This window comes from Anomaloglossus baeobatrachus, chromosome 1 (genome assembly GCF_048569485.1).
Source record: "Anomaloglossus baeobatrachus isolate aAnoBae1 chromosome 1, aAnoBae1.hap1, whole genome shotgun sequence".
NCBI lineage: Eukaryota > Metazoa > Chordata > Amphibia > Anura > Aromobatidae > Anomaloglossus > Anomaloglossus baeobatrachus.
The window spans coordinates 182,925,294-183,213,651 of NC_134353.1; the positions used below are offsets into that span (position 1 = coordinate 182,925,294).

The window sequence follows — 288,358 nt, forward strand, 5'->3', positions numbered from 1 at the left end:
TTTTCCCTTATATGAACACAATTATTTTATGCTAACCATTAATGTATTTGTTACTGACCTGTCGTGGTTCCAGAAATTGGCTTTGAGGTATCCTTCTTTAGTGGCCAACTCTCCCATATTCATTTGGTTGGTTACCATTAGAGATGGGCAAATGTTCTGCAAAGAAGAACAGATGTTCGGGTTCAGTGGGTCCTGCAGGACTTAAAAAAAAAAAGACCGATTCGGGGCCGGACTTGAACCCGAACTTCAGCCCAGACCCTGAACCCCATATGTCTATGGGAACCTGAACTTAAATGTTATAAAATGATGATAGTAAGGGCTAGGGGACTGTAAAAAGCAAAAAAATGGGGATTAAAGCAGGACAATTATACTTATCGAATTTCCGCGTGACTGACACACTGCTTTTGTGCCTGCACTTTAAATCTCATGCACATTTATGGCTTCCCATGCCCACCCTCTGTGACTGCATCTGTGATTGGCCCCAGTCAGATTGCGGGCATCTGTGATTGGTTTCCCTCACAGTAGCTGTCTGGGTCCCGGAAATGGAGTGTAACAATAAATAACTGACGGAAATGGTGTAGAGTCACTTGTATTTTAATATCCAGCACAGATAAAGCAGACAGCTGGAGGCTGTGCACCAAAATACAAGGGACCCCATGTGGCTTTTTTAATTGTTTAAATAAATATTTTTAAAATACTGCATCTGGTCCCCCACACAATTTTAATACCCAGCCATGATAAAGCAGACAGTTGGTGGCTGATAATCTCAGGCTGAGGAGGTCCATAGTTATTGGGCCCTCTCCAGCCTAAAAATATCAGGTCGCAGCCACCCCAGAATTGGCGCATCCATTAGATATGCTAATCCGCACACTTTACCTGGATAATCCCAATTGTCTTGGTACGGTGATAATTGGGGTAATATAAGGAGTTAATGACAGCTGTGATTTGTAAAAAAAAATAATTTTGTCATGGGTAGAGGTGTATGTGATCTCCCCATTACGAATTGTGTAAGTAAAAAAAAAAACCCAAAACACAGAAAAATCCTTTATTAAAAAAAACACCCTCTTTCTCTTAATTTATTAAACCCCAAAACACCCCTGCAGGTCTGACGTAATCCACATGAGGTCCCTCGACGATCCCGGCTCTGCTACATCTGAGGATGCAGTGCGTGGTTACATATTAAAACACAACTGCTCACTGAGGCGTCAAGGACACACTGACGGGGCCACAGCTCTGAGCAGTGATGTTAGTGAGTTCACCTGACGTCACAGCTGTCTATTTCCACAGTACCCCAGCTGACACCTCAGGTGAATTGACCTCAGGTGAACTCATTGAACTCAGTTACCTCATCACAGGTGAATTAATTGAACTCAATGCTGGATTATCGGATTAGGTATTGCATGCGGTTTTGGTGCTTTTTTTTGCCAGGAGATGCAGATTTGGTGCCAAAATGTCTGCAAGCAAACACTCAATGTCTGCACATAGCTTAATCCCGTAATCCAGCATTAAGTGCAGTGACTTAACTTGAGGTCATAGCTGGGAATCCCATGGTACCCAAGCTGTGACCTCAGGTGAACTGACCTGAGGTGAACTCATTGACCTCACCTGAGGTGAACTAATTGAACTCAATGCCGGATTGGATTACCGGATTAGGCACATTGAGCATTTGAGTGCAGACATTTCTGCACCAAATCTGCATCTCCTGGCAGAAAAATGCACCCAAACTGAATAAAAAATGCATGCAGTTTTGGTGTCGTTTTTGCCAGGAGAAACGGATTTGGTGCAGAAATGTCTGCAACCAAATACTCAATGTGCGCACATAGCCTAATCCGGTAATCTGGCATTGCGTTCAATGACTTCACCTGAGAACACAGCTGGGAGTTCTACATTTCCCCAGATGTAATTGCAGGTGAATTGACCTGAGCTAAACTCATGAACTTCACGTAATGAATGAACTGGTAATGGCATCATCGGTGTGTCCCTAACACCCCAGTGAGCGTTCGCATTTTCTAATGTGATTGTGCACTCCAACCTTAGATATAGCAAAGCCAGGATCATCGAGGGATGTCGTGTCTGTGCATTACATCGGACCTACAAGGGTGTTTTGGGGGTCAATAAATTGGAGAGAGAGAGGGTGTTTTTTATTTATTTATTTTTTTTAAATAAAGGATTTTTCTCTTTGCTTTGTGTTTATTTCTGTTTACTTACACAATTTTTAATAGTGGAGTCTTATAGACCTCTACTCATTACTAACCTCGGGCTTTATGTCATTAAACCCTTAAATTACCCTGACTGCCACTGCACCAGGGCAATCGAGATGAGCCAGGTAAAGCACCAGAATTGCCGCATCTAATAGATGCGCCAATTCTGGGGTACTCCAGGCTATTTTTTGGCTGTAGAGGGCACAATAACCATGGGTCTCCCCAGCCTGAGAATACGCTGGTATACGCTGGAGGCTGCTCCAGCTGTCTGCTTTATCATAGCTGAGTATAAAAATTGAAGGTGACCCCAATTTGGGGCAAGCTACACCATTTTTTTTTCCAATTATTAATTCCTTTTCACACTCTACTTCCTGGACCCAGACAGCTACATTGAGGGCAACAGCTGATGTCACAGAGGGTGGGTAGGGGAAGCAGTGAATATTCAGTGAGTGAACCCAGAAGCAGTGTGACAGTCGCACGGAGACTCGGTAAGTTTAATTGTCCAGCTTTATTTCCCATTTTGCCTGATTTTTTTTTTTTTTTTTAACTTTACAGTTCGGGTTTGCTCATCACTAGTTACCATAGTAATTCAGGGCACAGCTTTGAAGTCACACATTAAGATCTTTTATGATGGTTCAGGCTCTGATATGATGCCAGTGTATTATGGTAGGTTAAGAATTATCACTATCCATCCCACTGCTGGGATCAGTTAATCTGACATGCCTAGTTCTACTACACCCACTGGACTATGCTACATACACTGGGTTCAGTGACTTCACCACAAGCGTGTCCCGTGCAGTATTCCGCTCTGCTGTTCTGCTAAACTCTGCTACATCATTAAATGTGTCTAGAGACAAAACCAGCTCTGCTAAACCATGTATCTCTACATCACAAGTGCATCTCCTGACAAACCTATTTCACCACAGACAAGTATCCAGTCATATCCTGCTTTATTACTTTAATATTTTTCCTTATTCCCAACTTCTCTGTGGTCAAATTCAGCCTCAGTTGCTCCATCTGCCATCAAGCCTCTATTCTTCCAGCCGGATCACTTCACTGCATCAACGACATCTGTCCATGCCCAATTCCATCTGCTCATCTAGACCAAAGGCTGCAAGGGTCAACCTCATCAGGTGAGGAAGAACAGTAATGAAGTTTTTCTCTGGCTTTGTGCGTAACATTAACTGATATTTTTTTTTTGTTTTCTTTTTCAAGATCTTATTAGATGGAGCATTCAATAGAAATAACTGCAGATTTGTTATCAGAATTAGGACCTAGACATTATTCTTACTACAGACATACTGAGTGCTAGATTAAATACAACCCAATTCATTACCCAAAAAATTCCATAAGTTGTCGTTGCGACATTATGATCTTGTACAGGGTTTTCCAACCTTAGAGTATGCTCACACAAGCGTTGAAATCGGACGAATGCAATGCGACAAAAACTTGCATTGCACTCTGAACAATGCTAGTCAATGACGGAGAGCAGTTGGTCAGCTTTTTTTCTCATCCAGCTTCAGGATGCGAGAAAAGTAGCAGCATGCTGCGATTTTCTGATAGAGCCGTATCACTAGCACCTATTCAAGTGAATGGGTGCGAGAGATACATCGGACTGCACTCGGATGTTATCCCAGTGCAGTGTGATATACGCCCAGGCTGACAATGAAGGAGATGGGGGGGACTAACCCCTCCCTCTCCTCCGCAGTGCCAGCCCTCAGCTTCGCAGCTGTGGCCCGATCACATGACATTTGTCTCACGCTCGCAGCAGAGCTTGAGCCGGGGGTCATTAGCATCTCGCATCGGATGCCATATACTCATGTGAGTCCAGCCTAAAAATAGCACTCTATTCAAGATTAAGAAGAGTATAGTTACAAAGCTAGGTGGGAATTTGGCCCAGGTGTAAAGTATCAGAGAGATCTCCAAATAGACATTTTGCCTCGGTATGTATGTATATATGTATGTATGTATGTATATGTGTGTGTGTGTATATATATATATATATATATATATATATATAAAGAGAGAGAGAGACACATTATGAAAGAAGCTCATTGTGCCTTTTGATCTTTAGGCTATGTGCGCATGCTGCAGATTTACCGCGGATTTGCTGCTGAAAGTGTGTCTAACATTTCTGCAGTCATTCCCCAGCAAAACCTATGGGTATAAAAAATGTTGTGCGCACACTACGTTTTTTTTATACCTGCAGATTTACCCGTGGAATTTCCACTGCGCAATTAATGCGTCTGTCACTTCTTTTCTGCAGGTACCTGCGGTTTTTGCCATAGATAATGGTAAAAAACCACGGCAAAAATGCGACAAATACGCATGTGCGGTTTTAGTATTCTGCCAGAGGGTGCAGATTTTTCTTAAGAAAAGTAAATTTTCTAGTGCGCACATAGCCTTATGAAGGAAAGCCTGGCTACAACTTTGGGGTGGAGAAAGGGGAAAAAGTTGTTGATAGCTTCAAATAGGGAGATATGAATTGTGTGCCCAAATTCAATAAGACCATAATTTACAGCCTGTGTCTCTATGGCAATTCATAGCCTGCTCCCACATACAGTAAGATAATGGAACAACCTGGAGGTGGTGAGTGGCTGCCAGACATCATAAGTTCCACATATTTTACAGAGAAAAGAAGCATAGAAAATCCAAAATATACAATTTTCACCTTAATATATTTTGGATTTACGGCATGTTTTTCAACAGTTCAGCTTGTAAGGGGTTTAAAACAGACTCAAAATCCTCTTACAAGAGACGGTTTATAGGAACTATTATTGTTATGGAATTTCTCACTGTTTGCGTCTTATATTAATGTTTACACCATGTTGGTGTTTCTTATATAAAATCCATCGCCCCTTCTTTAGTAGAGATGAGCGGTGTTCGAATTGAACTGTTCGCCAATCTGAAATTCGACCTGTTTTAGGTGATGTTCGAGTTGTTCGACGAACGCGAACAATTAGCTTCAAGTTCAACAGTTCGAGGTTATGTTCGATAACGGTTCGATCACCAAAAGCGTAACTGACTTTTCACAGTAACACTGTCATTCAATGTTAATACAGTGAAACCTTGTTTAATGAGAACAATCTGTTCTGGGAGTGTGCTTGTTAAGCAAAGCAAGATTTCCCATAGGAAATCATTGCAATGCAGACAATTTGTTCAACAACTTGTTAAATGCCCCATCCTGGTCCCCTATTGTGCCATTCCACACACGTACAAACACACACAAACATACATGCGCACACACACATATTATGCTCACCTTACCTTCCGCTCCGTCACCGGCCTCCTGGGACTTGCAGTTTGCCGGTACAGGATGTGTATTGGGTAACCATGCGACCGATGCCCTGGAGCTTCCGCTTCCAGCACGCTGACGTCAAAGGCTCAAAGGCAGGAGCCGCTTGCTTCTGATTGCCTTTGAGTAGCATCTGACAGAGGAAGTTCTTCCCTCGTTGCGATGGTTACCCGATACACGTAGTTCGCCGCTACAGGATGTGTATCGGGTAACCATCGCGACAAGGGAGGAACTTCCTCCATCAGACGCTACTCCAAGGCAGCTCGCTGGCCAATCAGAGGCAAGCGGCTCCTGCCTTTGACGTCAGCGCTATGGCAGCGGAAGTTCCGGCATCGGTCGCGATTGTTACCAGATACACATCCTGCAGCGGCGAACTACGTGTAGCGGGTAACCATCGCGACGAGGGAGGAACTTTCTCTGTCAGACGCTACTGAAATGCAGCATGCTGCCCAATCAGAGGCAAGTGGCTTCTGCCTTTGACGTCAGCGCGCTGGCAGTGGAAGCTCCGGGTCATCGGTTGCATGGTTACCCGATACACATCTTGTACCGGCGAACTGCAAGTCCCAGGAGGCCGGCGATGGAACAGAAGGTAAGGTTTGTATTTGCCTGCCATTGTTTTCAATGGTGTTCGAAGGTGTTGGGGCTCTCGGCAGTTAGCAAGGCCGGTTGTAGCCGGCGCCGAGGGCATCTGAGTGGGCCTGACTCCTGAGCAGGAGGCGGAGCACAGAACCCGTGCCCCGTATTGGTAGTGGCAGCAGTTGTAAAAATGTTGTTTTATGGACTGGCAGGAAGGACAGTTTAGCAACATTGTAAGCAAAAATGCCTCCCCTTAGGGGGATAACATGTTAATGTTTTACCTGTTTTTCCATTGCAGTTTTCCTGAAAAATAAAAAAACGTTGGTATCTGCACAGCCCACGGACATGCTGTGTTTAACCAAGGGGGTATGTGACACCCTGGCAAAACCAGGTAGTCACAGAAAGAGTTAAACCTCCCTGGTACCACCTGATCCCACACTAGTACAGTGAAGCAGCCGCACCTCCCCCCCGAGTGTAACTAAAGGAGCAGAAAGGGAGGAGTTGAGTCAGTCGGTGGAAGGAGGGAGAGGGGTGCAGACAGGGTTGTTGCCCCTCTGCTGCAGGGGAAGTGAAGCAAAGAAAAAGCAGAAGTCTTGGAGCTGAAGTTGAGAGTAGGCTCAGGGGAACCTGTAGTGGACCGGGGTAGGTTAGTGGCCCGCCGATAGTGTGCACGGGACGCCGGACTTGTGCAAAGAGGACTTCCCCCGTCCGAAACAGAGGTGACTCTTAGCTGGAGTGCAGGAGAGAGAGAGGGCCCTGCTTCTTGTACCGGGTGTGGGATCCGAACACCCCCATACCAAAGGCCTACAGACACCAGCAATTTCTGGTTAAGTACTGGACTCTGTGTTTCCTGACCCTACACATGAAAGCAGCCTCATACAACACCAGGACAACCGAACTGTAAGTTTCCTGCTACCTGCAATCCCTGCCACCACCACAACTCCCACTAGGCCCCGGGGAAACCATCCCTATTCACAGAGGGGTTGACATCTTGCTGCCGTTATACCGCCCACGGGTGCCCCATTCCAGCAATGGTGGAGTCCCACCTCACCACACACCGTGGGTGGCGTCACAGACATTTTATCACTAACCCCGTACAAATACGTCCCCCTTTTTATTCGCAGTGACCGGGAGACCCTCGAGCCACCCACAGACGGTCCGGATCCGAGCAGTGCCGGCTGCTGGCACGGGGGCGGCACAGATGCACCACTTCTGGAGTGTGTGAGGCAGTAAGGGGAATCATATGTGAGGTTTGGTACATATCCCCCAGAATACACACGGAAACATATTAATCCCTTAAGAGTACAGAACAGTGGTCAGTCCACTCCCTCCGGGTCGGGTTTTGCATGGGGCTTATGGCCACAGATTTCATTTAAAAAGTCTTTACAAAGATTTGGGAGGGGCAAAGTTTACATTTGCAAGGTGCAGAGCACGGAGCTCTGTGCATGTCATGCCTGTGTGGCGTTTAAATACCGGTCTGCTGAAACAACTGGCATACCATAGAGCGATACAGCATGGCAGTCTCCCACGGCAACAGTTTTGTTTGTTTTAGACTATGTGGAACCCTGGCTGTGATCCAAAGGACATCTACTGCTTCAAGTGCTGAATAAAGCAGTTTTAAGTTGAACGTATCTGGGTCACTGCCTCTTTGTCACCCTGTGTGAACACTGCTTGACTGCAAGTGGCTGTGGCTGCAATTTTTGGGCTTAGAAGGGCCAAAAAACCATGGGACTTCCAAGCCTGATAATACCAGCCCCCATCTGTCTGTGTTACCTTGGCTGGTTATCAAAAATAGGGGGGACCCCACGCCATTTTTCTTAAATTATTGAAATAATTTAAAAACATGGCATCGGGTCCCCTCTATCTTTGATAATTATTGCAGGTAAAGAAGACAACTGAGGGCTGCAGCCCACAGTTGTCTGCTTTACCTGCACTGGTTATGAAAAATAATTAGAACCAGAAGTCTTTTTTTTTTTTTACTTATTTTGTTCACAGAAATGTACACGTATATTCCCCATGCAATAAAGCTTGTTGACTGGCTGTGCTGGAGCCTTTCACCAAACTTTATGAGAATACGAACAGCACCCAAATTCCGACACAGACTTTTTTTTTTTTAAAGTCCATGTTCGAGTTCGAGCCATGGACACCTGGTGTCCGATACGAACCCTGAACTTTAGATTTTGAGTTCGCTCATCTCTAGTGTCATTGCATAAAAATACACTAACTTTGAATCCACTTAGCATGAAGTAGGTGGCACTAACTCTGTCCCCCAAATCCTTTACACTTGTATGCATATGTGTAGTGGGTCCTTTGAATGGTCTTTTAAGGCCCCTTTACACACTGCAACATTGATGTAACGACACCGGTTTTGTGATGTACTAGCAACCTCCCCAGCGACACTGCAGTGTGTGACACGCATCAGCGACCTGGCCCCCGCTGTGAGGTCGCTGATCCCTACAAATCTTTCAGGACCATTTTTTGGTCCTTTGTTTCCCGCTGCGCAGCATGCATCGGTGTGTTTGACACCATTACAATGACATTGTTAGCGACTTAGAACCCAGCCCGTAGGCGTGCTATAGCGTTCCCTTTCCTGCCCCCTTACCTCCAATTGGTGATCGCTGTTGCGTTCTGGTTGGGCGGCTTTCACTGAAAAGAAGGCAACTTTAGCGCTTCCGTCCTTTGTTTCAAAGCTACCTCGTTCCTGAGCGTGCTGGTTTGCGGATCATTAGAGAGTTCTCCAGTCTACAATACTATAAAGCCTATACGGTAAGCATCATTTGATTGAAGCTTTATTGATGCTGTATAGATAAACCAGTGTGGAGTCACCGTACAGAGAACTCTACAAAGATCCACTAAACAACAGAAGCTCAGGAACAAAGGATATACAAGCGCGACTTTTGCCAATCTTTCCAAGCTCGGGGTCGCCAATAAGAACGCACTAGCGATCACCAATCGGAGCTGAGGGGGGCATGTATAAAGGACACCTATTTGGCTTCAGCGCCAAACACCACGCCCCTAACATAGGCGTGAGTCGTCAAATAGCTGCTGTGTGACACGTTCCCAACGACCAGCAAGGTAGTTCTGCAGGTCCGTATCGCTGCTGCGTCGTTGGCCAGATCTGCCTGGTTGACAGCTCACCAGCGACTTTACAGCGATCCCGGTCGGTCAGGATCACTAGAAAGTCTCAGTGTGTAAAGGGGCCTTTATGTATCTTTTTTTGTCTCTCACATGCTGCAACCAGATAAAGAAGTTGCACACTGCTGGGCAGGGGAAAGATTATCAGAAAATGGGCATACAGTCTAAGGCCTCTGCCACACTCATGTGAAATTCACGCACGTGCCGAGAGACACGTATTTTCCCTGCGTGTTGCGTGCAGGTAAGTACGTGTCTCTGGTACGTGCGTGACACGTGTGTTCTACGTGTGCTATCCGCGATAGCACACGTAGAATCGGTAATTATTATACTCACCTGGTCCTTCCTGATGTCCGCGGTGCTGTCCGTGGTGCTGATCCTCGGTCTCCAGCCCTCCCGTCTCCCCGCTGCTGCTGCTGCCAGGCAGTGAAGTGAATATTCTATGAGATTAATGAGCGGCGGTCGGCAGCAAGAGGCAGCAGCGGCAGAGACAGGAGGGCTGGAGAAGGTGAGTAAATGTTTTGTTTTTTTTTCACTGACATGTGTGTTTTCTCCGGCGCGTGTCACACGGGACCGCATCCACACTACACCCGTGTGGTACGGGTGCGGGCCGTGTGACACCCGTGCTGCCGGAGAAATCACTGACATGTCAGCGCTTTGAAAATCGCACACACGTACAAACGCACACGGACACACGTTCCGTGTGGTTTTACGTGTGTGTGCCTGCTACAATAGGGTAGCATTGGTTAAAGTGTCTCCGTGCCGCCGGGACGTGTAAAAAATGACAAACACGTACCGGAGGCACGGATGTGTGGCGCAGGCCTAACAAATACTAATGTTTTTAAGGCCATTATTCAAAAACTTCTTAGAGAAAAAAATACTTTGTTAAAAATGCATTACCTTTATTAATTTGATCAAAAGAAAAGCAACAAACATGAAACCACTAGTAAGTTCAACAGAGACCGCCTCTAAAGGGACAGTAATTAGTAGTAACATTATAGCAATTTTAACATCTAGGGTAGCGTATACTCAGGGATAAGTAGGGGAAGACAACAATGAGCGGGGGCTCCATTGTTGCATGATTAATCAGGATGACAACCTCTGTGGCTAGATAGGGTAAAATTTAGGGCTACCTAGTAATATTACAATTATTTAGGTCCCTTTAGAGGCGGCCTCTTTATCTTACTGGTGGTTATATGTGTTTGTTTCTTTTTTTAAATAAATTAATAAAGATAATATATTTTTAAGAAAGGACTTTATTTTGTAGGACATCAACAAAAAAATGCCTATGGTTTAAATCAGGTTTTTGTGGCACATGCATGTATTAAAAAAAAGTGCCATTTTTTTCCCCACACGTCACAAAATTAAAATTTATTTAAAATAAAATTTAGAAAGCTTGCCATTTTCACACTCCCCACTAGGATTTTTTTTTTTTTTACACTTTAGCTTCCCATTGTTTCAGAACAGAACACGTACAGAGCCACAATATTCAGATCTGGACGATACGTTTTCTATTGAAGCATCTATGGGCATGTGCAGACGTCATGTTTTTCAGGTGGGCGAAGCCTCAGAGTTTAAGAGGGACACGGCAGGATATGGTAGCTTTTTTTTCACCTGACTCAACTTGTTTCGCAGTTTTCTGGCCAATTTTTTTAACGTCAATATTTTGTATCATTTTGGTAGTGTAAAATTCAACTCACTATTACTGTCGTCTACTTTTTGTTCAGAACTCGGACATAGGCTCCGCCATGGCCTGATTAATGATAAGTGAAACAAGATGGCCCAGTTCGAATGAACAACTTCTTCTTTATTGCTTTAAAAATTCATATACATGGGCCATCAAGTATTTATACAGAAAACATTATAGTAGTGTATGCATTAACGCCTTTCTGGTGTGCATCCACCCTTAATCATGATTAAGGGTGGATGCACACAAGAAATGCGATGATGCTTACGCTACTATAAGGCTAGGGACCCACTTTGCGTTCACCTACTTGCAGTTTAGAACGCACATTTTTGGCTTAATTGATTTGACCAAAGTTGCCTTTTTCAGAAATTTAGCGCTGAAAACGCATGCGTTTGTCGCGTTTTTGATGCGTTTTCAGCACTTTTTACCTGCGTTTTCACCTGCGTTCTGATAGTTGTGTTTTGAACATAAAGACACTGCTTAATAAAGTTTAAATAGTCAAATTCTTTGAAAAAATGGGAAGAAAAGAATCAAATCTATATTCATAGAATAAATCATTAAATTGAACTGTGTTCATTAAATTATTGCGGTAATATTATATTTGATGTAAAAATAGTAATAAAGTATAAATTTCCTTTTATATTAAATTGTCGGATTATCTGTGTGTGTAAAGGGACATATGAATTCATTATTTTGAGGTAAAAAAAACATGCGTTTTGGAAGTCCAAAACGCATGTTTTCTCCACTGAAAAAGCAGGTAAGACGCAGAAATTTGAAGGAATCTTGTTTTTTGCCATTTCTCATTGACTCCAATGTTAGCAAAACGCACCTAAAATGGCAAAAACAACTGACATGGTGCTTCTTTGAACGCATGGCTTTTGCCACATAATATGCAAATTAAACGCAGCGTTTTAAAACGCAAAGTGGGGTCTGGAAATCACATTTATCCATAGAATATCATGGAAACGCAAAACGCAGGCCATTTCGCATGAAAAAGGTGCTTCTCAAAACGCTGCAGAAATGCAGGTAAAAACGCAAAGTTGGGCCCTAGCCTAATATTTTCTGTATAACAATTAAAGACTGTATGTCTGGAATGGTGTGAACAAGGTGCAAGACTCAAAAACGTATAACTATACAATAGGATAAAGAGTTGCACACTAGTCAAAATGTATAGGGGAATGATGAAAAGCAGAACTGCTATGGGAATACTAGACTGAAAAATACAATGAACTATCTGAAAAAATGAAAAACATGAAAATGTAATATGCATAACTGCTATTATAGGAATATAAGAGATGTTTAACCATTGTATTGATCAATGCAAAAGAGCCACAAACCACGCCACGGTAATCTCTATTTTTGATTTTTTTTGGGGGGTCCCTAACCTATATGTAACCTCACCTGCAGTTAAAAAACTTGCTCTGTATGGGAAGCAAAGGACCAAGCTATATACTGTATGTGAAATAAGACTCTTGCATTTATCAATACAATGGCTAAACAGCTCTTATATTCCTATTATTCATAGCAGTTATGCATATTCCATTTTCATGTTTTTCAGATAGTTCATTGTATTTTCAGTCTAGTTTTCTGTATAAATACTTGATGTCCCGTGTATAAGAATTTTTAAAGCAATAAATAAGAAGTTGTTCATTTGATCTGGACCATCTTGTTTCACTTATTTTGGTAGTGTCTTTTGTACTTGCATTTACATTACAAGTTTATTCAACTATGAAGAAACCATTAGTGGGTTTTTGGGTTTGTTTTTTTTTAAACAAAAACGCTCATAATTATGCCTGGCGTCTTCTCATCCTTCCTTTTGACTTTTATTGTAAAGTCTTGAGAGTTTTTATAGAGTGGAAAACACCTGAGGAATGGTCAGTCCACTTCTTTTAACTGCCTGAAACTTGAACCAATTGAAAGACTGAGCATATAAACAGTAAGTTGTTTTTTACAGACAATGCATATTCATTATTTTAAGCACTTTTACACAGGTAGTGGACCTGCCTAAAAAACATGTGTGCACATACTCTAATGAACCTGTACAAAGGTGAAGGAGGGGCAGCAGCGTGACGTGTTAAATCATCTATTATTGTTTGTGGTAGAGGTGTTACCTGTCATTATAATCCTGCCTTTGATCATATGGATCAGTGCTGTAAACTCTTCCTGTAAGAACAAAAAAAGTCTAAAAAAAAAAAAGCCCCAGTAGCCAGTGTGAAAATTGCAGGATTACTAATATTGTCTTTTATTTTTTAATAAAGATCAATATATGTGAAAAAATTGGCATATTTAAAAAACACATGAAACTTAATTCCTGATAATAGTTTCCCTTCAAGGTTATGTGTGCACGATGCATTTTTCGCGTCGTTTTTCAAGTACGTGTTTGGTCTCAAAACCCCAGCAAAGTCTATGAGTTTTCATTTTTGCTGTCAGCAGTACTTTTTTTTTTTTTAGCTGTGTTTTTGAGGTGACAAAAAAAAAGCAAAATGTCAATTCTTTTCTGCATTTTTTCACCCATGCAATGCATTGGAAAGATGCAGCAAACCGCAGCCAAAAATGCACCAAAACACGGTAAAACGCATGCGTTTTTACCAGTGCGTTTTTGCCGCAGGTGCGTTTTTTGCTCACTGCAAAAACACTGCATCTTTGTGGTCAGAAAAAGCGCACATACCCTTAAAAGGGAAAAACCTGGTGACAGGTTCCCTATGAGCTGCAGTCACCACCAGTGAGCTCTTTTATAGAGCATTCTAGAATACTGTATATAAGTGCCCAGACCGTGGAGTAGAATATAAAAAGCTTTATTATACTCACCTAAGGGGCAGTCCAGTCCAATGGGTGTTGCTGGTCTTGGTCCGGTGCCTCCTCTCTTCTTGTGACCACCACCCTCCTGCCTAGCCCCGTGTGCATGACTCGTACTGTGTCATTCAAAGAGAGGCCACCATTGTGCTCCTGCGCATGTGCACTTTGATCTGTCCTGCTGAGGGCAGAGCAAAGTACTGTAAAACGTAGGTGCAAGAAAAGGTCAAAGACCACCTGCGTATTCGCACTACAGTACTTTGATCTGCCCTCAGCCAGGGAGATCAAAGTGCGCATGCGCAGAAGCTCAGTTGATACCTTTCTGTGAATGACGCAGGAGGTGTCATGCACATGCGGCTGGGCAGGACGATAACATTCGTACAAGATAGACAAGATACAGGAGGTGACAGCCATCGGACCGGACCACCCACTAGGTGAGTATAATAAAGTTATTTTTTTTTTTCCGTTATACAGAGAGGCCTGAGATCTTATATACAGTATTCTAGAATGCTGTATATAAGGGCTCACTTTTGGTGATCGCAGCTCATAACGGAAAAACTTGGTGACAGGTTCTTTTTACGGAGAGAGCTCTCGGATAGCAATACTACCATGTGAATAATGCCTTAAACCCTTAACCCCCAAACGATTTTCCATTTTTCAGGCGTTTTTTTACTCCCCTTCTTCCGAGCCGTAACTTTTACATTTTTCCAACAATGCCATATGAGGGCTTGTTTGTTGCAGGAAAATATGTACTTTTAAAGGAAACCATAAGTTTTACCATATAGTGTACTGGAAAACTGCAAAAAAAAAATTGCAAATGCGGAAAAATTGCAAAAAAAAAAGCACGATTGCATGATTGTGTTTGGGTTATTTTATTCATCATGTTCCCTATATGATAAAACTCATGTGTCAGTATGACTCCTTAGGTCTGTACAAGTTTGATGATACCAAACATGTATAAGTTTACTTTTATCTAAGGGGTAAAAAAAATTCAGAAGTTTGATCAAAAAAGTGGCACACATTTTTTGCGCTATTTTCCGTGACCGGTACTATGCAGTACTGTGCAGGTGCTATGTTTTGATCTCCCATTATTGCATTTTGCGCAAAACGTGCGGTGTCCAAAAACTTGATTTTGGTGTTCTGAATTTATTTGCCGTTACGCTGTTTAGCGATCAGATTAATTGATTTTATATTTTGATAGATCAGGCATTTCTGAATGCGGCGATGCCAAATGTGTGTATATTTTTTTAACCCTTTAATTTTCAATAAGGGCGAATGGGGGGTGATTTGAAGTTTTTGTTTTTTTAACTTTTTTTATATTTTTTTTTAATTTTACTAGTCCCCTTAGAGGACTATAAGGATCAGCAGTCTGATCGCTCATTCATTTCTGGTGATCACAGCTGCGATCACCAGAAATACTCACCTCTTGTTACTGGCAGCACTCGGCTGGGTGAAACAGGAAGTGACTCATGATAGCTACAGGAGTCATCACATGGACCTGCACTACCATGACAACCATCGGTTCACAGTGATCACGTCATAGCGCCGCCGATGGCGACAGATAAATGAAGATTTACCGCGGCGGGTATTTAAAAATTGCAATGACACATTTTGACATTGCGATTTAACACTAGAAGTCCCAGAGATTTCGAGCTCCATAGGGTTCCAATGGTAGAAATGTTAAATGACCCCTCTCTGGGACTTCTATTGTTAATGGGTTAACAGGCGTGGGTGATGGCGGATCCAATCGTGCCTGTGAAGCACACACGTCAGCAGTTCAAATCAGCTGATATGTGTGCAGATCACCGCTGGCTTTCCGCAGCAGTTGCTGGTGATTACAACTATATACGTTAGAACATACCATTACGGCCCGCGATCGTTAAGGAGTTAAAGGTTTACTACATCCATCCAACACTTTTAATGGTTGAGGCAAACTCGCTCCGATTGCTGAAATCCTACTCAGATTTCAGACGTATGTAGGTTTCCAACCTTAACTTTATATTGAGTTGCTGTAGAGACAAATTGTATAACGTATTGCAATTCAAGAAATCTCAGACCACCTTGAAAAAAAGTATACCATGGCTAGCATGTCAGAGGTATATGCTGGTTTACTATATTGTACCATACTCATCATATGTGCTAGGTTGAGGAGTTTACTGATCTATTTTAAAAGTCATCGATATGTCTAATAAATTAAAAATAAATGTAAAAAAAACCATATGGAGCACTTTGAATATACATACTGGTAACTTCATGGGATGATGTACTTTAAAGAAATAAGATGTGTTTTATTAGTGCCAGTGAATGTTGCAGTGAGATAACAGATGTTTGATGCCAATGTAGACAGCAACATACATCCAATAATACCAAAACCAGATTTCTATTTAATAAAACAAACGGGAACCTGAATATCTTAAATAAACCATACTTATCTGCATATGACAACTTTAAATAAAAAGTTGCTACGTCAAAAGAAAAAAAAAAAAAGTTTGGCACATAAAGTAACATTTAAATGGTTGCGCAAACAAGATATTTCACACGCCTGGAACATGTACATTCACACAAATTGACAATAGCAGGTACAACATGGCTGTACAATGTCTAAAAGCACATAATAAAACAGGTTAAAAAAAAACAAAAAAAAAAAAATACACCTACCGAGAAAGCAGCATGTTATATGTACACTATATGTAGAGCTACGGTTAAATGTCCTTAAAGATCCTTTGTAACATACATTAAAAGGTTAAAGTAGTCCAGAGACATATGAAATTACAGATGTATCTACATGACGATCGCTTTGATCATGTGCAAGAATTCTAAGGCAACAATTGTTGTTCCACAGGACAGGGAGCTGAGATTGCAGAGTTCTCCATATACTTCTGAAGTCTTTAGTAATAATATGCAGACGGTCAGAGACACATTCAAATTTCTCACTTTAGTTGGCTCAAATAGTTTTTTTTTAGCATAATTTCTGTTTTTTGTTTTTTTTGTAACGGATATAGCACCATTGGAGATTTCATCCAATAACATAATATGTATAAGCGAAGTATATAGACAGGACGTTCCTGAAATCTCTGAATTTAATGGAGTCTGAATGACAGTTTGTCCTTAATATTCACACACAAAACAGAAATACTGTAGCAGCCGTTACAAGGATGGATACTGAAAGGTGAAGGTGAAACCAGAGTCTGCGTTTCATGTTTTGCAATTCAGCTGATTATATTTCCCGTTTATTTATTGTCGTTTATTCCGCTCAAAGAAGGACAGACGTGAAAGCCACTAACAGGTCCCTGATTTTATGTTTGTTGCAAAGTAACAGTGCATTACAACATATGGCATATTAGATCAGTACATTGACAACATCCTTTTCTGAACAGCGTTCACACTATGAATGTAGCGGAGGAAAGAGAATGTTACATTCGTATAAATGATGGTTAGAACGAAAGGAACAAAAGTGGCTGTTTCTCGGATGTAAACCAGACGTCTGTGTAGAGACAAAGAGGCTTTAAGTTTGCAGATCCTAAGCATCTTTGTGTAGTTGGATAAATGGAGGAGCCCTGACCGGGTTTCCGAACATATCCTAAAGATCTTCCTATTTTGCATTCTGTATGCCATTTTGTTTGCACGATAAGCTGCCTGCCAAGCACAAAAGTCCAGTCTGAGGAATTCTGTGAACGATGAGTCTGTGGCCTACAGGAACTTTTCATCTTGTCTTATATTTCTTCTTAGACAATAGTCAGAAGATAGAGCTGTCCTTGGGGTGACTTTCAATGAACGTTGCAGAGTGATCTTGCAGGGAGCATTGACAAATGTCAATGAAAGCCAAGTATGAAAGCGCTTAAGGGGAAATTCACAAAAGGGACCTAGCTGGTTTGATCGGGTATAAATATTCATGGTTTTCATTTACCATTTTTGTATTTTGTGCTTGTGATCATCAGAAGGCATTATCTGGAAACCACCATACGAAGAACAATTACCTTGTCTGTTGCTGGAAAAAAAGCAACATAAAAACCAATATATTGCACACTATCCTATTAGCTACAACTTTTGTGAATTCCCCCGAAGCTTCCCTAGCAGCATGCAAAACCCTGTGTGGCATGGTAGTATAATTGCAACCATTTTATCAACGTCTTTAGCTTGGATCGTCCAATACTGGCCAGTGCAGTTCCTTAGGTCGATGCTTCCAATTCTAAATTATGATATAAAACACTTGTACTAATAACGTTAGTAAAAAAAATACTTCCTTTTTATAGTTCACATGTGCAGTCTTTTACCCCCCCATTTTCAGCTTCAGAGGTTGTGTGTTATTTGGTGAGCAGGATATCTTGATACTTCACGCTTTTGTATCGTATATGAAATCCCTTCTTGCTGATTGTATCATCAGTATGAAAATGAATTAGTATTGAATCCCCGCTGGATATAATTTCTTCTGGAGGCTGAAATACATATAGAAGAGGTTACAGCTCTGAATCTTTACATGACATGAAAACAAATCTGAACAAGAAATATCCATTTGTATACATTAGATGTGTCCATACAATGACAAGCAAGATATCCTTTATGTAATGTCATAACGGGAATGCAGAAATTACAATTATGTTTCTGAGAATTTGTATATCTGACTAGAGGTCTTTTTAGAGAAATCTGTGTTCAAAAGGGGTTAGGAGTGACTGCTATATTGATGGCCTGTCCTAGGGTCATCAATATCTTATTGGTGGGGGTGCGACATCTGGCAGTTCCACCAATCAGCTGTTGCTGACACCGGAGGAAAGAAGTACTCCGCTGTACAGTGGCACAGCACAGCTTCGGCAAATGTACAGCGGCAGTGGCTGGGTACTGCACATCTTGCCCTATTTGAATCAGTAGATAGGCCAGCAAAATAAAAGTCATGGACCACCCCATTAACAGAGTTTCCCTTTTTTAGAGCCCCATGGATTAACCAGAGCGGAGAGCAATTATGAAAACAGTATGTTTTTTTGTGGAGGACCCAGTGTCTTCTTGGAGAACAATGGCTATCCTATTCATTTTAGTCTAAGGGGAAAACTTTTCTCCTTGCAGAGAAGTGACAAACCAGTCTGGCTGCCTGTGAGGGGTCTTATAGCTGCAATGCCCCTCTGGGAAATATTCAAATTGTCTCTCCAGGAAGGAAGGAGACAAACTCTAGTGCCACCTATTTGGAAGTAGGAATCCAAAAAGTCAAAAGAGGCCCTTTAACAAGCCTTTACATATGACTAAGGATTTATGCCAGATCAGAACCTTAATTTGCAGACACAGTGTTTCGGGGTGATTGCCCCTCATGAGTGCAAACTATGGGATCTGATCTGGCTGTATGAAAAGCTGAAGTGGTGTCTAAGGGGAAAACTTTTCTCCTTGCGGAGACCTGACAAACCATTCTAGCTGACAGTGAGGGGTCTTATAGCTGCAATGCCCCTCTGGGAAATATTCAAATTGTCTCTTCAGGCAGGAAGGAGACAAACTCTAGCGCCACCTATTGGAAGTAGCAATCCTAAAAGTCAAAAGGGACCCTATAACGAGCCTTTTCATATAACTAAGGATTTATGCCAGATCAGAACACCAATTTCCCAGAGGGGCATGGCACCTATAAAACCCCTCACTGGCAGCCAGACTGGTTGGTCAGGTCTCTGCAAGAAGAAAAGTTTCCCTTAAGACCCCACTACAGCTTCTCATGCTGCCAGATCAGATCCCATACTTTGCACTGATGGGGGACAATTACCCTGAAACACTGTCTGCAAATTGGGGTTCTGATCTGGCATAAATCCTTAGTCATATGAAAAGGGTCATTAAAGGGCCACTTTTGACTTTTAGGATTGCCACTTCCAATAGGTGGTGCTAGAGTTAGTCTGTTTCCTGCCTGGAGATTAATTTTAGTGTAACACCATGCAATTCTTCATTTTCCCAATGGTGCTGAAACTATATAACACTTTGTTTCTGGTTTACTCACACATTTATCTGAGTTTCTCTGGGTCCTTCTACCACAAAAGGGATTTCATAAGAACAAAAGACCCCCTTAATCAAGGCAATAAATCCCATTATATATATACACATACACTCTTCAAAAAAAAAAAAAAAAAAGGGAACTAAATGTTCAAGAACCTACAGATCAGAACTGCTCGATTACTTGCATAAAGCATAAAGGCCCAACAGGTATTTATTAGTATTTTTCATGATTTATCTGCTTACCCCTCAACAAGTAAAATATCCTTTTATGAGGACAAATATTTTATACATGTTATGACTCACCCCTGATCCACAAAAATGTCCCAGCCGCATCGCAGAGGTATCATGACCATCGAAGAGCTCCATGTAGTCATAACCACAATCTGCTTCTTCTTCCACCTCAAATGTTGGGAAGTCGAGTTCAATTCGAAAACCTCTTTCCGTCACCAACAACCACTCACAATCTGCTTGGACTGGGTAATTGTTGTCTCCAAACTGAGCATGTGAAAACAAGTCTTTCGGTTTTGCCTCTGGTTTTAGTCTACCTCCGCACTCTGAAAAAATATGCACATTAGGACATTGGTATATAAATTCATTCAATGGAAAAAAAAACTAAAGAAACAGTTTATATAAACACACTGAAACGAACGCGTCTCTCTCTCAATATTTATATATATATACATATATATGTATATATATATATATATATATATTGCGTATGCACACACACATACATATTTACATTTCTATATTATATGTATGTGCATACGCTATATATATATATATATATATATATATATATATATATAGATATATATACATATATATATATAGATATATATACATATATATCTATATATATATATATATATATATATATATATATATATATATATATATATAGCGTATGCACATACATATAATATACATACACACACACACATATAGTGTATGCACACATTATATATTAGTGATAATCTTTGTCAGCCAACATCAATGTTGTCAATTGGAACACCAAACTTAGCATTCAATCACTTAAATCTTGTTGATATGAAAGTCTATAATTTAAAGATAAATATCTTTAGAAATAATTAGTCTAAATATAATCAACTGTACAAAGTAGTGTAATATTTCACAAAGAGTTAGGATAACAGCAAGCTGCAATATTTACATATGGGTTATTACTACTTTTGTAAAATGAAAAAACGACAAGAATCCAAAGATACCGTATAGGGAGGTAATTTACCACTAGAGGTCGCTATAATGCAACTATTTTTTTTTTGCATAAATAACTATCTTCAGAAGATTTTCTGTTGCATAAATAAATTATCCCCCTTCTAAATATAAAATGTAGCCTATCCGTTATTGGAGATGTCGTATTACAGGACATTGATGGAAGAATGTCAGTATGACACGAGTTTATTTCTTTACTTGCTTCCCATGGACTGTTTTTGTCATTAACCCATAAGCTGCACATCGATAGTGGAGTACAATCCCCTGGAAATAAACTAAATGTGCTTGCATAGCTTCTCAGAACAAAGATGAGGATTTTTTTGTGTTCCCGGGATAACCCTAGTGTATTGTAATTTATAACAAATGTCATGCATTGATGGAAATAAAAACAATATCTCCGTGCAGCAGTCCATTCTATCCAACATGTGTTATTTTTACTTATTCTGTAAATTGTGGAATATGTTTACATGAATACTCCATCCAGGAATATGCAGGTGTATAATATAATATAATCTTATCCCACGCTTCATTGTTACAAGGAAGCCTTCCTTTGGTTGCTTCCCACTTGGCTCAGAGATTACGCATACCTTTGTGCTTCCTAAACATGATAAACACAGACCTTGAGTTAAATATCATTTCCTACTTACCCGTGGAATGTGTGGCTTGAAAACCTTTCCTTTGTACGGATGCGTCCGACACAAAACGCAGAAACATCTTATTTCCTGTAGCAACTAGAGGCTCTGGAATCTTATTGCCGCACAATCGTCCCAGGATCGAAGACTTCTCATTTTCTCCATCAAAAATCTCCAGGTGGTCATAAGCACACTCCTGATGCTGCTCAATTTCGAATTCGCCAAACGTCTATTGCAAAAACAGATTCACATGAAACAAGAGGACACGGTCTATGGGAAGCTCTAGAACATGGTCTTGCTTTATTGTGAAGAGAGGACAATATGCCATCTTCAAGGGTATGCATGACATTGAGACCAAACCATTTTCATATCAATCAGCCCTTGGACTGTATACGAAGAACCTACTGTGTTGGTAATGTGAGAAATGGCAGTATTTATTATGTGTGTAATGTTTTCTTATTTTCTATGTACATATATAAAAATATAAGTAAAAACAAGATACTCCATCATTTTATCAGCTTAAAAAATGCATCTTAAATAGAAGTCAATAGTTAAAATTTGTACGTTAAAGGGCTTTTCCTGTCTCAGCCTTTCATATTACGTTAAAGGGCTATTCTCGTCTCAGCCTTTCATGGCTGAAATTACAACAACTCCACCCAGGTGCTAGTTACCAGAGGTGGGCTTATGGAAACAGTGAAAGAAAAATGAATTGGAATAATGGAAATCCCAGGTTCAGCTGATTTGATAGTCACACTGCCAATGGCTGGAGCTTGATGAGGTTGTTATCATCGCAGCCTTGAAAATCTGGGATGCAAATAACACTTTTATGTAACCTAAGAGCAGCATTATGTAGGGGCAGAGACCCCGCTTTCCAGTAATGTATCACTTATTAGGATGTATTTTGAGGTTATAATAAAATCAGTGTTTTTATTAGTAGGAGATTATCCCTACAGGACAACTGTTCTCCTACCTCCTAGGTCAACCAAGCCCAGTACCAATTAGCAGCTTTCAGTCACTATAAAATGTACACAGAAAGCTGTAGTGTGGGATAAACACAGCTCAACAACTGTGCTCTGCAGCGGAGAAAGCGGTGACTATCCCAACTGCTGCTTCTAGTAAACTAAGTGATGCATCATTGGAATCAGGGTCCATCTTAGTACATTATGCTGCTGTCAGTTTACATAGAGTATAGAGTACATACAGTTCAGACTCTCCACTACCGTGGAAAGCTTCAAGAGGAACCTCAAGACCCACCTCTTCCAACAAGCCTACAACCTACAATAGCCCTCAGCCCAGTAGACCGCTGCGCAACCAGCTCTGTCCTCACCTATTGTACCATCACCCATTCCCTGTAGACTGTGAGCCCTCGCGGGCAGGGTCCTCTCTCCTCCTATACCAGTCTGTCTTGTACTGTTAATGATTGTTGTACGTATACCCTCTTTCACTTGTAAAGCGCCATGGAATAAATGGCGCTATAATAATAAATAATAATAATAATAATAATAACATAGCAAAAATCGGGTCACACATTCCCTTAAAGGGAATCTATCAGCAAACTTTTGCTACTTCATCTGAGAGAAGCATAATGTAAGAAAAGAGACTCTGATTACAAGGATGCATCACTTTGATTATGTCACAACTGTTGCATCCAGTAAACTGAGTCAGCATACTGACCCTTGTTTTCAATGGGGCAATCAATGCAGATGAGCGTTTTTTTTTTTCCACTGACAGAATGTCTGTAAAAAAGACTATAGCATGCTACGATTTGACTCGGAAATCAGGTCAGTCTCGCCCATTCAAGTCTACGGGTGCGAGAATGAAATCGGATGCCACAGTATAGCATCCAACTTTTATAGATACATTGCAATTGTGTAACATAGCACACTGTAAATGGTTAATAACTACTAAATAAAAAAATGGATTGCACATGGATGACAAGTGAGAAAAAAATCGTCCCGCTTTTGTGGATGAAAATATTAACAAATATTTATACTGTAGTATGACCCTAGCCTAACAGGAAATGTTACCTCCTCAACTGCAATAGCATAAAGGCCAAGAGTATGAATCGGAACGAGTGCAATGCGAGAAAATCTTACATTTCACTCAGACCAATGTTAGTCAATGAGGCCAAGGAGATCTGAAATTTATAGCTCATGGTGATTCGGCAGTGTGTCATACGCATCTATACAAGTCTACGGCTGACTGTGAAACATCGGACTGCACTCAAATGACATCTGTGTAGAGTGCGATCTATGTAGAGACAGACAATGGAGAAGATAGAGAAATTAATCTGTCCATCTTTTCTACACCTGTGCTCAGATTATCGCACGCCAGAGAATAAGATCACAGTAAATGACTCTTCATTCATGCTTGCTGCAGAGTTTGTGCCGAGTGTCATTAGAATATTGCATCCAATTCGCTTATGTGACCCCAGCCTAAAACGGACTCTAAGCCCAACAGAGTACTCCTCAAGTTCACTGTAGAAAAGGAGATTAAAGGGTACTGTACACGCTGCGATATCGGTACCGATATCGCTAGCGAGCGTACCCGCTCCCGTCGGTTGTGCGTCACGGGCAAATCGCTGCCCGTGGTGCACAACATCGCTAACACCCGTCACACGGACTTACCTTCCCTGCGACGTCGCTCTGGCCGGTGATCCGCCTCCTTTCCAGGGGGGCGGTTCGTGCGGCGTCACAGCGACGTCACACGGCAGCCGTCCAATAGCAGAGGAGGGGCGGAGATGAGTGGCCGGAACATGCCGCCCACCTCCTTCCTTCCTCATTGCCCGTGAACGCAGATAAGGAGATGTTCGTCGTCCTGCGGTGTCACACATAGCGATGTGTGCTGCCGCAGGAACGACGAACAACATTGTACCTGCAGCAGCAACGATATTTTGAAAAGGAGTGAGAGGGCCAACGAGCAACGATTTTTACTGTGTTTCCCCAAAAATAAGACAGTCCTCCATTATTTTTGGCTCCATAAGAAGGCTTAATTTAGACGCAAGTCTTATTTTCAGGGAAACACAAATACTATCAATTTTAGCCAATTGTAGCTCCTACCAATTTCAAAGAGGAGTTGACTGACTCACTCATCAGATCTGCCGTACCACAGCAGCCTGACATGTCTGGCAGAGGTTGTGTTCACAAAATACATTTGCTGTGCATTTTTATTAGTGCAATTTCCCAAAAACAAAGTAAAATTGATGCGTTTCTTTTAACATCTTTTCAGAAAATTACAGAAAAAAGCATGACAAATGCATAATGTGAACACAGCATGAAAGATTGTAAAGATCAATTGGGTGACATATAACACTTTGTAAGTCAAATCTCGGGGTTTCCTAATAAAAACTTTTGGTCTCTATTATTTTAGGTGTCCTGAACATCATAAGTGCATTTTCTGATTTTTACAATGAGGAGCCAGTAAACTAAACTTTTCTTCACAGATAATTGGTTATATCAAAGATCATCCTAGATATCAAAGAATGTATGTTTCTAACACAGAAGGAATACACATTATATTTTATTCAGTGTCTGGGCCAAAATCAGCAAAATTTTCCCTCAAGAACAATCTGTACAATCTGTTAATCTCGGCTGACTCAAAATGCTGCAAATGTCTTTGTGAAAGCAGGGTAGCGACAGTTTATAAGAGACGTACACGCAAGGAAGCTTCCAGGTTATTAGTTCATTGCTAGAAAATACAAATGGGATAAAACGGTTTTGTTACCCTTAAAAACCAATCACATCACAGCTTTCATTTATCTAGAGCAGTATAAAACATCGAAAAGCGTTTTCCGATTGGTTGCTATGGGTAACAAGAACAAGATCTATGCTTACTTGAAAACATATACACTGTGTGCAGAATTATTAGGCAAATTAGTATTTTGATCACATGATAATTTTTATACATGTTGTCCTACTCCAAGCTGTATAGGCTTGAGAGCCAACTACCAATTAAGTAAATCAGGTGATGTGTATCTTTGTAATGAGGAGGGGTGTGGTGTAATGACAGCAACACCCTATATAGGGTGTGCTTAATTATTAGGCAACTTCCTTTCCTTTGACAAAATAGGTCAGAAGAGAGATTTGACGGGCTCTGAAAAGTCCAAATTTGTGAGATGTCTTGCAGAGGGATGCAGCAGTCTTGAAATTGCCAAACTTTTGAAGCGTGATCACCAAACAATCAAACGTTTCATGGCAAATAGCCAACAGGGTCTCAAGAAGTGTGTTGGGCAAAAAAGGCGCAAAATAACTGCCCATGAATTGAGGAAAATCAAGCGTGAAGCTGCCAAGATGCCATTTGCCACCAGTTTGGCCATATTTCAGAGCTGCAACGTTATTGGAGTATCAAAAAGCACAAGGTGTGCCATACTCAGGGACATCGCCATGGTAAGGAAGGCTGAAAAATGACCACCTTTGAACAAGAAACATAAGATAAAACGTCAAGACTGGGCCAAGAAATACCCTAAGAATGATTTTCCAAAGGTTTTATGGACTGATGAAATGAGAGTGACTCTTGATGGGTCAGAGGCTGGATCAGTAAAGGGCAGAGAGCTCCACTCTGACTCAGACGCCAGCAAGATGGAGGTGGAGTACTGGTATGGGCTGGTATCATCAAAGATGAACTGTGGGACCTTTTCAGGTTGAGGATGGAGTGAAGCTCAACTCCCAGACCTACTGCCAGTTTCTGGAAGACAACTTCTTCAAGCAGTGGTACAGGAAGAAGTTGGTATTGTTCAAGAAAAACATAATTTTCATGCAGGACAATGCTCCATGGCATGCATCCAACTACTCCACAGCGTGGCTGGCTAGTAAAGGTCTAAAAGATGAAAAAATAATGACATGGCCCCCTTGTTCACCTGATCTGAACCCCATAGAGAACCTGTGATCCCTCATAAAATGTAACATCTACAGGTAGGGAAAACAGTACACCTCTCGGAACAGTGTCTGGGAGGCAGTGGCGGCTGCTGCACGCAATGTTGATCGTAAACAAATCAAGCAACTGACTGAATCCATGGATGGTAGGATGTTGAGTGTCATCATAAAGAAAAGTGGCTATATTGGTCACTAATTTTTGGGGGTTTTGTTTTTGCATGTCAAAAATGTTTATTTCTAAATTTTGTGCAGTTATATTGGTTCACCTGGTGAAAATAAACAAGTGAACAAGTGAGATGGGAATATATTTGGGTTTTATTAAGTTGCCTAACAATTCTGCACAGTAATAGTTACCTGCACAAACAGATATCCTCCTAAGATAGCCAAATCTAAAAAAAAAAAACCACTTAACTTCCAAAAATATTAAGCTTTGATATTTATGAGTCTCTTGGGTTGATTGAGAACATAGTTGTTGATCAATAATAATAATAATAATAAAAAAAATCCTCTAAAATACATGTTGCCTAATAATTCTGCACACAGTGTACAAGTAGTGTTGAACACTTCACCATCAGCTGCTGTCCTACAGAATTTCCGGGGAAGCCATTTTTTTTGGGTGTTTGGATAGGGCACCTTGCTTCAAATAAACCTGACAGCTTTAGCATATAAAGCCATCAAAATTTTGTATTTCCAGCTCTGTGGTAATGGCCTTCATAAAGCCTCTGCCCAAATGTGCAAAGAGATCCACAAAATGGTCTGCAAACCAGATCTGTTTTCTTCCAAAAACATCACCCCACCTGCCCATGGTTTCTGTCTGTAGATGAGAAAATTGATCCTTAACTAGTCAAATTCGTTGCTAACTCCCAAAGAATTTCAGATTCTAGCGAGTCTGAAACTTGTGGGATTCAATTGGCACAAATCAAGCAAAATGGCAGCCAGCCCACCACCATTTGGCTGAATTCTTTTGAAGACCATGAAGAGGTTAAACTAAAAAACACATTATACACCTCTGAATCTTTATGCCATGTCTGCCACAACTCCCAATACCTCCCTGTGTTTTCCTGGTCTTTCCAGCACCAAGGACTATTTGACCATATGGGTGGTAACGCACTTTATAATGTCAAAGACGTTCCTCGACCATCTCCGATGTCTCTGGTATTATAACTCAGATCAACTAAAGTAATGTGGTTGACCGGACCACACACCCAACCTGTCTTCTGTCATAATGTTTGGAAGGTGGCAGCCATGTTTATTAGTCATCCACAATCTCTTTACAGAAATGTAAAAGAACCTTATTAGCTATCTAAAATGGCCTTATTACCCAATATTGGCGCCAGTCTTACTACAGATCTCATACCTGAATTAGTTAAACCCCCTAGTTACAAACCAAAATCTAAAATTAAACAGAAGTTCTTCTAAAAAAAGAAGAAAGAAAGGTTGTACAAAGTAGTGTATCTTATTTCATTTATGAAAGTACTTACTAGTTTAACCCTATGGCCTGGAGTGGCACTTATTTCCCAAGTACATTCTTTCCGACTTGGATACTTGTCTGGCCAGTTGGGGCTTGTTATTACTCCGTTAGGGCTATGAATTCTGTGCTCACATTCAGCTGTGTAAAGAAAAATAAGTTTTTTTAATATATTTTCATAGAAATGTACATGCCATCACTTAAACACTTGCCTCTTTGGAATTTAGTCCCCCTTTAACACTCGTTCTGGTGTTAAATCTTAAGACTTCCTACCTGATTGTATTACTTAATATGTGACATATTTCCTCTATTAATTGCTATAAATGTTGTAATATTTATAGCTTTCCTTTTAATAAAGTCCCAATAGACTAAATTGATTTTCTTTTTATTGGACATTGGATGGCAACTACATCATTAGAAATGTGTAGGGATATGATTATGAGGTATTTGCTACTATTTAAGTATTACAGATTCTCCTTCTGCACTTTTTTAGTGCAGCCTCTCTCACATATTACATATCTTTTCAGGTCTAACATGGCTACCTCTTGGAGGAACATAAGTTCGGCCCTGTCCATCAGCATCCGCTAACAATAAAACAGGAGTAGTCCGATTCAAAAAATCAGAAGGCAGCACTCCATTTTTCTTCGGGTTTGACTTTCTTTAATGGCCCATAACACAGGATGTTTCAGTCAGAAACTGACCTTTCTCTAACAGTGTTCATATATACTGTATATAGATAGATATAGTCCCTGACTGGAGGAACATAAGATCGGCCCTGTCCATCAGCATCCGCTAACAATAAAACAGGAGTAGGCCGATGGACAGGTTTGGTCACATGTTCCTCCGGTTTCCTCTGACACTCCTAAGACATATTGATAGGGAATTTAAATTGTGAGCCCCAGTGGGGACGGTGACATCACATGTGTAAAGCGCTGTGGAATTAATTGTGCTATATGAGTGAGTAAAATATACAGTCCCTGACAGAAATTCTGTCGCTTATCCATGTTATGTAAATAAAAGTTTATAACCTGACTTTAAATTCATCCATTGGTTTCATAAATTACTCTTTTGAAAGCTGAAACCCTCCCAAATTTGATTTAGGTTATGAAAAAGTTGCTGCAAAGCTGAAATATTGATCATTTAATGAACACAGAAAGGTCAGATTTTGACAAGACAAAAGGTTTTGTCGCCCACAGAAAATAATTTGAAATTCAAACAAATAATTAACTTCTAATACAAAGATATATTGCATAACATTGGTGAATGAAGTTGCGGTGCTATTAGAGTGACTTCCATGAGCTTCAAGGATTGCATCCATGTGGTTCAACAATGATTCATACAATTTATTGATGAAGTCATCAGGAATAGCAAAGAATGCAGTCTTACATATACCTCCCAGAGTTCATCTAGATTCTTTGGTTTTGTCTTCCAAGCTTCCTCTTTCATCCTACCCCAAACATGCTCAATGATCTTCATTTCTGGTGACTGGGTTGGCAGTCCTTGAGCACCTTGATCTTCTTTGCCAGGAGTAACTTTGTTGTAGAGATGGATGTATGAGATGGAGCACCATCCTGCTGCAGAATTTGACCCCTTTTATGATTGGTAATGTAAGAGGGAGCTAATACTTTTTGATATTTTAGGCTATTGATATTGCCTTCCACCTTGCAAATGTTTTGCACACCCCCATACTGAATGTAACCCCAGACTATGATCTTTCCACCACCAAACTTAACTGTTTTCTGGATCCATACGGACTCTACTAGGTCTCCTGCAATATTTGTGGCGGCTGTGGTGTAATTCAACTGAAGATTCATCATAGAAATCCATCTTCTGCCACTTTTTAAGTGTTCATCTCTTTAGCAGGCTGTGGGACTTGGCAAATGCCACACGGTTTTTAATTGCCTTTTGTTTAGTGCTGGCTTCTGGGCACTAATTCGACCATGGAGGCCATTTTGAGACAGAATCCGACAAATTGTTCTAGTTGACATAGAGTCTTGAGGTGACCAGGCCTTTTGGAGCTCTGCTGCAGTGGAAGAGGGTCTGGCTTTGGATTTTCTAACCAACAAACGTTCCTCCTGAGCAGTTGTCTTGCGGGGTCTGCCTGACCTGGGCTTGTCAAAAACATCTCCAGTCTCTTCAAATCTTTTCTTAATTCTTAGTACCTGACGTTGAGACACATTAAAAGGTGCCAGCCACCTTGGCAGTAGATCTGTTCTTCAGCCTCTTGATAATGAAGGCTTTGGTCGCAGGGTGGATTTTTGGCATGTTGTCAGAGGTCAAGTTGCAATTCAACTAAAGGTCTTTGGTGCTGGGTTTCTTTTTATACACATCCACTAATTAACCGATCATTTAGTGAGCACAGGTGAGGATCTAAACTAGGATTGGGTGCATTATATGACAAGGCGACAAAACTTTTTGTCTTGCCAAAATATGACCTTGCGGTGTTCATTAAATTATCAATATTTCAGCTTTGCAGCAACTTTATTTTCATAACCTAAACCAAATTTGGGAGGATTTCAGCTTTCCAAAGAGTAATTTATGAAACCAATGGATGAATTTAAAGTCAGGTTATAAGCTTTTATTTACATAACATGGATAAGCGACAGAATTTCTGTCAGGGACTGTATATTTTACTCACTCATATAGAACAATTAATTCCAGAGCGCTTTACACATGTGATGTCACCGTCCCCACTGGGGCTCACAATTTAAATTCCCTATCAATATGTCTTAGGAGTGTCAGAGGAAACCGGAGGAACATGTGACCAAACCTGTCCATCGGCCTACTCCTGTTTTATTGTTAGCGGATGCTGATGGACAGGGCCGATCTTATGTTCCTCCAGTCAGGGACTATATCTATCTATATACAGTATATATGAACACTGTTAGAGAAAGGTCAGTTTCTGACCGAAACATCCTGTGTTATGGGCCATTAAAGAAAGTCAAACCCGAAGAAAAATGGAGTGCTGCCTTCTGATTTTTTGAATATATTGAATGGCAGGATGCTGTTTTTAAGGATTTTTGCACCCAACTATAATTTCTCAGTGCAGCTCGGAAATTATATATATATATATATATATATATAATAACCCCTTTAACCCATTGACTTTCCCATCAAGAGCCTGTGTTACAGTAACCCTATCACCATGGGGAGCCTCTGACAATTTTTTGTCAGTTTTGGGCGTAAAAATGACTGATGTGTGCCAATTTGTGCTCAATTTACACAGATTTGGTGCAACAATCAGTAATGCTCCCATTCAGGAGTAAGCACTTCACTTTCTTCAGCAAAACTGCCACCACTATCAGTCACCAGCACCTTGAAAGCAGAAGACACTAACACTAGAGTGAATATGCACCCATTAAATGAACATTTAATAGCTTAAGTCACTATGCCAGCAGTGGGTTCCTTTTGTGCCTCCTGTCATAGTGTTTCATTTTATTCAAATCTCGACGGATAGCTCATACTGACACTGATACACCCTGAGCTTCCAGGACAGCTTGAATTTATTTGGAAGTTGATTGGGGCTTCTTATCCACCATACGAACTATTCTGTGTTGCAAACGTTCATTAATTTTTCTCTACCATCTAAGTCCAGTGAGATTAGGTACAGTGTCATGAGATGTAAACTTCTTGATTATGTTGTGCACCATGGACAAAGGAACATCAAGATCTCTGAAGATGGACTTGTAACCTTGAGATTGTTGATATTTTTCTTCAATTTTGGTTTTCAAGTCCTCAGACAGCTCTCCTCCTTTTCATGTTCTCCATGCTTAGTGTGGCACACACAGACACACAATCCAAAAATTGAGTCAACTTCTTCCCTTTTTATCTAATTTTAGGTATTATTTTCATATTGCCCACACGGGTTTTATAACAATTTTGTTTTTTTTAGTCTTCAGACAGCTCTCCTCCTTTCATGTTCTACATGCTTAGTGTGGCATACACAGACACATATGCAAACATTGAGTCAACTTCTTCCCTTTTTTATCAAGATTTAGGTATTCATATTGCCCACACCTGTTACTTGCTACAAGTGTGGCTGAAAGAGCATCACATACTTGAAACAAAGTTATTTACCTACCACAAAGTTTGGAAAGGTACCAACAATTTTGTCCTGTATTTTTTTGGTTTTGCGTGAAATTATGTCCTATTTTACTTTTGTGCTTGTTTTTTTTGTGGTGTTCCAATACACACAACAGAAGTCATGTGTTTAACAAAACACGTGTAATTGCACTAATTTTGTGGGAGAAACAGTTCATTTTCTGGAACAATTTCAAGGATGCCAACACTTTCGGCCATGTATATGTTTGTATATAGGCCACATAGTGCATTTGTGCACCTGTTCGTTAATGTAATACTAATGGTGTGCGGGCCCTATTTTTTGTAGTAACTCAAGATTAGGTCTTGACAAGCAATGTTGGTTATCTCCAATGATTCCAACCATTACGACCAAATATCATTTATGCCCTTAGAAAACCTGATGCAAGACCTCCTTTACAGGGAAATTATTCTAATGGGCATTTGGAAAAGGATTGCAATAATTATCATGTTAACAAGCCTTTTGTCAGATAAGAGATTTGCTGTAAGCAATAAGTAATTCACAGTATATTTCCACATGTATCTTCAGTGTCTATTACCTTCTTTGCAGTCATGTTTATTCTCGTGGAGTACAAATCCATTGCGGCACTGGCAGACATAGCTACCAATAGTATTGATGCATTCGTGTTGGCAGCCTCCATTCTCTTTAGAGCATTCATCTTTGTCTGCAAATAACGACAGGGTTAAATTACAACACAGCTCTGCAGCATGTACAGAATCAGCATAAACATCTTTACCGAATCCTTGTTAATTCAAGCCAAGCATCTCATGCAATGAAGCTTACCAGGACAACCTGTAACCTTGTATAAATTCTATCCTTTCAATTTGGTATAAAATTTGCAAACAGAAATTGCGAAAATCAATAACCATCTCCGCTCTTTGTTTTTAATAGGCCAATTGTAAATCACTGGAGACAAAGTTCACGAGCAAAAACATACAAGGGTACAAGCTGCTAATCGTTTAAACACAGATTAAACCGATCTATACCTTTAAACATTATAAATCATCTGGGTAAATAAACGTGTACATGTGAGACCAATCCATAGTGCTAGAGAGATGTATTAATATGTAACAAGGAAGCGGCCAGTGCAAAGACGTAAATTAATAGGTATTAAATATTGATACTTCCACCATTAGAAGTGAAGTAGAGATGAAAAGATGAGGAGTAACTGGCAGAAGGTCAACAGTTTTGCTACATAAAAAGGTCTCTACAGCCGACATTCCAGAGAGAGGCATACGCTGGCGCAGGAAAGTGTCAGATGCTATTACCAAATGGACCTGGCCATGACTTGAAATCAAAACTGGCAGGTTCCTCCTGACATACATAGAAAATCCTACAGCATCTAATGTCTTTCTACAACAACGCACCATACAGATGCATAACAATTACAGTAATTAAAAGGGACAAAATTAATCACGAGTCGAAGCGCAACAATTTCATCTAGCATGTCATCATTTAAGGGCTTATTAGTCATCGGGGCCTCTGAAGGGGGCGGCTGTGAAAACTGTTTAGCGTGAAATCTTGTTAAACCAGTCTTTTATCTGCAAGTTATATTCTAAATAAATCATGGGAATAATTATTTCTTCTTATATAAAAGAATTTCCACCAATAAAAACCAACAAAATACCATCAAGTATAATTCGTTACTTTTGTCTAGTCTTTTCAGCAATGTATTTGTCAGTTTATGTAGCGATGTTGGAGATGTATAGATAGGTAGCACTGCCTTTCTGGAAGGGGTAATCTCAGCAAGGTTATATGGAATCTGTCAGCAGGTTTTGCTACCCTATCTGAGAGCAATAGAGAACACATCTGACAGCCAACATAGTTTACCCCAGCACCTCCCAGTGTAGGCCAGGGACTGAAACCCGATTAAAAATTAAGTAAATTTTGAAAGGCTCCCTTATGGATATTGCACCTATACAAAAATGGAGCCATGAAATCACCAGATAAGATTAAAAAAAACCAAACCAAGGAAGCCCACGTGAAATGCGTGTTGGGGTTACGGGAGTACCACTTGTGAAAAGGGCATAGCATGGGTAAGTGCCTTAATGCAACTGTGAAGAATGGATGATTTATATTAGCTATCTAGTGCTGATTATATAAGTGTAAAACTGGGTCCATGCACATCCCATTGGAGATATTTGTTCTCCCCCTATATATTTCTGACTGGTGTTATCTCTACCAGTTTGTATTCCTGCACCATGCACTTTGATTTTTTTTATGTATTGTATGTCTTTTCTGCATAAGTGTTCAATAAAATGTTGATTTGTTTTTACCCTGAGAACAGCATGATGTAGGCAAAGAGAGCCTGAATCAAATTATGTTTCACTTAGCTTACTGGGTGCAGTAATTCTGACATAAATCAGCTTTTAGATTTTACAAGGCGGCAGAGAAAGCAGCATCCGCCCACACCAGGCTCTGTATATACATAATCTATGGACAGTGAGCTGATAATCACAGCAGGGGAATGCCAGACTAGCTGTCCTCTAGTTTACCTAGTCCAGCAATGATAATCTCCTGAAGCTAAAGCAAATATTTCAGGTAAAAAACACCATACAATTTGAGATTGGTGCAATCTTATTACATAGCAAAAACCTACTGACAGATTCCTTTTAAGTTACAGTTCCAACAGATATAACTGGGCAGTATTTAGCAATTTCAATGAAAAAACCCTCACAAAATCAATGATTCTTATTTTTGTGTCTTTGATTTTAAATGGAATTCTACTACAGTGCATTTTGGCATGACTTTCATATTGGATTGCAAAGCAATTTTTGCTATTCAAAAAAAAATAAAAAAAAAAGATTAAGAAGAAACTACAAAATAGGCATATCCATTAAAGGGAATCTGTCAGCGGGTTTTTGCTATATAAGCTGAAGCCAACATGCTGTAAGGGTTGAAACAGACCGTTAAGGTATGCCTGTGTTGTCACTGTCCCATCTCTGTTTGCTATGTTTGCTTTAGCAGCCGGAGCCTTATCATTGCTGTGGCTAGATGGCTTGTGCAATGTTGTCTGGGGTGCCCCCTCCTCTGATTGACACCTCACACTCAATATACAATCGCCATAGGGAGCCTGATGTGGGCTAATAATACTTATTTTGTGAGGATGGCTGGAGCCAGTAATCTAAGTGATAGATCGTCGGAGAGTCAGAATCTCCTTGCCTACATCATGCTGTTCTTAGATGAGGTAGCAAATACCTGCTGACAGATTCCCTCTTTCACATGTCCGTGAAAATCATGCACGTTTTTCACGGACGTGTCAAAGGTGCGTATTAACCTCCATGTGCCGTGTTTATGGCACACGTGTGTTTTCCGTATGCTCTCCGTGATAACACATGGAGAACGTGAACTTTCTGCTTACCTGTCCCTGGCGTTGCTGTTCGTGGTGCTGATCTACGGTCTCCCGCCCTGCTGACTCCCCGCTGCTGCTGCTTCTGGCCCGCAGTGGAGTGAATATTCATAAGCATAATGAGCGGGGGTCGGAAGCAAGTAACAGCAGCGGCAGAGACAGCAATGCTGGAGAAGGTAAGTATAGAAATTCTTTTTATTTCGCAGGCACGTGTGTTTTCTCCAGTGCCTGTCACACGGATCACATCTGTGCGGTCCGTGTGTGGTCCGTGTGACACCCGTGATGCTGGAGAAAAACGGACATGTCTACGTGTGGAGCACACAGGCACATGTATGCTCCACACAGACACACGGTCCATGCCAAAACACGGACGTGAGTGCACACCCATTGATTTTAATGGGTCTACGTGTGCCCGTGTCTCCGGCACGTGAGGAAATGGACCAAACACGTACCGGAGACACGGACGTGTGAAGGAGGCCTAAGGCTGTGTTTATATAATGGTTTAGCCTATAGTCAGGTGCTCCGTTGAAGCTTACGTCTGAAGACTTGGAAAACAGGTATACGACTGAAAATCATGTCAACAGAGCACACACTGATTCCGTCTGAATTATTACAGCCAATGGCTTCGTCATTCGGTTATAAATCATATAGTGATGAAATGTATAAATTGGTGGAGGAAGGTCGATGGACCTAGGTGTTTTTCAACCTATGTAACTATGTAATTATGCCACTATGTCAGCACAAACACCCGAATCCCATCCTCCAGAGGTTCAGATGAAAGCCCCAATAAAGCCACTGTAGGCTACAATGCTATGTGAACATAGTCTAAATTGTGTATCTCAGTATTTTTGTTTTGATCCCAATGAGATCCTAAATTGTTTCCAATAGCACACAACTAGCTTTTGTATTATGTGTATGCTCTGTGCAGAGCTTTATGTGGTGATTGGCAATTGAGGTAGGAACAATAAAATAATATGATGTTGAAGAAAGTCTCTGCCACAAATAAACATTTCTTGCATTATCGGATCACAGCCAATGTCTTAGAGGTGTATGTTGACAAGCAATAAACTGTTCCCAGTAGCATCCAGCTGAGATCTCAATTGTGCGGTGAGACATAAGCACAGTGCAGCCGTCAGCCAAGACCGATATCAGACACTGCAACTATGGACTAGTGCAAAATATACTGTATGTCTATACAAAGTTATGTTCTGGAATGTGAGCATACACCTGAATGAATCTATGTAATGATCCTTTTATTAGCCCCAGCTAGCGGATCAAACAAAACATACAACATATTATACCTACTACTCTGTTACTTAAAGCGCACCAACCAGGATTTATAACCTAAAGCCAGTGCTATACTGGCACTATCAGGCTGATTCTCTATATACCTTTAGTGGTCAGCTCGGATGTATAGGTTTTGAAATCCAAGAAAGTAAAGTTTATAAAATCTGCAGCTGCTTGAGTGAGAACAGCTGAGGATCAGATAATATCTGGGGCGGTATGCATAGTTATCCGCTCCCCTTGTTAGAATTAGCATAAGTATAATACAATTGACCTAGAAGGACCTGTGTGAGGTCATACACATGTGACCTAGTATCCAGCTTTGTTGGCTAAGGCCCCCCGCCCCTTCTGATATGACCTCATCACAGGTCTTGCAAGGTTGAATGTATCATACTTATGCTAATTCTAAAAGAGGGAGGGGATAATTATGCATATTCCTCCAAGATATTATCTGTTCCTTTGCTGCTGTCTCTCAAACAGCTGCAGATTTTATAAACTTTACTCTTTGATTTCAAAACCTAAACATCCAAGCTAACCACTACAGGTATGTATAGAATCAGCCTGATCGTGTCAGTATAGCAGTGGCTTTAGGTTATATAGGGAAATCCTGGCGATTGGTTCCTTTTAAACTAAATGGAGCTACAACCCTTTCAGTCCTTACATTCCAATTTCAAATATTTTTACATTCAGCTTGACATCAGCTCACATGTGTTTTCAGTTTTTAAAAAGTGAGTGGAAAGAAACTTTCAGTTTGTACACTAATAAAGTAAGGGACTCCATTAAAAGGAATCTGTCAGCAGGTTTTTGCTATGTAAGCTGAAGTCAGTATGTTGCAAAGGTTAAAACATACAATTCAGGGATGTCTGTCTTGTCAAGGTCCCATCTGTTGTTTATTTGCTGTTTGTTTAAGCAGCAGGGCTTCTCATTGCTGGGACTACCATGTCACATGCGCATGTCATTCTGACACACCCCCTCCTCCGATTGACACCTTATTGTCAATGTACAATCTTTATAGAGAGCCTGGTGGGGGCGAGGAAATTCAGTCAGCTCAGCTACCTGCTAAATCTAAAAATTCTGATTATGTCAGAACGGCTGCACCGAGTAATCTAAGTGCTAACAAAAATACAATATATCCAGTTCACCAGTCTCTGTGATTATAGATTTCACCTGGGTCGGTGGACGGTATCCATGGTTGGCGCCCACAGCTGTCACAATCATTGGAAAGGAGGAAGGGAGGGAAACATATATAGCATCAGGTCTTTAAAAAAAACTTCAAATTTATTAATTCCAAATAAAAAAAAAAAAAAATTGAATATATGGACTAAAACAAGCTCTCCATATCCCTTAAGGCGCTATAAGGCATATGGAGAGATTGTTTTAGTCCATATAAGAAAATATTTTTTTTTACTTTGAATGAATAAATTTGAAGTTTTTTTAAAGACATGGTGCTGGATATGTTTCCCTCCCCTACTCCTTTCCAATGACTAATCTAAGTGATGCATTGTTGGATTCAGGACCTCTTCGCCTACATTATGTTACTCTGAGATTAGGTAGCAAACACCTGCTGGCAAATTCTTGTTAATGTTACCTTACTTGTGAAAATATATAGGCAATATCCTCTATATACAAAACGAAAAAATGTGAATATAAAAAAAATTCACAGATACCATGGCTTCCTTATTACAGTACACATGGGTGAGTTTAAGATATGCAAAGAAATTGAAGAATGCTCACAGCCCTTAACAAAATAAGGCCAACATTCCATTTTTTTACTGCCTAAAAATAGATTTTATATGACATGTTGATGCTAGAAATTTGGAAATTAAAAAATGAGACAATACTATTGATGCTTCTAGGCCAGGTTATAGAGAAATTACTCATAATTTAATGTCAGTATATGGTTAAAGAATAGCTCTTTAATATTTCCAAATGGTTAGTTGAGGTTTTTGAAACAAATGTATTGTGGAGTCCATAAACCCCAAATCATTTGTTGTTTAGTGAGCAGAAAGCAGTTTCCCCAACTTTGGATGCTTGTGTCCTTAGCCCCAAGAAAAAGCGTCCTTTCCCCAACACAGGTTAGCTTACATCAGGTTGGTCGTACCTCTGAGCCTGTCAGAGGCCACCAGTCTGTCATATATACGTACACGACCTGATGGGGCACCTTTTATCATGTCCTTGCAAGATTCAAAAATAAAAATTTTCTCTTTGCAGGCAGCTTGCTTGTCTGTAAACAAAAATGTATCGGCATATTGGCAGAAGTGAATGTAAACGACTCCTCTCTCCAAAAAATTCATAATCCAAAAATGGATACAGTCAATTGAATACAGTGACCAGATAGGTGTATGAAAGTTGTGGTCTCAAATTCTTTAAAGGGGTTCTCCGAGAAATGTACTAAAATATATAACATATATAATACACATTTAAATATTACACATTTTTCTAAATACCTTTGTTGAGCAAAATTGTATGCTTTATCTACAGCACTCTGTCTGGATTCCAAGATTGAAACAACCATCAATCACACCCTGTCCTAGATCTCAGAGGAGACATAGTAGGAATAGGACGAGCTGCATGAAGCAGGAGACAGAGGTCAAGTCAAAACAGTGTCCTGTCACGCATTATGAACACACATTTCTCTGTTCAGTCAACCTGACAGGACACTAAGCGAAGAGTACTAAAAGGAGATAAACTTCTTTAGCTGACTGAGAATGAACATCCATTTCAGTCAGCCTGACAGGTTTAGTGCGTCTGTCTGTTATGCAGCCCATCCTACTACAGGTCCTGGCAGTTGCCATGTTTATAATCCTGACAGAGTCCAGTGTATTATACATTTTTTTCATTTATTTTATTACATTTCTTGAAGGACCCCTGTAATGATTATAATTGCAAACAATCCAAACAGTTTCAGTGCCCCTGCACTTCTTCAAAGCTGTGAGGACAAAGCTGTCTCTGCTAGCAGCATTTAAAGGGAAGGTATCGTGGTTTTTTATTTTTGTATTAAAAATAGTGATTATGAAATCAAGTATTTCTAATACAAAATAAAAATCGCAGCTTATTTAGTTTTTATGTAATTCTTATTTTACTGGAGGCACTGGGGGCTGCCATGCTGGATTTGCTGTGTGTAACGACAGTAACTCCTTCCTTTATGGCAGCCCCTGTGCATAGACTCTGATAGTCGCGCTCCGACCCCATGAAGTACGTTACAGTGGGCGTCTGCTGTGACCTGGACGCGCCCCCTGGGCTGTCCAGAGCACAACAGAGGGAGGAGCGCCATCATTGTGGAGCTCACAGCGTGTGCTGTTTGCTCCACTTTACCCCTGTCACACGCCGGGATGTGTGAGTACGGGCCGCCTCCCCTCCCCTCCTTACTGTCTCCAATGACATCCCATCCCTCAGTTCTCCCCAGCCCCTGCTCTGCCCCAGCTACTGACGCCGCCCCTCCCCCCCGCCATTACCATCTTCAATGACACCCCGCTCCCTCCGTTCTCCCCAGCCCTTGCTCTGCCCCAGCTACTGACGCCGCCCCTCCCCCCCGCTGTTACCGTCTCCAATGACACCCCCCTCCCTCCGTTCTCCCAAGTCCCCGCTCTGCCCGCTGCCGCAGCTCCCCCAGCTCTGCCCACCGCTGCTGTGTGTGTGTGTGTCACAAGGTCCCCATCAGGGGTCATTGTGTGTGTGTGCGATACCGTGCAGTGAGCTTCCAGGACCTGCGAGAGGATCACATGGGAAGCATGTGATATCTCCGGATGTTGTGAGTGTGTGCGTGCGATTGTACAGGTATGTGAGATATCATGAGTGTGTGTGAGTGTATGGGATCGGATGTGTGAGTGTATGCGATCGGATGTGTGAAATGTCGGCCGGACGCAGAGGAGGATGGCATGCAGCACAGCTGCCTGGAGCGCCCACCGGAGGTCACAGGGAGGAATGATGTGAAAGGTGTGTGTGTGTGTGTGGCACAAGGTCCCCATCAGGGGTGATTGTGTGTGTGTGTGTGTGTGGCACAAGGTCCCCATCAGGGGTGATTGTGTGTGTGTGTGTATGGCACAAGGTCCCCATCAGGGGTGATTGTGTGTGTGTGGCACAAGGTCCCCATCAGGGGTGATTGTGCCACACACACACACACACACACACACACACAAAATCACCCCTGATGGGGACCTTGTGCCACACACACACACACACAATCACCCCTGATGGGGACCTTATGCTACACACACACACACACACACTCACAAAGTCCCCATCAGGGGTGATTGTATGTGTGGCACAAGGTCCCCATCAGGGGTGATTGTGTGTGTGTGTGTGTGTGTGTGTGGCACAAGGTCCCCATCAGGGGCGATTGTGTGTGTGTGTGTGTGTGTGTGGCACAAGGTCCCCATCAGGGGTGATTGTGTGTGTGTGTGTGTGTGTGTCTGTGTGGCACAAGGTCCCCATCAGGGGTGATTGTGTGTGTGTGTGGCACAAGGTCCCCATCAGGGGTGATTGTGTGTGTGTGGCACAAGGTCCCCATCAGGGGTGATTGTGTGTGTGTGTGTGGCACAAGGTCCCCATCAGGGGTGATTGTGTGTGTGTGTGGCACAAGGTCCCCATCAGGGGTGATTGTGTGTGTGTGTAGCATAAGGTCCCCATCAGGGGTGATTGTGTGTGTGTGTGGCACAAGGTCCCCATCAGGGGTGATTGTGTGTGTGTGTGTGTGTGTGTGTGTGTGTGTGTGTGTGTGTGTGTGTGGCACAAGGTCCCCATCAGGGGTGATTGTGTGTGTGTGTGGCACAAGGTCCCCATCAGGGGTGATTGTGTGTGTGTGTGGCACAAGGTCCCCATCAGGGGTGATTGTGTGTGTGTGTGGCACAAGGTCCCCATCAGGGGTGATTGTGTGTGTGTGTAGCATAAGGTCCCCATCAGGGGTGATTGTGTGTGTGTGTGTGGCACAAGGTCCCCATCAGGGGTGATTTTGTGTGTGTGTGTGTGTGTGTGTATGGCACAAGGTCCCCATCAGGGGTGATTGTGTGTGTGTGTGTGGCACAAGGTCCCCATCAGGGGTGATTGTGTGTGTGTGTGTGTGTGTGCGTGTGGCACAAGGTCCCCATCAGGGGTGATTGTGTGTGTGTGTGTGGCACAAGGTCCCCATCAGGGGTGATTGTGTGTGTGTGTGTGGCACAAGGTCCCCATCAGGGGTGATTGTGTGTGTGTGTCTGTGTGTGTGTGTCTGTGTGTGCGTGCGTGCGTGGCACAAGGTCCCCATCAGGGGTGATTGTGTGTGTGTGTGTGTGTGTGGCACAAGGTCCCCATCAGGGGTGATTGTGTGTGTGTGTGTGTGTGTGGCACAAGGTCCCCATCAGGGGTGATTGTGTGTGTGTGTGTGGGTGTGTGTGTGTGTGCGTGCGTGTGTGGCACAAGGTCCCCATCAGGGGTGATTGTGTGTGTGTGTGTGGCACAAGGTCCCCATCAGGGGTGATTGTGTGTGTGTGTGTGTGTGTATGTGTGTGTATGGCACAAGGTCCCCATCAGGGGTGATTGTGTGTGTGTGGCACAAAGTCCCCATCAGGGGTGATTGTGTGTGTGTGTGGCACAAGGTCCCCATCAGGGGTGATTGTGTGTGTGTGCGCGCGTGTGTGGCACAAGGTCCCCATCAGGGGTGATTGTGTGTGTGTGTGTGTGTGTGTGTGTGTGTGTGTGTGTGTGTGTGTGTGTGCACGCGCGCGCCACTGCGTGTGAGTACCTGTGTGTGTACCGGTGATACTGTCTGCTGAGCCGTGTATCTAATCCTATGTTGTCTGATACTGTCTGCTGAGCCGTGTATCTAATCCTCTCTTGTGTGATACTGTCTGCAGAGCCGTGTATCTAATCCTCTCCTAAGTGATACTGTTTGCAGAGCCGTGTATCTAATCCTATCCTGTGTGATACTGTCTGCAGAGCCGTGTATCTAATCCTATCCTGTGTGATACTGTCTGCTGAGCCGTGTATCTAATCCTATCCTGTGTGATACTGTCTGCTGAGCCGTGTATCTAATCCTATCCTGTGTGATACTGTCTGCAGAGCCGTGTATCTAATCCTATCCTGTGTGATACTGTCTGCAGAGCCGTGTATCTAATCCTCTCCTGTGTGATACTGTCTGCTGAGCGGTGTATCTAATCCTCTCCTGTGTGATACTGTCTGCTGAGCTGTGTATCTAATCCTATCCTGTGTGATACTGTCTGCACAGCTGTGTATCTAAGCCTATCCTGTGTGATACTGTCTGCTGAGCCGTGAATCTAATCCTATCCTGTGTGATACTGTCTGCTGAGCCGTGTATCTAATCCTATCCTGTGTAATACTGTCTGCAGAGCCGTGTATCTAATCCTATCCTGTGTGATACTGTCTGCAGAGCCGTGTATCTAATCCTCTCCTGTGTGATACTGTCTGCTGAGCCGTGTATCTAATCCTATTTTGTGTGATACTGTCTGCAGAGCCGTGTATCTAATCCTCTCCTGTGTGATACTGTCTGCAGAGCCGTGTATCTAATCCTATCCTGTGTGATACTGTCTGCAGAGCCGTGTATCTAATCCTATCCTGTGTGATACTCCTGCTGTCCTTGGTGACACTTTAGACATTTCTGGTCACCGGGAAAATGGCTGTGCATTGTGTCCTTACATGTCATTCTCTGTTATCTGTTGTAAACACTCAGATTAGGAGGAGGGAGGCGTGCCATCACACACAGGAGAGCAGACTCCGCCCACTTTACGGCAGGCTGTAATCGGAGCTTTTTATACAGTGGAAATTCAGTGGGATTTCAGAAGCTGCTCCCCCTAGTGTTTAACAGTGGAAAATATCAAACTTTTTAATTTTTTTTTTATATTTTGCTCAATTAAAAAAAAATAATATTTAAACAAAACATTTAAACATTATTACTTTACATTTTTTCAGTTATTATTATTTTTTTTTTTTGACGATACTTTCTCTTTAAAGGGCACTTAGTGTGGACCAATTCCAATAATAAACTTGATTAGGTGGGCTGTAGTCATTTTTGACAGTAACACTACAGCTCTTGCAAAAATTAAGAGACCACTTCCAAATTTTCAGTTTTTCTGATTTTTCTCTTTATAGGTATATTTTTGAGTAAAATGTAAATTGTTCTTGTATTCTATAAACTACTGACAACAGGTCTCCGAATTTTCAAGCAAAAAAAATGTTTTTCTGAATATGAGAAATGGTCAAAATAAAAAAAATGCATTGCTTTCAGACACCTCAAATAATGCGAAGAAAACAAGTTCATAATCATTTAGAAACAACAATACTAATGTTTTAACTCAGGAAGAGTTCAGAAATCAATATTTTGTGGAATAACCATGATTTTTAATAACAGCTTTTATGCGTCTTGGCATGCTTTCCACCAGTCTTTCACACTGTTTTTGGGTGACATTATGCCACTCCTGGTGCAAAAATGTAAGCAGTTCTTTGTTTGCTGGCTTGTGACTATCCATCTTCCTCTTGATTACATTCCAGAGGTTTTCAATGGGGTTCAAGTTTGGAGCTTTGGCTGGCCATGACAGGGTTTTGATGTGGGTGTTCTTCATCCATATATTGATTGACCTAGCTATGTGACATGGCGCATTGTCCTGCTGGAAAAACCAGTCCTCAGAGTTGGGGAACATTGCCTGAGCAGAACGAAGCAACTGTTTTTCCAAGATAACATTGTATGCGGGCTTGATTCATACGTCCTTCACAAAGATATTTGTTGAATTTTATTTACCTAATTTTCAGCTTTGCCCAACACCTGGTCATCCAATGGTTAGATGGAGACCTGGAGACGTGTACAAGCCACAGTGTCTTTCACCCACTGTGAAATTTGGTGGAAAATCGGTGATAATCTGGGGATGCTTCAGCAAGGCTGGAATTGGGCAGGTTAATCTTTGCGAAGGATGTATGAATCAAGCCCCATACAATGTTATCCTAGAAAATCAGATGCTTCCTTCTGCTCAGGCAATGTTCCCCAACTCTGAGGACTGTTTTTTTCTAGCAGGACAATGCGCCATGCCACACAGCTAGGTCAATCAATGTGTGGATGAAAGACCACCACATCAAAACCCTGTCATGTCCAGCCCAATCTCCAGATCTGAACCCCATTGAAAACCTATGGAATGTAATCAAGAGGAAGATGGATAGTCACAAGCCATCAAATAAAGAAGAACTGCTTACATTTTTGTGCCAGAAGTGGCATAAGGTCACCTAAAAGCAGTGTGAAAGACTGGTGGAAAGCATGCCAATACGAATTAAAGCTATGATTAAAAATCATGGTTATTCCACAAAATATTGATTTTTGAACTCTTCCTGAGTTAAAATATTAGTATAGTTGTTTCTAAATTATCATGAACTTGTTTGCTTTGCATTATTTGAGGTGTCTGAAATCAATGCATTTTTTTTGTTATTTTGACCATTTCTCATTTTCAGAAAATAAATACATTTTTTACTTGGAAATTCGGAGACATGTCAGTAATTTATAGAATAAAAGAATGATTTACATTTTGCTCAAAAATATTCCTATAAAAAGAAAAATCAGAAAAACTGAAAATTTGGAAGTAGTCTCTTAATTTTTGCCAGAGCTGTATACTAGTGAAACATTCAAACACATTATGCTATTCCCCAAAACGTTTTAGCAGTACCTCCAAGTTAAGGTGCCCAAAGAGCTGTTGGTAAAATGGACAACTCTTTACTACTACAGCCATATACACAACCATGTTTGGTTCGGCGGAGAATAATTGTTTTTTAAATAGAAAGACTTGTGACAGCTCATCCACGAGAAAAGAAAAAGATTGGACATTGAAATTTAACATGCCCGATCCTTTTTCTCAACATGATACATCAATGGGGATTCAAAAGGCCCCCAAATACATATGATAGTCTGAAACTGGCAAGATTGACTGGCTTTGCATCTTTAGAGTTTCAAGTTAAAGATAATAAACCATCAAGATAACATTCTAATAGCACTTACCAACTGTAAATATTACTATGACTTTAACAGATTATTAATGTAAATTAATGTATATTAAAAAATGAATACAAAATGTTATACCACATAAAACACATGGAAATGTATGAATGTAGAATGAAGAATATCGGCTACAAAAGAAAAAATTATGGTTAATGAATTTCCTAACAATATTCATTCATGTTTCACCTTTAAAGAAATAAAAAAAACATAAAAGGGATAGAATTTTGATGTGTACATATCCGTTTTTAAAATAATCAAATACATTGTATACCGGTATCTTGTTTTGAACAAATTCAGAGACATATTTTGCAAACTTCAGAACTGAAATCTTCAGCTCTCAGCTTTCCAGTGTAATGTAATTGTTTTAAAGGGTGCAATACGTTCAAGTAATTTTTCAAAGTAAGCTGTCCTGTGTGTACATGATGAATAACATTATTTTTGGCAATATTTTTTTGTGACCTGCATTTTCCCCTCTGCAGTTTCTATCGCTTAAAGCACCACTCCAGTATTTTCTTACATTGCAGCGCTGAAGTTGTATTTTAAATCTAAGTCCCGTGCCCAATGTCATATACTCGGGGAGAATGCGGCGGCGGCTGTGCAGGGGCTGCGGCGGCTGGTGCTGTGGTGGCTGTGTGGGGTCTGCGTCGGCTGGTGCTGCGGCGGCTGTGCGAGGTCTGCAGCAGCTGGTGCTGCGGTGGCTGGGCTGGTGCTGCGGGGCGGGCAGTGAGGACTTCAAATATCAGTGCCCGAAGTCAACGCGTGCGTAGATGGCGCTCTCAGCTCAAGATCTCAGCTGTGCACGCGCCGACTCTGGCTTGTACAGATGAGATCTCGACTTGCCACTGAGCTGAAAGCTCAATCTGCGCACACGCTGACTCCGAACGCAATTTCTTTAAAGCTCTCACTGCTCACAGCAGCCATCGCCACAACCTGAGCCCCAGCACAGCTGCCCCAGCCGCCGCCACAGCTCCAGCACAGCTGCCTCAGCACTAACATAGCTGCCCCAGCACAGCCGACAACATCTGAGACACCCACCGCCCATGCCTCCTGTGACCCCACTATATTACCGCTGCAGTCCTCTCCGGTAAGACACCACCGGATTATAACACAGACTCCTTTTTTTTCACCCTTTTTTCCTCTGAACTTGTGGTGCATCTTATAATCCGGTGCATCTTATAAACCGAAAAATACGGTACTTTCTATAGAGTGCCTTCTATATTTATTGATTAGATGTGGAATAATTACCAAAAGTGGAAAAATGTGATTGATTTCTTTACTTTAGCAAACGCAGAAATCGTAGCAAGAACCGACATTTAGCAGAATTATTTCTACACAATAATGAAGCCAATTAAAATCATACTTTCTATCCGCTCCTGTGGATAAGTGATGGCCGGGAAAACAGTCATGAAAGAGTCTTTCTATTTTATTGTATATTATATGTTTTACCTTTGTAACCTTCTAAATCTTGAAGTTCAGTTACATATATTTTGCAATGCCAAGGCTACAATATGGTATTTTCAATCTCTCAGTGTAAAAATCTATTTTGAAAGTTACAGTATAGATTTGCATACATTTTGGGGCATATAACATGTAATTATACATACAAGGCAGACATGTGATTGATTGAATGACTGTTTTTCAACACACAGTACTCAGTTTTAATAGTATAAATGGAAAGTCATCAATATTACATAAGTGAGTGTTGGCAAAAAGGTTAACATGGCAAAGAATTGTGAACTTGTTTTAGACTTCACTTTAATTATACCTTGCCAAGGAGGAAACTCAAGAATGTGAATGGTAAAAAAGCATTGGAAAAGACTATGTAATAACACTGCTTCCCTCACATAGACTGATTCATTACATGTGAGTGAACAGAGCCCAGTCCTACACCTAGGAGCCAAGGCCAAAGGCAATAAGCACTAAGGAAAACAAGAAAATGTAGGATCTGTAATTCTGGGAGGGACATTGGCCGCCTGGTTCTTGGATGTGTTTTGATATGCCATAACATTTACTTAGTACAACAGACAAGTGGAAATATTGCCTTTAAAATGTAAAAAATAAATAAATTTACACAGACATCAAATGTGTATAAAGCTGAAAAACTAAATTTGGTTTTAACCACATTTGGAAAGATTCGGAACCTACCCAAAATCTGCCTAAAATCATAAGATAAGACCACAGTGCCCTTACCTGAGAAGAAGTGTGCACGGAAGCCCTTTTTTGATACTGTATTATCAGATTTAAATTCTATTCTCATATTGTTGTACTGGGAGGTAATAACCTCAGGCACTTCGGTCCCACAGAACTTTCCATGTAGCTTGGAATCGGAGGATAGACCACTTCGAATCTCAACATAGTCATATTTGCAAACCTGGATATAAACACAGCATATTAATACCATATAGTAAATTATCCCAACTGTCACAAGAGGTGTTAAGTTAGTGTTACAAAGGGCAAACAATCTATAGATTGTTTATGTTGACACATCTTTAAGGCTTTTATTGAATAGCATAGATAATCACGTATCAACTAAATCAACAGATGCCAGAGTATAAAGCATTTCAAAATGCTTGTCATAAAGAAGTTACTGAAGATTTAAGCAGAGGTATATAAACTATTGTACAGGCCACAGTATAATTGGGGAAAGTATACCAGTATCACTTTAAAGGGGACATTCATATAATTAGAAAAACATGGCTGCATTCTTCCAAACACAGTGCCATAATAGGTTCTTTCTAATTTATCTGTCAAATTAAATAGGAATGACCTGTAATACAGCACAAGACCAGTGGACTCGCATAGCACTGTTTTTGGAAGAAGGATACCACATTTTTGGAATCCTGGAGAACACCTCTAAGTGGAGTAAACTTAAAAGTTTACTATATAAGTGTTTATGGAGCCATTGGAGTCAGATCACTTCATTTATGGAGACTAATATATTCTAGTAATTATATCTTATGACTGGAGATGAAATTGATCCTACATAGAACAATCTGCTCAAGTCGAATTTTCTAAAATGGATAGGTCGCCGTGAATTCAAACAATCTGTGATACAATTATTGAGAATTGGCAAAAAATATAGTAATGCCTAGTGCCGTTTCACACACTGCTATAGACAGACAGCAGACTAGTGATATCAAGCACCGCCAGGTGGGCTTCCACATAATGCCCTGCAGTCATCACATCATATGGTCTACTGCAGCCAATTAGGAGGGGCTACCTCAGTGACTATAAAAGAGGAGTGCTGGTCAAGCAGTGCCATTTTAGGTTTTTACAGCATAGTGATTGAGTTCAGAGCACATAGCTCTGCCCATTTAATGATTAGAAAAAAGCCTAATCTGATTGTGGTCCATTATTGCAGTGTGACTCTAAGGATACATTCACACAGTGCGGTTTTGCGCGTTTTTCAGGTGCGTTTTTGCTCAGAAAACTGCATGACTTTGCTTCCCCAGCAAAGTCTATGAGTTTTCATTTTTGCTGTCTGCACACAGTGTTTTTTTTAGCTGCGTTTTTGTGGTGGCCACAAAAACGCAGCATGTCAATTATTTTTGCATTTTTTACTGCGTTTTCCACCTATTGAGTTCAATGAGATGTTCAAAAATGCAATGAAAACAGCAAATTGCAAATATAACTGCGTTTTAGTGCGTTTCTATGACTAAAAACGCAGCTAAACACGCAAGGGGTGGGCAGTAAAGTGACATGTACAGGAAGAGGATTCCTTCTGTCAGTAAATACAGAAGCGTGAATCCTCCCGGTACTTTCACCGCTGCGTCCACCTCCAGTCCTGTGCATGTCAGCTCCCGTGCGGCGCCATGTATGGGCAGGAGGTGGAGGCAGCTGCGAAAACAAAAGTGAACAGTAGAAAAAAAAATGTCATACTCACCTGTCTGCAGACTCCTGGTGCCATGTCCGCTCCCAGCTCCTCTCCCAGGTACCGCCGCTCCGGCTGTGTGCAGATGGCCGGGACACCTCCGATAGCTGCAGGACCTGGCGCTGATCACCTGATGCGGTCACCTGACGCATCAGCTGATCGTAAGTCTCGCGGTGACGCCGGCGCCCGGCTTAACCTGTCAGCGGATACCGTCAGGAGACTTCATCTCTGATTACCGGCAGCTCCGGCAGCGATCGGACGGGATCAAACTCCGCTCCAGGAGCTGCCGGTAATCAGCACATAAGTGAGTATTTTTTTTTTTTTTTTTTGCACCGATGCATCATCTGATTGTATAAATGGCTTTTATACAATCAGCTGATGTGTGATGTGATTCACATCCTAGAACCTGACACATCATCTGATCGCTTTGCCTTCCAGCAAACCGATCAGATGATATTGGATCCGGATTGGACGGCGCGGGACCCTTGACCCAGGATTACTGCGGAGGGGGGTTCTTTATTTCAATAAAGATGGAGTCACTAATTGTATTGTGTTTTATTTCTAATAAAAATATTTTGTGTTGTGTTTTTTTTTTTATCTTTACTAGAAATTCATGGTGGCCATGTCTAATATTGGCGTGACACCATGAATTTCGGGCTTAGGGCCAGCTGATAAAAAACAGCTAGCCCTAACCCCATTATTACCCAGTGAGCCACCCGTCACCAGGGCAGCTGGAAGAGTTGGATACAGCACCAGAAGATGGCGCTTCTATGAAAGCGCCATTTTCTGAGGTGGCTGCGGACCGCAATTCTCAGCGGGGGTGCCCAGAAAGCATGGGCACCCTGCACTGTGGATTCCAATCCCCAGCTGCCTAGGTGTACCTGGCTGGACTCAAAAATTGGGCGAAGCCCACGTCATTTTTTTTTTTTGTTTGGGGGGGCAAAGAAATCCTGCATACAGTCCTGGAAGGAGGATGCTGAGCCTTGTAGTTCGACAGCTGCTGCTCTCCTGCATCCACTAGTGGATGGAGTATGCTGAGCCTTGTAGGTCTGCTCCCCCTGACTCTCCCTCAATCATACAGTCCTGGATGGAGCATGCTGAGCCTTGTATTTCTGCAGCTGTCTGCTCTCCTGCCCCTTTTTTTTTTTTTCTTCAACAATCTTTAATTGCAATGTTCACTGATAAAAAAAAAACGCAGAAAAACACAGTGAGCAAAAACGCAGCCAAAAACGCACCAAAATGCGGTAAAAACACATGCGTTTTTTTCATGCGTTTTTAAAGACGCTGAGTTTCTGTGCATTTTTAGCGCTAAAAAACGCACAAAAACGCAGCGTCAAAAAAACGCAGTGTGTGCACATAGCCTAAAGGGGGCTTTACACGCAACGACATCGCTAACGAGAGGTCGTTGGGGGTCACGGAATTCGTGACGCACATCCGGCCTCGTTAGTGACGTCGTTGGGTCTGAAACGTACGAACGACCGCTAACGATCAAAATTACTCACCTAATCATTGATCGTTGACACGTCATCTAATCCCAAATATTGTTGCTGTTGCAGGACGCAGGTTGTTCGTTGTTCCTGAGGCAGCATACATCGCTATGTATGAAACCCCAGGAGCGAGGAACAACACCTTACCTGCGTCCTCCGGGAACGAGGTGGGCGTCACTTTCTTTCGGCTGTTCTCCGCCCCTCCGCTTCTATTGGACGGCTGGCGTGTGACGTCGCACGAATCGCCCCCTTAGAAAGGAGGCTGGTCGCTAGGCAGGTAAGTACGTGTGACGGGTCCTAGCAATGTTGTGCGCCACGGGCAGCGATTTGCCCGTGACGCACAACCGATGGGGGTGGGTGCTAGTGATGTCGCTGCGTGTAAAGCAGCCTTTAGTCTATGAATAATAATCCAGAGATTCAACGGCTAGGGAGGTGCTAGAGCTGCATAGCCACTTGGTGTCACTGTGAATTCATTGATCTGTGGTATAATACAGTATAAGCATCTTAATAATAGCACTAAGACATGGCCAAGGACCAGTACATCCTTGGTCATGAAGAGATCAATGGTCCAAATATTTGACCTAAACACACAAGCCAAATACAGCTTCAGATTTCTACCAGGTACAATTTGATTTCCCCTTGAACATTAATGAGGTTGGGTTTACAAAAAGAACTGAAATAGGTTCAATACAGTCCTAGGATGTCTCAAAATGTGGTATGGAAAGTTTCTAAGCAATTAGAGGCTTACAGATTTGCAATATGACTATTTGCTGTCAATCCAATTTTATTAAAAAATTAGGCAAAGTGAGTGAATTTGTAATTCAAATAATCCCAATTCTACCTATGACCATACAATCTCCTCCATACAGAGGTGACAGGAGGGTCTGGCAATGGCTTACAGCATGCTCTGACAATATACAGTTAGGTCCAGAAATATTTGGACAGTGACACAAGTTTTGTTATTTTAGCTGTTTACAAAAACATGTTCAGAAATACAATTATATATATAATATGGGCTGAAAGTGCACACTCCCAGCTGCAATATGAGAGTTTTCACATCCAAATCGGAGAAAGGGTTTAGGAATCATAGCTCTGTAATGCATAGCCTCCTCTTTTTCAAGGGACCAAAAGTAATTGGACAAGGGACTCTAAGGGCTGCAATTAACTCTGAAGGTGTCTCCCTCGTTAACCTGTAATCAATGAAGTAGTTAAAAGGTCTGGGGTTGATTACAGGTGTGTGGTTTTGCATTTGGAAGCTGTTGCTGTGACCAGACAACATGCGGTCTAAGGAACTCTCAATTGAGGTGAAGCAGAACATCCCGAGGCTGAAAAAAAAGAAAAAATCCATCAGAGAGATAGCAGACATGCTTGGAGTAGCAAAATCAACAGTCGGGTACATTCTGAGAAAAAAGGAATTGACTGGTGAGCTTGGGAACTCAAAAAGGCCTGGGCGTCCACGGATGACAACAGTGGTGGATGATCGCCGCATACTTTCTTTGGTGAAGAAGAACCCGTTCACAACATCAACTGAAGTCCAGAACACTCTCAGTGAAGTAGGTGTATCTGTCTCTAAGTCAACTGTAAAGAGAAGACTTCATGAAAGTAAATACAAAGGGTTCACATCTAGATGCAAACCATTCATCAATTCCAAAAATAGACAGGCCAGAGTTAAATTTGCTGAAAAACACCTCATGAAGCCAGCTCAGTTCTGGAAAAGTATTCTATGGACAGATGAGACAAAGATCAACCTGTACCAGAATGATGGGAAGAAAAAAGTTTGGAGAAGAAAGGGAACGGCACATGATCCCAGACACACCACATCCTCTGTAAAACATGGTGGAGGCAACGTGATGGCATGGGCATGCATGGCTTTCAATGGCACTGGGTCACTTGTGTTTATTGATGACATAACAGCAGACAAGAGTAGCCGGATGAATTCTGAAGTGTACCGGGATATACTTTCAGCCCAGATTCAGCCAAATGCCGCAAAGTTGATCGGACGGCGCTTCATAGTACAGATGGACAATGACCCCAAGCATACAGCCAAAGCTACCCAGGAGTTCATGAGTGCAAAAAAGTGGAACATTCTGCAATGGCCAAGTCAATCACCAGATCTTAACCCAATTGAGCATGCATTTCACTTGCTCAAATCCAGACTTAAGACGGAAAGACCCACAAACAAGCAAGACCTGAAGGCTGCGGCTGTAAAGGCCTGGCAAAGCATTAAGAAGGAGGAAACCCAGCGTTTGGTGATGTCCATGGGTTCCAGACTTAAGGCAGTGATTGCCTCCAAAGGATTCGCAACAAAATATTGAAAATAAAAATATTTTGTTTGGGTTTGGTTTATTTGTCCAATTACTTTTGACCTCCTAAAATGTGGAGTGTTTGTAAAGAAATGTGTACAATTCCTACAATTTCTATCAGATATTTTTGTTCAAACCTTCAAATTAAACGTTACAATCTGCACTTGAATTCTGTTGTAGAGGTTTCATTTCAAATCCAATGTGGTGGCATGCAGAGCCCAACTCGCGAAAATTGTGTCACTGTCCAAATATTTCTGGACCTAACTGTACACGTGCAATGTGTTCATCTGACAGCTATCTGGCACATATGGACAGATATAGGATAGTCATACATTTTGTTGTTGTTATTATTAAGCCAGACGATCAAAGGGGTATTTTATTTTTCGCGTTATTTTTAATCCATTCCTTGCCAAGCATGTATTCAGCAGAGAAGGGGTTAATGTCCCTTTTTAAACAGTGTACAATACGTCAATGTTGTGAATTAAATTATATAAAATCGAATGTCTTTGATGATGATGATGATTTAAGCTGGAGTTTTCTAAGCTTCTTACAATGAACCATGAATTGCTTTAGAAAAAGCAGCGATTGTTTTCAGCTATGTGTCTTCGCCTCCAGTCACAGCCATGCTTAAGAAAGTTCATTTGAGGCTCAATGTGTGTTATTAATTCATGGTCCATAAATCACAGCTGTTTAACATACTAAAAAGTTAAAGAAAAAAGCTAAAAAAAAAAAAAATCTTGGCTGAAGTTTCTACCTTTCCATTAAAATGATTCGTTGGCGTTTCTCTTAATTTACGGCAATTCAGTGAACACAACTTCTGTCTAATAATAAACCGGTGTCATACTATAAAAACCAAAACTGCTATAGCTGATCATTAAAAAAATAAAAACTATATGCTTTTAGTTTTCCTGCTCTATTACATTGTATATTGGTTGAATACTGATCCACATTAATAGAAAAATCCTAAAATAAGACAGTTTTACGTTTTACCATATTGTTTCAAAATATCATTTTTTCAATGATTCAATGAAACCTGTGCTAAACTGAACATGGTTTCTGGGCCGCCATGGGGTATAAAGTGGGGATGAGGGGGGCAATCAAATTAAGAGAAAAACAATCCTCTCCCTGGATATTATTTTTTGGCTTACAGTGTAAGCACAGCAGCTCTCTTCCGCCTAATCTGACTTTGGGGGTGGAGAGAGTCCCCTACATTGCAGGTGCAGAGAGAACAGCCCAACATCGGTCAGGCATCCTATTCTAGTGAAAACCCTTAAAGGGAATCTATCACCAGGTTTTGCTCCCTGATCTGAGAGCAGCAGAATGTAGAGACAGGGACCCTGATTCCAGCGATGTGTTACTTACTGAGCTGTTTGCTGTTATTTTGATAAAATCAATGTTTTCTCTGCTGCAGATCTAGCAGTTTTTCAGAGCTCATGAATATGCTGGACCACCTGGCAACACCTGGCCATGTAGTCCTCTAATCTACAGCTGATTAAACAGTGATTTTATCAAAACTACACTAGGCAGTCCAGTAAGTGACATCGCTGGAATCAGGATTTCTGCCCCTACGTTATGCAGCTCTCAGAATAGGTGCAAAAATCTGGTCACATATTCCCTTTAAGGCCTCTTTCACAGCTCAGTGATTCTGGTACATATGTGACAGTTTTTATACGTACCAGAATCACGGACATACACAGACCCATTAAAATCAGTGGGTCTGCGCACGCATCAATGATTTTTCACTGACCGTGTCTCTGTGCGGCGTATACGCTTCTCCGTGTTTCCGCACGGAGACAAGTCCATTTTTTTTCTGGCATCACAGATGTCCCACGGATCACACACACACACACACACACACACGTACCAGAAAAAAAAACATATCTCTGCAATAAAAAGCTTTTAATACTCACCTTCTCCAGCGATGCTGTGATTGGCCGCTGCTGCCTGCTGCTTCCAAGCCGGCTAATTATTCTCATGAATATGCACTGCACCGCGACCCGAAAGTAGCAGCAGTGACACAGCAGCGGCCCGACACAGCAGAGCCGGAGATTCAGCACCACGGACAGCTGGAGCGTGGACAGGTGAGTGTAGAATACCTGATCTCCATGTGCTATCATCGATCACGGATAGCACATGGGGAACACACATGTGCCGTGCACATGAAAGGACATGTGCGTTTTTAACATGTCAGTGAAAAACGTCTGTGTTTTTCACTCACGTGTGAAACTCTCCTAAGGCTGGGTTCACACGCTGTGCATTTTCTACGAAAGTTACCTAGTGGATGTTCCACATCTAATCTCAATAGCATTTATCAAAGTGGGTGATTTTTTACTTAGTTTCATCCACATGCTGTGTTTTTGCTTTTGTTTTTAGTGCAGCAGCCATGGGGAAATGTGTTTGTTGCATTTTTCAAATCCACAGAATCAATGCAGATTCACCTTTTGCAACGGAAGAGGTGAAATCTGTGCCAAAACCAAAAGCCACAGTCATTTAAATGCGCTGCAGAAAATATTGTATGAAATGTAAACTAAGTCTTAGGCCTCATTCACACGTCAGTATTCTGCATCAGTGTTTGTATGACAAAATTAGGAGTACAATCTACAAAAAAAACCTATAATTGAAAGATTGACACCTGTTCAGTGTGTTGGAGACACTCCTGGTTTTGTCATACCAATACTGATTAAAGGGAACCTGTCACCAGTTTGTTGCCCAATAAGCTGCGGCCACGACCAGTGGGCTTTTATATACAGCATTCTAACAAGCTATGTATAAGAGCCCAGGCCGCTGTGTATAACATAAAAAACACTTTATAATACTCACCTAACCGGTCGCTGCAATGGATGTGGCTCAGATGGGTGTCCTCGTCCACCGGTGCCGGCATCACCTCTTTCGGCCATCTTTGTCGCCGCCGATGTCGTCCTTCTGAAGCCGCGGTGCATGACGTGTCCGACGTCATACACACTCTCCGGCATTCAGGTCCTGAGCAGGCGCACTTTGATATGACCTGAGTAAAGCAGATCAAAGTATTGTACTGCACATGTGCGGGACTGGTGAGTGTGTATAATGTAGACGCGTTATGCACCGCGGCTTCAGAAGGAGGACGAAGATGTCCGAAAGAGGCGGCTCCAGCACCGGAGGACAAAGACGCTTATCTGAGCAACAACCACCGCAGCGACTGGTTTAGGTGAGTATTATAAAGTGTTTTTTATGTTCTACACAGCGGTCTGGGCTCTTATATACAGCATGTTAGAATGCTGTATATAAGAGCCCACTGGTGGTGGCCGCAGCTTATAGGGTAAAAACTGGTAACAGGTTCCCTTTAAATACTGATCAAAAATACTGATGTGTGAATGAGGGCTTAAAGGGAATCTGTCACCAGGTTTTTTGCTACCTCATCTGAGAGCAGTATAACGTAGAGACAGGGACCCTGATTCCAGTGGTGTGTCAATTACTGAGCAGCTTGCTGACATTTTGATAAAATCACTGCTGCTTTCTCTGTTACAGATCTAGAAGTTATTTGAATATTGTGCAGTATAAACCCACCTACACCTCTGCATGACAGCTTTCTGCCCATATACACAGAAAGCTGCCAATCAGTGGTGAGGATGGGGTTATACAGTGCTCATGAATATGGCGGATCACCTGGCAGCAATCCAAGTAGTCCATTAATATAATCTCATGTTTTTTATCAAACTACACTAAGCAGGCTAGTAAGTGATACACTGTTAGAATCAGGATCTTTGTCTCTACATTATGCTGCTAGCCGATTACGTGGCAAAAACCTGGAGACAGATTCCCCTTAAGAACTGAGCAGTTGGAAAACTGATTAAGAGCAATGTGATCAGCTGTGCCCATCCATTACCTTCACTACTACTAGGCCTGCCATATTACCACTTCAGAAAAGCGGCGTCTCATACGTGGTAACATTAACTCTTGAGTATAGAGTGTCAGAGCAAAATGTAGAGACCTAAGATTATGATAGAAAAGCCACTTTAACTCTGCTGATATTTCTGACTCAAATGAACTTGAATATTTAGTGCACTTTGCAGGATTGAAGAACAGTAGCTTGCTTACAGAAACAGCACCACGCCTATCCAATGGTTATGTCTGGTACTGCACCTCAGCTTTATTCCATTAAAGTTACAAATACCACACACAAACTCTTGTCAGGTTATGTGTCGTATTCAAAGTCAATGTATCAACGAGCATCCATGAAGTTTAATGTATGGTGTGTAATCACGCCATACTGCATAAATACTGTAGGTACTGAAAAACAAAAATAATCCTAAAGTTTAGGGTCTAAACCAGGGGTCTCAAACACGCGGCCCGCATGCGGCCCCTCAGGCTAGTTCGCGCAGCCCCCAGGCCCGTGCCTCTGTTCACTATCGCGGCAGGTGCAGGGGCCGCAGCCACTGTCTGCACTTTATGTCAGATGAATGTGTTGCCAGCACTGTGCTCTCGCGCCGGCAATACAGTCATCTCACATAAATCACTGACAGTGACACTGCACCTGCCACAATAGTGAACGGGGGCACGGGCCTGGGGGTCGCACGAAGCAGAGATGAGGCAGCGGAGGGAGCGCGGGACAGGTGAGAAGAATGGTGTGTGTGTGTGTGTGTGTGTTGGATGTTAACCCCTTAGCGACCTATGACGTACTGGGTACGTTATGGCTCCCTGGTACTTAAGGACCCATGACGTACCCAGTAAGTCATGGCGAAATCGCAGTCCCGGTGGCTACGATTGCTGCAAATACCTTAGATTCGGGGAGTAGGGGGACCTCAGAAGGGGTGGTGTCTCCTCCCCGGACCTACGGAGGCTGTGATTGGCTGACGAACGCCGCTCAGCCAATCACAGCCACTAATGTTTCAGCCATTGAAAATCGCTGAAACTTTGAAATCCAGCCAAGATCAGTGCAGCTGTAGCCCTGATCATTGCCTGGAGCTGGGTGACCTGTGTTTCACCCGCCCCCAGCTCTAATTGGAGAGACCGGCCTTGTGACCGATCTCTCCAATCACTGTGGATCTGGGGCCAGAGAAAACTCCCCTCAGCTTCACTCAGAAGTCGGTGGAAGGTGAGGGGAGCTGCTGACCCATCACTACAGGATGGGGACATAGTGCGCACATTACTATGAGATGGGGATAAGGCTGGGGACATTACTATAGGATTGGGATATTACAAGGACATTACTATAGGATAGGGACTAGGCTGGGGACATTACTATAGGATAGGGACTAGGATGGGGACATTACTATAGGATGGGGACAAGGTGGGCACAGTACTATAGGATGGGGACTAGGATGGGCACAGTACTATAGGTTGGGGACATTACTACAGGATGGGGACAAGGTGGGCACATTACTGTAGGATAGGGACATTACTACAAGGGGACAAGGATGGGAAACATTACTATACAATAGGGATAATGCTGGGGACATTACTATAGGGTGGGGACAAGGTTGGCACATTACTAAAGGATGGGCTCATTACTATAGAATGGGGACAGTACTATAGGATGGGGACATTGCTACAAGGGGACAAAGATGGGGAACATTACTATAAGATGGGGGACAAGGATGGACACATTACTATAGATTGGGGACATTACTATAGGATGGGGACAAGGATGAACACTACTACAAAATGGGGACAAGGATGGGGAACATTACTTTAGGATGGAGACTAGGATGGGGTACAATACTACAAGGGGACAAGGATGAGCACATTACTGTGGGATAGGGCACAATACTACAAGGGGACAAGGATGGGCACGTTACAACAATACAGGGAACATTACTAAAATATGTTGGTCAAAATTTCTATATAGTGCTAATTGTAAGACTATTAGTTACAAGAAAGGAATAAAATGTAAAAAAAAAGGTTTATATTTAAACAAAGAATGTGCACGTTTGCTATAATGAACAAGTAAAAATGTTCAAAATCAGTGATCCAAAGGTGTGTACAAAAAAAAATAAATATATATATATATATATATATATATATATATATATATATACATACACACACACACACACACACATACGCACACATATATGCACACATTATATATATATATATATATATATACACACACATATATACACACATATATATATATATGTATATATATGTGTGTATATATATATATATATATATATATATATATATATATATATATATATATATATATATACATATATACAGTATATATATATATATATATATATATATATATAGTACCAATAAAAATGTCACTTTGTCCTGCAAAGAATGCGGCCCCCCAAATTATTTTTTTCCCTCTGTGCGGCCCATACACACAGCCGAGTTTGAGACCCCTGGTCTAAACTATTACTCTCCACTATTAACATATTACAAATGGTGACAAAACTCCAGTAGATCAAAAAGGCGTAGTTTACAGCAAACTATGATGCTTAGATTAGAATATAGGAGTGATGAATACTTACTTCATTTCCCTCTAGCTCAAAGTACTCAAACTTCACAGATATCCTGTACTGAGACGGCGCTACCACCTGCCACACACAATTCTTATTGGGAGGGTATTCTTTGGGCCACGCTGGGGTAGTTATAGTTCCATTGAGTTTGGTTAACAATCCTCCACATGCAGCTGAAAAGACAAAAAAGGAGAAATTGTCAGAAATCTGTAATACCAGAACTACTGAATTATGAAGCAGTTCATTCATGATGATAAACTAATAATCAAGAGGTATGACTAAGTAAAGGTAATAAAATGCTTCTAAACAAAGGAATTTGTAAATACTCTATGTAACATTGTTGTACATTCAGATACCGAATGTACAACAACCGAAAACAACTGGGAAACAAAAAGGTTATGCTTAGCTGTAAACCAACAGGACTGTGTGTGTCCTGTTGGGACCCGGTCACTCTCAGCCCTTAGCCACATTGAGGCCTATTTTAGACCCATGGTAAGGTTTTAATATTAGAGAGTGTAGGTACTATCCCAACTGGGTACACCTTGACATTTGGTGGGATGGCTTTATGCTTTTTTTGATCAAAAACAGGGTTTACTAAGTACCCTATGTTTATATGCACTATGCTTTTATTTAGTTACAGCAGGGTATGTTTTCACAATTTTCTCCTTGGTTTCTCTTTAGCTGTAAACCAATGTAGGTTAAAGCGCATCAATCACCAGGATTTTCCTATGTAACCTAAAGCCAGTGCTATACTGGTGCTATCAGGCTGATTCTATACATACCTGTAGTTGTCAGCTTGGATGTATAGGTTTTGAAACACAAACAAGTAAAGTTTGTAAAATCAGCAGCTTGTTGAGTGACAGCAGCTGCCAATCAGCTGATAGCTGAGGTGGGTATTCATAATTATCCCCTCCCCCTGTTACTTATGCTAATTCTATTATACAATTGTTTTACTTTGTCACTAATCACTAAAAGGACCTGTCGTGATGTCATGCCCATGTGACCATAAGGAGCGGGACCTCAGCCAACAGAAAAATATTGCTTCCTGGTATCAGCTATGCTGGTTGAGGCACCACCCTTTCTGGTCACATGGGTATGACAACAGCACAGGTCCTTTTAGTCACAAAGTAAATCGACTCTATAACAGAAGTAGCATAAATAACAGGGGGACAGGATAACTATGAATACCCCCCTAGGTTATCAGCTGTTGTCATTTAAAAAGCTGCTAATTTTAAAAACCTGCTTGTGTTTCAAAACCTATACATCCTGGCTGACAACTAAAGGTATGTATAGAATCAGCCTGATAAAGCCATTGCTATACTGGCACTAGGTTATATAGGAAAATCCTGGTGATTGGTGCGCTTTAAGCACTAAAGGGGATAGAAGTGGCAAAAACCTGGACGGAAAATGAAGGTTATAAATGCATGAAGCAGTGGTAGAGAACAGAACTGGACACAAACCTATAACAATGCATTTTTTTTTGGGTGGGGGGGGGGGGAAGGATTGCATAGAAGAAAGAAAAAACATTAACACCAGTGTGGTAAATCAGATTTGAGCCCATTTTCTGTCTGAGCTTTATTTTTTACCATCAGAGTGGTATCAGTGTTTATTGTATGCAAAAAGTAGAAGTTAGACAGCACTCGGATGATACACGATTCAGTCTTCCTACAAATGTTACCTTCACAGCTTTTCTTGTCTGGAGCAAGCTCATAGCCGGGATCACAAGAACACTTATAGCTTCCCAGAGTGTTCACACAGCGCTGCTCACAGCCTCCGTTATCTGGTTTGGCACATTCATCTTCCTCTATTGTAAAATACAGAACATTAAGGTATTTAAAAAACACATTAATACCATAAAAAAGCAATGCTACCTATTCTAATACTAAAGTCCCTAAGGTATAACAGGAGTATGGTCGATCAGTAGATAGATAGATAGATAGATAGATAATAAATGATATATGAGCATTAAGTGAAGGAAAATACAAAGTATCTGTTTTACGAGGTATAAGCAAAGTCTAGAGGCCATTCATGACGTATTAGCACCACCATGCCAGACTGCCGGCATTTTATTTACTCTAACTGCTAAATGCACATGAAGGTTCCCAGACATGAACCTGCTGGCCTATCCATAACCCCAGTGTCTGCGAGGTGTAAGCACTATGTAAGAGTTTCTATAGTTCTTACCTTTTAGAAAGTTAGCAGCGAACCCTGCCTTGTTCACGGTTGCATCTGATACAAACTTCATCCACAAGGTATTAGAGGTAGATCTGATATCGTCTGGCTTATCGTAGCCACAGAAATGTCCGATTAGAGGACTGTTTTCACTGCTGCCATCTCTTACTTCCAAGTAATCGTAAGCACAAGTGTCATGGCGCTCAACCTGCAAATTCAAAGATGGGATTTCAGAAAGGGTTCGCGATCACAGGTGTACATCAGACAGATGGAATCTTAGAACCCTAGATATACCTCATTAAATACTTCAGGGAATAAAATAATGTAGCCCAGATCTACTGAATTACTTGGATACTGGCTTCCAAACTTTACATGAAAAGCAATCACTATGACCCAACTGTTTACAACAACCAAAAATGTTTCCATTGAATCCTAGTAAATAACCAGTACACTATGTTTGATCATTATATTAGCATATTGTTAATGTACTCATTAGGGAGTTGGGAATGAATGGAGAGAATAGGACGCTTGCATAGCTTTCTCCACACACTTATGGGCATTTCAACGATTTATGAGCAATTTTTGGACCTTCTATAGAAGTGAATGGAGAGAGCTGCACATTCTCGGCCAACTGTCTATTGCCGGTAGAACAAGACGTGGCCGGCCCTAGTTTTCAAGATAGGTGTGAATGTCAGAGAATGTCAGAGATAGGACCTACAGCTATCAGACATTTACAATATCCTTCCAATTTACAATAAATAACCAAGACGGGAATGTCCTTCTAAAGTTACATCAGCTCTTATATGTACCACTATATGTCTATGGGAGGTATAATACTGTAGCTGTAAACAGTTTTCACCTGGTTTTCCAAGATAAATAAAACATAAGTTGGACATTTTTAATGCAGAGAACAATTTGAAGACATTCATGTGACCCTATAGCAACACATTTAATGGGCAACCTAGGGATTAAAAAATGGTTCCATATACCTAAAATAATTAAAAGATATGGCTTTGTAGAAAATGACAAGACTATTCTGACTGCCATCAACTAAAGGCTAAAATAAATTTATAATAAAATATATATAGCTTTTATTGATTATCTTATCCCTTGTGGTTCAGCAATTCATTCTGCAAACATAGATAACAAGTCGCATGAAAGGAGCCTACTGCCAGACCTGTACATTTCATTAGAATATGGCGTTTGTACATTGAATGCCTTTTAATCCTCCTGAAAATGCATGCCGTGAATCAGGTCTCGCCCTGAGCTCGGCCTGTCAATGACAATTTGTTCAGTCCGCATTAAAGATTTCTAAAAGCAATAGAATTTATCTTCACCACCACTTAGGTCAGATAACGTTACCTCAAATGCCTGGAAGGTTAATCCTACATTGTAATTTTCTGCTACTGCTATTTTCCATATACATTCCTTTGATGGCCGGTAGTCGTCTGGGTAATTGGGGGATTGGATCTGCCCAGAATCTTTGTGGATCTCTCCTCCACAAATTGCTAAAAATGAAGGTAAGTTGAAAAGAGAATTACAGAAAATGACATCTTTATATATAAGATACATAAGACATGGAACACAGTCAAACACTTTGGGCCCTCGCCTGCGGCAACTAATCAGAGCTTGCAATGGGCAACAAAGACAGATTTTCTTTTAGACAGTTGACAAAACGGTCCCCAAATCAGTCATTAACTTCTAAGAACATTTGTCAAATAAATTTAATGCCCAATTCTAAACAATCCTAAATAATCATGAATCAGTAAATAATCCAATAAATCTTCAAATTAATGCTGACCCAACCTCATAAATACATCAAAGTCTGAGGATTTATAATTGGCTTCATACAATGATGCTTTATAGGTTATTCTATGGTAGCCTCATTAGATATTTTAATAATGTTATGTACCTTCACATTTATCACCATCTTGTGTTAGCTGGTCACATAACTACAGATAACTAACCTTTGAGTTCTATGTTAAAGGGAGCCGGTCACCAGATTTGGCGACTATAAGCTGCGGCCACCACCAGTGAGCCCTTATATACATCATTCTAGAATGCTGTATATAAGAGCCCAGGCCACTGTGTAGAATGTAAAAAACACTTTTATAATACTCACCTAAGGGGCGGTCTAGTCCGATGGGTGTCGCTGCTGTCTGATCCGGTGCCTCCTCTCTGCGGCGATCGCCATCCTCCTTCTTCCGAGGCCCGTGTGCATGACGCATCCTACGTCATCCACACTAGCCCACTAGCCGGCATTGAGTACCTGCACAGGCGCACTTTGATCTGCCCTGCTCAGAGCAGTTCAAAGTATTGTGGTGCACATGCGCGGGGGTCTTTAACCTTTCCTCGCGCCTGCGCATTACAGTACTCTGAGCTGCCCTCAGCGCGGCCTGGCCACTTATATACATTATTCTGGCATATAAGAGCTCACTGGTGGTGGTCACAGTTTATAGTCGCCAAATCTGGTGACAGGTTCCCTTTAAAGGGAACCAATCACCAGGATTTTCATATATAACCTAAAGCCAATGCTATACTGGCACAATCAGGCTGATTCTCTACATACCTTTAGTGGTCAGCTCGGATGTTTACATTTTGAAATCCAAGAAAGTAAAGTTTTTGAAATCGGCAGCTTCTTGAGTGACAGCAGCTGAGTATCAGATAATATCTGGAGGGAATTCATAGTTATTCCCTCCCTCTATTAGAATTAGCATAAGCATTATACAAACGATTCACTTTGTCTCTTGCAGGACCTGTGGTGAGGTCATATCCATGTGACCAGCTGGTTTCAACTTTGTTGGCTGAGGCCCTGGCCCTTCTGGTCACATAGGTATGACCTCACCACAAGTCCTACAAGTAAAAGTAAAATCGATGGTATAATACTTATGCTAATTCTAACAGGAGGAGTGGATAACTATGAATATCCCCCAGCTATTATCTGATCCTCAGCTGCTGTCACTCAAGAAGCTGATGATTTTATAAACTTTACTTTTTTGGATTTCAAAACCTCAACATTCGAGCTGAACAGTAAAGTTATGTGGAGAATCAGCCTGATAGTGCCAGTATAGCACTGGCTTTAGGTTATATACGAAAATCCAGGTGATTGGTTCCCTTTAATAGTGTACAGATCCAGCCCAATACTCAGGGGCCCTTGGATTAAATTGACCACTAATACCACAAGTGATTTTTTTTGCCAATATATTGACATAGTTAGTTCTAGAAATATTTGTACAGTGACAAGTTTTGACTTTTTAGTTTCTTACCAAAACATATTCAAGATACAGTTATTTAATAAGTTATGGGCTTAAATAGCAGACTCTCAGCATTAATTTGAGGGTATTCACATCCTAACTGGAGTAAGGGTTTAGGAACTAGATCTTTAATATGTAGAGGTCTCTTTTTCAAGGGACCAAAAGTTCTATCTCAAAAGCTCTTTAATGGGCTGCATAGGCTATTCCCTCATTAATCTATCATCAATTAAGCATGAAAAAGGTCTGGAGCTGATTCTAGGTGTGGCATTTGCCTTTGGAAGCTGTTGCTGTGAAACCATTACAAGCGGTCATAGGAGTTATCAATGTTAGAGAAACAGATCATCATTAGGTAGAAAAAAAAAAAAAAGAAGAGGAAATCGATCAGAGAGATAGCAGAAATGTTAGTGGTCAAATCAACAGTCTGGTACTTTCTGCAAAAAAAGAGCGCACTGGTGATCTTGGGAGCTCAAAAAGGCCATGACATCCACAGAAATCAAAAGTGGTGTATGATGGCAGAATCCTTTCCATGGTAAAGAAAATGCTCTCACAACATGCACCCAATGGATGAAAACTCTCCATGATGGCATGGGCATGCATGGCACTGGGTCACTTGTGTTTATGATAATGTGACTAAAGACAAAAGCAATTGGATGAATTTTGAATTGTACAGGGCTTACTTTCTGCTCAGATTCAACCAAATGTAGTAAGGTTGATTTGGATGACGACTCACAGTACAGATGGAAAATAACCCAAAACAGACTCGTTTCTATGGTAAAGAAGTGGAATATTCTGCTATAGCCTGGCTGAGTCAATCCCAAAATCTCAAACCCATCGAACATGCATTTGTTTTACATGCTTAAAGGGGACTTTACATGCAACAACATCGCTAACGAGAGGTCGTTGGGGGTCACGGAATTCGTGACGCACATCCGCCCTTGTTAGCGACATCGTTGCGTGTGACACGTATGAGCGACCGCTAACGATCAAAATTACTCACCTAATCGTTGATAGTTGACACGTCGTTCATTTCCCAAATGTCGTTGATGATTCAGGACGCAGGCTGTTGGTCGTTCCTGAGGCAGCACACATTGCTATGTGTGACACCCCAGGAACGACGAACAACACCGTACCTGCGTCCTCCGGCAACGAGGTGGGCGTGAATTTCCTGCAGCTGCTCTCCGCCCCTCCGCTTCAATTGGACGCCTGCCGTGTGACGTCACTGTAACTTATAAAAGGAGGCTGTTCGCCGGCCACAGCGACGTCGTTAGGAAGGTAAGTATGTGTGACGGGTAGCAGCGAGTTTATCCGCCACGGGCAACGATTTGCCCGTGACGCACAAACGACGGGGTCGGGTGCGATCGGCAGTGTCATCACTAGCGATGTCGCTGCGTGTAAAGCCCCCTTAAGACAAAACGTAAGGCAGAAAGATCAACAAACAAGCAACAATTGAAGTCAGCTGAAGTAACGACCTGGCAAAGCATAACCAAGGAGGAAACCTAACATTTGGTGACGTCCATGGCCTCCAGAATTCAGGCAGTCATTGCTTGCAAAGGATTCTCTACAAAGTATTAAAAATGCACATTTTATTTATAGCAAAGTAAATGTGTCCAATTACTTTGTCTCTGAAATGAGGAGTTTCTGTAGAAAAATGGTTGCAATTCCTAAACTTTTCACAGGATATTTTTGTTCAACCCCTTTAATTAAACCTGAAAGTTTGCACTTCAATTACATATCGGTAATTTCATTGTAAAAAAAATTGTAAATGCAGTATTATGCAAATTGGTGTTATGGCCAACTAAGGGATATTTATTCCTCTTTTTGTTGCTATTTTTATATTTAGTGTACTGTAGGGACCTACAAGAATGAGGTTCCCGTGACGAGGGTTATAGGCTTCCGTATTCTTGACATAATACCAACTAAAACCTCATATTTTTTTGTACAGGATGCAGCCAGGCCCCTTTCTGTTAGGCCTTGCATATTAGAGCTCCTGTCTCTGTATGGTGCACAGATTGAGTACGGCTTGGTAGCCCGCCTGATCTAATAGTATGGGCGTCACCTAATAGGCTGCAGGCTTGTGACTGTGCATCTGCATGTGTGAATAGCGCTCTATGCAAGCCACCAGTGTGCAGTTTTATCATCTAGCAATCACCCCCTCCATTTTTTGGAAGTGTGTGATTTGCTCGTCCTGCATCTATGATGCCTTCATTTAGTGGGGGTTTAGCTGCATCCTGCTAGAGTTCTAGTTTTTGGCCTGGGCGATGTACACACTGCAGCCCATCTTTGCTGTAACTAATGCTTAATTTTTGGAGGATATTTATTCCTCTTTTTGTTGCTATTGTTATTTTTTGCAACTTTGCTGAAATTCGCATAAAAGGGTTATTCCCATCTACAAGATCCTATCCCAATATGCAGTAGGTGAAATAATAATAATATTAGCAAATACCTCCACTTAGAAATGTAGTATAGTTCTCCTGATTCACTATGTCACTTACCTCATGTTCACAGCATTGCAGGACCTTAGGTATCCATGGTTACCACCAAGAGCAACTAACTAACTATATGCGTGGTTGTAACCATAGATACCTAAGGTCCTCCAATGCCCTGAACATCAGGTAAGCGACATAGTGAATCAGAAGAACAATACTACATTTCTAAGTGGAGGAATTAACTAATATTATTATTATTATTATACCTACTATATATGAGAATAGGATCTTGGAGATGGGAATACCCCTTCAGCTACAATCTCGGAAAATGAAAAGTTATTGCATGCAGCTATTCCAAGAATTAATACGCAGTGAATATTTTCTGTGCACCTTGAGAGCATTGTAATGTGTAATAAAGTTAACATTTCAATTCAAGTGTATTGGTCATCCATTGGAGAAACTGTATAAAGCTGTCACATACATAGTGTGAGCAAAATTATACATACTTCTTTCATAACTGACATCCATGTATATGGATATTATCTTACCTTCATAAACTGCGGAAAACCCCTTTCCAACCCAGTTACTGCTGCTTCTGAACTCGATCCACATTCTGCTGTCTGTTGTTGTCAAGACCTCTGGAAGTTTATCACCACAAATCCTGCCTAGAAGTAGGAGTGACATATAAATAAGAGAATAAACATTACATTACAGGTATGAAACAGGTGTAAGATGTCGTCAGATATATTCTAATCTTATGTTTTATTACATAAATTCACATTTATAGATACAACTTACTGTATGATATACAATATGAAAAACTAAAGCCCGCTTTACACGCTGCAATGTATCTTACAATGTGTCGGCGGGGTCACATCGTAAGTGACACACATCCGGCATCGTAAGGTACATTGCAGTGTGTGACAGGTACGTGCGATTGAATGGTAAAACATCGCACGCACATCGTTCATTTCTCTAGAATTGAAAGTCAGATTGTTCATCGTACCCATGGTAGCACACATCGCAGTGTGTGACACCCCGGGAATGATGAACAGATCTTACCTGTGTCCTGCGGCTCCCGGCCAGCAATGCGGAACGAAGGAGGTGGGTGGTATGTTTACGTCCCACTCAGCTCCGCCCCTCCGCTTCTATTGGCCGGCTGCCGCGTGACGTCGCTGTGACACCGAACGTCCCTCCCACTCCAGGAAGTGGACGTTCGCCGCCCACATCGAGGTCGTATGGAAGGTAAGTACGTGTGACGGTTAATCGTTTGGGGGGGTTAATCGTTTGTGCGGCACGTTCAACAAATTGAATGTGCCGCACATACGATGGGGGCGTTGCTAATCGCATACGATATCGTATGTGAAATTGCAACGTGTAAAGCTGGCTTAAGATACATATAACCAAGAACTATATGTCAATGAATTCAGAATCACACGGACTATGCAGGTCCAACACCTTCCTATCACTTGAATGTTTGGATTATTAATCACAGAGTACCACTTACATTTTCGAAGTGCTACAGCACAGCCTTTTTTTATCTCTGCACTTTGACTTCCTATCCCAAGGCTTTAAATTGTGTTAATTGATCAGCCCTCATAATTTATAGTGGCTGTGATAATCCTCCCTAATTGGCTGCGTTAGACCATGTGATATGATAGTTACAATGCATTATGGGGAAGCCTATGTCTCCGTGCCTGATGTTGTGAGCCTGCTTTCTGGCTGTTGCCATCTTCGGCAGTGTGTTAAATGGTGCTTGTGAATTGATTGCAAATTTACGCCTATATGCAAGTTTCAGGAAATTAATTCAAAGTCAATTCATAGCAGATCGATCCACTCATCTTTAGTCAAGACTCCGCTATGCTTAAAAAGTTGCAATGTGGATGACAGAGTTGAACAACTTTAGCATTGGCATTCTGGCAGGGGCAGACATATCATTGGTGCAACCTGTGCAGCCACACAGGGGCCCAAGAGGTAATAGGGCCCATTTCCACCTCCAAAACAAGTAGAATTGTGAATTACAATGAGATATTGAACTGCAAAGGGCCTTTAGGCTATGTGCCCACGCTGTGGAAAATTCGCGGAATTTGCCGCGATTTTTTTCATGGAAATTCAGCGGATTTTTCAAAAATCCGCAGTACAGCAAGTACTAGCATTTGGGGAGTGCTGTCACCATGCTGCGTTTTTTTCCGCAGCGGAAATAATGCGAATTTCCCTGCGGAAAAATCTGCAGCATGTGACTTATTCCTGCGGATTTCTCCGCAAGGTCCCATACTTACCTGCCTTGATAGCAGCAGTACAGACTGGAGTGCAGTGGAGCTAGGAGCAGGAAGGAGGAGTTGGGCGGGGCCTGCACGAGCTCCGGTCATGTGACAGCCAGAGCTAGTGCAGGCCCGCCCACCTTCTCCTGCACAGATACGGCCGGAAAGTGACATGCTGTGTGATGGAGGTAAGTATGAACGCCCCGATCACTCCAGCACTTGTTCTGCATTGAGGATGCAGTGCCCAAGCCATGGTACTGTATCCTCAATGCAGGACACCGCAGCATGTCCGCAGGATATTCCGTTGTACAACCGCAGCATGTAAACAGACAAAAGTTGTGCTGCGGATTTCTGCCAGCTCCTGCGGATATACCCGCAGGACACTCTCCCCGTGGACACATAGCCTTATACTGTTATTACGTAGAGCCCTTATCTGCCTGTGTACGCTATTTCATTGTGGTATAATACAAGTAGTTCAAATTAAAAATTGTACTAAACTAAACAATTTCATATTAAATATGTAAAGCATTTACGAAAATGTCCAGCAGTAAACAGACTATTGTGCAGCCAATCTGCATTTTGTATTATACAAACAGGCAGCGATTACTTACCCAGCAATGGTGATTTTCTCCAATATCCATCTCGGACTTCTATATAATCATACCAGCAGAGACTGCTCTTGTAAACATCCATAGTTGTGAAATTTAATACAATCTGTAAAGTAGAGTAATCAAATATATGAACATATGTGTGACACAATGACATTTGTCTCTTCACTACAAAATTATTGGTAGCTTAAATAGGTTGCCCACTACTTTTACACTGATGGCCTGTCCTTAGGATAGGTCATCAATGTCTGATAGGCCAGGGTCTGACACAGTGCACCTGCGCCGATTAGTTGATCTCTGTGCCAGTGGCGGCACCTGGATGCCGGAATTATTCAGTTCGAGAGCTGCCCAGTCATCTAATAGAGGCCGCGGCCAGGTACTGCATATCCGCTTCAAATGGATTTGAATGGGTGGTGGATGCGCAGCACCCGACTGCGGCCGCAATCAGTTGACGTGGCAGCTCCGGATGTGAGCACTTCCAAAATATTTAACCAACTTCAAAAGAACATAATGAAGCCAATCCATTGACTTGACTTTGATGCAGCTTTAAAATAAATCAGTGTGAATCATCAAACAATTTTGTTTTCAAACCTCTTAATTAAAATAAACTAATTTACAATATATTTGTTAATAAACCATTAAATTCAGAGACCTTCCTCTATGAAACAATTATGCTCCATTAGATTCCTAAGCAATACTCACTGCTGCAGCCAAGCAGTTCAAAGAGGAGATTAGTACAAGTCTCTATAGTGATGATTTGGCCAATGTTTGTCACATAAGTTAGCACAGAATTGGCAACATAAGCAAATTCTGGTATTGCACTCTGAAGTCAATTAATGTAATTTGTCATCCATCTCATTAACCTTGACAGTGCAATTTCTTGGCAAGTTATTTTAAGAATATACAATATTACTTGTCAGAGATACAGTAAAAAACGCCATCAGTAGCTACAAAATATTGATGCAATACTTATGAAGTATGTGTGCTAAATGCCAACAGCAAAATTGAGCAAATTATTAAAGTTTCCTCTGTGTTCATACTTTAAAATGTGCGGAGGCTTGAGATTTCCATGGGCTATTAAAACATATTAAAATAAGTAGATAAAGATAATACTGTCACAATCACAACTTAAAGCACATCAATTACCAGGAATTTCCTATATAACCTAAAGTCAGTGCTATACTGGCACTATCAGGCTGATTCTATACATACCTTTAGTTGCCAAATTGGATGTATAGGTGTTGAAACACAAGCAAGTAAAGCTTGTAAATGTAATGATTGGCAGCACCTAATAGCTGGGGTGGGTTTGATAGTGATTCCCGTCCCATGCCTGTACGTCCTCCCCCTATTATTTATACTAATTCCATTATAGAAGGTTGTGGCTATAAATTATGGTGGCTATGCTGACATCATTCCCATGTGACCAGAAGGGGCAGGGCCTCAGCCAAAAGATAAATAATGTTACTTCCTGGTATCAGCTATGTTGGGTGAGGCCCCGTCCCTTCTGGTCACATGGGTATGATATCAGCAAGGTCCTTCTAGCCATGATTTATAGCCACAACCATTAGTAAAACACCTCTACAATGGAATTAACATAAATAATAGATAAGGGCAGGAACAACAGGTAGGGGGGCAGGAATCACTATGAAACCCCAACCCAGCTATTAGCTGCTGCAGCTGCTGTCACTCAAAAAACTGCTAATTTTAAAAGATTTACTTGCTTGTATTTCAAAACCTATACATCCGAGCTGACAATTAAAGGCATGTATAGAATGAGCATGATAGTGCCAGTAGAGCACTGGCTTTAGGTTATATAGGAAAATCCTGGTGGTTGGTGCGCATTAACATTTTACATTTTCAGGGTTTTTTTAATATTTGAACACTTTACACCAGTTGTATTATTTTCCTAAAACATTAAAACATTTTGTACGTTCATGACCGAGCCTCATTTTCCAAATAAGACCAGTGTAATAACCCTGGAACCTTTCAACATATCCCAGTGATTCTGAGAATGTTTTTTCGAGACATGTACCTCATGTTATTAGTAATTTTTGGTCATTATGATTTGTGAAACAAATTTGGTAAAAAAAAAAATTGAAAAATTCACAATTTTCAACCTTTGAAATTTTTATATCCTTAAACTACAATATTTCTTGACTATTTTGCACAGTATAACTAACATTTGCAACATATTTACTTTCCATGAGCACCATTTTTTTTTTTTTTTTTTTAAATTGTTACGAAGTTAGAAGAATTAAAAGTTTATCTGCAATTTCTCAATTTCCCAACAAAATTTACAAATCAATATTTTTAGGGACCACATCACATTTAAAGTAACTGAGAGGCCTAGGTGACAGAAAATACCAAAAGTGACACCATTATAAAAACTTCACCCTTCAAGTGCTCAACACCATATTTAAGAAGTTTATTAACCCCTCAGCTGCGTCACAGCAATTAAAGGAACGTGGAACAAAAAAAATAACATTTTACCTCTTCCCCACAAAAATGTTGTTTTAGCCCCAAAGTTAGCAGCTTCACAAGTGTAACAGGAGAAAATGGACCATACAATTTATTGTGCAATTTCAATTGTATACAGGGATACCCCATATATGGTTGGAAACTCTTGTTTGGGCACACGTTTTAGTTTTTACAAGGGTAACTGGGAAAACGGACCTTAAAATTTGTTATGCAATTTTTCCTTAGTATGGCAATACCCTATATTTGAGCAGAAACTACTTTTCAGGCTCAGTGCAGATTTGGCTAGAATGGTTTACGGGTGCCATTTCACATTGGCAGAGCCCCTGAGATACCAGAACAGCAAATACCCCCATAAGTGACCCATTTTACAAACTACACCTCTTAATGATATTATCTAGTGGTGCAGTGAGCATATTGACACTACATATGTTTCACAAAATGTTATACAATTGGGCAGTGAAGAAAAAATTATTACATTTCTACCACCAAAATGTTGTTTTAGTCCCAGATTTTACATTTTCACAAGGGGAAATAGATAAAAATGACAGTTTAATTATTACACAATTTCTCCAAAATGTGACAATACCCCCTACTGTATATGAGGGTACAGTTATTAGAATAATTTGCGATCTCCAGATATAGAGCCCCTCCATATACAGTGCCACAATAACAGAAACCTTCTTCAAGTGACCCCAATTTAGAAATTACTCCCGTCATCTACAGGTGTACTGATGATTTTGATTTCATGGGTGTTTTCTAGAAACAAGCAGCAATGAGTGTTGCAGAGTGAAAATAGAAATCAGCCATTATAGTGCCCAGTGCATTGTAGTGCTCATACACTGTGCCCAGCTTGAGCTTCTGGAATCCTGCAACTTGTAATTTTAATAATCTCAACAATTGAAAAAACTTTGTGTAATCATTTTTCCAAAAAAGGAGCAAAAAGTCCTAAATATATAACAATCTTTATTCAATAAATATAAATCACACACACATAAAAAGATGTTTACAGCAACAGAATCAACTGGCAGCACAATAATATTGCACATATATTCAGACCGTTATGTAAAGTGACTCATGCAATACAGAAGGTGCAAATTCGCAATATATTCACATATGTTGTCCATTATAAGATATTATACCTACACTATTTTCTAATAAAGGAATATTAGTGGAGGGTCCAAAATAATCTGACAACTATAAAGTTAATTTGTTACTGCACAACAAGATATTAATGGTCACTACACCAGAATAGCAGGTCTCAATATCATGCTATCAAGCCCAATTGCAAATAAATGGTGGATGAAAACCCCATTACATCCATAGGTGGCACTGTGGTCCCAGCTTATAAGCAGGGCCTTTCTAATGTCTATGTAGACAAGGAATCAGTCAGCTGGTGCCCGCAAACAACTCCCGATGAACGGGAGAATTAACCCTGTTTGCACGGACATCAAGCTGAACTGACTACGGGCATAAATCCACAATCTATAAGCAAGACGTTACCTGGGCATATTAAGAAAAAGCCGCCAGTCACCTACCCCGACGTACGTTTCGCATCCCGCTTCAACGATGATAGCATGATATTGAGACCTGCTATTCTGGTGTAGTGACCATTAATATCTTGTTGTGCAGTAACAAATTAACTTTATAGTTGTCAGATTATTTTGGACCCTCCACTAATATTCCTTTATTAGAAAATAGTGTAGGTATAATATCTTATAATGGACAACATATGTGAATATATTGCGAATTTGCACCTTCTGTATTGCATGAGTCACTTTACATAACGGTCTGAATATATGTGCAATATTATTGTGCTGCCAGTTGATTCTGTTGCTGTAAACATCTTTTTATGTGTGTGTGATTTATATTTATTGAATAAAGATTGTTATATATTTAGGACTTTTTGCTCCTTTTTTGGAAAAATGATTACACAAAGTTTTTTCAATTGTTGAGATTATTGAAAAATGGGAGTGTCCACATACCTTAGGACCATTTATGTGTTAACTTGTAATTTTAGCGGGCTATCCTCGCTACTGAAATGCCAAATGTGGACATTAATTGTGTTTAGGCTCACTGGCCCAGAAGAGAAGGGGATATTTGGGTTTGGGAACACAGATTTCATTGGATTTTTAGCTATAGTGGTTTTCCACAGCCTGCCTGCTACCAGTAATGTGAAAATCCCCTACATTTCTGTTAACAAATGATGAGCCTGAGTGTGGACTTGAATTTTTTGGTTTGAGTAGAAGCTATTATTGATGGTATTTTGGTTTCCATCTAGATCAACAATATAAGTGATTTAGATGAAATCCCCTATGGATCCATTCAATCTTGAGGTAACACAGTTACTACGGACTCTGTGCACCTTCTGCTTGGTGGTGTCCGGCTTTTAAGATGTAAACAAAAGAAGTGGTCGACTGCACTTTTAAGCAGACTTAAAAAGATAGACACCACTGTATCGTAGGCCAAAATTACTCCCTCCGACTCATTAAAGTGAATGTTCTGTCTGGATCATGTATTTCAGAGATTTACATGGAAACCCAGGTGTAAGTGCGCAGCGTAGAGTGGAGAATAAATGTGAGCTGAACCTTACCACGAGTTTTGGGAGGCAGAAGAAACAAATCAACATCAGGTCTAGAATTTATATTAATATATTTTACACTAGTTCACCATGTGGTGTATATGATTAGACATCTTTATTCCTCAGCTCAGTAGGGTTACAGTGAAAAAACATTTATATAATTTTTTCATGTTTTGCCACTTTTCCAAAATTAAAAAGTACCAAAAATCTGTTTGGTGCGCAATGTAAAATCTGTTTCTAGTTAGTCTTCAATGGGGGAGGCACAGAAACCTGGAATAGTCTGCTGCCATCTGGAGGCTGACACTGATATTATACAGCAGAAAAAAAAAAATTATCTTCTCACCAGACTATACTTCGCCCACGGGTCGCTGGCGTCCTCAGTTTAGTGAAAAAGCAATAAAGAAAAAGAAAGAAAAAAAAACTAAGATAAAGTAAAATAAAACAACCAAAATACATGCCCAACCTGGACAACTTGGAGGGAAGTTCTGTCCCCCAATGAAAACTAACGAGAAACAGATTTTATGATGAGTATCAAAAATCTACTTTTCTCGGTCGCTTCATTGGGGAACACAGAACCCTGGGATGTCCTAAAGATGTCCCTGAGGGGGGCAAACACAAAAGATAAACAGAACTTACTGGTGAAGCTCAAGCGCAAGCCTGAGTAATTGCTACTTGTAACATTTTCCTGCCCAAACTAGCATTGGCCGAAGCAAAGGTATGGACCCTGTAAAACTTAGAAAAGGTATATAATGATGCCCAATTAGCTGCTTTACAAAACTGCAGGGTCGAGGCCTGATGATGAACCATCCAAGAAGCCCTACCCACTCCTGTAGAATACGATTTAACACTAAATGGGAGAGCCCTATTCTTCAATCAATAAGCCTGAACTATAGTTCTTCTGATCCAGCGAGAGATAGTCACCTTGGAAGTGGCCTAACAATGCGATGTGTGCTACCGCAGGAACGACGAACAACATCGTACCTGCAGCAGCAACGATATTTGGGATTAGAACGACGTGTCAACAATCAACGATATGGTGAGTATTTTTGATCGTTAACGGTCGTTCCTGCGTTTCACACGCAACGACGTCGCTAGCGAGGCCGGATGTGCGTCACGAATTCCGTGACCCCAACGACATCTCGTTAGCGATGTCATTGCGTGTAAAGTGGCCTTAATATGTGCCACCCCCTGAAAAAAAAAAAGTCCTGATCTGTGGCTCAGTGACCAAATCCTTTTGGAACAAAATAGCCAGAGTGGAAACCTAGCCTTTAAGCCAATTAAGCGCTATCCTTGCTTCTAGTGCAGACTGCAAATAAAGGAAAGCAGTGTAGGCAAGTAAAAGGACATCGGAGAAGTAAACATTGATTCGCACCAGTGAAAGAAAGCCTTAAAAGTGCAGTAGTAAATGTGATGATTTCATGCATTAAGCATGGTCTAAATAACTGTCTCGAAGAGGCCTAACCTCCTCAGAACAGTAAAGTCAACATAGCATTATAGCAAGCAGCTGTAAACTGGAGTGGTAGAATGGACGCTGAGAAAAAAAGGTCTGGGTGCTCTGGGTAAGGCCACAGAGCATCGCCTAGTAGGTAGAAGATGTCGAAATACAAGGCTTTCTGTATTACCTCAGTAAACTGTTCATGATCCATAAAGGTTTTAAGCACTCGCTTGCCTTTCCTAAAGAAATCTGCTTCATTAAGTGGACGGGGGTCTCCTGGTCTGACTGCTAGGGAAGAATCAACAGCTGTAATCAAACTCTCAATCATATGTCTCAACCTTTCCACCTAATACAGGTCCAGCACAGACTATACGCTAAAGCTAGTCCAGAGAATGTAATCCCAGCGGAAATAGAAAGGCCTCAGGTTGCCCTTCCAGCAACAGAGATCTGGAAGGAGAAGATACTCGAGGGTATGTAGAACGCAGCTAAGGTCTACGATATTGTTAAGAAGTCACAGGAGGGTCTGAGCTTCCAGGCCAATAGAAGTTAAAGGGAGTTGATCAACAGCAGCAACCAGGGTCTTAGACACCTTAGTTTGTTCTGTAGTAACAGCCTGAGTAAGATTTTGAGCCCACAGAGAAGGAGAGATACTCTCTTCTGACACTATTGGGGTCCTCAAGGCATGTGCAAGGGGAAAGGAGTACAGGCCAGAAGAAAACTTATTACCATAAACAGCACATGTGTAATAAGGGACTAGAGCGGGCTGCCAGGAGGGCAGGCATGGTCCTCTCTAGACTCAGATATCCTGAGACAGAGGAAGCAGGTGAGCAGTGAAGGGACACTGATAGGGAGAAGCAGTATCAGCCACCAAGCAGAGACAGTTCTACCTAGACTACGATCCACGAAGCTAGGTGCCAAGGAAACTTCACCAAGATCCCAGTGAACTGTAGGGACACAAGATGAAAAATGTTGCTGATGCCAGAAGTGGAGGCGGAACAGAAAGGGACAGGGCAACGGGCACCACATGCAATGCAACGGTAGCACTGTATGGCTGGGAGAGACAGGATGATTGACGACCAGAAAAAAAACAAGTCCCCGCAAGGAAGCATGATCACAGCTGGCAACCTGGAGGAAAGCAGGGTGAAACCACCACAACACAAGACTGCCACCACACAATTCTACACTCACACCACCAACCACGTCCCAGCCACAGGAAAGGTACCCAGAGAATGCACACATGTCGCCCCCCCCTGCAATCAACACACAGAGGAAAGTGGGAAGAGAGAGAAGATGGAGTGAAATGGGACAGGGGAAAACTCACCAGTCCAGAAGACAACACGATCTTCTACGCAATGCACACAAATGCTATGAGGGGCGAATGGGCAGGAGTGTACTGGCGTATATGGACCACTGCCCTGTACCTACATAGCAGGGTAAGAGGTCCAACCAAGCGACGTGAGAATATATAGACTGAGGGTACAGACTGTACTCTCCGCCACAATGTGGGTGAAACAGTGTGCACAAGAATTACACACTGTTGCCCAGAAGACTATGAAATAGAAATAGAAAAAAGTTAACAAACACCTTAGATGGATCTGAAACAGACTCTCCTCCAACTGCCACAAAAAAAAACCAAAAAAACAAAAAAAACAAAAAAAAAAACTTAGGAAGTCAGCGACCAGCAGAGGAGGTAAAGTCTGCTTGGGAGGAGGGAATTTCTTATGTAATGTCAGTGTCAGCCTCCAGGTGGCAGCAGACTATGCCAGGGTTGTCTGTCCCCCAATGAAGCAAGCGAGAAAACAATTTTAAAGAAAAAGTATTGTTTTGCATCTCTGTATTTTGAGAGCTATAGCTTTTTTATTTTTCAACTGATATAGCTTTGTTGTGGCTTGTTTTTCGCAGGAAAAGATGACGTTTCCAATTAAACCATTTTTATTTTGATTCATCTTGTTGATGGTATTTTATTCCAATCATTTTGGAAATATGATGAAAAAGCATAATTTTTTGCCACTTTTTTTGGTTTTCACTGTAGGGGGTAAATATGTCAGTTTTATAAATTGTGTCTTTCTAGATGTGAGGATATGTGTACCTTATTAGTTCATTTTTGGTTTTACATCAATATTCATATTTATTGAGGCAATATTTTTTCCGTTACTTAGGGGGAGGGGTTTAATAATTTTTGCAATTTTTTCCTTAACATTTTTACATTTTTTATTTAGTCCCTCTATGGGACTTTAATTTATATTCTTCTGATCACTGGTTTCATGCATTGCAATAGACATGTATTGCAATAAAAAAAAAAGGAGTAATAGCTGCAAAAAATAATGTTATTAAAGTGCAGTGGCAAGTTAAAACACCTATGGGTCACCTCTTTTGTGCACTTTAGGCCTTTGTGGTTATGTAAATTGTGCACAATTGTATTTATTTTTTGTCAGTTTGTTATCCGTCCCAGCTTCTACATTTCTTCTCCTTTCTGTGAACCATTGGTGTTTTAACTTGCCAGTGCACTCTTTAATAAAATTATTTTTTGCATGTATTTCTCCTTTTTTATCCTGTTTTTTAATATGCTTTTGGAGTATGCAATGTATCCTCTATTCTGCATAATTGTATAGTTTTGTTTTTTTTTGGTATAAATCCACATGGATATTGTGATTTATGTATTGCAATAAATGAGACTTGTCAGATTACACAGACAGATTGCCTGTTAGACCCTGCCTATGTATGGGTCAAACAGGCCACCATACCTGGCACACTAGGTTATTGTTTGTCACGGGGGTGCCGATGGAGGTGAGAGAGAAAGCCCTCTCCCAAAACTGTCTAAATATCCTCATCACGGCATCAGGAGGGTTAGGCACGTTTCACGCATCCGGCACGCATTTAGTACAGTACATTCATTTACAGTGGAAGTGTGACACCATGTGGTTGTGTGCTTTATGCACAACCGAATTTATCCGCATGGTGTTGCGCTTCCACTGTAAATGAATGTACTGTACTGCATGCGTGCCGGATCTGGCGAAATGCTGGATATGTGAAACGGGCCTTAATCAGCCAGGAACGGCGTGTGTGCCAGTTCTGGTTGTTACTGCAGGAGCTTAGCTATCCAGTATGCCGAGCTCTTTTGGTGAAAATGCAGGGAAGTGGGAAGTACTGATATTTCAGCACCTCCCGCTGATCACATGTTGATATTCTGATTACAGCAATCAGAGAGTGAATACCACTAAAATGAGTCCCCACATCTCTGGCCATGCTGGTCAGCTGTCAGTGACCGCTGCCGGCATGTAGCTGTCACTGTGTGTTTTCATACAGTGACAGTTTTAATCCATGACGGATATAACGCGTCGCGACGGATATGATGCGGGAACTGATAACTGTTCAAGATGTGCTATATCAGTCATATTGGTCATGAAGGGGTTAAAGAGTATCTGTCAGCAATATCAACCCCTCCATCAAACCATATATATGAGCATGTAGATCTTTGAAGCATAAATCCATCATGATATTCTTAAATATTCAATCTCTTATTGCATTTCTGCGTAATCAGCATTTTAATTAATATGCAAATTAGGTGTTAAATGCTCTGTTATTTCCAGAGCACTTAGCTGATTCTTTAGCTTGAATGACAGCCTACTCTCCAATTTCCTTGCCTGTCACACAGACAGTGACCTATCAATCAATAAAAAAATTCTAGTACTGGGAGGGGAAACAAATTCTGATTACAGTGATTTGTTAAGTGTTCTGACATATACATAATGTCTTATTTACATAAGAATTAAAATGTTCATTGCTTTGGAATGCAGCAACAGATATGAGATATAAAGGTGTCTGTGACTTTATATTTCACTGATTTTTATACCTATTAATGTAGTTGGTGGGAGTAGGTACAGTTTATCTTACAGATTCCTTTTAAAGAGTATGCTTAAATATCCAAGCTAGGTTTTTAACTCGTTTCTAAACTTCCATTTGAAGAACACAAAATGTAGCAGTAAAACGAAAACAAAACACTGTACCTTTTCCCCAGGGGTCACAGAAATTCTCCATATGCAATGAGTATAGGATGGATAGCCATTTGGAAATCCAGGAGATGAAAAATTTCCTGTAGAATCTTGTAACGTTTCTCCGCATGCTGAAAAAGGATTCATCACATACATCAAAGTGGTTTTAAATTGATCACTAAGCATCAATAATAAAATATAACACAATGTTGCATCTTTGTAGTATAATCTGGTCTGCAAAAGAAAGCCAGTGGAAAGGACATGTGTCTGAAAATATAATCCAGTAGTATTCACATATTTCCGGCCTGGGTGCATTGTTGGTAACTCCATCCACATTACAGTTCTAGCTATTAAGTAGATCATTTATATGTAATGTTCAACTGGGCATTTATAAAAATGGGAAGAATTTGTGCACTTTCTGCACTTGACAGTTCAATAATTCCCCACAGAATTCAATTTACCACTGTTCCGAATGTCTTTGTTTTTATGCTCATGTCTATTTTTTTCCAATGATCTTAAAATGGTTGTCGATTACTTTAATACTGATGGCCTATCCTTAAGATAGGTTATCAATGTCTGATCGACACCTGAACCCCCACCATTCAGCTGTTCGTGGTGCTGGTAGGGGCAACAGGCAGCTGAAAATGCTCAGTTCCAGAGCTGCCATGTCTTCTGATAGTGGCCACAGCCAGGTACTGTATATCCACCTCCGAGAACATCTGACTCAGAGGACAGCTGATTGTCTGGGGTGCTGGGTGTTGGATCCTGGCCGATCAGACATTGATGACTTATCCAAAGGATATGCCATCAATGATAAAGGAGTGGACAACCCCTTTAAAACAACCAAGAAGGTACACTTCCATCACAGTGGTTGGCGTCAACAGATGACTCTTGAATATACTGCTTATGTCCACTTACCAGTCATGGTCTAAACATCATCTCTATTTTATATGGAGAATAATTTACGGCCATTTTATTCATATTTGTAGTTTTGCTGTCATTTTCTCAAAGTTTAGCCATTTTTAGTGTGTAAATGTATTTCTCAACAGTACAACACTGACACTACCTGTCGAGTGAATATGTCAATGTACCTGTGGTCGAAACAATGACTATCCAGTAAGAAACATGTTGCGTCTCATCTAAGAGCATAGTTTATATATTGTTTCGTAATCTTTGTGTATAACACTTAGTTACTGTATTTACGGTACTTGGAACAGAATTGTATTTATTTTGGAAAAAAACCAAAATGACAGCACTGGGTGGTATCCATTTAACTGAAATACGGTTGTGTGGATTTAGATAATAGGTCCTACAAGTAAATTCCCGCTGCCTTTGTAGAATTGTGAAAGAAGTGAAAAGAGCTAATAAATACAATGTTAGCAAAGGTTATACGCTTTAAAGACATTTGCTTGTGCTGACTGCGCTTGCAACCAATTTACATTCATTCACCTCTGAACTTTAGAAATATAGAAATAAACTGTTGAATAATACATGTTTGCAGATCGGTTTCGTACCTGGACATCTATAAAGCTTTCGTGCCTGTGCAATATCTCCAGCACTAAGCCTTGTGCGCTGCCCAATAGAAGGTCGGACGCCATTGTCATCTCGGGAGGGAAGAATTGTATCCAGAAACATACCCCTGAAATATGATACATACACAAAAAGAATCATCAGTTCTATTACACTTCTGACACTTCTGGTTAAATGACTCAAAAGAACCAAGCGTTAAAAATTATATATGCTTACAATTTGTTACTCTTTTTTAATATTTGCAATTACATATTTTTATCTATGTTTATATAAGAGATGAGCAAAGCAATTTGATGCAAATTGAATTAACGTTAAATTGAACCTGACATCGGATACATGGTGCACAAACCATGGACTAGTCTAGAGCACGACTCGGTCATAGTCTTAAGCTGCTTTCACACTTGCGTTGTTTTGCATCAGTTGCAATCTGTTGCCTTGAGGAAATACGGTATCCTGCAAAATATTTAGCAGGATTCCGTTTTTTCCCCGTGACGGATCAGTGGTGGAACGACTAACCATTGGGCGGCAAGAACGCAGCAAGTAGCGCTTTTTGAGCAGCGGAATCCTTTTTTTTCCCCACTGTGAACGATCAGCTGATCGCCCTGCGGACGGCTTTTGTGAATGATCAGCTGATCGCCCGGCTGGCTACTGTGAATGATCAGCTGATCGCCCGGCTGGCTACTGTGAATGATCAGCTGATCGCCCGGCTGGCTACTGTGAATGATCAGCTGATCGCCCGGCTGCTGTGAATGATCAGCTGATCGCCCGGCTGCCGGGTGATCAGTTGGTCGTTCACTATAGCCAGCAAAACAGTAAAAAAACAAAAAAAAAACGGATCGTTGTTTTGCAGAATCAGTCACATCAGCTGTGCCACTATCTGCAACGCATCCGTTGGATCAGTCACACAACTGATTGTGACGGATGCAAAACAATGCAAGTGTGAAAGCAGCCTTAGGTTACTTTTACACTTCCATTTTTTCCATCAGCCACAATTCATTTTGTGACTGATGCGACTGATCTGTCAGATTGTGTGAAAATTGATGCGACGAGAGAGACAGAGACAAAGACAGAGAGAAAGAGAGATTTCTAACCAGAAAGGAATTTACACATCTGAGCATGCTCAGTTGCTAAAAGACGGACCAGTCACTGGAATCCGGCATTTGACAGATTCCGAGCCCATAGGCTTTCATTATATAAAACGACGGACGCCGAAGGATCAGTCGCTGTCAGTTTTTCCGACAAACACAAAAAACGTTACATTCTGCGTTGCTTCCACCCGACGGTCAGTCATTCCACAAACGATCCATCGCGAGATGGATGCAACGAAATGCCATCAGTCGCAATCCATCGGTAATACAACTCTATAGGGGAAAAACTGAATCCTGCAAAAAATTTTGCAGGATACCGTTTTTTCTCAAGAAGACTGTGGCTGAGGGTAAAAGACGGAAATGTGAAAGTAGCCAAACATACCTGGCAGAGCTCATATTCATACAGCCAGTGTCTAATACACACTGCTTATGGCTCGTTCAGCATTTTTCAGATCTCAGGCTCACTTTAAATCTTTAAAAACGTGCTAAACCCAGCAAATTCTAACAAATTGTGATTTACTTTATACAAATCCCCCCCAGATGGCTGCTGCTATTTCTCACATTGCAGAAGATCGCATCAGCCAGAGAAGCCTCACATGACCTCTAGCTGACGAACAATGCCTTGTAACTATCACATCACATGGTATAGCATAAAGGAGGAACAATCATAGCCCGCATAAAATCAGAAGCAGGAAATGCAGCATTTTATGGTGAATCTGGAAAGTTACTGGACGTCACAGCTCAAAGGAGGAAAGAAAGAGAAGGCTGTAAAATACTGAAGAAACCGTAAGACTGTTCAAATATTTCTACCATAATGCTGTTTTCTGCCAAAAATTGTGGCACAAACATGGCAGTTGTATTGCAGTCAAAACAAAAAATGCAACTTGGCTGTAACATGTAAATGCTGCCAGAAGACTAGTGAGTGAAAAAATGAGATTAGTGTCATACAAGTGAAATTGGAGGCTCTGGATAACTTTAGAGTCACGCAAATTGATATGCTGCAAATCAAATATCCTGAGAAAATTTGGCAAATTTGAATTAAAAAAAAAATTGCTTATCCCTAGCCCTTATCTCAAGAATGTGGCTCCTGCATCTAGCAGAACCTGCATCAATTGAAAATTTATGATTATGCTGTTTAAAGAACACAAATCACAAGGATTTTCATATATAAACTAAAGTCAGTACTTAACTGGCGCTTTCATGCTTATTCTAAACATACCTTTAGTTGTGAGATTGTATGTATAGTTTCTGAAATATAGGGAGGTAAAGTTTGTGACATGTATGGTTACTTGATAATAGGTGCAACGGAATATCTAATAGGTGGGTGGGGTTTTGCCGTCCCTGTCTGTCTACCTATCCTTTCTCCCCCTGTCTCTGTTATTACAAGGGGAGAAAGAAGGGAGGAAGGACAGGGTGGAGGAAGGACAGGCAGGCCTTTAAAGATTATTATTGGCCACAACAATATTCTGTTGAGAAACAAGGTTTGTCTCAAATACCATGTGTTGCCAATAGTACCTGTGAGCGGCTCTATTGCAGTCCGCTCTTCCCCATCACCTGACCCCCGAGCTCCGTGCCCTTGGGGATCCGGTGATGTCACGTCAACTTCCTGTTCACCTGACATCACCGCGGCTGGCCCTAGTCTTCATTAGTCACTTGGCTGTGGGCGGCGTTTCATCGCTCCTCACAGCCCAGTATCCCTCCTGCTTGCCCGCTCTGCAGTGAAGGAGGAGTGAGCAGGGAGGTGCTGCGCTGTGATGCTGGGCTGTGATGAGCAGTGAAGCTTCGCCCACAGCCCAGTCACTTATGGAGACTGGGGCCGGCCGTGATGATGCCAGGTGGGCAGAAAGTTGACGTGACATCACCGGATCCCCGAGGTCATGGAGCCCGGGGGGGTCAGGCGATGGGGAAGAGAGGTAAGCAATAGCGCCGCTCACAGGCACTATTGGCAACACAAGGTATTTGAGACAAACCTTGTTTCTCAACATAATATCGTTGTGGCCAATAATGAAAATGGGTGAACCACCCCTTTAAGCATGTTGCAACCTTACCATTAATTTGACATCTTTAGAGTTATTAAATTTATCAGATGATAATATAGTCGCCCAATATTTTATGTTAAGAAATAGTTTCTAATTGGCCATTTATTTCGCCATTAGTTAGAATACGTAATTATACATGGAATTTAATATTAATGAACATGATCCCAGTAGGTAACATAACATACAGCCAGAAGCTTGCTCTGCCCTTTACAACGATGCAAGATAAATCTATCTGTCCTTCTTTATAACGAATATTCCACTAAATGTTTGCGCACCTAATAAACTAAAAAGTGTGTAGACAATATACTTGAATGGAGAAAGATCGTGAAGGCACATCCAATCCAGGACAAGAAGATGAAAATAAAAAATCTTTATTTAGATCTTTTTAAAAACGTGCAAATGTCGCTGACCAGGACAAGCTAACGTGTGACGTCTACAGATACCCTTCATCATAAGAAGTTCCTATGACTAACGGTTCCTGTAGACGTCAGAAACGCTTCAGGTTGTCCTGTTCAGCAACATTTGCACATGTTTTTAATATGATCTGAATAAAGGTTTTTTTATTTTAATCTTAATCTCCTGGATTAGACGTGTCTTCACCGTCTTTCTCCGTTCACGTATATTACACTGGATGTGCCCCACCAGTGATTTTGGCACCCGCCCAGGACTCCACTGCACTTGAATTTCATTACAGAGCAGTAAGCATTTTTTTCCCTTTTCTCCTTTGTTTAGACAATATATCTCAGCATTTATCATGCATTAACACATCGCACATTGTGTAATACAAAACAGATGCCATATCTCACTGAGGACTTTAAACTAAAAATATACAAAGTGGCTTTACTATTTATGTGTGATATACAGGAGCTCATTATACAACACCTTTAACGCTGACACGGTGGATAATTCAGAAGAAGATTTAACTCTAAATGTCTTTGTGGAAATTCCTTTATCATAGCCTCTGAGAAAGGCTACCATATAAAATAATGTCTAAAAGAACCACATAATGTAATTACTATTCATTAAATAGTAATTTTAAGAAAATCCAAAGCAAAATCTACACTTTAAAATAAAAACTTGAGATGTGAATTGCTGGTAGAGATGGAATTTTTGAAAATATAGAAAAATCGAGAGGACTGCAGCACAGCAAAAACAGTTGGGAAACATTTAAGAAGGTCACATCTGCATTCTGCCACTGAAAGGGTTACTCCTAAAATAACAAAGTTATTCCCTATCCCTAACAACTTGATCGTAGGGGGATGGATTGCAGGGACACCAGCGATGTTGAGAAAGATGTCCTAAACATTGAGAACAGACTGTGTAGCCCAATTTTGAATACAATGTTGATGCTATCTTCAGAAAAATCATTTACGCTGACAATACATTTTCAAACATTGTTGAGAACATGTTTGTTTGCCCACTACTCCTCGACTGAACATATATATATATATATGTTTTCAACAAAGCGAAATCCACATCCAAACACCTCTTCCAGTGGCTTATCTACCCTAAAGGGGTATTCCAATGAAAGACAGACCACCAAGAGCCCCACCAATAACCAGAATAAAGAACTAGTGTTCCCCACGTAGAGCAAGCCCTAGACACCATCACTCTTTTCATTATGTATGGGTCTACTGGAGACTACTTGGCTATTTTCAGAAATCAGATAAATGATAGTTGGACTGGTGGTGAACATGCTCAACTTCCATGCCATCTTAGAAATTGGTCTCCCACTAATCTAGTAGTTATTAGATATTCTGTGTATAGGTTATCAAGGGTTAGTCCATTAGAAAGAAGTAAAGTGCAAAGTTTTCTTGAAATTCAACCTAAAATATCCTTCTGTCACATTATCTGTCAGCCAGTTATACCATAATCAGTGGGTTAACCCAATTTAAATATAGTATTTATGGGCCCTCTCTGCCAAGTCCTGGGGCATTGCAAAGGCACAAAGATAAATATTAGGCAAGAAGTTATTGAATGTATATCCCTAATGAGCCATGTTACTTAAAAAATATATAGATATATATTCAACTATAGAATATGGAATTAAAAGTCAAAAATTATAACCTGAGGTTCCAACCTTGAGAAGGTGTTCCTTGCATAATGCATGATGCTCTCAAAATCATATGGTTCTCCTTGCGAGTTCACCTCTCCTGGCTCCATTTTCAGAAAGTTGTACTCCTGGCCTGCGAAATAAAAAAAAAACAAACAAAAACAAAACATATGTAACTTAAAAATTAATTTAGTGAAGAAAATTTTAATTAAAACAAAAACTCAAGTTTGAAAATGAGAGACAGAAAGAATTAAAAGAATTACCTGGTTGAATATTTTCCCTGATAATGGTGACATGGTCATCTCGGTCCGGGCGAGTGTGCTCATGCCAAAAGCCAATTACATGACCCAGCTCATGAACCACAATTCCAAACTTGTCACAGTTTTTGCCTATTGATATTGCTTGAGGGCCATTTCCTCGTCGACCCACGTAAGAACAGCACCTGCAGAACATATGAAAGAATATAACCTTTACCCACCAGTGGCAAACATAACATATTTCCACTCAATTACTAACTTCTACTCTCTGATCGAAAAGGAGTTAAGTTTATTAATAGACCACTTGAATCATTTATTACATGTCACATCTGTTACACTCACAGATTTCCATCGTATCATAGCAACAACAATTCTGAGAACACTGCGCCATGTATTGATGTTGTACTAAAAATACAATTCTGCAGGGTGACATCGAAATTTATTTCCTAATATCAATAGTTTAATTGTAATCCTGAGAGGTTTTCAGGAACACCTTGAAACCTTTATTGGGAAAGAGGTCAATAAAGACTAGGTCGTGATATATGAGCATGAATAGCTTTTCCAGGTTTGTCTTCCACATCACGATCAATATTTCTTATTATTTTGGAACATATGTCTCTTAACACATACATGTTACCCTGTTACAACCAAGAATCCCTCAAGCAAGAGCTGAGCTTACATCAGAACGCAAAGCATCAAAGCAAATACTACATTTTGGATTTGGCTTTTTTTGAGCAAATATTTAGTTTCCCAAAATATCTTCTTAAAGGGAACCTGTCAAGTCCAATATGCACCCAGAACCACGAGCAGTTCTGGGTGCATAATGCTAATCCCTGCCTCACAGTCCCTGTATCTAGTAGCATAGATAGAGATTTTTAGAAAAAGTATTTCTAAAGATTTTTTATCGTATGCTAATGAGCGAGGGGACTAGTCCCCTGGGCGTTAGTTCCCTTGCCAGTCGCCCCCAGTAGCAGGTTAGTACGCCCCTGTGGGTGTGCTAACATGCTAATGAATACGCAGTGTCACAGGATGATCTCACTCACCTCTCCATTGGAGTTTTGGTCATGCGCACTACTTCAGTATGAAGCCATGACGTGTACACTCGGCTTCATAGTGCGCATGACCCACACCCCGGGGTCATGCGCACTAAGCTGAAATCCCCCATCGGACGCGATGGCGGCAGAGAGGTGAGTGAGATCACCTAAATCTAAAGATCTCTTTATCTATGTTAGTGTATACAGGGACGATAAGGCAGGGATTAGCAATATGCACCCAGAACTGCTCATGGTTCTGGGTGCATATTGGACCTGACAGGTTCCCTTTAAATGTCCAGTATTTTATCTAATCTAAATGATGGGAGGCTGTTAGAATTTTCAAGTGCAAGCACATATTGAACTTTGAAAACCTACAAATGATTTGTCATTTTTTGTTCTTTTTATCTTTCTGGTGTGGATCAAATCTCCAGAATTCCACCAAACCCTTCTCTTTGGGGAAACAGATTTTCTGTGATAGATTGTCATTACTATCTTACCCTTTGTATACTGGCCCTATTCTTCTGAAACAACTTTGCAATCTTTCTGAAGAATAATACTGTTTTGTATGTTCATATCAAGCAATATTTAAAGACCATACTACTAATTCAACAGTACTGAATACACTATAGCCTTGTGTCTTTTACAGAATAGAATAATTGTGAGGTTGTCAATTTATAATATAAGGTGCATTTACAGTGCATGATGGGAAGCATTAAACATCCGTGGACCAGCAACATGTTTCCAGCTTGTAGTCGTGTAATTGCCTGTTTACACAAGCAGACCACAGGCAGTACAACCTATGAGTGTACTCAGCTTAAGGTTCTTTTTGTAAGAGCAGAAACGCTCTAAAATCCTACCCCAAAACTTCCAGTTTCGGCTCCAAAATTGCCGCAAAAATACTCAATGTGCATATAACCAAATCGATCTTTCAATGTGAAAAAGCTACAATTGTTCTTGGCGGTACAGGTCCTGTTTTCACAGGATGATGCGCTGCCGAGAACAATGATCTTTTTGTGTAAGCAGAAAGATAATTTCACTCATTGAAGAAGGGTTTTTCTCATTTATGGGGTCATCAGCAGCCTGTTTAGATGGCACGATTATCTTAGGAATGCTAATTTCATGATAATCATACACCGTAAATGACCCTATATTCTTCTACTTCATTCTTTTGGTCTTTAAACCATAATAAAATAGTCAACTCTCAACTTATAAACATGATCTCAAGCAACCACGTGACCAGATGAAAGGTTAGTGCATGTCAAATCAAGATCTTATCTCTTCACGTCTGGCCTGAGATTTACAGCTCAAGTTCCTAAAGCTGTATTACAACCTGTAGAAGCACACTACTGGAATTTACTTATATTGAATGTGTGGATTTCCACTCATTTATGGAGGAGTTCATATAAGTGCCTAGTGTTTATAGTATAATTCTCTTAAAATAAAATCTGAATATGAAAGCTTCCAATTTCTGACTACTTTAGAATTCCTAAACTACATTCTTAACCTTTTCAACTGTATTCGATAATTCAGAAATTAATTTTTCTATAAAATATGAACTGTAACAGACCACACCTGAGGTGGTTATAAAAATGCAGCAAGTTTATATTCCGGGAAATAAACTCCCAGTCTGTCTTAAATTGCAGATAAATGATTGCTATTATAAAAAAAAAAGAAAAAAAAAAATTCTAGTTCCTGGATAACGCATTGAGCATATATAGAGAAGACAACCACGGCACTCCAAACAATAGGTATTTATTATACGACACAAACATATCATCTACGTCTGGACCATAATTGGAGTGCTTTCATCTTCTAGTCTACACAAATTAGTTAGTGAAGAAATACATTAATTCTGCTTGGACAACTCTGTTGAATGACAAATAACAATAATACAATGCCCGATTACAATGACCTTGGGTAGAAGTATTTTCTGTGTGATATTAAAATGAGCATTTGAGGATTCCAGCCCCATGTTCAACTGGTTTTCCAAAAGTTGATATGATATAAAATAAAGACATAATCATTGTGTTGGTTTCCACCAGGATCTCCAGTTTCCTCCCACACTCCAAAGTCATACTGATAGGGAATTTAGATTGTGAGTAGAGATGAGCGAGTACCTAGCTATTTGTACTCGCTATACTCATATCGAATACTGTCTAATACTCGTGTATTCATTCTGATTAGCATGTGCAATGCAAGTCAATGGGGAATACTCGCAATGTAACGGGGTAACTCGAATTCCGCACTATTTGTGCGAGTAGCGATAGTACGGAATTTGGGTTACTTGTTACATTGCGAGTTTTCCCCACTGACTTGCATTGCACCTGCTATTCGGAATGAATATGCGAGTATTAGGCTATGTGCGCACGCGTGCGCTCTGCACCGCACCGTAAGGTGCGCTTCAGAGCACAGCTGAAAAGCTGCGCTCTGAAGCGCATGGTGCCGGCGAGAACGTGCGCTCTGCCTGCAGCTCCTGCCATAGACAGCAGGGGCTGCTGGCAAAGCGCACGGAAGAAGTGACATGTCACTTCTTAGAACGCAGCGATTCGAGCAGCAGCCGAAGCGCTGCGTTCTAATATGCCACGTGCGCACGGCCCCTACACAATCTCCATAGATTGTGCAGGGGACGCAGGATGCATGCAGTTACGCTGCGCTACAAAGCGCAGCGTAACTGCATGAATTACGCACACATGCGCACATAGCCTTAGACAGTTTTCGTTATGTGTATAGTGAGTACGAATAGTTAGATAAGTGCTCAACTCTAATTGTGAGCCCCAGTTGGGATAGCGTTGCTGATGTATGTAAAGCACTGCGGAATATGTTGGCGCTATATAAAATAAAGATTATTATTATTATTGCTTACTCTTTCAATCTTCCGATGGCCCCATGCTTACTGATGGTCCTACAATAATAACATCTCATCCACCATTTATGAGATCACTACATCCAAATACTAGCCATAGCTTTCACATGCAATACAGGCAAACGTTACTGCTGAGTCTAGTTATTGGCTTGACTAAAGGATGGGATGTTATAATGGCAAGACTTGAGGAAGCCGGTGGAGCCACACAGGTGGAATGTTATAGGATTTTATGGGTAAGTAATAGGGTAGAAGTTTGGAGATCTATCAGATGTAAGAACATAATTTAGGGCATTTTTGCTTGTATGAATAATCAAGGTTGTAACAGCGTACATTCGTGCTTTAGCTGAAGAGTTATAGACCGGTACAAATAAAAATAAAAAAACCCACAATTAATAAAAGGCATGTTCCTTACCCACAAGGCCTATATGTAAACACAATGTAGCTTTCCTCATCAGTACGCTCTATAAAGGTTACACAGGTGTGCTTTTCCCAGTGTCTCATGGCCTGCTTGAACATGGCTCTCTGACTTCCTAGAGGAAATGCAAGAGGGAATAAAAAAAAAGACAGCAATTTTATACTAGCCATGTTCTGAAAGCGAGGATGAGCAAGCAACACAAGACAGCTGCAATTTCACATCAGAGCCAATAAATGTACTAGGCACAGTATACCCCACGCCTTAGCACACACAAAGATTATGATGTCTGATTCTGTTCTACAAATACAGAAGAATGTAGACGTTGGCAGAAAACGTGTTGGCGATAAGAGGATATGTAAGGTCATTTGTGTAGCAGTAAGTAATCAATGATTACGACTCTGTGATACTTATTATAGTCATTACCATATGGCTAGCACAATACATTGAGTAACTGTGTGGAGTGGGAACACTGGTATAGTAATTCCATTTCTATTGTGAGCCGTATATGTAAGATGGCCATATCATAGCGGTAGCCTGCATTTTTCATTCCAGTTAGAAAGAATCAAGCTGGAATGGAGGTAGGACAAGACGAAGAGCCTAGGTCACAGCTGTGACAGAACATCACAGCGCCAATTAACCACTGATGTTTTGTGATCAACCCAATAGAGCAAATTGACATATACTTGCGCTCTGGGTTCACCGTGTGTGGGGGCCGGTTCAGGAGCCTGTTCAGCAGCCAAGCTACCTACACATTGTAAATGCTGGTATCTGCCTTAAACAGCAGCGAGCTTTGAACACGAATAGTAATTATTTAGATGCCGGCTTCATCACCAATGAATAATCATGCTGCCATTTTCATACTCCTGTGCAGCTCAAAGGAAATTACAATTTTTAGGATATGCTTTAAAGGGAATCCGTCGCCAGGTTTTTGCCACTTAGTCCGATATCAGAAAAATGTAAGAGCAGATTCCAGCGATGTTTCACTTACTGGGCTGCTTAGTGTAGTTTTGATAAAATCACTGTATAGTCAGCAGTAGATTATCATTAGAGGACTACTTTTTGTGCTGTCAGGTAGTCCAGCATATTCATGAGCTTTGTATAACTGCTAGATCTGCTGCAGAGAAAACATTGATTTTATGAAAATGAAAGCAAGCAGTACAGTAAGTGACACAGGAATCAGGGTCTTTGTCTCTATATTATGCTGCTCTCAGATGGGGGACCAAACTTGGCGAAAGTGTCCCTTTAATATTGTGGCATTGCAGTATATTGTTTGAGTGATCAGATGATAAGTTTTAAAACACTAGGGGGACTAAAAAATAAACTAGAAAATTAAAAAAATATATGAATTACTCAGTTTCCCAATTAAAAATAAATGAAAAAAAAGTAATTTATTAATGAACATATAGGGTAACAGTATGTCTGTAAAAGTTAATCAACCAATACAGTAAACACTGTAAAAGAGAAAAAGAACATCAGCTGAACATACAAAACAAATAAAGACTTCCCCTTCACTATTACGGGCCTTGAAAAATGGTCACACAAATCCACTTTCCTTTTTAAACAAGCTTCAGAATTTTTTCACTATTTAAAAAAAATAATTATGCAAATATAATATTGTTGAAATTGCACTGATCTGGAGAATCAGGTTTCCATGTCGTCATTTTTACTAGTCAGTGAATACCATAAAAGCAAAATCCAAAAAACAATAGCAGACTTGCATTTCTTTTTCACTATTCTTGCTGGGAAAAATAAAAAAAAGTTGTGGATCTTGGAAGAAGTGGAGGAAAAATGCGAAATTAAAAACTAAAATTGGCTGGTGAGGCAGAGGTTAATAAACAGTATGTTTATTTTGTACAAGAATAGCTGATTAATCACCAAAAATTACATTGCAATTACAATAAACTGCATGTGCTTGAAGGTGAATCAGCTATTCCCCTACAAAATCAAAATGACTGCATGTTATTGATCACCCAACAGAAGTGGTTATTGACCACCATGGGTCATGGCCACTTCACAGCCACACAGTTTCTAGCTGGCATTCAGCTGGCAATACATGAAGATGACTGTCGGCAGAATGATGCTTCGGACAATCGTTCAGCCCACTGGCAGACACAGACAGAAACGGGCCTCTGTGCAAGATAAATATATGGGCCCCTTGCTGCCTAAGAGCTCATCAAAATGCAGAATCCCATCTGCTTTGGAGGAAGAATTAGGCCACCTTAACTCTTTGGCGCTGTGTGACTACACAGGCTGCACCAAGGATATGTCCACCCATGAAACATCTCAACCGACTCTCCCATATACAACGAGTACAGAAACGCTCATTCAGCTGAGCACTGCTTGCATACTCTATGAGAAAACTGCAAAGTGACATGTCAGTTGGTGGCTTATCTTAGGTAAAACAACGTGATCGGCAGTCGGAAATTGGACATACGTGATTGACATCTTTCCACACCATCAATTGGCCAGCGCCTCCATATCCTTTAGGCCGTCGGCTAAACTAGTCGATATCGGTGGGTTCGGCCTACATTAGTCTACTGAGTATGGGGACCTTTACTCTCGTTAGTGTTACTGTAGAGCTGAGGCACTTCAAGAACAAGGTCAGAGCCAGTCATAGGCACAGTTAAACTTTACTAAATGAGCCTATTGTAGATACACAGAGGCACTCACTCCTGATATAAATTTTACATAGAAAAATAAAATAAAAAGATACACTGGGCAGACATATCAAACAGAAGCTCGTCATTCGCTTGGTGCATGAGGACCTAAGAACAGATTCAGTGTGCTTGCCAAAAAAGTGAACAGTGCACAACTGTCAAAGTCTTATAGCCAAATAATTTGCTATGGCAAAGTTCCACGATTAAAACCCTCTATAAGTCTTTAAAGCTACCAAAATGTAGTTATCTGACCTCCCCTGCTACATACAAATGTGTACAAGTGAATATAAATAAGCACCCTTTTTTTATATTTTGAGACAGTTTTTTTCCAGAATTATGTCAGTTGTGTTCTCCAGTGTGGATTACTATGCAGTTTAATGTTCACCACGTGCTTAAAGAGGCTGAATTCTGTTGTAGGATTAATGATACCAGAATAGATTCCCTCTTAACCTTCATCTTGGCCACACACAGGCATGTGTCATATTCTGTTTATACAACCAATGTATTAAATCAGGGCAAAAAAATAAGAATAAAAACAATAAATAAATCATATTAAAAAAAAGATATACAAAAGCTTAAACACCATTCATATTACAGACAAGCTCTTCAACCATAGATAACACCTAAAGCAAAATTATTTCAAATCGGTGCATGTATGTCTAATAATAATAATAATTATAATAATAATAAAAATCATTTACATAAGGATTTACATAAATATAATGCAAGTAGCCCTTTACCTGCAGACTACAAACTAGCACTTTTTTAAATAGCAAGTAATGCTGACAAAAGTGACAACGTGCAGACTGCCAAGAAGGCACTGAAAATCTCAAACGCCATGTGAAGAGCTGAGCAAAGCCCAACACAAGTTATAAAACTTCAAGTAAAGGTCTTATTTTAAATTTATAAATTGTATTTTTAGAAATATTATAAATTACCTGATACTTTAAAAGTTACAATAGTTTAGTTTTTTTCTTCAGTCTATTGTAGGTTTGCTTTAACTTCTACTTTTTTTTTTAGAATAACTCACAATTTGATATCCATCAATAAAGAGAACAGTCTATCCACATGAGAGAGCATAATGAAGCACTCGCATAAAATTATTTATACTGTAAACCTGTCTAAATGTAAGTAAGGCCGCGCTCAACAGCAGCATTTTGCCGCAGGGCCGAACCGGTACAAATGCATTTCAGCTCCATTTATTAACTATGTAATCGCAGCAACATGCGGTCACATGCGGTGCATGTGACCGCATCCCACCGTGACTCCATTGGAGGTGCATTGAGCTGAAACGCATTTGTACCGGATCCGGCCCTGCAGAAAAATACCGCTGATGTGAGCGGCGCCTAACGTAAGTGTGGTAATACACACAGCAATTGTCAATATTCCCCCAGTTTTCACTTCCGCTCTGGTCGTCTTCTCACAAACTTGTTTGCATTTCTGACTTTCCAGATCAAACTGGTCTCCATCGGTGAGCCAGCAGTTACTTTTACAATGTTAGCCTATAAAGCCTCTTTCTGACAATGCATAGACTTACATTTTAAATGCAACTGGGGTCTATGTTTGAGCCAAAAGTGGGAAAAGAAAAAACATGATCCTGAAGAGAACCAGTGGAAACCGCGGAAGATGGAATTTGGCTAGTATATTAAGTCACTTAAACTACATTAAGGTTTAGAATAAAAAAAATTGTGGGAGTTCTTCCTTAAGTTGCTACTTATAAAACTTGACTACAAAGGCAAACGTAGCCCAAATCTATTAGTTAATCGAAAGATTGTTTACACCAATATTAAAAAAACCCACATGTGACGCCCTGGACTAGTCAGGTCGTCTCAGGTAGTCCCATGCACACACACCCCCTCCCTGAAAAGGTGACAGCAGCCAAACTTAAAAACCTTGTCACCACCCTCCACGTTTGATGTCCACACCAGGGGAGCGGAGCCAGGTGGTTGGCTCCGCCCACCGAGGAGTTCACAGGCCTGGAGGCGGGAAAGAAAGGGAGACTAGCAGAAGTTCTAGAGCAGTGAAGGAGAGTAGTCTTGACAGTGGAGGAAAGAAGTCAAGCTCAAGGGCAGACCTGCGACCAGGCCTGCCAATAGTCTACTCAGGTGGCTGGGTTGGAGCCCAGTCACCTCTGGCAAGGAGGCAGACGGTGGTGGCCGCCTGCAAAAGCTGGGATTACAGCTGGTGGAACCGTAGGGACCGGGGTCGGGCGGTGGCCCGTCGGTACCGAACCGGGGAACCGATTGGAAACCGGAGCACCAGGAGGGGTACTCAGACCCAGTACAAAGCCCCAAACCGACAGGGCCGAGTCAAATCAACTGATTGAGGACTGGACTTAAGGACCTATCCCACACAAGACCCGTTAGAAGACAACAGCCCAACCATACAGTGTAAAGCCACCGCCAAGGCATAGAGACCCAAAGGGCCAGCGTCTGCGGGCAAACAGGGTTCTTCCGACAACCAGTAAGGCGGGGAGCGGACTACCGTTGCTTAGGCATAGGAGTCAAACATTCATATCAAAAGGTGCAGGGAAACCACCAACCCATTCAGGGAGAAGCTGCAGCCGGCTGCGGGCCCCATTCATCATCCAGTTTGGTTTGCCAGAGACTCCAGTGTATTGTGTCATCATAGTGAGTGCACCAGTGCCTTCAGGCCGCGCACCGCGCCAGCATCCAGCCCGCACCCGCACCGTGCTTTTCCTCCTATTTTATGTTATATCCCGGCCGAGGGATTAACGGAGGGAGCAGCTCTGGGAGCATAGAGTTTTCCTCACCAATAGCACCTGCGGTTACTGGGATACCGGGCCTTTGTTTTGCCTTGCGACAGGATCTGCGGTAACGCACTTCCGGTCACTCGCGATAACGTGATCTACCCGGAAGAAGTATCTTCACGGTGCTCCTTAGGATCTACAGGGAGCACAGGACATCACCAGCTGCCACAGATTAATCCTCTGCCATAACCAGGGTTGTAAAAAAAAGCAGGTGAGCAGCCCCTGGGCAGTTACTAATTCACCATTACCACCAGGTATCACACAGTGAATCTCTCCTTTTTCCTCCTTGTCATATAATGAACGAACATTTAGCCAGTTCATCGGGTCATCAGCAGCCTGTTTACACAAGATAAAAATCAACGCTACGTCATGATTATTTTGCAGTGGAAATGCCCCTTAGGCCACATATGAGGTTCTTCAGCTGACAGACAACTCTTCTCCCCCATACAAAGGACATTTGGCTCAGTTGACTATGCCTGTGTTCTCTACGAGAGATACTACTGAATGACTCCTCTGGCAACGGCTTATCTCCAGTGAGAAAAAAAAAAAAAGATCAGACATTGAAATTCAGCAGGATGGATCCTTCTGTACCCCAGCATCATCGGTTGGGGGGGAGACAAAGGCTAATGGTCTAGCCGAAAAGCGTTCTGTTTGTACTGTGGTCTATGGATTAAATCCTAAAGATTACTGCAAGTTTTGGAGTGCTGATCTTATGTTCATATATTATTTGGGTGTGCCATCCCTTGACCGAGCACCTGCAATTTTGAGTGCCGCCTGGATATCACTTCTTATTACTGTTGGGGGGAGAGTCAGGAGGCCCCATATACATTAGACTGTCAGCCAACCAAGCCGATGTCAGTAGATGCAGACTACTTTAGTCTAAGGCGGGCTTTGCACACTACGACATCGCAAGCTGATGCTGCGATGCCAAGCGCGATAGTCCCCGCCCCCGTCGCAGCTGCGATATCTTTGTGATAGCTGCCGTAGCGAATATTATTGCTACGGCAGCTTCACACGCACTCACCTGCCGTGCGACGTCGCTGTGGCCGGCGAACCGCCTCCTTATTAAGGGGGCGGGTCGTGCGGCGTCCCTGCAATGTCACACGGCAGGCGGCCAATAGGAGCGGAGGGGCGGAGATGAGCGGGATGTAAACATCCCGCCCACCTCTATCCTTCCGCATAGCCGGCGGGAGCCGCGGTGACGCAGGTAGGAGATGTTCCTCACTCCTGCGACTTCACACACAGCGATGTGTGCTGCCGCAGGAGCGAGGAACAACATCGGACCATCGCGTCAGCGTAATTATGGAATTTGCCGACGCTACACCGATGATACGATTACGACGCTTCTGTGATCGTTAATCGTATCATCTAGGATTTACACACTACGATGTCGAGAGCGACGCAGGAAGTGCGTCACTTTCGACATGAGCCCACAGATATCGCACCTGCGATGTCGTAGTGTGCAAAGCCCGCCTTAGATGTATGGGCACCTGTAAGGCTAAATAAAGGAGCAAAAGCAATGGAGTAGCACTTTCACAACAATGCTTTGATATCTGTAATGACAAACCATGAGTGTTACAAAAGAATGCATCTTACCAGTAAAATTGCCTCCAATAACATAAGGAATAACTCCTCCAGGCCATATTCTTTCTGTTCGGGATGTAGCAGCTCTGGGAATCCTTCTCTTTTGACTTTTCCCTGAGGTTGTCAGATCTGCTTTTACACCAGTTGCATTTGTGCGTTCATAACCTGTGAATTGAAATCTCCATTATGTCCATAGTCAGTATGAGTGAGTACAGCACAATTAATGTGGCTTTAATATACTATCGTGATGCTTTAAAGGCTTATAGAAATAGTTGGAATACCAGAGCCAAATCTTCTTATCCTGTCTATAAGCTGATAGAGTGCTCCTCTTTTTTTTGACAGATCATGCTCTTCAAGGCCACCTTGAAAACATAAGAAAAGATGTTACTAGTGATCATCAACACTATTGCCAAACTACAAAAGCTATACACTAGACTTATAAGGAAAGCTCGCTTAGCTCAAGTCATTTTTAATCTGATTTCTAGAGGCTCAGCCAAGAACTCGTTTTTTTTCTCCTAAACAAGTCACGACAATGACATCATCAAATTATTATCTAAAGTGTCTCTGATCCTTGTGACCTTCACATCTTTTGTGAAATATTGATTGGCAGCCAGACGCATTGCTTTCATCTAGATTGCATACTGCTGACTGTTTTCATCTTCAGGTGATGAATTTTTCCCAACGAGAGACTATTATGCCATCTAAAAAAAGGACACCCAAAAATGCAATGAACAAACATTTTTTTAAAGCCTTTATTGGGTATGAAATGGATCTGAAAAACCACATCCTTAAATCACACTAGAACAGCACAGCTCGAAGGGTGTAATAGGATCTCAGAGGCATTCCTGCATCACGTTCTAATCAATAGCACCGAGCTTCTCAGATACAACAAAAAATGCTAATAAAGGAAAACATAGATATTGTTTACTCTACAAACCGAACAAAAATGGGTCATGCCAAATATCCAGAAACAGCAATAATGGATTTTAGTCTGCACGGTCCAATTACTCTTCCAAGAGTAGTGGACTGGAACTCACAAAACAATAAGGTATATAAGATCTGAAAAAGAAAAGTTATGAACAAAAAAAAAATATATATATATTCCCTTCAAAGTTGTCGAACATCCATGTGATCTAATGCAAATCTGAGATGGGCTGCAAATGATTTTTATTTATATATTTTCCTCTTTAAATTTTCCTTCCATGAACACCTTAGGTATCCATGGTTATGACCAAGCATATAGTGGTCATAACCATGGATACATAATGTCTGCAATGCCACGCACATGACATAAGCAACATTATATTATATATTTTATATTACACTAATATATATATATACAGTTAGGTCCAGAAATATTTGGACAGTGACACAAGTTTTGTTATTTTAGCTGTTTACAAAAAACATGTTCAGAAATACAATTATATATATATAATATGGGCTGAAAGTGCACACTCCCAGCTGCAATATGAGAGTTTTCACATCCAAATCGGAGAAAGGGTTTAGGAATCATAGCTTTGTAATGCATAGCCTCCTCTTTTTTTAAAGGGACCAAAAGTAATTGGACAAGGGACTCTAAGGGCTGCAATTAACTCTGAAGGCATCTCCCTCGTTAACCTGTAATCAATGAAGTAGTTAAAAGGTCTGGGGTTGATTACAGGTGTGTGGTTTTGCATTTGGAAGCTGTTGCTGTGACCAGACAACATGCGGTCTAAGGAACTCTCAATTGAGGTGAAGCAGAACATCCTGAGGCTGAAAAAAAAGAAAAAATCCATCAGAGAGATAGCAGACATGCTTGGAGTAGCAAAATCAACAGTCGGGTACATTCTGAGAAAAAAGGAATTGACTGGTGAGCTTGGGAACTCAAAAAGGCCTGGGCGTCCACGGATGACAACAGTGGTGGATGATCGCCGCATACTTTCTTTGGTGAAGAAGAACCCGTTCACAACATCAACTGAAGTCAAGAACACTCTCAGTGAAGTAGGTGTATCTGTCTCTAAGTCAGCAGTAAAGAGAAGACTCCATGAAAGTAAATACAAAGGGCGCACATCTAGATGCAAACCATTCATCAATTCCAAAAATAGACAGGCCAGAGTTAAATTTGCTGAAAAACACCTCATGAAGCCAGCTCAGTTCTGGAAAAGTATTCTATGGACAGATGAGACCAAGATCAACCTGTACCAGAATGATGGGAAGAAAAAAGTTTGGAGAAGAAAGGGAACGGCACATGATCCAAGGCACACCACATCCTCTGTAAAACATGGTGGAGGCAACGTGATGGCATGGGCATGCATGGCTTTCAATGGCACTGGGTCACTTGTGTTTATTGATGACATAACAGCAGACAAGAGTAGCCGGATGAATTCTGAAGTGTACCGGGATATACTTCCAGCCCAGATTCAGCCAAATGCCGCAAAGTTGATCGGACGGCGCTTCATAGTACAGATGGACAATGACCCCAAGCATACAGCCAAAGCTACCCAGGAGTTCATGAGTGCAAAAAAGTGGAACATTCTGCAATGGCCAAGTCAATCACCAGATCTTAACCCAATTGAGCATGCATTTCACTTGCTCAAATCCAGACTTAAGACGGAAAGACCCACAAACAAGCAAGACCTGAAGGCTGCGGCTGTAAAGGCCTGGCAAAGCATTAAGAAGGAGGAAACCCAGCGTTTGGTGATGTCCATGGGTTCCAGACTTAAGGCAGTGATTGCCTCCAAGGGATTCGCAACAAAATATTGAAAATTAAAATATTTTGTTTGGGTTTGGTTTATTTGTCCAATTACTTTTGACCTCCTAGAATGTGGAGTGTTTGTAAAGAAATGTGTATATATATATATATATATATATATATAAATAAATAAATAAATAAAATTAATTTTTTCAAAAGAAGCATCTAAATATTAACGTTTAAATGGTTATTCCCATCTCCAAGATCCTATCCCAATATGTAGGTGCAACAATAATATTGCCAAATACCTACAATTAGATATGTAGTATAGTTCTCTTGATTAGCTGTGTCGCTTACCTCATGTGCAGGCATTTCAGTAGCTTAGGCAGCGCTCACATCAGCGGTATTTTACTGCAGAACCGGATCCGTCACAAATGCGGTACAGCCCTAATTATTGCCAATGGAATCGCGGCAAGATGCAGTCACATGCTGTAGTGTGCGTCATACACCACTGCATGTGACCGCATCTTGCCGCGATTCCATTGGCAATGATTAGGGCTGTACCGCATTTGTGACGGATCCGGTTTTGTGGTAAAATACTTCTGATGTGAGCGCTGCCTTAGGTATTCATGGTTATGACCTGGAGCAACTAACTGTCGCTATTGAGTGGTTGTAATCTTAGATACCCAAGCTACAATGCCCTGCACATACGGTAAGAGACATAGCCAAATCAAGAGAACTATACTACATTTGTAATTGGAGGTATTTGCTCATATTATTATCATACCTACTACATATGGGAATAGAATCTTGGAGATGGGAAAACCCCTTTAAATATTTTTTTTTTTTTTTACATGTCTAATTTTCCTTATTCTCCATGCAATGATGAGCAGAATTTTAAAGGGACTTCCCATGAACAAAGTTAATTTTAAAGTCGATTTTAATCAACAGATCTTGAAATAATAATAAGTTCCACAATTGGATGTGTTTTTAAAAATGTTCCTGTGCTAAGATAATCTTATATATGTGCCCCGGCTATGTACTGTGTAATGGCTGTGTCTGACCGTACAGGGACATGGTCTGATCATACCACAGCTCCTGGGAGGGGGAGAATGCAAAAGAGAGTATGGAGATCGCACAGCCCATGATCACAGCTGATTTCTTTTGAAAGGTAAAGCATTCCCCTGCCTGTTTTTAAAAAATGTGTTACCTCAAAGAAATAATCATTTTCAATCCCTAAGTGTAATGTTTGTGTACTTTTTTACTTCCTCCCCTGCCCAGGAGATGTGGTATGATCAGACCTGTACAGTCAGACACGGCCATTACACAGTACATAGCAGGGACAAATGTATTTGTAAATGTATGATATCTCAGGACAGGAACATTTTTTTTTAAAATCATATTCAATTGTGGAAATCATTATTCCAAGATCTATTGATTAAAATTAACTTTGTTATTGGAAAAACCCCTTTAAATTTTTTTTAAAAAAAACAGTAAGTGTAAATCTAAGATTAGGCTTAGTGTGAAAATTTCAAGATTTCTGACATTTGTTTTATCAATTGCAGAAGAATGACACAAGGCGCTAGGGCCCCCACGACACTGTTTTTCTGCTATAACCCCTTTACGCCATGGCCATTTTCCGTTTTTGTTCTTTTTCTGTGCTTTCATTTTTCCTCCCTGTTTTTTAAGAGCCATAACTTTATTTTTCTGTCAATACAGCCATACGATAACTTGTTTTTTGCAGGACAAGTTATACTTTTGAAAAACACTATTCATTTTACTATAAAGGTGTACTATAAAACGGGAAAAAAATAAAAAAGCAAAACGAGAAATAAAATTGCAAAAAAGCATGGGGGTTGGGTACAGTAAGATATTGTATGTGTGGAGGGTACTGTGGAGATATTCACCGTGGGGCATCATACAGTGCTCGGGGGGCATTTTTGTTGGCATCATACTTTATGAGTACAATGAAAGGGGAATCTAGGGACTTTAATAGGAGGTAAAATAGTCTCTAAGGGCTGTAAAGTTGAGAAGTACCTTCTTCTGTGACCCAGCCAAATATTTTTTCTTTTCTTTTTTTTTGGGGGGGGGGGAAGGGGTAATTAGAACTTCTGCTATGGTGCCTATGCACGATCCTGACGATTCCCCTGACTAAATGCATCATTACTTTATTTATTTTCAATTACTCTAGATTCTGATCTCTCTCAAGCCACACATGCAGCCCCTCTTCCGCTCCTGCTGCCCTCAACTCAAAAATATTTCCCGAATTCGTACATTCCTTTCCCAAGAAGCTGCAAAAACCCTAGTACATGCTCTTATTATCTCCCGCCTGGATTCTGGATTATTGCAACCTCCTGCTCTGTGGCCTCCCTTCTAACCTTCTAACAGTCTTGCACCCCTACAATCTATTCTAAACTATGCTGCCCGGCTAATCCACCTGTCCCCCCCGCTACTCCCTGACCTCTCCTCTCTGCCAATCCCTTCACTGGCTTCCCATTGCCCAACGACTCCAGTTCAAAACACTAACCATGACCTACAAAGCCATCCACAACCTGTCTCCTCCCTACATCTGTGACCTAGTCTCCCGGTACTTTCCTGCATGTAACATTCGATCCTCACAAGATCTCCTTCTCTGCTCCCCTCTCATCTCCTCTTCCCACCATCGCATCCAAGATTTCTCCCGTGCCTCCCCCATACTCTGAAATGCTCTGCCACAACATATCAGGCTCTCCCCTATCTTGATAAGCTTGAAAAGGAACCTGAAGAGCCACCTCTTCCAACAAGTCTACAACCTGCCATAACTCTCAGTCTGATACAGCGCCGCACAACCAGCTCTACCCTCACTTACTGTATCCTCACCTATCCGTTGTAGACTGTGAGCCTTTGCGGGCAGGGACCTCTGTCCTCCTGTACCAGTCGGTGTCTTGTATTGTTTATGATTATTTTACTTGTCCCTATTATGTATACCCCTTTAACATGTAAATCGCCATGGATTAAATGGTGCTGTAATAATAAATAATAATAATTATTCAAAAGATTAGCAAGGAGGGGAAAATGACATCTGTTTTGAGCAGAGCTACATCACATTGGCACGAGAGTATTTCGGTACCTAACAAATTTAATTATCAGCAAAAACATATAGAGATAATGTTATTTTATGAGGTCACGCATTTCTTGCCCTAACAAATGTGATTCCTTAAACATTTTTATACCTTTTATGGGTTCTGTTTTCTCTGCAAATATTTAAGGCCACTAACTGCTCAGAACTATTTTTCAGGGCAATAATGAAACCTTGGAATTAGTGTCTCGCCTGTCAATCAATCCTAGAGAGATCATTTAATAGAATAACAGTACACAACTCTGATAATTTTGGGAAAATATGTGTTCAGTCTTCTGAGAATTTGTAACGACTACAAATACAAAATAATTCTCACAGGCTACAGAGAAAAAAGCTGCTGCATTCTTGGTAGTAAAAGCACGCAAGTCATCCAAGGTTTCATTTGTTTTACAGAAGCAGAAGGCTTTATCATTGAACTGGTCTTTCTCCGGCTTAGTAATCTTCACAATTATGTAAGAGTTGCTCAGATCAATCTATTGAGTATTGGAGCTACTGTTGGAAAGTTTATATGACCACAAACCAGACACAGACACAGACACAGACCGAAAGATCTGAATAAGAACAATATATCGGCGCTTTGCAGTCTAATAGGTCATCATGATGCACAATTTCCCCTGCTTTGGAGGTAAAAATGGCCCCCTTACCTCTTGGCCCCTTGTGCGGCTGCATAGGTTGCCCCACTAGAATCATTACATATATGTATTTTAAAGGGTTTTTCCCATCTCCAAGATCCTATCCAGATATGTAATGGGTGTAATAATAATAGCAAATACCTAATTTGCAGTATCCATGGTTACCTCCACTCATATAGTGACAGTTGGTTGTAACTATGGATACCTAAACTGCAATACCCTGCACATGAGGTAAGAGACATGGCTATATCGGGAGAACTATGCCACATTTCTAATTGGAGGTACTTGGTAATATTGTTACTACATTTTCTACATATTTGGATAGGATCTTGGAGATGGCAATTTAAGCCTTTAAGCTATACATTACATGAATAACTTATTTTAATGAGGAGGAAGAAGAAACAAGATGCTACCAGACATCACTGCCACTTATCTCAAAGGGAAACTAAGGATCAAACGTCTAAATTAAATCAATAAGATGATTGTTAATCCTCAAACCACGTGGATGCTAAAAACATTGTCTCAAAGGATTCCACACCTGTCCGCAGGTTGTTTGTATTATTGCAGCTCATCTGAATCCACTACAGTGAAGCTGATCTACCAGTTATTCCTGTGAAGATTCTTTAGAATATAGCGTGGCACTTCTGGCATAGGTATGGGTGCTTCAGTAGCTTCCAAACCAGTAACAGAAGATAAAACCGAGCACTCCCAATAGCATGAAAAAATTGTATTTTATTGAACAATACGGCAAGACCAGTTAAAGGAGCAAGTAAAAAGGTGTTTCGGTCTTCACTCAGACCTTCATCAGTTTTAACTGCTATCTTCAGTTCCATGAGGTAGTGATCAAGGCCCTCATATTTGATATCAGTACTATCAGCAATATTACAGCATCAGGATTGGACAATCCTGCCACGTGTGAGCAACACTGATACCGTAATTAGGGGACCTCACCTGGGAAATTTTCGCCTGGTACTCTTCAGCTACCTTTACTTCCAGAAATACTACTCGGGTCCTGTCCTTCCTGACTTCCAAATATTAGGGCCTTGATAACTACCTCATTGAACTGAAGGAAGGTGCCTGTCATGATAGCAGTTAAAACTAATTAAGGTCTAAGCAAAGACCGAAACATCTTTTTTACTTGCTCCTTTAACTGGACTTACCGTATTATTCAATAAAATCCACTTTTTTCACGCCATTGGGAAAGTAAAGATTCTTAACTCGGATGGAATGTAAAGGTTGCAGTCGCTAAGTTGCTGCTGATTGGCTGTAGCTATACACGTGACAGTACCCCACTGGATCACGGTCTGGTGGAAAAAACAGCTGCAAGAGAGTGGGGGCACGTCTGACTGCAACCAATCACAGGTGCCAGTGGACGGGGAAAGTAGGTCATATGAAATGAGCTTAGTGCGTGGCAACAGAAAATAATGCGCAGCCTGGGAGCAGCGTACAACTGTGCCAGTGTCTCAGTAAGTACAGCACGCTTGCTCCCATCCTCCTATCACTCCTAACACCATTATTAAATCGCTGGATTCTAGTCCCCATAGACTTATATGGGGACTCGAAACTGGATTTTAGAAACCGGATCACCAGGATCAGCCAGTCCTGGTTATCTGCGAGTTCACTCATCACTAATTATAATATTACTGGGAAACACAAAATTCTTGCATACTCCCTGTCAGTAGACATCAGATGAAGTATAATGGTAAGAGAATCAAATTCCCTTTAAACAAGCATTGATTCAATAAAGAAGGCTATGACATTTTTTTGAAAGAAAGGCAAATCTGGGCTTTAGAATAAATCAATCTATAAAAAGGATAGAACATCATCTGACAATTGCTTGATGAGCGAGGATCAGCAGCGGGAAACTTCTGGTCTGAATTTCAACCTATGTGTACTGATTTTTCTTATACCATTTAAAAATTTAGAAGGCTTATGTATTATTGACCTTTATGAAAGCAATTATACCTGGAGATCAATTGAGGAGTCTTCAAGTTTTCCTCGTAACTAGTATATGATATAATTAGTTCTGGCAGGAAAATAACAAAGATGTAATTGCTATATAAGTGTATGTTACCATGCGTGAAAAGGTATCATTATACACTTAATAATGGGTCTGTCTACTGGAATAATCATGTATCATCAAAAGTGTTCTGTCATTAAGGTAGTATAAATGTAGGTGAAAGTGTCAGCTAAAAACAATTATAAAAAAAATTAAAATATATTGTCTTTAAGATGTGACTTGCTGTCGGATCCTTCATTTCTCATATGTATTTAAACTAATTTTTTTTTTTTAACGTTATAAAGTTAGAATTCTAAAATAAAATTAATCTATTATTTAATCCTACATTAATATAAAGCAGTTATTCTTAGCTGTGGCTATTCTATATTTATTTATATTGCTTCTTAGGGTCCATTTAGACTGGCTAATGATTCATAATGAGCATTTTTCAGTTTCCCGATATATTGGCATGTCTAAACAGGCTGGCAACTACACGTTGAATGAGCAAAATGCTTGTTCGTAGGGTGAGATGATTTTTAAGCAAGCTTAAAAGGGAACTTCTCACCAGATTTTGTGACTAAAAGTTGCGGCCACCCCCAGTGGGCTCTTATATACAGCATTCTAACATGCAGTATAAGCCGCTGTGTAGAATGTAAAAATCACTTTATAATACTCACCTAACAGTCGGTGTGGTGCAGACTGGTCGGATAAGTGTCTCCGTTCTCCGGGTCCTGCGCCTCTTCTTTTGGTCATCTTTGTCCTTCTTCTAAAGCCTGGGTGCATGACGCGTCCTACGTCATCCACACAAGCAGGCATTGAGGTCCTGCACAGGCGCACTACAATACTTTGAACTGCCCTGCTCAGGGAAGATGAAATTGTGCCTACGAAGGACCTCAATGCCGGTGAGTGTGCATGATGTAGGATGCGTCATGCACCCAGGCTTCAGGAGAAGGAGGACAAAGATGGCCGAAAGAGGAGGTGCCGGACTTGGAGAATGGAAATACCCATCCAAACAATCTGCACTGCACCGACCATTAGGGGAGTATTATAAATTTAATTTTACGCTCTACACAGTAGCCTGGGCTCCTATATACAGCATATTATATATTCTATATATAGAGCCAGCCCAGCAGCCTCAGTATTCTATATATACAGCCAGCCCAGCAGCCTCTGTATTCTATATATATATATATATATATATATATATATATATATATATATATATATATATATATATATATAACCAGCCCAGCAGCCTTTGTTTTGTAGATATACATCCAACCCAGTAGCCTCTGTATACTATAAACAGTGCTGGCCAAAAGTATTGGCACCCCTGCAATTCTGTCAGATAATACTCAGTTTCTTCTTGAAAATGATTGCAATCACAAATTCTTTGGTATTATTATCTTCATTTATTTTGCTTGCAATGAAAAAACACAAAAGAGAATGAAACAAAAATCAAATCATTGATCATTTCACACAAAACTCCAAAAATGGGCCAGACAAAAGTATTGGCACCCTTAGCCTAATACTTGGTTGCACAACCTTTAGCCAAAATAACTGCGAACAACCGCTTCTGGTAACTATCAATGCGTTTCTTACAATGCTCTGCTGGAATTTTAGACCATTCTTCTTTGGCAAACTGCTCCAGGTCCCTGAGATTTGAAGGGTGTCTTCTCCAAACTACCATTTTGAGATCTCTCCACAGGTGTTCTATGGGATTTAGGTCTGGACTTATTGTTGGCCACTTTAGTAGTCTCCAGTGCTTTATATCAAACCATTTTCTAGTGCTTTTTGAAGTGTGTTTTGGGTCATTGTCCTGCTGGAAGACCCATGACCTCTGAGGAAGACCCAGCTTTCTCACACTGGGCCCAACAATATGTTGCAAAATTTGTTGGTAGTCTTCAGACTTCATAATGCCATGCACATGGTCAAGCAGTCCAGTGCTAGAGGCAGCAAAGCAACCCCAAAACATCAGGGAACCTCCGCCATGTTTGACTGTAGGGACCGTGTTCTTTTCTTTGAATGCCTCTTTTTTTTTCCTGTAAACTCTATGTTGATGGCTTTTCCCAAAAAGCTCTACTTTTGTCTCATCTGACCAGAGAACATTCTTCCAAAACGTTTTCAGCTTTCTCAGGTACGTTTTGGCAAACTCCAGCCTGGCTTTTTTATGTCTCGGGGTAAGAAGTGGGGTCTTCCAGGGTATCCTACCATACTGTCCCTTTTCATTCAGACGCTGACGGATAGTACGGGTTGACACTGTCGTACCCTCGGACTGCAGGGCAGCTTGAACTTGTTTGGATGTTAGTCGAGGTTCTTTATCCACCAGCCGTACAATCTTGCATTGAAAACGCTCATCAATTTTTCTTTTCCTTCCACATCTAGGGAGGTTAGCCACAGTGCCATGGGCTTTAAACTTCTTGATGACACTGCGCACCGTAGACACAGGAACTTTCAGGTCTTTGGAGATGGACTTGTAGCCTTGAGATTGCTCATGCTTCCTCACAATTTGGATTCTCAAGTCCTCAGACAGTTCTTTGGTCTTCTTTCTTTTCTCCATGCTCAATGTGGTACACACAAGGACACAGGACAGAGGTTGAGTCAACTATAATCCATGTCAACTGGCTGCAAGTGTGATTTAGTTATTGCCAACACCTGTTAGGTGCCACGGGTAAGTTACAGGTGCAGTTAATTACACAAATTAGAGAAGCATCACATGATTTTTCAAACAGTGCCAATACTTTTGTCCACCCCCTTTTTATGTTTGGTGGGGAATTATATCCAATTTGGCTTTATGACAATTTTTTTTTTATTTTTTCATTGAAGACAAATTAAATGAAGATAATACCAAAGAATGTGTGATTGCAATCATTTTCAAGAGGAAACTGAGTATTATCTGACAGAATTGCAGGGGTGCCAATACTTTTGGCCAGCACTGTATATAGCTAGCCAGCCTCTATGTTCTATATATAGAGACAGCAGCCTCTATATTAGACTTGTTTGCACACGCGTATGGCATCCGATGGAAGAATCTCGGATGTGATATGCTAATGACACTGTGCTAAGGTTCTGCTGCGAGCGTGTGCTGAGCGTCATGTCAGGTGCAGGGAAGAGGGAGAGCGTAATCTAGCAAAATCATGGTTATTTTGTGACGCCCCTGGACTAATCCAGGGTGTCACAGGGAACTGCACTATTCTCTATCCTTGGTGCAGGGCCCACCCTCCTTGGTTCCGGGGTCCGCAACAGTGATCCTGTACCAACAGCACAAATCCTAGTCGACCAAACACTACACTTGTCGGGCACATCGGGGGCGTGGTTCCAGCTGGGAAAGGAACTGCCCACCTATGAGTCAGACAGGCTGCTGGGAGTAGTTAGTCAGATTGTAGTAATGGTCAAAGAGAGAGGACCTGGGGAGTAAGAGCTCCCTGAGGAGAGTCTGGCTGGGTCGCAGACGGTGTCCTGAGCCTGAGGAGACAGACTCAGTCGCGGGGAACTGGAGGACAGGGCTGGATGGGTCAAGAGGACAGTCAGCCATCGGATCCACAGTAACCGTTCTGGGGGCAGAGCACACAGCGGGAGAAAGTCCCCTAAGTCAGAAGGTATCTTCACGCAACCCAACAATTAGCAAAAAGCGGGTAGTAGCTTAACGTGTTATCTGCAACGGCTCAGAGATTAGCGGCGTCAGCACAACGAAGGTATAGGACTTCCCACACAGAGCAGTCCTCTGTGTGTCCCTGGCCCCATTGGCTTGAAACCTTCGGGTCCTGTCCCTCTTTTTACTGGGGTCCTGCTCTTAACAGCTGGCACTTGTCATCAGTAAGTGCCGCCCATAACCTCGTGACCGCACTTTCCCATATTCCTCCAGCGTTATGCGCAAGCGCTGGAGGAATGATGCCCGGACGTCCCCTCCTTCCCATCATGCTCAGCAGCAGGAACGCTGGAGGAATATGGGAAAGTGCGGTCACGAGGTTATGGGCGGCACTTACTGATGACACTAACAGCGCCGCCCATAACCTCGTGCCCGCGCAAAGCGTCACAGCGGTCACACGTGCACACAGTGCACGGCACCGCTACAGTGGAACAGCGCATGCGCTGGACCACGGGCACCCAGGGGCGGTGTCCTGAACTTTCAAATTCAGCGTTCGGGGGCGGCGTAAATATGATGGAGGAACAGCAACGTACATCAGGCAGCCCGCCCACATGGAAAATTTAAGAAATTTACATACGAAAAGGTACCAGTTTACAAAGTGTTTATTTTGGGATAAAAGGTGACACAAAAACTATAGGAAGCTTCCTAGAATGCAGCCCAGGAGCTGCAGAGGGGGGAACTTTTAGCTTTATAGCTAAATTTCTGATGACAGGTTCCCTTTAATCCCCACTTTGCTTCCTTTTTTTATCTTTTCAGGGTGGCCGAACCCGAACAGTAACATGGACTTCTTGAGAAGTCTGTGACCAGAGTCCAAGCATGTTCAATATGTGTTCAGTATGGAACCCGAACTTTATAGTTCGGGTTGCCCATCACTAACCATAAGTGCTGTCGCATCCTACGGTCACAAATGTTATTCCAAGATTTGTGGTGAGTCTTACATGAAGATGCATGGCACTTCGCCTTTCACCTAATTCAGTAAGAGGTATACTCATCTTATTGAATCAGGTACCTTGCATTTCAAAGCCAAAATGCCTTTCAGAAAATAACGGTCATTGGAAGAGTGACATCAAAGTTCGCTCTGCATCTCAAAAAATAAGTAAAAATCTGAAAAAAAGCTAAATTAAATTTTATACAAGCACAAGTCTAATGATTGTTCTCTGCTGACATGTATAAGATTGTGTATGATTTGTCAGGATAAGGAATGCAAACAAGGATGATAAATACATATTTCATGAAATTGTAAAATAAATCCAGACTCATTTTTAAGCTTGATGTTCATTAATGTAGGAAAAGATCATTTTTGAAAATTGTTTCTATCACATCTCTGCTCTATTTGCCAGCTCAAGTGGACTGCTCCTACCACAAGTATGCTGATCGCATATCAGCGTGATGACCGCTTGAGCTGCTAACGTCAGAATACTGACAGTGGGAATCAGATTCATCAATCTGCAGGGAGAAGTTGGTACTACAGAAATGTATGTTTAGCCTGAAAACCCCCCTTTATGCCTCATTCAGAGTCTGTATTGTACATATGTGTTCTATCCATGTTTTCATGGCTACATGTACTTGATTATAGTCTGGTGGGCTCTTTACATGTCTGTTTTTTCATGGACTGAGTGTCTGTGCAAAATGCTCGTAGACATGTCCATTTTTCCCTTATCAATAATGAAAAAGCCACAAACAAAATGTATATTTAGCACAAGACAAATTGACGATGCAGATGTCAAAATTACACAGCAGGTCAGTATCCAAAGTGGAAAAATAGAAAAAAGACACAGTGGGCAGGAGATTTCTATCAATCACATCCACTTTGCTGGAACGGTAAGACGCTACTTTTTTTTACGCAGCTAAAATATGATGCATCAAAACTGCACCAAGTATGGTAGTCATTATGGGAATCTAGGGTATGTATGCACTTTAGTAATTGCTGCAAACATTTCTGCATCAAAAACTTGTCTCTTAGCAGGAAAAATGCTGCGAAAAAAAATATGCGTTTTTTTTGTTGCTTTTTTATGCTTTTCTTTTCAGGCATTTTTTCCCATGCATTCATTAGAATGGGTGAAAAACGCTGCAATAATGATGAAAAAATTGATGCAGATGAACAGATCTGAAACTGCTTAAAAACTGCATGGAAAAACAGAAGCAATGTGTGCATAAGATTTCAGAAATGCCATTCACTTCGACGGGCAAGTAAAAATTTTTTTGCAGTAAAAAATACATCAGCAAAAACACGACGTGCGAATATACTCTTGAGCGTCACCTGCAAATCAGAAAAGAATGGTATAATATATACAGTACAGACCAAAAGTTTGGACACACCTCATCTTTAGAACAACTGTTAAGAGGAGACTTTATGCAGCAGGCATTCATGGTAAAATAGCTGCTAGGAAACCACTGCTAAGGACAGGCAACAAGCAGAAGAGACTTGTTTGGGCTAAAGAACACAAGGAATGGACATTAGACCAGTGGAAATCTGTGCTTTGGTCTGATGAGTCCAAATTTGAGATCTTTGGATCCAACCACCGTGCCTTTGTAGAAAAGGTGAACGGATGGACTCTACATGGCTGGTTCCCACCGTGAAGCATGGAGGAGGTGTGATGGTGTGGGGGTGCTTTGCTGGTGCCACTGTTGGGGATTTATTCAAAATTGAAGGCATACAGAACCGGCATGGCTACCACAGCATCTTGCACAGGCGTGCTATTCCATCTGGTTTGCGTTTAGTTGGACCATCATTTAATTTTGAACAGGACAATGACCCCAAAACACACCTCCAGGCCGTGTAAGGGCTATTTGACTAAGAAGGTGAGTGATGGGGTGCTACACCAGATGACCTGGTCTCCACTGTCACCAGACCTGAACCCAATCGAGATGGTTTGGGGTGAGGTGGACCGCAGAGTGAAGGCAAAAGGGCCAACAAGTGCTAAGCATCTCTGGGAACTCCTTCAAGATTGTTGGAAAACCATTTCTGGTGACTACCTCTTGAAGCTCATCAAGAGAATGCCAAGAGTGTGCAAAGCAGTAATCAAAGCAAAAAGGTGGCTACTTTGAAGAACCTAGAAGACATATTTTCAGTTGTTTCACACTTTAAGTATTTCATTCCAGATGTTTTAATTCATAGTTTTGATGCCTTCAATGTGAATCTACAATTTTCAGAGTCCTGAAAATAAAAAAACTCTTTGAATGAGAAAGTGTGTCCAAACTTTTGGTCTGTACTGTATAAACAAGCCAAAAAAAGTATAAAGGAAAGTTTCTGTTTTAAATCTCATCATTTACTGTCCTGTAATTTTTTCTAAAGACTAATTTAATTGGACAAATTATTAACTAAAAAAAAATGTATCATCGGCTCATGAGAAAGTTCAACAATTTTTAAAAGTGACATAACTGGGGAGAGCTATAAGAAGTATGCAAACCAAAAATGAAGAAGTCTGATAATTATGATCAGTATGTTGGGAATGAGAACAGAACTGTTTTTAAAACAAAATGAGGAAAAATGAAGCATAACGTCTATGTATCACGATCTGGCTTTCGTTTGATTCCTGCTAGTAATTCCTATACTTCCCAGCCAGGGAATGGAGGAAGAAAAATGTGGGATGGCTAAAATAATTCACATTACTCAGTCTGTTAGAAGTACAGAATAGCTGGCATATTTCAGAATGTGTAGTATGCCTGGTAGGTGTTTACTTTACATAGCCGCTAAAATAATATTTCACATGTGTTATTTTTGTTAACAAATTACAAACGCATCACAAATCTTGGAATATCCTGCTAGTTTTTAGCAATCAGTTTAGTACTTTTAAAAATAAATTATGGAAAAGAACTTTCAGTATAAAAAGACCGAAGATAGGCTGCTTTTTATAGACTGATTTCATAACAAAAATGTCATTTTGTATATAGTCTCATTGCTTGGCCTCTAGAAATTTAGATTCAATATCGTACAAGACATTTTCTTCTATACTCGTGAGATTATATACACATATATATATATATATATATATATACATATATATATATATATATATATATATACATATATATATATATATACATACATATACACACACATAAAGCAGATGTGTCACGAATTTCACAAAACAAATTACATATTAACAAATAAATACCATTGACTTGATGAAGTTGAAGTGCTTACCTTGAAAATCCATCAAAGAACAAAAAATACCTGTATAATATTAAAGGGAACCTCTCACCAGGTTTTTCCCCTTATAAACTGGGCTAGCACTACTGAGCCATTATATACAGCATTCTAGAATACTGTATATAAGAGCCCAAGACACACTGTATAACGTAAAAAAAACACCTTTATAACACTCACCTAGGGGGTAGTCCAGTCCAATGGGTGATGCTGGTCACCAGTCCGGTACCTCCTCCATCTTGTGCGATTGCCGTCCTCCTCCTTACCAGCCCAGTGTGCATGACATGTCCTACGTCATCTAGAGTCCTCTATTGCGTTCCTGCGCACGAGTGGGTGTTCTTTGACTTTTCCTTGCATCTGCGCAATACAGTACTCTGATCTGCACTCAGCAGAGCAGAGAGAAGTGCACCTGAGCAAGACCGCAATGCCAGCCTGTGTGGATGACATAGGACGCATCATCCATAGTGGGCTGGGAAGGAGGCCGGCGATCACAGCAGACAAGAAGCGCTAGATCCGCGACCAGCGATGCCCATCGAACTGGACACCTACCTATGTGAGTATTATAAAAGGTGTTTTTTACGTTACACAGAGTGGCCTGGGCTCTTATATACAGTATCCTGGAATACTGTATATAAGGGTTCACTGGTGGTGGCCGCAGCTCATAAGGGAAAAACCTGGTGACTGGTTCTTTAAAAATGGGCATTTTATGATTCCAGCTCATTTTTATTTCAGGAGTATATAGCCATTCTGCCATGGATTTTGAAATAAGATCACCAGCCCCATAAGGTTTTAAGACTTTTCCTCCAGGATTGAAGGTGAGTTTATATGGGTTTGATTATACACTGCAGTTAGAGTAACAATTGTTTTAGTATTTAAATTTTATCAATAAAACCTTTTTTCACATATACAAAAGCAACAATACTAATCCAGCCAAGCCGTCAACCCGTAAACTTGACCTATCAGCCAATCACAGTGCACTATTCATTTTACCAAATAAATTTTACGAAATTAAAGCTGAGCTATGATTGGTTGCATATTTTTTTTATAGTTTAGTAGTAATTGTGATTCAAATTTATTGTTTGTCAGCTTGTCCTATGTAAATATTAAAAATAAAATTCCGACAAAAATTTGCTGCAGGAAAAATTGGATCTGTACGAAGAAAGTGCCACATGTTCATCAAAAGTCTATAGAATGACATTAGAATTATTACACTGAACTGATGGACATTACTGCCGAGGGGCCACAGGATTGCCCTGGAGGGTATCCATCACTAACAGCCAGCAACAAAACTGAACATTTCCAAAGAAGTATATTAGATTACATGGACCATATATAAATCACACATTTTAATTTGTGGCAATTATTATGATTTGGCAAATGGCTCAAAACTGAAAATAAAAATGACAGCTTTTCTGCTGTCCTTGAAAAATTAACAAAGTGCCAGATAAATAAACTTCAAAAAAGCCTTAAAATTCACAATAAATAAGCCATAATATATGCTAATAGCAAAAATGTGCCTCCGCAGAAAGGAACAAGAAAAATTGAATTTTGACAATCAGGTCTATGGTGCAAAAAAGGTTTTCTTACCGGTGGTGTGTCCCGAATGTTCATTTACATGCCGAGTGAGGTCAATGGTTCTGTCTATTTTAAAGATTTTTAAATCTTCTTCATCTAAGGCAATGTCTCCCCAAAAGACTTCTAAAAGAAAAAAAACAATATAGAAAGTGAGTAATTATATGACAACATTCCATTGGGTTAAGATAAGCTATTATTGGGTTTAGACTGACAGTCATATCGTATGTACAGACATTGCCATTCATGAGTATGTGACAGACATTCTTAGGATTCTTAGACAATGTTCGCATGGCTTAAAAACTAATTAAAAGTTCCCAAAGAATATGCAGATCATTTAAGATAAGATGTGTAAAATTGCAATTGTATAAGTGAACTTGTCGAGTGCCATAACTCCCATTGTACTAAGGTAAAAAAAAAAAAAATGAAAAAAATAGACAAAGTTAAAATGATAACTTGTAATGTGTATAGCTGTATCTTCATCTCGAACATCTATAGTACTGGATGCTTTTTACCTTTTATCAGCCTTGATCTTCATACTATTTTTAAAGGGGTTGTCCACTCCTACGACAATCCCCTCTCATTCACAACAATTGGCGCCATTAAAAAAAAAAAAAAAAAAAAAAAAACTTATAGTCAACCTCTGATGCCAGCACAGTTCCAGTGATATTGGAGCTTGCGTTCCCAGAGCTCACGTGAGGTTGTAATATTACATGAGTCCTACACCCAAATTACACTGCCTTCTACCTTCCCGTCTTTGGACGTATGGTTTATCAATGGAAAGAGCTGTGGCTGGACATTAACTTCCTGTTGAATACTCGTACATCTGTAAGTGAAGGGGTGGTCCTAGTAGTGAACAACCCCTTTAAGAAGAAACCTACAGCGTCAAGGTTAGATTAAAAGAAAAGGGACAAATGACCCATGGGACTCCACCAACTTGTAACTAGCATGTTTAACAAGGTGAGGAAAGGTTCTTAAAGGGAAATTGTCAGGTGCAATATGCACCCAGAACCACAAGCAGTTCTGGGTGCATATTGCTATTCCCTGCCTAACCGTGCCTGTATACACTAGCAAAGGTAAAGATCTTTAGAAAAAGTATTTCTAAAGATCTTATCGTATGCTAATGAGCGAGGGGACTAGTCCCCTGGGTGTTGCTTCCCTTGCTAGTCAGCTCCATTAGCATGTTAGCACGCCCCTGTGGGTGTGCTAACATGCTAATGAATGTGTAGCATCAGAGGATGATCTCACTCACCTCTCCGTTGCCACCCAATGCTGAATTTCAGCTCAGTGCGCACGATCCTGGACTTTGTCATGCACACTACTTCAGTTTGAAGCCGGGACACGTACACGCGGCTTAATAGTGCGCATGACTGAAACTCCAGGATCATGCGCACTGAGCCAAAATGCAGCGTTGGGCGGCGATGGCAGCAGAGAGGTAAGTGAGATCATCCTCTGATGCTGCGCATTCATTAGCATGATAGCACACCCACAAGGGAGTGCTATCATGGAATGTCACCGATGTACAAAAACTCTGAGACATGAGCAGCACTGGGGAGTTGGCGCTGTACCTGAGAAAGGAGAATAACTGATGTGTTATATTAGCACATTTGGGGATCACTTTCCTAAAAGTGAAGAAGCATCCATGCACATTAAACAAATGACTGAACCACTGATATTAATGGGTTCAGCTGACCGTGTAATCTGTATGGAAGCCCCCAGTAGAGGATTGTTGGAGGAAGGTAAAGATCTAGCATATTTTATTATAGACTGCTGAACCTTTTGTTCTTAAAGATATAAGCCTGTGACAGAGAGATCTGGCAGCAACTCTCTAAGGCTAGGGCCACACGAGCTTATGAAAAATCACACCAATTTTCATGCAAGTATGCAATTTTTTCTCACCTAGCATTTGCATGCCGTCCATATGCAATGTGGGTTTTTTTCTCAGCAACTATTAATCTACAATAATTTTACAGGACCATTTACAGTGTCCTATGCTACAGAATGGTGATGTGTCCATAAAAATTGTATGCCATATACCGTAGATGGTGTGCTATTTTTTGTCGCGCCCATAGACTTGCATTGGCGAGTCTCGGACGATTTATGTGGCATGCTGCCAGTTTTTTTTCTCATCCCGAATTCAGGAGAGCAAAAAAATTGCAGATCTGCTCCACCTCATTGACTAACATTGTTCAGAGTGCAATGCTAAAATATTTATATGCTCGCGAACAAGGCCCTAGAAGGAACACAGAAGCCAGCAGAGCATCCACTCCTGAGTATGGCAGAGGTGAGCGAGATCAAGATTGCTGCCAGATGACTGTATGGGGGTCTTTATTCACTTTCCATGTTTGCCATGCATGCTCAGTAGCAGAATCAACCTTACTGTATAAAATAAAAAGCTACATGGAGAGTTCTTATTTTGTCAACATGCCCCACTTTGGAACTTCATGAACTCAGTTATGTTAATAAGATCCGTTGATCAGTGGTGGTATACATCTTATAATGGATTCAGCAGAGGGCTATGGTATAAAATATGAACAAAAGCTGCAAACACGAATGGGAACATAGTTTTAGAATGACACATCTCGCCAAAGCATAGTGATATTTTTTGGGCATCTTCGGGCACGAAAGTGGAAGGCCACCACAGAATGGTCAGAGTGTTTCTATAGAACCATATTCAAATGGTTATTCAATGATGAGTTTTTAATTTTAAGCATTAAAACCTACCACTTTACAGTGTCCATAATTTAGAAAAACATTTAATTACATCAATAGTCAAAACATTTTCATGGAAAAATCCCCATTGAAAGCAAAAACAAAGCTTAATAAATTCTTGTCCAAACCACTTGCGCTAATTTCTGTTTTGGCTGCGCACTCAATCATGTATTTATGGGGAGGTAATAAATGCACCATGCATTTGCAGAGTACAATTGATTTTAGAGTCTTGCTACAACACTCTTAAATTAAAATCACGATGATGATTTATTGCACTACAGTCTTAAAAATGCTCACCAACAGTCGGTCAATAGTTCTGTCAATAATAGATTGGCTAAAATGCTATAGGCTGCATTTTCACGTTGTAATCTGTCTGGTAATTACTGCTTTAAACTTCTTGCTAAGTTGACTATATCTACTTACTAACACCTACAGCTGACTGCATTATAAGGCCACTGAAATACATTTGTTAGGTTTTTTTTTATTTAACTTTCACCATAAAATAGCTTTGATAGAAATAACCACAATAAGGTCAAAGCAAAACACTTGTCAAGATAATTTAGCTGAAGGAATATTCCAGATATGGCGATTTTCCATTTTTTTGAAGGCTTTCGTTTTTACTCCCTTTCTCCAAAAGCCAGGATATTTTCACTTTTTTTAGCAACATAGCCTAAAGAGGGCTTGATATTGGATAGATGAGTTGTATGATGAATGACCATTCAATGTACTGGAAACCGGTATGGAATTCCTTGAATGGTAAAAATGGTAAAAATTACCTGGTAACATAATTTTCCAGGTCAGTAGAATTATGACTATACCAAACGTGTATAGTTTTAAGTAGTTAAAACTAATTCCGAAATTTGTAAGTACCTCTTTTCTTTACGTGAGTCGTCATGTTCTGAGACCGGTAACTTCTTCATTTTCAATGTTGATTGAGCTGCGTAAAGGCTCGGGGTTTTTGGTGGGAGGGTGAGTTGAGATGGCATTTTATTGCTACCATTTCAGAATATATACAGGGCTTTAATTTTTTCCTATTGTATAATTTGGAAGGAGTAAGGCGACTGAAAATCACAATTCAGGGGTTTCAAATTTTTTCTGCTCTACGGCGTTTACCAAATAAATTTAACATTTTCTTAGACGATAAAATCAACTGAACCCCTGTAATTTTGGCCTGCTGGATATAAACATTTTCCACAAATAACGAAAAACAAAAATATTACATGTCTAAGGGTCCTTTGAGTGGCCAAATTAACAGTTACATTTTTTTTTTCCCTCCCTGATTATTACCTTGTGTAAACGTACCTAGTAATCAGCTAACAAATGTGAAAAAGCTTGTTTTCACATTCTCCTTTAATAAGGCTTCAAAATAATTGTTCATTGGCTTCATATCCCTTGAGTATACATAGTATACATAGTGATGTGCTAAACACAATAATGCCAATAATGTAACCTGTTTGGGAATTACTATTATGATTGCACACTCCCATACAAGTTATGCATTCACAATGATCTATGTAAAAGGAAAAAGAAACATCATTGATTACCGTATTGTGGTCAGAAAATCTGCCCATATAAAAGGTAACTCAAACCTTTATTACACTGTTAGCTAGTAAAAGAGACTAAAGTCATGACTTTTAAGGTTATGCTCAAACTACAATATAAAAAAGGTCCAATTTTCACCCAGAAAAGTAGGACATTTTTTTCTCACTTGTAATCTGTGTAATGTCCGTATGCAATGCGTCTTTTCTCAGCAGCTATTATTATACTATCATTCACAGGACCATTTACAGTGTACTGTTACAAAATGGTAATGTATCCATAAAAGTCGGATGCCACTGGGATGGTCCGTGTGGCATCTGGTTTTTATTTTGCACAGATAGACTTAAAGGGAAACGGTCAGGTCCCCTATACTCTCTAATCCAGCAGCATTAAAACCTGTATGCTAAATTCCCTCCCTAACCAGCCCTGTATAATGCTATTCACTAATAAAAACGTTTAAAAAAAAAATACTTATAAACTCTGCTGTTTCTATGCTAATAGGGCCTTGACTAGTCGATGGGGCATTGTTTCCCCAGACTAGTTGGCTCTCTGTATTGCTCCTCTAGCTCCTGGCTAACGAGAACACATTATGCTTTGGATTATAATTGAGATCAGCTGAATGGTTACTCCGTAGGCCCAACTATGCTTTCTCCAGCACCCAGTCAGCTTCAGAGCATTGCTTACAGGCGCTATAGAGAAGCACTCCACCTAGAAGGCCGGCCACTGGTGGTCAGTTACCAGGACAGCGAGAAGTAAATAAAACCACATAAAATCCTCCATTCTTGAGAAGGAAAGGATTTTTAATATTACTTTGCAATTTTCCCCATTATCATGATGAGACAACCCCTTTAATCCAAATGATAAAAACTATTCAGGAAGTTTACATCTGGCAGGTATAATCTGTTGATTATCAAGTACCACCACCCACTGCCCTGGTCTGTTATCGCCATAAACATCTGCTCCCATACTGAACGGCTTTGGTTTGGGTTGTTCTCTGTATAATGTCAAATCAATAAGAGCAGTTGTGCGTCATCTCTTAAAAAATAAACCATTAGCATTTTTAAAAGTGGTCAAACCCAATTTTTATGATGCTTTGTACAATCATTTAGGCTCACGCGTCAACATAAGCTTCTCAGGAGGATAATAAACGGAATGTGCCAAAAAAAAGTAACTTGTAATTCCTTAGAATATAATTTATTGGCTTGTTTGCCTACATTTATCCAAAATGCACCACCTGTTAATCTATTTTTGCCAGTAATCATTTTGTAGATATGACCACAGACAGAAGGGAGACTTGCATTACACACCCTTTGTTCTTAAATCTGTATTTTATTAGCTTCTCATACCAAAGTCTCCTTCGGGAGAGCAGATAGTTCCTTTGCCTGGAGTTACTAATATTCACTTTGAACATCTTCCTATTGCTGAGTTACGTATTTTCCTGAGTCTTTATCAGCATCTGTTTGAGCATGAGACGTGAAATGATGGACTAAAAAACAAATGTTACTCTCCTTTCACTTCTTCCATTTGCTTCTCTATTCTATTCTGGATTAATGTGTTTAAAAATAGAATCAATAAATAAATCACTGATCATTAATAAATCTGCACACTTTCCATAATACAGGTCATGACATGACAAAAGGAAATTATAGGAATTTTCAACCATGATTAGTTAAAATAGCAAGAACACTAAATGGTAAGCCAAACCTGACAATTTCGGTGGGAGTGGCGGACCGTCTTATGTGTTTAAGGTGCCTCCCAACTTTCCCTTATGATAGGACATCAAGAGAAAGAACTTTTTGACCTCAGGGAATAAAAACTGAAGCTAACACCCCTGTTCCCACTGAAAACACATACTCCTGAGCCAAACGGAGTATCATCCAATAGCTAATGAAGATATATGAGTGTTTCTAGGAATGAGGTCATGCAGCGCCAAAGTAAATAATCACTTGAATTTCATGGAGTGCGTATATTCAAATATCCAAGGATCCCACCTCAATTAGGCCAACAATAGTTAAAGGGATCCAGTCATGTGGAAAAACACTATTAACCTGCAGATATGGGGTTAATCACCAAGTTAATAGCATTCTGAACCTGCCCAATGTCCCGCTACTGGGAGGAATTTAACTTTAATCCTCCCTGCAGCATTCAGGTTTCAGTCACAAAGGTGGCATCGGCCTAGGTTCAGTCACTGCTCTGTTTATGGAAAATGGTGGCTGTAACCGCCCCCACTGTACTGACTGGCAGCTTCCTCCATGTGTGGGGCGGTTACAGCTGCTGCACTCCAAACACAGAGCAGTGACTGAACCCACACCAGTGCTGCCCCCATGACTGAAACCAGATGCTGCCGGGATGAATAAAGTTTGTTTTTTCCCCCGGCAGTGGGATTCATGTGCAGATGCCGTGTAGGTCTAGAATGCTATTAACCTACAGATTAACCCCATATCTAAAGTTAGCATTTTTCCATAGTGCTGATCTATGGAGGGGAAGATCGGGTGTATGCCACGCTATCCCCAGAAGAAATTATGTTGATTATTTAATCTCTTTATTCTGGTCAACGCGTTTCAGAGAACACTGTCTCCATCAGGACATCAATGAAAAATCAACAGATTTTTCCTTGTTGCCCTGATGATGAAGGACCCAGTGTTCTCTGAAATGCGTTGACCTGAATGAAGAGATTAAATAGTCAGCATAGTTTCTTCTGGTGATAGAGTGACATACACCAGATCTCCCCCTCTTTACATTTGCAGTAGTAATCTGGGGCTGTGGCGGTCACCATTTTTGCTGTGCAATTAGGAGCTGTGACTGGCACAACCCTGATAAGTGAGATTGCCTCTTCTTATCTGTTACCTTACCTGGTAAGACCCTATTTTGCGCTTCTATCCACAGTATTTTATTATGTAGCATTTTTCCATGTGACAGGCTCCCTTTAATCTGTCTAACAGTAGAATAAGTTTGACAAAAATAAAAAAAAAAAAGGCAAAGATTTGCATTTGTCGGATCAATGGTTGCATTTCCGGAAATATCTCGAAATATATAAAAAGAACAAGTTATATGCAAGCTGCTAAGCAGATGATAATAAGTTAATTACTCCTCTACACATTCAGCAAAATATGTTGAGAAGCTTTGTTACACTTTATAACATTTGACAGAAGCAACTTGTCAAAAAAGAATTACGTGGGCCTCTAAAGCTGTCAGGAGAATGTTTTCAGGAGTCAGTTTCTAGGTCATATAGAGAAACTAAGTGCGAACTTACAACTGGCCGAGGATCGAGAAATCTGTACACTGATCAGTTCACATCATATTCTTTGTGAAAGCCTTCCTGCGTTTTCTCTGCCATTTTAGCCTTTTCTTCCTTAGCTATATTTGGCAAACCTTGTCAATTACTGCAGAGCGGTGATAATTTTCACACTTCGGTGTTACGTCTGTTTGGATGTTACACTTATGTAACATTTGCTCATAAATATTGTGCATCTCTTATAGCATCACTTTGCATTTGATGTCTTTGCACATTTTGTAGACTTTTTTTGTTAACCCTGTATTTTCTTGTATATCATAAATTTAGAGTAGTCATTGCTTGAAGAGAGAGGTCGCCACGTGATGAAAATAACTTGTTGGATAGATACAAGTTTATAAACAATTTGATCATTGAGGCTAGCGATTGGCAGCAGGGTTAACACTACCCTTCTTCTTAGGCCTCTGCCACACTCACGTGAAATTCACGCACGTGCCGAGAGACACGTATTTTCCCTGCGTGTTGCGTGCAGGTAAGTACGTGTCTCTGGTACGTGCGTGACACGTGATAGCACGTGATAGCACACGTAGAACCGGTAATTAACATACTCACCTGGTCCTTCCTGATGTCCGCGGTGCTGTCCATGGTGCTGATCCTCAGTCTCCAACCCTCCCGTCTCCCCGCTGCTGCTGCTGCCAGGCATTGAAGTGAATATTCAATGAGAATAATGAGCGGCGGTCGGCAGCAAGAGGCAGCAGCGGCAGAGACAGGAGGGCAGGAGAAGGTGAGTTAATGTTTTGTTTTTTTTTCACTGACATGTGTGTTTTCTCCGGCGCGTGTCACACGGGACCGCATCCACACTACACCCGTGTGGTATGGGTGCGGGCCGTGTGACACCCGTGCTGCGGGAGAAATCACTGACATGTCAGCGCTTTGAAAAACGCACACACGTACAAACGCACACGGACACACGTTCCGTGTGGTTTTATGTGTGTGTGCCTGCTACAATAGGGTAGCATTGGTTAACGTGTCTCCGTGCCGCCGGTACGTGTAAAAAAGGACAAACATGTGCCGGCAGCACGGATGTGTGTCGCAGGCCTTAGGCTGCGTTCACACGAGTGGATAACTCAGACCGGTTAGTCAATAGGGCAGTGCTCATTAGAATATTTTTTTCTCATGCAAGAAAAAAAAAAACGCAGTATGCTCCAGCTCCCAGGGTAAATCAGATGGCATGCACCCATTCAACTATATGAGTGAGTGGAAATCAACAGACTGCACTCAGACTTACAGGTTAGAGAAGATCTAGACATTTTGTTCTCCATCTTCTCAGTGTGATCAGATCCACTCATATAATAGTATGTGCTGAGGAAAAAATATTGTGGTCTTTTCCTCATGAAGAAGCCAGTTTACGCTTTGAAACGTATTGAAACTTCAGCTGCTAATAACTTATGATCGTGGACTCATTTTCACCTTTATTACTGTATTTATCATTTTGTATGATGCAAAGACGCAGTAGATTATAAGACGCACCCCAAATTTAGAGAGAAAAAGGTTTAAAAAAGGGGTCCATCTTATAATCCGGTGGTGTCTCACCAGGGGGATGTGGGGCTGTTAGCAGTGGTGGAGCATGGTCACACAGGAGGCAGGGGTAGTGGTGGAGTAGGAAATATTGCGGGCAGTGCGGTGAGTGCCCCAGATGCTCACTGCGGGCAGCAGAGCTGTGAGGCATGGAACATCCAGAAACTGTCAGTGGTGCAGGCTTCAAAGAAATGGTGCCCGGAGTTTGTGCATACACAGATTTAGTTGTCGGCTCCATGACAAGCCGAGATCTTATCTGCACACACACCACTTCCGGATGCCATTTTCATTAAATCTGCTGCTGGGACATCGTTGGGAAAGAGACGGTGCATGCGCACATGAGATCTTGAGCGAAGAGTTCCATCTGCACATGCGCCAACTCTGGCCATTATTATTTGAAGCCTGCACTGCTAACACCTTCAGGATGGCCCCTACCTCACTGCCCGCAGCGAGCTTCAGCACACAGCAGCTACATTCAGGTTATTTGACTCAATCCTCATTTTCTTCCCAAATTTTTGGGAGGAAAAGTGTGTCTTATAAATCAGAAAAATACAGCACTTCAGACAGGTAGCACAAAAAAAGGTCCAGATATTATACATCAGATTCTCTCATGCAAGAGAATTGGATCACATAAATCTTGACACTCTGATCCAACTCCGATCAGACTGTGATCGGAGAGTCATTTGTATAATCGTGATTGAGAGAATCTACTCTCATGTGAGCGCAGCCTCAGACTAAATTCACACTACACTCCCTGACAGAAGTTCTGTCGCTTATCCATGTTATGTAAATAAAAGCTTATAACCTAACTTTAAATTCATCCATTAGTTTTATAAATTACTCTTTTGAAAGCTGAAACCCTCCCAAATTTGGTTTAGGTTATGAAAATAGAGTTGCTGCAAAGCTGAAATATTGATCATTTAATGAACACAGAAAGGTCAGATTTTGGCAAGACAAAAGTTTTGTCGCCCACAGAAAATAATGTGAAATTCAAGCAAATAATTAACTTCTAATACAAAGATATGTTGCATAACATTGGTGAATGAAGTTGTGGTGCTATTAGAGCCATATTTAATATTTTGTGTGACTTCCATGAGCTTCAAGGATTGCATCCATGTGGTTCAACAATGATTCATACAATTTATTGATGAAGTCATCTGGAATAGCAAAGAATGCAGTCTTACATGCCTCCCAGAGTTCATCTAGAGTCTTTGGTTTTGTCTTCCAAGTTTCCTCTTTCATCCTACCCCAAACATGCTCAATGATGTTCATGTCTGGTGACTGGGTTGCCCAGTCCTTGATCTTCTTTGCCAGGAGGAACTTTGTTGTAGAGATGGATGTATGAGATGGAGCACCATCCTGCTGCAGAATTGGACCCCTTTTATGATCGGGAATGTAAGAGGTAGCTAATACCTCTTGATATTTTAGGCTATTGATATTGCCTTCCACCTTACAAATGTTTTGCACACCCCCATACTGAATGTAATCAGAGCCCATGATCTTGCCACCAAACGTAACTGTTTTCTGGGTGTATTTTTGATCCATTCGGGCTTCAGTAGGTCTCCTGCAGTATTTGCGGTGGCTGTGGTGTAATTCAACTGAAGATTCATCAGAGAAATCCACCTTCTTCCACTTTTCCAGCGTTAATCTGTTTAGCAGGCTGTGGGACTTGGCAAATGTCACACGTTTTTTTAATTGCCTTTTGTTTAGTGCTGGCTTCTGGGCACTGATTCGACCATGGAGGCCATTTCGTGACAGAATCCTACAAACTGTTCTAGTTGACACGGACTTGAGGTGACCAGGCCTGTTGGAGCTCTGCTGCAGTGGAAGAGGGGCTGGCTTTGGATTTTCTAACCAACAAACGTTCCTTCTGACCAGTTGTCTTGCGGGGTCTGCCAGACCTGGGCTTGTCAAAAACATCTCCAGTCTCTTCAAATTTTTTAAATTCTTTGTACTTGATGCTGAGACACATTAAAGTTGCCAGCTACCTCTGCAGTGGATCTGGTCTTCAACATCTTGATAAATCAATACTTTGGTTGCAGAGTGGATTTTTGGCATGTTGTCAGAGGTCAAGTTGCAGTTCAAGTGAAGGTCTGGGGTGCTGGGTTTCTTTTTATACACCCCCACTAATTAACTGCTCATTTTGTGAGCACAGGTGAGGATGTAAACTAGGGTGCATTATATGACAAGGCGACAAAACTTTTGTCTAGCCAAACTCTGACCTTTGTGTTCATTAAATGATCAGCGTTGCAGCTTTGCAGCAACTTTATTTTCATAACCTTAACCAAATTTGGGAGGGTTTAAGCTTCCAAAAGAGTAATTTATGAAACCAATGGATGAATTTAAAGTCAGGTTATAGGCTGTGTACATGACATGGATAAGCGACAGAACTTCTGTCAGAGAGTGAGTTTTTGATGCTGCGTATTCTCTCTGGACAAAATAAGCAGCTTTTTACAGTTCCAGCAAAGTGTATGAGATTTTTTGTGTGTTGTGTAAATTAACCTGCAGTGCGTGTTTAAAATCCTCAACATGGCAATTTCTCTTGCTAGTCCACTTGCATTAGATGGAGAAAATCCACATGTAAAAATCACATGAGTTTTACTATTTTTCTGCTGTGGAAAAGCACCAAAAATGCATTTTATCCGACGAGGACTATCAATAAAATTTTGGCAAAGCCAAATAACATGAAGTATGGAAACAAAGAAGCTATATTTAAAACAACATACCAAAAAGAGACAAAAACCACATCATCAAAAACATAAAAAAACACTTAAAAATGCACTGGAAAAAAAATGCAAGCAACATAATTTATTTAATAGTGCACAAATATTGCAGAAAATCTGCAGCATCAAAAATTCATCAAATACTCATCGTGGGTATTGAGCTTTAACTAATAAAACAAACTTATCTGTCACCTTTCCAGCAACTGAACAGAACACTAGGGTTAAGCAACAAGCTATCTAGAAATTTTTAATGCTGCATTTTTTGCCAAGTATTTTTTTTGTATGGAAGGACATGATCCATGAACACTTACTTCCTCACTTTAGGAATTATCTTTCTCTTCTTACCAATATCTATGTTTTCATAGCCTTTGCTTGCCTAGATTGGTGTACCACAGCACAGTTGCTGCAGATTACAAACAGACCCAAATGATTCAGGCTTTAAAGGGGGTGTACCAATATAACTAAAACCAGCAATTTATGTGTATAAATTATTCTACATCTGCTGTACCTGCTGTAAATAAAAAAAGCCAGAAAATGTTAATCACGGTACTTTATATAGTTTACAAAATATGCTAGCGCTCTCATCCCAATTTTAAAAATGTGTCATCCATATTAATTACTTAAAACCAATTACATATGGGTAAAAATATCATGTTTGTACATTATTTAAAATATATTTTGAAAAAAAAAAAAACAAACAAAATGTCACAGCATCGCATGGATCCTCCCCCATATTCCTCAAAAGATGGTTTCAATATACCGCCATTAAAGAGGTTGACCACTACTTTCTATATTTTGCACACTAACTGTGATCAATAAATTAACTGTTTCATCAAACACTTTCTGTTATCAATTTTTGAGTAGTGCTATGTAGTTCAGTGCCGATCACGTGCCCACTGGCTGCCAATGCTGTTGGTATCCGGTGATGTTAAGTCAACTTCCAGGCTTTAGACATCAACATGACATCACCCTATTGTGAGACCATTCATCCTGAATGATTGATTGTGATGTGGGTGATGTTTTGCCGCATGACACAGCCTAAGGATGGAGAGTATGGTACAGGGGCCCGCCGTTCCCGGTGCTTGCTTCAGCTGGATATGTATCCAAGGGCACACATCCAGCTGAAATGCACTGCAGCATAGAGGCCTGATGGGTCCCTGAGCTGCAAATTGCGGAGACGCAGGGTCACAGGAGGCAGGAGCCGGCTCTGGACAGAACATGTGTGCCTGCTGTTTAAGGAAATTAATATTCACTGCTCTCCAAGCCCATAATCCCGCCCACCTCTCTGCACTGAAGCCAGCGCTGAGAGGTAAGCAAAATTATGGATGTGAAGAGCAGTGAAAACTCATTTTCTTGAAGAGGACACATGTGTCCACCCAGTTGCTGGCTTACTGCAACTGCTGGGCGAGTCCACTATTAATTAGAATGAAAATTCTAAAATGGCATAATACTTTAGATAGCCATTGACTAGGTGTCTATTTGATTGACAGCTCTATCTCTCCTGATCCATTCACATACCTATTCGTTGTTAGGCGTGCAAGTGTTTTCAGTAGTAAAAAGGGTGTTGGTCTCTAAAGGCTGCTTTGATAGCAACTTATCTTCCCTTAGATCAAAATGATCAGGTAGTTAAAATCTGAGTGCTCAATTTTGATGTTCTGTAACATCAACTTTCGGGGGAGAGTCATGAGGCCCCTATGCACATTAGGTAGTTAGCTGGTCTTGGTAAAATTGAGGATTCAACCAATATATACATATATAATATGTATGGACTGCTTAAAATTAACATCTAAATATTAATGTTTAAATGGGTATTTCCATATTCAACATCCTATCGCAATATGTAGGTGTAATAATTACAAGGGACTGCTGATAAATTTTTGGCTTTACCCAGTAGAAACGAGATAGGATGATAAAACTTTTACATTTATTCAACACACTCTCCACTGATGTCAACACTTCTTACATCCATATTCCAAGTTCAGTAAGCCTAGCAAAAAGAATGATTTTGGTTGTACCTCAAACCAGGCATCCATAGCAGCCATGGCTGAAGAAATAGTGTGAAATTTGGTAGCCTTGAGGTGTTTCTTCAGGTTTGGAAACAGAGGATAGTCGAAGTGAGCTAGATCTGGTGAATAAGGTGGGTTGTCAACCAGCTGGAAGCCCAACTCTGCCAGTTTTGCCGTGGTCACTTGTGCAGTGTGAGCGGTGGCATTATCTTGCAGGAACAAGATTCCTTTGGACAGGTCGTCGCGCCTTTTGGCTTTCAGAGCTGCCTTCAATTGGTCCTAAAGTTAAATGTAATACCTTGCATTGATGGTGGAACCCTTTTGAAGGAAGTCCACAAGCAACACGCCCTCCTTATCCCAGAACACAGACGTCAGCAGTAGTGACTGATTTTTGCACCCTGAACTTCTTTGGATGAGGAGAACCACTGTGCCTTCACTCTTTTGACTGCTCCTTGTTTTCAAGGTCATACAAATAAAGCCAGGTCTCATCCATAGTGACCAGTCGATATAAGAAGTTCTTATTAGTCCGGAAACTCTGACAAATGGACTGAGACGTTTTTACTCGCATGCTTTTCTGATCTGTTGCCAAACATTTGGGAAGCCACTTTGCAGATAGCTTGCTCATGTCTAAATGTTCATAGATAATAACAAATACACATGTTCCGGAGAAATTCCCATGAGGTCTGCTATTGCTTTAACTGAAAATTGTCGATTCTCCAGTATGAGGTTGTGCACAGCATCGACAATCTCCAAAACAACAACCACTCTCTGTCGTCCAGGATATTCCTCTTCATTGGTGCTGAAGTGGCTCGTTTTAAATTTGGCAACCCAGTTCTTAACAGTTGAATAATGAAGGGCATTGATCCCCCAAGGTCTGCAACATATCACCATGAATATCCTTTGCGGACTTTCCTTGCAGAAACAAGAATTATATCACTCGTCTGCTCTCTGTTGCTATGAATATCGCATTAGACTCCGCCATTTTGTTTTCCCACGTGCGTAGAACACTGTTGCCATAAGCAACAAACATTACATTTTGAAAACATATATTAGACACATAAGGTTTTCATGTGAAGTAACATTCCTTACCATAGAAACAAAAAAAAAAGATCACAAAGCCAAAGATTTATCAGCAGCTTCTCGTACATTATCAAATACCTCCAATTAGAAATGTAGTATAGTTCTCTTGATTAGCTGTGTCACTTACCTCATGTGCAGGGCATTGCAGTAGCTTAAGTTTTCACAATTATGATCTGGAGCAACTAACGGTCACTATATGAGTGGTTGTAACCATAGATACCTAAGCTGCAATGCCTTGTACATATGGTAAGAGACATAGCTAATCAAGAGAACTCTACTAAATTTCTAATTGGAGGTATTTAATATTATTATTACACATACTACTTATTGTTTATACTTTAAACTAAACAAGAAATATAATTATTCACACACTTATTTTAGCCCACAGTATTTCTGGCAGTATCCTGAACGTTTTGTAGAAATTCTGCAGAAAATACAATGGTTAATCTCCCGTTGATCATTTCCACTCCCAATTAGCCATAGGAATTGAACGTTGTGTGCCTGCAAGACAAGTGACTGTAGCAGAAACTTGCCAGCTGTTTTTATCTGTAGTATGACAAAATATCACTAAGATCAGTGTGGATGAGCCCACAGATTTCTTTATATATTTAAAGAACCTCTCCCATCGAAAATTTTAACTTCTTAATATGCTGCAGTAATTATATTATATAACATTGTTTGTCTTGTCTACAATTGCTAATTTTCCCCTTCTACGGAGTTAATTTTTCTATTTTACATTAGGTCATGACATCAGCTAATATAAAAGACTAGCTGAATTCATCTAAGCTCTATGTAGAAACAGGAAGTCTTTTTCCCTTGCATGATTCATCCCCCCTCTTCAACTCCACCCCCTACCAGGGATTTTTGCAGTGATGTAGGATTGTAGTTCTAATGATGACTCATGCAGGGAAGAGATACTTCCTGTTTCTACTTAGAAGTATTCAGCTAGTCTTTTTTTAATCAAGTGATGTCATAGACCTAATAGAAAAGAGAAGAATTAACTGGATAGAAGGGCAAAATGAGCAACTGTAAGTACACAGTGCTGTATAGTATGATGATTTCAATATATTTTGAAGATAAAAAATTTGATGAGAGTGCCTATTTAATTGTATTATGAGGCAATATAGGCTGAAAGAAATGAGAAGATTAAGAAAAAACATTTTTGGGATAAGTTTTAACTTTTCCATTTGTTCAATTAATACTTTTGGATGCTCACCCAGTTGTGATACATAACAATGTATGGCTTCTTTGGCTATAGTTTTTCTTTAAACAGCATTAGATTTTGATATTGGTTGGTTTATATTTCCACATACATGTTAGAGAGGATCATATGGATCAAGTTAAGTTTGTCGTTTTTAAGCACAAGAAAGATGAACCCAGTGGTGGATTCCCTATTTACATTCTACTGCTGCTGCCCCTTGAAGTCAATTGAGATGTGAATTTTTATATGTTCATGCTACGTATTTTTTTCAGCCATATTTATATAAAATCCCCTTTTGATATTTAGAAAGTTATACTCAAAATTCTACAGAAGGATTTTGATATTTTAACGATTTTTACATTTAATGCACTGTAAAATAACAGCTAGCTAATCCAAGTGACCATATCTTCAGGAATAGTGTTCTACTACTAAGCATAGATTCAATGTCTGTCTAGCTCCTTGAAAGTTATGCTTTAACTCTCCATACCGGAAAAATATCCAATAAAAGGAAACCTACATTAAGTCCTTTTTTCATACGAGTGTTTGTTATTTCTGTTGCAGTTTGCTTATCCTGCAGAAAAGCAACAAGACTCTTGGCAGACTGAAGCAATTCAGAGTCAATACATTTGTAAACGAGAGATGGAAGGTGAACTGCTCCATTTTGGCATTGCTTGAGCTTTTGAAATAACCTACTAGTAAGCAAAATCATATTAATTATGCTTGTTTAAAAACAATGCATGTAGTATATTATAGCTTAATATCTGCAATAACAAAAGACCTTCTGGTATATTCCCTGAAAACAAAGCAGAATAAAAATGAAAATTAGTTTTTGAAACTCAAGAAGGCATGGTCATATACCATTAAGCCCCCGTCACACATAGCGATATCGCTAGCGAGATCGCTGAAACGTCGCAGGTTTTGTGACGTATCAGCGACCTTGCCAGCTTATGTCGCTGTGTGTGACATATAGCAGCGAGCGGCCCCCTGCTGTGATGTCGCTGATCGTTACAAAATGATGAGGACCTTTTTTTGCTCGTTGGTCTCAGACCAACGAGCACCGACTGTGTAAGCACTAAGCAGCATACGCTGGTAACCAGGGTAAATATTGGGAAACTAAGCAAAGCGCTTTGCTTGGTTACCCAATATTTTCCCTGGTTACCAGCGTACTCTGCTTACAGGCTGCCAGCGCTGGCTCCCTGCACACGTAGCCAGGGTAAATATCGGGTAACTAAGGAAAGCGCTTTGCTTAGTAACCCGATGTGTACCCTAGCTACGTATACAGGGAGCCAGCGCTGGCAGCCTGTAAGCGGTGTACGCTGGTAACCAGGATAAATATCGGGTAACCAAGCAAAGCTCTTTGCTTAGTTACCCGATATTTACTCTGGTTACCAAGCGCAGCATCATTACACGAGTTGCTGGTGGCTGGTCGCTGGTGAGATCTGCCTCATTGACAGCTCACCAGCGACCATGTAGCGATGCACCAATGATCCCTGTCAGGTGTGATTGCTGGTGGGATCGTTGGTACGTCGCTACGTGTGACGGGACCCTTAGGAAAAAAAAGAAACATTATACATAATTATGTGACTAGCTCTAAATGCAGATGCTAAAACCTCATTATCCCCTTCACACTATGGCCATTTTGCATTCTTTTCGTTTTTATCGCCCCTTATTCCAAGAGCCATGACTTTTTTACTTTTCCATCAATGTAGCCGTATGAGGGCCTGTTTTTTGCAGGACGTATTATTGAATAACATAATTAATTTTACCACAGAGTATTGGAAACCGGGAAAAAATTGCAAGTGCGGTGAAAGAGCAAAAAAAGTGCAATTTCACAATTGGTTTTTAGGTTTTTTATTTACCATGTTCACTATATGGTAACACAGACCAAGCAATTTGAGTCACCAGGTCAGTACGAATAAGCAGATACCAAACATGTATAGTTTTTATTTAAAATGGTGAAAGAAAATTTGGAAACTTTTAAGAAAACAAATATATGCTGTTTTCGCCATCAGAGACCCGTAACGCTTTTATTTTTCTGGATCTGGGACAGTGTGAGGGCTTATTTTTGTGTCCTGAGCTGACATTTTTACGGATACCATTTATGGGTAGATACAATGTCTTGATCACCTCGGATTGCATTTTATTGCAATGTTTTGGTGGCCCAGAAAAAATGTAGTTCTGGTGTTTTTATTTTTTTGTTACGCTGTTTACCGTTTGGATTAATTTATTTTATTTTAATAGATCAGACATTTCTGAACACAGCGATACCAAATATCTGTATTTTTATGGGGGTTTTTTCAATGGGGCAAAAAGATTACTTAAACTTGGGTATCTATTTTTTCGCTTATTTTTAAAATACGTTTTTGGTATCTTTTTATTATATTTACTAGTCCCCTTAGGGGACTTGAAGTGGCAACTGTCCAATTGGCACTACGCTATATAGCACTGCTATGATCGGTGGCTCACAGCCGCTGTTCACAGGAGGATTGTGATGATAGACACATGGGTCATCAGTTGACCTATGGGTGTCATAACAACCCATCAGCACCCTGCGATCACGTTAGGAGCATGCCAATGGGATCGGAGAATGATGCGCCTCCCCCTACCGAGGTGTGTTAAATCCTACTGTCAGAGATTGACAGAGGGACTTAACTAGTTAACAGCTGCGGGCGGATCTATGATTTACCTGTGGCTAAAAGAGGCATATGATGACTGACTAAATTATGGGGCACTATGTGGTCTTGGCATGCGAGCCTGCATCAAAGGCAGGAACACAACATATATGATGTAAGTTTTTGAGTTTATGTCACATTTCGTGAAGGCTTTAAAAAGGTAAAGTCGGTTAAGACTTTTTGTTTTAATACAGTACATTATTTAATTTTGTCTTGTGATACGCTACAAAAATAGTGTACAGATATTGCTCTTTTTGATCAAACTATATCTGTCAGTAGAACAACCATTCCTTTTTATGGTCCCTATTTTGTCATGTGAATTAACCCATTATAAAATATACTTTGTTATTTTTTTGTGGACATGATTAAGATAAAATAAAATAAAAAAAAAAAAAAACATTAGAGAGCTCCTTTCACCAGTATGAGCATTTTAAACTGGCCACATCATTGAATAGTGACTGCAGAGCTGAGTAAACCGGCTTTTATTTTTAATTTCTTAACTTCTAAACTACAACATTACCATAGATTTGTCTCTGGGGACGTGAACTATTCTGCGGCATGATGACCATTCTTAAGCAGGTAGTGTCATGCAGAACATACCCTACTCTCCTCACTGATTTCTGCAGCTACTGAGTAGAAAACAACAGAGCGGAGTTATGTATCATTTCGAACCCTTCCAGATCTCATCTCGCAGTGCTGTCCACTCTCACCGTTCCCCCACTCTGACTGGAAGTATATGTAATGAGATCTGGAAGTGTTTGTAATTATACATAACTCAGATCTGCTGTATCACTACACAGTAGCTGCAAAGATTAGTGAGTAGAGGAGACCATGGGGGAACACTTGCAAAGTCTCCTTAAGGAGAATAGTGTTCCCCCGTGGTCCCCACATAGCTTTCTCATGAGCCAGATCAGACACCCCCATACTTTGCACTGACGAGGGGCAAGCACCCCGAAACACCGTGTCTGCAAATTGGGATTCTGATCTGGCTTATATATCCTAAGTCATATTGCAAAGGATTGTTGAAAATCCACTTGTGACTTTTAGGATCGCTACTTCCAATAGGTGGCGCTGTGCTAGAGTTTGTCTCCTTTACTGGAGAGACAATTTGAGTAGAGGAGGGAATTTTCTTTTTTTCCCCTCTCTGCTTATGATTAGTCAACTTCATGCAGGGGAAGAAGTAGACGCCCCAGAGACAAACTTCTGTTAATGGGCAAATTATAACCTAAACTTTACAACCTATTAGCCCTGCTATGAAGAGAATAAATAATGAAAAAAAATACATATATATGTTTTACTCAGCTCTGCAGCAACTATTCTATGATATGGCCAGTTTAATGTGCTGAAACTGGAGAAAGTTTCTCTTTCAATCTGGAATTGATTAAAATGTTGTGTTTAAGTATGTTCACAGGACAGTATAATTGACATGTAAACTATTCTGTGGGTCGATATGATTATAGCTTTAATTATGATTGGTTGTAAAATTATGAGAGTACAAACATTGATTTTTCAGAGTTCAGGGCTTAATGGGAGCTTTATTTTGTAATACATTCAACTTCTTGATTGCTAGGTATTTTTTTTTAGATGAGTTAAACTAGGCATAATTGCTGTTTTTCTTTTTAACAGCATTCAATACGCGTGATGAGTAACTACGGTATATTGTTTTATAGAATTGGTAGTTAGATAAGCGTGAGTACCAAAATATGTATAATTTTTGCAAAGATTTGTTTTTTTACCCCATATAAACCATTTTGCTATTAAAACTGGCATGTTATTTCTTTTACAATGCTTACTAGTCTCACAAGGCTCTTGAACATTGTGACGTAATAGCGACCTCCCCAGCGACATTGCAGTATGTGAAACACATCAGCGACCTGGCCCCTGCTGTGAGGTTGCTGATCACTACACATCTAGCAGGACCATTCTTTGGTCCTTCGTTTCCCGCTGTGCAGCATGATCGCTAGAATGTCTTAGTGTGTCAAGGGGACTTAAATGTGCAGGCAGCGGGAGCCGACTTCTGCGGACACTGGTAACCACAGTAAACATCGGGTAACCAAGAAGCCCTGTCCTTGGTTACCCGATATTTACCTTTGTTACCAGTCTCCGCTGCTCTCACTGTCAGTGCCGGCTCCTGCTCCTTGCACGTGTAGCAGAGTACACATCGGGTAATTAACCCCATGTGTGCTGTAACTAGGAGAGCAGGGAGCCAGCGCTAAGCAGTGTGCGCTGCTCCCTGCTCTCTGCACATGTAGCTACAGCACACATCGGGTAATTAACTCAATGTGTGCTGTAACTAGGAGAGCAGGGAGCCAGCGCTAAGCAGTGTGCGCTGCTCCCTGCTCTCTGCACGTGTAGCTACAGCACACATCGGGTAATTAACCCGATGTGTGCTGTAACTAGGAGAGCAGGGAGCCAGCGCTAAGCAGTGTGCACTGCTCCCTGCTCTCTGCACGTGTAGCTACAGCACACATCAGGTAATTAACCCGATGTGTACTGTAGCTAGGAGAGCAGGGACCAGCGCTAAGCAGTGTGCGCTGCTCCCTACTCTCTGCACGTGTAGCTGCGTGCGCTGGTAACCAAGGTAAATATCGGGTTGGTTACCCGATATTTACCTTAGTTACCAAGTGCAGCATCGCTTCAGTGCGTCGCTGCTGGCTGGGGGCTGGTCACTGGTGACAGCTCACCAGCAACCAGTGTAGCGATGCTCCAGCGATCCCTGCCAGGTCAGGTTGCTGGTGGGATCGCTGGAGCGTCTGACTGTGTGACCTCTCACCAGCAACCTCCTAGCAACTTACCAGCGATCCCTATCAGGTTGTATCGTTGTTGGGATCGCTGGTAAGTTGTTTAGTGTAAAGGGGCCTTTAGACGGATTTGATAACTTACTTACATTGATATATATTGTACTACAGTACATTATTTAACCTGTTTGACAGTGTTTGACTCCACAGGCAGGGTTTTATAGCATGACATGGAGGCTATTGTTAGGCCTCCGGTTGCCATTGAAACCCATCAGCACCCTACAATCACGGTGCCGATGGACTGTCCGAGATAGTGATTTCTCCTTGTTTAAACTCCTCAAATGCTGCTATTAAAAGTACTGGGATTGGAAATAGCTCTGCACACACAACAGCAGTTTATTATTTCTTCACAACCAGCTCCTGCTAAGAATGGTATGGATTGTGACTATACAATTCCTGAGCCATAACTGTATGGTACACTACTTGTAATTTGAACATACAGTTAAGTCCAATTGTGGGAAGAAGATACATACTGCACAGTGACAGTTGTTGTTTTTTCCTAAACTCCTTCTATAGGCTTTAATTTTTCCAACAAGCATGCTAAGAGGATGTTCAGAAGGTTCGTACTTGATCAATATTCAGACTCATCCTCTCCTTACTGTCCAAGGTACTGTGATTGTTCAGACGGAAAGGTCTAAAGGCCCAGTCACACATAACGACTTACCAGCGATCCCGACAACGATACGTCCTGATAAGAATCGCTGGTAAGTCGCTGGGAGGTCGCTGGTGAGATGTCACACAGTCAGGCCTTACCAACGACACAGTAATGATACAGGTCGCAGCTGTCATCGGGACCCTGTCACACAGTGTCAAACACAGCGATGCGTCCTGTCCAGCAGGACATCGCCTTTGAAGAAAATGGTCTAGACCAATATGCAACGACTAGCGATCTCACAGCAGGGGCCTGATCGCTGGTAGGGGTCACACATAACGAGATCGCTGGAGAGATCATTGCTGCGTCACAGAAACTGTGACTGAGCAACGATCTCGTTAGCGATCTTGTTGTGTGTGATGGGGCCTTAAGCTATCAAAATCTACTTTGTTGCTGTTCTAGTATAGACAGAATGTAAACATAAGGGCTAGCTACACTTTATGAACATAACAGGTTACAGAAAACATTAGTGACTTAAGGCATTTTCACATCAGTTTTGTTAGAGCCCGAGCAAGACACAAACACGATGAGGTGTGGAAATGCCAACTCATCTAATACATGACAAGTTGTAGTATACCTTAGACCACAAATATAACTCTGATCTTTGATTGCTGTAAAATATGTGGCAAGGCACACACCACTCTTAAGACATCCCGGATACATTAAACATCTCACTGCCGTGACTAAAATGAGCGCTATGCCATTAGATCTTCCACTTCTTACCAACGAATATGCTTACCAGAGATAAAGAATTCTTATATAACCCTGGAAAAATATGGAATCAACCAGCAATGCAAGGAAGTGAACATGTGATAGGCAAAAAAAAAAATTACAAAAACAGCCCGCCCATACATCGGTGTGCCTTGTAGGTGTCTCCATTTTCCACTGTGCAGACAAGTACAGGCAAATGTCTTTATTTAGTGAAATTTCTTTTTACATTTTTGTTACGCAGATTACTTCCACCTGTCTAGTACGAGTGACATAACAACAAACGTCAGGGAGGTATACCGCCATCGCTCCCAAATGTGGCAGCAGCCCACAGTTAAGTTATTGGGAGAATACCTGCTAAATTGGTTTAATAAAATAGGTAAGCAAAAATACAGTTAGGTCCAGAGATATTTGGACAGTGACACAATTTTCGCGAGTTGGGCTCTGCATGCCACCACATTGGATTTGAAATGTAACCTCTACAACAGAATTCAAGTGCAGATTGTAACGTTTAATTTGAAGGTTTGAACAAAAATATCTGATAGAAATTGTAGGAATTGTACACATTTCTTTACAAACACTCCACATTTTAGGAGGTCAAAAGTAATTGGACAAATAAACCAAACCCAAACAAAATATTTTTATTTTCAATATTTTGTTGCGAATCCTTTGGAGGCAATCACTGCCTTAAGTCTGGAACCCATGGACATCACCAAACGCTGGGTTTCCTCCTTCTTAATGCTTTGCCAGGCCTTTACAGCCGCAGCCTTCAGGTCTTGCTTGTTTGTGGGTCTTTCCGTCTTAAGTCTGGATTTGAGCAAGTGAAATGCATGCTCAATTGGGTTAAGATCTGGTGATTGACTTGGCCATTGCAGAATGTTCCACTTTTTTGCACTCATGAACTCCTGGGTAGCTTTGGCTGTATGCTTGGGGTCATTGTCCATCTGTACTATGAAGCGCCGTCCGATCAACTTTGCGGCATTTGGCTGAAAGTATATCCCGGTACACTTCAGAATTCATCCGGCTACTCTTGTCTGCTGTTATGTCATCAAGAAACACAAGTGACCCAGTGCCATTGAAAGCCATGCATGCCCATGCCATCACGTTGCCTCCACCATGTTTTACAGAGGATGTGGTGTGCCTTGGATCATGTGCCGTTCCCTTTCTTCTCCAAACTTTTTTCTTCCCATCATTCTGGTACAGGTTGATCTTTGTCTCATCTGTCCATAGAATACTTTTCCAGAACTGAGCTGGCTTCATAAGGTGTTTTTCAGCAAATTTAACTCTGGCCTGTCTATTTTTGGAATTGATGAATGGTTTGCATCTAGATGTGAACCCTTTGTATTTACTTTCATGGAGTCTTCTCTTTACAGTTGACTTAGAGACAGATACACCTACTTCACTGAGAGTGTTCTGGACTTCAGTTGATGTTGTGAACGGGTTCTTCTTCACCAAAGAAAGTATGCGGTGATCATCCACCACTGTTGTCATCCGTGGACGCCCAGGCCTTTTTGAGTTCCCAAGCTCACCAGTCAATTCCTTTTTTCTCAGAATGTACCCGACTGTTGATTTTGGTACTCCAAGCATGTCTGCTATCTCTCTGATGGATTTTTTCTTTTTTTTCAGCCTCAGGATGTTCTGCTTCACCTCAATTGAGAGTTTCTTAGACCGCATGTTGTCTGGTCACAGCAACAGCTTCCAAATGCAAAACCACACACCTGTAATCAACCCCAGACCTTTTAACTACTTCATTGATTACAGGTTAACGAGGGAGATGCCTTCAGAGTTAATTGCAGCCCTTAGAGTCCCTTGTCCAATTACTTTTGGTCCCTTGAAAAAGAGGAGGCTATGCATTACAGAGCTATGATTCCTAAACCCTTTCTCCGATTTTGATGTGAAAACTCTCATATTGCAGCTGGGAGTGTGCATTTTCAGCCCATATTATATATATAATTGTATTTCTGAACATATTTTTGTAAACAGCTAAAATAACAAAACTTGTGTCACTGTCCAAATATTTCTGGACCTAACTGTATATGCCTGGACAGGAACCTGCGGTTACAGCACAGTCTTATTGTTGGATCTACATGTGCTAAAATGGTTCAATAAACCAAGTATGCCAAAAAAATGTATTTTTTTTTTTTTATTTTAAACATTATTGTCCACCCCAACAAAAAAGCCATAAACAAGAATGCTACATTGGTTGGTATACATAAGGCTTGAAATTCATATGTTAATTTATATCGTGATTTTTTACCGTAATCTCATCCTTTGGTTGGAAATATTGCTTATTTCAGTTTGCCCATTTGTGCAGGTAAAATCCACAATGGTCAGTAACACCAGAATGTCAACGAGTTTCTATCACCTCATTTTATTAGCAAACATTTTTATTTACTTTTTTTTTCTATTTCACACAAAAGGTGACTTCCTGTGTCGATTTTGAAATCTGCTTTGATAAAAACTTTCCTTGGATAAAAACTTGAAGGAAAAATAAATGTGTTGTAGGTTTTCTCAACTGAATTTAACGTGGAGGAGATCCGAAATCCAAAATTACAGATATTTCTACAAAGTACCCGTGGATTCACAATAAAATTAAAAATACAAAATAATCATAAAAGAAAAAACTATTCCCCTGACATTCCTAGTGTTTCCTCTCCCCTTACCCAACGGTCCTCCAGCAATAAGATGTCAAGATTTTACTCTTGCACCTGTCACCACATCTTCGTTGTCGGGTCATTTGAGTACCATGGAATTGGGAAGTTGAGAATACTTGGGGGATGTGTATTTTTTTATACTTTAAATAAAAAGCTCTAAGAAGCCTCAAAAAAGAAATCCACAAATTTACAATTGTGGGTTTCTTTCAGAAATATGTCTAAAGCAAGCGAGTTATACGTAAGCTTACCAACGATATAAAACTCACCCACCACAAACCTTTTAGGTCACCATAAAAAGAGGCTAGAACGTCATGCAACATTGAGCTAAATACATCTTACTTTGCACATATTCTTTCAATGCCACATATAGTTTTGCCAAATAGTGACAGAAAAAGAATTTACTGCATAAAGAGCTTTATATTTATTCAGCCACTTGGCATCTTTTGAAATGTAAGCGTGTCTGAAGACGGCTTAGACAACCTGTGGTTTTCCAGCTGTTCCTGGCAAGCTGTAGCTTTATGCGCTTTCAGTAATGTAGAATATGTATGTAGAAGCCTTATGCTGGGTTTACACACTGAGACTTTCTAGCGATCCAACCTGCGATCTCAACCTAGCCGGGATCGCTACAAAGTCTCTGGTGAGCGGTCAAACAGGCAGACCTGGCCAACGACCTAACAGCGATCCGGACCTGCAGAGCGACTAGCTGGTCGTTGGGGACAGCAGGTGAACTTCACCCGACTTCATTTAATGCCGCGCGGCTCTGTGTGCCGTGTAAATAAATAAATAATTAAAAAATCCGGCGTGCGGTCCCCCCCTATTTTAATACCAGCCAGATAAAGCCATACGGCTGCAGGCTGGTATTCTCAGGATGGGGAGCCCCACGTTATGGGGAGCCCCCCAGCCTAACAATATCAGCCAGCAGACGCCCAGAATTTCCGCATTCATTAGATGCGACAGATCTGGGACCGTACCCGGCTCTTCCCGATTTGCCCTGGTGCGTTGGCAAATCGGGGTAATAAGGAGTTAATGGCAGCCCATAGCTGCCAATAAGTCCAAGATTAATCATGTCAGGCGTCACCCCGAGATACCTTCCATGATTAATCTGTAAATTACAGTTAAAAAACACACACCCGAAAAATCCTTTATTAGAAATAAAAAACACAAACACATTCCCTCATTACCAATTTATTACCCACAACAAAGCCCTCCTTGTCCGGCGTAATCCACGGTCCTCCAACGTCGCATCCAGCTCTGCTGCATGCAGGTGACAGGAGCAGCAGAAGACACCGCCGCTCTGGTCACCTGCACGCAGCTAATGAAGAGAGCCGTGTGATCGGCTGAGCTGTCACTGAGGTTACCTGGATCCAGCGGTGGATCCAGCGGTGGCAACGGGTAACCTCAGTGACAGTTCAGCTGATCGCGTTACTCACCTCATTTGCTGGTGATTTCCCCCCCTCTCTCATACTCACCGATCCCCGATCCCTGGCGCTGCACGGCGTTCACTCTGCTCCGGCGGCTTTTCCTTTTTTGAAAAAGCCGGCCGCCCATTAAACAATCTCGTATTCCCTGCTTTTCCCCGCCCACCGGCAAATGTGATTGGTTGCAGTGAGACACGCCCACACGCTGAGTGACAGCTGTCTAACTGCAACCAATCACAGCAGCCAGTGGGCGTGTCTATACTGTGCAGTAAAATAAATAAATAAATAATTAAAAAATCCGGCGTGCGGTTCCCCCTATTTTAATACCAGCCAGATAAAGCCATACGGCTGAAGGCTGGTATTCTCAGGATGGGGAGCTCCACGTTATGGGGAGCCCCCCAGCCTAACAATATCAGTCAGCAGCCGCCCAGAATTGCCGCATACATTAGATGCGACAGTTCTGGGACTGTACCCGATGTTTACCTTAGTTACCAGTCTCCGCAGCTTCCAGACGGCGGCTCCGTGCAAGCGCAGCGTCGCTTGCACGTCGCTGCTGGCTGGGGGCTGTTCACTGGTCGCTGGTGAGATCTGCCTGTTTGACAGCTCACCAGCGACTATGTAGCGATGCAGCAGCGATCCTGACCAAGTGTGAAGGTACCCTTAGATAAAATAATAGGGGTGGATTTTATTCATTTTAACACAAGATATCAAAGGCACTCCAAAATTATCCAGAATGATACTGAATCTTAATGACAATAGCAAATTGTAAACCGGAGCACCACAATGCAGAATTAACATTAGCCATTTCCATTGTCTTTACTTTTAAGAGCATTAAAGTTAGCAAACACATTAGAAAAATCCTTCATCAGATTGAGATAAGGAAGACCCCCTTACAAATCCATATGCAAAATAAAGCATTGACTAATGAAGAATTAACAGAAGTTAAGCAAAAGGATTAATCTATTCAAAGATCATCTGCCTCATATTACAGTGCATGAGAAATCAATTACATGCTGCACTAATTGAACAGAGCTCAGAGAGTTGCATTTGCTTCAAGTTTAAATGTCAAGAGCCACTTGGTGTTTAATTGCAATGACAAGGCACTCAGCTATGATAACCGTTATCAGCCATCAAATGTTATTCCATGAGTTAACATTTTACTATCTGCCAGTACTGTAATCTTGCACATGTAGCTGTTTCAAAGACTTAAGGTGGTGTCACACACAGCGACGACGACAACGACGTCGCTGCTACGTCACCATTTCCTGTGACGTTGCAGCGACGTCCCGTCGCTGTCGCTGTGTGTGACATCCAGCAACGAGCTGGCCCCTGTTGTGAGGTCGTTGCTCGTTGCTGAATGTCCTGCTTCATTTTTTCGTCTTCGCTCTCCCGCTGTGAAGCACACATTGCTGTGTGTGACAGCGAGAGAGCGACGAACTGAAGCGAGCAGGGAGCAGGAGCCGGCGTCTGGCAGCTGCGGAAAGCTGTAACCACTGTAAACATCGGGTAACCAAGGGAAGACCTTTCCCTGGTTACCCGATATTTACCTTCGTTACCAGCCTCCGCCGCTCTTGCTGCTAGTGCAGGCTCCTGCTCTCTGCACATGTAGCTGCAGTACGCATCGGGTAATTAACCCTATGTGTACTGTAGCTAGGAGAGCAAGGAGCCAGCGCTAAACAGTGTGCGCGGCTCCCTGCTCTCTGCACTGTGACATGTAGCTGCAGTACACATCGGGTTAATTAACCTGATGTGTACTGTAGCTAGGAGAGCAAGGAGCCAGCGCTAAGCAGTGTGCGCGGCTCCCTGCTCTCTGCACATGTAGCGGCGTTATGATCGCTGCTGCGTCGCTGTGTTTGACAGCTAAGCAGCGATCATAACAGCGACTTACAAGGTCGCTGTTACGTCACAGAAAATGGTGACGTAACAGCGATGTCGTTGTCGCTGTCGCTGTGTGTGAACCCAGCTTTAGGGTACCTTCACACTTTAACGACGCAGCAGCGATCCCACCAGCAATCTGACCTGGTCAGGATCGCTGCTGCGTCGCTACATGGTCGCTAGTGAGCTGTCAAACAGGCAGATCTCACCAGCGACCAGTGACCATCCCCCAGCCAGCAGCGATGGGCAAGCGATGCTGCGCTTGCACGGAGCCGGCGTCTGGAAGCTGCGGACACTGGTAACTAAGGTAAACATCGGGTATAGTTACCCGATGTTTACCTTAGTTACTAGAGCACACCGCTTAGCTTAGCGTGTGCAGGGAGCAGGAGCCGGCACTGGCAGCGTGAGAGCTGCGGAAGCTGGTAACGAAGGTAAATATCGGGTAACCACTTTGGTTACCCGATATTTACCTTGGTTACAGCTTACCGCAGGCTGTCAGATGCCGGCTCCTGCTCCCTGCACATTCAGGATTGTTGCTCTCTCGCTGTCACACACAGCGATGTGTGCGTATCAGCGGGAGAGCAACAATAAAAAAACGAACCAGGGCTGTGTGTAACGAGCAGCGATCTCACAGCAGGGGCCAGATCGCTGCTCAGTGTCACACACAGCGAGATCGCTAATGAGGTCACTGCTGCGTCACAAAAAACGTGACTCAGCAGCGATCTCAGTAGCGATCTCGCTGTGTGTGAAGTACCCCTTATGCTAGAACAGTTTTACAAAACAGTTTTTGCTTCAAATCAAAATCATTCTGGTGAACCTATAATTTGAATGCTGATTAGATAAAAAAAAAAAAGAAGAAGATTGAAAGAAAGAAGGAAGGAACTATTCTAAACTCTACTGAACATCTAATCCACCTGTCCCCCCACTATTCCCCAGCCTCTCTACTCTCCCAATCCCTTCACTGGCTTCCCATTGCTCAAAGACACCAGTTCAAAACCCTAACCATGACATACGTCATCCGCAACTTGTCTCCTCCATACATATGTGACCTAGTGTACCAGTATCTACCTGCACGTAGCCACCGATTCTCCCAAGATCTTCTCTCCTCTACCCTAATCTCTTCTTCCCACAATTACATACAAGATTTTTCCAGTGCATCCACCATATTCTGGAACATATCAGAACCCAAACATATCAGACTCTCGCTTGCCTTGGAACCCTTCAAAATGGAACCTGAAAACCCACGTCTTCCAACAATCCAACAACCTGCAGTAACCCTCAGCCCACTATACCGATAGGTGACCAGCTCTACCCTCACCCACTGTATCCTTACCCATCAACTGTAGACTGAGCCCTCGTGAGCATGGTCCTCTCTCCTCCTGTACCAGTCTGTGCTGTGCCTTGTACTGTTCATGATTATTGTACTTATTTATATTATGTATACACCTTTTTACATGTAAGGCGTCATGGAATACATGGTGAGCAAATACAGTACAGACAAATGCAGAAGATGTAAACTGCCCAGACAAAAAAAAAAACGATTGCACTGAAAGGATGCAGCAAGTCCTCCAATAAATGGAGACATCAGAGGTGCAAAAGGAGCTTGGTGATAAAATTGCACACTTGTGCTATAATAATAAAGGGCCTCTGAACCTTGAAAAGGGAGTCTGTAGGTTATAAATATTGACAAGTGAACATATTGTGATATTCATACTAAACTATGGTCAGTAACATTATGAAGCCAAGCAGTAACATTTAGATAAAAAGTTTTTTTATTTTGTTTTTTATTTAAAAAAAAAAAAAAAGCATTTAAAGGGAACCTGTCAGGTGCAATATGCACTCAGAACCACAAGCAGTTCTAGGTGCATATTAATAAATCACTGCCTAACCGTCCCTATATACACTAGCATAGATAAAGAGATCTTAAGAAAAAGTATTTCTAAAGATCTTTTACTGTATGCTAATGAGCGAGGGGACTAGTCGCCAGGGCGTTAGTTCCCCTTGCCAGTCGGCTCCATTAGCATGTTAGTACCCCCTGTAGGTGTGCTAACATGCTAATGAATATGCAGCGTCACAGGATGATCTCACTCACCTCTCCATCACCATCGCATCTGACGCTGGATTTCGGCTCAGTGCGCATGACTCCGGAGTTTGGGTCATGCGCACTACTTCAGTTTGAAGCCAGGACATATACACCTGGCTTCATCGTGCACATGACCAAAGCTCCGAGGTCATGCGCACTGAGCCGAAATCCAGGGTCAAACGCGATGGTGATGGAGAGGTGAGTGAGATCTTCCTGTGACACTGCACATTCATTAGCATGTTAGCACACCCACAGGGGTGTACTAACATGTTAATGGTTAATGGAGCCGACTGACTGGGAACCAACGCCCAGGGGACTAGTCCCCTAGCTAATTAGCATACGCTAAAAGAACTTTAGAAATACTTTTTCTAAAGATCTCTTTATCTATGCTAGTGTATAAAGCTGGTGTCACACATAACGACGACGACAACGACGTCGCTGCTACGTCACCATTTTCTGTGACGTTGCAGCGACGTCCCGTCGCTGTCGCTGTGTGTGACATCCAGCAACGACCTGGCCCCTGCTGTGAGGTCGCCGGTCGTTGCTGAATGTCCAGCTTCATTTTTTGGTCGTCACTCTCCCGCTGTGACACACACATCGCTGTGTGTGACAGCGAGAGAGCGACGAAATGAAGCGATCAGGAGCCGGCACTGGCAGCTGCGGTAAGCTGTAACCAGCGTAAACATCGGGTAACCAAGGGAAGACCTTTCCCTGGTTACCCGATGTTTACGCTGGTTACCAGCCTCCGCTCTTGCTGCCAGTGCCGGCTCCTGCACTGTGACATGTGGCTGCAGTACGCATCGGGTAATTAACCCGATGCATACTGTAGCAAGGAGAGCAAGGAGCCAGCGCTAAGCAGTGCGCGCGGCTCCCTGCTCTCTGCACTGTGACATGTAGCTGCAGCACACATCGGGTTAATTAACCCGATGTGTGCTGCAGGAGAGCAAGGAGCCAGCGCTAAGCGCGGCTCCCTGCTCTCTGAACTGTGACATGTAGCTGCAGCACACATCGGGTTAATTAACCCGATGTGTGCTGCAGGAGAGCAAGGAGCCAGCGCTAAGCGCGGCTCCCTGCTCTCTGCACATGTAGCACAGCGACCTTATGATCGCTGCTTCTGCTGTGTTTGACAGCTAAGCAGCGATCATAACAGCGACTTACAAGGTCGCTGTTACGTCACCGAAAATGGTGACGTAACAGCGACGTCGTTGTCGCTGTCGTTTAGTGTGACACCAGCTTAAGGCACAGTTAGGAAGGGAATATCAATATGCAAGCAGAACTGATCGTGGTTCTGGGTGCATATTACACCTGACATGTTCCCTTTAACTATTGACCGTAATTTTCGGACTATAAGATGCACCAGACTATAAGACGCACCCTTGTTTTAGAGGGGGAAAAATAGAAAAAATTAAAGTAAACAAATGTGGTCATGACACACTTATGGGGGGTGGGTCTGCTCCTGACACTGTTATGGAGGTAATATCCCCAAATTCTCCACGCATATCCCCCATTCTGGGTCACTTCCAGGTATATATGGCGCCTATTGTAGAATATATATGCTCCCCATGCTTATATGTGTCATCCTCCAGTGTATATATGTGTGTGTGTATATGTGTGTGTGTATATGTGTGTATGTGTAGAGATCGAGAGATCGAGAGATCTGATATATATTATATACACACACACACGTATATGATCCAACCCCATCCAGGTGTACAGCGATGCCTTTATATACTATATTTATTTATTGCCTTCATTTTACAGATGTGATGCTCACCAAGCTTTCAGCTTTGACAAAAAGTCTCCCATAGCTGAACAAGGACCTGCAGTGATGTAATGAAGAGGCGGGGCCAGAGCAGCAAACATCACTGCAGGTCCTGCTGTTAACAGGAGACTGTTTCTAGTGCAGAGGCAGGACTAAAGCAATGTGAGCACTCAGCACAGAGACTGCGGGCTGTGCTGTGATGGTATGCCGTACTCTGGTCCGGACACTGCAATGATCTGCACTTCCTCCGGGCGAGACATGACTGCAGCGGTACCTTGCTCCTGCTTCCTAAACAGCGGACACAGTCTCCCCAGCCGCTACAGGAAGCTGGCGGCTGCAGCACCCACGTGTGTCCGCTGTTTACAGTAAACAAGTATTGATTTCCTGCTACTCACACCCACTTCTAGTCACTGACTGAAGAGAGGGGAGAGAAGTGGGTGGGGAGCAGCTAATGAATATTCCTTTAAACAATGGGCACACGTGGTTTCTGCAGCCGCCGGCTTCCTGCAGCTGCGACCCTCCCTGCCTCCTGTGATTCCACTCCACAGCTGCTGCCTCCCCACAGCTCCCTAACCCGCAGGTACATGACATTCGGACTATAAGACGCACCCCACACTTTCCTTCCAAATTTGGAGGAAAAAAAGTTTGTCTTATAGTCCGAAAAATATGGTAACTTTTAAAGGGTATTCCAATCTCAATAGGCAAAAATATTTTATATTTGAAAGAAAAAAATATATTTTTATCTGCACTAAGTCCCATATAATCCTGCAAATAGATTTAATTGAGTTTAGGGGGCGATAGATTCCCTTTACTGATTGGTAGGGGGCTGACCCCAGTATCCACCATTGATTCTGAGAACAAGTGGAGCGTCTGCAAATTCCTACACAGCAGTGATAGCGGATACTGCATTAGAAACATGGCTGACATGATTGATATGCATTTCAGATTTGGGTTATTTTTATAAAAATTTTAATGGCAACAATAGGACTAGAAACTCTTCTGTTTTCATTCTAATAAAAAGCCATGCAAACCCAAAAGTCTAGAGAGCAGCACTGATGAGAATAGAGCCAAATACTGTTGAAATAAAATATTGCTTAAAACAAATTCACACGTTATCTAACCTATATCTATCGTGTACCAAAGCCAATTCCATATGGTAATGAGCCTTCAAAGCCAAAAATAATAACTATGTTCTTAAAAACATAAACTTCACAAATTAATTCAAGTTAATAAAATTCTTCCCCCTAGGTAATGAGACGCAACTGATTGTTGGCCGCGCTATCTGGCAAAAAGGGAAATGTTGCTGTCCAGCAGTTAGCAATTAACAAATTTTCAGCTGTATTCATTTCCTTGGAAGCGAAGCATGATATTATTGCTAGGTTAGGTCGCATTTACACTTGTTGAACACCATTTTAATGGACTTCCAAAAGCTTTTCCAAGATCTCCCCCCAACTATACATTGGAAACTAATGAGAAGCTATTGTCCCTTGGAATGCGTTGGATGGCTATGGGCTTCTTGTTAAAGCTGTGGAGCAAACAAATTCGGGTGAGATGAATGCAGGTTTCTGGCCAACCATGATGTGATTAGTCGCTTCAAAGCGTATAGAATGAGGTTAAATGATTTTACACAAAAGTCAGACCTTCTACAAGAGAGTCTATTGTATGCAGCACAATGCAATTTTACAATGTGAGCAGTAGAGATTCTGATAAAAACGATCAGCCATTAAATGGACAGAAACTGTATAGTCAGCATGTATTATTCAAGTATCAACGTCTATAAGAGCAGGAAATTAAAATATAAAATAGTAAATGGTCTTTAAAAACATTGCGCCCAACTCATTTTAGCATTTGCAGCTATTCTTTGGGTAGTTTTTTGGTGTTTCTAACCTATTTTTTACTTGTGCTACATTCCTTTTTTAATTTGCACTGCTGTTATATACATCTATTTTATTTGTGCTTTCATTTTATTATCATAATAATAATATATTAATTATTATTATTATTATTATTATTATTATTATCATCATCATCGTCAATGGTGTGATTTTTTTTTTCCCAGATACAGCCAATGAAAAATTGTTGTGCAATTGTATTCCTGTCTCCCCAGGAGTGAATTTCTGTGTGCCTGGAATTTTTGTGCAAATTATGAGAAATCTTAGCAGATATGACTTTTTTTTGCTCTAAAAAGTAACAAAATGTAAAAAGTAAATAAATAAAATATTATACGCAAAAATTAATACACGCCATTTTGAAAAATTTGTCAAAAATAAAACTTACAAATACTACAAGACAAAAAGGTAACTTAAAATATATGTGATGAATCTGGCCCAATTGTTTTCATATATTCATGCCCTTTTAAAAATAGCATTATTGACTCAAAATGTTAATCATTGCTGTAGTATTCCTATATTAAAACTGCAAATCTCTTTAACCAAAATAGTTAACAACCATACTTTTCGTTTTATAAGACGCACTGGATTATAAGACGCACCCCAAATTTAGAGAAAAAAAAAAGGAAAAAAAATGGGATTCACCTTACAATCTGGTGGTGTCTTACCTGAGGGTGGCAGCAGTGGTGGTGGAGCGGTGTCACAGGAGGCACAGGTGTTGCTGGAGTAGGGCAATGTTGTTGGCGGTGTAGCGGCTGTCCCGGATGTGCGTTGTGGGCATTGTGAGGCAGGAAGAGCATCCAGAAACAGTCAGAAGTGCAGGCTTCAAAGAAATGGCACCCAGAGTCAGTGCGTGCACAGATGGAGCTCTCGGTTCAATGGCAAGCCAAAATCTCATCTCTGTGCATGCGCCACCTCCGGGCGCCATTTTTCTTAAGTCCTTTGCAGGGAGATCAATGGGCCGAAAGCGGCACGTGTGCAGATGAGATCTTGAGCCGAGAGCTCCATCTGCATGCTGCGCCAGCTCCGGGTGTCATTATTTGACGCCCGCACCGCCAACATTTTCAGAATTGCGGCCCCTATCTCACAGCCCGCAGCCTAGAGCACCGCCCCTCCTCGCAGTAAGCCTGTGACCCTTCTCATATTTTTGGGAGGAAAAGTTCAGCTTATAATCCGAAAAAAAAAAAACTGAAATATAACATGGTCATAAGTATTCAGACTAGTGCTCAGACACTCATATTTAAGTCACATGCTGTCCATTTCCTTGTGATCCTCCTTGAGATGGTTCTACATTGGAGTCCAGCTGTGTTTAATTAAACTGATAGGACTTGATTTACACCAAAAACCTGTCTATATAAGACCTCACAGCTCACAGTGCATGTCCAACCAAATGAGAATCATGAGGTCAAAGGAACTGCCCAAGGAGCTCAGAGACAATTGTGGCAAGGCACAGATCTAGCCAAGGTTACAAAAGAATTTCTGCAGTACTCAAGGTTCATAAGAGCATAGTGGCCTCTATAATCCTTAAATGGAAGAAGTTTGGGACCACCAGAACTCTTCCTAGACCTGGCTGTCCAGCCAAACTGAGCAATCATGTGAGAAGAGCCCTGGTGAGAGAGGTAAAGAAGAACCTCAAGATTTATATTACAAAAAGTACCCTTAGGTAAACTACCTGGGTATTTTGAAGCAACGCTAAGAAATAATGCAAATATCATAGAATAAATTCAAATATTTTTATTTTATCATTTTTTATTCAAACACAAACCACACCACAAAGGAGATCATGTTACATCCAAAACTGCCTCAGGTTAAAAAAGTTCGGCAATACATGTCCTAGTGAGCAATAACATCGATTTTTTAATTTTATATTAATTCATACGGTGCAACGGCTCATCATACTGACAAAAAATACACTCATCCATATAACAATATAGTGGTATAATAAATCCTAATCATCCTCAAACTTTAATTTCGTTATATGGCTTTCTTTTAGTGCTTCACCGTCTTGCTAGTTTTTATTAAATATATGAAAAAAATCTGAGAATGAAATGCAAAAAATCACACTATTCCTATCTGCAGACAAATACGCAGAATTTCTTGATTTTTCCCCTAAAGAATAGCAATTTTGTCAGTGAAGTCAGTATCTACCCATTAATCCGTTTGTGAATTTTTTAAACAGCTGAATTTCACCTATAAAGCAGTGAATGGGGGCATGGGGCATTGGCATCTATATTAAAGACATATGTCTGGAAATAAAACCGGACCGCTAAGAGAAGGGTTTCAATACCACACAATCAAATGTTATATTCAAAGTACTTTTCCGGCACAAAGATCCATCCCATGCCCCTCTTGAAAAATCTGGCGCGAAACGTACCTCGGGGAAAGGAGAGAGTCATCCACTGCTCAGGTATTCACTGATGTTTGGCTAACGTTCAGTATTATAATGATGTTATATTTGGAAAATTGATGTGGTGTTGAACATTTGAGTCTTGCAGTGATGCATGGTACTGCCGGTTATATATTGGGAGTTTACATTGGTTACGGCCACACTTATTGCTGCTTTGTGTGGCTTGTGGGTGCCTACGGATCTACTAGCCGATTGACAGGTAGAGGTGTGTTATTTGTTTCATATGCCTTATTTTAGGTAAAATCGCAGATACTGTCTGTCTATCGGCTCGTAGTAGGATCTTTGTGCCGGAAAAGTACTTTGAATATAACATTTGATTGTGTGGTATTGAAACCCTTCTCTTAGCGGTCCGGTTTTATTTCCAGACATATGTCTTTAATATAGATGCCAATGCCCCATGCCCCCATTCACTGCTTTATAGGTTTAATTCAGCTGTTTAAAAAATTCACAAACGGATTAATGGGTAGATACTGACTTCACTGACAAAATTGCTATTCTTTAGGGGAAAAATCAAGAAATTCTGCGTATTTGTCTGCAGATAGGAATAGTGTGATTTTTTGCATTTCATTCTCAGATTTTTTCATATATTTAATAAAAACTAGCAAGACGGTGAAGCACTAAAAGAAAGCCATATAACGAAATTAAAGTTTGAGGATGATTAGGATTTATTATACCACTATATTGTTATATGGTTGAGTGTATTTTTTGTCAGTATGATGAGCCGTTGCACCGTATGAATTAATATAAAATTAAAAAATCGATGTTATTGCTTGTGACGACATGGACTCTCATGGGTTAAAGTTTCTTAAAATCCAGCCAGACAGCATGATAGATTGTTTATAGACGGGGGAGAAGTCCCTCATTGTTTTTACAAGACTCTTGTTGACTCAATGTAATTGTGTTGGCCACTGAAAGCTAGACGTATTGTTCTCCAGACATTTCCAGTAACCATTGTATTGTAGTTGTGTATTGATAATGTAATTACCTTAGTAGCCATTGTCTAGTCGGTGACTCCCAGTTTACATGTACACCCTCAGTCTTTCTACCCATATATCATTTAAATGAACATTGTCTATGCAGCTTGAGATTCATCCAATGGGAGAAGCAATCTTGTCCAACCAATCAATGAGGACGCAGTGTATCCAAGTGGAAGGTTGTGGTTATAAAAAGGACTTCTTTAAGCCACCAGGGGTGGTTGATGGATGCTGATGGATCCAGTCTAAGCTCTTTGGAGCTGACTAGAGGATCAGGATATCTTATGGCTTCAATCTAGGGACTCCGGACCCGGTTGGAGACCATATCCACAGCCTAGGGATTTCGACTCCGGCTGCCAGGATTTTATCATCAAACCAGGACTACCTAAGGAGGACACGCAGGTTGGGACAGTTCAGTTACCTGTTACAGACTTTGCAGACCTCAGACAGCTTGGAACCTGTGAGGCATGGACATTCTAAATCCCTGGTGAGCCAGCGGAAGGGTGAGACTCTGTTGCCGGTTACATTTGTGTGTTTTGCTGGTTATGTGTTATGTGCTGTTAATTGTTTGGGGATCCAATAAAGTCTAATTATTGTGGTTCCCTCACCCTGTGTTGTCTGAGTAGTGTTACGCCCACGGTTAAGGAGGCCGGCGTTCAGTTGGGATGAGCCCTGAGCCACCCTGTCTTTCTAAAGGCAGCGGGTTTTAGTGGACTAGAGCGCCCACTGAGCCCCGTGTCTCCACATTGCTCACTAGGACATGTATTGCCGAACTTTTTTAACCTGAGGCAGTTTTGGATGTAACATGATCTCCTTTATGGTGTGGTTTGTGTTTGAATAAAAATTGATAAAATAAAAATATTTGAATTTATTCTATGATATTTGCATTATTTCTTAGCGTTGCTTCAAAATACCCAGGTAGTTTACCTAAGGGTACTTTTTGTAATATAATTGCTTCTTTGAAGGCTACTTTGACAGGTTTTTGGACTTTGTGTGTTTCGAACCTCAAGATTTGGCTGAGCTCCAGAGATGCAGTAGGGAGATGGGAGAAAGTTCCACAAAGTCAACTATCACTGCAGCACTCTACCAGTCAGGTCGTTATGGCAGAGTGGCCCAACGGAAGCCTCACCTCAGTGCAAGACATAAGAAAGCCCACATAGAGTTTGCAAAACACACATGACGGACTCCCAGACTAAGAGAAATAAGATTCTCTGGTCTGATGAGATGAAGATAGAACTTTTTGGTGATAATTCTAAGCGGTATGTGTGGACAAAACCAGGCACTGCTCATCACCTGTCCAATACAATCTCATCAGTGAAACATGGTGGTGGCATCATGCTATGGGGTTGTTTTTCAGCTGCAAGGACAGGACAACTGCATACAATAGAAGTAAAGATGAATGCAGTCAAGTACAGAGATATCCTGGAAGAAAACATCTTCCAGAGTGTGCTGGACCTCAGACTTGGCCGAAGGTTCACCTTCCAACAAGACAATGTCCCTAAGCACACAGCTTAGGGTCAAAGGAGTGGCTTCAGAACAACTCTGTGACCTTTCTTGACTGGCCAAGACAGAGCCCTGACCTAAACCAAATTGAGCATCCCTGGAGAGATCTGAAAAAGGCTGTCCACCAACATTTACCATCCAACTTGACGGAACTGGAGAGGATCTGCAAGGAAGAATGGCAAAGGATCCCAAAATCCAGTTGTGAAAAACTTGTTGCATCATTCCTAAGAAGAATCATGGCTATACTAGCTCAAAAGGGTGCTTCTACTCAATGAGTAAAGGGTCTAAATACTTATGACCATATGATATTTCTGGGTTTTTTTTGTTTAATAAATTAGCAAAAATTTCGACATTTCTGTTTTTTTTCTGTCAAGATCAGGTGCAGAGCGTACATTAATGAGAAAAAAAAAAAAACTTTTTTGAATTTAACAAATGGCTGCAATGAAACAAGAGTAAAAATTTAAGGGGTCTGAATACTTTCCGTACCCATTGTATAATCTCTCTCAAGCTCTAGCAAATACATTGGAAAACATGCTGAGCTTGCATAGAACTAATACTTTACAGATAGGTGAAACAAAATCATTTCTCCTCATTAATGTCACAATTGTCATCTTCAGATTTGAGTTACACTGAAAACCCACAATTATTTGTTAGCCACCATTTCAATCTGCAACTTAAGAAAATCCCTTTGAAGGAAACATGAATGAGCAAGAGTGTGTGACATTTCCAGCTAAGAGGCAGGATGCAGCCTACCAGGAAGAGATAACCAGGTCCGTGGTGAACGCTTTCAAAAATGTAAGCAAGTTTGGCAATGTATAATACTGTACTGCTGTCGGGAAACTAGATAACAAAAGGTTGGCAATGTGCATTCTGCTCTTTAATAGTCAAGATGATATTAGATAAGTGCAGAGCCAATAATTCACATCATGTCTTCCTTACAATAACATGCACAGGAATACCTGGCAGCGTTAAATTTTCATGGTATTTATCTTGGAGCCATTCTCACACCGAGCATTAGTACAGTAGATTAAATCGCATGGCATTTGTCATTATTATAAAGATGTGTAGCCGCAGAAGATTATTTTAGTTACACAACCAAAAATTATGAATCCTATTTGACCTTATGCCCCACGGAACCCAAGAAAGTCAGGGATTAGGAATTAAGAGAAGGAAATTCTATAGCGGAACTGAAAGATTTATAATATAGGTCTGATACCAATATGTCCGTTCATAGTGCAATAGTTCAGAGGCCTCAAATACAAAATGCATAGGTGTAAGAAAGAATATTGCATTATCATCAAAATTGATGGACTTAAGGAAGATTAAGCACAATAATTAATCTTTTTTTCCTTAAGGAAATTTTTTTTACAACCTAATATACATTCATAGATTGTACATTTGCAATACATTGTAGGCTCAATTTAAAAATGTTAGTTATCAGAAAAAAAAAATATTTTTTTTGCCCCAAACATAGCATTAAAGTGGTTGTCCACTAATTGGACAACCCCTTCTTGTTCCCCTTGTTCGCGCCTGTAAATATAAATAAGCCTATACTCACTTCTGATGTGGTTTAAGTTCCAGCGATGTCTGAAGCCATGTTCCTGGGACCCACATGTTATGGCACGTGACCAATAAGCACTGGCTTCCTTCAACGTACCTTCGGATATTTGAGCAGCAAGTCAGCGAAGGTGGGAAGACAGACGCCGGGCAATGATTGGTCGCAAGGCCTGTGTGTTATAACAAGGTCCCATGAGCCCCGGGAATGTGACTTCAGTCATCACTGGAATAGCGGCTGCACGGGAGAACAAAGGGAATTAGTAGGAGTTGTCCAAGTAGTGGACATCCCCTTTAATTTTGTCCATGGGAAATGTCAGATATAGCAGGTCAACTCATCTTCATACTATATATCTTTTCTGGATTTCGCCAACCTCCCTAGATATTGCAACCCAGACTAATTTTTGGGTTTTTGCTGTTTATTTGATCTCTATATTCAGTCTGCAATAACTGCCACAAGGCTCCTATCACTTTTCGAGTGACACATATACAGTTCATGGCAAACATAGAAACCTACAAGCCACAGCACAGTCTTCATTTCTTTTTATAAACTAAATGCAGTATGGACGCTAAATTGTCTGAACTACACATTATATGAAAGGTATAAAAAATATTGATATAAAAAAGGTATGAAAGGTAAAATTATAAGATAGATCTCATTATTACACTCCTCAACATTATTGAAATTGCAACACCAAAAGTTCATGGCATTATGAAAATTATAAGATCAACAGACATACTAATACTATGCAAATGATAAAAAAAAGGGAAACATTTCCAAAATATCTTGTTTTATTCAGTATCTAGCATGAGCACCGCAGGTAGAAATCCCCGCACTTACACAACTTAGCATACTATCAATGAGGTAATTAATAGTGGTCGTACAATGAGAAGACCGGATCCGTACTGACCAGCAACGCTTCTTTTAACCACCCCACCTCGTGTAACCAACACACTTCTGAATGCAGCCACGCTCAACCCTCTAGTCAGTATTGACAAAATGTCACAATCCAAAAGAAATGAATGAACGGGAACTCACCAAGGGGCACTTCACAGCGCTTCTACGGGTCCTGACTTTCAGGACCCGTAGAAGCACAATGAAGCATGAAATGGTCGTCATCCAGAAGTTCACTACATCTTTCCATATACCTACAGCTTGGTTCTGGGTTTTTATGAAGCTTCGATAAAGAAAGATTTTTAAGTTGTCCGAGATATCTTTTGCCACCATGAATGCACTTTGGGCATGCAAATCATCAGAATCCACTGCTGGTAGCTCCTTTTACAATTGCTGAATAATGACCTGATAATACACCATTTGCTTTCTATAGCCTTCGTGTTGGGCTGTCCATTGCTAACTTCATATAAATTTAGAATGCAAAAATGAGCTTGTTCAGTCTTAAAGGGGGTTTTCTGTTGAACAAAATTAATTGTAATCAATAGATTTTGGAATGATGATAAATTCTACAATTGGATGTGCTTAAAAAATGTTCTTGTGCTGAGAAAATCTTATATATGTTTGGCGTTATGTGCTGTGTAATGGCCGTGTCTGACCATACAGGAACATGGTCTAATCATACCACAGCTCCTGGGCCGGGGAGGATGCGAAAGAGAATATACAGATATTACAGCAGTGGATCACAGCTGATTCTTTTTGTAAGGTAAAACGTTTCCCTTCCCATTTTTGAAAAATCTTTTACCTCAAAGAAACAATTATTTGTGATCCCATGCTGTAATGTTTGTGTACTTTTTACTTCCTCTCCTGCCCACAAACTGTGGTATGAACAGACCATGTCCCAATGCCATCAGACATGGCCATTACACAGTATATAGCAGGGACACATATATACGATTATCTCAGCACAGGAACATTTTTTTAAACACATCCAATTTTGGAAATTATTATTATTATTCCAAGATCTTTGTTACTGAGAAAAGCCCCTTAGGCTATGTTCACACTAGAAAAATGATTTTTCTTAAGAAATTTCTTAAGAAATTTCTTAAGAGTGCACCTGTGTTAAAAAACGCACCAAAAACGCACCTGCGTTTTTGCCGCGTTTTCGGTGCGTTTTTGGTGCGTTTTCGGTCCGTTTTTGGTGCGTTTTTACCGCTGGTTGCTCCCTGCGTTATTGTGCCAATTATCTATGGCAAAAAACGCAGTTAGCTGCAGAAAAGAAGTGACATGCTCATTCTTTTTCTTAAGAAAATCTACTGAAAGAATTTTCTTAAGAAAAAAACGCAGTGTGTGCACAGCTAATTTTTTTTGCCATAGGTTTTGCTGGGGAATGTCTGCAGAAAGGTTACAAGAATTTCTCAAGAAATTTCTGCAGCAAAAACGGACCAAAAACGGACCAAAAACGCAGGTAAAAAACGCAGTGTGTGAACACAGCCTTAAAGTCTTAAGTAAGCGTTTGTAGAGCTTTCATGTCTTTTCCTGTTCTTAATAAAACCCAATTGCGAAAAAATATTTTTTAGCCAAAAAAACCCCCAAAACCTTGCATTTTAAAAAAGAAGTTCTCAAAAGTGACAACCCACAACACGGCCCCATAAAAAAAAAAAAATATATATATCTACTCACATTCTGTAGTTTTTGCAATCTTAAGGCCCCTTTACACACAGACTTTCTAGCGATCCCACCAGCGATCCCAACCTGGCCGGGATCGCTACAAAGTCTCTGGTGAGTCGCTGGTGAGCTGTCAAACAGGCAAACCTGGAAAATGACGCAACAGCGATACGGACCTGCAGAACGACCTAGCTAGTCATTGGGGACATTGTAAAGCAGCTTTTTCAAAGGGAAGTCGCTAACAAAGTCGCTGTAAAGGCCCCTTTACACACTGAGACTTTCTAGCGATCATGCTGCACAGCGGGAAACAAAGGACCAAAGAATAGTCCTGAGAGATGTGTAGTGATCAGCAACTTCACAGCAAGGGCCAGGTCGCTGATGCGTGTCACACACTGCAATGTCGCTGGGGAGGTCGCTATTACGTCACAAAACCGGTGACGTTACAGTGATGTCGTTTGCGATGTTGTAGTGTGCAAAGGGGCCTTAAGAGCTGCTATTCCTGGCACATACCTTGGCATCATCTACAGTAGTCAGGGGTCACAACAATCAATGGTCACTGATCGGCTGCAGCTTGTCAATATCTTGTAAGTGTAGACGTTCGGGAAAACAAATTTCGATTGCTACATGATCCGAAGGGAATAGCATTGCAGGATTAGCACCGCTGGAGGAGGCAGGTCTACATTTTTTTTAGTTATCTATGGGGCCCTGAATTGATTAAGCAGACTGTGGCCACTTATGGACAATTACAAATACATCTTGTCTTCGCTATCAGAATTACCAGCGTCATCTTACAAGAATTGCATTTCTATACGTTAATCTTTGCAGTTTTGTTTTCTTTCATTACACAAACTATTCATGCAATCACTTATGTTTTCTCCTTTTAGGAGGACTGCATCACAAACATTTTTACATAAGTGGACGCATAACCATTTTTTACATGAGCAAAAAAGATACGATCAATGACAAACAAGTGAAATGTCATTCAACCATTGCATGTGTACATTAGATCCTGAATAGTGAGGAGCGAGCACTACCATGCTGGGGACTCGGTACTCGTAATGAGCAATTTGAAGCTCAGAGGGACGCGATTCGAATACCCAAATATAATAGAAGTCAATGGGGGACGTGAGCATTTTTTCCGAATCCAGTTCCCCATAGACTTTCATTATACACGGTACACAAGTTGAGCCCGTCTGAGCATCAAACTGCTAATTACAAGTTACAACCATGGTAGTGCTCACTTATCCCTAATCCTGAAAAATCCTTTAAAAAAAAAAATAATAATTCAAAAAGATCCTTGCCTTTTGTGCCATGCCTGATACAATCAAAGAGATAGTGATGAAGTAAAAATCAGTGCATTTCATCTTCACTGATCAATTTTCTGCTTATGTGGCTGCCCAAATTCCCTTCAATACAATTAGTACAGATAAAACTAATTGGACTTTGATGAAATATAACATCCAACCATGCTGCATCCAGTTGTATTCCACAGATTGTTTTTTCAAACAAACGATCCACAAAGCTTTGTCTGTTAATCAATAAGCATATGGATATATACCCATGTTAGCTCATGCACATCTTCAATTGGCTAAAGCTGGGTTCACACTAAACGACAGCGACAACGACGTCGCTGTTACGTCACCATTTTCGGTGACGTAACAGCGACCTTGTAAGTCGCTGTTATGATCGCTGCTTAGCTGTCAAACACAGCAGAAGCAGCGATCATAACGTCGCTGTGCTACATGTTCAGAGAGTAGGGAACCGCGCTTAGCGCTGGCTCCTTGCTCTCCTACAGTACACATCGGGTTAATTAACCCGATGTGTGCTGCAGCTACATGTCACAGTGCAGAGAGCAGGGAGCCGCGCGCACTGCTTAGCGCTGGCTCCTTGCTCTCCTTGCTACAGTATACATCGGGTTAATTACCCTATGCATACTGCAGCCACATGTCACAGTGCAGGAGCCGGCACTGAGCAAGAGCGGAGGCTGGTAACCAGCGTAAACATCGGGTAACCAGGGAAAGGTCTTCCCTTGGTTACCCGATGTTTACGCTGGTTACAGCTTACCGCAGCTGCCAGTGCCGGCTCCTGCTCGCTTCATTTCGTCGCTCTCTCGCTGTCACACACAGCGATGTGTGTGTCACAGCGGGAGAGTGACGACCAAAAAATGAAGCTGGACATTCAGCAACGACCGGCGACCTCACAGCAGGGGCCAGGTCGTTGCTGGATGTCACACACAGCGACAGCGACGGGACGTCGCTGCAACGTCACAGAAAATGATGACGTAGCAGCGATGTCGTTGTCACTGTGTGTGACACCAGCTTTAGGGAGCTTATCTCTCAACTCAATGATGACTCATCACAGCAATTTAGATATCCGGAGTGGGCAACTGAGCATACCATTTAGCTAGTGATGAACGGATATTTTAAAATTGAATTCACCAGTTTTGTCTAATTTTTCCCCAAAGTTTGATATGCCATGAATTGCAAGTACTGCAACTGCCCAGAAAAGATGTATAACATTCTGAGGTCTAGAACAGTACTGAACTCTTTCAAGATCTTTAACATAAACACAACCTTAGTAATGATCTGTCTTCATCCAAAAATGGTCTTCACTGGACCATTCTTCACACCCATTCTCTTCAATCTGTTTCTCATGTAATCCACTTGGGTTTGCAGCAGCCAGTGTTAAGCGTTTTATGTGGTTGTGGTCACACAATCCTACCAGGTCCTCACGTCCATTTTATACCTTTAATCCAGTTAAGACTATTGCATGATTGTCTTCCAATTCTCTCCTCTTTTGATGTTTTGCAAGCAGTGATCCAAAAATTATCCCTACTTGGGGACTAGCAACAAGTTGTTAAATAAAGAGGCTATAGCTTTCTCAAAAGCCTTCCAAAATGTATTCCTATGCTGGGATCAACAACAAGATTGCTGTTTTGAAAGTGAAGAAGCAATGGTTTCTTAAAATGTCTTGCAAAAATTATCCCATTTTTGGGCACAGTTTCAGGTTTATTTATCCTGTACAGAGTATGGTTCCTAACAGTTGAACCATATAGCTATAGAACACATTGGACACGTAGGATAGCTATATGGCTGTCTATCAGCAGTGCAAGTGGCAGCAACAGCATAGAATATGATGGGTCAGGCAAGGAAATGTCCAATTGCGTAGGGTAAGCATTGGAAGCAACACTGTACAAATATATGATATAAAGGCAATCAATACCCAGCTTGGCAGAGGCTATTGGCATTGGTGGCTGCAGGACAGTGTAGCATGTAGAACAATTGACAGGCAGCCAGAGGCTATGTGCGATCTGATCATAAGCCACAGGCCAATAAAAACTGACATTGTTGCATGCGATTCATTTTGACAATTGAAAGGTATTCCACCCATGCAGGGGACAATATGATCCACTTAGGCATAAATATCCTCTTTGACAGTACACTGGACACTGGGCAGAAGAGTCCGTTCTTGCCACCGGTCCAAATTGCTGACCCAAAGGTCCAACATGGTATCTGCCAGAGAATGGATATAATCAAGGATCAACTGAAAGTAATTACTTAGGAAGTGCCTATGTTTACTGGAGTTCATCACAGGTTAGCACAGCAACAGATAAAACATCTGATTTAATATGTCATATATCAGGTAAACTTTGCTACTGCCTCAAATACTTGGAGCTCTAGCGCTGGGACAGGTGGGGGAGCATTGGCTCTGCAGAGAAGCTCCTCTTTGTCAGATGTGCAGATGGAAGACGTTTGATTGGTGAAAGACTCATAAGCTTATTCTGGTAATGTGACAATTTTGGCTCCCTTTTGGAAGCAAACAATAAAAATTACCCATTTTGCTTTTATAGCAAAGCTCTAAAAACATGGCTATCCAGTAGTCAGTCATTCCTCGGTAGTTGTTAGCAATACACCTGTCATCCCAGAAGCATTTGAGCTATGCTATGCTCACCAGCACGACTGAGGGACCTTTTGGTTTACTGTCCACACCCATCTATGATGGTTGGGTGACTTGGTCAACGCTGTTATCATTAAAGGAGTTGTCCGACATTAGCTTAACAAAAATTTTTGAGTTTATCTGTGCTGTATTGTCATATAAATCACACCTACATTGTTATTTTCTGTTTTCTAACTTTTGTTCCTCTTGAATTATACCTTTATTCTCTGCAGCTTCTTGTTTACATTCAGATCCAGCAAACATGACCACTTCCTGTGCAAAACCTCAGTCAGAGCTGGCACCGCCCGGCCTCAGTGTCCAGCCCCACCCCAGTGTCCAGCCTCGCCCCCTGCCCGCCCCCTGCACACATTCCCTGTCAGTATATTCTTCCCCAGCACCTGACCTGGTATCACTACAGCATTGCAAATAACAGCCTCACATCGGGGTCTGCACCGCACACATATGTCTCTGCACACGCACACACATGGCTCTGCACCGTACACATGGCTCTGCACACGCATGGCTCTGCACCGTACACATGGCTCTGCACCGTACACATGGCTCTGCACCGTACACATGGCTCTGCACCGTACACACATGGCTCTGCACCGTACACACATGGCTCTGCACCGTACACACATGGCTCTGCACACGCATGGCTCTGCACCGTACACATGGCTCTGCACCGTACACATGGCTCTGCACCGTACACATGGCTCTGCACCGTACACATGGCTCTGCACATGCATGGCTCTGCACCGTACACATGGCTCTGCACCGTACACATGGCTCTGCACCGTACACATGGCTCTGCACCGTACACACATGGCTCTGCACCGTACACATGGCTCTGCACCGTACACACATGGCTCTGCACCGTACACATGGCTCTGCACCGTACACATGGCTCTGCACCGTACACACATGGCTCTGCACCGTACACACATGGCTCTGCACCGTACACATGGCTCTGCACCGTACACATGGCTCTGCACCGTACACATGGCTCTGCACCGTACACATGGCTCTGCACATGCATGGCTCTGCACCGTACACATGGCTCTGCACCGTACACATGGCTCTGCACCGTACACATGGCTCTGCACCGTACACACATGGCTCTGCACCGTACACATGGCTCTGCACCGTACACACATGGCTCTGCACCGTACACATGGCTCTGCACCGTACACATGGCTCTGCACATGCATGGCTCTGCACCGTACACATGGCTCTGCACCGTACACACATGGCTCTGCACCGTACACATGGCTCTGCACACGCATGGCTCTGCACTGTACACGCACACACATGGCTCTGCACACGCACACACATGGCTCTGCAACCCCCCCATCCCCATCGGGAACACATGTGGAGTACATACTCACCCGTCCTCGGTCCCCGCCGCTCCTGCACGTTCGTCCGCTGTCTGTGCTCTCTTCAGCACAGTAGTGACGTCACCGCTGTGCTGCAGAGCGCACAGACAGCGGGAGGGACAGTGACTTCTCATCAGCACATTCAAATGTACCGGCATCGGTGATCTGTGATGCCGGTACATTTGAATGTGCGATCTTGGGCAGGGGGCCCGGTGCTGGAGCTGACACTACGGCAGCTGCCGCCAGGCCCCGCCCCCAAATCACGGACCCCACAGCAGTGCAGGGAGAGGTTACTGGAGGTGCAGGGGAATGTGTGGGAGGGTGCAGGGAAGGGGGGCGGTGACTCCTCGCACTGTAGTCGCCCAGCAGGGAGGTGACATGCTGCTCCACATTTGCATGTCAACATGGCCCTGCCCATGTAGACGTGCAAAGACCGGAAGCAGCAAAATCGCGGCAGGAGCGGTCACATGACCGCTCTGAGCCGGGGGAGAGGGGCTGACAGCAGGGCAGGTAAGTGGTTTCTATCTACTTACCTGCCCCAATGTAGCCCAATAGGGAAATAAAAAAAAAAAGTCAAAGAAGCCGGATAACCCCTTTAAATCATACCAACTATTAGACCCGTACCATGCTTGTGCCTGAGATAACTCAATGTCCACATTCACCTACCGATGCTGCACCTCCATCCACCTCTACTTCACATCCTGCTTAACATATTATTGATTTTGAGGGTCCCAGCGATGTAGTGGTTGCTGTACTTACAACAATGCAACAGGGAATTTGGGAAGTGTTTTTAAAATATATGAGAGAGATGACTTGGGAAAGACCTTAACACAGGCAGCATGACTCAAAACCTGGCTGAATGATTGCAGTCAAGCATGTTTCACTCTGCAATATTTTATATTATATTATATTTTATATTATATAAAAGATATGTGGCGCCCTGGACAAGCCAGGACGTCACAAGCACTACACCAACACACCCTACACCCCGGTCAGGCACACCAAAGCCAAAACACAAAATCCTTGTTGCCTTCCTCCAGGGGCTGATATCCACCCTAGGGGGTGGGCCAGGTGTTTGGTCCCGCCCACCGAGGAGTTCACACAGTCCTGGAGGCGGGAAAAGAAACCAGTTTAGTGGAGAAGAGTTGAGTTTTTGGAGTGAAGTGGTAAAGGAGCAGACTGACCGTGTCCGGGTGTGTGGCCCAGGCACAAACAGCAAGGTTGGCAGACGGTGGTGACCGTCTGCATGAGAGGCCTATTGGAGCTAGCCGTAAGGAATGTGGACGGGCGGTGGCCCGGCGGTACCGGGCCGGTATGCAAAGAGAAGCCAGCACCATCCGGCAGGGGCTTACGGACCCCGACAAGGCTAGGAGTCGCCGTGAAATTTGTCAAATCCGTTAGCGAAGGGAACCTCCTGGGTTTCCCAGCAGCCAAGTCCCGACAGAAGGCAACAGTCCAACCGGTAGAGGGAAACACAGTCACCGCCAAGGCTAAAGCTCCCAGGGCCAGAGACTGCGGGCAAAAGGGGCTCCTTCAGCAACCTTCAAGCTGGGGAGCGGGTTACCGGTGGGAACCCATTGGAACAGTCTACACTACAAAGGTGCAGGGAAAGGCAGTCACCATCAACCTGCCGGGAGGAGAAACACCGCAGCCGTCCATGGGACCTGTCCATCCAGCCGTTTGTTTTACCGGAGACTTTGTGTACATCATTGGCTGAGTGAGTACCACCGTGCCGTGCGGCACAGCGCTGCCCCCGCGACCCTGCACCTCGCCAGGCCCCGTAACCCGCCTGCCATCCATCCCTACCCCATCACCGGGCCCCGGGACAACCAACCCCCTATCCACAGAGGGGAGAACCAACATCGAAGCTGCTCCCTGTCATCGCTCCCGGGATCCCTGTCCAGAGCAGCGGTGGTGTCACCTACCTCACCACAACCGTGGGTGGCGTCACGGACAATAAATCCCCAAAACCAAACCCCTTTTCACTCACGGGCAAGGAGCACCACTCGAGTCCCCAGGATCCGGCCCACCGCTCGAGCCACCACCAGCAGCAGCAGCCGGACCCGAGCAGTGGGAGAGCGCAGCGTCCCCTCCTCCGCCCGCGACAACTTAGCGTCACGAACAGGATCTTACCGCTCTGCCGTCGGGTAGAGGTGCGCCTTGTGACCGTCTGAGGTGTCCGGCCGAAAATTTTCAGAAGCCGCCATTTTGGGCGCGAAAAGTCCCCGCTCGAGCATCTCCTCGAGCATTAGAGGCGCGAAAGCCGAAGCCTCGCCCCTGTAGAGGAGGTACCGGAAAAAAACTAAGGGGGACTGATGGCGTCTGGCCGCATGTAGCCCGCGGCTATAAAAGCAGGGACGCCAAGACCCTGCGGCCATCTTGTTGCTGGTTCCTGGAAGAGGCCGCCAGAGCCATGTTTATGCCGTCCCACAGCACCGTAGCCCCCGCGCCTGGAACCGCAGCGTGGGTGGAGATCCGGACCGCTCAGCTCTAACAACGGCTGCAGGTCAAAATGCAGCTCCTCCTGGAGGAGTGGGAGGCCGACATGGCGGAGGTTGTGGCGACCGTGCGGAGACGCGAGGAAGAGGGAGTTTCGGAAGAGAGGGTGAGTGACCCACGCCCCTGTACCCCTAGTGTGTCGGTCATCGCGGCCGAGGGACCCGGTCCACACCCGCTCGCCCAGCTACTTCCCCCGCCACCCGTATTGGCCGCCGCGCCCCCGCCACTAGGCCCGCTACCACCGCAACTGGTAGCGGTACCCTGCGCATCTGCCTAGGCGGATCGGCCTGCAGCCGGAGCCCGTGATCGACCAGAACGGCTACCGTGGAAAGTGCCAAAGCCTGAACCGGAGGTATCTGCGGAGACTACCCCTGAGACGGAGCCGACAGGCCGCTCCGTGCAGGAGGCCCGGCGGAAGAGGACCCCTGCGCCCATCCCCCACACCTCGGCTAAGGTTGCCGCTGCAGAGCAGCACCCCAGGCCAAGTCACCGCGGGACCTTCCACCCAGATTGCCAATGGTGGGCAGTGTCCAGAAGGTCTCGCGGGGCCCGACCCGTGCGCCGGAGATCGCAGCAGTCCCGTATTGGGACAGGGAGCCGACACCGCTGGGCCCGGAGATCGCTGAAAGGGAGAGGAAGAAAGCAGAGTTGGTGGCCCGCACGATCCGGGAAAAAGAAAGTCTCCGTCAAGCGACCTTCCGTGTCCGGGGCCCCCTGTATAAAGGGCAGGTGAGGCGGTATGATGTCCGCCAGGGCTTTTGCTTTATCTACGAGCCGGGACTGGAGGCCGAAGTCTTTGTAGCCCGGCGGGATGTCAACACCCACCTGCCGGAGGAGCACCCAGGCCGCAACCTGATGCCGGGAGACCTGGTGCAGCACACCCGGCACTGCAGGGAGGGGGTGGTTCGCGTTGGATGCGAAGTTGAGGGGCAGTCAAGAGGCCCGGGTGTCCGCCGCGCCCCCTCCCCCAGCCGACACCGAAGGTGAGCAGTAATGGCAGCGGAGTCCCGTTACAAGTGTCCCCGTTGGGACCACCAGTACTGTTTATAAAAGTTTTAATGAATAATAAGAAGTGAATGATTACCGAAGAAATCACCTGATTGACCATCCCTGCTTTGAACCGGTCGTTGTCGGCACTGTTGTCCCCGTGGGGACTAATTGCAACCAATGCGTAGAAACTGCTACGGACAAGCCCGAGAACTGGCAGGGCAACCACAAACTCAGTGGCATGTAAATAAATGTTTTATGGCTTGAAACCGTTACCGCCTCCGGAGAGGCTGATTTGGAGGATGGGCCTGGAGGGAAGTGATGGCCCAGGCCCGCCACTACCGCAATCGGTGGCAATCCTCTGGGGGTTTCAGGGGTTCCCCATGGACGCGGGTCCCCTGAAAGAGACAGAACCCGCTCGGGCAACTTGGTGTTGGACTGGGGTCAAGGGATGCTGCCCGTTTGCTTAGGGGCAGCATCAGGGCCAGGTTGCTTGGGTGGGAGAGAGCGGAAGCCGTTACCGTTAGTAACGTTTAAGTAATGTGCCTCCCGATGTGGGAAGAATGAAAAAAAATGCTTATGTTTTACCGTTTTATCTTTTTCAGTTGTGAAAATAAAACCGGTGATGGACGGGCAGCCCGCGGACGGTCTGCATTTTACTAAGGGGGAATGTGGTGCCCTGGACAAGCCAGGACGTCACAAGCACTACACCAACACACCCTACACCCCGGTCAGGCACACCAAAGCCAAAACACAAAATCCTTGTTGCCTTCCTCCAGGGGCTGATGTCCACACCAGGGGTTGGGCCAGGCGGTTGGTCCCGCCCACCGAGGAGTTCACAGTCCTGGAGGAGGGAAGAGAGACCAGTTTAGTGGAGAAGAGTTGAGTTTTTGGAGTGAAGTGGCAAAGGAGCAGACTGACCGTGTCCGGGTGTGTGGCCCGGGCACAAACAGCAAGATTGGCAGACGGTGGTGACCGTCTGCAGGACAGGCCTATTGGAGCTAGCCGTAAGGACCGTGGACAGGCGGTGGCCCGGCAGTACTGGACCGGTACGCAAAGAGAAGCCAGCACCATCCGGCAGGGGCTTACGGACCCCGACAAGGCTAGGAGTCGCCGTACAATTTGTCAAATCCGTTAGCGAAGGGAACCTCCTGGGTTTCCCAGCAGCCAAGTCCCGACAGAAGGCAACAGTCCAACCGGTAGAGGGAAACACAGTCACCGCCAAGGCTTAAGCTCCCAGAGCCAGAGCCTGCGGGCAAAAGGGGCTCCTTCAGCAACCTTCAAGCTGAGGAGCAGGTTACCGGTGGGAACCCATTGGAACAGTCTACACTACACAGGTGCAGGTAAAGGCAGTCACCATCAACCTGCCGGGAGGAGAAACACCGCAACCGTCCATGGGACCTGTCCATCCAGCCGTTTGTTTTACCGGAGACTTTGTGTACATCATTGGCTGAGTGAGTATCACCGCGCCGTGCGGCACAGCGCTGCCCCCGCGACCCTGCACCTCGCCAGGCCCCGTAACCCGCCTGCCATCCATCCCTACCCCATCACCGGGCCCCGGGACAACCAACCCCCTACCCACGGAGGGGAGAACCAACATCCAAGCTGCTCCCTGTCATCGCTCCCGGGATCCCCGTCCAGAGCAGCGGTGGTGTCACCTACCTCACCACAACCGTGGGTGGCGTCACGGACAATAAATCCCCAAAACCAAACCCCTTTTCACTCACGGGCAAGGAGCGCCGCTCGAGTCCCCGGGATCTGGCCCACCGCTCGAGCCACCACCGAGCAGCAGCAGCAGCAGCCGGACCTGAGCAGTGGGAGAGCGCAGCGTCCCCTCCTCCGCCCGCGACAGATACAGGGCCTGATTCACCAAAACATTTCGCAGCATCTTGTTCTAAAAACGTTGAAAAGTTGCAAAGGTCTGGTGCGACTCCGAGTAGTGTCAACATTTAGTAACTTAATATTTTCATACCGATTTTTCATCATGCAGCTTGAGTGTGATGGCACAAACTCATCTAATTAACAAACTGTAGCGTTCCATATGCCAGAAATCTCACTCCAGTCCCTTACTGAAGATTTCCGGCATGGTGCATGGAGGTGCATGCCTCTTCATTAATCTTCAATGTCTGGCTCCACCAAGCCCCCACGTCAAGGCTTACTAGAAAAGTTAGTTTCCTCTGAAATGTCACAGAGTTGCAGAGTAAAACATAACTGGCTGTAATTGCGAAAACGAGAGAAAGAAAAATGAAAATCAGCCATCAGTTATCCATGTATTCTATCCACGTTCTACAGGGACAGAACCATACCTCCCAACCGTCCCGGATACAGCGGGACAGTCCCTCTTCTGAGCCTTTGATCCCGGGTCCCGCCCGTGAGGCTGTTTATCCCGGCTCCACCCACCCACTGTAGCCCCGCCTCGCTGTTTCTCCCTTCTACTATTCATTACAGAGCCGAGCGCGCACCTACTCCTGTGACTGCTGCTGAGGTATGAATCACCCCCTGCAGCAGAGCGACCCCCCTGCAGCAGAGCCCCCCCCCCCTGCAGCAGAGCCGACCCCCCCAGTCCCGGGAGCCTGCGTTTGTCTGCAGCTGTTCTCTGATTCCCCGTGTGCGGCTTCTCACTGCTGCAGACACGCGGGGAGTCAGGACGCTGAGGAGACCGTGCAATCAGCACTTATCTCCTGCAGATAGCAGTGACAATAACCTATGCAGAGTGGCATCTGCAGGCTTCTATTACCATACCTCCCAACTTTTAAAGAAGGAAAAGAGGGACAAAGTTTGCGGCGCGCGTAGCGCGCCGCGGCAAATTTTTAGGCCACGCCCCCTAACCACACCCATTTCACAGTCACGCCCATATCCACTCCCCATCCACACCCATTCAGCACAAACACGCAGGCAGCCGGCGGGCCTCCAGCACGGACACGCAGGCAGCCGGCGGGCCTCCAGCACGGACACGCAGGCAGCCGGCGGGCCTCCAGCACGGACACGCAGGCAGCCGGCGGGCCTCCAGCACGGACACGCAGGCAGCCGGCGGGCCTCCAGCACGGACACGCAGGCAGCCGGCGGGCCTCCAGCACGGACACGCAGGCAGCCACAGTGAGGCGGCCGGTCGCCCGCACAGTGAGGCGGCCGGTCGCCTTCACAGACAGGCGGCCGGCCGCCTTCACAGACAGGCGGCGGGCCGCCCGCACAGAGAGGCGGCCAGCCGCCCGCACAGAGAGGCGGCCGGCTGCCCGCACAATGAGGCGGCGGGCCGCCCGCACAGACAGGCGGCGGGGGGCGCCCGCACAGACAGGCGGCAGGGGGGCGCCCGCACAGACAGGCGGCAGGGGGGCGCCCGCACAGACAGGCGGCAGGGGGGCGCCCGCACAGACAGGCGGCAGGGGGGCGCCCGCACAGACAGGCGGCGGGGGGCGCCCGCACAGACAGGCGGCGGGTGGCGCCCGCACAGACAGGCGGCAGGGGGGCGCCCGCACAGACAGGTGGCGGGCCGACCGCACAGACAGGCGGCCGGCCGACCGCACAGACAGGCGGCCGGCCGACCGCACAGACAGGCTCCGGCCGGGGGTGAGGGGGGAGGGAGGGAAATCAGCGCTGGGGAGATTAGTTTACTGTACCAGCAGCAGCACAGGCAGCGCTCCTCTCTATGCCACGTCTACTAGGATGGTAGGAGGGAAAAGCAGGGAGGCGGAGAGAGAGTGGGTGGGCGGAGCCCGGGAGCCGGCCGTCCCGCCCGTGGCAACGGGACAAACAACGTAAAGCGTGAAAGTCCCGCTGTATCCGGGACGGTTGGGAGGTATGCAGCATGTTAGAATGTGTACATAAGATCCCGCTGGTGGTGGCCGCAGCTTATAGGCCCCAAATCTGGTGACAGGTTCCCTTTAAAGTGAACCTGTCAGGTGCAATATGCACTCAGAGCCAGGAGCAGTTCTGGGCACATATTGCTAATCCCTGCCTAACCGTCCCTGTATACACTAGCATAGATAAAGAGATCAAGAACAAATATTTTTAAAGATCTTATATCTTATGCTAATGAGCGCGGGGACTAGTCCGAAGGGCGTTACTTCACTTGGCTAGTCGGCTCGCATAGCATGTTAGCATGTTATTACGCCCCTGTGTGAGTACTAACACGCTATATGAGCCGACTAGCCAAGTGAAGTAACGCCCTTGGGACTAGTCCCCGCGCTAATTAGCATAAGATATAAGCTCTTTAAAAATACTTTTTCTATAGATGCCTTTATCTATGCTAGTGTATACAGGGACGGTTAGGCAGGGATTAGCAATATACACCCAGAACTGCTCCTGGCTCTGAGTGCAGATTGCACCTGATAGGTTCCCTTTAAAGGGAAACTGTCACCAGAAATTTAGCAAAAAAAATAAAAGATTCCCCTCTGCAGCTCCTGGGCTGCATTCTGGAAAGGTTCCTGTTGTTATTGTGCCCACCTTGAGACCTAAAAAAATACTTTATGAAGTCTTACCTTTTTGTATGCAAATCTGTTTTTATGGTCACGGGGGCGGGCTGCCTGGCGTCCGTTATTCCCCCTCCTGCCGCTGTACGCCGTCCCCCATTGCTCATTTCCATACATGAGGACGCCTTCCTCATGTAACTGTCCTCCTGAAGTTTTGTGCATGCCCAGTGCCACTCTCGCGGGACTGAGCACTGTGCAAAGTGTGAACGCTTTTGAGGTGATTGCGCAGGCGCGAGATTATGGGCGGCGCTGTGATTGTCAGCAGCGTCATCCAAGTACCTGCCCATAATCTTGTGCCCGCGCTTCTCACTCTGCCTCCACCGTTATGCGCAAGCACTGGCCATATGAACCACGTTACCTATTACCATGGGCGCGAGATTATGGGCGGCGCTGTGATTGTCATCAGCAGCGTCATCCAAGTACCTGCCCATAATCTCGTGCCCGCGCTTCTCACTCTGCCTCCACCGTTATGCGCAAGCACTGGCCATATGAACCACGTTACCTATTACCATGGGCGCGAGATTATGGGCTGCGCTGTGATTGTCATCAGCAGCGTCATCCAAGTACCCACCCATAATCTCGTGCCCACGCTTCTCACTCTGCCTCCACCGTTATGCGCAAGCACTGGCCATATGAACCACGTTACCTATTACCATGGGCGCGAGATTATGGGCGGCGCTGTGATTGTCATCAGCAGCGTCATCCAAGTACCTGCCCATAATCTCGTGCCCGCGCTTCTCACTCTGCCTCCACCGTTATGCGCAAGCACTGGCCATATGAACCACGTTACCTATTACCATGGGCGCGAGATTATGGGCGGCGCTGTGATTGTCATCAGCAAAGTCATCCAAGTACCCGCCCATAATCTCGTGCAAGCGGTAATAGGTAACATGGTTCATATGGCCAGCACTTGCGCATAACGGTGGAGTCAGAGGGAAAAGTGCGGGCACGAGATTATGGGCGGGTACTTGGTTAACGCTGTTGATGACAATCACAGCGCCGCCCATAATCTCGTGCCTGCGCAATCACCTGAAAAAGCGTTCACATGCGCAAATCTTCGGGAGGACAATTACATGAGGAAGGCGTTCTTGTGTATGTAAATGAGCAATGGGGGACTGCGTAAAGCGGCAGGAGGGGGAATAACGGACGCCAGACAGCCCGCCCCCGTGACCATAAAAACACATTTGCATACAAAAAGGTAAGACTTCATAAAGTATTTTTGTAGGTCTCAAAGGGGGCACAATAACAACAGGAACCTTTCCAGAATGCAGCCCAGGAGCTGCAGAGGGGAATCTTTTATTTTTATTGTGAAATTTCTGCTGACAGGTTCCCTTTAACTGGTAGGGGAGCCAGGATAAAGCAGAGCTGAAGTTGTTGGGAAGCTAGGACCCAGCAGCTCTGCTCCACAGGCAGGAGACCACTGATCGGTAATAGAAGCCTGCAGATGCCACTCTGCATAGGTTATTGTCACTGCTATCTGCAGGAGATAAGTGCTGATTGCACGGTCTCCTCAGCATCCTGACTCCCCGCGTGTCTGCAGCAGTGAGAAGCCGCACACGGGGAATCAGAGAACAGCTGCAGAGAAACGCAGGCTCCAGGACTGGGGGGGTCGGCTCTGGGGGAGGGGGGATCGCTCTGCTGCAGGGGGGTCGCTCTGCTGCAGGGGGTGATTCATACCTCAGCAGCAGTCACAGGAGTAGGTGCGCGCTCGGCTCTGTAATGAATAGAAGGGAGAAACAGCGAGGCGGGGCTACAGTGGGTGGGTGGAGCCGGGATAAACAGCCTCACGGGCGGGACCCGGGATCAAAGGCTCAGAAGAGGGACTGTCCCGCTGTATCCGGGACGGTTGGGAGGTATGCTATTACCGATCAGTGGTCTCCTGCCTGTGGAGCAGAGCTGCTGGGTCCTAGCTTCCCAACAGCTTCAGCTCTGCTTTATCCTGGCTCCCCTACCAGTTAAAGGGAACATGTCAGCAGAAATTTCACAATACAAGTAAAAGATTCCCCTCTGCAGCTCCTGGGCTGCTTCTAGAAAGGTTCCTGTTGTTATTGTGCCCCCTTTGAGACCTACAAAAATACTTTATGAAGTCTTACCTTTTTGTATGCAAATGTGTTTTTATGGTCACGGGGGCGGGCTGTCTGGCGTCCGTTATTCCCCCTCCTGCCGCTTTACGCAGTCCCCCATTGCTCATTTACATACACAAGAACGCCTTCCTCATGTAACTGTCCTCCCGAAGTTTTGCGCATGTGAACGCTTTTTCAGGTGATTGCGCAGGCACGAGATTATGGGCGGCGCTGTGATTGTCATCAACAGCGTTAACCAAGTACCCGCCCATAATCTCGCGCCTGCGCAATCACCTCAAAAGCGTTCACACTTTGCACAGTGCTTACTCCCGCGAGAGTGGCACTGGGCATGCACAAAACTTCAGGAGGACAGTTACATGAGGAAGGCGTCCTCATGTATGGAAATGAGCAATGGGGGACGGCGTACAACGGCAGGAGGGGGAATAACGGACGCCAGGCAGCCCGCCCCCGTGACCATAAAAACAGATTTGCATACAAAAAGGTAAGACTTCATAAAGTATTATTTTAGGTCTCAAAGGGGGCACAATAGCAACAGGAACCTTTCCAGAATTCATCCCAGGAGCTGCAGAGGGGAATCTTTTATTTTTTTTGCTAAATTTCTGGTGACAGGTTCCCTTTAAAGGGAACCTATCAGGTGCAATCTGCACTCAGAGCCAGGAGCAGTTCTGGGTGTATATTGCTAATCCCTCCCTAACTGTCCCTGTATACACTAGCATAGATAAAGGCATCTATAGAAAAAGTATTTTTAAAGAGCTTATATCTTATGCTAATTAGCGCGGGGACTAGTCCCAAGGGCGTTACTTCACTTGGCTAGTCGGCTCATATAGCGTGTTAGTACTCACACAGGGGCGTAATAACATGCTAACATGCTATGCGAGCCGACTAGCCAAGTGAAGTAACGCCCTTGTGACTAGTCTCCGCGCTCATTAGCATAAGATATAAGATCTTTAAAAATATTTGTTCTTGATCTCTTTATCTATGCTAGTGTATACAGGGACGGTTAGGCAGGGATTAGCAATATGTGCCCAGAACTGCTCCTGGCTCTGAGTGCATATTGCACCTGACAGGTTCACTTTAAAGGGAACCTGTCACCAGATTTGGGGCCTATAAGCTGCGGCCACCACCAGCGGGATCTTATGTACACATTCTAACATGCTGCATACCTCCCAACCGTCCCGGATACAGCGGGACTTTCACGCTTTACGTTGTTTGTCCCGTTGCCACGGGCGGGACGGCCGGCTCCCGGGCTCCGCCCACCCACTCTCTCTCCACCTCCCTGCTTTTCCCTCCTACCATCCTAGTAGACGTGGCATAGAGAGGAGCGCTGCCTGTGCTGCTGCTGGTACAGTAAACTAATCTCCCCAGCGCTGATTTCCCTCCCTCCCCCCTCACCCCCGGCCGGAGCCTGTCTGTGCGGTCGGCCGGCCGCCTGTCTGTGCGGTCGGCCCGCCACCTGTCTGTGCGGGCGCCCCCCGCCGCCTGTCTGTGCGGGCGCCCCCCGCCGCCTGTCTGTGCGGGCGCCCCCCTGCCGCCTGTCTGTGCGGGCGCCCCCCTGCCGCCTGTCTGTGCGGGCGCCCCCCTGCCGCCTGTCTGTGCGGGCGCCCCCCGCCGCCTGTCTGTGCGGGCGCCCCCCTGCCGCCTGTCTGTGCGGGCGCCCCCCTGCCGCCTGTCTGTGCGGGCGCCCCCCGCCGCCTGTCTGTGCGGGCGGCCCGCCGCCTCATTGTGTGGGCGGCCGGCCGCCTCTCTCTGCGGGCGGCTGGCCGCCTCTCTGTGCGGGCGGCCCGCCGCCTGTCTGTGAAGGCGGCCGGCCGCCTGTCTGTGAAGGCGACCGGCCGCCTCACTGTGGCTGCCTGCGTGTCCGTGCTGGAGGCCCGCCGGCTGCCTGCGTGTCCGTGCTGGAGGCCCGCCGGCTGCCTGCGTGTCCGTGCTGGAGGCCCGCCGGCTGCCTGCGTGTCCGTGCTGGAGGCCCGCCGGCTGCCTGCGTGTCCGTGCTGGAGGCCCGCCGGCTGCCTGCGTGTCCGTGCTGGAGGCCCGCCGGCTGCCTGCGTGTCCGTGCTGGAGGCCCGCCGGCTGCCTGCGTGTCCGTGCTGGAGGCCCGCCGGCTGCCTGCGTGTCCGTGCTGGAGGCCCGCCGGCTGCCTGCGTGTCCGTGCTGGAGGCCCGCCGGCTGCCTGCGTGTCCGTGCTGGAGGCCCGCCGGCTGCCTGCGTGTCCGTGCTGGAGGCCCGCCGGCTGCCTGCGTGTCCGTGCTGGAGGCCCGCCGGCTGCCTGCGTGTCCGTGCTGGAGGCCCGCCGGCTGCCTGCGTGTCCGTGCTGGAGGCCCGCCGGCTGCCTGCGTGTCCGTGCTGGAGGCCCGCCGGCTGCCTGCGTGTCCGTGCTGGAGGCCCGCCGGCTGCCTGCGTGTCCGTGCTGGAGGCCCGCCGGCTGCCTGCGTGTTTGTGCTGAATGGGTGTGGATGGGGAGTGGATATGGGCGTGACTGTGAAATGGGTGTGGTTAGGGGGCGTGGCCTAAAATTTTGCCGCGGCGCGCTACGCGCACCGCAAACTTTGTCCCTCTTTTCCTTCTTTAAAAGTTGGGAGGTATGACAGAACACATAACCTTTATAGTAGAAAGTGTTGTTCATATGTCCATGATTTATGTACACCAAGTATCCATAAGAAAAAATGAGAAAAATACCACAAACTCATGTCTGATAGCAGTGATGTGTGATTTTGATCCTAAGAGCAGTTCTACTTTTTCATATGTGAGGCCATGTGCCACATTTTATATAAAAATATTTTAGAGTAGGACTGCCCCAAAGAGATTTACCGTGACGTGGCGGGGTAGCTCAAGAAATTGCAATTTTTTGCCAAAAATCTCAAATTTTATAATAAGTACAATTTGGAATTTTTAGTGCTATAGTGCACCATTGGTGTTAGCTTTTTGTTTTTTCTCTGTTGAATTGGTCGGTGGCTGACCCCTACCTTGCCTGTGCACCCCAATTTTGGTTGTATTCCACCTGTCCTGATTTTGGCAATTTTTGGCTGTTCACATTCAGTCATGATGCCCTGTCCACAGGCGATTTACTTCATGCAGCATTTACTTGGGCCTATCCCGCCCACAGCCATGACTCAATCATGGGTACGGGATTGAAAATCACCAAGTAAGTGTTGCTAAGAGCAGTTCTACTTTTTCATATGTGAGGCCGTATGGCACATTTTATATAAAAATATTTAGTGTAGGACTGCCCCAAAGAGATTTGCCGTGATGTGGCGGGGTAGCTCAAGAAATTGCAAAATTTTGCCAAAAATCTCAAATTTTATAATAAGTACAGTTTGGAATTTTTAGTGCTGTAGTGCAAATTTGGTGCTGGCTTTTTGTTTTTTTTCTATATTGGGTCAATGGAAAACTCAGACAGCACACCGATGAAATACAAGTTGCAAACTAGTAAACTCAGTTTTTCCTTGATTGGAGAAGTTTGGGAATCCTCCATCAGGAATCCTCCATTCAGTAAAACGAATGAAACACCAAATGTCCGAATGTAGTATAAGTAGGAATTTGTTCATCTAAGAACTTAGCAAAGTGAAGAATAAATCCCAAGGCAGCTTAAATCTTAAGAAGTCATGAAAATCTTCATAAACATCATGGAATGCAGCCATCATATTCCCGATAGTGAGTGAACGCAGACAGCATTTAGTGTATCTGCATTGTAAAACCGTCCTCATGCTTATGTGTATAATAAAGATAAGCAGGAAACACAAACAGGGATTCCGGCACACAGCAAATTATAATATAAAAGGCCGCACTATGAAGAGTCACAAGTCATCAGACTGCAAAATGTGTCCTCAGCCTCATCCTCACTTCCTGCAAAATCCGAGCCACCTTGTCATCTAGTTGTCAACCTGTCACCACAAGGCAGTACAAATGGACTTTTTGGAGCAGAACTTGTCTAGTGAAAGCAATTTATATGAATATTGTGCAAACAAACTACAAAGAGAATTATTTTCAGGACCATTATGCAATTAATCTTAGAATTTTAATAGAATTTTATTATGTGTATTGACGGCTGTATTACATTAGAATCCACACACCGTACATAGCATGACATAGTAGTGCGCTAGACAATGACAGAAGTTCAGTTGATAGGCATTACTTGCATATGAAGAGACTTGCTTTATAGAGGCAGCCAAACACATTAGATTAACCTCACCTAAACCTGATGTCAACATTTTATGTTATATGGGTGGGTGAGTGGGGGCCACTGTAATTTCCCCCTGTGATTGAAATTTTTTTCTGCACATTACTGGTATATTTAGTTCATTTTAGGGTATGCTCACAAGAACGTATGCACACCCGGCACAGCCACACACTCTCCTGACAGGAGCAGGTTGCTGCATGTATTTCTATGCAGCTGACCTGCTCCTGCCCGAAGAGTGTGCGGCCGCGCTGGGTGATGCAATCTGATAATCGTGTGAGTCATACACTCATGTGAGCGTACCCTTAGCGGGATATACTGCTAATCTGTGTGTGGCCACTATGTACTCAATAAACGTAGCTGAATCAGTCACTATATAGCCTACAAAAATGCAAATTTCTAAATAAAAAAATGGATCTACAACATCCTTTCAGACCGCTTAAAACATTATCGAAATATGGGTAGAATACGGACCTGATCATCAACTTCATCCACACAGCAGGAAAAAAAATGTAATGTGCAAATAAAACATATCACTGTTTAAAGGGAACCTGACGTGATATATGCTATTCAATCCACGGGCTGGAAGTATCAAACACTGGCTGCATTATATGAGCCATATATATGTTTAACTCTGCAACAAGTCTGGTCTAGTCTAGATGTTAACTCTGAAACTAGTCTGGACTAGTCTAGACTAGACAAGAATCCCATGCGACTTGGTCCCCGGTGACTTTTAAACTAAGTTTTTCTCTGAAACACCTTGTAAAGCTGTAGGGGAAAAAAGTGCAATAGGGTCTTACCCGGTATGAGGGTAGAGAGACAGAAAGAGGTACACTCACCTGGTAGGGTTGTGCCAGTCACAACACCCTATGGTCGCATGTGAGTGATTATAGTGGTTTAGCAGCGGCCCCGGGGAGCAGTTAATAAATAAATCAAATGGAATGAAACCAGTTTAAATCCCATGTGGCTATCTGTTTCCCTATATATAGGTTCTGTTGGCCATATTTTTATTATGATTTTTGTTCCTGAAGAAGGAGGCGGAGATGCCTTTGAAACGCGTAGAATTGTGAAATAAAGAAAATCTTTTTATCTACAGCATCTGTGGTTTCTAGTGCGGCATTTAAACTGGTTTCATTCCATTTGATTGATTTCTGAAACACCTTGAGCATTGCATTAAATATATATAAAGTCATGAAGCCAGTGTGATACATGAGGCCTAAAGATCGGGCATATAGAAATAACAAAAAGGCAATGGTATTTACCAGCCAGTATTATCCAATTCAATAGCATAGAAAGTAAAGCAATTTGACGACTACATGTGAGTCAGGTGCACAACACTTTTTTTATCATCAAGTTATAGGTTTGGCAAGCAGTAAGTCATCAGTTTAGGAATGTATAAAATATACGATGGGGGGATCGCTCCTGAAAAAGACAAGCAGAGTATGGAGTCTTATAGGCAAAGCTCCATGGGAAAAAAGTACCACTACATTGTAATCATACCATAGCTTAAGGTCTTTTTATAGTTTATCGTCAAAGAGTGCTCCCAAGAAACGATAAGCTCGCAGTTTATAAACAGGTTGGAAACTCACCCAACGATCTACCGTAGAACACTCATTTGTCAGGTGAAACGATCTTTTGTGCAGATCATTGTTCATGGCCATGCCTTGTGCTGCTGATAAGAATGGAAGCCTATGTGCGCTGTTTAGTGTGCACCGAAGAGTAGCCTGCCTGGCTCTTAAACGGTCACTGATCGGTAAATTACTACTAATCATTGGTTGTTTCATGCCTCGGGTGCTGCAAATGCATTCTGTAGTGTATGCCTGGTCCGAAAACATAGAAATCTTGCATTTAAAAGGGAATCTCTCATCAGGTTTTTCCCATATAAACTGCAGTCACCACCAGTGAGCCCTTATATACAGCATTCTAGAATACTGTATATAAGTGTCCAGTCCGCTCTGTATAGCGTAAAAAAAAAACCTTATTATACTCACCGGTTGGGTCTGATAGGCACTGGTTTGAGACCAGCGATGCCCCCTATCTTCCTTCTATCGCCATCCTACTTCCCAGCTCTGTGTGGATGACATGTCCAATGCCATCCACACAGAGTCCTCCATTGCGCTCCTGCACGCACACACTTCTTTTCTCCCTGCTGAGAGCAGCTCAAAGTACTGCAGTGCGCATGCACAGACGTTCTTTAACCTTTCTCACGTCTGTGCATTACAGTACTATGGTCTGTCCTTGGCAGGGCAGAGAGAAGTGTGCGTGCGCAGAAGCGCAATGGAGGATACTGTGTAGATGACGTACAATGCATTGAAAGAGGATGGCGATCGCAAGAAAAGAGGAGGCGCTGGATTGAGACCATCGAGGCACATCAGACAGGACCGCCCCCTAGGCGAGTATAATAAAGGTCTTTTTTATGTTATACAGAGCGGCCTGGGCTTTTATATACAGTATTCTAGCATGCTGTGTATAAGAGCTCACTGGTGAAGACCGTTTCTTATAGGAGGGAAAACCAGGTGACAGGTTTCCTTTGAAGAGTGTAATTTAGATAAAACAGAAAATTCCTTCGGTATATGCCTAATGAAGTATAACTGGAAACCATCCTGTTCTCACCTAGTAATTTGTAAGCAAATGCTGTGGGGTCATGGTGGTTCTCAACTACTAGATAGACAGCTGATTCAGCAGCAGTTTGTTATGGCAAGCGCAAACCAATTAACAGGTAATGCCTAGAAAGCAAACACTACGACAATTATAAAAAGGTGGAGTATAGATTAGCTACAGTTAGGTCCAGAAATATTTGGACAGTGACACAAGTTTTGTTATTTTAGCTGTTTACAAAAACATGTTCAGAAATGCAATTATATATATAATATGGGCTGACAGTGCACACTCCCAGCTGCAATATAAGAGTTTTCACATGCAAATCGGAGAAAGGGTTTAGGAATCATAGCTCTGTAATGCATAGCCTCCTCTTTTTCAAGGGACCAAAAGTAATTGGACAAGGGACTCTAAGGGCTGCAATTAACTTTGAAGGCATCTCCCTCGTTAACCTGTAATCAATGAAATAGTTAAAAGGTCTGGGGTTGATTACAGGTGTGTGGTTTTGCATTTGGAAGCTGTTGCTGTGACCAGACAACATGCGGTCTAAGGAACTCTCAATTGAGGTGAAGCAGAACATCCTGAGGCTGAAAAAAAAGAAAAAATCCATCAGAGAGATAGCAGACATGCTTGGAGTAGCAAAATCAACAGTCGGGTACATTCTGAGAAAAAAGGAATTGACTGGTGAGCCTGGGAACTCAAAAAGGCCTGGGCGTCCACGGATGACAACAGTGGTGGATGATCGCCGCATACTTTCTTTGGTGAAGAAGAACCCGGTCACAACATCAACTGAAGTCCAGAACACTCTCAGTGAAGTAGGTGTATCTGTCTCTAAGTCAACAGTAAAGAGAAGACTCCATGAAAGTAAATACAAAGGGTTCACATCTAGATGCAAACCATTCATCAATTCCAAAAATAGACAGGCCAGAGTTAAATTTGCTGAAAAACACCTCATGAAGCCAGCTCAGTTCTGGAAAAGTATTCTATGGACAGATGAGACAAAGATCAAACTGTACCAGAATGATGGGAAGAAAAAAGTTTGGAGAAGAAAGGGAACGGCACATGATCCAAGGCACACCACATCCTCTGTAAAACATGGTGGAGGCAACGTGATGGCATGGGCATGCATGGCTTTCAATGGCACTGGCTCACTTGTGTTTATTGATGACATAACAGCAGACAAGAGTAGCCGGATGAATTCTGAAGTGTACCGGGATATACTTTCAGCCCAGATTCAGCCAAATGTTGATCGGACGGCGCTTCATAGTACAGATGAACAATGACCCCAAGCATACAGCCAAAGCTACCCAGGAGTTCATGAGTGCAAAAAAGTGGAACATTCTGCAATGGCCAAGTCAATCACCAGATCTTAACCCAATTGAGCATGCATTTCACTTGCTCAAATCCAGACTTAAGACGGAAAGACCCACAAACAAGCAAGACCTGAAGGCTGCGGCTGTAAAGGCCTGGCAAAGCATTAAGAAGGAGGAAACCCAGCGTTTTGTGATGTCCATGGATTCCAGACTTAAGGCAGTGATTGCCTCCAAAGGATTCGCAACAAAATATTGAAAATAAAAATATTTTGTTTGGGTTTGGTTTATTTGTCCAATTACTTTTGACCTCCTAAAATGTGGAGTGTTTGTAAAGAAATGTGTACAATTCCTACAATTTCTATCAGATATTTTTGTTCAAACCTTCAAATTAAACGTTACAATCTGCATTTGAATTCTGTTGTAGAGGTTTCATTTCAAATCCAATGTGGTGGCATGCAGAGCCCAACTCGCGAAAATTGTGTCACTGTCCAAATATTTCTGGACCTAACTGTATGTATTCAGTGGTAAACTACAGACCACGCAAAAGCATCCATGCCTAGATTCATGAGGATGCAAGTGTGCCTTTTTATGACAAGTTGGTACAGATATCAGAAATGTTCAAGTCAATTTTGGAGAAATAGCTCAAAATGTAACAAATATTAACCTAAGGTCATGTAGATTTATTTTTATTCCAACACGTAATTATTCAGAATTTCCAAATGAGCTAGTGTCTTGATAAATGTCTCTACAAGAACACTTGTCAACCCTACAAGCTGGATACTTCTCGTCTATTAAGTGCCCATAACACATGTATGAGAAAGCGGGTTCTTTGTTAGGTAAATGGCACAGTACACACCTTCCTATACATATCCTGAGCTCTCTACACAGATTCAAATACTATAGTTCCTTGCTTTATTGAAACACAAAATGACAAGAAGTCAGTCCTCACCTACTGAATCATCTACAGAAACACATAGGTGAGAAGGAGGAACAATTCATTATGGATGGGGATGGACTGTCCAAAGACATCAAAGCACAGGACAGCAGCAGATTTACATAAAGGGCACACTGGCTCCAGCCCAGCATTCACAGGTTAAGCATTAGAGACAGGAGCTGAAATGCCTAATCCTCTTACATCTATATAAATCCTTTTATTAGGAACAATGAGGTTACCACATTGCTAATTTCCTTAAAGACAGCACACTGGAAAAATCCTTAACGATAAACAAATTTCATTAGTGTCTTTGCAAAGTAAACTTAGATCACTTTAAGAGTTGCTAAGTGGATAAACATTTTCTTCTATAGTACACTGGAAAAAAAACACCTGAATTCCCCAACTCCTACTTGTGTAGTTATTGAGTCTTATGGTAAACGACATATATCCAGTTGGGTTTTCTGCACAATATGGATTAGAAGCACTAAACCTAAGGTTCACTCACTAGTAAAATATACCGAGGAGCGGACTCATCAGATGAAGTCAAAACTTGCACCACACAATACATCTTGTATTATCTGAAGATCCATTTCCACAGGCCGATCGGTGGCTCTACATGACGGCCAATCAGTAAAACGTAAATAACTGGTGGTCGTTTGACTACTTAGCAGACCAAAACCAATTATGCACTATTATAAAATCAATATAGACAATATAGACATGCACATTTTATATATCCCGTACATACACATACACACTCATACACTAGCGGACACAGGTAGAAGATGGCTCCTGTGAAAGAACAGTATAATAGCCATTCACAGTCCAATAGCTATATGGACAGGACGCCTCCAAGGGCAACAATCCTTTATGCTCCATAAGAGATAATTTCACCCAATGAATGAGCATTTAGACAGCAAGATAATCATGAAACAAGCAATTTAAGAATTTTGATTCATGATCCTTAGAAATGAACAATTATTTACTTTACAAACTTTTATAGCTCCATCATGTTCCATGGCAAAGACTTTGCTTCTACTATCTAAATTCCCTATCACTCTGTCTTGGAAGAATGGCGGAAACCAGAGTACCTGGAGGAAACTCACACAAACACAAGGATAACATACAAACTTCTCATAGATGTTCTCCTTGGTGGAATTTGAACCTAAAGGCCACGTCTCAATAAGCAACATCGGTAGCAACATCGCTGCTGAGGCGCGACTTTTGTGACGTAACAGCGATGTTGCTAGCGATGTTGCTGTGTGTGACATCCAGCAACAACCTGGCCCCTGCTGTGAGGTCACCGGTTGTTGCTGAATGTCCTGGACCATTTTTTAGTTGTTGCTCTCCTGCTGTGAAGCACACATTGCTGTGTGTGACAGCGAGAGAGCAACAACTGAATGTGCAGTGAGCAGGGAGCCAGCTTCTGCAGATGCTGGTAACAAAGGTAAATATCAGGTAACCAAGAAGCCCTTTCCTTGGTTACCCAATATTTACCTTCGTTACCATCGTCCGCCGCTCTCACGCTGTCAGTGCCGGCTCCCTGTCCTTGAACACATAGGGTTAATTACCCGATGTGTAGTCTGGCTATGTGTACTCTGGCTAGGAGTGCAGGGAGCCAGCGCTAAGTGGTGTACGCTGATAACCAAGGTAAATATCGGGTTGGTTACCCGATATTTACCTTAGTTACCAAGCGCAGCATCGCTTCCACGTGTCGCTGCTGGCTGGGGGCTGGTCACTGGTTGCTGGTGAGATCTGCCTGTGTGACAGCTCACCAGCAACCTGTGTAGCAACGCTGCCAGGTCAGGTTGCTGGTGGGATCGCTGGAGCGTCGCTTAGCGTGACGGTACCTTAGACTCCAGCACTACAAAGCAACAACACTAACCTCTAAGCCACCATGCTGCCCGATATATTATTCCATGACGCTTTACATGTGAAAAGGGCTATACATAATAAAAAAATGTAAAATAACTATGAACAATACAAGGCACAGACAAGTAAAGTAGAGGAGAGCAGAGGACCCTGCCCGAGAGGGATCGGTCTACGGGGTCGAGGGGAGGATACAGAAGGTGAGATATTGATATTTATTACATTATATATTATATTCCATGGGAAAAATAATTCCAAGGTCTTAGAACAACACTATAATACATATAACAATATATAAAATAAGAATACATTCTGCACCACTTCATATTAATAAGAAAAGATGGTGTTTTACATGAACTTGGCTAGAAGATATACTTTAGCTCATAACCCAATGCTCACTCAACCAAGAATGGAGGGAAAAAACAAACATGCCAGAACCCCAGGCTCCATCTGCCATCAGGTGACAGTCAAGTACCCATAGACATGGGAACCAGTTGAAATAAGCAGTTTCTGTCCACTATCTTTATATATTTGGATTTATATATTTCCCATAACAAGAACTTTGTATAGAACAAAGTAATAACACAAAGCAGTGCAAAAAAAATAAACACGAGCTATGAAACACACTATAAACAGGAGAATTGTGTGTATGAAAGTGGAAATAGCTCAACACCTAAAGTATTTGTGTGAATATCAGCAATCCAATTGTCTTGTCCTCTTCTATCTTTTAATGTACTCAAGATAAATTTATTGTAGAAGGGATTTATCTTTTTCAACTGAACCAATAAAGCTGTCCATCTCTGCCGCTTAGCGTGAACTATAAAGTGACTTTTATAGTCTTAACAGCATGGTCTGACAATGTGAATTGTGTTCTAATACCATACAAAGTGACTTAATGATTGCAATCTGGACAACTGCATATATAGAAGGAGGCTTCCTATTCCCAGAATTGTAGCCACTAAATTGCCGTAAACAGTGTTTCATTGTCATTAACACAGTAGGTAAAGCCAATACTAAAGAGGTTGTCCACTACTTTTACAATGATTACCTATCCTTAAGGCCCCGTCACACTAAGCAACATCGCTAGCAACATCGCTGCTAACTAACAACTTTTGTGACATTGCTAGCAATGTTGCTGTGTGTGACATCCAGCAACAACCTGGCCCCTGCTGTGAGGTCGTTGGTTGTTGCTGAATGTCCTGGGCCATTTTTTAGTTGTTGCTGTCCCGCTGTGAAGCACAGATCGCTGTGTGTGACAGCGAGACAGCAACAACTAAATGTGCAGGCAGCAGGAGCTGGCTTGTGCGGAGACTGGTAACCACGGTAAACATCGGGTAACCAAGAAGCCCTGTCCTTGGTTACCCGATATTTACCTTCGTTACCAGCCTCCTCCGCTCTCACTGTCAGTGCCGGCTCCTGCTTCTTGCACGTGTAGCAGAGTACACATCGGTAATTAACCCGATGTGTACTGTAGCTAGGAGAGCAGGGAGCCAGCGCTAAGCATTGTGCGCTTCTCCCTGCTCTGTGCACATTTAGCTGCAGTACACATCGGGTAATTAACCCGATGTGTGCTGTAATTAGGAGAGCAGGGAGCCAGCGCTAAGCGGTGTGCGCTGCTCCCTGCTCTCTGCACGTGTAGCTGCGTGCGCTGGTAACCAAGGTAAATATGGGGTTGGTTACCCGATATTTACCTTAGTTACCAAGCGCAGCATCTTCCACGCGGCGCTGCTGGCTGGGGGCTGGGACACTGGTTGCTGGTGAGCTCACCAGCAACTCGTGTAGCCACGCTCCAGCGATCCCTGCCAGGTCAGGTTGCTGCTGGGATCGCTGGAGCGTCGCAGTGTGACATCTCACCAGCAACCTCCTAGCAACTTACCAGCGATCCCTATCAGGTTGGATCGTTGTTGGGATCGCTGGTAAGTTGTTTAGTGTGACTGGGCCTTTAGGGTGCCTTCACACTTTAGCGATGCAGCAGCGATCCGACCAGCGATCTGACCTGGTCAGGATCGCTGCTGCATCGCTACATGGTCGCTGGTGAGCTGTCAAACAGGCAGATCTCACCAGCAACCAGTGACCAGCCCCCAGCCAGCAGCGACGTGCAAGCGACGCTGCGCTTGCACAGAGCAGGCATCTGGAAGCTGCGGATACTGGTAACTAAGGTAAACATCGGGTATGGTTACCCGATGTTTACATTAGTTACCAGCGCACACCGCTTAGCTGTGTGTGCAGGGAGCAGGAGCCAGCACCGGCAGCGTGAGAGCTGCAGAGGCTGGAAACGAAGGTAAATATCGGGTAACCACCTTGGTTACCCGATGTTTACCTTGGTTACAGCTTACCGCAGGCTGTCAGACGCCGGCTCCTGCTCCCTGCACATTCAGGATTGTTGCTCTCTCGCTGTCACACACAGTGATGTGTGCTTATCAGCGGGAGAGCAACAATAAAAAAACGAACCAGGGCTGTGTGTAACGAGCAGCGATCTCACAGCAGGGGCCAGATCGCTGTTCAGTGTCACACACAGCGAGATCGCTAATGAGGTCACAAAAACTGACTCAGCAGCGATCTCAGTAGCGATCTCGCTGTGTGTGAAGCACCCCTTAGGATAGATATAAAGAATAACTCCAGCACACAAAATACAGCCAAAAGCTCAATTCAATTTTTTATTTGTTTTGATTTTCTGCAAAAAGGGGTGCACCTCAATCTAAGCAAAACAACATTTCAGCCTCTGAAATATCCTTCATCAGGGTTTTGCATATAAGGCGTTGAGGTTACTGGAAATGCAATCTGCAATATCAGACGGTACTCGGGGCGTCCGTGGTATGGGTAAGGTGCCCAAGAATGGAGAAACAGATCATGCCCGGGATAAGCAAGATGGATGCGGGTAATGGGAGAGTAGTGCACCTTAATAACGTCGACCTGTTGTGTGGACAAAGTCCAGGGGAATGGTGGAAGTGGTAGCAGCTTACCCATATCATGAACGCCCGAATTACTATCTGATATTGCAGATTGCTTTTCTAGTAACCTCAACGCCTTATGCGCAAAACCTTGATGAAGGCTTTTTCAGAGGCCGAAACATCGGTTTTGCTTAGGTTGAGGTGCACCCCTTTTTGCAAAAAATCAAAACAAATAAAAAATTGAATTGACCTTTTGTTTGTCTTTTGAGTGCTGGAGTTACCCTTTATGTTTTAATTTTCTCTATACACCTACCCAATATTTGCTGAGCTAGATCCTATTCTTCATACTTTCCTTAGGATAGATCATACATGTGTGCTCACCCGGAGTCCGACACCTAGCACCACCACCAATCAGCTGTTCTTTATGCCGGCGGCAGAAGCAAGTAGCCGGAAATTATCAGTTCCAGGGCTGTCCCGTCAACTAAGAGCAGCTGTGTGTACTGCACATCCACCTCCCATTAAAATCAATAGGAAGTGGATGTGAGGTACCCAGTCGTAGCCGCTATCAGAAGACAGGGCAGCTCTGGGATTGAGCATTTCCGGCTGCCTGCGGCCGCCAGTGGCACAGGGAATAGCTGATCAGCACGGTGTCGAATCCTGACCGATCAGACATTGATGACCTATTCTAAGGGGTACTTTACACGCTGCGACATCGCTACCGATATAACATCGGGGTCACATCGTTAGTGACGCACATCTGGCGCCGGTAGCGACATCGCAGTGTGTAACACTAATGAGCGACGATCAACGATCGCAAAATCGTTCCAAAACGGTGATCGTTGACACGTCGCTCATTTCCTTAATATCACTGCAGCCAACGGTACGATGTTGTTTGTCGTTCCTGTGGCATCACACATCGCTATGTGTGACACCGCGGGAGCGACGAACATCTCCTTACCTGCGTCCAGCGGCAATGCAGAAGGAAGGAGGGGGGCGGGAGGGATGTTACGTCCCGCTCATCTCCGCCCCTCCGCTTCTATTGGCTGGCCGCTTAGTGACGCCGCAGTGACGTCGCAATGACTCCAAAAGCACCTCCCCCTTGAGGGAGAGATTGTTCGGTGGTCACAGCAACGTCGCTGACCAGCTATGTGCGTGTGACGCTACCGTAGCGATAATGTTCGCTACGGCAGCAAACACCAAATGTCGCACGAGCGACGGGGGCGGGTGCTATCGCGCTGGACATCGCTAGCAATCGCTAGCTATGTTGCAGCGTGTAAAGTACCCTTAAGGAAAGGCCATCAATTTGAAAGCAGTGGAGAACCTCTTTAAATTTTACATCATGGAATGAAGCAACTTTGTGTTGACAACTATATTGAACATTTCCCATAATAAATTTATTCTCTTGTGTAAAGCATTACTAATAAATGACCTTCAGTTTAAAAATCTAGATACAAAAATCCCATACAAGTTCTGCTCGGAAACTTAGAAAAGAAATTCTTATAACTTCCAAGAATATGCTAAGAATAGCGGTATAGCTTAATCATGTCAACATCACCCTGGTATATTTCCTGAATTGAACTTCCCTTGTTAATCAGATAAAGCCAAAAACATCAAATATCTGTAGAACTGTACTACATAAAGCCTTTGTCGGCTTTATGACAATGTTTTCAAAGCACAGGTAAATGTGTCCCTTAATGTCATGTAAAAACTTTGAATTAAAATATCTAAAACTTCAACTTGGCTTTTGCTCAAACAGTTTGGATTTTAGGAAGGAAAATCTACCGCGACTGTAATTTTCTTACAGAATGTACAGGAAAGAGTTTAGAAGCCTTGAAATATACAATGAATAAATGGGTTGGCAATAGGATAGTCAAGGCTGTTCTTTGCTGACTTATATGGGCTTTACATGAGACGAGCTATCGTGCGATGCATCGTCGGGGTCACAGTTTTCGTGATGCACATCCGGCATCGTTCACGACGTCGTCTCGTGTGACACCTCCGAGCGACGCAGAATCGCTCACAAATCGTGAGTCGTGTATTCGTCGCTAAGTTTTAAAAAATTGTTTATTTAACATGGCGCCGGTTGTTCATCGTACCTGGGGTAGCACACATTGCTCCGTGTGACACCCTGGGAACGATGAACACCGCTTACCTGCGTCCCGCGGCTCCTGCCGGCTATGCGTGAGGAAGGAGATGGGCGGGATGTTTACGTTCCGCTCATCTCCTCCCCTCCGCTTCTATTGGCCGGCGGCTGTGTGACGTCGCTGTGACGCCGAACGTCCCTCCCCCTTCAGGAGGAGAATGTTCGCCGCCCACAGCGAGGTCGCTCAGCAGGTAAGTACGTCTGACGGGGGTTTAACGACTTTGTGTGACACGGGTAGCGATTTGCCCGTGACGCACAAACGACGGGGGTGGGTACGATCGCTCGTGCAATCGCACGATAGATCGTAACGTGTAAAGCCCGCATTAGGTTTTGGCGAGATCAATCAAAGCGTGTATTTCTGACCAATAGCTGCTTAGCTGACAGACCTAAATAGAAACCATTTATACACAACTTTCATCAACTATATTAATATAATAAAGTGGACTTCTAATTTTTTAGGGCAAATTTTGTCTAAAATGTGAAGCAGAGGTCTTTTTGCACAATGATTTGGAAATACTTTAACTTTATACCACCGTCCTGTTGTGGTCATTTTGGCAGAAAAATGTTGTCAAAGTAATGTCATAGCATCGTAGTCATCGACAATGCAGCTCAATGTAACTTCAGAAATGTTTTACAAGCACAGCAATGGTTACTTAGATCATGAAGGAAAACAACTATAGTATTCTATATTGGGGCTTGAAAGTTTGTGAACCCTTCAAATTTTAATGCAGAAAAATGAAAAATTTTGATCTAAAACTAAATCAGATTTTCACAACTCTTAAAAGTAGATAAAAGAGAACAAAATCAAATAACCAAGTCAAAACTACTAGACTGTAATTTTGTAAATGAGGAAAATGATTTGATTTTGCATGTCTATAAGTGACAGGAGTAGGTGAAGTGACCCCCTTATACAGCAGTAACTGCATCTAAACATGTCCAGTAATTGTTGATTAGTCCTGAAAATCGGCATGGAGAAATTTTAGCCCATTCTTTCCTACAAAATAACTACATCTCTGTTATATTGGTACGTTTTCTCCCATAAACTGCTTACTTCAGGCACTGCAACAACATTTCTATGGGATTAAGGTGAAGACTTTGACTTGGCCATTCCAAAATGTTATTCTTCTGTAACCATTCATGTGTAGAACGGCTTCAATGCTTTGGGTCACGGTCTTCTTTCATGATCCACATTCTCATTAGAATTTTTGCTGATAAAATTCAGAATTCATTTTTCCATCATGCCAAGCTGAACTGGCCCACATGTAGAAAAGCAGGCAGTAGCCATGACATCACCATGTTTTACTGATGGTATGTGATTTTAATGCAGTATTTTATCCTCTCTCTAAAGATAATGCTTCTCATTTAAACCAAACAACTTTAGGCTATGTCCGCACGCTGCGTTTTGGTTTGACAACAAAAATGCACCCTCTGGCAGACTCTTGACAAATGTAAACACTGCGTTTACCAAAAAAAAAAAAAAACACGTGGTAAAAACGCATGCGTTTTCAATGCGTTTTCCCTGCATTTGGGCTGTGTTTTGGACAGTGTGTTTTTAAAGGAGAAATAAAATATGATAGGATAGGGTTTGATAGAAAAAAAATAGATAGAAAGAATAGATAGCATGACTGCCCGCTGACAGCAGACAGAGACAGAGGCATGCGATGAGAATGAACTCTGGTGAACCTCTGAGATCATTGCCACGACACAGGCAGTAGTGCGGGGCCCGCAGCTGTGACATCAGAGTTTCACCCGAGTTCATTCTCATTGCACGGCTATTTGTGTGTCGTAGCCTGATTTGCGGTCACAGGTGAAGGACTCACCTGATTAACCTAGGACTTAGTGGCAGCTAAGGGCTGCCATTAACTCCTTATTACTCCAATTGCCACGGCACCAGGGTAATCGGGATGAGCCGGGTAAGGTCCCGGGACTGTCGCATCTAATGGATGCGTCAATTCCGGGCGGCAGCTGGATGATATTTTTAGGTTGGGGAGCAGCCTAAAAACAATAGGCCTCCCCAGTCTGAGAATACCAACCAGAAGCTGTGAAGCTTTGTCTTGGCTAGGTATCAATTGGGGGGGAACCGCAAGTCGTTTTTTTTTTAAAATTATTTATTTATTGTATTGCACGATATAGACCCACCCATCGGTGGCTGTGATTGGTTGCAGTCTGACAGCTGTCACTCAGTGTGGGGGCGTGTGACTCAACCAATCATAGGTGTCGGTGGGCGGGGGAAGCAGTGAATATGAGATGAGCCTAATAAGCGAGTGAAGTGAATATGAGATTAGCCTAAAAAGCGAGTAAAGTGAATATGAGATTACCCTAATGAGCATCAAGCACTTTCAGAAGCAGGAGAGGCAACAGAAGCAGTGTGTGACAGCCATGCCGGTGATTGGTGAGTATGAAGGAGGGAGAGGGAGAGACCGACAGAGAGAGAGAGACCAAGACTGACAGAGAGAGAGACCGAGAGACCTGCGTTTTTGTTTACCAGAACGGATCCAAATGCAACCAAAACGCAGTGCAAACGCACAGCTAAATATTTTGGTTGCGTTTGGACACACCTCATTCATTTTAATAGGTGGAAAATGCAACTAAAACGCAATGAAAAAGTGACATGCTGCTTTTTTTTACGCAACAATTTTGACAAATATTTGTCAAACCAAACGCTGCCGAAAAACAGCAATGTGCAGATGGTAATTTTGACTTCTCATAGACTTGCTGGGGGAAGCAAAATGCATGCATTTTGTCATTGACAGTGCAGTTTAGAACGCAACCAAAACGCAAGAAAAAATGCAGCGTGCGCACATAGCCTTACTCTGGTCTCGTTCTTCATAAAATATGGCTTAATTAGCCTCCTAGATTATCCAGGTGATCTTTAACAAAATACAGCCTTGTTCCTTTGGAGAGCAATGGTTTTCTCCTTGCAATCCTGCCATGGATACCATTGTTGTACAATGCCCTCCTAAGGCTATGTGCGCAGAGTGCGTTTTTCGCGGTAGTTTTGCGCGTCAATTCTTTCCTGCATTTTTTCCCCAATGCAATGCATTGGAAAAACGCAGCAAAACGCACCAAAACGCAGTAAAGACACATGCGTTTTTGCTGCGGGTGCGTTTTTAGCATCCAAAAACGCAGCGTAAAAAAAAACGCAGCGCGCGCGCACATAGCCTAATTGTGGACACTTGCATATCAAGGCCATTTGCACATACTGTATTAAGTATTTGGTCAGCTTGTTACCTCAGTATTTGTCACACGAAACCAAGACTGGAACAGCCAGAGGAAAAGTATAATCGAAACCATGCACCCCTTCTGCATTATTTCCTACTCCTGATTTTGGCCTACAAATACTGGAGATAGAAATCTCTCAAAATACTCAGTGTGTGCACATGACCTTTCACAAGCTAAAGGGAGTAAAGGGCCATTTACATGCTGCGACATCGCTAACTATATATTGTCAGGGTCACGGTGTTTGTGACGTACATCTGGCGCCGTTAGCGACATCGCAGCGTGTAACACCAAGGAGCGACCTTAAACGATCGCAGAAGAGACAAAAATCGTTTGTCTGTGAGAAGTCGTTCACTTACCATTTTTCGTTGTCTGGTCAGTAGCGATGTTGTTTGTCGGTTCCTGCGGCAACACACATCGCTATGTGTGACACCGCAGGAACGAGGAACAACATCGCACCTGCGGCCGCCGGTAATGAGGAAGGAAGGAGGTGGGCGGAATGTTAGTTCCGCTCATCTCCGCCCCTCCGCTTCTATTGGGCGGCCGCATAGCGACGTCACTGTGACGCCAAACGAACCGCCCCCTTAGAAACGAGGCGGTTCTCCGGCAACAGCGACGTCGCTAGGCAGGTAAGTATGTGTGACGGGTGTTAGCGACGTTGTGCGACACGAGCAGCAGCGATTTGCCCGTGATGCACAACCGACGGGGGCGGGTACACTTGCTAGCGAAATCGGTACTGATATCGCAGCGTGTAAAGTACCCTTAAGTCCTTTAGATTCTTAGTAAGTACCTTGGGTTCCTTTGTGACCGCAGACTATTATGCGCTCTTGAATCTTTATTGGTCTAAAGGGTACTTTACACACTGCGACATCGCTAGCGATCTCATTAGCGATTTGAAATTCTAGATCGCAAGTGCGATTTTTCGAGATAGGTCATTTTACGCATGTGCTATGTGCGATCTTGAAAGATCGCACTTGCGATCTAGAATTTCAAATCACTAATGAGATCGCTAGCGATGTCGCAGTGTGTAAAGTACCCTTAACTCTTGGGAAGGGTAATAATGGTTTGGTGCTGGTGGAGTCCAAATTGTTTAGATTGTTTTATTAATCATTTCTAGTATTATGAGTATCAACAGCTTTTTTTTCCTGAGGTCCATAGAAAACTCTTGTTTATGCTGATACACTTCTAAAAATGTGTTGTAAAGATCATACTTTGATAAATTCCTGTTCTTTAAATAAAACAGGTCACCTAGTCACACTAGATTGTCATCCCATTGACTTAAAACAGAAAACTAATTTCACTTTCACATTTGACATTCCTAAAAGATTCACATAATTTTGTACCTCACAAACATTAAATCTTGAAAAAGTTTACCAATTTTAAATACGGTTTAATATTTTAAACTCATCTGTTACATTTGCTTCTCTTTTTCTACTTTTATGACTTGTAAAAAAAAAAAAATCTAGTTTTAGGGAAAATTTATGCAGAAAAGTGAAAAATTATAAGCGGTTCACAAACTTAGGTTCACTCTATTGTCCCTATACAAAATTATCAACCATATAGTTATAAGTTCAGGACAAGTCAATACACTGTAATATATGATCATGGCTCTAAACTAATAAAATTGTGCAATCATTAATAATGGATGAATGTTAATGATCACGCATTGCAAAAGTCTGTGTGATAAAAACAGCAAACACACACCAGCACAGATCACTTTATATCAGGGTTTCAAAACGTAAATCCAAAAGACTCTATCCATCTTACATTGGGGATGGAGAGAAGAATGTGGACACTTGTCTCCTTAAAAGCAGGACATTTTTTGACGTCCCAGAATTGGAAACGTCTTACTTGTTATAGGCTCTTACGACTTGTTATTCTGAAAAGTACATAAACATGCTGTTCTCTTTTGGAAAACCAATTAGAGACAATTCGTATAACTTTTAGACATTACATTTGCCGCATTTTACGGTTGACTACTCAATGTTGGCAATTTATCAAAGTATCTAATTCTGGTTGATCATTCTGGTGCTTCTTTACATTGCTTAGTTCAAGCTTATTCAATTTTTTTCAGGTGCTCCTTAAAGTCACATCAAGTTTTAGTGCAAATTTATACACATTTTTTTTCCCAAAAGTCAATACCTACTGTACCTCTAGAAGCATGTCGAAAATGTAATGTATCTAAAACACAAAATTGCTGGGGAAAGAAAAAAAAGCCTTTTGGCACAAATCAAGATTTCTCATTCATGTATCATTGTAAATTTGTTAGATAAGATTGTCTTAATTTAATGAAAATAGGTTCCCATTAAATCACAAGCTGTGCTTAATTTGCAAAGAAAGAATAGGTAGGCAAGTGTTTGTTCTAGAAAAATAACATTTGTTTAATTAAGCCAATTGCAGCAAGTCCTAAATTAGGCTAAGCCTAAAGCTGGTGTCACACTAAACGACAGCGACAACGACGTCGCTGTTACGTCACCATTTTCGGTGACGTAACAGCGACCTTGTAAGTCGCTGTTGTGATCGCTGCTTAGCTGTCAAACACAGTAGAAGCAGCGATCATAAGGTCGCTGTGCTACATGTTCAGAGAGCAGGGAGCCGCGCTTAGCGCTGGCTCCTTGCTCTCCTGCAGCACACATCGGGTTAATTAACCCGATGTGTGCTGCAGCTACATGTCACAGTTCAGAGAGCAGGGAGCCGCGCTTAGCGCTGGCTCCTTGCTCTCCTGCAGCACACATCGGGTTAATTAACCCGATGTGTGCTGCAGCTACATGTCACAGTTCAGAGAGCAGGGAGCCGCGCTTAGCGCTGGCTCCTTGCTCTCCTGCAGCACACATCGGGTTAATTAACCCGATGTGTGCTGCAGCTACATGTCACAGTGCAGAGAGCAGGGAGCCGCGCGCACTGCTTAGCGCTGGCTCCTTGCTCTCCTTGCTACAGTATACATCGGGTTAATTACCCGATGCGTACTGCAGCCACATGTCACAGTGCAGGAGCCGGCACTGGCAGCAAGAGCGGAGGCTGGTAACCAGCGTAAACATCGGGTAACCAGGGAAAGGTCTTCCCTTGGTTACCCGATGTTTACGCTGGTTACAGCTTACCGCAGCTGCCAGTGCCGGCTCCTGATCGCTTCATTTCGTCGCTCTCTCGCTGTCACACACAGCGATGTGTGTGTCACAGCGGGAGAGTGACGACCAAAAAATGAAGCTGAACATTCAGCAACGACCGGCGACCTCACAGCAGGGGCCAGGTCGTTGCTGGATGTCACACACAGCGACAGCGACGGGACGTCGCTGCAACGTCACAGAAAATGGTGACGTAGCAGCGACGTCGTTGTCGTCGTCGTTATGTGTGACACCAGCTTAATGTAAAGTCCTGTGTTTACTGTGGGATAAACTGAAACATGCATTTTACACTGTTGATGAATGTCTAGATCTCATCAAGTGTCATAAGTAATAGTGGCACATACAGACACCCCAGTGACAGCTCTACAAGAATGCGGAATTCTGTGTAGGTTATTTCAGTGGTCAGCAAGGGTCACACCAATGACTGCATGTACAGCTCTGGCAAAAATTAAGAGACCAATGGACAGTTTTATAAAAATCAGCTTCTCTACATGTCGCTTCCAGTGTCCATTGAATTCCACCCATGTACACCTCATTCTACTGACCAGGAGTGGCATAAGGTCACTCAAAAGCAGTGTGAAAGACTGGTGGAAAGCATGCCAAGACGCATGAAAGCTGTGATTAGAGATCATGGTTATTCCACAAAATATTGATTTCTGAACTCCTCCCGAGTTAAAACATTAGTGTTGTTGTTTCTAAATGATTCTGAACTTGTTTACTTTGCATTATTTGAGGTCTGAAAACAATGCATTTTTTTGTTATTTTGACCATTTCTCATTTTCAAAAAATAAATACAAAATGTATTGCTTGGAAATTCGGAGAAATGTTGTCAGTAGTTTATATAGAATAAAATAACAATTTACATTTTGCTCAAAAATATACCTATAAAAAGAGAAAAAAAGCAGAAAATCTGAAAATTTGGAAGTGGTCTCTTAGTTATATACAGCTCTGGCAAAAATTAAGAGTAGGCAATTTTAATAGTCTAAGCTGGGAGTTCCTAAGCTATGGCTTGCGGGCGATGTATGGTTCACTGCAGTTTGCTGGCTTGGTGCATTCGCACCAGGTCTGGCAAGCAGCTAAGGCTACTTTCACACCTCCAGTTTTTCCTGTGCGGCACAATCCGGCACTTTGCAGGAAAAACGCAACCAGTTTTTTTTGCTGCCGGGTGCGTTTTTTGCTGCATAGACTTTAATTAGTGCCGCATTGTGCCGCATGGGCTTGCGTTCCAACCGGTTTTTGACGCATGCGGCAGATTTAGCCGATGTGGCGACCGGATGTAACGTTGTCTGGCACGTTTTTTTGTGCGGCAAAAAAAAAACGCATCGCGCCGCATCCAGCCGATGCGGCGCTTTTTACAATGAATGCCTATGGATGCTGGATGCGGCAAAAACCGCATCCGGCCGCTGCATGCAGTTTTTGCCACTGCACATGCTCAGTAGCATGCCGCAAGCGGCAAAAACCGGACGGGCCACATTTAAAAAACGTATGCAAAGGATGCGGCTTTTTCGCCGCATCCGTTGCATAGGTTTTAGAGCCGGACTGGCCAGCTCTGCACCTACCAGATGTGTGAAAGCAGCCTAAGAAGGACAAGTCTCCAGGTGATGACTTTCTGGATGCATATATATTGGCCGGGGAGGGAACAGAAGTATGGTAAGCTGTAAAAATGATCTTACTAACAGAAAGGTGCTTGAAACTGGGTGGAATAGTGTTAGTGCAAGTGCTCGATGTGAGAATACCGAATTAGGTTAGGAATTCCTGGATCTAAATCTACTGACTATAAATGAGGGTGGTGGCACAAAGTCCTGGTGTGTCTTCTGTGGGGAAAGCTTTGGCTGATATCAAATTGGTAGTGGGCTACTCTGGGTGTGGCTCACAACTATCTCTCAAAACTCAGTGTAGTAAAAAAGGTAAAAAAGTTGGGAACTCTGACCCACGCAGTGGGCTCACACCTTACGATCACTAACCTTGATTTGGTTATAACTCATTACCAAGAAGACAGATTCTTTAGACCCAAATCAGCACAACAAAAACACTAACCTGGCTGCTAGAGTGGTATAATTGGTTAATAAATTCTACAGGGGTTTGTTCACCCTTAGCTACTGGTAAAAAAAAAAAAAAAAGAAAAAAAGAAAAAGGCAATAAAATATCGGTTCTAGTACAATACCACATCTTGGTCTCCAATAATATTACTTTCCTAAGAATGCACGCACAGCTCAAAAGTATTGTGAGTCGGGGATACGGCTTCTGAACAGATATCTTCACATTCTATCTTTAGCACACATGTAATAATGTGAAAATTCTAAGATTACAGTTTGATTTTTTTTTATACTTAGAAAAGTGATTATCTGAAGCCTGAAGGTAAAAATCACAGCTCTGCAGCACACCTCCACACCACACAATTAGATATTGGATCACAGCATCTTTTCTTCCCGGTCACCTTCAAGGCTTGTTATAACGGAGAGCTGAAATCATGTATATATCAATATAATTTCTATATGTTCTAGTATTATGCATATGGTTTTGGGATACAATTTATGCTACAGTTTATACAGTATATACAACTGTTCATTATTTTGTGAGAGTTAGGTTTATACATTATAAGCACACAAAATGAGTTACAAAAAGGATTAAAATGTAGTAAATCGTCCCTTAAAAAGTATTTAAAAGATTGCCAAAAACTTCATTTTTTTTGTCCCTTCAATTGCTTGCAGATCCATGGTGGTCCAGGTGCTGAAACCCCCACCAAGTGCATATATATTAGGAAACAGGAACTCAGAGTGCCTGTCTGAGGGTGCATAAAGAGGGGAGAAAGGGTTTCAATAGAAATTTTATTCTTTCTATTGATTCACACTATACTCTGTCATGTGCTCAGGCACAAGTCGTGTACTTCTCTAGGGTCTTTGGACAAATAGGTTGGCGTCTCAGGAGTCGGACGTGAATCCCAATTGATATCCATGCAATTGAAGAAATATTTTGTTTTATAGTTTAAGATTTAGATATAAGGTGGAGGTTAAAAAAAAAAAAAACCACAACAATATGACATACACAAACTATATTTAGCTGATAAGCAAAGGTTTACAGGCTGAGAATGACTAGTATCGGACCTCACCAATTATGTTAATAAGCTTTCTCTATTGAGCAGGCTTCAGGAGCTAGGTTGACATGGGGGCCTAATTGCCTCATTAGGATTGTTTTCTGCTTATGTTTGTAAGGCCCTCTAACCTGACTATTAGAAAGGTCACTTTGGTTCATGGATCTCACTGACCCTTAAGTCTCGTATATTTTCTTAATTTCTGATCTAGTAGATGATAATGCAAGTTTTCATATGTCCCGGAGGTATGCCACACCAAGTCTTTCATGATTGTTGCTCATTAACGAGGCATAATAGAATGCAGCTTCAGATCTTCTACACCCATTAAGGCCCTTTAACACTACCAGATGATTGGCTTAATGAAGGTTCATAGGAACACATGATGCCAAATCAGTGTCATCTGTAAACACGGCCAGCAAACAAGCAGATGCTCATTTGCAAGCTGATTTATACAGGTCTAAAAATGATTGTTCATCAGCGGCAGATCCCTAATTTAAACAGCTCATCTGCTGCCCAAACTACATAAAGTGTAAAATGACGCAGAATATTTCTAATCATCCAAAATAGTCAAATCATTGCCCATTAAAAAGGAAGATTACCTGCTTTGTAAAATCAAAAGGCCAGAGCCTGTAGATTTCTACCTCCACAGCCTTTCCTGCATGGTTTTAACGAGTTGAACTGTGAAATAGGCAACTGTAGAGTGTTGCACAGATGTGTGATCAACTTCTTTGTTCTTATTCAACATACTCACTGATATAGCGCCATTAATTCTACAGCGCTTTATAGACATCATCATCACTGTCCCTATTGGGGCTCACAGTGTAAATTCCCTATCAGTAGGTCTTTAGAATGTGGGAAAAAACTGGAGGAAACCCACACAAACACGAGGAGAACATCCAAACTCTTGACAGATGTTGTCCTTGGTGGGATTTCTTTCCAGGGCCCCAGCGCTGCAAGACTACGGTGCTAACCACTGAGCCAAAACACTGCTACTAAAAGAGGGCAAATACTTGAGACAGGATATGACTGCCCCCATTGGGTTCACTTTGGTACGGTGGCTTTTACGTTTTTTTGCAAAATAGTATTAACTAAGTACTCTATGTTATTCACATGTATTATTACTATTTACTTACTACAGGGTAATGCTCATTGGGCTTTGTTTTTTTCTTGCATTTTGTCTATGATATGGCCACAATGTGAACATGCTCTTTCACGGTTCACCTACATCAACTTATGCTATGACGCACATTTTTGGTTTTGCTTTGAAATAGGACAAACCCAAAGATTAGGAACACCTTGTTTGTTACTCTATGGTCCTACCCAAAATTTAGACATTAGATTCAGTATACATCATTTCATAGACCTCAGGATATTTTATCACATTTCATTACTAATATAATCTGGAAGATTAGTCACCCAAAAAGTGCATTTCAGAGATGATTGTGTTGACTGAACTCGCTGCCTTCTAGATTAGAGCTGGGGTAATGATGTCTATAACAAAATATTTGCTGCTAGCAATGATGTAAAGTTAGACATTACTGTAAATGGTATTTTAAATAATCAAAATTAGAACGTATATTACATATCATAGGGGTAATCGGGAGACATAAAAACATCTGTTCTCTCTACAGCTGTTACTTAAAAGAAAAAATCCATATTAAATTATGTCCATAATAAGATGGTAAGATTAGAGTCCAGGTGTCCAAACAGAAGATATGATAAGTGAGTAAATCAAAAATAAAGACAAGAATACTTTAGAGAGTGTGATCTAATCTGAAGGAGACCCGAGAAGGAGCCTCATATGAGCCCCATCAGCTAGAAGGAAGTTCACAAAGCTCATGTCCTTGTATTTGTCGACAGTCCCTGAAATCAGGAAAAGGGTCTTCGAATGGGAGCGCCTACGATCTTCTCTGGTGTAAGCGGAAAGTGTATAAATAATTGATTATTGGTTTGTTACCTCTATAAATTATATAATGTTAAATATTGTTTTATTAATAACAAAAATAGGCAGCAAAGAAAGTAAAGGGTACAGTTATGGAGAACATGGAGATTCCAGGAGAAAGGACACCACTAGTGGTTATTCGTATAAACTCTGATCAGGATTGGAGCTACATGGTAATGTTCTTTGATCATACAGAATAACGTCCTACCATAGAAAGCAGCAAGAGGATAAGAATAAAGGCCGCTTTACACGCTACGACATCACTGAAGCGATCTCGTTGGGGGTCACGGAATTGGTGACGCACATCCGCCCCGCTTTAGCGATGTCGTTGTGTGTGACACCTATGAGCGATTTTGAATAGTCGCAAAAACATTCACAATCGCTAATCGGTGACATACCCCCCTATTCCCAATTATCATTGCTGCTGAGTATACGATGTAGTTCGTCATTCCTGCGGCAGCACACATCGCTATGTGTGACACCGCAGGAACGAGGAACGTCACCTTACCTGCGGCCGCCGGCAATGAGGAAGGAAGGAGGTGGGCGGGATGTTACGTCCCGCTCATCTCCGCCCCTCCTCTGCTATTGGGCGCCCGCTTAGTGATGTCGCTGTGACGCCGAACAAACCGCCCCCTTAGAAAGGAGGTGGTTCGTCGGTCACAGCAACATCGCCATGCAGGTAAGTATGTGTGACGGGTTTGAACGATGTTGTGCGCCACGGGCAGCGATTTGCCCATGTCGCACAACCGATGGGGGCGGGTACGCACGCTAGCGATATCGGTAATGATATTGCAGCATGTAAAGCGGCCTTAAGGCTTAAATTGTGTTCTCGAAAAACATTATTCATATATCATTCAACATTTTGATCTATGCAGAGGTCTTTTTCAAGGATATCTGTGCAGGAAGATGCCAGAGGTGTTAGCTAGGAGTATACTGCGGTGCTATGTTGCGCTAGAACTAGTCGCACCACCACCGGCATTTTCCTTCACAAGTGTCTTTGATAAAAGCTTTTTACGAGTCAAAACATTAGTCAAGATTTTAAAAAATTGAAGCATTACTGATTTCCTTTTGCGCTCTTCTGTGCTGTGATGCTACATACTTTATGGACGTAGGGATGTTTTGTTAAAGGGAACCTGTCTGGTGCAATATGAATGCAGAACCACGATCAGATCTGGGTGCATATATCTAATCCTTGTCTAATTGTCCCTCTATCAAGTAGCGTACATAAAGAGATCTTTAGAAAAAGTATTTTTAAAGATCCTTTATGATATGCTAATGAGAGCAGGGATTAGTCACAAGGGAATTAGTTCCTGCTCTCATTCCACCCTTTTAGCATATTAGCACACCAGGCGTGCTAACATGCTATTCAATGCCCATTGCCTAGCGTCATCAGCGGTGACATTCATACCTGTGTCCTTTGTCACCGCATAAGACGCTCGGCAGTGTGCATGATCAGGAGTCCCGGCACATTGAGTCATGCACACGAGCTTGTGGGCGTGCTAACACGCTAAGAAGGTGAAATGAGCGCAGGAATTTAAGCCTCCAGACTAATTCCTGCATTCATTTGCATATCATAAAGGATCTTTAGAAATACTTTTTACACCTTATATCTAAATCTTAAACTATAAAACAAAATCTTTCTTCAATTACATGTAAGTGAGCAGGGATTCAGGACCTGAGACCCCCACCTGTTTATCCAAAGACCCCTGAGAAGTACACGACTCCTGCCTGAGTACATGAGCAGAGCATAGTACTAGTCAATAAAAAGAATAAAAAGAATAAAATTTCTATTAAAGGGATCCTGTCATGTGCGATATGCACCCAGAACCACGAGCAGTTCTGGGTGCATATTGCTAATCCCTAACCGTCCCTGTATACACTAGCATAGATATAGAGATCTTTAGAAAAAGTATTTCTAAAGATCCTTTGTTATATGCGGATAAGGCCAGCGACTAGTCATAAGGGCATTAGTGCCGTTGGCTGGTTGGCCCCCTTAGCATGCTAGCATGCCCCTGTGGCCGTTATAACATGCTAATGAATGCGCAGCGTCATAGGTAGGGTCGTGCTCACATCTGCTGCCACCGCGCCTGATGCTGGATGTTGTCTCCATGCGCATGGTCCCTGGACTTCCGGTCATTCGCACTATGAAGCCTGGAGTATGCGTCCAGGCTTCCAATTGGTGTAGTGCGCATGACCGGAAGTTCTGGGACTTCTGATGACTTCTATGCCTGTTTTAAGGCAGTGTAAGGCTATGTGCGCACGTTGCATAATTACATGCAGTTACGCTGCGCTTTGTAGCGCAGCGTAACTGCATGCGTCCTGCGTCCCCTGCATAATCTATGAAGATTATGCAGAAGCCGTGCGCACGTGGCGTCTTAGAGCGCAGCGCTTCGGCTGCTGCCCGAAGCGCTGCGTTCTAAGAAGTGACATGTCACTTCTTCCGTGCGCTTTGCCGGCAGCTCCTGCTCTGTCTATGGGAGGGGCTGCAGTCAGAGCGCATGGAATCGGCTTTTTTTTTTTTCACTACGGACATTTTCTGCAGGGATTAGAAGCGCACGTGTGGTCTTCAGATCGCTGCAGAAATTTCTGCAGTGACTGTACGCAACGTGCGCACATAGCCTACAGACACAAGTGTGTCTGTCACTGCCAAAGACGCTAGGCATTGAATAGCATTTTAGCACACCCCTGTGGGCGTGCTAACATGCTAAAAGAGCGGAATGAGCGCAGGAACTAACGCCCTTGCGACTGCACTCATTAGCATATAATAGAGGATCTTTAGAAATAGCATAGATAAAGGGAGCTTTATAAAAAGTACTAGATACAGGGACTGGGATTAGCAATATACACCCAGAACTGCTCGTGGTCCATATTGCATCTGACAGGTTCACTTTAAGTTGTAGACAGAACTGGACTGAAGACAATAAGAAACTGAAAGGACATTCACTGTGATGGCTTCCGATATACGAGCTCTGCACTTGGATAAGGACCCTTGCTAGTGTACAAACACCCTAAGAATATACACCTTGTGCCTGAAAGAACACAGAGTGGAAAAGTCTTGAATCTTTGAATCTGAGTTGGGAGGATAAATCAGTGTTAATTTCCATAAAACAGCAATCATATAAGGCATTATGTACCTGGTATAAACTGTCAATAGAAAAATCAATGTCACGTTTTGACAAATTAGGATTATTTATAGAAGAAAGATACATTTGTGTGACGCCCTAGACCAGCCAGGTAGTCACAGATAGAGCCCTGCACAACACCTGTCCCTCACTAGGTAACACCAGCCAACCACATAACACCCTAGTCACCTCCCTCAGGGCTGGATGGACACATAAGGGGGCGGAGCCAGGCAGTTGGACACGCCCACCAAGGAGTTCAGAGAGCCTGAGGCAGGAAACACAGACAGATCAGTTTTGAGAGTGGAGTGGAGGAGGTCAGGCCTGTGACAGACTGACAGGTGCCAGGGTTGGAGCCCGGGCACCTTTGTCTAGGAGGCATATGGAGGCCTCTGTCTGCAGCAACCGGGAAGACGGCTCAGTGGAACCGTGGTGGACCAGGACAGGGTAGTGGCCCGCCGGTACCGACCCGGGGACTCTGAAACCAGAGCACAAGAGGGGGTACTCAGACCCTGAAACGAGATCTAGAAACTACTGGACTGAGTTAATTAACTGATTGCGGTCTGGACTTTAGGTCCTTTCCCACCCAAAGTCCCTCATAGAAGACAACAGCCCAACGAGGCAGATAGAAAGCCACCGCCAAGGCTCAGAGATTCCACGGGCCAGCGTCTGTGGGTAAACGGGCTCTTCCGACATCCACAAGCCAGGGAGCGGACTCCTGACGCTGCAAGCGCAGGTAGTCCAACAACTCAAACAGGTGCAGGAGAAAAGGCAGAGACCACCAACCGGGTGGGGGAACCCGACTGCAGCCGGCTGCGGGCACCGACCACCATCATCTTGGTTTACCAGAGACTCGAGTGTTTCATTCTAATAGTGAGTACACCAGTGCCCTCCGGCCGCCCATCTTTCTGCACCGCCAAAACACCCCCAACGGGTCCGGGGCCACCCATCCCTGCCCATGGAGGGGTTAACAACTTGCTGCATACCATCTCCCCCGGGTGCCCCGTAACTGCAGTGGTGGTGTCCACCTTCACCACATTCCGTGGGTGGCGTCACGAACATTGCTCCGGCCGTACACCTACGTCCCCCAAACTGCCAACCCCTTTTTGGTTGGAGTGACCGCAGGACCCCCGGGTCTGGAGACGCTCGAGCCACTCACTGAAGGTCTGGACCCGAGCGGCTCTGTTGCAGCCGAGCACGGGGTGGCACATTTACACAGATAACATAGAATGATCATCTTACCATATTCAAATGAACATATACAATTTTGCTATACAAAGTACTTTACGTGTTTTGCAAAAGATATTACAGACATAACCCATATTATGGGCAAGGTGTTTTGATTACCAGAATCCTCCAGTGTGCCATCTCTCAGCTAATCATGCTCAATCGAAAAGCAGATTCAATTATGTCCTTTGTGCCTCAAACAGAACATTATAATTTCATTGCATAATGAGAAAAGAAAAATGATGTGTTACATAATATGTTTCTTCAGCTGTGCACCATTGCAATGATGTTCTGACACGGCCGTCTCCCTGAATATTTCATTATAATGTATTGTACAGCAAGTTCTAAAAACATCACTATCTACTCCACCCAATAAAACACAAGACAAAATAGGATCACAATGACAGACGATCTACATAGAGCTTCATCAGGAAAAAAACTCCCGGTAAAACATTTGATCATAATAAACACATAAGGGCCAAACCTTTGGCCTAAATGGCTCGAAAGCGTTGGATTCTACTAAACAAGACCATAATTTCCATTTATTCCAGTAATGCTTCACACAGTTGTAGGGAAATCAATGGACATGAAGGTAGAAAATCAAGGACAAAGCCACACTTGCCCTCTAATGTTTCATTCCCATGTAGCATGGCAGAGATATCGTTGGAGGAGGAAAAAAAGGAAAAAAGAAAAAGGAAAAAGACAGAAAACTACACATGTAAAGGTTGACATTCCCACCTGTATCTGCAGTATAAATGGACATATTGAAGATCTGTAACCTGCAGCTTCTGTCCATTTATTCTGTGGATATATTTTGTAGCATGTACACACACACACACACACACACACACACATATATATTATTATATATATATATATATAGAGAGATAGAGATATATATATATATATATATATATATATATATATATATATATATATATATATATATATATATATATATATATATATATATATATATATATATATATATATATATATATATATATATATATATATATATATATATATATCAGATCTTCTCTTGCTACTCAGGTGAAAGGTTCATCTGTCGCCTTAAGGGTAAGCACACACGGTGAGTAAAATGGAGCTAGTGGACTGCAATGAAAAATCATCACACTCAGACCAATGTTACTCTATGAGGTCGCTCCCAGGAGCGATTTTTTTTTTCTCAGCACTAATTGCACCAAGAAAACAATTGCAGCATGCTGCAGGTGGAATCCGATTAGTTTTCACTCGCACCCATACAAGTCTATGGGTGCGAGAGAAACATTGCATTGCACTCGCATTACAGTGGTGTAATGCAAGTGCAGTACTCACATCAGCTGACAATGGAGAAGATGGGGAGATGACTCCCTCTCCTCCACAGCGCCCACGCCCCCCTCCTCTGCGGCTCTGCTATGATCGCAGCACAGTGGCATGACACTCGCATGACACTGTATGAGCGGGAACTGAGTGTCAAACGTTTATCTCTCTTTAATGCTCATGTGTCCCCAGCCTAAACATCACAGTTTCAATACCATTCCTGATGGTGGTGATGACTCCCATTGCTCTTGACACAGCCCGTTCCTCAGACTACAAGCCATGTTGTAAGCACAACTTACCCTTTTAGAAGAGCACCTTAACTTGCTCCTAATGAAATTAATCACATGGGTAGCTGGAGTAGAGCCCACCTTTTCTTTCCTGCAGTTGCAACAACTAGGCCCTATTTTAGATTTTAAACCCAACCCAAACATTATGCCTTATCTGCTGCGCACATCTCCTAGCTTCCCCAGGTATCATTTAGTGGCCTAAATATTACACTCGAGAAGCCACACTGCCATAAGTAATACCAGTAAAGCATATGACCATCATCACCAGATGTTTTTCCCCCAAAAAATTGGATAACCCCATTTAGGAGGATTATACACTTTGCATATCCTAAAACTAAAAGCTCATTTAACCAAGACGCGCACACTTGGCCCAGTGTTAATGTCCTCCGAATGGAAATAGGGCCGTTATGGCCCATTTAAAACACAGGCAATTTCTGCCTATGAACAAGCACCAAAACACTAAGTACAAGTACACACTGGCAAAGGCAAACTGTATGGAGTCACAACAGTTATGAATATGGTCATAAAGACATCACCTGTGTATACGAGGTGATTAGCTGCCAATAGAGATGGGCAAGCACTAAAATGCTCTTTACCTGAATTGAGCAGGTCAGACGCTTTGAAAGTTCTCGACTCAAGTAACGAGTATAATTGTGGTCATTGTTTCATGGATGACACATTCGAGCACCCGTGATACTCGGCTGAGCACCGAGTACGCGAGCACCCCAATGCTCAATCGAGTACCGAACAGTGGTGAACATGCCCGCTCAACACTAATCATGCCCATTGTGCACATTTATCAATTGATCTACTTCACAAATCTGGCAATGAGCCTTCTTATGAACTCGCGTCCCCATTATCAGTCCATATCTGATTCTTCTCTATCTGGCGTACAGGGTGGGTGGTGTTAACACATTACACAATGGCAAATTTGATAGACATTAAGATTTATGGTGCTCACTGATGGCAATTATAGGGGCAAGGATGGCCAGATAGCTCAACTTTTTGCTAATAGGATAAAAAAAATAATGCTGTATTGAATCGTAGGTATCCTGGTGATTATTTTTTGGTGCATTAAATAATAATTTTTGAATGTCTCATATAAAGTTGCACATTATAGAATTAAGATTCCTACAATTCTTGTGTAACCATACATTGGATGCATCTCGCTACATGGAAGTCTTAATTATTGTCAGCTCGACACAAAACACTCACTGCCTTCTCTACATGAACATGACAGTTTAGCATCTGTGTAGCATTTGGCTAATCATCATTATGCTGTCACATTTTTTTTTTAACTTGTTTCCAGAATCTGCAGATATACAAAAATACTACTGCCAGCATGCCTCTGTGCTGTAAAGGAGGAAAATGTGTGTAGGCAGGGTTCTATGCATCCTTCATCAAAAATCATTGTATAACCCTCGACCCCTAAGAAAAAATACATTTTATTATAGATTTTGATTCATAGTATGCTACAGATACACCTACCAAAAATAAGTGTGAATTGAATAATTTTTCCACAGGAGAAAAAAAAAAAAAATCCACTGTTTGGAGACGCATAGCATTCGCTGTGACATTACTGGTGAAATACTAATAGAGGCTACAAATATAGAGATACATTTACTGCGGACCATTGTAAAGGCCTCTATACACAAAACATGAGTAATCAGCTAAGACCAACGATTGAGGCAGACCATCTGTTGAGTGCAGGGGGCTCCTGACTCTCATACGACACCCGAAGATTGAGGCAGACCATTTGATGTGTGTGGGCTTCCTGACTCTCTGATGACTCTCACCAGACACCCAGAGATTTAGGCAGACCATTTGATGTGTGTGTGTGTGGGGGGGGGGGGGGCTGACTCTCACACCAGACTTGAAGATTTAGGCAGACCATGTGTGGGGGCTTTATGATCCTTACCTGACATTTAGGTAAACCATCTGGTGTGTGTGGGAGCCTCCGGCTATCACACAACACCTGAAGATTTAGGCAGACCATCTGATGTGTGCAGGGTCCTTCTGAATATCACCCGACGATTTAGACAAACCATCTGATGAGTATGGGGGATGGGGGCCTTCTAACGCTTACCTGACACCCAAAGATTTAGGCAGACCATATGATATGTCCAGTGGCCTCCTGACTTTCACCCAGCAATTTTTGGCAGACCGTCTGATGAGTACGGCTGCCTCCTGACTCACCCGACACATAATGTCAGGTCAGAGAGCTATTGGTAATTATGTAAAATGATGCAGGACCTTAGAGTACTGAAAAGACACCTGACTTCTTGCATACTATGCTTGCTCAGCTCTATGTAGCTTCCATTCTACTTCCACCAGCAGTGCCTGCATACTAGACTGTGGCTCACAGATCAAATCATGATCGAATAATATCTTGTATTTACTTTGGGAGTATTAATAAATAGAATGGGGATAACTATAGTAAAGCTGGAGATAGCATATCCTATTACATAGAGGGGTGAAGGAGCTAACTTAGATAGTTTGGTGGGAGTGCTTCATGCGAGTAGTCTGAATCTGGATAAACCCACAAGCATTATTATACTATGGGTCATTCCGTGTCAAGTGGACCAGTTTTAAAAATCGTCCCCACTCGACGGTCTCCGATTTTGCTGAAAATTTATAAGGATGTAGATGTATGTTTGAAAAGAGGTTCTGTAAATTTTTAGGGCCAGATCTCAAATATATTGGGCACTGTTGACCTTTCACTGGAGGCCCCCCCAAGCCTGCGGCTTCAGCTAAGAGGATTTTGCAAACTTTGGCACATAGCCATTAGAGTTCTATACTGGCTATGATGCTGAAATTTGGCATACTAGCTCAACTTTTGCTGCTAAACGCGATAAAATTATTACCGGCTATGACAAAACAATATTTCGGCCGCAATTTTGTGTCAAAGTAGCTTGCAAAACGCCTCGCATAAAATTTATGCCAAACTTTGCCCATGTATAACTCAAGACCAAAAACCAATAGGAACTGGTGCTCTACCCTGTACAACAAACATCTTCATGACTTTGCATTGCTGCAATATCACGGTCAAAGCATATGTATTTGTGGAAATATTCACACCCACATATGATGAAAAACTTAAAAACACCGAATTTTACCTATTTTTAGGTCAAATTTCCCAAAAAGGGTACCCCTAAAATATATTAATTCTGTTATCATTTGAAAGAGCACATTTTTCTCTACAAGGATCATTGGGGGTTTTTTTGTAGTCTCTCCATTTAAGAAAAGAAAAATGCCACTGAACATGGTGTTATTTATTAATACGCAATGAATGCTAACTGCACTATTCAAACCCTTGCGTTGGTCCATGGTGGTTATACCACAACCAATTCCCTAAGAACTGGTATTATAATCCTATTAAGAATTGTAATAATGCTGTCTTTCGAGAATTGGCAGCCCCATCGCCTAGAAGCCATGGCCGATAGCTGTGCAAGGCAAGTGGCGGGTGGTCTCTATCGCAGGTTCCAAAGCCTGAGGGTGGGTGTCTTTGCCTAGGATCCCAAGCCTAATATTGGGTATCTTTTGTTGGTTCCCAAGCCATAATGTTCAGTCTAAATAAGTGGTCTGGAATTGTTGCTGAATTTGCAACATAATCGGTTCAGAGAAGCTGTATTGTCGGCCCATTGCTGTTGCAGCTGGTGCTGGAATTATTGCAATGATCGACGGCTCGGGAATCCAGCATGTATCATTTCTCACAGGCCAGTGAAAGAAGCTAGCTGGTCCATGAGGATGCATAAAATGTATTAATGCATCATGGTCGTCGACTGAAATTTCAGAAATATTTCCAATCCACCAGTTCCTATCGTAAATGCAGGCAACGTATTGCCCTGGCTGGAGGTTTGCAATTGGCACAAAAGGCATTTCTGATCTGACAGATCCATCTACATGGGCAATGAAAGATGAAGGGTCATTTGACACCCTTGAAATGCGAATCTTTTTGTCATCAATTTCATTCTCCATCACTAAAAAATAAATAATATATGCATTAAAATGTAACAATAGTCAATAGGTTTATAGGTTTTTGATTATAATAGACATTGCTAGCAACAATACAACTCTGTAACATGTGATAATAATCTGAAAATCAAACACAAAATCAATGCATTACATGCATACATAACACCATGTTCAGTGGCATTTTTCTTTTCTTAAATGGAGAGACTCCAAAAAAAAAACCCAATGATCCTTGTAGAGAAAAATGTGCTCTTTCAAATGATAACAGAATTAATATATTTTAGGGGAACCCTTTTTGGGAAATTTGACCTAAATATAGGTAAAATTCGGTGTTTTTAAGTTTTTCATCATATGTGGGTGTGAATATTTCCACAAATACATATGCTTTGACCGTGATATTGCAGCAATGCAAAGTCATGAAGATGTTTGTTGTACAGGGCAAAGCACCAGTTCCTATTGGTTTTTGGTCTTGAGTTATATATGGGCAAAGTTTGGCATAAGTTTTATGCGAGGCGTTTTGCAAGCTACTTTGACACAAAATTGCGGCCGAAATATTGTTTTGTCATAGCCGATAATAATTTTATCGCGTTTAGCAGCAAAAGTTGAGCTAGTATGCCAAATTTCAGCATCATAGCCAGTATAGAACTCTAATGGCTATGTGCCAAAGTTTGCAAAATCCTCTTAGCTGAAGCCGCAGCCTTGGGGGGGGGCCTCCAGTGAAAGGTCAACAGTGCCCAATATATTTGAGATCTGGCCCTAAAAATTTACAGAACCTCTTTTCAAACATACATGTACATCCTTATAAATTTTCAGCAAAATCGGATAACGTCGAGTGGGTACCACTGGTCCACTTGACACGGAATGACCCCTATCGATAAGGGAGGGGGTGTAGGAGGGTGACCGGTGCTCTGCAGCCCCCTTAAGAAGTCATGGTTATTTTGTGTATTTATGTATAGGAAATGTTGTTTATGTGTGTGTTCTCGGGTGCACTGTTCTCAGGCACCATTAGGTGTCACTGTTCCCTGGTCTCTTAGCTTGGGGTTGGGATGGAGAACAGGGCTGAAGCAGTTAAAGGTTAAATCTGCCCAACAACAGAGAGCTGACAGTTGGGATTAGTCAGATAGGAACAGCTTCTTCTCTTTACTCAATGGTGTCACTGAGGGGGGTATAGTTAGAGAACCCCAGAGGAATTTGGCCAGACCCTCAGGGTCACCCCAGAAAACCCAGATCAAGTGGACAAAGGAAACTCTCCAGTAGCCGGGTGCATAAATCGGCACGGACGACCCTGAAGTTGTGGGCCTTGATTATATCAGAATTTCCAGGAAGCAACTGACTCCAATAGGACCGGTCTTGGTGTGAGGTAACAGACCTGGGTGGTGGTTCATCACAGAGACAGCGGTGAAGGAACTCCGTACGATGGTGTATCAAATCCGTGTGGGAGGGGACAGGATTAGATCCATGTGGGACTCCATGAGTTTACTAGCTGCCCCTGTGGTGTTGCCGGGGGAAACAGACAGTCCTATAGTAGCCGGAGAGATGTGCAGGAGGGAGCAGTGTGCAGGAAAATGTGACCTGAAACCAAACAGCAACATGCCTGCAACGTTCAGGCTACGTGCCCCGAACGGATGTGCTCCACAGAAAGACTGCGAGTTATTCAGTAAAGAAGTGTTAAACGTTATTCTGGACTCCGTGTCTGAATTTGTCCTAAGGAGGAGAAGCTGCGGAGGTGGCAGGAGTGCAGCACCAAAGAGAGACGCTGCCTGGAAGCTGGGGCTGGCCTCTACCCACGAATACGACCCCCTGCCACCCCCACAACATGGGCACAAGTTGCTTTATGTGGGAACAGTTTGGCTGTCATTATACTAGTAATTGGGGCTCTGGGTGACACTACTAATAAGGAGGGGGAGAATGAGTGGATTGGGGACCACTGCTCTATGGGATCATTTGTGTCATTTATTCCAGGATCTGGAACATGCTGCATTTCTCTGCCAGCCATGGATGCTGGACAGGTGCACAAAGTGCAGGGACACATTTATACGTTATGTACGGCTGATACATGATACAACCAAAATATACTCCTAGCCCAAGAGGAGACTTAATGCTATGGCTTCCTTGAGTCATATGTATTACTGAATTTGCAAATAAATGTGTAATAATGGTGGAAGGTATGAGAGGTTTCTCACACTGGACCCAAAAACATTAAAGAACATCAGAGAAATAGAAGAAAAAAAAAAGAATATATATGCCAGGGATAATGGCTGTATATTAGTCATCTCCTGATGTCTTAACATAATGTTCTTGTTTTTGTGTAACAAATCCTCAGAAGGAAGGAAGCGTCCTTCACCAGTGTATGAAGGATGAGTATGGGACACTCTACAGAACTTCGTATATAAAGTTTATTTCTAGAAGAAAATACGGTACATATTAAAATAATTAGGAATGTAAGTAAAGCCCTTCATGAGGGGATAAGCCATGTAGCTGTGGAATGGGTCCTGTTACATTTACTATTGGTGATTATACAGGGTATCGTAGCTATAAGTGGAGCGATTTTCAATCTCCTGCTCCAGATTTTAAGGATTGGAATGTTCTTTCAATAAACTCCACGAATAGAAATATATAACATGGGACAGGAGGAAATTCTCAGATTCGTCATGTCGTAACAGAACAGATCTGAGTCAATAAAATCACATCCTCGTCATCGACATTAAAAGGGCTCTTTAGGCAATCTGGAAAAATGTCAGCGCTATAGAAGGAATTCGGGGAAACAAAAAGGAAGTCAATTTTAGACACTTGCTCCAAATCTTACGACAATGAGCACAAACGCCATCCCACTTGTTTGTAATCTGTAATAAATCTTGTGAAGAATTTCCCCAATAAGGGTACGTAGTAATGAGTAGAGGAACAATGGGGCACGTGCACCATAGTGAGGACCCCAGGCTGTTAGTGCAGCAGAGACTGCATGGCAACTGCAGCCCTTCACAAATGCGTGAGGCTGTAATAAAGCGGAGAGGAAGGAGACGGCACCTCCTCCTCCTGTTTAAAAGTTACACCCAACTCCCTCCTTCCTCCACCCTCTCAGCCCTGACACGTGAAGCCTTGGATAGGATATGACATGTTAATAAACAAAGGGGAATTCTCTCACAGTCATAGGAATAGCCGCTCAGGTAGTAGTAGTGCAGATGTAGCAGAGCTGAGTGTGCACTACATCTTGTGGCTGTTTGTACATCATGATAACGATCTGAGTTAAGATAATGTTGTAGGTTTATCTGTAGCCCTCTGGAGAACTACAGAGAATGCACTACAATATGACAATGTGTGGTCTGGTCCCCTATTAAATATCCTGCCCTATTGTATTTGGTAAACTGGGCTTTGCTACATTTGTAACACAGGATCAAAAGGAGAGACGCTCCCATCTCATTATGGACAGTAGAATCATCAAAGGCGGACATATCATTGGTGCAACCTGTGCAGCCAAACAGGGACCCACCAGCTAAGGGGCCAAGTAGCAAATGGGTCCAGGAGCTCAGAGAGCCCAGGAGCTAAGAGGTCTAGGAGCTAATGGGGCAAAGGAGCTAAGGGGCTCAGGAGCTAATGGGGCCAAGGAGCTAAGGTGTCCAATAGCTAACAAAGCCCAGGAGTTATGGGGGTGAAGGAGTCAAGGGGGCCCAGGAGCAAACGGTCCAGGAGCTAAGGGGCCCCAAGAGCTAAGGGGTCCCAAGAGATAAGAGGGCCCAGGAGCTAAGGGGTCCCAGGAGCTAAGGGGGCATCTGCATTTTCACGGTAGGTGGAATTCTGCATTATGATGAGTTATTGGACCGAAAAGGGCTCATATATTGTTCTTGCACAGACCCCTTTTCTGTCTGTGGCCACTAGTGAGAAGCATAGTACATATGTAGGCGCTAGTTCTAAAAAAATGATATAATGATGCTGACTATAACACAGGCAATGTAAGGTTATAATTATACCCAAAGGATGGACATCCACACTGATGTGGGAGGAGGCAGCGCGGTGCAGCTTCATAGCCTTCGCTCCAGTGACCTGATCCTGCAGGATGCTGAGGGCAACGCTGGCCGGCCTTACAAACACTTATTATGGATCATCTGCGATTTACAAGCGTCAGGGTGAACATCACTCAGGTTTATTATTTTCAATGACTGCACAATTAAAAAACACCAACCACAGAAAATGAAATAAATAAAAACTCACTTGGTAATGTAATACCTTCCTTCACCCTCCACCAAAGGTTGTCACTCAGCCTTATTGCTCAGGATCTCAGGAAAGTTAAGACTTTGCGGTGACTTTAGTTAAACAAAAGTGTGAAATATGTCTGCGGGTGCTCGGGTATGTTAGGGTGCGATATCGTTGCGAGTTGTGTATGATATAGTGTTTTCAACATCAATTACACACTAAATTGCTGACATTTAGCGAGTAGCTGGAGCGTTCACATGATGTCGTGTGTAGTAACGCAATGAAACCTCGCAATAAAACGGCTGTGATGTCTCAGCCCAAGTCTGTCCAGATAAGCATCACTCGCCTCTAAAAACCTGCAGAACTAGGCAGACTTGTCACTCAGGATTCCAGGAAAGCTGGGTAACCCATATGACATGTGATCCAATGTTCCTAACAGATAAAACTAAAGATCAGTACAATTTAATAACCTGACAGAAAACAACGACGACGACATATTTTCTTGTGTTCTTTTTTTTATCCTTCGGAGAAGAACATTCATCTACAAATGACAAATACACCACCCACCCCTGGCGTGGTGCCCAGCGCCAGCCACACGTGAGCCTTTAATACGGTAAGCAGCATTAGATGCTGCATCGTGCGGAGATTACAACCCTGAATGAGAAATATTGGAACTCACCAGCTTTACAAGGATCCTTGTAGTCAATGACCTCAGGTTTTTCCTCTTCAGTGTCATAATAGGGATAATCGTAGTCTAGGCCATAACAGAGACACAAGTTTTCACAGAAAGTCCAGCCAGTGAGGAAGATGATGAACCAGTGCAGCATGATCACTGCACAGCGCAGAACTGCAAAGCTGTGACACCAGTGCACAGAAGTGAGTTATTATGGGGATGGCTCCCTCAATTACAATGGTCTTCCCTTTCTCATCAGATCTGACCAATGATCACATGCACACAGCCAGGGAAAAGTTTTCTCCAGTAGGATCAGCCAGTGTCAGAGGAGCTTGATAAATGCTTGTTAGTCCTGATAAGACTCCCATAAGACACAATAGGACGGCCCTATAGCTGCTGCCTGTAGCCCAGGATCTGAGGCGGCTGCTGCTTCTTCATCCACTTACTCTTTCTCCCACTACACAGGCCGGCTGCCAGGAAGACCTGATCTGTCCAACAGTACATCTGACAAGCTGAGGATGGGAACAGGCAAACAAGCATTAGATGAAAGCTCAGAACATAGGAGAAAGAACATGATCGCTCTGCTCGAAAGATGTAACAGTCACTTCTGGGCACTCCGTATACTGGAGGAATACAGTCTCATCATTGTACAACTATACAGTATGAGAGCTGCATGCACTACACATCCCATATACAGTATGAGAGCTGCATGCACTACACATCCCATATACAGTATGAGAGCTGCATGCACTACACATCCCATATACAGTATGAGAGCTGCATGCACTACACATCCCATATACAGTATGAGAGCTGCATGCACTACACATCCCATATACAGTATGAGAGCTGCATGCACTACACATCCCATATACAGTATGAGAGCTGCATGCACTACACATCCCATATACAGTATGAGAGCTGCATGCACTACACATCCCATATACAGTATGAGAGCTGCATGCACTACACATCCCATATACAGTATGAGAGCTGCATGCACTACACATCCCATATACAGTATGAGAGCTGCATGCACTACACATCCCATATACAGTATGAGAGCTGCATGCACTATACATCCCATATACAGTATGAGAGCTGCATGCACTACACATCCCATATACAGTATGAGAGCTGCATGCACTATACATCCCATATACAGTATGAGAGCTGCATGCACTACACATCCCATATACAGTATGAGAGCTGCATGCACTATACATCCCATATACAGTATGAGAGCTGCATGCACTATACATCCCATATACACACATCCCATATACAGTATGAGAGCTGCATGCACTACACATCCCATATACAGTATGAGAGCTGCATGCACTACACATCCCATATACAGTATGAGAGCTGCATGCACTACACATCCCATATACAGTATGAGAGCTGCATGCACTACACATCCCATATACAGTATGAGAGCTGCATGCACTACACATCCCATATACAGTATGAGAGCTGCATGCACTATACATCCCATATACAGTATGAGAGCTGCATGCACTACACATCCCATATACAGTATGAGAGCTGCATGCACTATACATCCCATATACAGTATGAGAGCTGCATGCACTACACATCCCATATACAGTATGAGAGCTGCATGCACTACACATCCCATATACAGTATGAGAGCTGCATGCACTACACATCCCATATACAGTATGAGAGCTGCATGCACTACACATCCCATATACAGTATGAGAGCTGCATGCACTACACATCCCATATACAGTATGAGAGCTGCATGCACTATATATCCCATATACAGTATGAGAGCTGCATGCACTACACATCCCATATACAGTATGAGAGCTGCATGCACTATACATCCCATATACAGTATGAGAGCTGCATGCACTACACATCCCATATACAGTATGAGAGCTGCATGCACTACACATCCCATATACAGTATGAGAGCTGCATGCACTACACATCCCATATACAGTATGAGAGCTGCATGCACTACACATCCCATATACAATATGAGAGCTGCATGCACTATACATCCCATATACAGTATGAGAGCTGCATGCACTACACATCCCATATACAGTATGAGAGCTGCATGCACTATACATCCCATATACAGTATGAGAGCTGCATGCACTACACATCCCATATACAGTATGAGAGCTGCATGCACTATACATCCCATATACAGTATGAGAGCTGCATGCACTACACATCCCATATACAGTATGAGAGCTGCATGCACTATACATCCCATATACAGTATGAGAGCTGCATGCACTATACATCCCATATACAGTATGAGAGCTGCATGCACTACACATCCCATATACAGTATGAGAGCTGCATGCACTACACATCCCATATACAGTATGAGAGCTGCATGCACTACACATCCCATATACAGTATTAGAGCTGCATGCACTATACATCCCATATACAGTATGAGAGCTGCATGCACTACACATCCCATATACAGTATGAGAGCTGCATGCACTATACATCCCATATACAGTATGAGAGCTGCATGCACTATACATCCCATATACAGTATGAGAGCTGCATGCACTATACATCCCATATACAGTATGAGAGCTGCATGCACTACACATCCCATATACAGTATGAGAGCTGCATGCACTATACATCCCATATACAGTATGAGAGCTGCATGCACTATACATCCCATATACAGTATGAGAGCTGCATGCACTACACATCCCATATACAGTATGAGAGCTGCATGCACTATACATCCCATATACAGTATGAGAGCTGCATGCACTACACATCCCATATACAGTATGAGAGCTGCATGCACTACACATCCCATATACAATATGAGAGCTGCATGCACTATACATCCCATATACAGTATGAGAGCTGCATGCACTACACATCCCATATACAGTATGAGAGCTGCATGCACTATACATCCCATATACAGTATGAGAGCTGCATGCACTACACATCCCATATACAGTATGAGAGCTGCATGCACTATACATCCCATATACAGTATGAGAGCTGCATGCACTATACATCCCATATACAGTATGAGAGCTGCATGCACTACACATCCCATATACAGTATGAGAGCTGCATGCACTATACATCCCATATACAGTATGAGAGCTGCATGCACTACACATCCCATATACAGTATGAGAGCTGCATGCACTACACATCCCATATACAGTATGAGAGCTGCATGCACTACACATCCCATATACAGTATGAGAGCTGCATGCACTACACATCCCATATACAGTATGAGAGCTGCATGCACTATACATCCCATATACAGTATGAGAGCTGCATGCACTATACATCCCATATACAGTATGAGAGCTGCATGCACTATACATCCCATATACAGTATGAGAGCTGCATGCACTACACATCCCATATACAGTATGAGAGCTGCATGCACTATACATCCCATATACAGTATGAGAGCTGCATGCACTACACATCCCATATACAGTATGGGCACCAAACATTGCACACCTCAATTGCTGACATACTGTACACCACACACGCTGTCCCTGAAACGAAATACAACACATGCTGTCCCTGGGCACCATACACCCCATATGCTAACGCTAGGCGCCATACACACATTAAACTGCACTGAACACCCCACACAGCAACGCCAAGCCCTCCGCACCCAACATAGCGACTCCAAACTCTCCACACCCTATATAGTGACCCCAAGCCCTCCGAACCTCATACAGCGACTCCAAGCTCTCTATAGTGACCCCAGGCCCTAAGGATTCTACAGTGACTATAAACTCTCCTCACCTTATAGTGACCCTATGCTCTACACACCCTACACAGCGACTGTGTGCCCTCCGCACCCCATACAGCGACCCTGTCCCCTTCTCTCCACACCCCATATAGTGACCACGTGCCCTCCATATCCCATACAGCGACTGTGTGCCCTCCGCACTCCATATAGCGATTGTATGCCCTCTGTGCTCCATACAGCGACCATGTGCCCTCCACCACTCTGCACCCCATACAGCGATCATGTGCCCTACGCACCTATTACAGCGATCATGTGCCCTCTGCACCCCATACAGCAACCCTGTGCCCTCCTCACTGCACCCCATACAGCGACCTTGTGCCCTCCTCTCCGCACCCCATACAGCGACCATATGACCTCCGCACCCTATAAAGCGACCATGTGCCCTCCTCTTTGCACCCTATACAGCGACCATATGCCCTTCACATGCCATACGGTGACCCTGTGCCCTCCTCTCCGCATCCTATACAGCGACCATGTGCCCTTCGAACCCATACAGCAACCATGTGCCCTCCTCTCCGCACCCCATACAGCAATCATCTGCCCTCTGCACCCCATACAGCGACCCTGTGCCCTCCTCTTTGCACCCAATAAAGCAACCATGTGCCCTTCACACCCTATACAGCGTCCCTGTGCCCTCCTCTCCGCACCCTATACAGCGTCCCTGTGCCCTCCTCTCCGCACCCTATACAGCGTCCCTGTGCCCTCCTCTCCGCACCCTATACAGCGTCCCTGTGCCCTCCTCTCCGCACCCTATACAGCGTCCCTGTGCCCTCCTCTCCGCACCCTATACAGCGTCCCTGTGCCCTCCTCTCCGCACCCTATACAGCGACCATGTGCCCTTCACACCCCATGCATTTACACCTCCTATACGGAATGCACGGCTTCATACCAGCAGTACCTGGCAGTAATGGGCACTTCTCACTCCTTTGAAGTTACGGGCAGTCCCGGATCACGCAGCAGCATCCTCCGCTCATATACAGGGGTCTGCTGCTCCCACAACCACACGGTGCACTCACCTACACGGGGGCTTCTCCGGGGGGTGAAGGCTTCTCAGTGGAGCTGCTGCAGGATCAGCTGGACTCCGAGGGAAGCCGCTCAGTGGAAACTCCGGGGCTTCATACTTCATCCAGGAGGCATAAAAGCTCCATTGATTGACCTGCAAAGTCCAAGCAAAGTGGTGTCTCTATGCAGCGAATGCGGACAGGTCTGTGTGTGTGAGGCAGCCTGTGGTCAGTGCACAGCGCCCTGATTTCCTCAGTGCCTCACACAGGACACGCACAGCTATTGCCCCGGCTGGGGGGAGTCCGGGGGAGTCCGGGGCTATGCTGGGGGGAGTTCGGGGAGTCCGGGGCTATGCCGGGGCAGTGCCGGGGCAGGCTGGGGCTATGCTGGGGCAGTGCCGGGGCTATGCCGGGGCTATGCTGGGGGGAGTTCGGGGAGTCCGGGGCTATGCTGGGGGGAGTTCGGGGAGTCCGGGGCTATGCTGGGGCAGGGGCTGCACTCACTGACAATCCTGCTGTAGTAATTACATTTGAAAGTCGTAGCAAAGTAAGGTGAGCTTTAGCGAGCTCAGCCTCACGCCCCTCCTCTCCCGGCTGATGGGAGGGGGCGCACACATCTAATCCTGGTAGGGTGTCACATTTGACACCAATTTTTTCAATAGCCACACTGCTCCCAGCCTCAGCCATTTCTCCTCTGCTGGCCTGAGGGCATGTGTAGGGTGAGGGTCCTCCATGGCTGCATGCACTGATTTCTGGCTGCTGTATCTGCCTGTATAACTCGTGTATCTGTAGTATCAGTGCTGTATACTGCACCCTGGGGACTCATCAATACTCACATGCTGGAGCATTGGCAATCTGTTATCGATCTGTATATTGCATTTATAGAAATGGCAGGACAATGTGTCCAATATTGTGAACACTATGAACTGTGAGGAGATAGGGAAGCAAATATGTATCATTCTTCAGGAATATAGTGTTACAATTGTTAGTAATTGCTATAATATAACAAATAAATGTGTGATCAGCTTTTCTCACATAAGAATCCAATATATCCATAAAGGTGTTTTCACACCTAGCACTTTGAGGTTTTTATGTGTCTTTTTCCTATAAAATCACAGTGGGAAGATATTAGCTGACAGTATATATACAATGTAGTACATGGCAATGCTTTATCTTCCTTTGAGTATTTTTCTGCCCTCTTTATACTATTTTCTGGATCCTTCGTTTTAATTTATTTTAGGCCTGCGACACACATCCATGCCTCCGGCACGTGTTTGTCATTTTTTGCATGTACCGGCGGCACGGAGACACGTTAAGCAATGCTACCCTATTGTAGCAGGCACACACACGTAAAGCCACACGGAACGTGTGTCCGTGTGCGTTTGTACGTGTGTGCGTTTTTCAAAGCGCTGACATATCAGTGTTTTCTCTGGCAGCACAGGTGTCACACGGCCCGCACCCGTACCACACGGGTGTAGTGTGGATGCGGTCCCGTGTGACACGCGCCGGAGAAAACACACGTGTCAGTGAAAAAAAAAAAAAACATTTACTCACCTTCTCCAGCCCTCCTGTCTCTGCCGCTGCTGCCTCTTGCTGCCGACCGCCGCTCATTATTCTCATTGAATATTCACTTCACTGCCTGGCAGCAGCAGCAGTGGGGAGACGGGAGGGCTGGAGACCGAGGATCAGCACCACGGACAGCAGCGCGGACATCAGGAAGGACCAGGTGAGTATAATAATTACCGATTCTACGTGTGCTATCGCGGATAGCGCACGTAGAACACACATGTCCCGCACGTACCAGAGACACGTACTTACCTGCACGCAACACGCAGGGGAAATACGTGTCTCTCGGCACGTGCGTGATTGATTTTCACGTGAATGTGGCAGAGAACTTAGGCTGTGTCGGTGATGAATTGTTGCTGAGTTTTTAGCGCTAAGTATTTGAGCTGTGTCAAAACCGCAGCGTCTTAGGCTACATGCGCACGCTGCGTTTTTTGCTGCGTTTTTGGCTGCAGTTTTGTTGTCAGAACTTTCTGACATTTGACTTCCCAGCAAAGTCTATGAGAAGTCAGATTTGCTATGCACACATTGCAGTTTATTTGTCAGCGTTTTATTTGTCAAAAGTTTGTGACAAAATTTAATGCAGCATGTTCATTCTTCCTGCGTTTTTGTCAACATTTGTCACAAAAATGCACAAAAACACAGGTTGTGAAAAATGCATAAAAAACGCACCTACAATTACAAGCATTTTTTTGTGCCATGTCCAGGCTCTCTCTGACAACCTGGAGTTTTGGCTGCAGTTTTGGCTGCAGTTTGTGAACACAAAAAGATGCAGCGTGCGCATGTAGCCTTACAGTTCCAGCAATGTGGATGGGATGTATCGAAATCTCCTGCCCGCTACGCTTCCTTTTTACTCAGTGTAATCTGACCTGCGGTGCGTGTTTCAAATCTGCAACATGTTAATTTCTCTTGGGGGTACACTGAGTTTTCGGTGCTGATTTTCCCCATAGCCTTGCAATAGATGTGAAAAGCCTATGCAGAAATGCACCAAAAACGCATGTAATCTGCACATGACTGCATCAATAAATGTTTTAAAGCCAAATGCCAGGAAGTATAAAAAATAAAGCAGCTTTATTATTTATTATTTTTAAGAGACAAAATCACAGTGTCAAGAATGCAATGAAAATGCATGTAAAAAAATCCACAGATATTCATCCACGGATATTGAGGAAATTGAGCTCAGTAATTGACAGACCACTGTATCTCATCTTCTTAGGCTGTATGCGCACATTGCATCGTGTCCCTGCAGAAATTTCTGCAGGGATTTGAGAGCACATGTGCGCTTCAAATCGCTGTAGAAACACTGCATAATGGATGAAGTGTTTCTGCAGAAAAAAAGCCGATTTCATGCGCTCTGGATGCAGCTTCTCCCATAGACAGAGTAGGAGCAGTATCCAAAGCGCACGTAATAATTGACATGTTGCTTTTTAAAAAGCAGCGATTTGGAACAAAATTTTGGCATCCAAATCACTGCGCTCTCAAACGCAACGTGCACATGGATTATGCACAATCTACATATATTGTGCTGGGGACGCAGGTCGCATCCATTTACACTGCAGTGCAATACGCAGCATAAATGCATGAAATTCGGCAACGTGCACATGAGCCCTTACACTCGCTTGTAAGGCTAAGACCGCACTTTGCGTTTCCACCTGCGTTTCAGCTGCTTTTTAGGTCCGTTTTGAACTGCACCTTTTCCATGCCAAAAGGCATGTGTTTTGATTTTCCAGCAAAGTCAATGGAAAATGGTGATTTTCAGACCGCACTTTGCGTTTTAAAACGCTGCGTTTAATTTGCATATTTTGTGGCAAAAACCATGCGTTCAAAGATGCAGCATGTCAATTGTTTTTGCCATTTTGGGTGCGTTTTGCTAACATTGAAGTCAATGAGAAATGGCAAAAAACAAAAATCTTCACATTTCCTGCGTTTTACCTGCTTTTTAGGTGCTTAAAACATGCGTTTTTGAAGCTTTTCTGACATTAAAATAATTGAATAATATGTCCCTCTACAGACACACATAGTCCGACAATTAAATAAAATTTTGCTTTTATTGCTATTTTAAGATTAAATATTATAAAAACGCTATAATTTCATGAAATATAAATATTTTCTTTATTAATTCCAAAATTATATGTTTTCCTTTTTTTTCTCTTATTTCATGATGTTTGGCTATTTAATCTTTATTTAGCAGTGTCTTGATGTTCAAAACGCATCTGTCAAAACACAGGTGAAAAAGCATGTAACAAGCGCTGAAAATGCATCTAAAATGCGGTAAATACGCATGCGTTTTCAGCGCTAAATTTCTGGAAAAGGCAACTTTGGCTAAATGAATTAAGGCAAAAAGGTGTGTTCTAAACTGCATGTAGGGCAACGCAAAGTACAGTCTTAGGCCTCTGCCACACTCACGTGAAATTCACGCACGTGCCGAGAGACACGTATTTTCCCTGCGTGTTGCGTGCAGGTAAGTACGTGTCTCTGGTACGTGCGTGACACGTGTGTTCTACGTGTGCTATCCACGATAGCACACGTAGAACCGGTAATTTACATACTCACCTGGTCCTTCCTGCTGTCCGCGCTGCTGTCCGTGGTGCTGATCCTCGGTCTCCAGCCCTCCCGTCTCCCCGCTGCTGCTGCTGCCAGGCAGTGAAGTGAATATTCAATGAGAATAATGAGCGGCGGTCGGCAGCAAGAGGCAGCAGCGGCAGAGACAGGAGGGCTGGAGAAGGTGAGTTAATGTTTTGTTTTTTTTTCAATGACATGTGTGTTTTCTCCGGCGCGTGTCACACGGGACCGCATCCACACTACACCCGTGTGGTGCGGGTGCGGGCCGTGTGACACCCGTGCTGCCGGTGAAAAAACGGACATGTCAGCGCTTTCAAAAACGCACACACGTACAAACGCACACGGACACACGTTCCGTGTGGTTTTACGTGTGTGTGCCTGCTACAATAGGGTAGCATTGGTTAAAGTGTCTCCGTGCCGCCGGTACGTGTAAAAAATGACAAACACGTGCCGGAGGCACGGATGTGTGGCGCAGGCCTTAGCCTTACAGGGTTGGTGCCTCAGGATTGGATGATTGCTGATGTGGTTCCGATATTTAAAAAAGGTAAGAGGGTAGATCCAGGCAACTACCGTCCAGTAAGCCTGACATCAGTAGTGTGAAAGGTTTTTGAGGGCATTTTAAGAGATGTCATGGAATGATATGCTAGAGAGAATAATATAATAACAGACAGCATGGATTCATGAAAGCTAAGTCCGTGTTTAACCAACCTGTTGGGGTTCTATGAGAAGGTAAGTGCAAACCTGAATATTGGTAATGTAACTGATGTGATTTATTTGGACTTTGTAAAGGCATTTGCTACTGTACCACATAATAGCCTTATACTAAAGCTCCAGAAGCCAGGACTAGGGGAAACTATACGCAAGTGGGTAAAGGCCACGTCTCACTAAGCAACATCGCTAGCAACATCACTGCTGAGGCATGACTTTTGTGACGCAACAGCGATGTTTCTAACAATGTTGCTGTGTGTGACATCCAGCAACAACCTGGCCCCTGCTGTGAGGTCATTGGTTGTTGCTGAATGTCCTGGACCATTTTTTAGTTGTTGCTGTCCCGCTGTGAAGCACACATCGCTGTGTGTGACAGCGACAGAGCAACAACTAAATGTGCAGTGAGCAGGAGCCGGCTTCTGCGGACGCTGGTAACCAATGTAAATATCGGGTAACCAAGAAGCCCTTTCCTTGGTTACCCGATATTTACCTTCGTTACCAGCGTCTGCCGCTCTCACGCTGTTAGTGCCGGCTCCCTGCTCCCTGCACACGTAGCCAGAGTACACATCGGGTAATTAACCCGATGTGTACTCTGGCTAGGGGTGCAGGGAGCCAGCGCTAAGCGGTGTGCGCTGGTAACCAAGGTAAATATCGGGTTGGTTACCCGATATTTACCTTAGTTACCAAGCACAGCATCGCTTCCACGCGGCGCTGCTGGCTGGGGGCTGGTTGTTGGTGAGATCTGCCTGTATGACAGCTCATCAGCAACCCGTGTAGCGACGCTCCAGCGATCCCTGCCAGGTCAGGTTGCTGGTGGGATCGCTGGAGCGTCGCTTAGTGTGACGGTACCTTAAGGAATTGGCTAAAAGATAGGAAACAAAGACTAGCCATAAATGGTACATTCATTATTTGGGCTATAGTGTCACGCTCCCCGGGTCCTCGGCTCCCCTCCCCGGGTCCTCTGCTCCGCTCCCCGGGTCCTCAGCCCCGCTCCCCGGCTCACCTGCCACGCTCCCCGCTCTCCAGCCTCCGGTGCCCGTCCTTCCCAGGTTCCCTGGCCTCCGATCCCGGCGTCTGACGGCTTCCCAGGCCCTGGCCGGCTCCCCTGCGTCCTCCCCTCAGCTTCCTTCCCTGGCTTCTGGCACCCGGGCGGCGCGCATGCGCATTAGGGCGCGCGCGCGGTCACTGACCCTTTCTTAAAGGGCCAGCGTCCATTAACAGGAAATGAAGCTAAACAGGTACAGGGTATATAAGGGTTTATTGTCCAAGGGGGCGGGGCCTGATCTTCGTGTTTTCCAAGCTAGGAGTCAGGTCTCCTTGTGTCTCCTTGCCATACTCACGTATCTCTCTTCTAGAGCTGATCCTGCCTCGGCATCCGGTCCTGCTGAATCCCGAACCCCGCACGCTGTCCGTCTGCCATCTGACAGTCCGTACCATCTCGGATCCCTGCGGTGACCCGTCATCTCGCTCCAAAAGGTTCCGGACCCCGCCTGACCTCATCCCGGCTTCCGAACCTGAGCTACGTCACCCGGACTACCATCTGTGACTCCGTGGTCCCAGGGACTTCTCCGTTACACTCACTTGCACGGACTGTTCTGCTGCCCATAGTGCTTCAGCTACCGGACTCCTTACCACCATCTTAGAGTTCGGACCAGTGGATCCACCTCCTGGGTCTGCCCGACCGCCTGGCCCTGACAGTAAGATCAGGCCATGGATCCCGCTGCAGCACTAGCGGCCTTGCAAGAGGAACTCCAACGCCAGCGTGAAGTCCAGACCCGCATGTTGAACTTTATGACTTCCGTGGACACCCGCCTGTACACGTTACAAGCGGCAGTTACGCCTTCAACATTCCGGGCCTCCACTAGTCAATCCACGGCTCCCGCACCTGTGGCAGCCTCTTCGGATGCTTCCCGACTCCGTTTGGCTTCACCACCTCGTTATGCCGGAGATCCCAAGACCTGCAGGGGCTTCATAAACCAATGCTCCCTTCATTTCACGCAGCTGCCACATTTGTTTGCCTCCGACCAAGCCAAGGTCGCCTTCATCATGTCTCACCTAGAGGGCGAGGCACTGGCGTGGATGAATCCCTTGTGGGAGAAGGAGGACCCTATGACCAAGGACCTTCAAGAGTTCCTGCAGGCCTTTCGCAGCACCTTCGACGAGCCGGGACGCGCCTCTGCGTCTGCTTCATCCCTTCTCCGCTTACGTCAAGGAACACTGACGGTAGGCCAATATGCCATCCGTTTCCGCACTTTGGCTTCAGAACTCGGGTGGAATAATGAGGCCCTAACAGCCGCCTTCTGGGAAGGACTCTCGAGTCGCATCAAAGACGAGTTGGCGGGTCGTGACGTGCCCTCCACCCTAGATGCCCTGATTGCCCTAGCAACTCGAGTGGACATTCGTTTTCAGGAGCGCTCCAAAGAGCTATCTCGTGAGAGACGTCCGGTACGGCATTTCTCTCCTCCACGGAAGCCCTCCGTACCTCAGTCATCAACAGCTGGGATTCCCGTCCACGAGCCCATGCAGATTGACCGAGTACGGCGGTCTGAACAACGTCGAGCAGAGCGGCTCGCCAAGGGTCTCTGCTTTTACTGCGGAGAGGGCACACATCTCCTACGCTCCTGTCCGGAAAGGCCGGGAAACTCCAAAGCCTAGGGTTGGTAGGAGAGGCCACCCTAGGTGCTGGGACTCTCTCAGACCCGGTTATGTGGACCGTGCAAGTGTCAGCGGGAGAGACGCGCTTCACGGCTGAGGCATACCTCGACTCTGGAGCAGCAGGCAATTTCATCCAGCAGGCCACGGTGGACAAGTACCAGTTGCCTGTTACTCTACTCGATAAGCCCCTAGTGATTGCCTCTGTGGATGGGAGACCCCTCGCTGATACCATCTCCTGGGTCACCAGGCCGGTCGAACTGCGTATCGGTGCCCTGCACACCGAGAACATCGCTCTCTACGTCCTTCCACACATGTCCCATCAAATCCTGCTGGGACTTCCCTGGTTGCGGACACACGAACCATCAGTCAGCTGGGGCACTGGCGAAATCACCCGATGGGGCTCCGCCTGTCATGAGAGGTGTCTGAAGTCTATACAACCCATCCGACGACCTCCGGTTCCAGAGAACCTACCGGAACTGCCCTCGGCCTATTGGTCCTTCGCAGACGTTTTTGACAAGAAGGAGTCTGAGGTACTTCCGCCACACCGTCCCTACGATTGCGCCATCGACCTGCTCCCAGGAACAACACCACCTCGAGGACGGATATATCCGTTGTCTCCAGCCGAAACCAGGGCCATGTCTACCTACATCACAGAAAGCCTGGCAAAGGGATTCATCCGGAGATCCTCCTCTCCTGCGGGAGCAGGCTTCTTTTTCGTTAAGAAGAAAGAGGGTGACCTACGCCCATGCATTGACTACCGGGGTTTGAATCAGATCACCATAAAAAACAAGTACCCCCTGCCGCTCATCCCCGAATTGTTCGACCGGCTCAGAGGAGCCCGTGTGTTCACCAAACTGGATCTTCGGGATGCCTACAACCTAGTTCGTATCCGCTCTGGGGACGAATGGAAGACCGCGTTTAATACTCGCGATGGGCACTATGAATACTGCGTAATGCCCTTCGGTCTGTGTAACGCTCCTGCCGTATTCCAAGAATTGGTGAACGACATTTTCCGGGACCTCCTCTACATCTGTGTAGTAGTTTATCTGGATGACATCCTTGTCTTCTCTCCGGACCTCCAGACCCACAGAGAGAACGTACGGCTGGTTCTACAGAGACTGAGAGAGAATCGTCTCTACGCCAAATATGAGAAGTGTGTCTTTGAGCAGTCTTCTCTCCCTTTCCTGGGATACATCATCTCGGGTACAGGGCTGCAGATGGATCCAAAGAAGGTCTCCTCCATTCTCAACTGGCCTCCCCCTTCTGGACTGAAGGCAATCCAACGGTTCCTGGGATTCGCCAACTACTACCGCCAGTTTATCCCTCACTTCTCTGCCCTGACTGCTCTTCTCTCCGCCTTGACCAAGAAGGAGGCTAATCCAAAGGACTGGTCACCTGCGGCCGACGCCGCGTTTTGCTCTCTGAAGCGAGCATTTGCCTCCTCTCCTGTACTCCACCGACCGGAGTTAAACCGCCAGTTCACCTTGGAGGTGGATGCCTCCTCCTCAGGAGCCGGAGCAGTGCTCATGCAGAAGTCCTCCTCCGGGAAGATGGTGACTTGCGGTTTCTTCTCCAAGAGCTTCTCAGCGCCTGAACGTAATTACACCATCGGTGACCGAGAACTATTGGCGGTCAAACTGGCTCTGGAGGAGTGGCGCTACCTCCTGGAAGGAGCAGTGTACCCCGTGATTATCTACACGGACCACAAGAACCTGGAATACCTGCGGTCCGCTCAGCGACTGAACCCACGGCAAGCCAGGTGGTCCTTATTCTTTGCCAGGTTTGATTTCCAGCTCCATTTCCGACCCGCGGACAAGAATGTACGCGCTGATGCCCTGTCTAGGTCTCTCATGCCCATGGAGCAGGAGGAAGAGAGTACCCAACCTATCATCTCTCCTAGCAAGATTATTCCGGTAGCTCCTGTCACCCTGGCCCAGATACCGCCCGGGAAGACCTATGTCTCTGAGACCGACAGGCAAAAAGTCTTACACTGGGGTCATGCCTCAAAAACAGCCGGTCATGCAGGTCAGAAGAGAACATGGGGTGCGATTGTACGCCATTACTGGTGGCCATCCCTTCGCACGGACGTCGCTGCTTTTGTCTCTGCCTGCTCCTCTTGTGCCAGGAACAAGACGCCCAAGCACCTGCCATATGGCCGTCTTCTGCCTCTGCCTATACCCTCAGTTCCATGGCAACACATAGCGATGGACTTTATTACGGACTTGCCATTATCCTCCGGGCACACAGTCATATGGGTCGTGGTGGATCGGTTCTCCAAAATGGCTCACTTCGTCCCTATGGCCGGACTGCCCTCTGCTCAGGAACTCGCGGAAGCCTATATACAACACATCTTCCGCTTGCATGGCTTTCCATCCCACATCGTGTCCGACAGGGGAACTCAGTTCACCTCCCGCTTCTGGAGGGCGCTCTGCAAACATCTGGGAGTGACTCTGGACTTTTCTTCTGCTTACCATCCTCAGTCTAATGGCCAAGTGGAGAGGGTCAATCAAATCTTGACCTCCTTCTTACGTCACTATGTCAACGCCCATCACGACGACTGGTCCACGCTTCTGCCTTGGGCTGAATTCTCCCATAACCACCACATCAGTGAGTCGTCCTCCAAGTCTCCCTTCCATGTCGTTTACGGACTTCAGCCCTCCGTCCCGTTGCCTATATCCCCTTCTTCGGATGTCCCTGCTGCTGATACTGTAGCCCGTGACTTCGCTACCATTTGGGACTCTGTCAAGGCGTCCCTTGGGCGCGCTTCCCAGCGGATGAAGAAACACGCCGACAAGAGGCGCCTGGACCCTCCGTGTTTCTCTCCTGGTGACCTGGTCTGGCTTGCTTCCCAGTACATCCGATTGAAGATACCTTCCTACAAGCTGGGTCCTCGCTACATCGGGCCGTTTAAGGTCCTCAGCAAGATCAATGAGGTCTCCTACAAACTGAGGCTTCCGGCCACGATGCGGATTCCCAACTCCTTCCACGTCTCTCTGCTCAAGCCGGTTTTCCTTGGTCCCTTCTCCTCTGCTGCCAGTCCGGCTCCTCCTCCTATTGCCGAGGACGACATCTATGCGGTAAGGGATATCGTGGCCATGAAGACTGTTCGAGGCCGACAGTTCTTCCTGGTGGACTGGGAGGGGTATGGTCCTGAGGATAGGTCCTGGGAGCCCAGGGAGAACGTGGGCAATCCTCTGATCCGTGCCTTCATGTCCCGGTTGCGGGGAGGGGGGCGTGGGGGGGGGGGGTACTGTCACGCTCCCCGGGTCCTCGGCTCCCCTCCCCGGGTCCTCTGCTCCGCTCCCCGGGTCCTCAGCCCCGCTCCCCGGCTCACCTGCCACGCTCCCCGCTCTCCAGCCTCCGGTGCCCGTCCTTCCCAGGTTCCCTGGCCTCCGATCCCGGCGTCTGACGGCTTCCCAGGCCCTGGCCGGCTCCCCTGCGTCCTCCCCTCAGCTTCCTACCCTGGCTTCTGGCACCCGGGCGGCGCGCATGCGCATTAGGGCGCGCGCGCGGTCACTGACCCTTTCTTAAAGGGCCAGCGTCCATTAACAGGAAATGAAGCTAAACAGGTACAGGGTATATAAGGGTTTATTGTCCAAGGGGGCGGGGCCTGATCTTCGTGTTTTCCAAGCTAGGAGTCAGGTCTCCTTGTGTCTCCTTGCCATACTCACGTATCTCTCTTCTAGAGCTGATCCTGCCTCGGCATCCGGTCCTGCTGAATCCCGAACCCCGCACGCTGTCCGTCTGCCATCTGACAGTCCGTACCATCTCGGATCCCTGCGGTGACCCGTCATCTCGCTCCAAAAGGTTCCGGACCCCGCCTGACCTCATCCCGGCTTCCGAACCTGAGCTACGTCACCCGGACTACCATCTGTGACTCCGTGGTCCCAGGGACTTCTCCGTTACACTCACTTGCACGGACTGTTCTGCTGCCCATAGTGCTTCAGCTACCGGACTCCTTACCACCATCTTAGAGTTCGGACCAGTGGATCCACCTCCTGGGTCTGCCCGACCGCCTGGCCCTGACATATAGTCAGCAGTGGGGTGCCGCAGGGATCTGTGCTAGGACCGATTCTTTTTAATCTCTTTATTTACAACCTTGTGGATGGGATTAACCCCTTCACCCCCAGGCGATTTATCATTTTCTGTTTTCATTTTTTGCTCCCCTTCTTTCGAGAGCCGTAACTTTTTTTCATCATTTATTCATCTTGCCATTTGTGGGGTTATTTTTTGCGGGATGAGTTGTACTTGTCGAATAAAAGAGTAGCACCATTTGAGACCTGCAGCGCTCTAATTTTTCGTGATCTGGGGCTCAGGGACAGCTTATTTTTTGCGTCTTGAGATGACATTTTTAATTATATAATTTTTATGCAGATGCAATGTTTAGATTGCCTGTTATTGCATTTTAAATTTTTTTTATGGCAACCAAAAAGCGTAATCTTGGTAATTATTTCCTCTCCACGCCGTGTACCAATCAGATTAACTGATTTCTGAACGTGGCAATACCAAATATTTTTTCATATTTTTGAAAACTTTTTTTTTTTTTTACTTTTTTATTTATTTTTGTAGTCCCCCTCGGAGACTTTATGGATAAGCACTCTGATCGCCTGTGCATTTCTGTTGATCAGCGCTGCACAGCGCTGATGAGCAAAAATGCACTGTTCCTTAAATAGCTGACTCTGAACTACGTCATGATAGCGACAGGAATCATCACATGACCCGTCGCTACCATGGCATCATCAGCTCCCTGTGATCGCGTCATGGGGCCTCTGATGGTGGCGGAGAACGGCGCGATCCCTGCTGTGGCCATTTAAATCGCGCTGTCACATTTTGGTAGCACGATCTAAGTGGTAATCAGGTGCGGGTGGATTGCAAAAATAAGCAGACATGTGTAGGGATCACCGCCGGCTCACCGCAGCAGCCAGAGGTGATTATCACAATTCGACCAAGGACATACACTTGGTCATAAAGGTGTTAAGAGTAAAGTGTCAGTCTTTGCTAATGACACCAAACTATGTAGGATATTAAAAACGGACCTTGAAAGTACAATTTTACAAAATGATCTAGATAAGATGTCGGAATAGTCAAACACTTGGCAAGTGAGATTTAATGTTGATAAGTGTAAAGTAATGCATGTAGGGTGGAGTAATCCAACAGCTGCGTATACATTAAATGGAACTAAACTCAGGACTACTGAACAAGAGAGAGACTTGGGTATTCTGGTTACAAGTAAGCTGAGCAGCAGCACTCAATCTCAGGCAGCAGCTGCAAAAGCAATTTTTTTAACCCCTTAGATAATAGTAAACCTATACATGTTTGGTGTCTGCGAACTCATACCAACCTGAGGCATTACACCGTCACATCAGTTTTACCATATATTGAATACAGTGAATAAAATATCCCAAAACCAATCGTGCAATCGCACTTTTTTCCAATTTTCTGCACTTGGAATTTTTTTTGCCGTTTTCCAGTACACGATATGGTAAAAACGTATGGTTTTATTTAAAAGTACAACTCGTCCCGCAAAAAATAAGCCCTTATATGGCAATATTGACAGAAAAATAAAAAGGTTACGGCTCTTGGAAGAAGGGCAGAAAAAAACCAAAATGGAAAATCGCCCGGGATGAAGGAGTTAAACATAAAATTTTTCTGACGTGTTACAACAATTGTGACTTCAGATTTGGAATTCTGCACACTCGATTTAGTATAGGACAAAAGGTTTTTGAGCAGTAGCAGACGAAAAGTTATTTTTTGTTGCGCAGTGTAATGTATGTAAAGTGCTATGGAATTAATAGCGCTATATAAATGAATAAAATTATTATTATTATTATTATTATTATTATTATATACAGAAGGTAGAAGCAAAAGTAATTCACCAATATATAGTAACAATAGTATACCAGCCCTATTATATATGGCAGCAAAAATGATTGATGGTCATAGCAGTAATACATGAAAGTCCCAGACCTGTTATAATGGGAATTGATATCAATAGTATCTGGATAAATGCATAGGATGCCAGCTATCCCAAAGAGCCCTGACGCGTGTTTTGCGTATCAAGTCTTGCACTGTGATCTGCCAAGATCTTAAGACATGTGTCTATGTGTCCAATTAATATATTCAGCGTATGTGTGCCTTGAAGCCGGAGCTCACTAAACCACTCAACGTGTAGTGCACATGTGCGGTAGCGGGGACGCGTCATCGTGGCTCCCAGGCATGCGTACATCCAAATTAGACATCGAGGTGGGAGTAGAAAAAGGGCATGTAGCCACAGTAAGCAGATGCGCTCAATAAATACTATGGCAATAAATGCAATGGACGATGAGAAGTCATTTATATAGGAAGTACATACTAAATAATGAATAATAACAGTTTTAAATACATATTAAACGATGAGTATCAAAACAGTATTGCACATGAAACTTCTGATTTTCACCAACCAGTGTAGATGTTATAAATTGGAGGATTTCAGGTGGAGGACATATCTGATGGTGAGGTCCTGGCCAGTAATAAGAGCATACAAAGGAAAGAATAACATAATAAAAAATATGAAAATACATGTGTGAAGAATAGAGATGAGCGAGTTCCGGTATTTTCGTAATCGCTATACTTGTAACAAATACTTTTTAATATTCGTGTATTCGTTCCAAATAGCGAGTACAATGCAAGTTAATGGGAAATGCGAGTAATTTTCTGCTGGACCCAACAAAGACGTCTGTTGGCCTGAGGAAAAGGCTGAAATCGATGGGTAAGTGATGAAACTGAATGGGGAGAGGCTGGAGAATATGCCTGCATGCATTTCTGACTCACATATGGTTTCTGGGATCCCCTGAAGCCACAGGGAAGAAGTTCCCATGTGCCTTCACTCTATCAGTGCCCCTGCAGTGTATGTCGCACTGCCCTGGCCAGCCCTGCAGCGACTCTCACAGCAGTGTGCAAGCAGCTGTGGGATGACGAGCACCGACATCAGGCGGTTAGCTCAGATTATTACCGTCTGTGATGATCTCCGCTGAACTCGTGCTCATCACTGTCTTGCATGATGCCTCGTTCTCACATCAAGTCTCGCAGGACGGCTAAAGACTGACTAGTGGTGACGTCATGGGCTCACGGGACAGTTCCATGGAGCCATGGAACTCAGTGACAAGAGCTGACCTCACTAGTTGATGACGTCGGCGCTCGTTATGCCCTGCAGTTACCTGGCCTGACCTATTGATGTTATCTCAGGTCTCTGCACTGCTCTCCCAGCCAATGGGGAACATTCTGTTCTTTATTGACTGGAACAATGAGTATGGATCGTCGTGAACCCCATTATTGGGGGGGACCGCACGCCGGATTTTTTAATTATTTATTTATTTACACGGCACACAGACAGAGCCGCGCGGCATTAAATGAAGTCGGGTGAAGTTCACCTGCTTTTTTGACACGTCCCCAACGACCAGCTAGTCGCTCTGCAGGTCCGGATCGCTGTTAGGTCGTTGGCCAGGTCTGCCTGTTTGACAGCTCACCAGAGACTTTGTAGCGATCCCGGCTAGGTTGAGATCGCAGGTTGGATCGCTAGAAAGTCTCAGTGTGTAAACCCAGCTTAAGGGGTACTTCACACACACAGCGAGATCGCTACTGAGATCGCTGCTGAGCCACGTTTTTTGTGACCTCACTAGCGATCTCGCTGCGTGTGACACTGAGCAGCGATCTGGCCCCTGCTGTGAGATCGCTGCTCGTTACACACACTGCTGGTTCATTTTTTTATTGTTGCTCTCCCGCTAATAAGCACACATCGCTGTGTGTGACAGCGAGAGAGCAACAATCCTGAATGTGCAGGGAGCAGGAGCCGGCGTAGCCTGCGGTAAGCTGTAACCAAGGTAAACATCGGGTAACCAAGGTGGTTACCCGATATTTACCTTCGTTACCAGCCTCCGCAGCTCTCACGCTGCCAGTGCCGGCTCCTGCTCCCTGCACACGCTAAGTTAAGCGGTGTGCACTGGTAACTAAGGTAAACATCGGGTAACCATACCCGATGTTTACCTTAGTTACCAGTGTCCGCAGCTTCCAGACGCCGGCTCCGTGCAAGCGCAGCGTCGCTTGCACGTCGCTGCTGGCTGGGGGCTGGTCACTGGTCGCTGGTGAGATCTGCCTGTTTGACAGCTCACCAGAGACCATGTAGCGATGCAGCAGCCCTAACTCTAACTCTCCTTCTGTTTTTTTTTTGTTTGCAGTCCACTAAAAAACAATGGAAGGCACACAGATATAAAACGAACCGTATACAGAACGGAAAGGATGTGGTTGTCACACGGATGTGCATTGTTTAAAAAACGTAGCCCTATGGGTACCGTTACACTTTAGCGACGCTCCAGCGATCCCACCAGCGATCTGACCTGGTCAGAATTGCTGGTGCGTCGCTACATGGTCGCTGGTGAGCTGTCAATCAGGCAGATCTCACCAGCGACCAGTGACCAGCCCCCAGCCAGCAGCGACGCGTGGAAGCGATGCTGCGCTTGGTAACTAAGGTAAATATTGGGTAACCAAGCGCTTGGTTACCCAATATTTACCTTGGTTACCAGCGCACACCGCTTAGCGCTGGCTCCCTGCACTTCTAGCCAGAGTACACATCGGGTTAATAAGCAAACCGCTTTGCTTATTTACCCGATGTGTACTCCGGCTACTTGTGCAGGGAGAAGGGAGCCGGCACTTACAGCCTGAGAGCGGCGGACGCTAGTAACTAAGGTAAATATCGGGTAACCAAGCAAAGGGCTTCGCTTGGTTACCCGATATGTACCTTGGTTACAGCTTACCGCAGGCTGCCAGACGCTGGCTCCCTGATCCCTGCACATTCAGATCGTTGCTCTCTCGCTGTCAAACACGCTGATGTGTGCTTCACAGCGGGAGAGCAACGTCCAAAAAATGAACCAGCATTGTGTGTAACGAGCAGCGATCTCACAGCAGGGGCCAGATCGCTGCTCAGTGTCACACAAAGCAAGATCGCTAATGAGGTCACTGGTGCGTCACAAAACCGTGACTCAGCAGCGATCTTGCTAGCGATCTCACTATGGGAGAAGTACCCCTATGGCCTGAGTCATGGTTGATGCAGGAAGTCCCCATCACAAGGGCCTCAAATGTCAAATAGTAGTTAGGCTGCAGTAGGAGTACTGTCCTAGTTTGTCCGCCACTGCACAATGTGCAGAGTGTTTACAAAAATTATCCCATGGTTGAGGAAGGAAGTCCCGATCACACGGGCCTCCAATGACAAATAGTAGCAAGGTATTAATTAAGTAGTAATAGTAGTAAATAGGAGTACTTTCCTGGTTTGTCCGCCACTGCACAATGTGCAGTTCAGAAGACCGTGCCCTTTTTCTCAAAAATCGGCAAAGTTCGGCTTTGTTCGGAGACTGTTCGATGCACTAATGCTTTTCTTCTACCTTATTATCACTTTGGCTAGGATAGTGATGCTGTATAATGGGGGACGTGTTTGATGAGGGGAGGTGGTGGGGAGATGTCAAAGGAGCGGTGAACTGTTTTTTTTGTTTTGTTTTTTTCTTATAATTATGTGTGGATGTTCCTGGAGAAAATCAGGGCGCAGAAAATATCCACAACATTCAGACACAAGGGCTTGTTTCATTGGCTGACTAAGCCACCTGTTCCTCTGCATATGAAAAGTGGACACCATTTTGTGATTGCTACAGCTTGGGGACTGTGCTGCTGCTGTTAGACAGTAGCTTAGCTAGAGGGCTTAAGTCAAAAATTGCCATTTCATCATCTAAATAGAGATTCAAAATCTGTGGTCCAGGCAGAAATTGCCATTTCATCATTTACACTGGAGATCAAAAATAAAAAACAATGTATGATCACTTGATTTTTTCTGAAATAATGTAATCTACATTGATCAACATTTGAAGGTTTTTTATAAGGGGTACACCATACCACTAGAACAGTGTTTTACAAAAGATCCAAAATTTTGCCCAAAATGTGATGGTCATAATTAGAGAGCAATAATGACTGTAGCACAGAGAAAGATTGTAACTACATTTTCTGAAGGTAACAACAGTCAGCAATCAGTAGGAAGTGTACAGGCCTTTGCTTTGAATGGCTTCCGCCCATCTGCGGCCACAGGACATCACTAGTCTCTCACACTGCTCTAGTGTGATTTTGGTCCACTCTTCTTCCTGTCTATTCCACAGTATTTTTTTGGCCATAACTTTGTCACCAAGGATTTTCCAGACGTTTTCTATTGGGTTTAGATTAGGACTCTGGGCTGGCCATTTCATTGTTTTAATGTTTTTTGTTTCAAGGAACTGCTTTACCTATTTAGCCGTGTGATTGGGGGAATTGTCCTGCATGAAAATTGCTGGCTGATTGAGTAATGAACACAAGTAAGAAACCACGTGTTGTTGAAGAAGGTTCTGATACACACTTGCATTTACGCTGCCATGGGTCCAACTCCTGCTGCAGAATACATTCCCCAAACCATGATACTTCTTCCACCACCTGTCATTGACCTCTTCACACATTTTGGGTTTAGTCCTTCCCCAGTTTGTCAACGAACATAATGTTTCCCATCAGACCCAAATAAATTAAACTTGCTTTCATCACTAAAATGAACTGGGGACCACTTCTTCTCTTCCACACAACATGCTCCTCACCAAAGGTGAGTCTTGCCTTTTGATTCTTTCTGCTGAGAGGTTTGCTCACTGCAGAGTGGTCTTTCAGTCCAAATGCTCATAAACGTTGTGACACTATATGACGAGACAGATCCTTACCCTGTTCGGTGTTGAACTGGCAAACAATTTCAGCTGCAGTGTTGAAATGATTACCCATGGAGATTCACCACATTATCCTGTCCTCTATTGCATTTGTCTTTTGAGGGTGACCAGCCTTCTTGGGAACTTGAAAGAATTAGTGATTTTGTGAAGATGCAATATTCTCAAAATCACAGACTTGGAATGACCAACTTCTCTAGCTGTGGCTGATAGGGTCACCCCTTTGGCCTTCATCTGGACAACCTTGTTATGGAGGGTTTCGGTCACCTTTGATTGCACACTATTTTTGCAAAGTCAGGGCAAACTGGAAAGTTAGGCTGCCAGTTAAATAAGCTTTGTAAGATAATTAAGGAATTTAGCACCAGGTGCCAGATTAACACCAATAACTTGCAGGTATCTGAAAGTGTTCTCTAATTTTGATCAGTGTTCTTTTTCATTTATATTTTTATTATGTGCTTTACAATAAATTTAATTTATGAAATAAGCTTAAACTACTGATAGTTTACTCATGTTAGGATATACCGTATTTTATAAGACTATAAGACGCCCTGGACCATAAGACGCAACCTGATTTTAGAGGAGGAAAATAGGAAAATAAAATTTTAAGGAAAAAATGTGGTCATGACACATTGTTATGGGGCGAGGATCTGCTGCTGACACTGTTATGGGGGTAATGTCCCCAAATTCTCTACTAAGGTACTCCATCCTGGTAATAATCCTCCTGCCTTGTATATGATCCTCCTGCCTTGTATATATATGTCCCTCATCCTGGTATGTGCTCCCATCCTGCTTTATACCCCCATCCTGCTATATACCCCCATCCTGGTATGTGCTCCCATCCTGCTATATACCCCCATTCTGCTATATACCCACATCCTGGTATATGCCATCATCCTGTAATATACCCCTATCCTGCTATATACTGCCATCCTGGTATATGCCCTCATCCTGCTATATACCCCATCCTGCTATATACCCCCATCCTGCTATATACCCTTATCCTGCTATATGTCCTGCATCCTGTGACACACAAAAAAATAAATGTTTATACTCACCTTTTCTTGCTCCCTGCAGCATCGTTCCTCCTCCTGTCTGTGCCGGCAGCAGCGCCACTGACCTGTGTGGAGCCAGCCACGATCCCTGCAGCATCGCAATGTCCTCCTGTCTGTGCCGGCCGCGGCTGTGTGTGGACACGTGCGCACAGCGATGACGTCATCGCTGTGAGCACCGCTAGTCTCCACACAGCCGCGGCCGGCACAGACAAGAGGACGTTGCGGTGCTGCAGGGGAACGGTGAGTACACTGGTTCACTGCAGCGCGTGCTGATGATGATGCACGGGGGGCAGTGAATACAGCCGCACATGATCACTCCAAGCTGTAGTTGCCAGGGGTAATCATGCAGGCTGGCTGTTTAGTATGCGCGCATCCCTCGCCCATCATCCCGCCCTCCTGTCAGCGCTGGCTTCAGCACTGAGAGATGATGGGTGGGAGGATGCATATTAAATGAGTGGGCCTATGTGGTCACGGCAGGCGCTACTGCAGCCTGCTCATGCTCCCGATGACCCGCTCCACCACAGCACCCTCATTCCCTGCAGCCCTACATTCAGACTATAAGATGCACCCTCACTTTCCCCCAACATTTGGGGGGAAAAAGTGCGTCTTATAGTTCGAAAAATACGGTAATCACATTGGACTACACAAAGACCTTAACATTTAGAAAATTGTGTGTTGTTCTCTACTTTTGATTTCCAGTGTAAACAGAGATTGCAAAATCTGTGGCCAAGCCAAAAATTGCCATTTCATCATCTAAATAGAGATTGCAAAATTTGTGGTCCAGGCACAAATTACTATTTCATCAAATAAATTGAGATTGCAAAATCTGTGGTCTAGCCACAAAATGCAATTTCATCATCTAAATAGAGATTGCTACTTCATGGTCAATGCAGAAATTGCCATTTCATTTTCTAAATAGACATTGCAAAAACTATGGTCCTGCCACAAATTGCCATTTCATCATCTAAATAGTCATTGCTAATTTAGTGACAGGTAACTGACAGATGTGGGCCTAGGTTAGTGAAACAGCTGGTGCAAAGAGGGGAAAGGTATATCAAGCATGAGTGGGAAACTCTGTGATGTATGTGGGTAGGTGCTAATGTTACTGAAAGCTCTACTGAACAAACAGTGGCTCATCCTATCCAAAGACAACTGACAACTTTTGTTACTGGACGGGCTACTCGGCTCCCTTTCTTTGGTAGCCGCATGGTGGTACAACTTGGAAGCGAGAGCAAGAAAGATCATGTGCTACAGTGGATGGCAAGCGCTGAATCAAGTGGCCTCTCCTCCTTATCCTCCACCTCAGCATCGCACACAGTAGTCCTCAGAGGTGGCACCCCAATTACCTTTGTTTTCCCCCACGTGACAACTCTCCAACCAGCCAATTGATTGTGAAGAACCTCAAATGAGTCTAGAGAGTTTTTCACATATTCTATTCCATGGGAATCAGAGGTCTGCTCCAAAGATTCACGGACTCAAGAGGAGGAAAGTATCTGCACTGATGCCCAAAATCTTTGTCAATTGGATCTGGGGTTGGACGAAATTAGGTCCGAGACCCTCGTCACCAGATGTTAACCCCCAGTGGTGGAGGGGATGATGATGAGACTCAGGTCATGAAGAGGAGGGCAAGGAGTAAGACAACAGTGAGGATGGTGATTAGGTTCTAGATCCCACTTGGTGTGAACCCAGTGGCATGCAGCTGAGTAGCTCAGAAGAGGAGGTGGAGTAGGAGGAAGATGAGGAGGTTACTTTGCCACTTCTCGCACCATGTGTGTGCAAGAAGTGTCAAAGTAACGGAGTGATGTAACCAATGCAGCTGTCGCGGGTCTGCATCTCAGATTAGAGGCAAGGGTAACCTTGCCTGGGTTTTTTTTGAGACCGCAAAGGATGATCCAACCTACGTTATCTGGCAATTTTGTAAAAAAACGACTCAGTAGAGGCTGAAATCCCAATAATTTGACTACTACATGCATAAACCGGCACATGTCCATCCAACATGCATTATTCTGGAATTCTTTCTGCGCTGAAACGCAGCCTAGCAGGCCTCACCAACAACCGGCTGCCCCATCAACTTCGTCTGCTGCTTCTTATTCCTCCATCACTGTAGCAAGTGTTCTCACACAGGTCTCTGGCCGCAGAACCTCAACTTGCTACAGTCGGGGTGAGTGAGAACCCTTCATTTACAGAAGTAGACATGCCTGGTGTTTTTGAATGATCTCAGACACTGAGCACACTGCATCTTTCTCAATCCACCATACACCACATCTTTCTCAATCCACCATAACATCTCTACCTACACCTCCCTCACAGTCCAACAGTTTGTAATGAAAACCCTATTCCACCCTCTTTCAACACGGCAGCCAGCCTTAGGTCCTGCAGTTGTGGTCACATAAAAGAGTATTTCATTCTACACATGCCAAAACTAAAAGCTTGAACTTCACCATATCTAAACTGTTGGCTACAGAAGTGCTGCCTTTTCCGTCTTGTGGATACAGAAAGTTTCTAAAAGCTGATGGCCGTGGCAGTTCCCCACTAACAGTTGCCCAGTCGACATTACATCTCTAATAAAGCTGTGTCTGTCCTATACCAGCATGTCACAGACAATATCACCCGTTCCTTAAAAAACTCTGTGTCTGACAGGATGCATTTCATCACTGACATGTCTGGGCATTACATCTCACTGACTGGGCACTGGGTGACTCTGGTGGCTGCATGGGCAGGCAGATGTGACGCCCTGGACTAGCCAGGTAGTCACATACATACCAACACACACCCCCCCACCCCCCCAGACAGTTACATTAGTCAGACAAAATTCCTTGTTGCCTCCCTCCAGGGTTTGATGTCCACACCAAGTGGGACGGAGCCAGGCGGTTAACCCCCCCCCCCGAGGAGTTCACAGGCCTGGAGGCGGGAAAAGGAGCAGATCAGTTGAGGAGGTGAAAGTGAGAGGTCACGAACTGCGAGTGTCTTGGTCGGACCCCAGGCACTGACAGCAAGGTTGGCAGACGGTGGTGGCCATCTGCAGGAGTTGGTGGAACTCCGCAGAGCCGTAAGGACCGGGGCTGGGCGGTGGCCCACCGGTACCGGACCGGGGAACAGAGTGAAGCTAAGCACACTCAGGCAGGGCCATTGGACCCCGACCAGGCTTGGAGCCGCCGTCAATAGTCAAATCCGAGTGTGACAGGGACCCCTGGGGTTCCCTAACAACCAAGTCCCGATTGAAGGCAACCGCTCACACCGTGAGGATATACAGCTACCGCCAAGGCTAGAAATCAAAGGGCCAGCGCCTGCGGGCAAAATGGGCTCCTCTGGCACCTATACGCTGGGGAGCAGACTACCATTGGGAAGCCATCGGAGTCAACACAGTACACAAAGGTGCAGGGAAAGACAGCCACCATCACCTGTCCGGGGAGAGAGACACTGCAGCCGGCTGCGGGACCCGTCCATGCAGCCGTTTGGTTTACCGGAGACTTTGTGCATCTCTTGCTTAGTGAGTACACCCGTGCAATCCGGCACCGCGCCGCGCTGTCCCTGCAAGCATGCACCTCACCGACCCTGCCTCCCCGTCTCACCACCAGGCCCCGGGACCACCAACCCCCACCCACGGAGGGGGAAAACAACATCCCAGCTGCTCCCTACCATCGCTCCCGGGATCCCCGTCACCAGCAGCGGTGGTGCCCATCTTCACCACAACCCGTGGGTGGCGTCACGGACTAAATCCCCAACCAAACCACCCTCTTTTTCACTCACGGGCGAGGAGTGCCGCTCGAGTCCCCGGATCCAGCCCACCGCTAGAGCCATCGAGCAGAAGCAGCAGCGCCGGACCCGAGCGTTAGCGAGCGCAGCGCCCCGCAGCTCGCGACACAGGGAAGAAGCTACTCTACAATTCTTGAAACTCCCAAGGACAAACCTCTGTACCTACCACTTCCTCCACTGTTTCTGCTTCCTCCACCTCCTTTATGGCCTCAATTTGCACCCTCAATCTCTCTCTTAATGAAGCATGCGTTCCAACAGTGCAGAGAGAATCCTCCCACTTCCAAACAGTACAGCCAGGGTTCACTGCAATAAGGCAGTGTTGAAACTAAAATGCATTGGAGAATGCAGTCACACAGCTGAAGAGTTGTGGACAGCTATCCATGCCAAGTTTCTGCAATGCCTGGAGCCAGGGAAGGCCATGTGCGATAACAGTGTGAACCTAACCTGGTGGCAGCCGTACATCAGGGCAACCTCACAAACATGCCTTGCATGGCTAACGTCCTCAACCGGGTTGTACAGCAATTTCTAGGCCATTATCCCGGCCTGGATGCACTGCTGCAGAAGTACCGGTCACTGTTTGCTCACTTCCACTGTTTCCACCCCACGGCTAATTGACTTGCATCGCCACAGAGGTCTTTTGGCCTACCAGTTAACTAGTTGATATCAGATGCGACAATCGTGGAATTTCTCTCTGCACATGTTGCAGCAAGTGTGGCAGCAGCTATGTGCCCTGGTGCTGTATGTCATGACGCATAGCCTGTGCCAACACAGTCCAGTTGTGGGGCAAATCACACTTGCAGAGAGGGGACAAATGAAGGACCGCTGCACCCTTATGCAGAGTTTTGAAATGGCTACTAAAATGGTTAGCGCAGACAATGCCATCTTCAGCATCCCTTCTCTGGTCATCTACATGCTGGAGCAAACTTTCAACAGTCTGCGAGAGTGGGAAGAGATGGTGGTCCCAAAGGAAGAGGAGGAAGCAGAAGAGGATGCGGAAGGAAGACCAATATCTTTAAGGACTGTACTGCCATCGCACAGGCAAGTGGTATGGGAGGATGGAGTACAGCGATCAGATAAACTGTTAAGGGTACTTTACATGCTGCGACATCGCTAGCGATCTCGTTAACAATGTGAAATTCTAGATCGCAAGTGAGATCTTTTGAGATCGCACTTGCGTAAAATGACCTATGTGCGATCTCGAAAGATCGCACTTGCAATCTAAAATTTCACATCGCTAACGAGATCGCTAGCGATGTCGCAGCATGTAAAGTACCCTTTAGTGAAAGTGCAGGAGCCAAGGAACAAATGGAGGAGGAAGAAGTTTTGGGCGAGCAACAGTCAGGCGATGAAAAAGATATTGAAGCCCTCTCTGTTGTCCATGGTTAGTAGGATTGGATGGGGTAAGCAAGCTTGAGTAGTACCCCGCCACCAACACACCATGGGCACACAGAAGCGCCCGACACATGAGCGCCTTCTTGCTGCATTATCAGCAACTTGATTCCTGAATTGTAAGGATTAGATATAGTGCTAACAACTGAGTTGCCACTCTGTTAGATCTACGGTACAAGAGTAAATGTTGCCAGATGCTTCACCCCTGGAAATGGACACGCACATGCAGAGATTTGAAACCAACTTCAAGAATTCCAACCCTGGGAATGTTTTTGCTCAATCTGTTTTTATTAAGGTTATTAAATGACAATACATGCATATTGTGAAAACATGTACATATACATAACCAAGGTCAAAGGGACCTAATGTGTCAGTGTAAACAGAATGAAAAACCTATATAAGAAATTCAAAATACGTTTCAAAACATGAGTCAACTAGAAGAACATGGCATAATATTCATAAGGTAATCTAAGATAAGCAATTCTTACATCAATTTGAGACCATCGTCCACATGTAAGAATGAATCCAAAGTGACAATTTCAAGCCACGGGGTAAATAGCACCCTCAAGAAGAAAGAAGATCTAAGAAGTGAAAGAGATAGACGAAAATAAAAGGGGAGACAATAGTAATGGTATCAAAGAAGAAAAATGGTCAAGCTGAGGAAAACTGGGGAGGAAGTGCTGGAAGGGGAAGCATTGAGGAGTTTATGCTTCGGTTCAAGAGTAACATACATTACCTTGCAAAAATATTTGGCTCCCTTGAATTTTTCAACCTTTCCCCACATTTCAGGCTTCAAACATAAAGATAAAAATTTTAATGTTATGGTGACGTCCCTTTTAAGTTAATACTTTGTAGCGCCACCTTTTGCTGTGATTACAGCTGCAAGTCGCTTGGGGTATCTCTCTATCAGTTTTGCACATCGAGAGACTGAAATTCTTGCCCATTCTTCCTTTGCAAATAGCTCAAGCTGAGTGAGGTTGGATGGAGAGCGTTTGTGAACAGCAGTTTTAAGCTCTTTCCACAGATTCTCAATTGGATTCAGGTCTGGACTTTGACTTGGCCATTCTAACACCTGGATACGTTTATTTGTGAACCATTCCATTGTAGATTTTACTTTATGTTTGGGATCATTGTCTTGTTGGAAGACAAATCTCCATCCCAGTCTTAGGTCTTTTGCAGACTCCAACAGGTTTTATTCAAGAATAGTCCTGTATTTGGCTCCATCCATCTTCCCATCAATTTTAACCATCTTCCCTGTCCCTGCTGAAGAAAAGCAGGCTCAAACCATGATGCTGCCACCACCATGTTTGGAAGTGGGGATGGTGTGTTCAGGGTGATGAGCTGTGTTGCTTTTATGCCAAACACATCGTTTGGCATTGTGCCCAAATAGTTCGATTTTGGTTTCATCTGACCAGAGCACCTTTTTCCACATGTTTGGTGTGTTTCCCAGGTGGCTTGTGGCAACCTTTAAACTACACTTTTTTGGATATTTTTGAGAAATGGCTTTCTCCTTGCCACTCTTCCATAAAGGCAAGATTTGTGCAGTGTACGACTGATTGTTGTCCTATAGACAGACTCTCCTACCTCAGCTGTAGATCTCTGCAGTTCATCCAGAGTGATCATGGGCCTCTTGGCTACATCTCTGATCAGTCTTCTCCTTGTTTGTGATGAAAGTTTGGATGGACGGCCGGGTCTTGGTAGATTTGCAGTGGTATGATACTCCATCCATTTCAATATGATCGCTTGCACAGTGCTCCTTGGGATGTTTAAAGTTTTGGAAATCTTTTTGTAAGCAAATCCAGCTGTAAACTTTTCCACAACAGTATCACGGACCTTCCTGTTGTGTTCCTTGGTCTTCTTGATGCTATCTGCGCTTTAAACATAACACTGAGACTATCACAAAGCAGGTGCATTTATACGGAGACTTGATTAGACACAGGTGGCTTATATTTATCATCAGTTATTTAGGACAACATTGGATCATTCAGAGATCCTCAATGAACGTCTGGAGTGAGTTTGCTGCACTGAAAGTAAAGTGGACAAATGATATTGCCCGCCCCACTTTTCAGATATTTATTTTTTACAAAAGTGTAAAATAAGCAACAAATTTCGTTCAACTTCACAATTGTGTCCCACTTGTTGTTAATTCTCTATTATAACATTAAAATTTTTATCCTTATGTTTGAAGCCTGAAATGTGGGAAAAGGTTGAAAAATTCAAGGGAGCCAAATACTTTCGCAAGGCACTGTAGGTATATTTCACATGGCACCTAATGTCCACACTACCATCCCGGGTCTCTCAAGACCCCCTCGGGATCTTATTGAAAAATCTTATGGAACTCGGGAGTCGTGAAAGATTAGCCATTTGCCCCAAGTCCTACAGTATTTATCATTAGTACCATAGAGATCTGCAGAAAGTTCCTCCATCCTACGAATGTCAACCATCTCCGAATACCATTCATTAATAGGAAGGGGTGTAGTGGATTTCCAATATCTAGGAATTATGGAGCCTGTCGCAGTTAGGCAAAAATGGAAAATATCCTTCTTGTAATAGGCTATAGAATGAGGTAAAATAGAAAGTAGTGCAATTTTAGGACACCCTGCACCACCCCACCAGTAATGAAATGATAATTTGCAAAAACCTTTTCCCAAAAAGGTTTGATTCCTTCACATTCACTCCAGATATGTATCATTGTGCCAATGTCTAGGTTACACCTCCAACACAGCTCTGATACCACAAAGAATATGGAATGTAATTTAGACAGAAATTGGTACCACCTAGTCAAAATTTTTAAATTATTTTCCTGTGCGTAGCATGCAGTAGAAAGTTTATGTGTAAGCAAGAAACCCTTCTTTCAGTCTGTAGATGAGATGGACTGTCCAATCTCTCTCTCCCAAGTGAGTTGGTAACTTTGTTTCCCTGGAACCCCCACTCTAATTAAGATGTTATATATTAGAGAAATTGCATGATCTGGTGGACTATCTGTTTGAAACAATTGCTCAAGTGTGTTAGAACCACAAACCTGACTTTCGTGTTGAGATATAGGATTGTAGTTGGAAGTATTCCATCTACTGTATGCCCCTAGACGGAAACTTTGCTTGTAGGTACTGAAGTGTAGGTAGCTTACCGTCAGTAAGAATGTACCCCAGATGGATGTCCTCCGCCCTGCAGCCGAGAAAAAACCTGCTTTGGTAGCCAGGACGAAATTATGGGTTAGAAAGAAGCAGTGTTAAGGGTCCAATGGAGTTTGCGGTAGAAATCTTATTCGAGATTATGTGCCTAACTTTAAGTGTTTCTCTGGTAAATTCTAAGAGAGGGCCCACTGAGGAGAGACTTGATGAAGGTATCCAGGTGATATACTTCAAGGGGGTCCCCAGGCCTTCCTGTTCTATCTGTATCCATTATTTGGTGGCATCCTGGAAATGCCAGTCCAGTAGGCGGGTTAGAGCTGCAGAATGCAGGTATACTTTAAAACTAGGTAAACCCACCCCTCCACTAATCTTAGAGAGAGTCAAAGTATGCATGCTAATCTTCGGTCTCACCCTCCTCCACACAAACTAGATTATAGCTGACTGGAGACTGCAAAAAAAGCTGTTTGGGGGGGAAATGGGGATAGTCCATCTTTATCACATTCATCCTGCCTAACCATGAAAATTTCAACCTGCCATAGGACGTGAGGTTCCCAATAGTGCGGTCCAGTAGTGACTGATGGTTAAATGTGAATAATTTAGTTAGATCTGCATGAATCCAAACTCCTAAGTACTGTATTTAACTGAATCGGACCTCCATTCCTCCAAAGGAAAGTTGGATGTTACCTGGCTGACAATCGATTGAGGGAGAGTCAGGTTCAATGCTTCAGATTTTGAAAAATTCACTTTAAAGTTACTGAGGTGACTGAACCGTTCAAATTACTTCAGTAGAGCTGGTAGAGAGATCTGAGATCTGGGGCTGAGAAATATATAATAAGAGGTCGTTTGCACATAATGCAGCTTTATGATGTACAGAGTCAATTTTGATTCCACTTACACTGCTATTTTTCCTGATAGGATTTGCTAGGTGTTCCATAACCACCACGTATAACAATGGGGAAAGAGGGCACCTCTGCCTAGTCCCGTTATGTATGGCGAAGGAGGAGGAAAAGACACATTGACCTTAATCTGAGCCGTAGGACCCAAATAAAGTGCAAATATATTTTGCAAAACTCAGGGCCCCAGGCCCATCTGTTCCAATGCTGCTTTCAAAAAGCCCCAGTGCACCCTGTCAAAGGCCTTTTCTGCATCAAAAGACCAAGAGGTATTGAGTTTATTTTAGCTTTAGCAATGAGAAACATGGTTTTGATTGTATTGTCACTTGCTTTGTGACCTTTGACAAATCCTACCTGGTCCGTGTTGATAACGGAGGGCAGCAGAGGAGCCAATCTATCAGCCAAGATTTTTTTTAAAAAAGCTTAATGTCGACATTCAGTAAAGAAATATCTCAATAGTTTGCAGCAAAGGAAGTGAGTCTTTCCCAGGCTTGGGAATCATACTAATGTGTGCCTCCAAGAACTGAGGAGTGAAGTCAATCTCATAATCCAAGGAGTTAATGTCTTGGCCAGCACTGGGGCTAATTGGTTTTTAAGTAGTTTATAAAAGGCTGGGGTAAACCCATCTGGCCTGGGGAATTTTCCAGTGGGGGTGTCTGAAATAGCATCACTTATTTCAGATTTAGAAATATCCTCCTCGAAAGCCTCAGAAACCGGGCCATCAAAGGGGGGTAAGGCGGTCTCTTGTACATACCTCCTAATTTTCTCATTCAGCTCTGGAGGATGGAGCTCTGCAAATGGACCCTTAATACTGTATAGGCCTTCGTAATAAGAACGGATGACCTCCAGGATCTCTGCCGTATCATAGGAAGTCCTATTTCCTCCAGTTTTGATACATGAAATATAAGAGGTAGACACTCGGGGATGTAGAAGACGTGCTAGAGGGTGGCCACATTTATCTGACGCATCCTAATAAAACTGTTTCATTTTTCACAATGACGGAGAAATTTCTGATCCAGAAGGGCCTTAAGTGTTAAGCATTTAGTGGCCAACTCAGCCAAAACTGTGGAAGTGAGTGTTTGATTATGTGTGTTTTCTAACTGATGAATCTAAAGTAGTAAACCTTCCACCTCCTCTCTTTTTTAAGTCTAGAGCCATGCTTAATCAACACTCCCCGCAGAACACACTTCAGAGTTTCCCATTGAACAAGTAGGGAAGTTGGATCTGAAGTGTGCACCTGGGTAAAAGAGTCGATAGAATCACGCAATTCGGAAAGGCATAAGTTATCCTTAAGAAGATTGTTGTTTGGCCTCCAAAACCATGAGCGCTGGGAAAGGGAGGGGATTAGCAGGGAGAGGAAAATTGGGGCATGGTCCAACCAAAATATGTCTCCTATGTCTGCGACTGGGTGCCAGGACAATGTTCGTTGGCTATCCAAGAAAAAATAAATTCTACTGTATGAATTGTGGGGTGGAGAGTAGTATGTATAGTCTTTACCTTGGAGATGCAAAATGGTAAAAACTGGAGGGCCCGAGGGCAGAAAGTTCCTTTATTCGGGCAAAGACCCATATAGAGGATGAATCCACTGCAGGATTCAAAGTAAAATTGAAATCGCCAACGACAAAAAATATGCCTTCTGCAGCCAGACCGACCCCTGGCCCTAAGTACAATCAATTTAAGATACATACAACTTCAAAATAAACCGTAACGTTATGTGTATTAAGGAGAAAAAATACATCTAATATAAAACTTAAGATCCTTAGTTAAGTATAAAATAGCAGCTTGATGTCGAAGCATATATCCAACGTCAGTAGGTGATGAGACATAACCTGGCAATCATGAGACAAGAACCTGGGACCATGAGGTAGGAAAGTTCACTCTCCAGCCTGTGAGAAGGGGGTAGACTTCCTGTGTCCTCCATTCCGAGACCTTTTTCCATTCTTCCTTCGTGGACTCGTTGCGAGAGGGGAGGAGCATCCATTACTCTGAACCCTCCATGGAACGCTCCATGGACATATGGTCATTCTGCTGAGGGAATGTGTACTGGATGAATTCCCAGAGCCAAGCAGAAGGTTGGCAGATCCTGTAAGTTATGGAGTATATGGAAGAGTCCAGCGTGAAGCACCTCTAACTTAAAGGGGAAGCCCCTGGAGTAAAGAATGTTCCTCTGTCTTAGGGCATCCAGAAGAGGTTTCAAAACCCTCCGCTTTTGCAAAGTATCATGCAACAGAGCAGACAAAAGTTGGACTGGGGTGTCCTTGACCAAAATATGATCCTTCTGCTGTGCTGTGGTCAAGATGTCCTCCTTTTTCTTATATTTATGGACTTTACAGATGACATCACGCGGATTTGCACCCTGAACTGGCCTGAGACCCATGGACCTGTGTGCTCTGTCCAGTTACAATGTAGCGTCGAGAGAAAATCCCAGAATGGAGTTAAAAAGGTGACGCAATGTCTTATCTAGTTCCAGGGGACCAACCAACTCTGGCAGACCCCGGATCCTGATGTTGTTGAGTCTCCCTCTATTCTCCAGGTCAACCATTAAATCTGTTAAGTATTTAATCTGTGTATACTGGGCAGACAAGGCCTTGCTGTGTGCCACCAATTGCTGTGAGATAGCGTATGTACGAGATTCAGAGGACGCCATCCTTTCCATTAATTGCTGCATTTCCCCCCTTATTGTCTCAGATTCTGCTTTGTATGGAGACTCTAATTGGGATATATAATTCTCCATGTCTTCGCTAATATGGATAGCCCAGATCCATGCTTTTAAATCATCCCATACAAAGCCTCCTGTGTGCTTTTTTGTGTATCACCTACTAACGGACTAGGTGGGGTGGTTGGTATCAGACCAACTCGGGAGAGGTGGGGGCCCATGCCACGCATAACCCGTTTTGTAGTGATACCCCCTTCAAAGGTGGTGTTGTAGGTCCTGCATCATAGTGCTTGGGGTACTTATTGATTGTAGGCAGTGAAGAGCTGCAGGGCCTCTCGTCAGTCACCATAACTATGTCCCTGGCGACAGCTGCCGGCTGCACCATCCTTTCTGAGGGGCTTGGGGGTCCCTGTGCAGTTCCTTCTGCATATGGAAAGCAGCCTGCATGGCTATGCTGTGCGACCTCCTGCGACCTGTGTGCAGCAAGAGGTGCACTGAGCATGACGCCCTGACACTGCCTACCATCCTCCAGAGTCTGTGGCTCATCTCCTGTGGGGCTCTGTGTCCCAAGCAGTGCTCTCTCCACCGGCAGAGCATCCACTGCCATCTTGAAAGTGGGAGCAGGTCGCGGGCCCGCTGAGCAGCTTTCCACATTCGCTGTCTCCTGTTTGGCTCAGCTTTGCCTGCAGGAAACCTCCACAGCCTGCGTGGTCCCAAGAGGACAGTCCAAGACGCCACTCTTTTCTGCACCCTGAGGTAAGAGGGAGGCGGCAGGAAGAACTGCAGCTGCCATCTAGGTGCTAGCAGGCGCCTGCTCTGATCCCGATGAGCTCTGCAGAAATGTAATGATGTTGGTGGGGGAGGAAACCAGAGGGTCTAACGCAGGTCTGGATGTGCTCTACTTCCTCCTACTCAACATTGGTGAAGTTTAAGCTGTAGGTATCCTAATTATGTGGGCTTGGGGCCTATCCTAGCATGGGAGATGAAAAATCAGTGTCCTTTGTCCTCCGTGGCCAGACATGCCCAACCCTTGGAATGTTTAGTCGTCATTGCAGAAACATTAGCAGCAGCAGTTCAAGTGGCACAAGCAAACTCTGAGTTGTGGCACACATTGTTTAGATGATCCCATGCACAAGTAGAACAGAGTACAAGTCTGACACATAGTGAACGACTGGAGAGGATGATGCAGGAGTATCTGGAGTTAAATATCAATGCCGTCAGGGGAGGTTTGGACCGTTTTACCGTCTTCAAAAATTAGAGTGGCCTGAGCTTGCCAGTCACGCCATGGAAGTTTTGTCATGCCCAGCAGCCAGCGTTCTCTCAGAATGTGTCTTCAGCGCTGCTAGTGGTCCTGACGGATAAGTGCATCCCACAGTACCCCAGCTGTGACCACCGGTGAATTTACCTGAGTTGAACACATTGAGCTCAGTGACTTTACCTCAGGGGAAGTCATTAAACTCAATGCTGAATTGCTTAACTAGGCTATGTGCACTGTTTAAGCAATTGGTTGCAGTCGTTTCTGCATCAAATCTGCATCTCCTGAGGAAAAACATACCGAAACTGCATAAAAATGCATGCAGTGCGTTTATTGCTAGGAGATGCAGATTGGGTGCAGAAATGTCTGCAACCAAATACTTAACGGCTACACATAGCCTAACCTGATAATCCAGCACTTAGTTCAATGAGTTCACCTGAGGTAAGGCCACGGAGTTCAATGAGTTGACCTCAGATCAGTTTACCCGAGGTCACAGCTGGGATACCATGTGAACCCCAGCTGTGATCTCAGATGAAATCATTAAACTCAATGCCAGATTACCAGATTAGAATATGTGCACACATTGAGTATTTTTTTACAGACATTTCTGCACCACATCTGCATCTCCTGTAAATACAGGCATCAGAGCGCTGCCTGTAACAGAAGACAAGCATTTCTCCTGTTTTGCGCTGTGCAGCTCTGATCAAGAAAAATGAATGAGCGATCAGACTGCTGACCCTTATAGCCCCCTAGGGGGACTAGTAAAATTAAAAAAAATAAATAAAAGGTTTAAAAAATTAAAATTGTAAACACCAAAATTATGGTTTTTGGTCGTTGCAACTTTTGCACAAAACGCAATGTCAAAACATAGTATCTGCGCAAAAATGGTACCATTAAAAATGCCAGCTTGAGATGCAAATAATAAGCTGTCACTGAACCCAGATCCCAAAAAATGAGAAAGCTACAGGTAGCGGAAAATGACGCAATAAGTGTGCCACTTTTTTTGGACAAACTTCTGATTTTTTTAACTTCTTAGATAAAGGTAAACTTATAGATGTTAGGTGTCGAACTTGTACCGACCTGTGGCATCACACTCATACATTAGTTTTACCATATAGTGAAAACGGTGAATAAAATATCCCAAAACCAATCATGCAATTGCTCTTTTTTTGCAATTTTTCCGCACTTGGAATTTTTTTGCTGTTTTCCAATACACTATGTGGTAAAACTCATGGTTTCATTTAAAAGTACAACTCGTCCCGCAAAAAAACAAGTCCTCATAAGGCAGGATTGATGGAAAATAAAAAGTTACGTCTCTCGGAAGAAGGGGAGCAAAAAAAAATAAAAAATAAAAAATGGAAAATCTCCTGGGGGTTAAATTTTAGGTCATCTTTTAATGATACATTCCATTTGCAGCCTCAAAAAGTAGTATACTAAAAGGTTATATTTAATAAAAAATGCTGAAAACAGCATAAACCTTTAGCAGAGACCTCTAAATAAGTGGTGGGACAACAACCCTGACCAAAGGTGCAAAATAAAAACCACTATATAAGTATTGAAAAAATGTAAGGCTAAAAAAAGGTAGAGTTACATTGATAATGCAGACACCAGACAAAGATCAATCTGATGATGGAGCAAATAGTTAACAGTTGCCAAAATCATAGCCTATCAGTTATAGATGTAGGAATAGTATGATTCAGCTTGATAGACATTAGTAGGTGGATACAACATGGTCCAAAGCACATTTTGCCCACGTTTCTTCTTGCCCACTGATTTTTTATTTATTAGTTCAGCAGTGGGAGTTTGCTACAATCCATGATTTCTGCAGAGTTTATTCTTTTTTTGGTTGCAGTTTTTAGTAATCTTCCTAACAGCAGCAAAAATATTGTATATTTAGCTTGAGATACCAAGACAATCATTCAACAAAAATGTCTTCCTTTGGACACCTGATAAGCGCATCCACGCTGCTTTAATTATTCAGCATCTATAAAAATAAGCACTATCTTTTACATGGCTTATTATAGAACTTCGATCCATTTAAAGTCCTGAGTGGTAAATGACAATGATAAGGTGCTGTGCCTTTAATCTACATGTTTACAGTGGATGTGAGAACTTTGCAGATCAGATCTGACCTTGTTCAGATAAAGGTTAAGCGATGATCTTGAATGGTGTCATTATGAAAAGAAAAGCCGGAACAAAAAAAGCAAATGATTAAAGCCGGTTTTATCAATAACTAATTTTAACACTTCCTTGACCCAGGATAAAAAGCAATATGTTAATACTCAGCAAAGCAGTAATCTGCAGCAACAAAAGGGTCGAATTGGAAAATGCATTGCTTTGTTTCTAACTGGCATTGATTGCATTTTGCAACTTTATAAATACTGTGCTGTTTTCCATGAAGTTTTATCTCCTAACTGATAATCCCGACAACGATACGACCTGATAATGATTGCTGATAAGTCGCCGTGTGGTCGCTGGTGAGATGTCAAACAGTCAGATCTTCCCAACGATGCAGCAATGATACAGCGACCGTAGTGACCTGTATAATGATCTCGGTGGTACGTGTCTGAGCTCTGAGTTGTCAACAATGTCGTTGGTAGGTGTCAAACACACCGATGCATCCTGCCTAGCAGGACCTCGACGATCAAAAAATGGTCCGGGCCATTCCGTCACGACCAGCAATCTCACAGCAGGAGACTGGTTGCAGCTATGTGTCAAACATAGCGAGATCACTGGCAAGGTCGTTGTTGCGTCACAGAGTCACGGAGCTAGCGATCTCGCTATGTGTGAAGGTACCTATCTTAAGCTCTGTTCTGTAGTTACCAACCTGTTCATTGATTGTAGGCCGATTGTGGACCTTTACCAATATCTTAAGATGAATGTCCCACATGCTACAGCGCAGCCATGATGTGCAGGTTTGCATGTCTGCACAGTTTTTAAATGCTTAGTAAGTAGTGATGAGCGAATAGTCACTATTTGTGTTCGGATTATTCGTAATGAATCCCAAAGTACTATTTCGGTATGCATCACAAATAACGAACCTAATGCAAATCAATAGGGAACACAAGCATTTTTCTTGCCATACCAAATACTGGAATAGTACTTGGTATTCAATAATCATTATCCAAACACGACTAGTTACTATTCGCCCATCACTATTAATAAGTGTTAATGCCCCATGGTATATAAATAACCTACAAAGTCTATGTAGTATATTTTTGTCTCACTGTGTGCTGGTGCTGTGTGGTGGTCGCTGTTGGGGTGGTGTCGTGTCGGTGCGGCGGCGTGGCCTGGAGCCTTGGGGGCTTCGCCTTGCAGCATGGGCACTGTGAGACACCAGGTCGCCTGCCCTGCTGGTGCTTTATCGCTGCAGCGGTGGTTAGTGCACAGTGCCGCACTAAAAGGTTTAGTATAGGGACCCACTCAAGAGGTTTGCCGTGACGTGGCAGTGGGCTTAATACAATCTGATCAGAATGGTAACAAAAGAACCTCATGTTCTATTTAATTTTTTGCCTAGCGGCTTTAGATCATTGTATTTTTTAGGATGTGCGATCCATGTCTTTTTCTTCATAGTGTGTTATACAACATTCTATCCCCCTCTTTTTTTGCTTGGATTTGCACTCCCCCCATTTGGCACAGGTGATTTTAATCAGCAGGAGACTGCAAGAGGGGTCCGCCTTTTTTTGCTCCGGGTTCACATATGGGGCTAGTAGGAGGTGAGTGCGCACCTCCTCTCACTGTGTGCTGGTACTGTGTGGTGGCCGCTCTTGTGGTGGTGTCATGTCGGTGGGGCGGCACGGCCTGGAGCCTTGGGGGCTTCGCCTTGCAGCATGGGCGATGTGAGGCACCAGGTCGCCTGCCCTGCTTGCGCTTTGTCACTGCAACCGGTGGTTAGTGCACAGTGCTGCACTAAAAGGTTTAGTATAGGGAGTGGGACCCACTCAAGAGGTTTGCCGTGACGTAGCAGTGGGCTTAATACAATCTGATCAGAATGGTAACAAAATAACCTCATGTTCTATTTAATTTTTTGCCTAGTGGCTTTAGATCATTGTATTTTTTTGGGATGTGCGATCCATGTCTTTTTCTTCATAGTGTGTTATATTTTTGTCTATACATCTTTTAATTCAGAAAACCACCCACATAATTTTACAGCAACAGGAAAATTAGATTTTTAAAATCTAATTCACACAGTACATTTTTTCTTCATTGGTAGCATTACATTAATAAAGTAAAGAAGTGCTAGTAAGTCAAATTCATTGTGATCTCAGCCCATCAGTACACAGAGCCTTTTAAATGACAGTGTATGCCCACGGCTGCATAGAATGCTAATGACATGAAATTTACATTAATTGTAACACCAATTAATAGATTAATGCTAGCAATGATTCATTGGTAATTGCTGATGACTTATGATGAGTGAGCATCAAGATGCACAGGTGCTCGTCACTCGAATCAAGCTGTTGGATGCTTGGATGGGTGCAACTCGAGTAACTGAGTATAGTGGAAGAGAGTGGGGAAAAATGTTAGAGTTTCCCATTGAGGACAATAATACTCAGGTACTCGACTCGTGGTCATCCGAGCATCCAACTGCTTCTTACAAGTACCGAGCACCGAAACATCTTAGTGCTCACTCATCACTACTAAATACTTGATGGGAATATTTAGTGGGGGATTCTTTAAATACACAGCCCAAGAGTATCCATAATGAGAACATGTCTTTCTTTTCAACCTGGTTCTCAACCAGTGATACCCATATTCCAGGAGTAAAGCACAGGGATTCTGACCAAATAGAGAAGTCTACCAAGAGAATCTGTCAATAAAGAGGGCTTATCAAATGTCATGTACGTACAAGTATACATTGAAAAGCACTCAGACTGAAAACTGACCTATTAAAGTCAATGGTCAACTCATTACATAATTTTCTGAGCAGCATACGCTCGTTTAGTTCTATGGTCTCACAAATTCTGCAGTCTGGTATGTTATATGATACACAGAGAGTGTAAGAGCCAAACCGTTAAAGCACCACTCCAATGTTTTTTATTTTATTGCACCACTGCAGCAGTGCTTTAAAGGGAACCTGTCATCAGAAATTTAGCTATAAAGCTAAAAGTTCCCCCCTCTGCAGCTCCTGGGCTGCATTCTAGGAAGCTTCCTATAGTTCTTGTGGCTGCTTTTATACCAAAATAAACACTTTGTAAACTGGTACCTTTTCTTATGCAAATTTCGTAAATCTTCCATGTGGGCGGGCTGCCTGGGGTCCGTTGCTGTTCCTCCAGCAGATTTACGCCGCCCCCGAACGCTGATTTTCAAAGCTCAGGGCGCCGCCCCTGGGTGCCCGTGGTCCCGCGCATGCGCTGTTCCACTGTAGCGGTGCCGTGCACTGTGTGCACGTGTGACCGCTGGTGACGCTTTGCGCGGGCACGAGGTTATGGGCGGCGCTGTGAGTGTCATCAGCAAGTGCCGCCCATAACCTCGTGACCGCACTTTCCCCTATTACTCCAGCGTTATGCGCAAGCGATCGCTGGCCAGATGACCGGACGTCACCTGCTGCTGAGCAGGATGGGAAAGAGGTGACGTCCGGTCATCTGGCCAGCGATCGCTTGCGCATAACGCTGGAGTAATAGGGGAAAGTGCGGTCACGAGGTTATGGGCGGCACTTGCTGATGACACTCACAGCGCCGCCCATAACCTCGTGCCCGCGCAAAGCGTCACCAGCGGTCACACGTGCACACAGTGCACGGCACCGCTACAGTGGAACAGCGCATGCGCGGGACCACGGGCACCCAGGGGCGGCGTCCTGAGCTTTGAAATTCAGCGTTCGGGGGGGGCGTAAATCTGCTGGAGGAACAGCAACGGACCCCAGGCAGCCCGCCCACATGGAAGATTTACGAAATTTGCATAAGAAAAGGTACCAGTTTACAAAGTGTTTATTTTGGTATAAAAGCAGCCACAAAAACTATAGGAAGCTTCCTAGAATGCAGCCCAGGAGCTGCAGAGGGGGGAACTTTTAGCTTTATAGCTAAATTTCTGATGACAGGTTCACTTTAAATCTAAGTCAACTGACCTCTGTCATAGATTCAACTTCCATTGGTTTAATCTTATTCCAGTGTTGTTCTGGTTGGTCTCCTGTGATTTGTGATCTGCCTGTGCGCTCCGATGTTTGCTGGAGCGCGCTGGAGGTCACAACTCGTTCTGGCTTTCATAGAGATGCATTGGGAGCTTGTGATGTACCATAACTTCTGACTTACGGAAAGTCAGAAGTTACAGTCACAAGATAGCACCGTGAGACAGGAGCGGCATCAGTAAAACATGAAGCCGCTGGAATCTAAGTAGTATATGCAAGGGGACAGAGGGCTTAGTTTTAAAGTGCCACTCCAGCTCTAAAAAATAAAAACATTGGAGATGTGCTTTAAATTATTATAAAACACTATTGAAAAATGTATAAAAAGAATAAAAAATGCTTCTGAATGTATTCATATACTTTAAAATCCAGATGGTTGGCATTATAATGTGTTTGAAGTTAACAATAAGGTGTTCTTTATTTAAATGCTTTTGGTGTCTTTTTAGACATTATTCTGGCTGTTACTTTTTCAATACTTATTTCCAAAAATACTGAAAATTATCTATTTTAGTTATTTTTTAAAGGTAAAGCTGAGTGAATATTTTGAAATCTAATAAATAACAATAAAAAGGTTGGTGCTAATCAAATTGTAATTACTGCAAAGCCTCCAATTCTCCAGAAAAGACTTGTTTAACACTCTGAGATTTCCAAGAAAGATATTCAGCCCTTAACCAGATCTTTAATGCAAAACACAGCTTTAGTAGTTTCAAAGTGATCTTAATACATATGTCTATGGGTAAATGGATGGCAACCAACATCCCCTTTAATAAAATAGAGCACTGACAGACTTTTTAAATGTTAAAATAGTCTAACAATTATCACCCTTTGGTGGTAGATACTTGCCATGTCAGTATCTATACATACAAAATATATACAGCTGCACACTAAAATACTGACAATGAATAAGGGAACTCTGATATTGCATTACTGCTTTAGGAATATTTGAAAACAAAAAAAAAATGATATTTAGAATATGTTTTGGCCAATGCTTGTGAGCCCAGTCACCGCCACCCCTATCTGGAAAATGAAGAAGCAATGGCTTTTTACAAAGCTATCCAACAGGCTTAAATTAATCATGCTCAATATTGATATTAACATATTAATTAAAATTATTATTTTAAAATCATATTAATTGTATCACTTAATATGGAGCAGTTAGTATTGACAGTTTCAGTCTCAGAAGTAACATCATTCAGCCGAGACTAATGATGTTCCATATATTCCATAATCCAATCCACTTCCTCCCCACATACAGTGCCTTGCTAAAGTATTCGGCCTTTTTGAATTTTTTAATATTTTCCCACATTTCAGTCTTCAAACATAAAGATAAAAATTTAAAATTTTATGGTGAATAACCAACAAGTGGGACACAATTGTGAAGTTGAACAAAATTTATTGCTTATTTTAAACTTTTATAAAGAATAAATAACTGAAAAGTGGGGCGTGCAATATTATTCGTCCCCTTTAAGGAGAATTTGAAGGAATACGGGACGCATTCTTTCCGAATCGGGGCAGCCACTGAGGCAGCTAGGGCAGGAGTAACGGAGGCTCAAGTGCAGAGAATGGGTCGCTGGAAGTCCACTTGCTTTGCCAGATACATAAGCCCGGATTTGCTGAAATAACACGTTTATCTATTACAGGCGACTGCAGACCAGCAGTCTGGGTAGTTGGTCATTCTTATGTTTACTGGGCAGCAAAAAAAGCCGCAATTCGACCAGGCTGAAAGAACCTGGGCTTCAAAAATGTAGAGGTCACTTGGAGAGGCATCAGAGGGCTACAATGGCAACAGGTTTTCCTGAAGATGGTCGGCATCTCCAGGACGGCTACGGGGTCGTTAGTATTGGTGATTGATGCTGGTGGCAATGATTTGGTGAAACGCAGTACAGTTGAATTACTAACTGTGATGAAGACGGACATCGAACGTTTTACTTACCTCTTCCCGGATACAGTATTGGTGTGGTCAGAGGTAGTACCACAAGCTGTATGGCACGGAGCAATAAATGCAAAAGCCATAGAGCGTTCAAGGAGAAAGATCAAAGCGAGGATGGCAAAATTTGTGAGAGGAAGATGTGGTATCGTGGTTCGTCACCAGCAGTTGGAAGGCGATAACTCTGCACTGTTGAGAGCAGACGAAGTGCACCTTACGGACATTGGTCAAGACATTTTGTTGTCCGGGATACAGGACGGAGTGGATCAGGCCCTCAAGGTGATGAGTGGGGTCGGAGTCCTGTGTAGGCGGTACACATGATCCTCCGTGGCGGAAAAGGTGGAGACGGGCAAACCGCTCGTTGGCTGTCCGCCTGTCGGTCGCAGACGAGGTTGCGGCGACGAGCTCGTAATGACATTGAAGGGCCCTTCTCTACCTATGAAATTAATAAACTGTGACCGACCTGTTTTCACCCCATCAAGGCCTGGCCGTGTTTTCATTTGGGGACTGGTGGGAGGAGGGGAAGGCACCGTTTAAGACACGCGGGTCTCCACAGTCTGACATAATATGTATTTTTGTTATTTTCCATTACCTTGTATATTGCCAGTGCCATTTTTACTTTTAATTAATCCTGCTCAGTCCTTTTTGAAAAGGTAGAATATGTGTGTTAAAAATGGAAAAAGAGAATTTAAAAATAGACTTAGATAATTGCAAATAAGTACAACCTGCGCCTCAAAAAGAACCAGAAGGGGAAATAGAAAGTACAATCTTAATGAGAAAAAAAAAGAAAAAAGATTAAATTAATGTCAGCAGCAAAAAAGGATGGGTTACAACACTTCTGTCAGGAGTGTACAAGTCAAATAATGTAAGAAAGAACCCCCTGCACTAGACACCATAAAAATATTATTGTTTCAAACTAAACAAGAAGATGGCAGGAGGGTTGATAGCTGATTGTGATAGTCAGCCCTCAAACATATGAGCAGTGTGAATAGCCCTGTACAGAAGTCTGCACACAGAGGTCCCACATTGATAATATTGCAGACAAGCAGTGTTATGAATTGTTAAAATAAGTATAAAAAGTTACATAAAAAGGACCCATGCAGTGTACATTAAAATTAAAGCATAACACTCACCCTTCTTAGCTGTAGTAAATGTCTGCACAGAGATGCTCACAACCAATTAGCTGGAGTAAATGTCCATGTGCATAAAATCTCCAGATAAAAGTCCAAAAATTAAAATATATAAGGTGGGTGTAGTTAAAAGGGTGGTTCTCCCATATTTTTTATTTTCTAGATTGATATTATATCGAGAAACAATGTTTCTCTCAAATACCTTATGTTGGCAATTGTGCCTGTGGGAGGCGCTATTGCAGACCGCTGTTCCCCACTCTGTGACCCCCGAGCTCCGTGACCTCGGGGATCCGGTGATGTCACATCAAGTTCTGGACATGACACATCACCGTGGCCAGCTGCAGTCTTCCTGACTCCCTTGGCTGTAGGCGATGTTTCACCGCTCATCACAGCCCAGAGTGGCTCCTGCTTGCAGCGCTTTGCTGTGAGGGAGGAGGGAGCAGATGGGCTGTGACGAGTGGTGAAACTCCGCCTACAGCCCATCACTCACGCACACTGCGGCCAGCCCCAGTCTTCCTTAATCACTGGGATGTGGGCGGTGTTTCACCGCTTGTCACAGCCCAGTGTGTCTCCTCCTTGCAGCGCTCTGCTGTGAGGGAGGAGGGAAGAGGTAGCAGATTGGCTGTGATGAGCGGTGAAATACCACCCACAGCCCATCACTTACGGACACTGCGGCTGGCCGCTGTGTCAGGAACTTGACGTGACATCACTGGATCCCCGATGTCACGGAACCTGAGGGTCACGGAGTGGGGAACAGCGGTCCGCAATAGCGCCTCTCACAGGCACTATTGCCAACATAAGGTATTTGAGAGAAACATTGTTTCTCAATATAATATTGATCTAGAAAATAAAAAATATGGGTGAACCACCCCTTTAAATACCATGTCGCTCCTGTAGAGTATTTGTTCCGGAAAGTCAAGGGAGCTGGAGAGTGATGTGAGGATAAGAGCTGTCAGACCTGCTAACCCACGCTGTGGGATTGCAATGCTGTCGCGGTGGAGGCCGGTGGCTATCACAGCAGTAAAGCAGAGCGGTGCCATAGTCAGAATGGCCTGTGACGTCACACAGGCAGGGTACAGAGGCCGAAAAGGCTTGTATTAATCTTTATGTTTCAAAACCTGCCGGGTTTCTTCTTCAGAGGAAATGTCTGTGTTACGCCGTACCTGACTCCTTCTTATCCCCCCACACATACACACCCACATATTTAACCCTATGTGTGAATAAACTAGGGAAAGATCTGACAAAGGGCTTGCTAAATATACATCAAATAACATTTCAGATGAAATAAAATAAAAATGGTTCTGAATATAGAGACTCTAGAAAAAATGTGTATACATGTGTCAACGTTTAAAATAAATAAATAAATAAAAAATTTTTTTTAAAAAAACATTGTTATTTAGATTTAATTTTAATTACCAAAATACTATATAAAAAATACCCAATGACACCCTAAAAGAATACATGTGTCTAGTTATGTATATAGATCGTCTCAAAAATTACAAACACACCTGACAACTAAAACACAAAAAGTTCAGTATCTGAATTCAGACCATTAGGAGCCAGGGTGTTTAAGATTGGTAAGTTTTCATCACTTCAACACCTTCACACATAGCGAGATCGCTACCGAAATCGCTGCTACGTCACGGTTTTGGTGACGCAACAGTGACCTCATTAGCGATCTCGCTGTGTGTGACACTGAGCAGCGATCTGGCCCCTGCTGTGAGATCGCTGCTCATTACACACAGCCCTGGTTCGTTTTCTTCAAAGGTGCTCTCCCGCTGTGACGCACACATCGTTGTGTGTGACAGCGAGAGAGCGACGAAATGAAGCGAGCAGGGAGCAGGAGCCGGCATCTGGCAGCTGCGGTAAGCTGTAACCAAGATAAACATTGGGTAACCAAGGGAAGACCTTTCCCTGGTTACCCGATATTTACCTTCGTTACCAGCCTCCGCCGCTCTCTCGCTGCCAGTGCCGGCTCCTGCTCTCTGCACATGTAGCTGCAGTACACATCGTGTAATTAACCCGATGTGTACTGTAGCTAGGAGAGCAGGGAGCCAGCGCTAAGCAGTGTGTGCGGCTCCCTGCTCTCTGCACATGTAGCTGCAGTACACATCGTGTAATTAACCCGATGTGTACTGTAGCTAGGAGTGCAGGGAGCCAGCGCTAAGCAGTGTGCGCGGCTCCCTTCTCTCTGCACATGTAGCTGCAGTACACATCGGGTTAATTAACCCGATGTGTACTGTAGCTAGGAGAGCAAGGAGCCAGTGCTAAGCGGTGTGCGTGGCTCCCTGCTCTCTGCACATGTAGCTGCAGTACACATCGGGTTAATTAACCCGATGTGTACTGTAGCTAGGAGAGCAAGGAGCCAGTGCTAAGCGGTGTGCGCGGCTCCCTGCTCTCTGCACATGTAGCGACGTTATGATCGCTGCTGCGTCGCTGTGTTTGACAGCTAAGCAGCGATCATAACAGCGACTTACAAGGTCGCTGTTATGTCACAGAAAATGGTGACATAACAGTGACGTCGTTGTCGCTGTCGCTATGTGTGAACCCAGCCTTACATTCCAACTAATCAATTGATATCACCGGCTATCAGGTGAGCAAACCACCAAAACTTTACAGTGTCTAGGGCAGAGGTCTCAAACACGCGGGCCGAATGCAGCCCCTGAGGCTGCTTTTTGTGGCCCGCAGATCTCGTGATGATCGCAGTTCTATGCCGGGAGACGGTGTCGGCAGGCACAGTACAGTTGAATCATTTGCGGTGCCACGCAGAGCAGCTGTCTGCACTACACCAATGGATGGCGCGGCCAATCAGATGCAAGGAGGTGATGTCGCTGTATGATGTCACCTCCTTGGATCTGATTGGCCATTGGTATAGTGCTCAGAGCTCCTCTGTGCGGCACCGCAAATAATTCAACTGTACCTGCTGGCGCCGGCTCCCGGCATAGACCTGCGATCATCACGGAGTCTGCAGGCCACAAACAGCAGGTATGTGCCCACAATCAGGACCCGCTGTGTCCTGGACGCGGTGGGTCCTGACTGCGGGGCCTCGAGTCTCCTCCACAGGAGAATACAGAAGACCACAACTGCTCGTGCTCACAATCTGGGTTCGGGCCTCTGCGATCTCCTCGCTGTATTCTCAGTATGGAGGACACTTGCGACTCTGAAATCCGCACCGCAGGTCAGTGTTTGCTGCGGTCTGCACACGCACAGTGGATGGGATTTCTAGAAATCCCATCCACTCTGCTTGTACTGTACAACCGAGCATTCTGGACACAGCTGAAACACGCTGGCTCCAAAACACTGCAAACACTGCTCAGCATGCAGCCCTGAGGGAACGGGAGGAAAGATGAGAAGAATTTTTTTTTTTTTTGGCGTCTGTGAAGAGCGGCATAATAGGGGATGAGGATGAGGGTAGAAGGATGGACACAATACTAGAAGGATGGGCAGAATACTACAAGGATGGGCAGAATACTACAAGGATGGGTACAATTCTACAAGGATAGGCACAATACTACAAGGATGGGCACAATACTCCAAGGGTGGGCACAATACTCCAAGGATACAAGGATGGGCACAATACTACAAGGATACAAAGATGGGCACAATACTACAAGGATACAAGGATGGGCACAATACTATAAGGATAGGCAGAATACTATAGGGCACAAGGATGAGCACAATACTACAGGGCACAAGTATGGACAATACTACAAGGATGGGCACAATATTACAGGACAAAAGTATGGATAATACTACAAGGTTGGGCACAATACTACAGAGCATAAGGATGGGAGACATTACGACAGGGTACAAGGATGGGCACATTAATGCAGGGCACAAAAATGGGCACATTACTCTGGGTACAAGGAAGGGCACATTACTATAGGGCACAAGGATGGGAGACATTACCACAGGGGACAAGAGGGGGAGATTACTACAGAGGACAAGGATGGGGGACATTACTACAGGGCACAAAGATGGGGACATTGCTACAGTATGGGGGACATAACTACAGGACACAAGGATGTGCATATTATACAGGACACAAGGGGGCATTACTACAGGATGGGAGACATTACTTCAGGATGTTGGTTAAGATGACTGTATGATGCTACTAATTGTAAAACAATATTAGAAGGGGATAAAATGGAAAAAAAATATTCAAAATAAAGCATGACTTCTTTTACAATTAAAAATGATTTTTTTATATATATATATATATATATATATATATATATACTTAACTAAACAAAAAGAGGTGCAGGTTTGTCATAATCGAGCAAAAAATGTTCACAATAGTGATCCAAAGGTGTATAGAAAAAAATATGGAATCATTAAAAATGTCCCTTTGTCCTGCAAGGAATGCGGGACCCCTCAATTTTTTTTTCTATATTCGGCCCATTCCCTCAGCTGAGTTTGAGACCCCGGTCTAGCGGCTGCTGCGAAATACTGCAGATAGGCTCATGTTCTCTTTAATAGTAACTTAGCTGCAGTTTTCAACAGAAAATATGTTTAGTAGAGTTGAGCGCGGTTCGCGGTTCTCCAGTTCGCGGTTCGAGTGATTTTGGGGGCTGTTCTAGATCGAACTAGAACTCGAGCTTTTTGCTAAAGTTCGATAGTTCTAGATACGTTCGAGAACGGTTCTAGCTGTAAAAAGCAGGGCTTTTTACAGCTACAGTGTGCAGGAGCCATCGCTGGCAGCCTGCCAGAAGCTGGTAACCAAGATAAACATCGGGTCTCCAACCAAAGCGCTTTGGTTAGTAACCCGATGTTTATCCTAGTCACGTGCAGGAAGCCCACACTTCCCCGCTCAGCTCACTCCGCCCCCTCCTGCACGCGGCATGTACGTGTACACACACTCACACACACACACACACACACACACTGCACTCTGCACACATGGTCCCGCTCGGCTTACCTGCGGTGATGAAGTCCCGACCTCAGCGCTGTCACTGTCCTCCATGGCCGCCGCTTGTCACATCACCTTCTCTCGCTTCCGACCCGAGACTGACTAGCGGTGACGTCACGGGCCTCTCGCGATACTTGGCTGTGAAGGCGGCGGTCATTGAACTCAGTGACAGGTGCTGTCAGTGTGCTGGAGATCAGCGCAGGTAATGTACCTCGCTCCTGACAGCAGCACTTGTCATGGCATGCAGTGACCTGGGCTGACCCATTGATGTTAGCTCAGGTCACTGCATTGCTCTCCGAGCCAATGGGGAACATCCTGCTCTTCATTGACTGGGACAGTGTGGATCGTCATGGCAACCCCTTGGATTACACCAGACCTGGATTTGTTTTTCTTTCTAATAAATTGGTTAAAGAGGGAATGTTTTGGGGAGTGTTTTTTCAAATAAAAATGTGTTTGTCGTCTATTTTTTTTTATTACTGACTGGGTTGGTGATGTCGGGTATCTGATAGACGCCTGACCTCACCAACCCCAGGGCTTGATGCCAGGTGACATTACACATCTGGTATTAACCCCATATATTACCCCGTTTGCCACCGCACCAGGGCGCGGGATGAGCTGGGGCGAAGCACCAGGATTAGCGCATCTAATGGATGCGCCACTTCTGGGGCGGCTGCGGCCTGCTATTTTTAGGCTGGGGAGAGTCCAATAACCATGGACCTCCCTAGTCTGAGAATATCAGACCCCAGCTGTCTGCTTTACCTTGGCTGGTGATCCAATTTTGGGGGGACCCCTACGTGTTTTTTTTTTTTTAATTATTTATTTAATTTAAAATAACAGCGTGGGGTGCCCTCAGTTTTGGATTACCAGCCAAGGTGAAGCTGCCAGCTGTGGTCTGCAGGCTGCAGCCGTCTGCTTTACCCTAGCTGGCTACAAAACTTGGGGGAACCCTACGTCATTTTTTTTTTTTCATTTTTTTGGCTAAATACAAAGCTAAGCACCCCTTAGTGCCACATGAAAGGCACCAAAGGGTTCAAAATTACAAAATGCAGGAGAGTGGGACATTATGTGTCTTTCTGCCATTATAATGACAGAAAAGACTGATATGAAGTGCACAAGCACAAGAAAATCACCAGAGCGCTCTACGCTGTGAAAAGCAGTAGAAAATGGCACTGGAGTGAACATGTGACCGCCTCATGTAGGATGAAGCTATGGATCCTGGGTAAATTTATGCACTTACCCTCCTTCAGTTTTTTTGCAATACACAAAAAAACGGAAGGCACATGGATGACAAACAGATGACATACGGACCGTCTACGGAACGGAAACGGATGCCACACAGATGCACCCGTGAAAAAAAAAGGACTGTTTTTTGCAGACCGCAAAAATGGATCGGTCGTATTAATGTAGCCTTATTCTGATCTGCCGTTTATAAACAGCAGGCAGAAATAAGGGAATAACGCCCCCCAGCGTCAGAAAATCTCCGGGGTTTCAGGGCTAGCTGAGACCCTGGAGATCATGATTCAGGACAGTTTTTCTGGTCCCCGCTCACGTGATCACAGGTATACACCGTACACCGATTATCACGTTACAGTAAATGACAGCGCCGGTAAAAAATTATTTATCTCCCATCTGGCATGAACAAACATGATAAATCTCCTACCCGGTCCCCTCCGGTCCCCCGGTGTCGCCAAAGTGCCCCCCCTGATGCCCTCCCAGAAATCCAAGGTGGCTGCCCGCACAGCAGCGCGCCGGCCGCATTCACCCTACTCCTCTGATTTCTGTCGCATGTGCCATGACACATGCAACAGAAAACTCCTCCCCAGGCCCTGCCAGGTCACCCCCTATAACCCCACCGGTGTTCCCCGGTGTCCCACGGTACCTGTGCAGCGTTGATCCCCCGCGGCCCTCTCCTTCACAATAGACGCTGCCGCATCCACAGAGCGGCTGTCAGCTCAGCTTCCTGTGTTCAGACACAGTGAGTGGTGGTTATGCATGTGTAAGCTAAATGGGCGACACGGTGGCTCAGTTGTTAGCACTGCAGTCTTGCAGCGCTGAGGTCCTGGGTTCAATTCTCACCAAGGACACCATCTGCAAGGAGTTTGTATGTTCTGCGTGGGTTTCCTCCGGGTACTCCGGTTTCCTCCCACACTCCAAAGACATACAGCGCTATGGAATTAATAACGCTATATAAATGAATAAATTATTATTATTACTGCAATGCCCTGCTCATGAGGTAAGGAACATAATTGATCAGGAGAGCTATACTACATTTCCAAATGGAGGGATTTGCTTTTATAGTTGCCCTGCTGAATGACTACCAAACATGAGAGTCCGTTATACGCCACAAGAAAACACATCTAAATAGCGAGCTCTGTTGTTAAGTATTCATTCAGCTGGATAACTGGACTTAAAGGGGTATTCCATCTCCAAGATCCTATCCCCAATATATAGTAGGTGGAATAGCAATAATATCAGCAAATACCAATATTTGGAAATGTAGAATAGTTCTCCTGATTAGGCATGCCCTTACCTCATGAGCAGGGCATTGCAGCTTTGGTAGCAACCATTACGACATGGACTCTGCTGCTGTGGACCCGAGGAGAGTGAGTGCAGATTCATTGCACCCACACTCCTCACATGAAGGGTCTGCACTCCTAGAAAATGGGGGATACATTCCCTGAGTGTCCCCCCCCATATTCTAGACGGTCCAGAGTCGTCGTGGGACCCCTTTATTTTTTTCTTACAATAAATTGGTGAAAGAGGGAATGTTTTGGGGACTGTTTTTTCAATTAAATTTCTTTTGTCGATTTTTTTTTGTTAGTACTGACAGTTTATGATGTTGGGTATCTAATAGATGCCATGACATCACAAACTGCTGGGCTTGATGTCAGGTGACCTTACAGCTAGTATCAACCCGATTTATTACCCCGTTTGCCACTGCACCAGGGCACGGGATGAGCTGGGGTGAAGCACCAGGATTGGCGCATCTAGTGGATGCGCCACGTCTGGGGTGCCTGCGGCCTGCTATTTTTAGGCTGTGAAGGCCCAATAACTATGGACCTTCCCACCCTGAGAATACCAGACCACAGCTGTCCGCTTTACCTTGGCTGGTGATCCAATTTGGGGGGGACCCTACTTTTTTTGTGTAATTATTAATATTTATAAAATAATTATAAAAAAAGAGCCTGGGGGGACCTCCACATTGGATCCCCAACCACAGTAAAGCTGCCAGCTGTGGTTTTCAGGCTACAGCCGTCTGCTTTACCCTAGCTGGCTATCAAAAATGGGGGGACCCAACGTCATTTTTTTTAACTAATTTTTAAATAGAAAAAATTAATGGGCTTCCCTGTATTTTGATTGCCAACCAAGGTAACGGCAGGCAGATGGGGGTGGCAACCCATAGCTGTCTGCTTTATATGCGCTGAGAATCAAAAATACCGCGGAGCGCTAAGTCATTTTTTTTAAAGATTTATTTTTACAGCACTGTGATATCCAGCAATCAAAATACAGGGAAGCCCATTTTGTTTTTAGTTATTTAAATAAATAATTAAAAAAAATATATATGGGCTACCGCTGCATTTTTTGTATTGCTAGCTAAGGGTAATCCAAGCAGCTACTGGCTGCTAACCCCCACTGCTTGGTGTTACCTTCACTGGCAATGGAAAATCCAGGGAAGCATTTTTTATTTTTTTTGCCAAAAAACTACAAAAAAAGGACGTGAGCTTCGCCATATTTTTGTATGCTAGCCAGGTATAGCAGGCAGGTGCTGGAAGAGGTGGATACAGCGCCAGAAGATGGCGCTTCTATGAAAGTGCCATTTTCTGAGCCGGCTGCAGACTGCAATTCGCAGCAGTGGGGCCCAGAAAGCTCAGGCCAACCTGTGCTGCGGATTCCAATCCCCAGCTGCCTAGTTGTACCTGGCTGGACACAAAAATGGGGCGAAGCCTACGTCATTTGTTTTCTAATTATTTCATGAAATTCATGAAATAATAAAAAAAGGGCTTCCCTTTATTTTTGGTTCCCAGCCGGGTACAAATAGGCAACTGGGGGTTGGGGGCAGCCGTACCTGCCTACTGTACCTGGCTAGCATACAAAAATATGGCGAAGCCCACATAATTTTTTCAGGAGGCAAAAAACTTCTGCATACAGTCCTGGATAAAGTATGCTGAGCCTTGTAGTTCTGCAGCTGCTTTCTGTCTGTATGGAGAAGAGCAGACAGCAGCTGCAGAACTACAAGGCTCAGCATACTCCATCCAGGACTGTATGCAGAAGTTTTTTGCCCACCAAAAAAATGACGTGGGCTTCGCCATATTTTTGTATGCTAGCCAGGTACAGCAGGCAGCCACGGGCTGCCTCCAACCCCCAGTTGCCTATTTGTACCCGGCTGGGAACCAAAAATATAGGGAAGCCCGTTTTTTTTAATTATGTCACTTATTTCATGAAATAATTAAAAAAAAAACGACGTGAGCTTCGCTCCATTTTTGTGTCCAGCCGGGTACAACTAGGCAGCTGGGGATTGGAATCCGCAGCACAGGTTAGCCCGAGGTTTCTGGGCGCCTCTGCTGCGAATTGCAGTCCGCAGCCGCCCCAGAAAATGGAGCTTTCATAGAAGCGCCATCATCTGGCGCTGTATCCAACTCTTCCAACAGCCCTGGAGCCGGGTGGCTTGTTGGGTAATCATGAGCTTTGTTTTACTAGCTAGTATTAAGCCAGAGATTCTTAATGTCAGGCACGTATGACCCAGCCATTAAGAATCTCCAATAAAGGGTTAAAAAAAAGACACCACACAGAGAAAAAATACTTTAATAGAAATAAATACACAGACACATTAGAGACTCCATCTTTATTACTCCCTGTCAGCCCTCCACGATCCATGGTCTTCTGTCTTTCTCGTTCAACAAATGCAGCTCTGCTCCATCACTGCGGCATGGGGGAAGACGCTGCTTCCCATGCAGAAATCACTCTGTGAAGGGTGCACGGAAAGCAGCGTGCAGCCTTCACGGAGTGAGAGATCAGTGCTGCTGGCTGCTGGCGGTGACAGACGCGTTACCATAGCAACAGGGCTCCGATCATGTGATTCCCGGAGCCGCGGTTAGCGGTGAGGTCACCGCTAACTGCGTTGCTATGGCAACGGTGATCTCCGTTAATGACCGGCTGTGTCAGCCGGTCCCTAACGGAACGGGGAGTCGACCGTGTGCTACAGCATGTCGCCGGTACACGGCGATACACAAATGTGCACCGTGTACCGGAGAGATGCACTCGCAGGTCCTACATGACGCGTCATAGTCATGTGACCAGTCTGTAGCCAATGAGATAATAGCCACGTGACTGGTCACATGGCTATTTTGACGTCACGATAGGTCCTGCATCTCTGCTGGCAGTGCCGGTCACCGGGAGGATTCAGCGATCTCGGCTGGAATAGCGGCAGGAGACAGAGTGCAGGAGGGATTGCGGGGACCGGTAAGTGTTATGGCAATGTTTATTAACTGTATGTGTACATTTATAATGCATTTTTATGTGTTTGTGATTGCCTCCCATTATAGCCTATTGGTTCGAGTTCGGTTCGTCGAACGTTCGACGAACCGAACTCGAACGGGAGCTCCGTTCGCCGAACTGACCTCGAGCCGAACCGCGACCGGTTCGCTCATCTCTAATGTTTAGCACACTGAGTTCCCCTTCGAGTCAATTGAATCTGTTTTGAGCTTTGTAATGCAAATACAGCCTTTCTGATGTTCAAATGACTTCCACTCATCTGGATAGGGGAAAACAGATGTGAACCAAAGGTAAACAACAAAATATTCATCAACATGTAGGAATATCACACTTTTTAGGCTACCTAAATTGTATAAATGGTGTAAGAATTATCCATTTTGAGGTGGGCACATGCATGTACTGCGGTTGTTTATAGCCTGGAGGTACAAAAAAAATTCCTTTGGAAACAATTATGCCTGTTTGGGAGCTTTAAAAAGCTTTGCACTTTGCTAAATGAAGAAGCAATAGCTTTTTAATAAAGCATCCAAAAATTATCCCTTTAGTTAGGGAAGAAAAACAGTTGTTCTGTAATGTTTTAAGTGTGAAGAAGTAATGACCTCTCAACAAGAATGAAAAACAATATATTTTCTTGGGGTACACAACAGGTTTACTTATTACAAAATGATTCAAAATGATTAGGCAATTACAATGGCTTTTTGACAAGCCTTCCAAAAATGATAACCATTTTTCTGGAGACAAAAAAGGTATGCCATTTTGAATTTTAAGAAGTTATGGCTTGTGTCACCAAGCCTTTTTTTTAAATTGCCTTATTTAGAGAAGAGTTTCTTGAGAATACAAAAAGAGAGTATGTTTCCCATAATCAGATATATTATTGGTATGGCTGTGCAGTGGCTGGAACAGTACAGAGTTAGGACACTGACAAGCCAGAAGATGCTTGGCTATTTAGGGCCAGAAAGGCAGCCCTGGCAGCAGCAGTACAGGTCAACACTATGACACACAGTGGGCAGCCAGGGGCATATGGCAGTACAGTGTCTGTGTCTGTGGCCAGCAAATTATGATGGAGCATGCAAGTGGATGTTTAGCAGCGCAAGACCAACAACAGCAGACCATGCCGCAGCAGTAATTCATTATATATGACTTTTTAGACAGGGAGCGTGGGCCACAGGCACTAGTTATAACACTTCAGTGTAGAAAAGAGAAAATAGACACTAAGGCAGGAAGATGGTAATGCAAAAGTAATTAATGGTATAAGCTATAGGTGAATGAAAGTTGGCAATAATCCATGCCCGATTTATTTTCACTGCTTTCCTCTGGTCCTACCTGCCGACTGAGCCAAAAGTTAATGGACCAGAACTAAAGGGTACTTTACACGCTGCGATATCGGTATCGAGATCACTAGCGTGCGTACCCGCCCCCGTCGGTTGTGCGTCACGGGCATATCGCTGCCCGTGTCGCACAACACCGCTTACACCCTTCGCACGCACTTATCTGCCTAGCGACGTCGCTGTGACCGGCGAACCGCCTCCTTTCTAAGGGGATGGTTCGTTCGGCGTCATAGCGACGTCACTAAGCGGCCGCCCTATAGTAGAGGAGGGGCGGAGATGAGCGGGGAGAACATCCCGCCCACCTCCTTCCTTCCTCATTGCCGGGGGGACGCTGGTACGGTGAGTTTCCTCGTTCCTGCGGTGTCACACATAGCGATCGACAAACAACCTCGTTACTCACTGACAACGATATTTGGTGTTTGGACGACCTCTCCAAAACCAACGATTTTTACCACTTTTGCGATCGTTGAAGGTCACTTGTACATGTTACACGCTGCGATGTCGCTAACAACGCCGGATGTGCATCACAAACACCGTGATCCCGAGGATAAATCGTTAGCGATATCGCAGCGTTTAAAGCACCCTTAAGAGCACGTTCTGGAAATGGTGTAAATGCAAGTATGACTAAACCTAGCTTTTCTAGGGCTCTGTGAATCAGTTTGCTGCAGTGAAAGATAAACCATCTGGTCCATCATGTTATTTATATAAATATATATACATATATATATATATATATATTACAGACCAAAAGTGTGGACACACCGTCTCATTCAAAGAGTTTTCTTTATCTTCATGACTCTGAAAATTGTAGATTCACATTGAAGGCATCAAAACTATGAATTAACACATGTGGAATCAAATGCTTACAAAAGTGTGAAACAACTGAAAATATGTCTTACATTCTAGGTTCTTCAAAGTAGCCACCTTATGCTTTGATTACTGCTTTTCACACTCTTGGCATTCTCTTGATGAGCTTCAAGTGGTAGTCACCGGAAATGGTTTTCACTTCACAGATGTGCCCTGTCGGGTTTAATAAGTGGGATTTCTTGCCTTATAAATGGGGTTGGGACAATCAGTTGTGTTGTACAGAAGTCTGGTGGATACACAGCTGATAGTCCTACTGAATAGACTGCTAGAATTTGTATTATGGCAAGAATAAAGCAGCTAAGTAAAGAAAAACGAGTGGCCATCATTACTTTAAGAAATGAAGGTCAGTCAGTCCGTAAAATTGGGAAAACTTTGAAAGTGTCCCCAAGTGCAGTGGCAAAAGCCATCAAACGCTACAAAGAAACTGGCTCACATGAGGACTGCCCCAGGAAAGGAAGACCAAGAATCACCTCTGCTGCGGAGGATAAGTTTATCCAAGTCACCAGCCTCAGAAATCGCAGGTTAACAGCAGCTCAGATTAAAGACCAGGTCAATGCCACACAGAGTTCTAGCAGTAGACACATCTCTAGAACAACTATTAAGAGGAGACTTTGTGCAGCAGTCCTTCGTGGTAAAATAGCTGCTAGGAAACCACTGATAAGGAGAGGCAACAAGCAGAAGAGACTTGTTTGGGCTAAAGAACACAAGGAATGGACATTAGACCAGTGGAAATATGTGCTTTGGTCTGAGTCCAAATTTGAGATCTTTGAATCCAACCACTGTGTCTTTGTGCAACGCAGAAAAGATGAACGGATGGACTCTACATGCCTGGTTTCCACTGTGAAGCATAGAGGAGGAGGTGTGATGGTGTGTGGGGGTGCCTTCCTGGTGACACTGTTGGGGATTTATTCAAAATTGAAGGCATACTGAACCAGCATGGCTACCACAGCATCTTGCAGCGGCATGCTATTCCATCCGGTTTGTGCATTTATTTTTCGACAGGACAATGACCCCAAACACATCACCAGGCTGTGTAAGGGTTATTTGACTAAGAAGAAGAGTGATGGGGTGCTATGCCAGATGACCTGGCCTCCACAGTCACCAGACCTGAACCCAATCAAGATGGTTTGGGGTGAGCTGGACCGCAGAATGAAGGCAAAAGGGCCAACAAGTGCTAGGCATCTCTGGGAACTCCTTCAAGACTGTTGGAAGACTATTTCCAGTGATTACCTCTTGAAACTCATCAAGAGAATGCCAAGAGTGTGCAATGCAGTAATCAAAGTAAAAGGTGGCTACTTTGAAGAACCCAGAATATAAGACATATTTTCAGTTGTTTCATACTTTTTTGTTAACTATTTCATTCCACATGTGTTAATTCATAGTTTTGATGCCTTCAATGTGAATCTACTATTTTCAGAGTCATTAAAATAAAGAAAAGTTTGGTCTGTACTATGTATATATATATATATATATATATATATATATATATATACATATATATTATAGTTGCTGCTGCTGGCTTTGTTACTTGTATTTTTTTTATTTTGGTAAACAAAATTGCACTTTTGAATTTCAAAATAATTTGGTTTGATAATTTTAAACAATTTAGCCCTTTATGAAATGTTTTTGCTTTCTGGGAAAGTGTTGACTCGACTCTGCAGAAGTATATGGTAGTTACCTGGTCATACACGCAATAAGCAACCGTCTGCTTTGCCAAAGATTCACCAATTAGGGAAAGCAGATTTTCCTGGTAATATGTCAAGTTCCCCAACTATACATTTTTTTAACAAGTTTGGGAAATAATGATCATTTTATTAAAGAAACTTGCAGTGATGGTAAATCAAGAATTTGAGTTTGATCATTTTAAACAATTTAGCTCTTTATGACATGCCCTGCACATAAGCTGCATTTGCAGGGTTGTGTTGCCTCTTCAGGGAGTGGATACTGGTCACCTGGTCATACATGTGGTCAACAAACGTCCAAAAAAGCTTTTAGTTACATAGCTCCATAGGTTGAAAAACGTCCTAGGTCCATCTAGTTCAACCTTCCTCCACCAATTATACATTTTGTCACTATGTCATTTATAACCAACAATGTTATGTGTACTGAGGAAATCATCCAGCCCTTTTTTAACAGCTGTTATAGTATCTGCCATTACTACCTCTTGTGGTAGGGCTTTCCACAGTCTGACTGCTCTAACTATAAAGAATCCTTTCCTATTTAGTTGCCGGTATCGCTTTTCTTCCACTTGCAGTGAGTGCCCCCTGGTCCTTTGTATTGTCTTTGGAGATAAGTTATGTGCCAGTCCTTTATATTGACCACACATGTATTTATACATATAAATGAGATCTCCTCTGGGACATCTTTTTTCTAAGCTAAACATATCCAACTTTGTCAACCTGTCATCATATGGGAGGCCTTCCATTCCTTGTAGTAGTCTAGTTATCGGCCTTTGAACTGACTGTATATTCTTAACGCCCTTTTTAAAATGTGGAGCCCAAAACTGGATCTCATATTCTAGATGTGGCCTTCTAAGTGATTTATAGAGGGGTAATAATACGTTGGGATCACGGGATCTAATGTCTTTTTTTTTATACACCCTAAAATCTTGTTTGCTTTAGCAGCTGCTGCTCAATCTTTAAAGATTAGAAAACACAGATGCCAATTCCCTTACACCAACAATATATTAACACTTTTGGAAATAATTTTGGTTTAATAATTTCAAACAATTTTGCCCTTTCTGACAACTTTTCTCTTTCTGACTTATTTGGTGCAGGTGCCACACAACACAGGGAAGTGTTGGCTTTCATCATATGAAAAGCATTCTCCTGGTCAAACATGTGATCGGCAACCACTCACTGTGCAAAAGCTTCAAGGATTAATGAACACAGATTTTCATGCTAATATTACAAATCCACTAACTTCAAAATTTCCTAACAATTTTTTGGAAAAAATTATCAATTTAAAAAAATTCACTGATGAAGTTCAAAGAATTTGGTTTGATGATGTTCAACAATTTTGCTCTTTCTCAGAAACCTTAGACTGTGCTTCTACAAAATTCATGCCAGATGCAGTCAATATAAAATCTAATTTCCTCTAAAATTAGAAAGTACAATAGGTGAGTTTGTTGTATTAAACAATTGCTTAACATTTTACAATAAATTTTGTTGGTGAAAAAGCATTGCATTTTGTGCTCAAACCTGACAGGGATTCTTTTTGATTCAATAAATATTCACAGCTAGGTATCTTCCATTGAGAGTAGGTAAAAGAATCCAGGAGGTCTGGCTTCAATCAACACATATTTTTTAAGCACAGAAAATAAGAACTAATGATGCAATAGAGTTTGGAGGAGAAAGTGTATGGTAAACTGTAGGTGAACATGATGATGGGGCTAAGGGGTACTTCTCACATAGCAAGATCACTGCTGAGTCACAGGTTTTGTGACATACCAGTGACCTCATCAGCGATCTCGCTGTGTGTGACACTAAGCAGCGACCTGACCCCTGCTGTGAAATCGCTGATCATTACACACTGTTTTGTTTCATCTTTTGCTCGTTGGTCTCCCGCTGTGCAGCACACATCGGCATGTTTGACTGCGGGAGACCAACGAGCACCGACTCTGTGTAAGCAGCGTACGCTGTTAACCCGGGTAAATATCGGGTAACTAAGCAAAGCGCTTTGCTTGGTTACCCAATATTTACCCTGGTTATCAGCGTATGCTGCTTACAGGTTGCCAGCGCTGGCTCCCTGCACACGTAGCCAGGGTAAATATCGGGTAACTAAGCAGGTCCATTCAATGTTAAACTGCCACCTGCAGTCAGTCAGCATGTAGCAGAGCGCTGTGCGCCTTCTGAATCTTTACCAGGTCCATGCGGTTAGAGGAAGACAGCTGATGATTTACCCGCAGTGCTTATGCCATAGTGCAGAAAGTCCATCAGAAGAAAAAGAAGAATGGAAGCACTCTGCGGTGTAAGTTGATTTTTAATAATGCTTCATGCAGACAGGTGAGACAAACACAGGGATGCAGAGGGAGGAGAGCACGAGCACGAGCACCGCAGAGTGCTGCCATTCTTCTTTTTCTTCTGTTCTCCGTGTTTTATCCGTGATAACACACGGAGAACGGGAACTTTCTACTCACCTGTCCCTTGCGTCGCTGTCCGTGGTGCTGATCTGCGGTCTCCGGTCCTGCCGACTCCCCACTGCTGCTGCTTCCGGCCGCAGTGAAGTGAATATTAAATGAGCATAATGAGCGGTGGTCGGCAGCAAGGGACAGCAGCGGCAGAGACTGCAGGGCTGGAGAAGGTGAGTAAAGGTTTGTTTATTTTTAATAGACACATGTCTTTTCTCCGGTGCGTGTCACATGGAACACATCCGTGTGGTCCGTGTGTGTTACGTGTGACTTGTTTACGTTCCGTGTGACACCCGTGATGCCGGAGAAAAATGGACATGTTGGCTTGTGGAGCGCACGGGCACACGTAAGTACGGAACGGACACATGTTCCGTGCAAAAATACTTACGTGTGCCCGAAACTATAGGAAAACATATTTCAACGTGTGCCCGTGTGTCCAGTACGTGAGAAAACTATCCATACACGTACCGGAGGCATGGACGTGTGAAAGAGGCCTAATATAGCAAGTCAAGAAAACTGTTGAAAGGACTGGCTGACACCCGATGCACTCAATGTAAGGCCTCTTTCACATGTACGTGCCTCCGGTACGTGTTTGGTACGTTTCCTCACGTACCGGAGACACGTACACACACAGACCTATGTTTTCCAATGGATTTGGACACACGTATGTATTTTTCGGACAGAACGTGTGTCCGTTCCATACATACATGTGTCCGTGTGTTTCTCATGGCAACATGTCCGTTTTATCTCCGGCATCACGGGTGTCACACGGAACGCAAACGGATCACACGTAACACACACGTACCACACGGATGTGTGCCGTGTGACACACACCGGAGAAAAGACATGTGTCTGCGAGAAAAAAAAAACTTCACTCACCTTCTCCAGCCCTGCAGTCTCTGTCACTGCTGTCACTTGCTGCTGACCGCCGCTCATTATGCTAATTGAATATTCACTTCACTGCGGCCGGAAGCAGCAGTAGCGGGGAGTCGGCAGGGCCGGAGACCGAAATTCAGCACCACGGACAGCAAAGCCAGGGACAGGTGAGTAGAAAGTTCCCGTTCTCCGTGTGTTATCACGGATAACACACGGAGAACACACGTAGGTAGAGATGAGCGAACCGGTCGTGGTTCGGCTCAAGGTCGGTTCGTCGAATGGAGGTCTCGTTCGAGTTCAGTTCGGCGAACGTTCGACGAACCGAACTCGAACCGCATAGGAAACAATGGCAGGCAATCACAAACACATAAAAACACCTAGAAAACACCCTCAAAGGTGTCCAAAAGGAGACAAACAACTCACAACACAACACAAACACATGGGAAAGTGACAAGGACATATACTCATGCGAAAACAAAAGAGCAGGACAAGGAAAAAGAGGAGGAGACACAGATATGAGTATATGCAAGGGAACGTCGATGCCATTACTGTGCAACTTGAGCCCTGCTCATTTTAGGCTTCCAATCTGGATAAATTGCCTCAGCTCACCACGTACGCCTTGGGGATCTTGTTGTGTCCCGCAGCCAGCGTTTTCTCGGAACGTGTCCTCAGTGCTGCTGGGGGTGTGCTGACAGCTAAGCACACGCATCTGTCCACTGACAATGTGGACAGACTAACGTTCACCAAGATGAACAAGTCATGCCTCTCAGAGGACTTTTCTTCCCCTAGCTCAGCCAGGGGAGGTGAAAGGCACGCGTATTTTTGAGAGTGCTTCATGCAAAGCATCTTTTTCATCTTGAAAATGGGGGTCAACTGATGCCAGTCAAGAGGGTGTGTGTGGCCCAATTAGTGGAAACGAGGGAGACTGTGGTTGGAGTCCCCTCGCTTTTGAAAAAAGAACCAAGATGAACAAGTCATGGCTCTCAGAGGACTTTTTTTCCCCTGGCTCAGCCAGGGGAGCTAAAAGGCATGCGTATTTTTGAGAGTGCTTCATGCAAAGCATCTTTTTCATCTTGAAAATGGGGGTCAACTGATGCCAGTCAAGTGGGGTGTGTGTGGCCCAATTAGTGGAAACGAGGGAGACTGTGGTTGGAGTCCCCTCGCTTTTGAAAAAAGAACCAAGATGAACAAGTCATGGCTCTCAGAGGACTTTTTTTCCCCTGGCTCAGCCAGGGGAGCTAAAAGGCATGCGTATTTTTGAGAGTGCTTCATGCAAAGCATCTTTTTCATCTTGAAAATGGGGGTCAACTGATGCCAGTCAAGTGGGGTGTGTGTGGCCCAATTAGTGGCAACGAGGGAGACTGTGGTTGGAGTCCCCTCGCTGTGTTTTACATGCTTTTCGAAGGGCATGACATGCCTAAGAGGTTGAGTTTCAGCATCTGCAACTTGTTGGCTACAGAAAGGCTGCCTTTACACCCTTTTGAGACCGAGGATTTTCGAGACTTTATGCCCATTGCAGTGCCCCAAGAGCCGATGGCCATTCGCCACTCCTTCTCCAAGAAAGGCGTGCCCGCGCTACCACAGCAGGTCGCACACAACATCACTGATTCCTCGAGAAACTTTGTGTGTGACAGGGTGCATTTCACCACAGATACTTGGACCAGTAAGCATGGACAGGGGAGTTACATGTTGCTGACTGGGCACTGGGTAACTATGGTGAGAGATGGAGAAGGGTCTGCTGTACAAGTCTTTCCGTCCCCACGAGTTGTGTGCTTTAATCCTTCCTCTGTATGTACAAGTTCCTCCACTGCTTCTGCCTCATCAACCTCGTGTTGTTCCTGCACCTCAGCCCAAACCCTTTGTAGTCAGGCCACCCTTCCTTGTAACTGCACCCAAGCAATCCCACACACCTCTTTACTATGCTGGCAGCAGAGCTCAAGGCCATCAGGCGGTCAAATCTTTACTTTGAAATGTAGGGGAAATGTGAGTCACACCACTGAGAAGTTGTGGACGGTTAGCTCTGGAGACCAAGTTTCATCAATGGTTGTCTCCACTAGAGTTGAGCGCGGTTCGTGGTTCGTGGTTCTCCAGTTCGCGGCTCGAGTGATTTTGGGGCATGTTCTAGATCGAACTAGAACTCGAGCTTTTTGCAAAAGCTCGGTAGTTCTAGAAACGTTCGAGAACGGTTCTAGCAGCCAAAAAACAGCTAAATCATAGCTTGGTTTCTGCTGTAATAGTGTAAGTCACTCTGTGAATCAAACTATTATCACATTTCAGTGTATAGTGTGCGTGAACAGCGCCTTCAGATCACTGCTGTTTCTATAATGGCGATCGCCATTTTTTTTTTTTTTTTTTCTTGTCTTCCTTCCCTAAGCGCGCGCGTCTTGTGGGGCGGGCCAGCATGTCAGCCAATCCCAGACACACACACAGCTAAGTGGACTTTGAGCCAGAGAAGCAACGGCATGTGTGATAGGATCTGCATGTCACATGTCCCTGCATTATAAAACCGGACATTTTCTTCACGGACGCCATTATCTGCCTTCTGCGTCTTTGGTGTCAGACATCACTGTCGCAGCTCCGTCTTCCTGAGTCCTATAGCCGATACAGCTGTATGCGCTGCATACACAGCGTTAGACAGCTTAGGGAGAGCACTTTATAGCAGTCCTTTTAAGGGCTCCAACCGGCAGGGTCAGAGAGCCATAGGTGACAGGTCCTGCAAACAGCAACAGCGTCTGTGTAGCCCAGGTCAGGGATTTCCTACCTGCATTTCACCATTAGGAGGGAATAGAAAGGCAGGCTTCCATTCCTCTACCCAGAGTACCACAATCCTGCCACTGTACCCTCTTGTCCTCTGCACACTCCAACTGATAACTAAGCCATTATACTAGCAAACACTCAGTGTACCTAGTGGCATCCTATACGTGGCTATTGGACTTTGCTATAGTCCCACTAGTGCAAAGACATTTGCAGAGCGCGTCTGCCTGCATTGCACACTACAACTCATTCTAACCAAGCCATTATACTAGCAAACACTCAGTGTACCTAGTGGCATCCTATACGTGGCTATTGGACTTTGCTATAGTCCCACTAGTGCAAAGACATTTGCAGAGCGCGTCTGCCTGCGTTGCACACTACAACTCATTCTAACCAAGCCATTATACTAGCAAACACTCAGTGTACCTAGTGGCATCCTATACGTGGCTATTGGACTTTGCTATAGTCCCACTAGTGCAAAGACATTTGCAGAGCGCGTCTGCCTGCGTTGCACACTACAACTCATTCTAACCAAGCCATTATACTAGCAAACACTCAGTGTACCTAGTGGCATCCTATACGTGGCTATTGGACTTTGCTATAGTCCCACTAGTGCAAAGACATTTGCAGAGCGCGTCTGCCTGCGTTGCACACTACAACTCATTCTAACCAAGCCATTATACTAGCAAACACTCAGTGTACCTAGTGGCATCCTATACGTGGCTATTGGACTTTGCTATAGTCCCACTAGTGCAAAGACATTTGCAGAGCGCGTCTGCCTGCGTTGCACACTACAACTCATTCTAACCAAGCCATTATACTAGCAAACACTCAGTGTACCTAGTGGCATCCTATACGTGGCTATTGGACTTTGCTATAGTCCCACTAGTGCAAAGACATTTGCAGAGCGCGTCTGCCTGCGTTGCACACTACAACTCATTCTAACCAAGCCATTATACTAGCAAACACTCAGTGTACCTAGTGGCATCCTATACGTGGCTATTGGACTTTGCTATAGTCCCACTAGTGCAAAGACATTTGCAGAGCGCGTCTGCCTGCGTTGCACACTACAACTCATTCTAACCAAGCCATTATACTAGCAAACACTCAGTGTACCTAGTGGCATCCTATACGTGGCTATTGGACTTTGCTATAGTCCCACTAGTGCAAAGACATTTGCAGAGCGCGTCTGCCTGCGTTGCACACTACAACTCATTCTAACCAAGCCATTATACTAGCAAACACTCAGTGTACCTAGTGGCATCCTATACGTGGCTATTGGACTTTGCTATAGTCCCACTAGTGCAAAGACATTTGCAGAGCGCGTCTGCCTGCGTTGCACACTACAACTCATTCTAACCAAGCCATTATACTAGCAAACACTCAGTGTACCTAGTGGCATCCTATACGTGGCTATTGGACTTTGCTATAGTCCCACTAGTGCAAAGACATTTGCAGAGCGCGTCTGCCTGCGTTGCACACTACAACTCATTCTAACCAAGCCATTATACTAGCAAACACTCAGTGTACCTAGTGGCATCCTATACGTGGCTATTGGACTTTGCTATAGTCCCACTAGTGCAAAGACATTTGCAGAGCGCGTCTGCCTGCGTTGCACACTACAACTCATTCTAACCAAGCCATTATACTAGCAAACACTCAGTGTACCTAGTGGCATCCTATACGTGGCTATTGGACTTTGCTATAGTCCCACTAGTGCAAAGACATTTGCAGAGCGCGTCTGCCTGCGTTGCACACTACAACTCATTCTAACCAAGCCATTATACTAGCAAACACTCAGTGTACCTAGTGGCATCCTATACGTGGCTATTGGACTTTGCTATAGTCCCACTAGTGCAAAGACATTTGCAGAGCGCGTCTGCCTGCGTTGCACACTACAACTCATTCTAACCAAGCCATTATACTAGCAAACACTCAGTGTACCTAGTGGCATCCTATACGTGGCTATTGGACTTTGCTATAGTCCCACTAGTGCAAAGACATTTGCAGAGCGCGTCTGCCTGCGTTGCACACTACAACTCATTCTAACCAAGCCATTATACTAGCAAACACTCAGTGTACCTAGTGGCATCCTATACGTGGCTATTGGACTTTGCTATAGTCCCACTAGTGCAAAGACATTTGCAGAGCGCGTCTGCCTGCGTTGCACACTACAACTCATTCTAACCAAGCCATTATACTAGCAAACACTCAGTGTACCTAGTGGCATCCTATACGTGGCTATTGGACTTTGCTATAGTCCCACTAGTGCAAAGACATTTGCAGAGCGCGTCTGCCTGCGTTGCACACTACAACTCATTCTAACCAAGCCATTATACTAGCAAACACTCAGTGTACCTAGTGGCATCCTATACGTGGCTATTGGACTTTGCTATAGTCCCACTAGTGCAAAGACATTTGCAGAGCGCGTCTGCCTGCGTTGCACACTACAACTCATTCTAACCAAGCCATTATACTAGCAAACACTCAGTGTACCTAGTGGCATCCTATACGTGGCTATTGGACTTTGCTATAGTCCCACTAGTGCAAAGACATTTGCAGAGCGCGTCTGCCTGCGTTGCACACTACAACTCATTCTAACCAAGCCATTATACTAGCAAACACTCAGTGTACCTAGTGGCATCCTATACGTGGCTATTGGACTTTGCTATAGTCCCACTAGTGCAAAGACATTTGCAGCACGTCTGCCTGCGTTGCACACTCCAACTAATTATAACTAAGTTGCATTGTCAGGGATATTTATTCTTTATTATTCTGCTGTTAATAAAGCTAGACCACCACTGCAATCTTCACCACCTCTCAATTTTTACTACCACATTTTCAGTCCACAATCTTGTCGCAATCAACATGAGTGGCAAAATGACAGATGCTGGTGGAAAGGGGAAGAGGCGTGGTGGAAAAGGCAAAAAAGGTTTTGTCCGTGGGGAAGGTGGCAAAGCTCCATTATCATCTGCTGAAGATAGACCATCTACCAGCAAAAGTAAGATGTCTACTACTTACCGTGGACAATCCGATGTGCTCCCTTTTTTACGGACACGAACAACAGGAAGAAAGGTAGATGATGGGCAAAAAAGGAAAATGCTTGAATGGATCTCAAGTGGTCCAACAAGTGCCCTCTCAGCCACTTCAAGTACCGCATCCAAAAAACACCAGTCCTCTGAGTTGTCATCCCAATCACACTTGATTTCTCCCAGCTCTGAAGTCTCCATCAGCCCTGCACAGTATGGTGGAACTGAGATGGCTGAGTCTGCAGAGCTGTTCAGTCACACTATAGCCTGGGAATCAGAGGTCTGCTCCCAAGCTACAGTGAGTACAGAACAGGAAATGGTCTGCAGTGATGCCCAGAACCTTTGTGACTCAGATTCAGGCCGTGAGGACCAAGTTTCTGAGCATAATGTTGACCCTTTGTCACAAACTGTAACACCTGTGGTTATAGACAATGAGGAACATACTGATGAAGATGAGACGCAGATACCCGATTGGGATGACAACTTAAATATTCCGTCAGGGCAAGAAGAGGCTCGGTCTGAGGGGGAGGGGAGTGCAAACACAACAATTGATGATGACGTTCTAGATCCCACCTACTGTCAACCCCCAGTCAGGCACTCGAGGAGGTCAACAGAGGCGGTGGAGGAGGATGCAACCGACGACGAAGTTACCTTGCGCCTT

The 288,358-nt window shown here is 43.5% G+C and overlaps 1 protein-coding gene across 1 annotated transcript; it reads right to left on the bottom strand.

The window, feature by feature from the left end:
* Nucleotides 1-15,804: 15,804 nt before the first annotated feature.
* Nucleotides 15,805-223,497, bottom strand: TLL1 (tolloid like 1). The gene is made up of 22 exons (XM_075347314.1): nucleotides 222,782-223,497; nucleotides 217,964-218,469; nucleotides 116,957-117,067; nucleotides 99,432-99,512; nucleotides 99,163-99,315; nucleotides 92,137-92,254; nucleotides 87,834-88,012; nucleotides 87,598-87,703; nucleotides 82,375-82,499; nucleotides 80,876-80,991; nucleotides 70,381-70,483; nucleotides 68,057-68,173; nucleotides 63,191-63,336; nucleotides 61,841-62,036; nucleotides 61,335-61,460; nucleotides 59,669-59,829; nucleotides 47,737-47,917; nucleotides 32,484-32,609; nucleotides 27,860-27,987; nucleotides 21,523-21,736; nucleotides 19,946-20,196; nucleotides 15,805-18,120 (listed from the first exon to the last, which is right to left on the bottom strand). The coding sequence occupies exons 2-22, from the start codon at nucleotides 218,109-218,111 to the stop codon at nucleotides 17,989-17,991; spliced, it is 3,018 nt and encodes a 1,005-aa protein (XP_075203429.1). The 5' UTR covers nucleotides 218,112-218,469; nucleotides 222,782-223,497; the 3' UTR covers nucleotides 15,805-17,988.
* Nucleotides 223,498-288,358: the final 64,861 nt, after the last annotated feature.

What these genes read in the sequence shown, in the direction of transcription:
- TLL1 (XM_075347314.1), bottom strand. Translation starts at nt 218,111, where the DNA reads ATGCTGCACTGGTTCATCATCTTCCTCACTGGCTGGACTTTCTGTGAA. An exon ending in GATAAGAAGATTTGGCTCTG is followed by an intron (nt 99,316 to 99,431) that starts GTATTCCAACTA and finishes TTCAATTCACAG; the next exon opens with GTTATGAACGCACAAATGCA. An exon ending in AAAGCTTTATAGATGTCCAG is followed by an intron (nt 80,992 to 82,374) that starts GTACGAAACCGA and finishes ATCCTTTTTCAG; the next exon opens with CATGCGGAGAAACGTTACAA.